Source organism: Anomaloglossus baeobatrachus, chromosome 3, assembly GCF_048569485.1.
Source record: "Anomaloglossus baeobatrachus isolate aAnoBae1 chromosome 3, aAnoBae1.hap1, whole genome shotgun sequence".
Lineage (NCBI taxonomy): Eukaryota > Metazoa > Chordata > Amphibia > Anura > Aromobatidae > Anomaloglossus > Anomaloglossus baeobatrachus.
Genome location: NC_134355.1, coordinates 29,488,924 through 29,777,281, shown reverse-complemented (window position 1 = coordinate 29,777,281; position 288,358 = coordinate 29,488,924). Strand labels below are relative to the sequence as shown.

Here is a 288,358-nt window from a genome sequence, read left to right as displayed (position 1 = left end):
CTTAAATTAGATACATGAAGAAAATACTAACAAAAATATAGTATTTTATGATTAAAAAGTATCTAATCCTTAATCATAAAATAAAATGTACCATGTCCTAGGACATTACTAGATTTGGAAAAATTGCTATTAAAATAAAAGAAAACCATTGAATAGTTGCAAAAAATGTATTATTGCCTATTGCACCTTTTCATTTATTTATTTTACTTTATCTTCCCAATTTCCCTTCCCAAAATCTCAAGTTATTTACTATTAAGGGCTGCCCTATTTACTCTTCATATCTATGGGATTTTTTTCTTTTTTTTAAGTAAAAAAAAAAAGTTTACATGTATTCATATATTCATGGGGTGGTGTACAGAAGAGTAGGGCTCCTCGTCAGATGAGTCAAATGGATAGAAACATGTAGATATTCCCAAAAATACTGATTTTCAAAATGCATTAATTTTATATTTAGTCTTTAGTGTAGAACATCCAAACCCTGTTTTTTATTTTTGTTTAGTTCTCAGGCCAGTACATAACATTTTTCTTCAGATATTACTTTCTCGCCATGTACAGGCTCAGTACACGGCTGCACGATTGTCCCCAGATATTAATTTCCTTCCATGTACAGGCTCAGTACACGGCTGCACAATTGTCCCCAGATATTTTCCCTCCATGTACAGGCTCAGTACACGGCTGCACATTTGTCCCTAGATATTAATTTCCCTCCATGTACAGGCTCAGTACACGGCTGCACAATTGTCCCCAGATATTTTCCCTCCATGTACAGGCTCAGTACACAGCTGCACATTTCTCCCCAGATATTTTCCCTCCATGTACATGCTCAGTACACGGCTGCACATTTGTCCCCAGATATTAATTTTCCTCCATGTACAGGCTCAGTACACGGCTGCACATTAGTCCCCAGATATTAACTTCCCTCCATGTACAGGCTCAGTACATGGCTGCACATTAGTCCCCAGATATTAATTTTCCTCCATGTACAGGCTCAGTACACGGCTGCACATTTGTCCCCAGATATTAATTTCCCTCCATGTACAGGCTCAGTACACGGCTGCACATTTGTCCCCAGATATTAATTTTCCTCCATGTACAGGCTCAGTACACGGCTGCACATTAGTCCCCAGATATTAATTTCCCTCCATGTACAGGCTCAGTACACGGCTGCACATTAGTCCCCAGATATTAACTTCCCTCCATGTACAGGCTCAGTACATGGCTGCACATTAGTCCCCAGATATTAATTTTCCTCCATGTACAGGCTCAGTACACGGCTGCACTTTAGTCCCCAGATATTAACTTCCCTCCATGTACAGGCTCAGTACACGGCTCCACATTAGTCCACAGATATTAATTTTCCTCCATGTACAGGCTCAGTACACGGCTGCACATTAGTCCCCAGATATTAACTTCCCTCCATGTACAGGCTCAGTACACGGCTGCACATTTCTCCCCAGATATTTTCCCTCCATGTACAGGCTCAGTACACGGCTGCACATTTGTCCCCAGATATTAATTTCCCTCCATGTACAGGCTCAGTACATGGCTGCACATTTCTCCCCAGATATTTTCCCTCCATGTACAGGCTCAGTACACGGCTGCACATTAGTCCCCAGATATTAATTTTCCTCCATGTACAGGCTCAGTACATGGCTGCACATTTCTCCCCAGATATTTTCCTCCATGTACAGGCTCAGTACACGGCTGCACATTAGTCCCCAGATATTAATTTCCCTCCATGTACAGGCTCAGTACATGGCTGCACATTTCTCCCCAGATATTTTCCTCCATGTACAGGCTCAGTACACGGCTGCACATTCCTCCCCAGATATTTTCCCTCCATGTACAGGCTCAGTACACGGCTGCACATTAGTCCCCAGATATTAATTTTCCTCCATGTACAGGCTCAGTACATGGCTGCACATTAGTCCCCAGATATTAATTTTCCCTCCATGTACAGGCTCAATACACGGCTGCACATTAGTCCCCAGATATTAGTTTTCCTCCATGTACAGGCTCAGTTCACAGCTGCACATTTATTCATAGATATACTATCCCCCTTTACTTTCCCTCCATGTACAGGCTCAGAGCATAAAATGTCCGCACATTTCTGCTCAGATATACTATTGCCTTCCTGCCATGTACAGGCTTGGTCTATAAAATGACTCCATACTTCTCAGTTATTACTTTCCCTCTATGTACAGGCATAGTACATAACATGGCCGCCCATTTTTACTCAGATATACCATCGTCCTTTACTTTCCCTCCATGTATAAGTTCAGTATATAAAATGAGCGGCAATTTTCCTCAGATATTACTTTCCCTCTATGTACAGGCGAAGTACAAAAAAAAAAAGCCGCACATTTCTCGTCAGATACACTGTCCCTCTTTACTTTCCCTCCATGTACAGGCCAAATACATAAAATGGCTACACACTTCTCCTCAGACATACTATCCCCTTTACTTTCCCTCCATGTATAGGCTTAGTACATAAAATGAGCCGTACATTTCTCCTCTGATATTACTTCCCCTCCATGTACAGGCTAAATATATAAAATGGCAGCACAGTGCTACCTCATATATTACTTTACGGCAATGTACAAGCTTAGTACATTACATAGCATTTTTCTCCTGAGACATACTATCCCCGATTGCTTTCCTGCCATGTACAGACTCCGTGCATAACATCACTGCACATATCTCCTGAGAAATACTGTCTCCCATTGCTTTCCCGCCATGTACAGGCTTTGTACATAAAATGGCGCCAATTTTTCCTCCGTTATTTCTTTCGTGCCATGTAATTAATATGACTGCACCTTTCTCCTCAAATATTCTATCCCTAATTGTTTTCCCGCCATGTAGAGGCTTTGTACATACTGTAAAATGGTGGCACATTTCTCCTCAGAAATTACTTTCCCTCAATGTACAAGCTCAGTACATAACATGGCAGCACATTACTTATCAGATATTCTATCCCCCATTGCTTTCCCGCCATGTACAGGCTTTGTACATAAACTGGCTCTATATTTCTCCTCAGAAATTACTTTACTGCAATGCACAGTACATAACAGCACATTTCTCCTCAGAAATTTTATCCCCCATTGCTTTACTGCCATATACAGGTGTTGTACATAAAATGGCGCTATATTTCTCCAGAGCTATTCCTTTCCTGCCATGTAATTAATATGACTGCACATTTCTCTTCAGATATTCTATCCCCCTCATTGCTTCCCCACCATGTAGAGGCTTTGTACATAAAATGGTGGCACGTTTCTCCTCAGAAATTACTTTCCCTCAATGTACAAGCTCAGTACATAACATGGCAGCACATTACTCCTTAGATATTCTATCCTCCATTGCTTTTCCCGCCATGTACAGGCTTTGTACATTAAATTGCGCTAATTTCTCCTGATATTCCTTTCCTGCCATGTAATTTATATGACTGCACATTTCTCCTCAGATAGTTTACTGCAATGTACAAGCTTAGTACATTACATAGCAGCACATTTCTCCTCAGATTACTTTCCCTCCATGTACAGGCTCAGTGCAAATCTTGGTAGAACAGATAACCTATTCTCCATTGCTTTCCCATGTGCAGGCTTTGTACATAAAATGGTGGCACATTTCTCCTCAGATATTACTGTGCCTCCATGTACAGGCTCAGCACAGAACATGGCAGCACGTTTCTCCTCAGATTTTCTATCCCTCATTGTTTACCCAACAGGCTTTGTACATAAAATGGTGGCACGTCTCCACAGATAGTCTATCCCTCATTGCTTTCCTGCCATGTACAGGCTTTGTACATAAATGGCGCTATATTTCTCCTCAGATATTACTTTCCTGCCATATAATTAATATGACTGCACTTTCTCCTCACAGTCTCCCGCCATTTACAGGCTCAGTGCATAGGCCGGCGGCACCTTCCTCTGATATCACTCTCCCTGCACTACAGTCTCCTCACATCTACTGCCCTGCATTTCTCTCCCTCCATGAATGGACTTCTCTTGCACACACTGCCCTGGCCTCCATTGCCCTCCCGCCCTGCCAGGCTGATTATATCTGCAGGTTAATCAGCCCAGCTCCCAGCATCCTCCCGCTCCCTTCTCACTCCCTTCCCCTAATGTTCTGTCAGCGTCACAAACAAGGAGCAGAGCATGATGGGGGAAGGTCACGTGATCGGACGAGAGGGGCGGGACCTAAGCTCACTGTTATCATATGGAGCTTACTGGCTGGTAGAGACCTTGTAGCGGCCACTAGGGGGAGCGCCATACACACAGCTTGCATTGATATCAATGACAACAGTGTAAAGTGTAATGTAATGGCTCCCTCTAGTGGCCGCAGTAGTTTACAGCACTTTGGACTCGGCAAACATGGCGGCATGTACCTGCCTCACACCACAATACACAGCACAGTGGCACCAAACCTCCCACAAGACCCAGAATGTTACTTTTACCACAGTCACTGCAGTTTCCTATTCACAATAGAGTCCTCTATATTGTGGATTCCTCCATTTTGGATCATTGAGGTCAAAGAAAACAATTGCTGAATGTCACTACAGTTCACTTTCCCCTAATATTTATTTTATCTCAATATATAAAGGGGTTTTCTGATTACAAACAGCTTCCCCAGATCCCTTCACTCCAAGACACGGGCTCATGAGTCCTCTGTTCATTTATTTTATCTCCCGTCCACAGATGGGAGCTCTTTATGGTTGTCCATCATTGAGGACATTTTTTTTCTACTTATATACATGTATTTGAGGCTAAAAATCATTTCTTACAATTGGGTTTAATCAAACGTTTTGCTCCGTTTACCTTCTAAAACTGCTGTGTTACACTTATGTATTTCTGGCTACAAAATGAGGTAACTGAGAATCCATCAGTAAGCTCATTCTAAGGCTATGTGCCCACGGGACAATGTACCCGCTGATTTTGCTGCGGATTTATCTAGATTTTCTAGATAAATCCGCAGGTTTTAGCAAGTACAAATACTCCCCTTGTTATCCTATGGGACATGGGAAGTGCCTGTGTCCATGCTGCGGTATGTGCGGCTGCGGAATATGCTGCGGATGTCCCGCAGCCGCACATAACTGCATGTCAATTATTCCTGTGGAAATACCTGCGGATGTCCCACTTCTCCACTATGGAGATAGAGGCCGGGACTTCCGCAGTAAGGCTAGTTTCACACTTGCGTTGGACGGGATCCGTAGCATTGTGTTGTGTGACGCATGCGCAACGGATGCGTTGCATATAGTGGCACAATGCAATGCTACGGATCGTACAAAATAACGGAAAGCTTTTTTTTTTTTTTCATTTCTTCTTACAGTTTACCGGCAGCCGACTATTGTGAACGATCAGCTGATCGCTCTCAATAGCCGGCGGCCGAGCGCTCAGCTGAGTGCCCTGACATGCCGGCGGCCGAGCGCTCAGCTGAGTGCCTTGACATGCCGGCGGCCGAGCGCTCAGCTGGGCGCCCTGACATGCCGGCGGCCGAGCACTCAGCTGGGCGCCCTGACATGCCGGCGGCCGAGCGCTCATCTGGGCGCCCTGACATGCCGGCGGCCGAGCGCTCAGCTGGGCGCACAGACATGCCGGCGGCCGAGCGCTCAGCTGGGCGCACAGACATGCCGGCGGCTGAGCGCTCAGCTGGGCGCACAGACATGCCGGCGGCCGAGCGCTCAGCTGGGCGCCCTGACATGCCGGCGGCTGAGCGCTCAGCTGAACGTTCGGCCACTGAAATATAAAATAAAGTTTGTGATAAAAAAAAAAAAAAAAAAAGAGCATGCGCAGTGAAAAATAAAGGTTTCCGCTGCTCAAAAAAACGTTACATGCAGCATTCCATCCGCCCGACGCTCACTGACGGTCAGCGTCAAAACAACTGATGCACTGCGGGGCGGATGCAATGCAAGACCATCCGTTGCTATCCGTAGCTAATAGAAGTCTATGAGGAATATAACGGTTTCCTGTAACGGTTACCGTAATTCCTCAAGGCTGCGGATAGCAACGGGTCCCGTCCAACGCAAGTGTGAAACTAGCCTAAGTCGCATGAATGTCCGCAGGTTTACCGCAGCTATTTCGCTGGAATCCCGCAGCTATAGAGAGCTCCGGAATCCGGGGAGCAGCTGCGGGAAACCTACGGACGTACCTGCGGATATATCCGCGGGTACACAATCCCGTGGGCCTATAGCCTAACAATCTGACAGGAAAGTTTGTAACTGTCATCTGTCTTTTTCTGAACTCTCAGCTGACGAACAAGCACAGACCACGTGAAAGTAAAATGTGTCAGGGGAAAAAAAAGGCTGTAAAAGAAAAACAGGGCAACACTTTTACTGAGACCAAATTGCAAAACGTATTTCCAACTTCAAATAAATTCATTAAAATAAAAAGAAAAAAACGTCTCCAAAAGTGAACGAGAAGTCGTACCACATTGTTTTCTCTATTAACAGAAAGTCTTTAAGGCTATGTGCCCACGGTACACCGTACCTGCGGACATTTATACAGGTATTTCCGCAGGTTCACGCAGCAACTCCCCGGAATCCGCAGCTATCCATTGCTGCGGTATATCTGCGGAGTTGTTGCGGTAAACCTGCGGAAACAGTGTGGATTTCGTGTGGAATTCCTGCGGAATTCCCGCCCTGTATCTCCATAGTGGAAAGGCAGGAATTCCGCAGATAATTTCGCATCAATAATTGACATGCAGTTACGTGCAGCTGCGGGAAATCCGCAGCATTTTCCGCAGCCGCAAATACCGCAGCATAGATACAGCACTCCCCAAATACCATAGGGTGACATGGGGAGTGTCTGTACATTATTATTATTATTATTATTATTTATTTATATGTACATGCGTAAACCTGCGCATTTATCTGGAAAATCTAGAAAATCTGCGGGTTTTCTGCAGCAAAATCCGCAGTTGCTTTCTCCCGTGGGCACATGGTCTAAAATAGTCTGCTGGGCATTGCTGCAATTTGGAAGCTGATGGGTCTCCATGGTGGCTGTGGAGCTGACAGCTAGATTACCAGTTTCACGTTTTGGGCTGCTTCTCACTTGCGAGTTTCTCGCAGTAGAGCAATGCAAGAAAAACTTGCATTGGAATCGGACACATGTTAGTCAATGATTCAGCTCTCATCTGCGATTTTTTTTCTCAGTCCAAATCGGACTGAGAAAAAAATCGCAGCATGCTGCTTTTTTGCGAGTTTCTACTGCGAGTCTCTCCAATGCAAGTCTATGGGAGCGTGTAAAAAATCGGATGTCACGGGACGGCACTCACACCATCCTAGTGACATGCGATTTTCTAAATACATTTCTCGCATGTTTCCTAAAACACTGGAAACGAGCGATGTGTCACAATGTCTGTCAATCACTATTCTCTGTCAGTCGGTCTCTCCCTCTCGGTCTCTATTCTCTCTCTGTCGGTCCGTCACTATCTCTGTCCCTCTCTCACAGTCTGTCGGTTATTTTCCCCTCCTCTGTCATACTCACCGATCCCCGGCGCAGCGCTGCACGGCATTCACACTGCTCCGGCAGCTTTTACTATTTTGAAAAAGCCGGCCGCTCATTAAACAATCTCGTATTCCCTGCTTTCCCCGCCCACAGGTGCCTATGATTGGTTGCAGTGAGACACGTCCCCACGCTGAGTGACAGGTGTCTCACTGCACCCAATCACAGCAGCCGGTGGGCGGGTCTATACTGTGCAGTGAAATAAATGATTAAATAATTTAAAAAAAACGGTGTGCGGTCCCCCCAGTTTTAATACCAGCCAGATAAAGCCATACGGCTGAAGGCTGGTATTCTCAGGATGGGGAGCTCCATGTTATGGGGAGCCCCCTAGCCTAACAATTTCAGTCAGCAGCCGCCCAGAATTGCCGCATACATTAGATGCGACAGTTCTGGGACTGTACCCGACTCTTCCCGATTTGCCCTGGTGCGTTGGCAAACCGCTAATCAGGACGCGGCACAGACAGAGCCGCAGCATGACAATGAAGTCGGGTGAAGTTCACCCGAGTTCATTCTGATCGTGCGGCTCTGTCTGTGTCTGCTGTCATCTGCCATTCAGCTCTGCTACATGGCTGTTTGTGTCTGCTGTCAGCGGCCATGTAGCAGAGCTGAATGGCAGATGACATAGTAAAAAATACGCATTACACACGCATTACACACGCATTACACACGCTAGTAAAATCATTAATATATTCAGAAAAAGCATCGCACTTGCATTGCACTCGGACCTAACGTGAACTAAAATCAGCCGAGTTTTTTTCAGCCCAGTCGGACCGATTTTACTCTCATAGATGTGTTTCCAGCCTTACAGACTATAATGCACTGGAACGTGCCAGAAAATGGTGTAATCTGTACCCAAAAAAAAACCATACAGCTAAGAAGTATGCTGAAAAATTATTTTATGTACCCCAACATGGTACCGATAAAAAACTACCAAACCCCCACCAATTTTTTTTCTATTATCGTAACCCTCTTTAGGCCACGTGCAGACATTGAGGATTTGGTGAGTTTTTTACCTCAGTATTTGGTGAGTTTTTACTTCAGTATTTGGTGAGTTTTTACCTCCAAATTTTACCTCAATATTTGATTACTTTTTTTACTTCAGTATTTGGGAAGTTTTTACCTCAGTATTTTACCTCAATATTTGGGGAGTTTTTCTACCTCAGTTTTTTTCATCAATATTTGGTGAATTTTTACATCAGTACTCAGGAGTTTTTTACCTCTGTATTTGGTGAGGTTTTTTTACCTGTGTTTGGTGAGTTTTTACCTCAGTATTTTAGCTTAATATTTGGTCAGTTTTTACCTCAGTATTTGGTAAGGGGTTTTTTTACCTCAGTATTTGGTGAGATTTTTATCTCAGTATTTTACATCAATATTTAGTGAATTTTTACCTTAATATTTGGTGAGTTTTTACCTCAGTATATTACCTCAGTATTTGGTGAGTTTTTACCTCAGTATTTGGTGAGTTTTTTATCTCAGTATTTGGTGAAATTTTACGTCAGTATTTTGTGAGGGGTTTTTTACCTCCGAATTTTATCTCAGTATTTGGTGAGTTTTTTACCTCAGTATCTGTAAGGCAAAACCAGGAGAAGAAAAATCGGAGGGAGGGGGCGTAGCCCTCGCATCCTAGCTAGTGGTGGGTAGTGGGACTGGAAGGTACAGAGTGTGCACTGGCAGTCAGAGGAGAAGGAGGTGAGCAGCCACGTCTGAAGTGTAGAACAGAGGAGCAGGACACCGTCAGACCCTGAACCTGTAGTGGCTGCTGACGGGGGAGAGCGGCTACCCAGTGGTGCTGCCTGAAAACCATCTAGTGAAGAGGTGGCTGAGTAAGGAGACTCCGGTAGACCAGGCCCGCACGGGGAAACAGGTCACTAGAGCAGGAACCCATTTACTCAGCCTGCTAAACCTGTTGGTGAGGGCGCTGGATGTACCTCACCGAACCACACAGAGTCCATAGCATCAACAGCAACGAGGGGGCCCATAAGTAAAAGAAGGCAAGCAGCTAGCATTACTTGGTCCAGCTGTCAGCAAACGGGACAGAAAGGGGAGAATGGCAGTTGCAACTTCCCTGGGTGATTCCCACAGTACTACAAGTAAGGAGTCACCCCAAACAAGAAGGGCTAGGAAGGCGAGTCAGCAGTCACCCCTAGATCAGCCTGAAGGATACCTGGTTCCACCTGGTTCATCATAGCATCGCCAGGGTTGTCTCACGTTACCATAAGAAAAGTGAGTAAAAACCCTGAAAGACATGGCTGCCTGTGTGTGAGTTCTTCTGCGACCTGTGGTACTACACACTTACACCGAGCCCCTGGGGCCAGCCTCACTCTCGGGAGGCCATACCACCAGACTGCATTTACCATCAGCCCCAGACGTTCTCTAAATTGCAGTGGCAGTCACACCCTGACCGCAATTACCGAGAGTGGCGTCACGATTCCCATTGAAGTTAACCTGACCTGCCTGTGGCCAGAAGATACACAGCACGTGAAGACCCTGAGCCGACCTGCAGGTGAGTGCGGGGCTTCACAAAGACACCTAGGGGGACTAGTAAAATCATTAAAAAAATGTATAAAAAAAAAAACCTATAACGTTCAAAACAGCCCCCTCTTGCCTTATTGAAAAGAAAACAATAAAAAAAATACACAAATTTGATATCGCCACATTCAAAAATGGCCTATCAAAATATAAAATCAATTAATCTAATCAGTACATGGTGTGGCAAGAAAAAAAATCAAAAACCCCAGATAACAAAAAATGAGAACGCTACAGGTCTTTGAAAATAGCGACCAAAGTGCAATTCTTTTTTACTAATTTCGGGGGGGTTTTACCACTTAGATAAAAGTAAAACTATACATGTTTGGTATCTATGAACTCGTACTGACGTGAGGCATCATAATGCCAGGTTAGTTTCACCAAATAGTGAACATGGTAAATAAAAAAAAACAAAAAAACAATCATGGAAATGCACTCTTTATTGCAATTTGATCACACTTGGAATTTTATTTCGCGTTTTTCCAGTACAATATGTGGCAGAATGAATGGTGTTGTTCAAAAGTACAACTCGTATGGTAAAAATAATAAACTCTCATATGGCTATTTTGACAGAAAAATAAAAGAAGTTATGGCTCTTGGAAGAAGGGGAGGAAGAAACGGAAAATCGCCCAGGGGTGAAGGGTTTAATAAAGGATCACTTTCCATTGCGACCAATTCTGGAGAAAATCTGAGTCAAAAGCAACAAAAATAAAAGTACAGGCAAGATCTGCAAAGTATTGCGTTCACTCAGCCGTAAAGCATCTGTGCTCTATTGTTGACTTTTTGCTTTCACATGCCGGCACCTAGCACCCTGGTAAGATTTGGCAAGGCCTGACTTACCATACCTGTACTGCAGGTCCTTCCAAAAATAAAAAAAGAGCCAATTACTGTATGAATTAACATATAATTACCATGCTTAGGTTATGTGCTCATTTTGATGCCCATAATTGTATATCCATAACTTTTTGCACTTGTAGCTCTTACAATAATTTCATGCCTGTGCTGCAATTGTAAAAATGAGAAAAAGAAAATCGCCATATAATATAAAAACTGACTCATGTAGCTTTCTCCTAAAGTTATACTCTCACGAGTCAAATGACAGCAGTATTGTGGCCCATCCACATCAATATACCCTGCATGCGATATCTGGCTGAAATTGCCTACGCACATGCCATCATTACCTACATCAATCCTACCTCTTAGAAATAAACAGCTATAGGAACACTTTCAATAAATGGTGTAACTGTGTGATTAATTTAAACTTCTATAGCTTGGAATAAACACAGGGAATGTTCACACAGTTTTGTGACTTGGGTTTTCTTAATTGTAAAATTGACGCGTTTTTCGTATGTGTGTTTTGCATGGGTTTTTTGTTCACTTAATTGAAGATAAAGAAAGAAAGAGATGTCCAGCTCTTCAGGCAGAGAAACCAAGGTCTTTAATTCATCATGCAGATACAACGAATGACATGACCAGCACTGCGCGTTTCAGGTGAAACACTCACCCTTAATCATGATTAAGGGTGAGTGTTGCACCTGAAACGCGCAGTGCTGGTCATGTCATTCATTGTATCTGCATGATGAATTAAAGACCTTGGTTTCTCTGCCTGAAGAGCTGGATATCTCTTTCTTTCTTTATCTGCAATACCAGGTTGTGGCAGTGCCTGTCCGTGCTCCAGGGAGCAACCAGGAGTGAGCCTATACACGGTGAGCTGATATATACTATCACTTAATTGAAGCCTTTTTTTTTTTGCAGAAAGCAGCACCTAAAGGGCGCTTTATACGCTACAATATATCTTACGATGTGTCGGCGGGGTCACGTCGTAAGTAACGCACATCCGGCATCGTAAGTTACATTGTAGCATGTAACAGATACGTGCGATTGCGATTGAACGGTAAAACGTTCATCGCATGCACGTCGTTCAATTCCTAAAAATTGGACGTCAGGTTGTTCATCGTACCTGGGGCAGCACGCATCGCAGTATGTGACACCCCGGGAACGATGAACAGCAGCTTACCTGCGTCCCACGGCTCCCGCCGGCTATGCGGAAGGAAGGAGGTGGGCTGGATGTTTATGTCCGGCTCATCGCCGCCCATCTGCTTCTATTGGCCGGCTGCTGTGTGACGTCGATATGACGCCGAACGTCCCTCCCACTCCAGGAAGTGGATGTTCGCCGCCCACATCGAGGTCGTATGGACGCGTAAGTACGTGTGACGGGGGTTACTCGTTTGTGCGACATGTTCAACAAATTGAACGTGCCGCACATACGATGGGGCGGGTACGATCACATACGATATCGTATGCTGGATCGTATGGTGTACAGCAGGCTTTAGGAGTGTACATTTTGCTTTTTTTCCAGTCTGAAAATATAAAATACAAGGAAAAGAACTGCACCATGGACACTATAGGCATGTGCTCCCTTTAAAATCAGTAATAGTTTAAAGTGTTCTTGTTATGGGGACTTTAAAGCAAAATCCATATGAAAATCCTTTTTTTTTTTAGCTAACCTTACTTATTTTCATATAGTCTTTTGACTATCCGCTCCAAAATCTAAATTAAAAAGTGCTTCAAATACTCTTTGAATAATTATCCTATTGATTTTAATGGGAAAACAAGAGTAGTGCAGCCTGTGGGCACATCCAGCCCTCTGGCTGTTCCAGTCCAGCCCACGGACCGTGACGACCGAAGAACTGAAAACAGTGGACCATGGGCAGCACCATGTCCTCTGCCATCCAGCTACCCGATGTCACTAGTATCCACATCCTGAGGGTGCAGATATCAGTGAATACATTAGTGGAAGAAGGATCGCCGACTCTTTCTTCCACCAACCAGCATGTGAGAAAGCAGACGTGATGACACCAACATCATTGCATACGCAGTGCACTGGGTCAGTGTAGCAGAGCGCAAGGGAAACGGAAGCAAAGTGAGTATGTGGGGGGGGTTTTGTGGGTTTTTTTAAATCTGTATGGGCTCATGCTGCATTTAAGAGCATATGGGAGAGCTCATACATACAGTTAGGTCCAGAAATATTTGGACAGTGACACAAGTTTTGTTATTTTAGCTGTTTACAAAAACATGTTCAGAAATACAATTATATATATAATATGGGCTGAAAGTGCACACTCCCAGCGTCAATATGAGAGTTTTCACATCCAAATCGGAGAAAGGGTTTAGGAATCATAGCTCTGTAATGCATAGCCTCCTCTTTTTCAAGGGACCAAAAGTAATTGGTCAAGGGACTCTAAGGGCTGCAATTAACTCTGAAGGCGTCTCCCTCGTTAACCTGTAATCAATGAAGTAGTTAAAAGGTCTGGGGTTGATTACAGGTGTGTGGTTTTGCATTTGGAAGCTGTTGCTGTGACCAGACAACATGCGGTCTAAGGAACTCTCAATTGAGGTGAAGCAGAACATCCAGAGGCTGAAAAAAAAGAAAAAATCCATCAGAGAGATAGCAGACATGCTTGGAGTAGCAAAATCAACAGTCGGGTACATTCTGAGAAAAAAGGAATTGACTGGTGAGCTTGGGAACTCAAAAAGGCCTGGGCGTCCACGGATGACAACAGTGGTGGATGATCGCCGCATACTTTCTTTGGTGAAGAAGAACCCGTTCACAACATCAACTGAAGTCCAGAACACTCTCAGTGAAGTAGGTGTATCTGTCTCTAAGTCAACAGTAAAGAGAAGACTCCATGAAAGTAAATACAAAGGGTTCACATCTAGATGCAAACCATTCATCAATTCCAAAAATAGACAGGCCAGAGTTAAATTTGCTGAAAAAGACCTCATGAAGCCAGCTCAGTTCTGGAAAAGTATTCTATGGACAGATGAGACAAAGATCAACCTGTACCAGAATGATGGTAAGAAAAAAGTTTGGAGAAAAAAAGGAACGGCACATGACCCAAGGCACACCACATCCTCTGTAAAACATGGTGGAGGCAACGTGATGGCATGGGCATGCATGGCTTTCAATGGCACTGGGTCACTTGTGTTTATTGATGACATAACAGCAGACAAGAGTAGCCGGATGAATTCTGAAGTGTACCGGGATATACTTTCAGCCCAGATTCAGCCAAATGCCGCAAAGTTGATCGGACGGCGCTTCATAGTACAGATGGACAATGACCCCAAGCATACAGCCAAAGCTACCCAGGAGTTCATGAGTGCAAAAAAGTGGAACATTCTGCAATGGCCAAGTCAATCACCAGATCTTAACCCAATTGAGCATGCATTTCACTTGCTCAAATCCAGACTTAAGACGGAAAGACCCACAAACAAGCAAGACCTGAAGGCTGCGGCTGTAAAGGCCTGGCAAAGCATTAAGAAGGAGGAAACCCAGCGTTTGGTGATGTCCATGGGTTCCAGACTTAAGGCAGTGATTGCCTCCAAAGGATTCGCAACAAAATATTGAAAATAAAAATATTTTGTTTGGGTTTGGTTTATTTGTCCAATTACTTTTGACCTCCTAAAATGTGGAGTGTTTGTAAAGAAATGTGTACAATTCCTACAATTTCTATCAGATATTTTTGTTCAAACCTTCAAATTAAACGTTACAATCTGCACTTGAATTCTGTTGTAGAGGTTTCATTTCAAATCCAATGTGGTGGCATGCAGAGCCCAACTCGCGAAAATTGTGTCACTGTCCAAATATTTCTGGACCTAACTGTATATATACAGTACAGACCAAAAGTTTGGACACACCCCCTCATTCAAAGAGTTTTCTTTATTTTCATGACTCTGAAAATTGTATATTCACATTGAAGGCATCAAAACTATGAATTAACACATGTGGAATAAAATACTTCACAAATAAAGTGTGAAACAACTGAAAATATGTCTTATATTCTAGGTTCTTCAAAGTAGCCACCTTTTGCTTTGATTACTGCTTTGCACACTCTTGGCATTCTCTTGATGAGCTTCAAGAGGTAGTCAACTGAAATGGTCTTCCAACAGTCTTGAAGGAGTTCCCAAAGATGCTTAGCACTTGTTGGCACTTTTGCCTTCACTCTGCGGTCCAGCTCACCCCAAACCATCTCCATTTGGTTCAGGTCTCTTGACTGTGGAGGCCAGGTCATCTGGCGTAGCACCCTATCACTCTCCTTCTTAGTCAAATAGCCCTTACACAGCCTGGAGCTATGTTTGGTGTCATTGTCCTGTTGAAAAATAAATGATGGTCCAACTAAACGCAAACCGGATGGAATAGAATGCCGCTGTAAGATCCTGTGGTAGTCATGCTGGTTCAGTATGCCTTCAATTTTGGATAAATCCCCAACAGTGTCACCAGCAAAGCACCACCACACCATCACACCTCTTCCTCCATGCTTCACGGTAGGAACCAGGCATGTAGAGTCCATCCGTTCACCTTTTCTGCATCGCTCAAAGACACTGTGGTTGGATCCAAAGATGTCAAATTTGGACTCATCAGACCAAAGCACAGATTTCCACTGGTCTAATGTCCATTCCTTGTGTTATTTAGCCCAAACAAGTCCTACTTTAGGAGGTAGAAATGGGCCCCCGGTACCTCTTGGGTCCTTGTGCGACTGCACAGATTGCACCAATGATTTGTCCGCCCCTGCACCCTGCTGCTCCAGTACATTTAATGGGGGTGCCCAACATCAGCGGTCCCCTTAAGAGTGAATGGGGTGGCGGTGCTCATGTTCGATCTCCGATCCATTCAGCCAGGGCTTGTTTCGGGATCCATGGGGGTCTCAGCTGTCAGACCACCAGCAATCTGGAAATAATCTCCTATCCTATGGATAGAGTATAACTTGTAAATTTGAGAATATCCCTTTAACGGATTTTTTAATATGTGATAAGTGCTGAATCATTCTTTTAATAAATTGACTAGCTGTCCCTATCTAGCTATAGTAATACAATACGTACAGTAACATATTTACCTCCCAAACTTTGTGACTCAAATACTTGGCATGAGATGAATCATAACATATGAATAGCAAGAGGAAGTTTATACTGTGTTATTTTATTGTTACACAACCTGTAAAGATCAATTCATTTTTGGCTGTATTGTCATTTTAACTCCATACTACCCACCCAGTTCAGAGAACCAGAAACTTTACCAGCATTTTCCACTTCTTAATAAGGAATTGCGCAGTAATGCACAAACTCTTTAATAAAATCGAATTAAATAAAAAAAGTTTCTTCCCATAAAATTATTTATTAAATAAAAAAATTAAAGTAAACCTACTCCAAGCCACCAAGACTATAATTCCTCGTAACTTGAAGTCGAGCAACCCACCCTCCTTGGAAGAATAGTTTGCTGAAGTTTCCATCTCCCACTTCACTGAATCTCTAATAGCTAAGACCCAACAGGAAAACATTTCTGTAGCTAATAACTGCTTCCATTGGGAGTCTCTCATCTCCTTTCTACAGGAATGTTGTCAGGCATAGAAAAAAGTACAAATGTAAAGGCAAAATTGACATTTTTCTAGTTCTCAAATATAAAGTTGTCAATCCGTAAAATATCTTAATTTAAAACCTACAACTAGTCCCATTGACCCCCCCCCCAACAAAAAAAAAAACAAAACAAAAAAAACAACTAAATAAATAGGTAGATCAACCCAAAAATAAGGTTGTGGTATGTTCCCTCTAGCTCTGATGACAGCAGAGCGAGGGAATGCCCGGCGTGCAGTGTAAGGTGTGGGGCAAACCAGGAAAGTTTAAAAGACCAGACAAAAGGGAGAGAGGAGAGGGGTCACCACCTAACTCACCTGTGGCTGATCCCTGAGCTCTCTAATGTCCCTAGACAGGTCCTTCCCCCCATGTACAATCAAGTGCTTCGGCCCTAGCTGACCCTGGACTAGCCCTGACTAGTGAACAGGCCAGCAAGTCATTAGTCTTACTACTAATATAAAGACAACACAAGGAAGGCGAGACAAGCAAGGAAGACAGAAACAAAAGAAAGTCCAAATCTTCTCCTGAGATGGACTCCACTGAATATACTGAAAGAGAACAACAGCTTTCTCCAGAGACAACTTTCACAGATCAGCATAGAATGAACTATAGCCGACATAGGAGAGAGTAAGGATTTGGTTTATATAGCAGAAGTACATGAGATTTTCAGCTACAAGTCAGTCTTAATATATAACCAATCACAGAAAAGCGGGAATTAGATCGATGTAACCTCGTATAACCATGTATCAACATTCGTTATAATTCCATTATATCGGACCACCCCCGTCTGAATAAACTCCAACCAATACATTTTCAAACGATGTATAAAACACACAAAAAATAGTATATTCATGAAATGTAACCTTTATTGATAGAGAAAATAACAATTATATCCTTGAAAAAGTTTTTTTGATGATGAAATACTGTATATAAATAGGTATATACAGAGGACATCCAAAAAAAACGGTTCCAGAGAGGTTGTAGTAATCGTGACATCAAAAAGGCTATCTCAGGGCCAGGCACACCCCGAGGGTGCTTCTAGAAATCAGTACAAAGAAATTAGATTTCTCTCTACATTAAATTGTCAGTGGAATGTAATGAGAAATTCCCTGAGAAAACACTGGGCTATTTTGAAAACTGACAATATTTTGGGTAAAAATGTCTTAGATTTTCCCTTGATGACATCTCGTAAAGGGAAAAATCTGAAAGACATTTTAGTTGACAGCCACTATGTGGCCTAAACAAAGAATCCATTCATGATTTAGAATTCTAAAAAGAGGACTTGATGTTTCCCTTGTGGAGATTGCCTGGCCTGTAAAGAGCCCAATATAGTGAGGGCCAGTGACTTTGACTCTATAGATGGTAAACAGCACTTTAAAATCGTGTTGTTGTGTCTACCTGGGACGACCTGGATAGTCCAGGGCGTCACATATATCTTGTAGCAGCACATATGTTGTGTATCATGCTACATGCCCTTGCCCAAAAGTGTACATTTGGTTAACATCAAGGCAACTCCATATTAGAACTAGCACGTTCGAGATACTATGAATGCCAAGCAAGTGATAGATATTTCAACCCTCAGAATGCTTCCGAGACATTTTAGGTCCTTTCATGGTTGTGATCCATCTGGATTAAAACTCAAGGGCATAGATGCGTTGCATTGTGGCATCAAAGGGGGCGATTTAAAACGGCAATTGGCACAATTAGAATGCCAATGGATTACTACTTTGTGAACCATGACACCAGATAGGCTAAATGAGAAATTGAGTTTTACCCCCTTTTTATAGTCTAGATGTGATTATTTTTTAATGAGAATTTTGATGTTGTATTTGTTACGGGGGGACTGTTGACTGCACAGGAGACCTAGGAGCCGGTCACGTGTGTAGGGACACGTCAGACCGGACGACAACCCAGCTAGCGTTTCGGTGTACCTCTGGTGCTACACCGACCACGTGTGCAGGGAACATGTCAGGTCAGGTGGTGACCAGGTAGCGTTGACTGAAAGACCGCCGCGAAAGCGTCCTGTCGGCCACCTGTGTAGGACACATCAGGCCGAGCGGTCCCCCAATTAGCGTTTCAGGCCAGGTGGTGACATTGGTAGCGTTGACTGGGAAGCTGATTCGAAGAGGACAGGTGGCGCAGCAGCCGCAGCCCAGTTAACTCCACTGGTCTGCACTAACAGGACTGGACAGTAGGAGGGAAGCACAACACCTGACCCTATGGTGCCCAGCCACGGGTGTCTTGATGTGGCTGGCACCGGACGCTTATCCCTACCTACTGCTTCCAATCTCATATACTGAGACCACAATGGGCTCTAACATGGAGTTGTGCTCTGTCTAAGCAAATGTGTGAAGACTGCGCACCTCCATGTTGTCTCCAGCCCCTTTTATAACCTGGGTCCGCCTCAAACCCAAGGTGGACCACAATGGCACCTCCAGGGTCCAATAGCGGAGTGGCACGTCATCAGTGACATCACCAGCGGCCTATCAGGAACTGCCACATCACTGATGACCTCATGGCAGCCACGCCCCAAACATCTCACCAGTCATCGTCTGATGACCAATGATGAGATGCCAAGTCATAGAGGCGGGCCTCTGCGAGCCAGTCCGGAGTGGCAACATCATCAGGACACCTGATGCGTGCGGGCCTATCAGGGCCTGCCACCTCACGGACATGCCCAGTTAGGTCCTTACCGGACCTAGCCTCTGATGCACTAAGTGCCTGAGCATGCTCAGTATCCTGAACAACAGTCTCAGAAATCAGACTATCTGCCTGAGCATGCTCAGTAGACACAGCACAGGACTTCGACACGGCACAATATCCAAGTACCTGCACAAAGAGGCTTTTCGCGCTAAGTGTAGGAGCATGCTCAGTAGCCTGAACCGAAGTCTTAGCCTCAGAAATGGCACTATCTGGCTGAGTATGCTCACTAGGCGAAACACTGGACTTAGGCTCTGGCTGGGGTAAATCGGCACACGCATGCGCACTAGCCGCCTCTCCACACTTAGACGGGGAGGAGGAAGCAGCCAGATGGACGACCCGAGGCACGGCCAAAAACGGCAGCCAGCGACTGGGCGCAACAAGAACCACAGCAGGCTGTTTGCGGCTATGGCGGCGCCGATTCGTAACAGTATTGTGATTGATTTTAAATTTTTGTTTGTTGTATCTGTTGTTTTTAGTGATGAACCATCATAATCTTTGTGTCCCCTTTTTCACAAGAACCCATCATCAGAGGGATATTGTCAATTCGAAATGATTTGCGTAAACATTTTGGAGAACATATAACACCATACTCCTCAAGCATACTTTCTCTCCATTAGCATGTATCACATGTATTAATGCACTGGGATTTCCTATTTGATATGTGATCTAACTTATCATTGAATATATGTTATGGACATAAGAAGTCAGTATGTTTATTTGCATGGGTCAATATTAATATAGGTGGACTTCTTATTAACTACCCCTAGTAAATGTAATACAAGAGTGGGGTTTTAATATATGGGAAATATTCCCTTTATAGCATGATGCTGGAAATCCCTTATTGGCAATATCTGTCATTTATTATTTTTTCATACTATCTTCTACTATGTTAAAGATTATGAGGGGCAGATAATATGTAATATTGTTAGGGCCAGGTGGACGGGCAGACCCAGGAGGTGATTCCACTGGGCTGAACACCTCACCGAGGGCAAGGTGCCCGGTAGCCGGGGCACTAGCAGGACAGTCCGTTTAGAGGAGTGGAGTAAAGAAGTCCCTGGGACCACGGGGTCTCTGATGGTAGTCCGGGTGACGGAGCTCAGGTTCGGAGGCCGAGATGTCGTCAGGCAGAGTCCGGAACCAATGGAGCGAGAAGACGGGTCACCACAGGGATCGGAGATGGCAGGAGCTGACGGGATGGCAGGCTGTCACCGTTCGGGGTTCGGGTATCGTCAGGACCGGTTGGCGAGGCAGGATCGGCTCTACGAGAGAGATAGGTGAGTATATCACAGACACAAGGAGACCTGACTCCTAGCTCAGAAAACACGAAGAACAGGCCCCGCCCACTTGGACATTAAACCCCTTTATACCCTGTACCTGTGTGTTCAATATCCTGTCAGTGGACGCTGGCCCTTTAAGAGAGGGTCAATGACCGCGCGCGCGCCCTAATGCGCATGCGCGAGGCCGGGGTGCCAGAAGCCAGAGCAGGGAGCGGTGAACAGGAGGCAGAAGAGCCGGGCTGGAGCAGGGATGCCGACGGGCGCCGGGAGCAGGGACCGGGCTGCCTGGGGACCGCAGGTGCTGGAGCATGGAGGCTGTGGAGCGGGGGACGCCTGGCAGAGGAGCCGGGGAGCGAGGCAGGTGAGCCGGGGAGCGTGGCAGGGGAGCCGGGGAGCGTGGCAGGGGAGCCGGGGAGCGTGACAAATATTTACTTGATGTATGTAAGGCCATGTGCCCACGGGTGCTCGTACCTGCGGATATATTCGCAGGTACGGCCGCATGTTTCCCGCAGCTGCCCGCCGGCATCCGCAGCTATTTTTAGCTGCGAGTTTCCAGCAGAATAGCTGTGGGAAACATGCGGACTGTCACGCGATTTACCTGCGGACGTCCCGGCCTCTATCTCCATAGCGGAGGGCCAGGATCTCCGCAAGTAAATCCGCATGAATAATTGACATGCAGTTAGGTGCGGCTGAGGGATCTCCGCAGGAGATTCCGCAGCCGCACTTTCCGCAGCGTGGACACAGACACTCCCCATGTCCCATAGGGTAACATGGGGAGTGCCTGTACATGCTAGAACCTGCGGATTTATCTGGAAAATCCAGAAAAATCCGCAGGTTTTCCGCGGCAAACTCCGCAGCAAAAAGCTCCCGTGGGCACATGGCCTTAGGCTGACTGTACTCCATAATTTACTAATTTGGCATGTAATTGGCCTTTTGCAATTGACTTACCCTGCTGATACGACAGTTGTTGGCTCTTTGTATTGCAGCTCACACACCTATGTGATGTTCGTGCGCTGTGCGCACGCATTGTGATCGGCACTTGTGGGTGTATACACCCGGCGGCTTCCCAAGGTTTGGTGCGCATGTTCTGTGATATCGTTGGGAGAATTCTTCCTTGAATATGTGACACGCCCGTGCTGGGGCCTGGGATGACTTGTTACCGGACCGCGGTTCTGCTCCTGGGACTCCGCGGTGGCGAGGCCCGACTCCGTGACCCCGGCGGTGTCGTTTAGTAAATAGGAAGAAGATGATGACAGTTTATTTGTGACGCCACCTGTGGTATGTGGCAAGTTAGGTGCCGCCGCTGCGGGATGGGTCCTCTGGGGCAGATGGTGACACAGCTGAGATGGTGCAGCTCTCCATAGGCAGAGCTGGGCCCCAGGGCGGATGGGGGTAGTAGTAGGAGATGGCGGTGGTGCTCGGCCGGAGGCGCAGACAAATAATGGAGCGACACGGGGATGCAGTCTCGAGATGTTTACTCACTGTAGCAGGTTCCAAGATAACACAACGTCAGTGATCGCTTTTGGAGTACTGGGTTCCACTGTGATGGGCTCCAGCCGATCCCGGGTAGTTCGGAGGTCAAGTCCGGTGCACCTTTCTTATGTCTACCTTCCCTGGCCGTCTTCCTGCGCTTGCTTCTTCCTCCTGCTTTGCGCCCTCACACACAGAACACTGGGCCGGTGCCCACTGACCCTTTTGTGTGGCGTGAAGCTCTATCCCTTGGTCCTTTGGGGTCAACTTCCAGCGAATTTGTGTGCGAATATGGCTTCAGTGCTTGCATTCACCTCAGCCTCTTGTTTTACTAGCGGAGTACGTAGGTTCTTCTCCTCTAGCCTAGGGACCAGTCCCCGATTTGCGGCCAAGTCCTTCCACCCAAAGATTGTATGTGGAACAAGTCCACGGGAGGATGTTGCACTTCCCGTGGTCTTTAGGACCCCTTCTGTCTTGCACCTTGGTCAAGCCGTGCCAGCTCCAGACCAAAGGTCTTTCCTCCTCCACTGCTCCTCTCCAACTCTCTGACTTTCTCCACACTCCTAAAAATTCCACCCCCTGGCCTGGCTTCGAGTTTATCATGCCCTTGCCATATCTGATGAGGTGTTGCTGAGTAAGAGTGTTGTGTTTTGTGTGAACCGGTGGATGACCTCCTCCATACCCAGGATGGAATACCAGAGGTGCAGTACCTCTGTGGCGACTGAAGCCTCAGGGGTGCCACACATGCGCAGCATGGCTAGAATGCTGCCTCGTAGTGTACACAGTTCCGGGTGTCTTCTATGGTGCGTGCGCCGCCATTGCGGCGTCCATCACCTGGGGGCAATTATCTTTATCAGGATTTGTTTCCCGCTGCGCAGCATGTATCGGTGTGTTTGACACCGTTACAACGACATCGTTAGCAACCCAGCCCATAGGTGTGCTAGCATTCCCTTTCCAGCGAGGTTGTTCTGCAGGTCCATATCGCTACTGCGTCGATCTGCGTCTAACAGGCCAGATCTGCCTGTTAGACAGCTCACCAGCGACTGTTAGAGACTTTCCAGCGATCCCGGCCAGATCGCTGGTGGGATCGCTAGAAAGTCTCAGTGTGTAAAGGGGCCTCAACAGACGATTGTACCTTTTGATAATTAGATTTAGCTACCTTGTCTATTTCACCCTTTTAACTATTCATGTGGATAAGCTCATCATTGGAGTGTTGTATTGTTTACAAATCAAATTTGATTGCATTACATTGTGAACGGGCATGGTTGTTACAATGCAACAAATAAATAACATAACTCCCATTTGTTCTTCATTAGTCTAGGGATACACCATTTTTTTGGAAGTCCTCTGTATATACCTATTTATATATTTGATGACCAAAAAAACTTTTTTAAGCATATAATTGTTTGTTATTTTTTCTATCAATAAAGGTTACATATTATGAATATGCTACTCTATGTGTGTTTTATACACAGTTTGGAAATACAAGTCACTCTCAGCAGGATAGAAAGGAAACCTTAACCCTGTCAGCATCCAATAGTGTTAGGACCAGGTAGACGGGTAGGCCCAGGAGGTGGATCCACTGGGCTGAACACCTCACCGAGGGCAAGGTGCCCGGTAGCCGGAGCACTACGGGTAGCGAGACAGTCCATTCAGAGGAGTGGAGTGAAGAAGTCCCTGGGACCACGGAGTCTCTGAAGGTAGTCCGGGTGACGGAGCTCAGGTTCGGAGGCCGAGATGACGTCAGGCAGAATCCGGAACCAACGGAGCGAGAAGGTGGGTCACCACACGGATCCAGGGACCGGAGATGGTAGGGACTGACGAGATGGCAGACAGTCACCGTTCAGGGTTCGGGAATCGTCAGGACCGGTTGGCGAGACAGGAGCGACTCTACAAGAGAGATAGGTAAGTATGGCACAAGACACAAGGAGACCTGACTCCTAGCTTAGCAAACACGAAGAACAGGCCCCGCCCACTTGGAAAGGATCCCCCTATATACCCTGTACCTGATTCCTCAATATCCTGTTGGAGGACACTGGCCCTTTAAGAGAGGGTCAATGACCGCGCGCGCGCCCTAATGCGCATGCGCGAGGCCCGGGTGCCAGAAGCCAGAGCAGGGAGCGGTGCACAGGAGGCAGGAGTGCCGGGCTGGCTCAGCGTTGCCGATGGGCGCCGGGAACGGGGACCGGGCTGCCTGGAGACCGCAGGTGATGGGGCATGGAGGCTGTGGAGCGGGGGACCGGGAAACATGGCACGGGAGTGACGGAGCGTGACCTGACAGCGGGGAAGCGTGGCAGGGGAGCCGGTGAGCATGGCAGGGGGGCCGGGAAGCATGGCAGGGGAGCCGGGGAGCGTGACAAATAGAAATAAATACGCTCCTACTCAGGATAAACGATGAGCGGGTTTTAAAAAGATCTGCAATCAACTAAACGCGTGACCTTCTGATCCCAGATTCCCCCGAGGTCTCAGCAGGGCGCGACACTCGTGACACTCTTCCATTCAGTTGGGTTTATAATATCACTTTTCAGAGAAATTTCTATGTACACATCAGTGAGGAAGCGTTGGTTTCCTCTACTTTACACAGGAAGTCTTGTTATGTAATATATTATTTCCTAAAGCTTTACAAGGATTCTTCCCCTTTCGCTCCCCACTGATGCTGTCACTTGGAGGGTTTGTGCCATTCCTGTAGTAAATCTATAGAAGAGAACAGCTTAAAATACATGTTCCACTTTATACCAGGGAATCTAACATCAGCAAATTATCTGTTTGTTTTTTTTATATCAAAATTAGCATTTTTATATTTGTTATAATATAATTTATAGTTAAAATTAACACCAAAAAATGACCAGATAAAAAACAAAACACAAATAACAGGAATTTTTTCAGTTCAACACAATCAATTATTTAGCCACTGTGTTCATAGCCATTATCACACCTCCTGTATCTCCCATCACCCTTTCTTCCCATTCACATTTTGTTGGAAATTTATCAAGTGAGTTTTTCCAATATTTTTCCAATATTTTCATCACAGTTGTCAAACTTTTATAAATCTTGTAAATATGCCAAGAATTCTTTGTTTCATTTTATACGCCACTTACCTATAAAAATGAGATTCTGCAAAAAAGGTGCAACGTATAAAAAAAAGTTTCTTGTGCAGTGGATCTAAAAATGTCTACCCACCCCTGTTAAAAGTGCCAGTACCAAGAAGAATCATTTCAGAAGTATTTACACCTTTAATGTCGCAAATAATTTGTACAATTCAATTGAAAAATAACTGAAAGCTTTTGATGTGGAAAAAAAAAATGTCTGTGTAAGGCCTCTTTCACATGTACGTGCCTCCGGTACGTGTTTGGCAGTTTTCTCACGTACCGGAGACATGTACACACGTACACCAATGTTACCCTATGGTAATAGGCACATTAACGTAAATCCACACGGAACGTGTGTCCGTGTGGATTGTACGTTTGTGCGTGTTCAAAAGCGGCCGACATGTCCATGTTTCCTCTGGCATGACGGGTGTCACACGGCCCGCACCCGTACCACACGGATGTAGTATGGATGTGGTCCCGTGTGACACGCGCCGGAGAAACACGTGTCATTATTTTAAAATTAAAAAAACACATACTCACCTCTACCAGCCCTGCAGAATCTTCTGCTGCAAACAGTTGCTGCCGACCGCCGCACATTATGAGCGTGTTAAGGAGGTGGGCATGATATCATGGCCGCTGATCGCCGCCCCTCCGCTCAGCCGGAAGCAGCATCAGCGGGGAGTGGGCGCGGCTGGAGCTGAAGATCAGTACCCTGCACAGCAGCAAGGACCACGTGAGTATTCAAATTACCGGTTCTCCGTGTGTTATCGCGGATAGCACACGTAGAACACACGTGGCCTGCATGTACCAGAGACATGTACTTACCAAACGCAACATGCAAGGAAAATACGTGTCTCGCGGCACGTGCGTGATTTTCACATAAGTGTGAGAGAGGCCTAAGGAGGCGGACTTATGCTGTTGCGTTCCTGTCCCTGAAGACACCAATTGAATTATTGTATTGTCATGTGAATTGGTTCCTGCGTTTTTGTAAATATTGCGATATGTGAATTGTGATGGTTATGTGATGTATTGTAGTGTGTTTCTGTATATTGTATAGCACCTTTAGGCTATGTGCGCACTCTGCGTTTTTTTGACGCTGCGTTTTTCTGCGTTTTTGGCCGCTAAAAACGCACCTGCGTCAAAAAAACACATCAAAAAACACATGCGTTTTTACCGCGATTTGGTGCGTTTTTGGCTGCGGTTTTGATCTCTGCGTTTTGCTGCGTTTTTCCAATGCATTGCATGGGGGGAAAACGCAGAAAAACGCAGGAAAGAATTGACATGTCCATTTTTTTTTTTAAGCTCAAAAACGCAGCTTAAAAAACAGTTGTGTGCGGACAGCAAAAATGAAAACGCATAGACTTTGCTGGGGAAGCAAAGTCATGCAGTTTTGAGGCCAAAAAACGCACCCGAAAAACGCGCAAAAACGCACTGTGCGCACATAGCCTTATACTGTATGTAGTTAGCAGACTGCAGGGCAAGAAGTAGTTAAGTGTTGGGACTAGCCCACAACGGGAGGGTTTAAATTATAGGGAAAAAGACAGGTCCTTCTAGAAAGTCAGTGAAGACCCAGTGTGTGTGTGAAAGGACGTATAGTCTGTAGGTCGTCAAGGCCGCATGCAGTGGGTGACCTGTGACTGTAAAAAGAGAAAGGAGACCATATTGGTGATATTGTGATCCTGAAGTGTTGACTGAGACATAGAACACAAGAAAGCATTGAGGTTAGAGACTGACCTCCTAGAGAAGTGGACCTTGCAGAAGGGTCCGGAGGATGGAACTTTAGCAACAAGTCCACAAGCCTAAAAGGTAATGGGTTAGGATGGACTGGTTTTCTTGGGAGTTTTCCCAAGAGTGCAAGTCTCTTCTCTGGCACTATGAGCTACACCCTTACCCCTTCCTCTATGAGGAGAAGAGAAGTGGACTGTGAATCACCTGGGAGCACAAGGCTCTACTCTGGCCAGAGTGACACAACCCCCTATCAGTTCCTCTAGAAGAGATTGGATGTGAAGCCACAGAAAGGGAAAGTGACTGTCACGAATTGAACTGTAGCATGAGGCTATGTTGCGTTGGGACTCACAGGACCAGCAAGATCGGAAACAAACCAGCAGGTACAGAGGATGTGTCTTAATATGCTCTGTAGAACTGAATTGTGCTGGAAGAAATTGCCTGTTATATGGTGTATAAGGTTGTTGATGAAAATTAGCCATTAAGTAAATTACTCTTGTTAAAATTGAACTGGTGGTGGTCTTGTGGAAAAAAGTTGTCATCCGGTCTTGGCCAGCCGACATCAATGGCAACATGCAGTCTGCACAGGCGTTGTGCCCATACCTTACAAGTCCACACACCCAGCTAGGACCATGTCATTCATATAGCATGCCAGTGCATCTGCAGTCAATCCCTCTCCCTTAACTACCGCTCCATGACAGTCTACATCTGCATAAATCTGAACACTGTTAAACAAATTTGTTGAAGTAGCATTTTGAATTTATGGCAGCATTCAGTCTTTTTGGGTAGTAGTCAATCCCATGACACATCTAGAATTGGGCATCTTCACCCTCTCTTCCTTACAATAGTTCCACATCTGTCAGATTGCAGGGGCATCTGCTGTGTACAGCACCCTCTTCAGGTCACCCACAGATTTTCAATTGTATTCAGGTCTGGGCTTTAGCTAAGCTATTCCAAAACTATGATCCTCTTCTGGAAAAAACATTCTTTTGTTGATTCAGAGGTTGCTTAGGGTCAGTGTTGTACTAAAAGGGAAAAGTCCCCTTCATTTTTAGCAGGGGCGTCAAGGTTATGACTTAAAATTGACTAATATTTGGAACTGTTCATAATTCCCCCTTCCTTGACTAAAGCCCCCCCAAAAAACAGCCCCAAAACCTAATGCTGTCTCCACCATACTTCACTGTGGGTATGGTGATCTTTTGGTGATGTGCAGTGTTGGCTTTGCGCCAAGCATACCTTTTGGAATTATGACTGTACCACGTTTTCCCACAAGCTCTTGGCAAACTTTATGTATGTTGGGGCAAAACATAACTGGGCTTGTGTGGTTTTTTTTTGTAAGAATAGGCTTTCATCTTGCTGCCTGACCCAACAGTCCAGATATATGAAAAATATGGGAGATTGTTGTCACATGCAGTACACAACCAGTACTTGTCAGAAATCCCTGCAGCTCATTTAATGTTGCTGTAGGCCTCTTTGCAGAGTTCTTGACCAATTTTCTTTTTGACTTTTCATCAATTTTTGAGGAATGTCAAGTTCTAGGTAATTTCACTGTTGTGTCAAATGTTTGTGCCAAATGTAAGCCATTTCTTGTTGAAGTCTTCACAGTGTCCATGGTATATCTAATGCCTTAGAAAAACAAAATTGTCCCCTTTCCTGACTAATAACTTTTAACAATGAGATCCCTTTGCTGTGTTGTCAGCTCTTTATGGACCATGGCTTTTGCTGTAAAAATGTAAGGCGGGCTTTGCACACTACGACATCGCAGGTGCGATGTCGGTGGGGTCAAATTGAAAGTGACGCACATCCGGCATCGCATGCGACATCGTAGTGTGTAAAGCCTAGATGATACGATTAACGAGCGCAAAATCGTCGTAATCGTATCATCGGTGCAGCGTCGGCGTAATCCATAATTACGCTGACGCGACGGTCCGATGTTGTTCCTCGCTCCTGCGGCAGCACACATCGCTGTGTGTGAAGTCGCAGGAGCGAGGAACATCTCCTACCAGCGTCACCATGGCTTCCGTAGGATATGCGGAAGGAAGGAGGTGGGCGGGATGTTTACATCCTGCTCATCTCCGCCCCTCCGCCGCTATTGGCCACCTGCCGTGTGACGTCGCTATGACGCCGCACGACCCGCCCCCTTAGGAAGGAGGCGGGTCGCCGGCCAGAGCGATGGTCACAGGGCAGGTGAGTGCATGTGAAGCTGGCGTAGCGATAATTTTCGCTATGCCAGCTATCACACGATATAGTACCTGCGACGGGGGCGGGGACTATCGCGTGCGACATTGCAGCATCGGCTTGCGATGTCGCAACGTGCAAAGCCGCCCTAAGTAAGAAAATGTCAAACAAGTCCTAATAGAAAAGCAAAACTTTATATGGGGGTTAATCAGAATTCCTGTAAATGATATATAATACGCATAACATGGGTGTAATGTGATTCCCTAATTCTGAACACAACACCCGCAATTTTAAGAGGGTGTTCACACTAATGCAACCACATTATTTTAGATTTATTATGTTAGATTAGATATTTATTCCCCCGTCAAAATGATTTAATTTTGTTTTTTCAATGATATGTGCAGATTATGGGCTACAATAAGGCTATGTGCGCACGTAAGTGCGTTCTGCACCGCAGCGTAAAGTCACTGCTTGTGTGATTCAAATAAAGAGAGAAAAAGAAGGCGCTCCTGTGTGGAACCTTACGTTCACAGTGGATAGGGGTGTATATTATACACTCACCTGATATTGTTTTATGACAGGTACAACGCTGTTAAAGGTGCTGAAGGGGAGTTAAAAGGTTCACCGTTCCTCACCAGCGGGGATCCCGTCCTGTTATACCCGAGGGCTTTGCGATGGGGACGAGATTTGCGCCAAGTTACGCCAATTTATACATGGGGTGCTTTGAGTCCCGCCACATCGCGCAGTCCCCTCTAGCCTTGGAAAATATGGTCTTTTACCGCAGGTTCATAGACGACCTGTTTTTTATCTGGTCAGGGTCTGAGGAGAGTGCGGAAACCTTCATAAGTTCATTAAATCAAAACAGTTGGGGGCTTAATTTCATGGCAACCATATCCAGAGAATCTAGTCAGTTCTTGGATCTCAATATAAAGTTCAATGACACAGCCATTATTGAAACATCCACCTTTTTTAAAAAGGTGGATGTGAACAGTTACCTAGAATTTTCCAGTAGCCACCTTCCTAACTGGATTAGGAACGTCCCCTATGGCCAATATTGGTGTATTAAAAAAAACTGTACCAAGATAGAATCATTTAGAGCTAAAGCAAAAACACTACGGAATAGATTTGCGAGTAAAGGTTACCCCAAAAAAATACTAGTTGATGCTTTTCAAAAAAGTCTAAAACTGGATCAGGAGAAATGTTTGGCTAAGATTGAAGAAAAAAATGGTCTCTGAGGAGGAAAAAACTAATACTGGTTATGAAAGTTACTTAGTGACCACCTATAGTGACTCTTAAGGGGGCTTTACACGCTACGATATCGTTAATGTTTTATTGTCGGGGTCACGTTGTTAGTGACGCACATCCGGCGTCATTAACGATATCGCAGCGTGTGATACTTACCAGCGACCTTAAGCGACTTCAAAAATGGTGAAAATCGTTCACCATGGAGAGGTTGTCCCAAAACCAAAAATCAGTAATGGTTGATTATCGATGTAGTTCGTTGTTCCTGCGGCAGCACACATCGCTATGTGTGACACCGCAGGAGCAAGGAACGTCTCCTTACCTGCCGCCGGCCGCAATGCGGAAGGAAGGAGGTGGGCGGGATGTTATGTCCCGCTCATCTCCGCCCCTCCGCTTTGATAGGCCGGCCGCTTAGTGATGTCGCGGTGACGTCGCTGTGATGCCGAACGTCCCTCCCCCTTGAGGGAGGGATTGTTCGGCAGCTACAGCGCCGCTGACGATCAGGTAAGTGCGTGTGACGCTACCGTAATGATGATGTTCGCTACGGCAGCGAACACACGATATCACACACACAACGGGAGCGGGTGCTTACACGCTTGATATCGCTAGCAATTGCTAGCGATATCGTAGTGTGTAAAGCCCGCTTTACAAACAGGTAAAGGAATTGCCCTCATCATCTCCCGCCTTGACTACTGCAACCTCCTGCTCTGTGGTCTCCCTTCCAACACTCTTGCACCCCTCCAATCTATCCTAAACTCTGCGGCCCGCCTAATCCACCTCTCCCCTCGCTATTCCCCAGCCTCGCCACTCTGCCAGTCCCTTCACTGGCTTCCCATCACCCAACGACTCCAGTTCAAAACATTAATCATGACATACAAAGCCATGCACAACCTGTCTCCTCCCTACATCTGTGACCTAGTCTCCCAGTACCTACCTGCACGCAACCCCAGATCCTCACAAGATCTCCTTCTCTGCTCCTCTCTTATCTCCTTTTCCCACAATCGCATACAAGATTTCTCCCGTGCATCCCCCATACTCTGGAATGCTCTACCTCAGCACATCAGACTCTCACTTACCGTGGAAAGCTTCAAGAGGAACCTCAAGACTCACCTCTTCCAACAAGCCTACAACCTACAATAGCCCTCAGTCAAGTAGACAACTGCGCAACCAGCTCTGTCCTCACCTATTGCACCACCACCCATTCCCTGTAGACTGTGAGCCCTCGCGGGCAGGGTCCTCTCTCCTCCTATACCAGTCTGTCTTGTACTGTTAATGATTGTTGTACGTATACCCTCTCTCACTTGTAAAGCGCCATGGAATAAATGGCGCTATAATAATAAATAATAATAATTATTAGTGGGAAGACACTGGCATATCCTGAGAAGTGATAGAACTCTTTCAGGAAACTTACCCACTAAATCCCAGGTTATATTTAGAAGGAGCAGGAACTTAAACAATATGATTGCTCCCAGTAAAATACCAAATGACAGATCTTTTATGTCTGAAAATGGGTCAGGCACCATGAAACCCACAGGCAACTACTGTTGTGACCAATCCAGGTGTTTGTGCTGTAAATCACTAAGTCAGAGCACACATTCATTTAAATCTAATATTACGGGTGAGGAATTCCCAATAAAACAATATCTCACTTGTAACACCTCCTATGTAATTTATCTACTGCAATGCCCCTGCGGCCTATAGTATGTAGCTCGCAGAACGAAAATGCTACACAATAGACTAAATAGTCATCGATACAATATCCGCCATGGTACAGTCACCCATAGTCTATTAAAGCATTTTTTATGTGAACACAACAAAGATAGAGATACTTTTAATTAAAACAGTAATTGTTGAACAAAGCATGGCGGATGAAAATGATAGATATTGGAAGCTGGTTGAACGGGAATCCTTCTGGATTTTTAAATTAGCCACATTACATCCAGAAGGCTTAAATATCATGACAGAGCGAATTAAATGGAACAAGAACAAAAAATAGAATAAATAACTAATATAACCATACTTGCCTTTTAAAAAGAAAAAAGAAGAAAATATTCCTCATGCTTTTTTAATGATATTTTAGCTAACGAGTAACGGATAGGGGGGATATAACAGCTCAGTTACAATTTCTGTACCTGTCTTACAAATTGTTTGGTTTGTCACAGCCAATCATATAATTATAGTCCAATGAAAAATTTATTTTTATTATTATTTATTATTTTTTTTTATATTTTTTTTCTCTCTCTCTTTTATATATATATAAATATATATATATATATATATATATATATATATATATATAAAACCTTGATATATTCTTATTAATAATTTCCTAAATGTGTCACTGTTAATCATATCAGTATAGTCCTATGAACAATTTTTATATATAAAGAATCCCCATATAAAAAATCCCCTTATATATAAAAGAACCTTGTTATATTAACATATTTTTAATCAATTCCTGTTGGATTACAGAAGTTCTAAAGGGAATAAAGCAGGACTTTGACAATTTTAATCCTTAGTGATCATCTAGTTTATCAGCTATTTTATACGATGATAACATTCAATTCCTTTTACAGCTATATTATAGACATGTTATCATACCAGTACCATTTGTGTATTTTATTATTTATTATTATCTTTTATCATGAATTTATTTATGTAGTCGTTCCCTATACTCTATGGGCCAGTATTAACCCTGCATTGGGTGGGTCGTTTTAATTAATTGATTGATTATTCTAATGATTCCACCTTGATGGGGAATCTAATTTGATGAAAAACATTTTTTTTATGTATATAAGGTTGATTATCCTGCATCTTCACTGCTACCCGAGGAAGGGGGAAGATGTGTCCCCGAAATGCGTTGTGGCATATTAATCTTATTCAATAAATCCTTCACTATAACCCACTATCTCCATCCTTAGCAGCGCAGCCGTTACCGTGACTTTTCCTTTAATCTCAATGTTCGTGAGATTCAGAACGCAGCTGAAAAGCTGCGTTCTGAAAGTTTGGTGTCTGCAGAATTCATGTGTTCTGGATGATGTCTCTGCCATAGACAGAGTAGAGAAAGCATCCAGAACGCACAAAACAATTGACATGTTACTTTTTAGAATGCAGCGTTTTGGCAGCATGCAAAACGTTGCGTTCTAAAAAGCAACGTGCGGATGGAATTTGCACAATCTATATAGATTGTGCTGGGGACGCAGGATGCATGCTTTTACACTGCGGTGCAGAACGCAGCGTAAAAGCATGTAATTACGCAACGTGCGCACATGGCCTAAAGGTGGAAAGAGTTCTGAAATTATTCCTGCTAGGATTTTTTTTACATGATAAAAACTTGGTATTTTAACAGGTGTCTGTAGACTTTTTAGACCCACTATATATATCTACTGTATATTTGGTATAAGTTTAAACCTTGGAAATAGATCAAGCCATGCCAGAACACAACACAAGGGTGAAAATGGCCTAAAGGTGGCTTTACACGCTGCGACATCGCTAATGCGGAGTCGTTTGGGTCACGGAATTTGTGACGCACATCCGGCCGCATTAGCGATGTTGCTGCGTGTGACACCGATGAGCGATTTTGCATCGTTGCAAAAACGGGCAAAATCGCTCATCGGTGACATGGGGGTCCATTCTCGATTATCGTTACTGCAGCAGTAATGATGTAGTTCGTCGCTCCTGCGGCAGTGCACATCGCTATGTGTGACGCCGCAGGAACGAGGAAGCTCTTCTTACCTGCCTCCCGGGCGCTATGAGGAAGGAAGGAGGTGGGCGGGATGTTACGTCCCGCTCATCTCCGCCCCTCCGCTGCTATTGGGCAGCCGCTCAGTGACGTTGCTGTGACGCCGCACGGACCGCCCCCTTAGAAAGGAGGCGGTTCGCCGGTCACAGCGACGTCGCCGGGCAGGTAAGTATGTGTGACGGATCTGGGCGATGTTGTGCGGCACGGGCAGCGATTTGCCCGTGTCGCGCAACAGATGGGGGCGGGTACCCACACTAGCGATATCGGGACCGATATTGCAGTGTGTAAAGTAGCCTTTAGTCTGTGACTCTAGCTTTTGTGTGTGTGTGTGTGTGTCTTCTGCATTAATAAAAACATGAACAGTGTACAATCCCGTAAGGTGTTGCTGTCGCGGGCGGGGAGGAGGGTGTCAGCACACCGCGCTCACCCCTTCTGCTCGGGTCCGGCAGCTGCTCAGTGGTGGCTCAAGCCGTAGGCCGGATCCCGGGGGTTTTTCTCGAGCGGCACTCCTCGCCCGTGAGTGAAAGGGGGGTTTGGGATGTTGGGATAATGTCCGTGACGCCACCTACGGTTGTGGTGATGTGTAGCACCACCGCTGCTTAATGCGGGGATCCAGGGGATGGTGATGGGGAGCAGCCAGGTGTTGTGTTGCCCCTCCGTGGGTAGGGGTTGGTGATCCCGGGGCCCGGTGACGGCTTGGGAGGTGCAGGGCTTGGTGGGCGCAGGGACGCGGGGACAGCGCTGTGCCTTGCGGCATTGTGGTACTCACTCAGCCTGAGACGTAGACACAGTTTGTACGGTAAACCAAACGGCTGGTAGGACGGTCCCACAGACGGCTGCTTTGCTTTCCCGGTAGGTGACGATGATGTCCCTCTTCCTTGCACCTGTATGTACGGTTGGTTGCGATGGGTCCCCACCGGTAACCCGCTCCCCGGCTTCAAGCTGGGCCGGAGGAGCACTACACTTTGCCCGCAGGCGCTGGCCCTCAGAGACTGGTGCCCTGGCGGTGGCGGTGCCTCTCTTGTACGGGTTGGACTGTTGCCTTCAATCGGGACTTGGTTGTTGGGGGAATCTACGTCCCCTTCACTGACGGATTCGGCAAATTTGGTGACTCCTAGCCTTGCCGGGGTCCGAGAGGCCCTTGCCCTGGTGCTGACTGTCCTTCGGAACACTGCTCCAGACCACCGGGCACACAGCCAACGGGGTCCTTCCAGGAACTTCCAAACGGTCCCCCTCTGGACAGTCACCGCCGTCGCTGACCTTGCTGTTCTGGCCCTACACAAAGCTGGGCTCTCAGGCTTGGCACACTCTCTGCTCTGTCACTACTTCTTGCTCTCCTCCTTTTCCACTTTTCTTTCCTTCACTTTCACTTGCTGTTTACTTAAGCTCGTCCCTCCTGGACTCCTCACTCCTGCTCCTCCCTGAGCTTTCTGCTCTTCACTCTTGCCCTCCCCGGGCTACTCTGCCTGGTACTTCCTGCCTCCAGAACTGTGATCTCCTTGGTGGGCGGAGCCAACCGCCTGGCCCACCCCCTGGTGTGAATCATCAGCCTCTGGAGGAAGGCAACAAGGATTTCTGGTTAGCTGTGATGTGCCTACCTGGAGTGTGGGATGTGGTGGTGTTGTGACCTGTGACCCCTGGCTTGCCCAGGGCGACACATTCCCCCTTAGCAAAATGCAGACCGTCCGCGGGCTGCCGTCCTACACCGGTTTTATTTTTCTGTAAAAAGGGGATAACAGGGTTAAACAAACATGAATGACATTTTTAATAAATTCTTCCCAAGACGGGAGGCACATTTACTTTTAACGTTGCAACCGTTTACGGTTACGGTTTCCTCTCTCTCCCACCCAAGTAACCTGGCCCTGATGCTGCCCCTAAAACCCAGGCAGCACCCCTTGACCCACAGTCCAGCACACGGTACCCGAGCGGGATCTGTCCTTCCCTCCAGAGGGTAGCCACCGGTTCCTTTGGCGGCTGGGCCCTGGCCTGCTCTGCTCAGGGCCCTCCCTCCAACCTGCCTCTCCGGAGGCGGCATTGCGGAAAACGGTAACCGTAACCAACATATTTACAAGCCACTAATGTCTGTGGTTGCCCTGCAAGTTCACGGGCTTGTCCATGGATAGTTCCCATGTATTTTTAAACGGTCCCCACGGGGACAACGGTGCCGGCTCCGGCCGGTTCAATCACTACAGACAATCAGATAAACTTCGGTTAATTTTCTTTTTCCTTATCATTCTTTCAAAACTTTTAAACAACAAACAACAAACAGGTGGTCCCCACGGGGACGGTGCTACGGGCACCCGCTGCCCGACTTCCAGGCTCCAGTGCTCCTTCCAAGGGAGGGGGCGCGGCGCTTGCTGGGGCCTCTGGGCTGCCCCTCAATCTAGCGTCCAGCGCAAACCACCCTCGCTCCCCAAAGAACCGAGTGTACTGGACGATATCACCCGGCATCAGATTACGGCCAGGATGCTCCTCGGGCAGGTGGGCATTCACATCCCGCCGGGCTACAAAAACTTCGGCCTCCAGGCCCGGTTCGTATATGAATCCGTAGCCCCGGCGGACATCAAACCGCCTCACCTGCCCCACGTACAACGGTCCTCGGGCACGGGAGGTTGCCTGCCGGAGGTGCTCCTTCTCCCGGATCGCTCTGGCCACCAGTTCGGCCTTCTTCCGCTCCCTCTCGGCGATCTCCAGGCCCAGCGGTACCGGCTCTCTATTCCAGTACGGCGCTGCTGCCAGCGCCGGCGCACGGGTCGGGCCCCGCGGGACATCCTGGACGTTACCCACTGTCAGGACTACGGGTGGCATGTCCCGCGGTGTCTTGGCCTTGGGCGCTGCCTTGCAGCAACAACCCGGCGCTACCTCAGCCGAGGTGTGGGGGATGGGCATAGGGGCTTTCCGCTGCCGGGCCTTCGGCTCGGAACGGGTCATCGGCTCCGGCTCGTGGAGTTTTTCAAGGGATGCCTCCGGTTCTACTTTCGGCGTCTTCCACGGTAACACCTCCGGTGTGCCGCGGGCTCCGGTTACAGGTCGGCCCGCTTGGGCGGGGACGCTGGGTACTGCTACCGGTTGCGGCGGTAGCAGGCCTAGTGGCGGGGTCACGGCCTCCGGGACGGGTGGCGAGGGAGGCAACGGGGGGAGAGGGCTTGGACCGGGCCCCACAGCCGCGATGACCGGCCCTTCAAGGGCATCGGGACGTGGGTCACTCACCCTCCCTTTCTCCGCCTCCTCCTCGCGTCTCCGCACGGTGGCTACAACGTCCGCCATGTCGGCCTCCCACTCCTCCATGAGGAGCTGCATCCTGACCTGCAGCCTCTGGTAGAGCTGCGCGGTTCGGATTTCCACCCACGCCGCGGTTCCAGGCGCGGGGGCCTCGGTGTCACGGGACGGCATTCACATGATGGCTGGTTCGTTTGCTTCCAGGAACGGTATGTTTGCAGAGTCCTGGCGTCCCTGCTTTTATAGCCGCAGCTACATGCGGCCGGCCGCCATCGCGTCCCCCTTAGCTCTTTCCGGCCCCTCCTCTCTCGGGGCGGGGTCTTGGCCTTCGCGCCTCTACTGCTCGAGAAGACGCTCGAGCGGGAACTTTTCACGCCAAAGATGGTGGCTTCTGCAATTTTTCTGCCGGATACCTCCGGCGGTAACAAGGCGCACCTCTACCAGACGGCAGAGAGGTAAGATCCTGTTCGTGACGCCAAGTTGTCGCGGGCGGGAAGGAGGGTGTCAGCACACCGCGCTCACCCCTTCTGCTCGGGTCCGGCAGCTGCTCAGTGGTGGCTCGAGCTGTGGGCCGGATCCCAGGGTTTCTCGAGCGACACCCCTCGCCCGTGAGTGAAAGGGGATTTGTGGTTGTTGGGATAATGTCCGTGACGCCACCCACGGTTGTGGTGATGTGTAGCACCACCGCTGCTTAATGCGGGGATCCCGGGGATGGTGATGGGGAGCAGCCAAGTGTTGTGTTGCCCCTCCGTGGGTAGGGGTTGGTGATTCCGGGGCCCGGTGACGGCTTGGGAGGTGCAGGGCTTGGTGGGCGCAGGGACGCGGGGACAGCGCTGTGCCTTGCGGCACTGTGGTACTCACTCAGCCTGAGACATAGACACAGTTTGTACGGTAAACCAAACGGCTGGTAGGACGGTCCCACAGACGGCTGCTTTGCTTTCCCGGTAGGTGACGGTGATGTCCCTCTTCCTTGCACCTGTATGTACGGTTGGTTGCGATGGGTCCCCACCGGTAACCCGCTCCCCGGCTTCAAGCTGGGCCGGAGGAGCACTACACTTTGCCTGCAGGCGCTGGCCCTCAGAGACTGGTGCCCTGGCGGTGGCGGTGCCTCTGTTGTACGGGTTGGGCTGTTGCCTTCAATCGGGACTTGGTTGTTGGGGGAATCTACGTCCCCTTCACTGACGGATTCGGCAAATTTGGTGACTCCTAGCCTTGCCGGGGTCCGAGAGGCCCCTGCCCTGGTGCTGACTGTCCTTCGGAACACTGCTCCAGACTACCGGGCACACAGCCAACGGGGTCCTTCCAGGAACTTCCAAACGGTCCCCCTCCGGACAGTCACCGCCGTCGCTGACCTTGCTGTTCTGGCCCTACACAAAGCTGGGCTCTCATGCTTGGCACACTCTCTGCTCTGTCACTACTTCTTGCTCTCCTCCTTTTCCACTTTTCTTTCCTTCACTTTCACTTGCTGTTTACTTAAGCTCGTCCCTCCTGGACTCCTCACTCCTGCTCCTCCCTGAGCTTTCTGCTCTTCACTCTTGCCCTCCCCGGGCTACTCTGCCTGGTACTTCCTGCCTCCAGAACTGTGATCTCCTTGGTAGGCGGAGCCAACCGCCTGGCCCACCCCCTGGTGTGAATCATCAGCCTCTGGAGGAAGGCAACAAGGATTTCTGGTTAGCTGTGATGTGCCTACCTGGAGTGTGGGGTGTGGTGGTGTTGTGACCTGTGACCCCTGGCTTGCCCAGGGCGACACATTGCAATATGTAGAACAAACAGTTTCAAGTGCCTAAGGTGTCTAAAAAAATAAAGTAAAAAAATAAAAATGAATTTTAAAAATGTAAAAAAAAATGTGAAAAAAATAAATAAGTAAATCAAAACCTGTTCTTTCATTAAAAATATTGGAAAAAAAATTAAGCATATTTGGAATTGATGCATCTGTAAAACCCAGATCTATGAAAATCACAACATCAAGTGACATGTACATTAACTGCCTTTAAAGAGAATAAAAAATTGAAACGGCTAAATTGTAGTGTTTCAGTTGTCACCTTGAAAACAAAATGCAATAAAAAGTGATCAAATTTTAGTATTGTTTCACAAATTCATATTAGTAAAAACATAAGATTGTCAATGCAAAAAGCAAGCCATCACCCAGCAAGAAAGTAAAAACATTACTGGTCTCCGAAAATACTGAAAGCAGCCATTATTTTTTTTTTTTTAAACAAATTTTAGAATTTCTTTTTTTTCTGGCACTAGTACATTAAAAAAACCACACAACTATGGTTGGGAAGGGGTTAACTAATAGTAAATAGCTGTAGGCAGGACAGAGGTAGTCTATTGGGCCCCTCGTGAGCACGATTGTAATGGAATGTGATGATCGGGGGCCCTGAAGGTTATAGTTACAGACTAGTAATGTATACAGATATATTTTATTTTTTTTTTGCAAAAATGTATGTGCAGATCTTAACTTCCTGTACTCCCAGATGTAATCTTATGTGCATGAAATCTTAAAGGGAACCTGTTACCAGATTTAGACCTTCTAAACTAAGACTAGCACCTTAAGCAGCTCCTGTGCTGCAGTCTATAAAAGGTGCACTTTACCCTCTGACCCACCCTGTAGACCCTACAAATACATTCAAAACATCTCCCGCTCTATATGTAAATTGTCCGGTCCGGTGAGCATCATAATCTTCGCCTCCTGTCTCTTCCTTCGTTGTCCTCCTGTGTTGATTGACGTAGATGATGCCTTGGATGCCATCCACGTAGGTGGGAAAAATCTCACACCTGCGCAGACATATTCCTGGCTCACGCAGGCACACTTTGCTCTGTGCTATTGCGGGCAGAGCGGAAAACATAGGTGCGCCTGCGCGAACTGGCAAGTTCTCTGTCCAGCTGCGAGATTTTGCCCGTGGACGACGATGTGGATGACTTCACCCGCTTCAGGCACACCTATGTTTTCGGTTCTGCCGGCAACAGGGCAGAGAGAAGTGCATCTGCATGAGCCGGGAATATGGAGATTTTGCCCACTTACATGAATGGTGTCCAAGGCGTTACCCATGTCAATCGGCCCAGGAGGAGGGCGAAAGGAGGGACATGAGGTGCAGATTAGCACACCCATCGGACCGGACTGGAAAATTTACATACAGGGCAGGGGATTTTATAAAGGTATTTTTGGGGTCTACAGGGGGGGGGGCAGGGGGTAACGTGCACCTTCATGGAATGCAGCACAGGTGCTGCTTAAGGTGCTAATTTTAGTTTACAAGGCCAAAATCTGGTGATAGGTTCCCTTTACAATGATTAGTATCTGTGATAGACTTTTCTCAAAAGTCAGTCCTTGGCACAAGGGCATTTATTAGAGCCACATCTTGTCATTTTAGGTTCTGGAATCTTTTACTCTGGTAACAGTGCAGCTTGCATTACTACTCTTGCTGTCCAAGCTAAACAGTTATTGAACCCTGACATGAAACTCAGATTTTCTATTACTAGATGCAATATAACAACACTCAGATCTTATGTTGTGGGATCACACGTAACCACATGGACAAGCTCAATATGTCGTGGAGGTACTGTACCGCCCCCGTGGAAGCAGCCGAGCTGCTCGGATCCGGTTCGCTGTGGCTCAAGGGTCTCCGGACCCGGGGGTCGTGCGGCCACTCGAATGAAAAAGAGGGGGTATTTACAGGGGATTTATAGAACGTGATGCCACCCATGGTGTGTGGTAATTAGGATTATCACCGCTGCTGTTGGGAGTACCCGGGGATGATGGAAAGGGGCGAAAAGGTGTTGGAACCCTCCATGGGTAAGGGATGCCCCGGGACTCAGTGAGGGGTGCCGTGGGGATGAAGGGGCCACTCTTGTTCTCACTCAGTTCATAAGCAGACACCGACAACTGGGTAAACCAAGTCTCTGGGTACCGCTGCCGCTGAGGGGAGCTCGTCCAGATCCCGTCCCCAAGTGGTGCTGCCTGGTGGTCCGTGACCTGCCTCCTGGAACTTAGTTTAGACTTCAACTTGGTGGCCTGGTAGCTTGGAACTAGCCGGACCCCGCTCCCTACTATGGCTAAGTAAGGGAGCTTGCTCTCAGGGCTCACGCTTGGGATTTTCTTGACCGTTTTGGTTGGAAAGTCCTATCCCCCTCGTTGCGCTAATGCCCCGATTCTGGAGTGGGTGGGAACGGATCGTTAAGGCTCCGTTCTCCTCAGGTGAATTGTCGGGTTGCCTGAAGCTACTCCCCGACCTAGGGTCCGTGTACCCCGTCGTGCCTCGGTCCCGGACCGGTGACAGGGCCAGGCTGCTAGCCATCCTCCTCGACAAATCCGAGCACCTCGCCACAATCGCCAGCGACCGGGCGTCCGACTCCTCTAGGCCCAGACCAAGGTCTGCAACCTAGGCAGTTACTTCGGGAGTCGCCACTCCCGACTTCCCCTGAGCTCCTCTCAGCTCGAGGGCTACTGTCCACCTCCTTCTCCACTCACTGACTCTACTCAACTCTCTACACACCTGACCTCCCCTCCCTGACCCCCCAGGTGGGCGACTTTATTCCTCTCAAGCTGTCCACTGGTGTGTCTGGTGGGTGTGGCGCAGGGTGTCTCTAAGATTTTGATTTGCTTATGGAGGCAACACCACTTAAGTAGGGACCCTGGAACCAAGAGGGAGGTGGAATACTGCACGGAAGGGCAGCTTGTGCAGTACCCTGTAACGACCTAATAGTCCAGGGGCGTCACAGTACTATTCACACATTCACCTTTATATTGCACATTCACGATAAGGGGTACCATAAACATTGTAAAAAATACCTAATATATGGGCTGAATTGCTTTTCCTGCTCCTCAAGGTCACCAACAATTTTTTTATTCTTTTCTGAATGGCTTATCAAATACAATAGACAGACAATATTTTGTATGGACACATAAGAATATTGTAATAAATCAGTATGATTTTACTGATACATGTCTTAAGCTCATAACTAATATGAAGAGACGTCAGCTGCATCCACTGTAAACTGTAAAATGATGATAATTGTAGTCAAAATATTCTGTATAAGTTTCTTTAGCCTCAAAAAAATCACAGACACCTTAAATTTTTTTTTTTTTTTTACAAACATTTAACACTTATTATTCTATAGGTAGAGCTAGAATAAAACAAACAAGCGGCACTTTCTGGGTGTAATATTTTGTAATAAACATGGAGTGCTCTCTTAATATTGCAATCACCTTGTGAAGAGTTAATCAAGTCTGTAACAGTGACAGTAGCGGAGATCAAACCCTCCGACGGCAGCTGAACCGGCCCGCTGAATAGGAATCCTCCCGTGGGCTCCAAACAGAAGACAAGTCCAAAGAAATGGTCGATGCGCACCCAATCAGGAATGAAATGGACCAGATCCAATTCTGCTAGAATCTAATTCTTTTTATTAAATTATTTTTAAAATAGCTGACTGTACTACGCGTTTCGGCAATTTATTGCCTTCGTCAGGTAAATACTGATGCTCGTAATTATAATATTCGCAGGCCTCCTCTATTATGTGCAGTCATCTTTCCCTGTTCCATGTGGATGATGTATCCTAAGTTAACCACACTGTGTCCTCCATTGTGCTCCTGCGCAATGTGCAATTCTTTCTGCCCTGCTCCTGCGCATTACAGTACTTTGCTCAGCAGGGCAGTGAAAAGTGCGTGTGCGAGTACTATGCATGAATGACGTAGGACGTGTCATCCACATAGAGCTGGAAAGGAGGACGGCAATGGAAGGAAGAGAGGACGTGTTGGACTGCCCATCGGACCCGACAGCCCACCAGGTGAGTATAATACAGGTGCTTTTTACGTTCTACAGGGCAGCCTGCGCTCTTATATACAGTATTTTAGAATGCTGTATATAAGGGCCCACTGGTGGTGGTCACAGCTCATAACAAGCAGGTTCCTTTTAAGACTGTAAAGCTGCGACCGATCCTGTCATCGCAGTCTGTACTCAAACTATGAAAGTTGGATGTGTGATACCAGTCGAAGGCCCCCTTCACACGTCTATCAAAAATGTTTTTGTTTTGCATGGCCATGCTGAAGATGTGTATGGCCCATCCGTGTATCTTGATTTTGACACACATGTGCTATCCTTGTGTTATCCATGTGACATCCAGATAGTACACGGACAGCATGAACTTCTATACTTACCTGGCCCTGGTGCTGCTGCCTCCAGCAGTGCTGCTGCTTCCGGGTCCACGTTGCAGTAAATATGCAATGAGCATAATGAGCGGGACTCAGAAGCAAGTGACAGCAGCGCTGAAGACAGCAGCGCTGGAGACAGGTGAGTATAGAAAATAATTTTATTTCAAAGACACGTGTTTTCTCACATCACTGTGTGGTCCATGTGACGCCCGTGCTGCCAGAGAAAAATGGACATGTCTCCGTGCGGAACACACAGACACACGTGTGCTCCATACGAACACATGGTCCTTGTGAAAACACTGATGTGTGTGCAGACCCAATGATTTTAATACGTATGCGTATGAAAATGGACGTCATACGTATCAGAATCACTGACATGTGAATGGGTCCTTAGAGATAGCAGCAGAAAAGTGAAGAGGGTTGTAGAAAGTTGTACATAGGGAATAACGCACTGGTGGGCCAAGGAAACAAGGTATAGGTAGAGAGGAAAAGAGATGGAGAAGAAAATAGAGATTTAACACTAGAGCTGTTTTGATACATGAATGTTAGGCTGGTTTCACACTACGTCTTTTTAACATCCGTTGAAAACGTTTTTTTAACGGAAGTACGGATCCTGCTTTTACAGCAAATAACGTATGCAAACGCATATGTTATTTTGCAGGATCCTGCAGTGGATGTTTAGGGGCGGGCATTGTAGTCATGTGATCGGGAGTGAGGGTAACTAGACTGGGAGGAGGCTTCTGACAGCTGCAGACGCTGGTAACCAAGGTAAACATCGTCCTTGGATACCCGATATTTATCTTGGTTACGAGTCAGCTGCTCGGAGCCGGGGAGAGAGAGAGAGAGAGAGAGAGAGAGAGAGAGAGAGAGAGACTGACTCTGGTTCTGGGCATGCTCAGTCCAAAAGCAGGATCCTGTCTATCAGCATGCAGCGTTCACCTGCGTTTCCGTGCGTTATAGTCAGGATCCAGCAATTTGCAGTATTTGGACGTAGCTCAAAAACGCTACATGTTGCGTTTTTGAAACATGTTAAAATAACGCAAAAGGACGGATCCTGCGTCTAACGGACGCAAACGCACGCAAACGCAGGTGGACGCGAGTCCATTGAAAATGCATTGACATGAAAACGGATTTGCACAGGATCCGTACTTCCGTTAAAAAAACGTTTTCAACGGATGTTAAAAAGACGTAGTGTGAAACCAGCCTTATTGAGGACAGCTGCACCCTGGATAAACACAGACCTCAGATCCAGCCTGTATTGCAGGGAACGACACTCCTACAAGAGAAACATGTGAAGCTTGGATCAGGCTGCAAACTGGAAATGAATGAAGAACTGACGATTGCAGAATGAAACTTAGTGCAATTTTATTAACTAAAGCCAACCACTAACATATGTGAAAATCATTGGTTGCATGTCAAATACGTTCACAACTTTTAAAATAGGCCAGTCAATAATATGTTAAAACTTTATACTCTTCACGTCTTCTAGACCGCTTCCAGCCCTCCTTTGTTTCTTGTTGTTTTTCCTTTTTCCTGCAGAAGAGTTAATGTATGCAGTTTCAGGCTTAGCCCTTGTACAGCACGTAACTTCATCTAACCCCTGGGAGATCGCGCCGTACTACGCCATTGCTTCCCAGCCTACGTCCGGCAGAGCTCAATTCAGACTCGAAATGACAAACGAGTCCGAAAACGTAGCAATCTCACGTGTGTCATAAGTGTAAAGTTTACTAACATGCTGCAGGTCACCCTGAGAGGGAGGAGGAAGGAGGTGGGCCAAGGAAGAGACTGAAACTCTGCTCATTCCTTAACTTCACACAAGAAGAAGCACGATGTGAGCCGGTATGTGGAGCTCCGAGTGCTGATATGTCCACCGCTGGGGTCGTGCTACTAGATCGGAGTCAGATCTGGGCCCTCGGTTCTTGGCACTAGGTGAGTAGAGCGTGGACTCGGTCCAAACATTGCTGGGGAAAGGTGGTGGGGGGCAAACTGCTGGATACTTTATGGATTTATGTGCATGTTATGCAATTACACTGTGTAAGTAAAGGCGTGACTAATCTGGCGTCACATACGACCAGCCACAAAAAAAAAAAGACTAATATTCATTCCATAATCACTGAAATACATTTCCAAAAAATGCAACTTTTTGAAAGTATTGTTACTAATGAAATTTCTAATATATTGATAAACCATCTTAACCTCTTCACCCCCTGGTGATTTTCCGTCTCCATTTTTTCCTCCCCTTCTTCCAAGAACCATAACGTATAATAATAATATTTTTTTCTTATTTTTTCCGTCACAGAGCCGTATAAAGGCTAGTTGTTTTCCGAGACGAGATTAATTCTTCAAAGAACCCATTAATTTTACCATATAGTGTGTTGCAAAAACGGGAAAAAAAATTCCAAGGGTGGGGAAATTGCAAAAAAAATGCAATTTTACAAAAAAATATATATATTTTCCATGTTAACTTTATGGTAAAACTGACCTGGCATTATGATTCCCCAGGTCCATACGAGTTTGTAGATACCAAACATGAATAGGTCTTTTTTTTATTTAATTGGTGAAAACAAAATTCTGAAATTTGTAAAAAAAAGAAAAAATAATAATATAATATTCTAATTTTTTACCATTTTTGATAGATGTGATGATTTGATCACCTCTTATTGCATTTTATTGCATTGTTGCAGTGGCCAAACAAATGTTATTCAGCTGACCCCTGCCTGTCATGACAACCCATCGTTGCCTCATAAAAGTATTTAACTCCCTTCCCCCCGTTTTTGTTACAAACACATTACAAAATGTGTTTAAATATTTTTGCAATGCAATCCAATTTCTTTGTGATGCATCAGCACTAAATAGTAAAAGTTGGGGAAGTGAAAGTGAGAAAAAAGTAGCCACAAGTAAAACTTATGGGATAAAATAAATAAAAATTGCCATGTGCATATGTATTCACCCCTCTTGCTATGAAGTCCCTAAAAATTTCTGGTGCAAGAAAATTAACTTCATAAGTCACATGTTTAGTGAGAAGAAGTCCATCTGTGTACAGTCTAAGTGTCCCGGGGTGGGGGGGGTGAGGGTCTGTCAGTAAATACACACCTTTTCTGAAAAGCCACAGAGGCTGCAACACCATTAACAAGAGGCCCCACTAACCAAGCAATACCATGAAGACCCAGGAGATCTCCAAACAACACCAAGGAGATCTCCAAACAACACCATGAAGACCAAGGAGCTCTCTAAACAGCACCATGAAGACCAAGGTGATCTCCAAGCAACACCATGAAGACCATGGACATCTCTAAACAACAGCATGAAGACTAAGGATATCTCCAAGCAACACCATGAAGACCAAGGCGATATCCAAACAAGTCAGAGAAAGTGATGAGAGGCACAAGTCAGGGTTGGGTTCTAAAAAAAAAAAAAAACAATAGCGGCACCATCAAATCCATTATCATCAAATGAAAAAAACATGGCACCACAACAAACCTGCCAAGGGAGGGCTGCCCAGCAAAACTCCCAGCTTGGGCAAGGAGGGCAATAATTAGAGAGGCAGCACAGAGACCAAAAGGTAACCCTGAAGAAGCTGCAGAGTTCCCAAGCAGAGACTGGAATATCTGTCCATTCGACCACAATAAGCCATACACTCCATAGAGCTGGCCTTTATGGAAGAATAGCCAAAAAAAGCCTTACTTACAGCAAAAAATTGGAAAGTTTGTTTTGACTTTGCCAAAAGACATTTGGGAGACACCCAAAAGGAAGGGCGGAAGATGTTGTAATCAGATGAGACCAAAATTGAACCTTTTAGTCACCAATGTAGACGCTATGTCTGGTGCCAATCCAAAGAGCGAAAAAACTGTGGGAAGAAAAGGCGCAAATAGGGTCTTACCCGGTATAGCAATGGGAGGTGAATGTATAACAAGAACACTCACCTGTAAATCTCTTAAATCTCTTTTCTTTATTTTCACAGGTCTACGCGTTTCAAGGACATATCCATCCTCTTCCTCAGGACAAAATGCAGAGAATACTACCGATAGTATTCTCTGCATTTTGTCCTGAGGAAGAGGACGGATGTGTCCTTGAAACGCGTAGACCTGTGAAAATAAAGAAAAGAGATTTACTAACTTCATCTGGACTCCTGTGGTTTGGCGCGGTATTTAAACCTGCTATTCTCCTGCTATCTAAAATCAATGGTGCCAATCCAACACAGCTCATCACCCCAAGAACATCATCCCCACAGTGAAACATGGTGGCGGCAGCATCATGCTGGGGGAAGGTTCATTTGGATGGTGCAAAATACAAGGATATTCTTGAGCAGTCTCTCAGTGATTTGAGACTGGGACAAACTGTCATCTTCCAACAAGACAATGATCCAAAGGTACTGCTAAAGCAACACTCGAGTGGTTTAAGAGGAAATGTGTAAATGTATTAGAGCGACCGAGTCACAGCCGAGACCTTAATCCAATGGACAATCTGTAGTCAGACTTGAAGATTGCTGTTCACCAGAGAAAATCATCTAACTTGAAGGAGCTGGAGTCGTTTTTCTTTGAGGAATGGGCAAAAATCCCAGTGGCCAGATATGGAAAGCTCATAGAGACTAATCCAAAGTGATTTGCAGCTGTAATTGCTACAAAAGGAGGCTCTAGAAAGCACTAATGTTAGAGGGTGAATAGTTAGGCACACTGAAGTTTTCAGGAATTTTACCCGATTTTTTTTTTTTTTTTTTTTTTTTGCTTCACACTAAAACGAAAACCACATGATCACAGTTGTAGCCATGTTGTTCACATGAGCTGAAGCAAACCCTAAAAAAAAAAACAGTGAAATTCCAGATTGTGAGATAGCAAAACACGAAAAATGCCAAGGAGTGGGTGAATACTTCGCAAGGCACTGTATCTGTAAACTGATACAATACAAATCATCCATATGGGATCTGGGTTTTTTGGGCACACTCGAAGACTTGAATGGGCAAGTCTCATCCAAAAATTATAAGAAACTCGTGTATACTGCAATATTATGAGCTGTTAGTGCTCCTGAATTTCCTCCCAACAAGTCCAGTATTGAGTCCTTAATCCCTATCCTAATCCTAGACCTAACCCTAATCCTAACACCAGCCCTAACCATAACCCAAATCCTAAGCCTAAACTTAACACATAGTCTGACCATAAATTTCAATCTTAACCAACCCTATGGGGCTAACCAACTGATTTAGTTAAATGGGTTTAATAGAGATACAACTTGATGGACACTCTTGACCCCTGGCTTATTTATTCTGCGGATCATCATGTTGATGGCCTATTCTATAAAAAAATATAAAGCATCAATGTTTATACCCCCCAAAAAACTAAGCAAGCCATACTCCTGTCCTTGTGCTGTTTTTGGATACATAGGCTTAATACATGTGGTCCTCATTCTATGAACTCTGCAAGTGTGGCTCCTGCTCCGGCAGACTCAAAACATCAATGGACCGCTATTCAAGTGAATGGCCACAATGTCTATTTTCGGAACTCCTTACTTGCCGAGTGGGGGTCCTGGTCAGGTCTCTGTAAGAAATCCCAACATATCTGCTATTACATTGGCATTATCATTGTTTTGTCATAGTGCCAGGCTTGATTGTTGGGGGTGTTGGGTTTCTCCACCAGTGACGAAAACGAAGAGGCAAAAGCCGTAAGCTGCGCACTGTGCACACCCAAATTTTATCGGTTTAAGTCTCTTTAGAAACCAATATCAGGACAGCATAAATGACTAAAGAAATCTAAAAGTTAACTTTTATTAATCTTAGTTAGAAGACAAACCCAAATAAAGTGCTCAGTGTCAAAAAAGGTGCAAATTAGTGCAAACTAGAACACGATGTCATTCTCTACAGCAGGGGTCTCAAACACGCGGCCCGCGGGCCGCATGCGGCCCTTCAGGTGGCTTCTTGCGGCCCGCAGGCCCGTGGACCTGGTAAAGATGGTGACCGGTGCAGGGGCCGCAGCTGCCAGTTATTTATTTCAGCCTACAGTTTTGTCTTTGCCGCGCACAGTGAAGTTCTCGCTGCAGAACGCAATAACAGCCGCCTGCCAATCAGAGGCAAGCACCTGCTGCATATGACCTCAGATGCTTGCCTGTGATTGGCCAGTGGCTGTTGTGCAGTGAGAACTGCTCTGCACGCGCCGGCCGAAAGTTCAGCGATGACAGCAGCTGTGATCATTACCGGGTCCACGTGCCTGCATGCCGCTGACAGCAGGTGAGAAGAATGTTTTCGTGTGTGTGGGGTTCTGTGTTGCTGGCTGAGGCTGCACTGTGTGTGTGTGTGTGTGTGTGTGTGTGTGTGTGGCATGCCGTGTGTGTGTGTGTGTGTGTGTGAGCTGAGGCTGCACAGGGTGGGGGTGGTGTGTGTGAGCTGAGGCTGCACAGGGTGGGGGGGTGTGTGTGAGCTGAGGCTGCACAGGGTGGGGGTGTGTGTGTGTGTGTGAGCTGAGGCTGCACAGGGTGGGGGTGTGTGTGTGTGTGTGTGAGCTGAGGCTGCACAGGGTGGGGGTGTGTGTGTGTGTGAGCTGAGGCTGCACAGGGTGGGGGGGGGGTGTGTGTGTGTGAGCTGAGGCTGCACAGGGTGGGGGTGTGTGTGTGTGTGTGAGCTGAGGCTGCACAGGGTGGGTGTGTGTGTGTGTGTGTGTGTGTGTGTGTGTGTGTGTGTGTGTGTGTGTGTGTTAGCTGAGGCTGGGGCACATTGCTACAAGGGGACAAGGATGCACACATTTTTACAGAATGGGAAACAAGATGGGGCACATTACTACAAGATGTTGGCCAAAATTACTATGCGGTGGTTATTGTAAACCTGTATTACTTACAAAAAGGGGGAAAAATGTTAAAAAAAAAGTGTGTATGTATATATGTGTGTGTGTGTGTGTGTGTGTGTGTGTGTGTGTGTGTGTGTGTGTGTGTGTGTGTGTGTGTATATATATATATATATATATATATATATATATATATATATATATATATATATATATATATATATATATATATATATATATATATATATATATATATATATATATATATATATATATATATATATATATATATATATATACACACACACTACACATTTGTTATAATGGACAAATGAAAAATGTTCAAAAACAGTGATTCAAGGGTGTATAGAAAGAAAAAATGGTACCACTACCAATGTCACTTTGTCCTGAAAGGAATGCGGCCCCTCAAATTTTTTTTTTCCTATGTGCGGCCCATACACCCAGCCGAGTTTGAGATCCCTGCTCTACAGCATCATAATTTAGAATATCCAACAGGAAATCAGTCTCAATACCATAGAATGTGACCATAACGGTCATACATAGATATCAACCAGGAAAAACATGGGATAGAGTCAGAATATGTTCGACAGTAAACCCCTAGCAATGTAGTTGTCTCTTTATGGTCAACAGCAAATAACCAAATTAATGAGGGGTTCTCCACCAGATGTAGAATGTGACGAATGGACACAGGGGGACATTATGCCCTCGTATCTTGTCCATTAGTCACACTGGCCATATATGAAACACTCTCAATGAGCCACAGTAGTGGTTATTGATACAAGCTATTAATTCACAATGGTGAGCAATTGTAAAAAGTAAAGATCAAACAATCCGTAAGAGTCAGGTGCTCAGAAGAGTCCCGATTGGCTATTTGGATGGAGTCTCAATTCACAGTGGTGACTCAGATAGCCTATCTGCAATATATCGTGCACAGTGATAGCATAAAAACATATATAATGGAGCAGTCTCACACATCCAGTCGGATCAACAATGGAGGAGTCATCAATGACGGGTAATGGGATCAATGTCATATGTTGAGTTGACAGGGTCCCTATGTAGAACCCCCACTGGCCCTATGGTTATCCCAGACTCCCACCCTAACAAGGCCAGTACATAGCTGACCCTACTGCCTAGATGTCCCTTTCATTTTTCATCCTCTCAACGCGTTTCCTCCTTCTGGATTCATCAGGGGAGCAATCAGGTAGAGGGAAGGTGTTTATCAGGCTAAACAATTAGGTCGTGACTCTAAGTTATGGGAATGATCTAATTGTTTAGCCTGATAAACACCCTCTCTCTACCTGATTGCTCCCCTGATGAATCCAGAAGGAGAAAACCAAGGGCCCGATTCATCCAAACCATCATTGTTCTACATGTGCTGGAGTCAGAAGCTCCTGATTCACGAACAGGCGTATGCATTCAAGTGGCATGCACCTCTGGGTGCGCCTTCACAGAAACCCTACTGCGGTGCCTGTTGGAGTAAAAATTGTGGCTTACCGGCGGCCACCACATCCTTGCTCCGCCCCAGGTCCACAATCTTTGTCAGAGCAGGGCATAAAATGGCTTGAGTATGTAAAAAGCTTTCAGTTGCACCATTACACGACTTTTCAAAGCTACTAAAGTAGAAGTCGTGATAAATCGAGCCCCAAGACCTGGTTACAACTCCTTTAGCCAGAGTGTCCTATGGGCCCCCTAGGGCACCAGGACACAGTGTGACTGCAGCCGTTATAGCTAATCCCCTATAGCTTGCACAATTTTAAGGACAAACTCATTTCTCAATAATTGCATTCCAAGCCTATTAATAATATGAACTGCTCAAGTCACCACCATTCACTATGAGAAAGGCTATAAAAGCAATGTGCAATAGTAGAAACTCTTCAATTGAACACTGAAAGGACTGGTATGACAAATTTGCATCCTGGGGGACAGGATTTGTGATGGGCGAATAGTGACTATTTGTGTTCGGATTACGCTTACCCAATACCGAGAACTATTCCAGTATTCGTCACGACAAGAAAAATGCCCGTGCTCCCCATTGACTTTCATTAGGTGCGTTATTTGTGACGGATACCAGAATAGTACTTTGGGGATTCGTTACACAAATAGTTACTATTCTCTCATCACTGAAATCACTGGATACGAAATTGTTTTATATTCAGACCTTTGGCAATCCTATCTCTAAAATGATTCCCACATACAAATGTGAAAAAAAATAAAAAATGTAATGTTAGCAAAGACAATAGTGCCCACAGTTTGCAGTTTATAAAGCTGGAAGGGATACAGGAGGGGGAGGAGGTGAGTTGTGACATCATATATTTTGTATAGTAGATCCTGTTATCTACTGTATATACAGGTGTTATCAGTCATTGTACAGGAGGGGGAAAAGGTGAGCTGTGCTATTGCCTATTGTGAATGGCAGATGCTGTGTTATCTACTGTTTATAAAGGTTATCAGTCATTGTACAGGAGGAGGAGGTGAGATGTGATATCACCTATTGTGAATAGTTGATCCTGTGTTATCTACTGTATATTGAGGTGTTACCAGTCATTGTACAGAAGGGAGAGGAGGTGAGCTGTGACATCTCCTACTGTGAATAGTTGATCCTGTGTTATCTACTGTATATAGAGGTGTTACCAGTCATTGTACAGGAGGGGGAGTGTTGCGAATGTCAGTTATGCTTCTGCTGCTGTGAGGCTCCCTCTGGTGGCTAGGAATGGTTTGGACAGAGACCAGGTGTGCTGGAGCAATGGGCGTTTCCATTGCTAACTCTCTGCCTAGTTTAGCTTTTGCTTTATGGCGGTCTGGGCCGGTTATCATTTGTTCTGTAGCTCTCCAGCCTTTTCATCTTGCTCCAGACCACATCTACCCCAGATAAGTGCTTGGTTCTTTCTTAAGTTGTTTTGTTCTTTTTGTTCTTATCTGGGTTGCCAATTATTGTGGTTGTTTTCAGTTTATTTGCATGCAGGAATCTTCCTTCTCTGTTGCTTAGCTGGGAAGCTCCCTGCAGCTATGTTTGGAGTTTTGCTCCTATAAGTCCATGTGTTTGTTGCTTCTTGAATTTGTAATTGTTCCTGTTTTCTGTTCATTGGTTTGACAAGAGCGCCTGATATAGGACGGAGTGCAGATCGTGCGATCTGAGGACCTTTTTGTACTATCAAGTATTTGGGTTTTTGTAGGGTTTTTCTCTGGCCACCATCAGCCTCTTTCCTATCCTTTCCTATTTAGTTAGTGGGTCCTCACCTTTGCTAATCCTATCATCCATCTGTGTATTGTATTTTCCTATATCACCGTAGTCTTTGAATGTGGGGGGCTTGCTATACCTTTTGCGGTCTATTTCTGAGGCAGAGAGTTATTCATTCTTTCTTCCTTTAGGATATCTCCAGCCGGAGATAGTTCTCCGGCTGGGTTCGCGGTGCCTAGGATGTTAGTTCACCCCTCAGCTACTTATAGTGTTGATGGTTAGTAAGGGGATGGCGGCCAGATTAGTTGCCAATGCTCTTGTCACCTTTTTGCCAATGATCTATTGTGATCTTCCATGGTTCCGGATCATAACAGGGGAGGAGGTGAGCTGTGACATCACCTATTGTGAATGGTGGATTCTGTGTTATCAGCTGTGTATAGAGGTGTTATCTGCTATCTTGATAATGTTAAGATGACTGCTAAAAAGAAAGTATGAATCTAATATTAGGCCTAGTGGCCATAGTAATAAAATTACAACTTCTTTAAGTGCCAAGGTTTGGGACATCGTGTCCTTATTTGAGTATTCTCACGTTTTGCATGGCATATAGAAATTGTGGATCTCTTTTTGCCTTATAAATACGCACTGATACAACATAGAACTTTAGTCCACCTCCTGGTATATTAATTTTTCATTTCACAACATTAAAATGCAAACAGCATTTGTCCAATCGACCAAATGAATGTAAGGACCCTTGTTCCTGATTACTGACCTGTGAAATCCAATTTAAATTTGCAATGTCAGCATTTTGTGGTTTCCTATTTTATCACGTCTTGATTCCTGAACTGAAGAAAATGATTGTTCCTGTTTCTTTTCAGTACCAAAAACAAAACATAAAATGTGGAATCTGTAACAGATTTCAGTTAATCGTGTGCCATGTTTTATTCTGCTGTCATCACAAGGTGTTTTGCACAAATTTTGACAACTGTCATGGTGGCATTGGGCTATGTTCAGATTGTAGATTCTGACTTTCTGGCCAATGGTTTCTCTAGTGTCTGGGATGAACACAGGCACACTCAGGCATCGACCAGCTGTGTGCTGATTCATAGGCAGGCTAGCAAGAGTTAATCTGCTTATGCCTCTAATCACATGTTGTGAGGAGACCTATCACATCACTCTTCTCCTATTTATGCTGCTTAAATTCTTCTACCCATGCCAGCTACAGTTTATTCTATATTGGACTGTGAGGTGTCCCAGACTCTCTGATGAAAGTTGTGTTAAATTTGTGCTTTTTGCTTGGTGTGGATGTGACGTTTACCCCTGTTGTTTTGTATTTCCTTCCTGCTCTTTTTTTTTCTCCTGAATATATTGTCTTTACCTTTGTGTGTGCGTGTGCATGCTGTTTTGCTTTCTCCTTGTCTGTCTTTATCTGTGGTTTTCAACACATTCCTGTCCCGTCACTCACTGGGCAGAGAGGGAGGGGGAATCAGATCAGTACTGGTCAGGAGCAGGGCCAGGAAGGAGACTCAGGCTTCTCCACCATCAGGAGTGAATCCGATCAGGACTGGTCAGGAGCAGGGCCAGGAAGAAGACTCAGTCATCTCCACCATCAGGAGTGAATCCGATCAGGACTGGTCAGCAGCAGGGCCAGGAAGGAGACTCAGGCATCTCCACCATCAGGAGTGAATCAGATCAGGAGTGGTCAGGAGCAGGACCAGGAAGGAGACTCAGGCATCTCCACCATCAGGAGTGAATCAGATCAGACTGGTCAGAAGCAGGGCCAGGAAGGAGACTCAGGCATCTCTACCATCAGGAATGAATCAGATCAGGAGTGGTCAAGAGCAGGGCCAGGAAGGAGACTCAGGCATCTCCACCATCAAGAGTGAATCAGATCAGAACTGGTCAGGAGCAGGGCCAGGAAGGAAACTCAGGCATATCCGCCATCAGGAGTGAATCAGATCAGGACTGGTCAGGAGCAGGGCCAGGAAGGAGACTCGGGCCTCTCCACCACCAGCAGTATCACTGAGCTTAGGGATAGCATAGGGCCCCCTAGATTCAGGATCAACTTAAGAGCCCCTGTTCCTCGTTATCCTGTAGTCATTGTGACAGCTCTTCTCCTTTAGCAGGGGAGGCTTTATGCCACCTTTTACACCAGGACCTAGGCAGGGCTGCTGGCACCCTTATAGTCATACACTAGTTTACAGCTTCCACATGGGCTATTATCAAAGTTTTTTAGGATCCTAAATTGGAGCAATAAGAAGTAATTAGAGAAGGGAAAAATATTTTAAAATTTGATTTTTCTAGCTTCACTAAATATTGCTTGGAATTCGATTTAAAGTAAATCAATTTATGAATCAAAACTAATCAAAAGCTGCCAATCACACTGGAAATATGTGAATATCTGGTTGAATTACAGAAGTACTATAAGCAGAATGATAAAGTGAGCAGCAAATGGCAGATAAATGTCCCTCCCTGGCCCTGCCTATCAGACACGCCATCTTTTTCTCCCTATCATTTCAATTTGTTTTTCTCTTTTCCTCATGCACTAGTCTTCGTCATTGCTGTGCTGTCACACGCTATCTGTACAATGGGTTCAGTGTTTTCTATCTCTATCACTGTTACTGAACTGTGACGCCCTCTCACTATCCAGATTCACCATAAAAAGGCAGCTGTATTCCCTGCCTTTGCTTTTATACAGGCTAGTATAGTTTTTCTTGGCTACCTGTGCTACGTCATGTGTTTCAGCTGCGAGGCATTATAGGGAGAGTCCTGCCCAGCCGCACCCAAGGGTTATGATTCTATTGTGGAACCTTCTGTGACGCAGGTTATTTTGGGCAAATCGTGTATTTTTAGAAATGGGTGTGTTCAGCAAATTCATAAACTCGAGATTTTTATTTACATTGAATAGATTTAAGCATATCTAGAAGTAAGGCATTAATGTTTAACCAAACAGATTCAGATTTGCTGGGGTTTTTTTTTTTGTTTTTTTTTGTTTTTAGAAAGCTGGGTGTTAACCCCTATATATCCTGTAATGGAAAGATAAAATATTATTTACAATCACTTTTAAATACGGTAAAAAGTATTATACTTCTCCTCAGCCTGTGCCAACCATGAGGACATGATAATCGATCAGCAGTGACATGTGACACGTGGCAGACGACATAGGAAACACCGCAATTGCCAAACATTCCATTAGGCATTTGCAATATTTTGCATGATGCAACAAATTGGTGCTCAATTGTCCTGGTGCCAAGGTCAGCACAGGCTTCATCCATCCCTGTAGTTATACGTCTGAGTCACTGGCAGACACAGACAGAAAAAGGCCCATGTGCAAGAACAATATATGGGCCCTTTGCAGTTCATCAATTCCTCCTGCTTTGGAAGTAGAAATGGACCCCCCTACTTCTTGGGACCCTGTGCAGTTGCTCAGGATGTACCAATTATATGTCTGCCCTACTCTGAGTTATGGTTATGGTCTCTGCTGTAGATGCATCTGTAGCGCCCCTGAACCACGCAGGGCACTACAAGGAACTGCATCCTCTCGGGGATGCAGGAATTACCTCCTTGGACCTGGAGTAACAGTGTCGATACCACCAAAGCACAACCAAAATCATAGTTCTCCAATCCACACCGGGCATAGAGGGTTAACAAAATGAGGGATTAACCAGCCTGGTGGGAGGGGTCAGGAGTCAGTGAGAAGACGTGTGGCATACAGACAGGTGTGCGGACATGCCTGAGCTGGGTCTGTGAAACGGTGACCCCGGGGGCACGGGAGAGAGGTCGCCAGGTCGGGTACGGAGAGATACCGCTGGGACCGGAGCACGAACGGGGCACGGGGCCCTAGATCAGGTGCCAGTTTTATACGGTTTGATAAATACCTGCACGGTGAGGACATCTTCATGGACTTCACCGAACCAAATTATCCAGGGGCATCAGCAGTAAACTAGGATCGGGGTTCGGACACTTACCTCCCCACAGGGTCCGCACTGCCCGCCGTACAGAGGAGACTGTACCCCAAAGGGACAGTCAGGCCCCCAAACGCTCCACGCTACGGGGACCCAACCAACAGAGAGTGCCAGGGACAGAGCAACCTGGGTCACTACATTGGAACTGATACTCCATGAGACCTGAACCAACAACCCCTGGGTCCAAGTGAGTAGAGACTGTTAAGACAACCTGGTATGGTCTCCGTTATTACTCCGTTACAACTCCTCTACCTTTGACCGCAACCCGTAGGTGGCGTCACATGAACATTAACTCTTATCTCCCCCTTTAAATACCCCTTTTTTACAAAAGAAGCCCCAGGGCACGTGACCGGGCAATGGCCACCAGAGTGACATTCCCATTCGCGACCGCCCGAGACCGAGTATCCCCCTTCCTGGGCGTGACACCTCCTACTCAGATTACAATCAGTTTTGACTAAACTTATTAAGAGGGATATAAAGAAATATAACATGACATTCCAGAATAAAAACATCGATAAACCGTTTGATTATTGTAGAGGCTTAAAGGGATTTTACGTTCCTTCCTTGATGTGCTTACACATACACTACCCTTTGTTTGCTTTCTTTCTTTTCTCAAAAGGCATCATCGGAGGTTAGTAATTAGTTTTTGGTGCTTCAATTTTTTTTGGGTAATTATTAAGGCATTACCTAATAAATAACCTAAGAAATATAAGAGACACTCATCACCAGATGCATATAAAAAAATGTGTTTATTGCAGATTTCCATATTGCCAGGAAATAAAGAAGTTGTTTTAATGCTTCTGGTGGTCAGTGTTCCTTTTATTTCTTGGATTGTGCACTTGTACTTCTCTTTGAGGAAGCACTCACATCAAAATTTTTATCCTCTAAACATATTAAAATGACCATATTATATGGCACGGTGTACATTTGCTCATTTTACCTTTCTACCCAGTAAATTCTTCTCTTTTCCCTGCTCTATGTAGAAACAGGAAGTCTCTTGTCCCTGCATAATCTTGTCCCTGGATAGTCATCCCCCTCTTTACTACTGACTCAACTGCTCCTCTTGTCCCCCTACAATTAACTTTTGTAGTGATGGCTCATGCACTCAAAATAAACTTCTATTTCCAACATAGAACTGCCTTTCTCTTTCTTTTTCTTTTTTTCCTTTCTTTCTTTTCTCTCTTTCTTTCTTTCTTTCTTTCTTCCTGCTGTAGTTCGAGAAATTTAACCCCTTAATGACAAGCTCTATAAAGAAAAGGCATCATCAGGAGTTAGTAATTAGTAATTCATTTTTGGTGACTTACTTTTGTTAGGTAATTATTCAGGCATTAAAAATCATCTAAGATATATAACAGACACTCATCACCAGATGCATTTTAAAAAATGTGTTTATCGTGGAATTCCGTATTGCCATGTAATATGTGAATTGGCAATAAAGAAGTTTTTTTTTTTTTAATGCTTCTGATGGTCAGTGTTCCTTATATTTCTTGGATTGTGGACTTGTACTTATCTTTAAGGAAACACTCCTATCAATATTTTTATCCTCTTATATTGCAATCATCCTATTACATGGCACTGCGTACTTATAATTGCTCATTTTGCCTTTCTACCCAGTAAATTCCTCTCTTTCCTCTGCTCTATGTAGAAACAGGAAGTCTCTTGTCTCTGCCTGAATTATCCCTCTCTTCAACTCCTGACCCCGCTGCTCCCTCTTCCCCCTGCCATTAATTTTTTTAGTGATGACTCATGCAGGGGAAAGACTTAGAAGGATTCATCTAGTCAGTTTTTAATCACATATAGACGTAATGGAAAAGAGAAGAATTAACTGGGTGGAAGGGCAAAATGAGTATTAGTAAGTATACAGGGCTATATAATATGATTGCAATATATTAATAGGATAAAACCTTTGATAGGAGTGCTTCTTTAATAAGATTGAACACCACAGAACATGTTGCCTCCTGTATGAACCACCCAGTTTATTGCTCACATAGGACGTTTATGCGACTTTCAGCAATGCCAGTGTGGTTTTCTACTTGCTGGTGTTAAAAAAAAACATTATGATCGGCAGCACACATTGCCCTGTGTAAATTGATGATGTTCTGCCGAGAACATAATGCTTATGGAGACAAAATGCTCATATTAATGATTATTTTTACCCATAAAGTTTTGTTGGCCCACAGATGAGGATTGACCATTTTGAATATAATTGATAAGTGCTCAGAAATGGGCCAAAAGCAGCCTGATGGTTCTTACAAATGGTGCATCGGACTGTCCAATATTAATCCCCGTTATCCTACAGATGACACACCACAATAGATGTTGTCAGCAGGATATCAAGTGGGGGTTACCAGCTGTGTTCCTGCAAAATAACCATTCATCTGGTGGCTAACTAGCACAATGAGGCTTAGTTGGCATAGTGGTGGCTATCCCTACAGTACAAGCCTCTCTTGCATGGTAAGATTACTGTAATACTGCCCTTGCTCCAGAGGGAAACTATGCATTCGATACTCACCACTACTAGTTTTGCACAGCCCTTCTATCCTTGTGGCCTGTAACGCATTCTTTTTTACTCATTGTGGTCTTACAAACAAATCACAACCTGGGACCTGAGACTAAGGCTATGTGCGCACGTTGCGTTTTTTCATGCATTTCCGCAACGTTTTGAACTGCGGCGTTTCAATGCCAAAAAGCTTGCGTTTTGTTTTCTAAGCAAAGTCTATGGGATTTTAGCAAAATTCGTCCTCATGATGCTTTTTTAAATGCAGCGTTTTGAGTGACAAAAGTTTGTCAAAATCTCTGCATTTATAAAAGCAGCATGTCACTTCTTTTTTACGTTTTGGCAGCGTTTAGCTAATATTGAAGTCAATGACAGTTTTAAAAAAGCGTCCAAAATCAAAATCCTAGCGTTTTACATGCTTTTTTGATGCTAAACGCATGCTTTTTTGTCAAAATTAAAGAGGTCAAGAGGTTTCCTTTTGCCCTCACATCAAGCCCGACTTAAAATAAAGAGTCAAACAATCAGTTAATTATATTTTTAACATAAATATTGAATCTCAATAATTATTTTAGGAAAATTATCATTATAGTGTATAATTTAAAGCATTAATTTTTTTTTTTCAATTTTCCTAGTGTTTGAATGATCAAACTTTATTTAGTAGTGTCTTTGTATTGAAAACGTATCCCATTTTAAGCACTGAAAATGCATGTTAAAAGCGGTCAAAACGCGGCAAAAACGTAAGAAAAATGCATGCGTATTTCCTGCATTTATGTGGTCAAAAGCAAATTTGACGTTGACAAATTCTGCCAGAGGATACGTTCATTTCTGCAAGTTACTGAACGCAACATGCGCACATAGCCTAACATGGTGATTGGAGCTCAGACACAGGTACGAGATCTGGTGCCAGCTCGCTCCTATACATGGGTCCTTTATTTTTCACCCATTGGGATGCCAGGTTCATGGACCCTCTGCATTCCCAGCAGTAAACAACCCCCTCTCTGGATCATGTCCAGGATTACTGTTCCTATGTGACGCCGATCATCTGGACCAGACCAAATGACCCAAGTTCTGACCCATTACAAGACCCAATCTTTCATAAGAGCAACCACCAAACCACAAAATGACAGTGCAGTTAACACTAAAGGGGGCTTTACACGCTCGTGAAAGCACCCGCCCCCGTCGTTTGTGCGTCACGGGGAAATCGCTGCCCGTGGCGCACAATATCGCTAGTACCCGTCACACGGACTTACCTTCCTAGCGACGTCGCTGTGGCCGGCGAATTGCCTCCTTTCTAGGGGGAGGTTCGTGCAGCGTCACAGCGACGTCACACAGCAGGCGTCCAATAGAAGCGGAGGGGCGGAGAGCAGACGAAAAAAAAGTGACGCCCAACTCGTTGCCGGTGGACGCAGATACGGTGTTGTTCGTCGTTCCCAGGGTGTCACACGTAGCAATGTGTGCTGCCTCAGGAATGACAAACAACCTGCATCCAGAAGCAGCAACGATACTTGGCATTTGAACGATGTGTCAACGATCAACAATTAGGTGAGTAATTTTGTTCGTTAGTGGTCCCTCGTACGTGTCACACGCAACGACGTTGCTAATGAGGCCGGATGTGCGTCACGAATTCCGTGACCCCAACGACATCTCGTTAGCGATGTCGTTGTGTGTAAAGCCCCCTTAAGACTATGCTTACACAGTGTGATTTTGCTGGTTTTTTTCTACAGCAAAACCTGATCTATTGGCAGTAAAAAAACTACATTTTTTGATGAGTTTTTGATGCGCTTTTTTTTTTTTGCAGCATTTTTTCCTGTTTTTTTTTTTTTGCTGTTATTTTTGTGTGGCATTTGTCTAAAGTATATGTTTAAATAAAGTTAGTTTCATTCACCAAAAAAGCAGCAAAAACGCAGCAAAAAAAAAAAATGTACCTGCGTTTCTTCACTCTCATTGCTTTCAAGGGTGAAAAATGCAATGCAGCAAAAAAGCTGCAAGAACTGACATGCCGCCTCTTTAAAAAAATGCGGCAAAAATGCAGCAGTTTTCCATTTCAGTCAGGAATAAAAAGCAAATTTGTGTGTGTTTTTGCTGCATTTTTTTCTGCAGGAAAACCTGATCGCTTGACCGTAAAAAAAAGTTGTGTTTTTTTGCTGCTTTTTTGGTATGTCATTTGTCTACAGTACATGTTTAAATAACGTTAGTTTCATTGACAAAAAAAGAAGCAAAAAAATGTGTTTTTTCACTCTCATTGCTTTAAAAAAAAAAGAAAAAACAGCAAAAACACTGGAAGAATTGACACGCTGCTTCCTTCAAAAACGCAGCAATTTTCCATTATATATATACGGTATATATTATTACATTTTATGGTTTGAAATATTTTAAAAAAGAAAAAAAAAAGCGTGCTGCATCCTTAAGGGTAATGTCACGTGTAATAATTGTCAGAGAAAATGTGCAGCGCACTGACAATACCGCAGCTGTTGGTTCACAGGGTCCTTACCATCGCTGGCGGCTCTTTGCTTCCTACAAGAGGAGACATCACTGGAGCCAGGGAAGGTGAATTATCTACTAAACACCAGGTATTATTAACCCCACCATTGTCTGAGACCACCAAGGATAATTACATTAAACCCTTACATCCCCTAGACCACCAGGAATGCAGACATTATCATATACAGCCCTAAACCTCTTCTCTCTCATTGTCCACCATTGATGTTAACATTAAGCCCTTACCCCACCAGGGCTGCAGATATTACCACTTACAGCCCTACACCTCTTCTTTACCATTATCCATCATGGATGTTACCATTAAACCCTTACCCCCGTAGACCACCAGGAATGCAGACATTATCACTTACAGCCCTACACCTGTTCTTTCCCATTGTCCATCATGGATGTTACCATTAAACCCTTACCCCCCTAGACCACCAGGAATGCAGCCTTATCATATACAGTCCTAAACCTCTTCTCTCCCATTGATATTAACATTAAAACCTTACCCCACCAGGGTTGTAGATGTTACCACTTACAACCCTACACCTCTTCATTCCCATTGTCCATCTTGGATGTTGCCATTACACCCATACCCCCCTAGACCACCAGGAATGCAGACATTACCACTTACATCTCTACACCTATTCTTTCCCATTGTCCATCATGGATGTTACCATTAAACCCTTATCCCCCTAGACCACCAGGAATGCAGACATTACCATATACAGTACTAAACCTCTTCTTTCTCACTGTCTACCTTGGATTTTGCCATTAAACCCTTGCACTCCTTAGACCACCAGGAATGCAGATATTACCATATACAGTGCAGCACAGCACTTAACATCTTGTCTCCCATTGTTCACCATGATTGTTGCTATTAAACCCTTACCCCCCTATATCACCAGGAATGCAGACATTACCATATACAGCACTAAACCTTTTTCCCACTGTTCACCATGGATGTTGCTATTAAACCCTTACCCCCTAGACCACCAGGACTGCAGACATTAGCACTTACAGCCCTATACCCCCAATTATTGTTACAATAGTCCCCTCTTGCCCTAGACCAGCAGGACTGGCTACATTACTCCTTGTTTTCGCTAGAACACCAATGATACATTTATTAACCACTGAGGCTATGGGAGGAGGGTTGTTTTTTAGCACGATTCCACTCTGAAAACCCCATGAAAAAAGTAATCAACAAAATATTGAAAGTCTCTTCCTATTCATTTCTATGGTAAATCCACTTTTTTATTCATATGTTCATTTTTTTTTGTTTTGTTTTTTTTCCTTCAGATCTTGATTATGGCTCAGTGTTAGAAAAGAAAGTGCATGTCAGTTCTCTGAAGCATCTCCTGATTGAAAGCACTGTAAACTGTCCAACTAAAAGGCTGACAAAAATACTTACCAAAAAGAAAAAACTCTTCAAAAGAGAGTATACAGACTTTACAGCACAGGATCACAGCTGATTCTTTTTGTGAGGTAAAACATTCACTTGCCTGTTTTTAAAAAATGTTTTACCTCAAAGAAAGAATTATTTGCAATTCCCATGCTGTGCTATCTGTATGCTGTCTTTTGCTTCCTCCCGTGCCCAGTAGATGTGGTATGATCAGACCATGTCCCTGTACGGTCAGACACGGCCATTACATAGTACATAGCACAGACACATATACAGTATAAGATTATCTCAGCACAGGAACATTTCTTTTAAACACATCCAATTATGGAAATAATTACTATTCCAAGATCTATTGGTTTAAAATGAACTTTGCTCATGGGAAAACCCCTTTAGGCTATGTGCGCACTTACCGGATTTTGCGCGGTTTTGCTGCATGTTTCGCTGCAGAAAATGTTCATAACATCTCTGCAGTGAATCACCAGCAAATCCTATGGAGAAAAAAAATCCTGTGCGCACTGGGCGGAATTTGACAGCTGCATGTTTTGCTGCGGAAATCCCGCAGCAAAAACAAGTGCATGTCACTTCTTTTCCGCAGGTAGCTGCGGGTTTTCCCTAATCTAATGTAAAAATCACGCAGGGAACAGCTTGCGGAAAAACCGCACCAATTCCACACCAAATCCGCAACAATACGCGACAATCCGCATGCGGATTTGGGTGCGGATTTGATGCGGATTTTTTCCGCAGGTGATAAGATCTTTGAGAGCCTGCGGAATTTACGCAAGGAAATTTCATTTCCCAGTGCGCACATAGCCTTAAATGCTCACTAAATTGTTTTTGTGTATGCGCGTGTGTGTGTCCGTAATATATATATATATATATATATGTGTATATATATATATATATATATATATATATATATATATATATATATATATATATATATATATATATATATATAATATAGGTAGAGCGGTTTCTTTGTGCATATAAACAGAGAAGGTCCCATATTAGAGATTACCCAGATTTATGTTAACTATTCCTCTAATCACAAATTTCTTAGGGTTACAATTATGGAATTTTAAAAATTGACCTGGAATGGGATGACGTTTGGAATATTGTATTGGGATGCTGCTCTAATATTTTTTATGTGCTCCTTTGCCCAAACCTTAAGTTGTTGGGTAGTCATACCAATATAGCAACGTTGGCAGGGACAAGTAGCCAGACTGAGTTAGTATGACAAGTAGGGTTATGAATGATCTTGTATGATTTTTTTCCCTGGAGACTTAAGCCTGCTTTACACATTGCAATTTGTCGTGCGATTGCATTTGCGATCACACCCTCCCCCATCGTTTGTGCGGCACGGGCAATGCTGTAACCCACCCCCCGTCTTGCGTACTTACCTTCTAAACGACCTCGCTGTGGGCGGCGATCATCCACTTCCTGAAGGGGGAGGGATGTTCGGCGTCACAGCGACGTTACACAGCGGCCGCCCAATAGAAGCGGAGGGGCGGAGATGAGCGGGACATAAACATCCCGCCCACCTCCTTCCTTCCGCATTGCCGGCGGCCGCAGGAAAGCTGTGTTCATCGTTACCGGGGTGTCACACGGAGCGACGTGTGCTGCCTTGGGAACATTGAACAACCGGACGGTCAATTTTTAGAAATAGAACGACGAGAAGTTGAGTATTTCTGCTCATTCATAGCTGTCACACGCTACGATATCACTAACGATGCCGGATGTGCGTCACTTACGACGTGACCCCGCTGACATCTTGTTAGATATATCGGAGCGTGTAAAGCCCGCTTTAGTAAATGTGGAAGTTGTTAACATTTACTTCCAGATAGAGCAGCTCCAATATGAAAAAGATCCTCATGGGGGGGTCTCTAGAAGAAAATGGATTCTGGGGGGATGGAGCTACATAATGGCTTTTTGTTAGTAAGTCTCCAATACTATGGGACTGCTGCCATGTGATAAAGGGAGATTCCAGTAAGGTCTTTATCTGTAAGACTGGGCCAATGAGTACACAGTTTTGTATGGTTGACTTACCAATGTGTATTGAATGTTGTTAACATTCTAGAAGGATCTCGTATTTTTGGGGGAATTTTTGGTTTAAATTTACTCACCACCAAAAGAGAATCTCTAGATGTTTTTTTTGTGCTCTAGTATAGCCACATTTAATAAGTCTTTGGCTATAGCCACATTCTTGGAATCCAGCTATTAAGTCAGTGGCTTGTTGTTCAAAAGAGTGGTCGTTTGCGCTTATCCTGTGAGTATGCATGCAGAAATTGTCCTATAGGGATAGGCTTTGTAACCTGTGAGTAATGAAAAGATAAAATAAAGAGTTTGTGGAGATAGGCATATGAAAGATATTTGCAGATAGATAACCATCCTGATTTTTGTAAAAGAAGGTTATCTAGAAATTCCATCTGAGTGGTACTGTATTTCTACATTAGCTTATTATTACATTCGTTCTCATTCAGTGAGCCGAGAAATTCTAAAAGCTGTGATGTGGAACTGTGCCAGACAAAGAATATATCGTCAATATATTGCAACCAATGAATTACGGCTTCATAGTGCGTAGTATTTTGTAGAAATTCCCTCTCCCACAGCCCCAGAAAGAGATTTTCATTAGAGGGTGCATTAAACACCCCCATTGCGGTCCCCTGGAGCTGTAGGAAAAAAACAATCTTTAAATGTGAAATAGTTATGTATGAGGCATACATGATACATGAGCCAGACATGTAAAAATAAATTTAGTCAGCTTTTGGATCTAAGTTGGAAACTTCCAGTGTTTTGATGTTCGCAGTCCATGGCTGTGTCCTATCGACGTATACAGAGATTCCTACATCGCAACTTACCAACAGCATACCAGCTTTAAGATAAATCCCGACCAGATATTTCAGATATTTTTTACACATCTTGACAAATAATGATCACTGAATCTACCGACAATTATTGTAGTGTCCGCCAATCCCCGAGACAAAAGGGACATCGGGGGGGTTGGGTTGGGTTTGTGCTTGTGAATTTTAGGTAAAAGGTAAAACATGTGCGTAATTGGAAAATCTGTAGAAAGGAGAGCTTTCATTTTAGGTGTTTTTTTTTTAATTCTTTATTTTAAAGATAAACCCAGAACTGATAAGACGACAACAAGCTCACAAGGGAGCTACATAATATATATCTAAATCATGGCACTAGTGTGCACACGGGCAATCAATAAACCTTTACAAATCCCAACTTCTCAACAGTTCGGGTCCGGACCAATTTTAGAAATTATAAGTAGGACCCTCAATAGAGGAGAAAATAGACAAAGAAGCCAAGAGTAGGGAGCAAAGAGGAAATGAAGGACAAAAGAAGAGAGGGGCCGGGGAGGGGGGAGAGAAAGCTGGGGGAGTTCCTTCAAGACCATCATACCCCCAAGCTGTCGGGCAGTGCTTGTGGGTCAGAGAGCAGTCTAGTGTAATCAGCCGTATTTGAACTCCAACCATGGAAACTATGTCCTATAGAAAGCCTCGAACCTGTCAGTAAGAGATTACATCAAATCCTCCATAAGCAAGAGGTCATTGACCATTGAGACCCACAGTGCCAGTGTGGGGGGGGTGGTAGACTTCCATCCAAGTGGAATGCATGACCTAGCGGCCATGACCAAGAATCTCAGCAATGAGTGCTTATACAAAGGAGCAGAGGACTCCGAAGACTGTAAAAGAACATTTTAGGTGTTTTAATCTTATGCTCGACTGCCTCTGTAAGGATCGTGCCAAGTCCCATTTTAAAACTAGTAGTGGGATTCTGGAAAAGTTTAGTTAGCACTGAGTGTTATTTTGGTGCCTAAAAGTCCCAAGAGGGACAGGAGGTTTGCCAAGGCCAGTTTTTGTAAAATGATATTTGCTTTTCAATTAGGAGCAGTTACTCCCATAATTTTTATTACAATATTTAGTCTCGGGGAGGTGTCTTGTTTTCTCAGCGTTGTCAGGTCTGGTGGTTACTGGCCGAGGTCGCACCTTCTTGTCAATAAATTAGTACAATTTTCAGATCATAATGATAAGCACAATCATGATAAATACAGATTACATACAAAGGAGAAAGAAAAAATAAAGTCCATGCATAAGAAAAAAGGTCAGTAAAATGCTTACGGCAGCAGGGGAAGCCATTCTATTATATCCACTGTAAAGCTCATGCCAATAAAATATAGAAAGGTCTCCAATCTCTACCTTAGGCCCGTTTCACACGTCAGTGAAAACCACTGACGTTTTTCACTGGCGTGTAAAACACGCACATGTCCCTCCGTGTGCCGTGAATCACGGCACACATGGGTTGTCTAAGTGCAATCCGGGCTCCGTTCTCCGTGGCTCGTGATTGCACTTAGAGATTAACTCATCTGTGCGCGCTCCCGCTGTCCATGGTGCTGATCGCTCCCGCGGTGCAGCATCCGGCCAGCGCTGACCCCCGCAGCAGCTGCTTCCGGGTCGGCTGTGTCGTGCATCATTAATATGCGCGACAGTAACGAGCCGGCTCAGAAGTAGCAAGCTGCATGGGCTGCAGAGAGCGTCGCTGGACGCCGGGTGAGTAAAAATGATTTTTATTTTAAAAGCACGTTTTTTTTCTGGCATGTTTTCACGGACAACACCACTGCGTGGTCCGTGGGACATCAGTGATGCCAGAAAAAAATGGACATGTCTCCGTGCGGCAATCACGGACACGTGTGAACGCTGCACGGAGACATGGTCAGTGAAAAATCACTGATGTGTGAGCAGACCCATTCATTATAATGGGTCTGCGTATGTCAGTGATTCTGGTACGTTTAAAAAAAAGCACAAACGTCCCAGAATCACTGACGTGTGAAAGGGGCCTTATAGGTAGGAAATATAAGTCCATTTAGACGGATTTTCAATGACACTGACATGTACAGTAGGATAGGTCGTCAATATTGTATCAGTGGGGAACCTATGTAAGGGGAAGCAGAAGTCAATGCAATAAACATTTCGCCATCTGTTGGTTCAAGGGAAAAATAGCAAACAAGAACTAAAGAGTCAAGTGTTTCCTTGAGAAAGAGTTTGGAAGAGATGCCGGGTCAGGTGACAGTTGTGGTGCAGTTGTTTAATATAAAATGCCAGGGCAGCCAGGGAAGGGAAGAATTGGAGCTAGAGCCTGTACCAGTAAGGTTGTCTGGTTGCATAGTGGGCTTATCCAAGAGTGGTGAGATCCAGTAGAAGACTATGACCAGTGCTAGTAGAAGATCGTGACCAGTGCCAGCAGAAGACCGTGACTAGTGCCAGCAGAAGACCGTGACTAGTGCCAGTAGAAGATCATGACCAGTGCCAGTAGAAGATCATGACCAGTGCCAGTAGAAGATCATGACGAGTGCCAGTAGAAGATTGTGACCAGTGCCAGTAGAAGATTGTGACCAGTGCCAGTAGAAGATTGTGACCAGTGCCAGTAGAAGATTGTGACCAGTGCCAGTAGAAGATTGTGACCAGTGCCAGTAGAAGATTGTGACCAGTGCCAGTAGAAGATTGTGACCAGTGCCAGGAGAAGATTGTGACCAGTGCCAGGAGAAGATTGTGACCAGTGCCAGGAGAAGATTGTGACCAGTGCCAGGAGAAGATTGTGACCAGTGCCAGGAGAAGATTGTGACCAGTGCCAGGAGAAGATTGTGTCCAGTGCCAGGAGAAGATAGTGTCCAGTGCCAGGAGAAGATCGTGTCCAGTGCCAGGAGAAGATCGTGTCCAGTGCCAGGAGAAGATCGTGTCCAGTGCCAGGAGAAGATCGTGACCAGTGCCATGAGAAGGCCATGACCAGCTCCAGTAGAAGACTGTGACCAGCGCCAGTAGAAGACCGTGACCAGTGCCAGGAGAAGACCATGACCAATGCTACTTTTTAGAGTATACCAAGATTAATCTGTTAGGCTTACCTGGGAGGTGGATCCAACAACCCCAAGGTCTGCAAAGGCATATGCAGCAAGTAGGTGAGGCATGCGGGAAACAGGTAGCACAGGTACTGGAAGCTTCAGGCAAATAAGAGACTGGTAGCAGAGGTAGTAGAAGCCACAGGCAGACAGGAGGCTGAAAGCAGAGGTACTAGAAGCCGCAAGTAGACAGGAGATGTTCTGGAGATCACAGACATGTAGCAGAGATACCGAAAGCCGCAGGCAGGCATGAGACCTCCTGGAGAACTGCAGTGAGGTAGCAGAGGTACTAGACGCTGGAGGCAGAAAGGAGACATCCCATACTGGAGAACTGCAGTAAGATAGCAGAGGTACGGGAAGCCACAGGCAGACAGGAGGTGTCCTGTAGAGCTCAGACAGGTAGCAGAAGCTCCGGAAGCTGCAGGCAGACAGGAGACATTCTGGAGATCACAGACAGCAGAGATACTGAAAGCTACAGGCAGACAGGAGATATCCTGGAGAACCACAGTGAGGTAGCAGAGGTACTGCAAGTCGAAGGCAGACATGAGACATCCTGGAGACTGCAGACAGGTTGCAGAGGTACCGGATGCTGCAGACAGACAGAAGAGGTCCTGGAGGCTGCAGACAAGGAGCAGAGATACTGGAAGCTACAGGCAAACAGGAGACATCCTGGAGAGTGCAGACAAGTAGCAGAGGTACTGAAAGCCTTAGGCGGATATGAGACAAGGAGCAGGTGAACTGGAAGCCACAGACAGACATGTCTTGGTATTTAGACTTCAATGTTTCTGAGACCTAAGTGTGTGCCTTGGTGAGCCTTACATAGGCCGAGTCAGATAATCACATGGTAAGCTTGATGTGGAGGCAACCAAATTTAGAGGACTGGGGTGAGGAAAGCAAAGCCCAAATCTAGGACAGGTGCATAACAGTATCCTTACAAGTGTATCAGGATAATATACTTCTAAAGTAAGAGAGTATCATTTAGATCTTTAACAATGTCGCCTGTTGCTCCTTGGTACTGTTTCTGTGTTCTCTATCCATACGAAAAGTTCTGAGTTTAAGCTACAAGAAAAGCAAATCATTAATGAAATATAAAACAGCATCTCTAAATGCCAAAGGACCTCCCTCTACCCAACGTCCTATATCACTACAGGAGAACGTACAGAACACACACAGCATCGTACAGAGTTAGGAAACAACTGGTGCAAATACATGACTTAGGGTATGTGCGCACGTTGCTTTTTACCTGCTTTTTACCTGCTTTTTTGCTGCTTTTTCTTCTGCGCTGTTTAATGCCAAAATGGATGTGTTCTTCTATTCAAGCAAAGTCTATGGGAATTTGGGTTTCTTGTTCACACTATGTTGTTCAAAATGCTGCCTTTTTGTGGCAGAACTTTGGTCAAAAACTCAGCTTTGCAGTGCAAAAACCCAAATGGCAAAAACAATTGACATGTTGCTTCTTTGAAAAGCTGAGTTTTTGACCAAAGTTCTGCCACAAAAAGGCAGCATTTTGAACAACATAGTGTGAACAAGAAACCCAAATTCCCATAGACTTTGCTTGAATAGAAGAACACATCCATTTTGGCATTAAACAGCGCAGAAGAAAAAGCAGCAAAAAAGCAGGTAAAAAGCAGGTAAAAAGCAACGTGCGCACATACCCTTACACTTCATTCACTTCTAGATATAAATATATAAGAATGAATGAAGGCACTCACCGGGTCTTGCTGTGCAGGATTTCTTTATTAACACATGGAGGTTACATACTTGGGCTAGCGGGGAAGGGAAGAACCACCCGACACGTCAGACGACGGCTCTGAGACCAGCTGAAGCACTGAGAGAAAGTGCGAAACGGCCGTTGTCTGACGTGTTGGGTGGTTCTTCCCCTCCCCGGCACAGCAAGAACCGGTGAGTGCCTTCATTCATTCTTATATATTTTTATCTGGATATGTCTCTTTTTTGAATGGGCACCCCGGAGCAGCATGGAAGTTTGCCCGGTTTCTGAAGTTAAATAGACACCGATTGTATGGTATCAGTGCAATAGCATTCGGAGCAGTGCCCCAGATTCTTCCTTGCTATATATAGGGGTAATGCACATACCCTACATCGCCATTATAATAGAGGACAAGGATCTTCCATCCTGGGGATAAGTCTGGGTCCCATCAGTTGGACCACAACAATCATACCTTTCACAGACAGAAGGAAGGAGCTGCCACTACATCCTCATGTCCCAAGTAACACATGACCATGCTTCACGATCTTACTAGGCTCAGCCCTGAGCTGTTTTACCATGTAACTAGGAAAACTATAGAAACTCCAAATATAGACCAAATAAGCAATAGAAAAAATATTTCTAAAAAAATAAGTGTCATGTAATGCCCAAATAATACTATCAAACACTGCAGAATTAATACTGCCATACAATGCCTAAATAATACTACCATACACTACATATATAATACTGCCACACAATGTCTAAATAATAGTACCATACACTGCATACATAATGCTGCCATGCAAAGCCCAACTAATACTATATACTACATAATTATTACTGCCATACAATGCCTAAATAATATTACCATACACTGAATAAATAATACTGCTATGCAATGCCTAAATAATACTACTATACACTATATAAATAATACTGCCACGCAATGCCCAAATACTATCATACACTGTATAAATATTGCCATGCAATGCCTAAATAATGTTATCATACACTGTATAAATAATACTACCATTCAATGCCTATATAATACTACCATACACTGCATAAATAATACTGCCATGCAATGCCTAAAATATTACCATACTGTTATGTCCTGGATTGTGGATACACTGGACCGTGCACCGGACTACCCTGGAGGAGCAACCAAGAGCTAACCCCTGTACAGGGAATGTCTGGTCACCCCACCAGAGGGCCTAAATGCACGGTAGCCAGAACACAGGAGGTCCAAAGTCCAAGTCCACTTAAGGCTAGGTTCACACTTCCGTTGTTTTGCTTCAGTCACAATCCGTAGCCTTGAGGAATTACGGTATCCTGCAAAATATTTTGCAGGAATCCAGTTTTTCCCCATAGACTTGTATTAGCGACGGATTGTGACTGATGATGCTGCGTCGCATCCGCTGCGTCGCGGTCAGTCGTTTTCTGACTGACTGCCGGGCGGGAGAAACGCAGCATGTAACGTTTTTTAAGCAGCGCGGTCCATAGGATTTCGCTGCACATGCGCTCTGGCTCCCTGCACCCGTAACCAGGATAAACATCGGGTTGCCAAGCAATGCGCTTTGGTTAGTTACCCGATATTTACACTGGTTACGTGTGCAGGGAGCCCGCACTGAGCGGTGTATGCTGGTAACCAAGATAAATATCGGGTAACCAAGCAAAAAGTGCTTTGCTTTTACCCGATATTTACCCTGGCTGTGCACGGAGCCCGACACTTCACTGCTCGGCCACACACACACCACACACACCACACACACCACACACACCACACACACCACACACACCACACACACCACACACACCACACACATACACACACACCACACACATACACACTCACCTGTCCTGCAGTCCCCGCGGCACTGACGTTCTCAGTGACACGGCCCCACTCCACCCACCCCGAACTCCGCCCCCTCTCGCTCCGCCCCCCGCAGACAACGGAGTCCGACAAAGAATTCTGTTTTGTCATCCGTTGTACAGCGCATCAGTCACATGCGTCAAGTGATGCATGTGACTGATACAAAACAACGGAAATGTGAACTTAGCCTAAGGAGTGCAAGAGTCCAAAAAGATCCGTAAGGCAGAGGGACAACTGGGACCAGGTTCAGGTCCAGTGAGACTTGCAGGCTGAAGCACCAGGTATGGTCAGGAATCAGTGACGGGTGCAGGCAGACGAGAGATGGCAGTATCCTCAGTACACAGTCACCGGACACTTCCTGGAAGAACCAAGTCAGGACCAGTGGACGGACTCTGCAGACAAGACAGTGTTAGTAACAAGACCGCGCACAAGGGGACCTGAGAACCTACCTAGCTTAGAGAACACATTGATCAGGCGCCACCCACATGGCAAGGGAAGTCTTATATACCCTGTCCCTGTAACATGTCATATCCTGCTTCAGGTGTGCTGGGCCTATAAGACTAGGTGAGTGGACGCGGCCCCGCCCTATACACATGCATGTGCCTAAGAATCAGAGTCAGACACAAGAGACCAGGGACAGGATGCCGGACAGCGGGAGCGGCAGCCGTGACCCGTGGGCACGTGGACTGGATCAGTGGGTAAGGAGTGGTGCCATGACACCGGGAGCGTGACACATACACTGTATACTGTAAATAATACTGCCATGCAATGCCTAAATAATACTACCATACACTGTATAAATACTGTCATGTAATGTCTAAATAATATTACCATACACTTTATAAATAATACTGCCATGCAATGCTTAAGTAATACTACCATACACTGTATAAATAATACTGCCATGCAATGCTTAAATAATACTACCATACACTGCATAAATACTGTCATGTAATGCCTAATTAATATTACCATACACTGTATAATACTGCCATGCAATGCCTAAACAATACCATTTGATTAAATAATATTTGATTAAAAATGGGCGAATAAGGCTGCTTTCACACATCCGGTAGGGGCAGTCCGACTCTAAAACCTATGCAACGGATGCGGCGAAAACACCGCATCCTTTGCATAAGTTTTTACATGCGGCCCGTCCGGGTTTTGCCGCTTGCGGCAGACTACTGAGCATGCGCAGTGGCAAAAACCGCATGCGGCGGCCGGATGCGTTTTTTGCCGCATCGCGTCGCATCTGGCTTCCATAGGAATGCATTGGAAAATGCGCCGCATCGGCCGGATGCGGCGCGATGCAGTTTTTTTTGCCGCACAAAAAAACGTGCCAGGCAACGTTCCATCCGGCCGCCGTATCGGCTAAATATGCCGCATGCGGCAAAAACCGGACGGAACGCAAGCCCATGCGGCACAATCCGGCACTAATGAAAGTCTATGCAAAAAAAACCCGCAACCGGCAGCAAATAAAAACGGTTTCGTTTTTTCAGCAAAGTGCCGGATTGTCCCGTACAGCAAAAACCGGAGGTGTGAAAAGCAGCTTAATACTGCTATATCTACAGGAGAAAAAAAATAATTGCAGAACTGTAAAAACTGTAATGGACATTAAGATTTCAAATGCCTCCAAGGGTGGATGGGATATAGCGGTTGTAGTTTAGGTAGATATTTTATTCTTAAAATATGTGACACAAGAATGTGGGGCTGGGGCTGGAGAGTAAGTGTTTAATAACTGATAAGTGAAGATTGGGGCGGAGAGCAGGAGTACTACACAGAGAACGGGGCAGCGAGTACTGAGCAAGTTTATTGTCTTACATTCTATCAACTGTTTACAAAGTAGATCACTGTATATATAACGGCACTGTGCCAGAGATTGTGACATCAGTGCCTGCTGTGGCGGTATTAGAGTCTCTCACTAATTTATACCACCATACTAAAGGTCCAAAGATGAATTCGAACTATGTGCATGTATATCAGTATAATTTATGTGCTGTTTGGCAGCATTATTTATGCAATATATGGTAGTATTATTTAGACATTGCATGATAGTATTATTTATGCAGTATATAGTAGTATTAGTTCGGCTTTGCATGGCAGCATTATTTATGCAATGTATAGTAGTATTATTTAAGCATTGTATGGCAGTATTAATTATGCAGTGTATGGTAGTATTATATAGGCATTGCATTATAGTATTATTTATATAGTGTATGTTAGTATTACTTAGGCATTGTAGGGCAGTATTATTTTATGCAGTCTATGGTAGTATTATATAGGCATTGCATGGTAGTATTATTTATATAGTGTATGTTAGCATTACTTAGGCATTGTATGGCAGTATTATTTTATGCAGTGTATAGTAGTATATAGGCATTGCAAGTTAGTATTATTTATTTAGTGTATTGTAGTATTATTTAGGCATTGTATGACAGTATTAATTATGCAGTGTATGGTAGTATTAGTTAGCTTTGCATGGCAGCATTATTTATGTAGTGTATCGTAGTATTATTTAGGCATTGTATGGCAGTATAATTTATGCAGTGTATAGTAGTATTAGTTAAGCATTGTATGGCAGTAGTATTTATGCAGTATATGGTAGTATTTAGGCATTGTATGGCAGTATTATTTATGCAGTGTATGGTAGTATTAGTTAGCTTTGCATGGCAGCATTATTTATGTAGTGTATCGTAGTATTATTTAGGCATTGTATGGCAGTATAATTTATGCAGTGTATAGTAGTATTAGTTAAGCATTGTATGGCAGTAGTATTTATGCAGTATATGGTAGTATTTAGGCATTGTATGGCAGTATTATTTATGCAGTGTTTGATAGTATTATTTAGGCATTGTATGGCAGTATTATTTTCTGCAGTCTATGGTAGTATTATATAGGCATTGCATGGTAGTATTATTTATATAGTGTATGTTAGTATTACTTAGGCATTGTATGGCAGTATTATTTTATGCAGTCTATGGTAGTATTATATAAGCATTGCATGGTAGTATTAATTATATAGTGTATGGTAGTATTTAGGCATTGTATGGCAGTATTAATTTTGCTGTGTTTGGCAGTATTACTTAGGCATTGCACGGCAGTATTATTGGTACTATTATTGAGGTATTAAATTGCGTACTTCTATGCTGTGTAAATCAGAAAGTAATCATTCAGCTACTGGCTCTCTTTACATCACTAGGTAAAGCTAGAAATCTCAGGAATTTGCTTATCTTTAGGAATCGTGAAAAACAGAAAACAGATGGTAATGAGAATGTGACCGGTGGATTACATTCTGTTTCTGTAGCTCACACATTTTGTTCTTTTCATTGCAGCAACTCGTGACTAGCGACAATGACTGCAGCGATCGCCGCCATTGCTGAGACCAAGTGCATCAAGTATGTTCTAAATACTTTTATATATAAATGTGTTGCAAAATTATAAAAATCTATTAATATGTCACTTATTTTTTTTTTTTTTTACCCTTCTTGTAACCATTATTATAGCAATTGGGCGCACTACTATGGAAGGGCACGGTCTATGGTTTTACATGACAGTCTTGCTTTGGACATTCCCCATCATTAAATTGATCACAAGTAGGCCTGGTGCACGTTCTTCTAACAATTTGTTATAATCTGCAGTACTTAAAGCTATATTTAAAGGGGTTGTCCAGGTTTCTGATGAAAATCTGCAGCCACTCTAGGCGACACAGTGTGCACACCGCACATTTTCAGGATTCTCCCATGCTCATGGCAGGAGTGGACTATCATGAGTGCAAGAATGTGATTTGCATACTGCCACATTCCAACTAGACATGTCCGACTTAGCTCAATTCACTTGTATTGAGTGACACATTGCATGTCTAGTTGGAACATGACCAGATGTTTGAAAATCAGATTCTTGCAGTTTCATGACTTCCCGCTCTTACAGCCGCACCAGAGAATCCTGACAGCGTGCAGGACGCTCACTGTGAGCGTTCAGAAGTCTGCAGTCACAAAGAATGACTGCAAATTTTCAGCACAAACTTGGACAACCCCTTTAATGAGCCTACCATAAATAAAAATGTAGCAACCCTTAACTTGTCAAACGGTACAACACTTTATTACCGCAACCATGTATCACGTAATCTTAGAAGAAATTATGGATTGTTACATGTGTACAGGATAATAACCAAATAACAGCACAGGTCTACATCACCAGAACCACCATCAGTACAGAAATACATAACCAGAGTCACCATTAGTAGAAGAATAATTCACCAATACCACTATCACTGCAGCAATACATACCCAGAATCACAATCAGTACATGATTAATTCACTAGAACCACCATCACTACAGAAATACATCACCAGAACCACCATCAGTACATGAGTACATCAACTGTAATGTCAGGTCAGGTCTATATACATTTGTATCACATGACCCTCCATTCCCAGTATGTCTGTAGTAATAGTAAGGAGATCCTGGGAGTTGTTCTTATCAGTCATCATCAGACTACGGACCTTTCAGGAACCACAGTATTGATGAGACACAGGCAGGATCATACATAAATATTTACATCCAGGTACTTTATAGATGATGTTGTCTCTGATCGGAGCCGTTCCATTTATTTTCTTCTTAATCTTGGCCATATGACATGATGACTTTCACATCATAGCTCATCTCTGAAGACTTTCCTTTCTTCTGCAGCACATCCCGAAATATAATTCTCCTGAATAAACATATCTGCCCTATGCTGTGCTCCTGAATAATTAATTGTCAAACTGTCCCTCTTATGATACATGACCTCCACAATGCCCTCTCCTTTCCAGTTTGGGCCCGCTCTTCACACTGTCCTCTCACGCTGTGCCCCTCCATACTGCCCAGTCGCTATACTATGACCCCTGATATTACTCCCCTCCTCGGCACACAGTCCCTCTTTTCTGCCCCCTCTCTATACTGCTTACCTAAATTACCCAGTCTCTGTGTCTACTCACACTTTTCTCCCCCCTACTATCTTCTCGCACTATTCCACTCAACAGTCTCTCACACAGTTCCCTTCTCCATGATACTGTCTCCTCACACATTCACCCCCATCCATCATACTATCTCCTCACATATTTACCCCCTCACTTTCCATACTGTCCCTTCACACATCCCCCCCGATTCCCAATGTTGGTTCTGCACCCATTCCCCACTCCCTCTCCATACTATCTCCTTTCACATTTACCAATCTCTATTCACCATACTGTCTCCTTACATATTCCCCCCTTTCCATACTGTCTCCTCATACATCCCTTTCATCATACTGTTTCTGCACCCATTCCCCACTACCCATACTGTTTCTTCACACATTCTACACCCCTATTCTATCTCCTTACAGATCCATGTGGCTCCCAATACTGTCTCCTCACACATTCCTTTCCCCACTCTCTCCACTGTCTACTTACACATTTCTTTCCCGACTCCCCATACTATCTCCTCACACATTTAATCCCGCACACAATGCTATCTCCTCATACTTTTCTCTCTACGCTCAACATACTGTCTGCAAATATATTCCCCCCTCCACTCATGGTACTATCTCCTCCGATCACTCTCCATATTGTTTCCTCATAGATGCCCCCTCCCCATACTGTGCTTCTATACCGCCCCGCGCTCGGCTGCAGCCGAGCGGCTCGGATCCGGGCTCATTTGGTGGGTGGCTCGAGCGCCTCCGGACCTAGGGGTCACGTCGCTCTGCAAGGGGTTGCTGGCGATCTCGATGGGGGTGGTTAGGTAGGTGTGTACGGCCAGGGCCTTATTTGAGTTTGTGATGCCAACCACAGGACGTGGTGAAAGTGTAGACACCACCGCTGCAGTTACGGGGCACTCGGGGAAGATGGTGGTGCAGCAAGATGTTAACCCCTCCGTGGGCAGGGATGGTGGCCCCGGGACTCGCTAGGGGAGTGTAGTGGTTGGGCGGTGCAAGGCGGTGCGCGGCCGGATGGCACTGTTGTACTCACGATTACTGACACACTCAAGTCTCTGATGAACAAAGTTGATGGTGGTCGGTGCCCGCAGCCGGCTGCGTCTTATCCCCCACCCGGGTTGGTGGTCCTGGGCTTTCTCCTGCACCTCTTTATGTTGTGTTGCCTATGCCTCAGCAACGGGAGTCCACTCCCCGACTATATATGTGCCGGAGGAGTCCGTTTGCCCGCAGGCGCTAGCCCGGGGGATCTCTCTGCATGTGCGGTGGCTTTCTATCCCCCTCGGTGGGCTGTTGCCTTCTTTCGGGTCTTGGGATGGGAAAGGACCTAAGGTCCAGACCTCAATCAGTGAATTCAACATGGTCCAGTGGCTTCTGGACCTCGTTCTGGGTCTGAGTACCCCTCTTTGTGATCCGGTTTCCAGTCGGTTCTCCAGTTCGGTACCGGCGGGCCACTACCCTGTCCTGGTCCCTTATGGTTCCACCTGGCCGTCTTCCCAGCTCCTGCGGGCCAGGCCACCGCCTGCCTCCTAGTCTAGGCACCAGGGCTACGTCCCCGGCACCTGTCAGTTTCCGCTGCAGACCTGGGCACAGGTCTGTCGCACTCTACTCCTCTCACTACTCCACTCCACTTGAACTTGAACTGACTGCACTGACTGCAGTTTCCTGCCTCAGGCCCTCTGGCTCCTCGGTGGGCGTGGCCAACCGCCTGGCTCCGACCCCCTGGTGTGACCATCAAGTTCTGAGGGAGGTGACTAGGTTTTGTGTGGTTGGCTGCTGTTACCTTATTAGGGGGACGGGTGTTATGCAAGGGCCTACCTGTGACTACCTGGCTAGTCCAGGGCGTCACACTTCCACCCATACTCCCCTTGCTCCTCATACAGTTTCCTCACACTTTACTCCATTGCTTTCCATATGGTCTCCTCGTACATCCCCCTTCCACTCCCCAAACTGTTTCCACAGCCACTCCTGCCTTCCCATATTGTTTCCACAGCCATCCCTCTGTTCTCTATATTGCTTTCACAGACATTATTCCCCCCTGCTCGCTCAGTATTGTTTCCACAGCCATTATATCACCCCCTTGCTCCCCATATTGTTTCCATAGCCATCAGGCAGCTTGATGGCGCCACTTTGCTGGCTGTGCCACTCTCCTTGCCTCCAGATAACCCACTGCAACAGACACAGCACTGCAACAACAATGGCCGCCATACAGCACCAAGAAGAGGTTTACAAAACTCAACTTCTATATCGTCTCAAACAGAAATCGGAGAACAAAATAGGTGGTATTTTTGATGGCTTTGCTTGGCAGCCTGGCTGCTGTGGAGCATGTGGTCACCATAAAGCGCTGTCAGCAGGAATTTAATGCCCCACCTAAGAGCAGTATGATGTAGGGGCAGAGATCCTAATTTTAGTGTCACTGATCAAATTACTCTTTTATCTGCAGCAGATTTACCAATTCTTTAAATGCTGTAAAACCCCACTCACACCACTGATTAGCAGCTTTCTGTGTACAGTACTTTGCATAGGAACATAGGCAATAAACAGCCAATAAGTGGTGGGGTCGGGTTACACAAAGTATATAGTACAAGTGATCAAACAATCACAAGATTACAAAACAGAAAAATATTTAAAAATAAAAAAAAATTAAAAAATGTAAAAAAAAATTAAAAATTTAATATTGACGGGTCTGTAAAAGTCAAATTTTTCAAAATATAAAACTATATTTATTGTTAATGGGAATGTCTTAAGAAAAAGAAACAAAATACCCAAATTCGTCATTTTTGGGTCACCACATCTCTTCCAGAAAAAAGTGCAATAAATAGCGATCAAAACTTTGTGTATACCTCAAAATGGTATCAATAAAAACTATTATTAGTAACAAAAAAACTGTAACAGCTAGGAAAAATAAACTACATTTTTTTAACAGAGTTTGGAGACATTTTTAAGCCACAAAAGTAATGAAAAAAAAAAAACAATAGGTTTGGGATCACAGAACAATAAATGGAAAAATAAAAAAAATATGGCTATTGGAAAAGTGGAGAAAAACATAAATATGCCAAAAAAAAAAGGTTCCATTGGGAAGGGGTTAAAGGGAAAACTATAAACAGTAAATGTCCAACAATTCATTCATAGACCTTCCATGTAGTGAAAAATATAAATTAAGCAGTCTACACGTTCCGGCCATTTATTAAGGCTCCGGACGTGCATTGTAAGCAGCTGGAAAGGCCGCGGTGCCATCACCGGATGGGTTACCGGCTCGCTGCCTCTGCAGACAATGATCTGATTGTGTCTGAGCACGAGGTCTGTTGTGTCATAAGCAGGAGAAGCACAATTGTGCAATCCAGAAATGTCACTTACTTGACAAATCGCAGACGTCACAGTGACCCCAGGACCATGGAGCTTCCACAACATTCCGTTTCGAGATGATATTCTACAGCACCACTGCCTCCAATCGTCAGGCAATTGACTGACGATTGATGGAAGAGGGGACAGCGGCTTTTGCTACTATGACAATTGGATGGTTTCACCGTGACCTTATGCGGGTTTTACACGAGACGACTGATCGTGCGATGCATCATCGGGGTCACGGTTTTCATGACGCACATCCGGCATTATACACGACGTCGTCTCGTGTAACACCTCCTAGCGACGCAGTATCGCTCACAAATCGTGAGTCGTGTACTCGTCACTAGGTTTCATAAAATTGTTTAATTAAAATGGCAGCGGTTGATCATCGTTTCCGTGGCATCACACGTTGCTCCGTGTGACACCACGGGAACGATGAACAGAAGCTTTACCTGCCTCCCGCGGTACCCGCCGGCTTAATGGAAGGAAGGAGGTGGGCGGGATGTTTACATCCCGCTCATCTCCGCCCCTCCGCTTCTATTGGCCGGGTGCCGTGTGACGTCGCTGTGACGCCGAACGTCCCTCCCATTCCAGGAAGTGGACGTTCGTCGCCCACAGCGAGGTCATCCGGAAGGTAAGTACGTGTGACAGGGGTTAAATGAGTTTGTGCACCACGGGCAACTAATTGCCCGTGACGCAAAAACGACGGGGGCGGGTACGATCGATCGTGCAATCGCACAATCGGTCGTCCCATGTAAAGCAGGCTTTAGAGTATATACACACCTGATTCGAACGCATGAATGATATACTTTGGTCACTGTAAAGACCTGCAATAACCTAATAAAAACTATCTGCCATCACCAATCATTTATACAGACCGATTGGACACCCATTACTGGTAATCTTTGCCTCATGAGGCGTCAGTGATGTGGATTATAGAGCAAGAGGAACAAAGCTATTACATTTTATACATATAATCCATAAAGGATGTAGTGTTTATAAAAATATACAAAGGACACAAAACAATACAGTATATACAGTTACATACAATATAAAAGATAAACAAAAGGAACGTACTTGACCTGTGGTCGCAGGGATGGCACACTTCTCTTTTTGGAGGGAAGTGCTCCTGTAGAAATATGGAACAATCCTACACAGAAGTGCATCTTCCAGATTGAACAAAGGTGTCAACCCAAAATCTGTATTTATGAAAGGACATTCTCTCCCACAAAGCGCCCCTTGGTGATCTCAGATGGGGCTGGTTATGGGATGTTGGTCAGGTCTCTAGAAAATTATGCGATCACCAACTTTTAGGATATCTGCGCTCCTGGAGGTCCCAGGTGTAAGATTTTAATGCCATATTTCCTATCACGAGTTTACCTTTCCATGACTAGGAAATATGATTTCATATATATATATATATATATATATATATATATATATATATATATCTCTTCCTGCCTTCAAAAGACTTACAGTAGATGGACAGACACCGCTTTTTCAGCTATGAATATTTGGGATTTTGTGGAAAGCGTAGATCATACAGTAATTGAAGACATTCTCGGCATCATGATCTCAAGTGGAATAACATGCATGGACTTCTATAACTGTTTGGCCTGCGCATCAGCCCTAAATTAAAAATCAGGCAGATGAATGATGTTATTTTTATATATATATATATATATACACACACACAGTATTTTTATATATATATATACACACATTATGCTTTTGTTTTTTTTTTAGCTATATGAGGGCTTGTTATTTGCAGGAGAAGTTGTAGTTTTGAATTACACTGTTTAACGTACAATAGAATGTATCCGTCACAATGGCTTTGGGATAGCAGGAGACTGGGGCTCCTAGGCTGTCCCTCAAGCTAGGGGGCCCTATGCTATCCCTAACCTCAGGGATACTTCTGATGGTGGAGAGGCCTGAGTCTCCTTCCTGGCCCTGCTCCTGACCAGCCCTGATCTAATTCCCCCTTCCCCCAGGGAAGGGCATGATGACAGGAGTGTGATGAAACCCACAGATAAAAACAGACAGGGGAAAACCAAATTACTGTCACATAGCACGAACACACAAAGACAATAAGAGGTTTAGGAGCAAAAACAAGAGCAGGAAAAAAGCTACAAAACAATAGGGGTAAACACCAAAACCGTACCAAGCAATGATCACAACTTTCACCAGTAAGTCTGGGACACCACACCTCACAGACCAACATAGAATAAACTATAGCTGGCCTGGGTGGAAAGTTTCAACCAGCATAAAAAGGAGGGGAGCAGATGTGATAGGCCTCCTCACAACATGTGATCAAAGGAGCAAGCAGACCAGCAGAAATTAACTTTTGATAGCCTGCCTATAAATCAGCAGACAGCAGGTTGGTGCCCAATACACCTGACAAATCATCGGGTGGAGTGTCAGAATCTGCAATCTGAACAGCACTCCATCCCGCCATGACAGTCAATGAAGTACAGGGAAACGGTAATAAAAAATGTAGTTCTGGCATTCTTTTTTTTTTCTTGTTTTGTTGTTGCATTGTTTATTGTGCGGTAAAAATGACTTGGAAACCTGAGCGATTACGGTGATACAAAACATGTAATGTTTCTCTTATATTTTTAAGGTAAATAGGTCAATACAGGATCAGTAATGTAATGTATGTACACAGTGACTGCACCAGCAGAATAGTGAGTGCAGCTCTGGAGTATAATACAACAGGTAACTCAGGATCATGTAATGTTATGTGTTCAAAATATACCAGTGTATATAAAGATTTTTTGTAGATCATATCCAGAGGTGAACATGTGTTTCTTTCCTCTCTAAGAATATTCCTGTGTTTAGATGACTCCTTTATTGTCATACTTCTGGTAATCTCTGTAAGAGGCCGCAGACAATAAGAACAGTGATTGTTCCCCGCTCTGGATGTTTGACAAAGTGAATTGGCAGGATTTGTAGGTAACCAGAAAATGATACTGAGAACCTAACACAAAGCAGGTGGTGACATGTTACCGACTTGTGATAAAAGGCAGGGCACATCTATGGCATCATCGAGAAGACGGACAATGCTGGGAGCCATGCAAACGTCCCAGAGCAACCAGATGACTGATTCTTGGCTGCACATTGTCTTATTTCAGTGTCTTCTAGTACGGGGGTGAGGGAACCTTTTATTCTGCCAAGATATTTAGAACCTCATTTGCGGTTGTACAAAATAATCAACTTGAAATTGATCCTGCTATATGTGGTAAAACATTTCACTAAAGCGGGCTTTACACGCTACGAGATCGCTACAGCGATGGGGTCACGGATTTTGTGACGCACATCCGGCCGCTGTAGCGATGCCGTTGCGTGTGACACCTATGAGCGATTTTGCATTGTCGCAAAAACGTGCAAAATCGCTCATCGGTGTCATGGGGGTCTTTTCTCGAATATCGTTACTGCAGCAGCGCACATCGCTCCGTGTGACACCGCAGGAGCGAGGAACCTCTCCTTACATGCCTCCCGTCCACAATGCGGAAGGAAGGAGGTGGGCGGGATGTTCATCCCGCTCATCTCTGCCCCTCCACTTCTATTGGACGGCGGTTCAGTGACGCAGCTGTGACGCTGAACGAACTGCCCCCTTAGAAAGGAGGCAGTTCGCCGGTCACAGGGACGTCGCAGGGAAGGTAAGTAGTGTGACGGGTCCGGGCGATGTTGTGCGACACGGGCAGAGATTTGCCCATGTCGCACAACCGATGGGGGCGGGTACGCACGCTGGTGATATCGGTACCGATATCACAGCGTGTAAAGCGGCCTTAACTCACACCTAGTATGACGGCTGGAGCTGCTTTCCTTTTTTGTGAGGCGTGTGACATTACCTGCTATTGAAGATGTTGGTACTCACAGCTGCTTTTCCAGGTTTGCTTTAGTTTGGAGCAGTCGACTCTTTGCAACGTTTGTAAAGAACTGATCACAGCAGTAAGTTGTGCCGAACAGTGTTAGACTCCTCAACATTCATTTATAATAGTCAAGAAGTGGGAGGTCTGCAGTATACATCATATTTATAGACACCATTGAGACTGATGTATATTCATCATATAGGAGACACTGAGACCACTGTGTACATCACATAGGAGACACAAAGACTGCTGTGTATATATCTCATTGTATTCAGGGAGACTGCTATATACACAACCCATAGCATTCACTGAATCTGCTGTACATACAACACATAGGATACACTGATACTGCTTTATATACTTCACATAGGAGACACCGAGACTGATGTATATACATGGATGGATTATCTCGGCAAAGGAGACGAACTGTTCACTAACCCAGATTTAGACAAATTTGTGAACAATAATGTGAGAGAAAAAGGTATACTTCAGCCCACAAAAATAGGAGCAAAAAACAAAAATGTTTTATATTTTTGGCCAGTATACATCAGGAGCCCCGCTAGACTTAAGAAAATGGTTACCCCCCCCCCCCCCTGTGTTATTTTTTTGTAGACTGCAATATGTTATCTCTATTTTTGAAGTCTAACTTTTGGAGAACTCAATTAAAGAGGTTGTCCACAACTTTGACATTCATGGTCTTTCCTTAGGGTCATCTATGTCTGATCAGCCGGGGTCCGACACTCTGCACCCCCACCGATCAGCTGATCTCGGTCCCGGCGGCGGCAGCAGGTGGCTGGAAATGCTCAGTTCATTCTAATGAATAGGAGGCGAATGTGCAGTACCCAGCCGCGGCCACTATCAGAAGACGGAGCAGCGCTGGAGCTGAGCATTTCTGGCCGCCTGCTGCCACTGCCGGGACCGAAATCAGTTGATCCGAGGGGGTGCCTCTCCTAAGGATAGGCCATCAATGTCAAAGTACTGGACAACCCCTTTAACTTAATATTTTAGTGTAATAATTGGTACATGATGCTAATCTTTTTTTTTTCTATATATTTAGGAAAACAATCGTCCTTCTCCTGTGGCTTCTGTTTTTCGATGAATATTTAATCCTGAAAAGTAACGGATTTCGCTGTGAGATTATTGGATATGAGGCATTTTTTAGTTTTTGCAACTTGACTCAAATTCCTTGGGTACCAATGAATACTAAAAGTCTGATCTTAAGTGATAACTACATCTCAGAAGTGAACTCTTCATCATTTTCACTACTGCTGGACTTACTTGAGTTAAAACTGGATGGTCAGAAGACAGGAAAGTTAATCGTACGTAAGGATAGTTTCAAAAATTTGGCAAAGCTGATTGAACTTGATCTGTCCTACAATCAAATCCTGCTACTCGATCAAGACGCCTTCACTGGCTTATCATCCCTTGAAAATCTTGTGTTATATTTCAATCAGTTGAATGGATCTTTTTTGGAAAACAATTACTTTAAGGATTTGACCAATTTGGTCTTAATAGACCTTTCATATAACAAACTCACGTATCTTAAGCCCCATCCTAAATTTTATAATTTATACAGATTTGAACTATTAAATTTAAAGGGAAATCGAATCTCGAGAATTTGTGAAGGAGACTTGCACAGTTTCCAGCAGAAAAAAATTACAGTTATAGATCTGTCAAGCAATTTGCTTTATTACTTGAATGCCACTGATTGGGAACATTGTGGAAATCCGTTCCGAAATATTGAGTTTGACACTTTAAACCTGGGTGACAATGGATTCAATGAAAGAACCACAAAAGCGCTGTGCAACGTCTTGAACGGAACAAAAATCTTACACCTAAACCTACGTTCTCACTTGATGGGACCAGATTTTGGCTTCAACAACTTTCAGAATCCAGATAATACAACCTTTGCTGGCCTGGAGAACAGTGACCTTGTAATCCTTGACATCTCAAAAGGACTAATTTTTTCTCTGCAGCCTTACTTATTTGGAAAACTTTCTAAACTTTTACATCTTAATATTGCCGAAAACAAAATAAACCGCATTGAGAACAATGCCTTCCATGGCCTTCAAAACTTACAATGGCTCAACATGTCCTTTAACCTGATGGGTGAATTATATGATGTTGCTTTTGATGGCTTGACCAGTTTAGTAGAGCTTTACCTCAATGACAATCATATTGGACCAATACAGAATAATGCCTTAACCAACCTTCCAAAATTAATGGTTTTGGACCTAACTAACAATGCCATTGTGAAACTCCAATTTTGTGACAATCTGCCATTTTTATATTACTTTGGTTTGAAGGAAAATAAACTAAGTTCTATCCAGACTGCCAAAGTGAAGACCTCAATTGTTAATTTTTCCAAGAACCAACTGACAAATCTTGCCGATTTTTTTTACTTCCTCAAGAACAATATGATTCAGTATGTCGGCATGCAAAAGAATCAATTGTCCATTTGTAACTACCATGTTAGTATTCCAGAAAACCATTCACTCCTTTACTTAGATCTATCAGACAATATGATCCAGCTGATTTGGGAAAATGGTCAATGTTTTGAGATGTTTAGGAATTTTAGTGCTCTTCAAAGCCTAAATATATCTACAAACCATATTCGGTTCCTTCCCAACGGAGTTTTTAGTGGCCTTACGTCTTTACAAGAGCTTAACTTATCATCCAACTTTCTCACCCATGTCATGTCGGATGTTCTACCGGTCAGTCTTCACACTTTGGATGTTTCTAAGAATCAACTCTTGTCACCCAACCCTGATGTGTTTCTTGGGTTAGGAACCATTGACCTGAGATATAACCAGTTCATATGTGAATGTCCCATAGTTGACTTTTTGATATGGTTTAATAAAACTAATGCAACTTTAATTGGTGACCGACAGGACATATACTGTGGATATCCCGACAGGCTAAGGTTTGTCCCACTTGATCGTATTGAATTTTCTGACTGTAATGAGCTAACAGTATTAGAGCCAGTCATGTTTGCTTTATTTGTGTTTACGTCAGTGGTCATCGCAACTTTTATGACAACGGTGATTGTGTATAACCATTTTCGGGGATTTTTCTTTGGACTCTACAAAAGGTCGACACAATATGTAATCGGTGAAAAGGCTCAAGATGAAAAAACGTTAAAATTTGATGCCTATTTTTGTTACGCCAGAAAGGATTTCCCATGGGTTGAAAATGTCTTTATCAAAAACTTAGATTCCGATTACGGTGAGCGGAATCGTTTCGATCTGTGTTTTGAAGAAAGAAATTTCATTCCGGGGGAAGATCATATTGTCAATATTCGAGATGCCATTTGGAATAGTAAGAAAACCATTTGTGTCGTGACCAAGCATTTTCTACAGGACGGATGGTGTGTCGAAGCCTTTAATTATGCTCAAAGTCGATACTTTACAGAACTCAAAAATGTCCTAATAATGGTCGTGGTAGGGTCTCTATCTCAGTACCAACTGAAAAAATATAAGCCCATCCGGGCATATATACAAAGGTGTGAGTACTTGACATGGCCTGAAGATGACCAGGATGTTGAGTGGTTTCTAAGTAGACTTTCTTATAAGATTCTTCGAGAGGAAAAAGTCAAAAACAAAGACTTAAAAGTCCGAACAGTAAGTTCCACTTTAGAATTACAACAAATAGGTATTTCTTGAGTGGTCCGGACAGATTTCATATACACCCAGCGTTGTACATATGTGGTCATGTTAAAACTTAAAAACAAAGACTTTCCAGTCATCGAGTGTCATGTTCGTTGATACAACCTCCTGTACCGTGCTCCACCATACTTCTCAAAAGTATGGCCAGTGACCAGTAGCAGAAGGTTTCCATGAGTTGAGTTTCTATGAGAAAAGCACTTTGTCAAATGTGAATTTGTATATAAACTATATCTGAATTATGTTCCTCTTATGAAAGAAGTTATTAAAGTCTTAAAGTGTTTTATATTGTGAAATATGTATGATAAAAGCAATTTCAGTCATTCTAAAAAAAAAAGCACTATATGTTCACATCCATAGAGGGCAGTGTACTACGTTATCCCTAGTGTAGGTTTTCTTTTAAACTAAGCCTTCCTATACACACCCATCGTATTGGGAAACTATGATTGTGCATGTTGATTTCAATATGCCCGACCCTTTTGAAGAAAACTGTGGGTGTGTTTCTTTCCCCTTATCAATAAAATGGTAATCAAAATTCGTTTTTTTGCAGGCATTGAGGGATTTTTTTTTACAGTAATTGCTTCTATTCTTGGCAGCTAATGCAATTACTCCATCAATTATAAAGAAAATATGAAGTCTGTGCACTAACCCCGAAGACTTCATTAAAAAAGTAAAAAATACAGTATATTACAAAAGTGAGTATACCCCTCATATTTTATAAATATTTTATTATATCTTTTCATGGGACAACAGTGTGCAGCTTGTATAACAGTGTAAATTTGGTGTCCTCTAAATAACTCTACACACAGCTATTAATGTCTAAACTGCTGGCAACAAAAGTGAGTACATCCCTAAGTGAAGATGACCAAATTGTGCCCACTTAGCTATTTTCCCTCCCCGGTGTCATGTGATACAAAATACAAAGTCTCGCACACTCTCTCACACTGATCACCAGAAGGTCAACATGGCTCCTCATGGCAAAGAAATCTCTGAGGATCTGAAAAAAAGAGTTTTTGATCTACAAAAAGTTGGCTGAAGCTATAAAAAGACAATCAGACTAATGACAGGGATTACTGGAACCGTCGTGTGGTCTGATGAGAAAAAGATAAACTTATTTGGTTCAGATGGTGTTAAACGTGTGTGGTGGCAAACAGGTGAGGAGGACAAACACAAGTGTGCCCTGCCTACAGTCAGGCATGGTGGTGGGAGTGTCATGGTTTGGGGCTGCATGAGTGCTGCCGGCTGTGGGGAGCTACAGATCATAGAGGGAGCCATGAATGCCAACATATCCTGTGACATACTGAAGCAGAGCATGATCCTCTCCCTTCATTTTCCAACATGATAATGACCCCAAATACCTCTAAGACCACCATTGCCTCTCTAAAAAAACTGAGGGTAAAGGTGCTGGACTGGCCAAGCGTCTCCAGACCTAAACCCTATGGAGCATCTGTGGAGCCTCTTCAAAGGTGGAGGAGCGCAAGGTCTCTAACATCCACCAGCTCCATGATGTCGTCATGGAGGATGGAAGAGGATCCAGCGGCTCCTGTGAAGATCTAGTGACCTCCAGGCCCAAGAAAAATAAGGCAGTGCTAGAAAATAATGGTAGCCACACAAAATATTAACACTTTGGGCACAGTTTAACCATTTTCACTTAGGTGTACTCACTTTTGTTGCCAGCGGTTTAGACATTAATGGCTGTGTTCTGAGTTATTTAGAGGACACCAAATTTACACTGTTATACAAGCTGCACACTGACACTGTACATTGTATCACAGGGTCATATCTTCAGTGCTGTCCCATGAAAAGAGACAATAAAATATGTACAAAAATGCGAGGGGTGTACTCACTTTAGTGATATACTGTATATAAAAATCAACAGCCAGTGACTTGAGTTGCTTTATTATGATATCATACTATTCTACATGTAACATGTAAATGTATTTATATGGAGATTATTGAAATGAAGAATGTTATAGAAAATGTATCACCCTAATACCCGGAAGAAAGTGGTCACCATACCACAGACCAGCACGCAGGTATCAGCGCATAGGGTCAAAAATGAAGTAGAATTCGGTTTATTTATCAAAAAGGCGTTAATGGTAATAATATGTCACATATAGCCATTTTAAAGGGATTGTCTGGGGCTGAGATATTGATGACTTGCAGCTCAGTTCCATTTTAAGTGAATGGGAGGTTAGCTGTAGTACACAAACAGCCATAACACAATATACAAGGTGTTTTAGCCCTGTATACTGTACACAGGCCACAGCACTAGCTATGAGATGATTGGTGTGATCATGCCAGGTGTCAGATCCCTATCTATCTTACATCGAAAAAATATCCTAAGGATAAGTCATCAATAACTCAGTCTCAGACAACCCTTTTTAAGGCTTTGGACAACCTTAGATACTTTTTATTGCATTGTATTTACTTTTACAAATAATACTGATAGGTTACAAAGTTTTGTATTATTATTATTGGTTAGTAAATAAGTTCTCCCGTTTGGCTCTTTCAGCTGGCATGAAATACAATACAATGCAAGCTGCTTAATGCTTAGCTATATTAAATCCATCAGACAGTTTAGGCTGCAGGCTCTCTTTCTGATCCTCTAATTAAGCTTTCACCTTACAAGACCAAAGAAAATAAACTGAAATCTACTAAGATTGGAGGTTAGATTAGCATTACGGAAAGGAGAGTAAGGGAATAACTGAGCAAATGGAGTTAGAACAGTAAAGAAGAGAAGCTTGCACTGTTTTTCAGTGCATGCAAGCTGCAGTAGGCAAATGAGAATATTTTTAATAAAAAACAATACTACATTTTTTCAGCTACATGCAATGTAAAAAAAAGTTTTGAATGGTATAAAAGCCTTTAAAGAAGCAATAAAAACGTAAACTACAATTGGCCTAAACCATGGCTTGAGAAGACAGAGCGTGACACAGACAGTCAGTGTTTAGTGCCCCTCTGGCCCATGTTTCCTGGAGCATTTTTTATGATTAGAGCAATACCTTGGTGTGCAATCAGATATTTTTTGCAGTCTGACCTCTTTCACACTGCGTTCCTCTCCCAGTTCAATGGTCCCATTGAGGCTTTTGCCCAAACCCCCCAAAATGGGTTTCGGATGTATGTGCCGACTGGGCCACTGACTATAATGGTGCTGACGGAGTCACCGTTTGCTGTTTCGAGCACCACTTTTGGGAGTATACTGCAGGTTGACACCCAGACATAGTCTACTACGTCTTGGTGTTGGCCTCCAGTCTTGGCCTCTTACTGTTAGGTCTTCTTGCTAGTTCTTGGTCTTACTCCTCTGGACCACCAAGATTGCCATGTAACCTTATTAGTGGCCCTTAGTCTTGGCCTCCTACTATTAGGTCTTCTTGCCAGTTCTTGGGTCTTTCCAAGATTGCCATGTAACTTCCTTAATGGCCCTTAGTCTTGGCCTCCTACTGTTAGGGCGGCGTCACACGCTACGATATATCGTGCGATATGTCGTCGGGGTCACGGATTCCGTGACACACATCCTGCATCGTTAGAGATATCGTAGCGTGTGACAGCTTCGAACGACTGTGAACGAGCAAAAATACTCACCTTATCGTTGCTCGTTGACACGTCGTTCATTTTCATAAAGTTTTTCCTCCTTCTGCGCGCCGGTTGTTCGTCGTTCCCGAGGCAGCACACATCGCTCCGTGTGACACCCCGGGAACGACGAACACAGCTTACCTGCATCCCACCGGCAATGCGAAAGGAAGGAGGTGGGCGGGATGTTACGTCCCGCTCATCTCCGCCCCTCCGCTTCTATTGGGCGGTTGCTGTGTGACGTCGCTGTGACGCCGAACGTCCCTCCCCCTTCAGGAAGAGGATGTTTGCCGCCCACAGCGAGGTTGTTCGGGAGGTAAGTACGTGTGACGGGGGTAAACGACTTTGTGCGCCACGGGCAACAAATTGCCCGTAACGCACAAACGACGGGGGCGAGTGCGATCGCTCATGCGATCGCACGATAAATCGTATCGTGTAACGCTGCCCTTAGGTCTTCTTGCCAGTTCTTGGTCTTTCCAAGATTGCCATGTAACTTCCTTAGGGTGATGTTACAAATATCCGTCAGATCTTTGGTGGCCATAGTTGTTCCCATTAGTTAAATTTTTACCGGAAATCTGGAAGATGCTGCAGTTTAGTAGGCTTTTTCTTGTCCTCTAATGACCAAGCACTACCTAGGTCTAAACGGCATTTAATTTGATTGTTTTCATTGCCTTATTCAATACCTCATTTTTTTGTATCTGCCTTTGTATTTCTTTGTATTTCTTGTATGTGTTAATCAAGTATTTGTCACAGAAGAGGCAGCCATATTTACTGGACTGCAGAAGAGCAGATTGAATCATTAAAATTAAAGGGTTCGTTTAGTTTAGAAAACTCTGAAAATTCCGAGTTAATAGAGGGTTCTCAACTTTTGGCCTAAGTGGAGAGAGTTGTTACAAAGAGCATATCTTGCTCTGGAGGACCTGCCTTGTCCTGCGTTTTATGGACAGCCCTTTCATGCGAATGAGCACTGTGCAATTCCTCATGTCACCACTGGTGGAGCTGCATGGAAATTGAAGACTTATTACCAAGATTCATCGCAAATCAAAACCAATCACTGAAAGATACAAAAGTAGAAGATCCTGTACTTAGGTTATTTTTTTTTATTGGACGTGTCAAAAAACAGAGGTTGTCCAAAGTGGACAACCCCGTCAACGTTTACTTCAAAGATAAAAAAAAAGTTGTCAACTTTATAGGCATTCTTCTAAACTAATTACAGGTGAAACTTGCACAGTATTTAGCTTTAATCAGCATGGGGAACCCAAGAACAAATGTTTAATTCCCATGCAGCGCCACCACTGTTGAGTTAATTTCCCTGCAGCTCCACCACAGGGGAGGTGACGCATTACATTGGGCACATTGCAATTCTTCACAGGCCTTTGTGTTATTGATAAAGGTCCGGAATGAGAGACTCTAAACCTGAAAATTCCTTAAAGTCTTGCTTAGCTTCAGTAAAAACATTGGCTGCTTCCTCTATGTGTGGATTGTAGGGATAATGTAGGAATATTTAGGAAATTGCAATATTTTGTTAAAGGTGTTAATATTTTGTAGCCTAGACCAAAGAAGCCCAACTTTTTATTTTTTTTTCAGCTGCGTATTGGCAAATAAAGGCGATTTGTAAAAAAAAAATCAAAATAAAAAATCATCATTTTCATTTTATTTGTCACTATCTGTATACTTGGAAATTATAGTGAGAGTCAGATGATATCATCCACCATACAGTCCCCTACTGGTATCATGATGTGACTGCAGGATGGCGATAGGACAGGGGGCTTATATATTGTCCCTCACACTAGGGGACCGTAGGCTGTCTCTGACCTCCGGATTACTACTGATGGTGGAGATGTTGGCATTCCGTGCCTTACTATTCTCCTGACCAGATCTAATCTGTTAGCCCCCCCCACAGGGAAGGAAAGGGCAGGAGTGTGATGGAAACACAGATTAAGAGAGACAGGGGCAATCAAAACTCAGACACACTACAAACTTACAGTTTATAACTAAGGAGAAAAGCAAGAGCAGGAAGGCAGGAACAAAAAGACAATGAGGGTTAACAACACAACCAATCTCAGGAATAATGAACAACAACCACCAGTGGGAGTGCATCACGTCACCAGACCAGTAAAGGTAAGCTATAGCTGGCATTAATGGAATAGTCCAGCCAGCATATATAGGAGGGGCGTGAACGTGATGGGCTGACCTACAGCATGTGATCAAAGAGGCTAACAAGCGATGCAGCTAAGATTAACGCTTGCTAGCTTGTCTAAGTCTGTGGGTCGACACCTGTGTCTCAATGCGCTGATCACAGACATTAGAGAAGTTAACTGGCAGAGTGAAGAAACTGTATTTTTCACAGATCCTGATTCCTCCATGACAGTTGGCAATGCCTGCAAAAATCTCCTTGTGACAAGTGGCTAATGAATAAGGAAAAATTATATGTATAGGGTACATTTTCTTCCTATTTCCTTGATAGCATTGTTAGTATTGACCGGTCATGGCAGTTAATGCCTAATTATGAAGCTCTGTCCTCATTGGCTGCATGCTAGTTAAAAATTGGAGCAACTGGGGAAAAATGCTCACCAGTGGACGATTTGTTATAAATTTCAGGGGAATGAAGAAACTACTCTAGACTAAAAAAATAATGTGATTAGAGGTGTAAATGGGGCTTATAGGTCCTAATGCAAAAAATGTAGCAGATTTTATACACACCATGCACCATATATAATACTGATATCTTCTTATATATGACAAATGGTCCACTGTGCCCACCTTGGGTGCTAGGGGCCAGGTACATATGAACCTGCATCTGCAGTGAAATGTTAATTTATAGGGCAAATAAACTTGCCAAAAACATCCATCAATCATGCTAACAAAGAAAAAAAGGGAACCAGCACGATCTGAAATTGGCATGCATCATATAAAAAGTGAAAATTCACAAATTTATTCCAACTGTACTATAATAAAAAAAATGAGATTTTTAGCAAATAATTGATCAATTTTTTGAGCCACCCCTGCCAACGTCACGGCAAATCTCAATAGGGGGGTCCTACTCTATATTCTGTATTTCATGTGCCATGCGGCCTCCTAGATAAAGTTAAAAGCAGAACCATAATGGAGCACACATACCTGCAACCTGTATATAGCCGCTTCCATGTTGCAAAAATGGCACTTGTGGATAGAGACCAGCCCAGGTCCCAGCATGTGGAGCAAGCCCTACACATACCAGGACTATATCAGAACTGATCCTCCCAGTGTCAAACAGCAACCATTGATAAAGGCGGACCAGATCCAAGAATGGTGCTTAATTAGCATTGCCTGTGGAAAGGGGTGAGGTAACTGAGTCTGAACAGCTACCAACAGGAGGAATATATTGCAAGCCAAAATCAGGCGTGCATGGTATGGTGTTGGTCAGACACCAGATTTGTAGCATAACTACGGTCAAAACAGAGAAAAAAAGGGAACCAGCACGATCTGAAATTGGCATGCATCATATAAAAAGTGAAAATTCACAAATTTATTCCAACTGTACTATAATAAAAAAAATGAGATTTTTAGCAAATAATTGATCAATTTTTTGAGCCACCCCTGCCAACGTCACGGCAAATCTCAATAGGGGGGTCCTACTCTACATTCTGTATTTCATGTGCCATGCGGCCTCCTAGATAAAGTTAAAAGCAGAACCATAATGGAGCACACATACCTGCAACCTGTATATAGCCGCTTCCATGTTGCAAAAATGGCACTTGTGGATAGAGACCAGCCCAGGTCCCAGCATGTGGAGCAAGCCCTACACATACCAGGACTATATCAGAACTGATCCTCCCAGTGTCAAACAGCAACCATTGATAAAGGCGGACCAGATCCAAGAATGGTGCTTAATTAGCATTGCCTGTGGAAAGGGGTGAGGTAACTGAGTCTGAACAGCTACCAACAGGAGGAATATATTGCAAGCCAAAATCAGGCGTGCATGGTATGGTGTTGGTCAGACACCAGATTTGTAGCATAACTACGGTCAAAACAGAGAAAAAAAGGGAACCAGCACGATCTGAAATTGGCATGCATCATATAAAAAGTGAAAATTCACAAATTTATTCCAACTGTACTATAATAAAAAAAATGAGATTTTTAGCAAATAATTGATCAATTTTTTGAGCCACCCCTGCCAACGTCACGGCAAATCTCAATAGGGGGGTCCTACTCTACATTCTGTATTTCATGTGCCATGCGGCCTCCTAGATAAAGTTAAAAGCAGAACCATAATGGAGCACACATACCTGCAACCTGTATATAGCCGCTTCCATGTTGCAAAAATGGCACTTGTGGATAGAGACCAGCCCAGGTCCCAGCATGTGGAGCAAGCCCTACACATACCAGGACTATATCAGAACTGATCCTCCCAGTGTCAAACAGCAACCATTGATAAAGGCGGACCAGATCCAAGAATGGTGCTTAATTAGCATTGCCTGTGGAAAGGGGTGAGGTAACTGAGTCTGAACAGCCACCAACAGGAGGAATATATTGCAAGCCAAAATCAGGCGTGCATGGTATGGTGTTGGTCAGACACCAGATTTGTAGCATAACTACGGTCAAAACAGAGAAAAAAAGGGAACCAGCACGATCTGAAATTGGCATGCATCATATAAAAAGTGAAAATTCACAAATTTATTCCAACTGTACTATAATAAAAAAAAATGAGATTTTTAGCAAATAATTGATCAATTTTTTGAGCCACCCCTGCCAACGTCACGGCAAATCTCAATAGGGGGGTCCTACTCTACATTCTGTATTTCATGTGCCATGCGGCCTCCTAGATAAAGTTAAAAGCAGAACCATAATGGAGCACACATACCTGCAACCTGTATATAGCCGCTTCCATGTTGCAAAAATGGCACTTGTGGATAGAGACCAGCCCAGGTCCCAGCATGTGGAGCAAGCCCTACACATACCAGGACTATATCAGAACTGATCCTCCCAGTGTCAAACAGCAACCATTGATAAAGGCGGACCAGATCCAAGAATGGTGCTTAATTAGCATTGCCTGTGGAAAGGGGTGAGGTAACTGAGTCTGAACAGCTACCAACAGGAGGAATATATTGCAAGCCAAAATCAGGCGTGCATGGTATGGTGTTGGTCAGACACCAGATTTGTAGCATAACTACGGTCAAAACAGAGAAAAAAAGGGAACCAGCACGATCTGAAATTGGCATGCATCATATAAAAAGTGAAAATTCACAAATTTATTCCAACTGTACTATAATAAAAAAAATGAGATTTTTAGCAAATAATTGATCAATTTTTTGAGCCACCCCTGCCAACGTCACGGCAAATCTCAATAGGGGGGTCCTACTCTACATTCTGTATTTCATGTGCCATGCGGCCTCCTAGATAAAGTTAAAAGCAGAACCATAATGGAGCACACATACCTGCAACCTGTATATAGCCGCTTCCATGTTGCAAAAATGGCACTTGTGGATAGAGACCAGCCCAGGTCCCAGCATGTGGAGCAAGCCCTACACATACCAGGACTATATCAGAACTGATCCTCCCAGTGTCAAACAGCAACCATTGATAAAGGCGGACCAGATCCAAGAATGGTGCTTAATTAGCATTGCCTGTGGAAAGGGGTGAGGTAACTGAGTCTGAACAGCTACCAACAGGAGGAATATATTGCAAGCCAAAATCAGGCGTGCATGGTATGGTGTTGGTCAGACACCAGATTTGTAGCATAACTACGGTCAAAACAGAGAAAAAAAGGGAACCAGCACGATCTGAAATTGGCATGCATCATATAAAAAGTGAAAATTCACAAATTTATTCCAACTGTACTATAATAAAAAAAATGAGATTTTTAGCAAATAATTGATCAATTTTTTGAGCCACCCCTGCCAACGTCACGGCAAATCTCAATAGGGGGGTCCTACTCTACATTCTGTATTTCATGTGCCATGCGGCCTCCTAGATAAAGTTAAAAGCAGAACCATAATGGAGCACACATACCTGCAACCTGTATATAGCCGCTTCCATGTTGCAAAAATGGCACTTGTGGATAGAGACCAGCCCAGGTCCCAGCATGTGGAGCAAGCCCGACACATACCAGGACTATATCAGAACTGATCCTCCCAGTGTCAAACAGCAACCATTGATAAAGGCGGACCAGATCCAAGAATGGTGCTTAATTAGCATTGCCTGTGGAAAGGGGTGAGGTAACTGAGTCTGAACAGCTACCAACAGGAGGAATATATTGCAAGCCAAAATCAGGCGTGCATGGTATGGTGTTGGTCAGACACCAGATTTGTAGCATAACTACGGTCAAAACAGAGAAAAAAAGGGAACCAGCACGATCTGAAATTGGCATGCATCATATAAAAAGTGAAAATTCACAAATTTATTCCAACTGTACTATAATAAAAAAAATGAGATTTTTAGCAAATAATTGATCAATTTTTTGAGCCACCCCTGCCAACGTCAATTATTTGCTAAAAATCTCATTTTTTTATTGTAGTACAGTTGGAATAAATCTGTGAATTTTCACTTTTTATATGATGCATGCCAATTTCAGATCGTGCTGGCTCCCCTCTCTCTCTGTTTGGTCGTAGTTATGCTACAAATTCTGGTGGCCGGTCACCACCATGCCATGCACGCCTGATTTTGGTTTGCTTTGTATTCCTCCTGTTGGTAGCTGTTCAGATTCAGTTACCTCACCCCTTTCCACAGGCAATGCTAATTAAGCACCATCTTGGATCTGGTCCGCCTTTATCAATGGTTGCTGTTTGGCACTGGGAGGATCAGTTCTGATATAGTCCTGGTATGGTGCAGAGCTTGCTCCACATGCTGGGACCTGGGCTGGTCTCTATCCACAAGTGCCTTTTTTGCAACATAGAAGCGGTTATATACAGGTTACAGGTATGTGTGCTCTATTATGGTTCTGCTTTTAACTTTATCTAGGAGGCCGCATGGCACATGAAATACAGAATGTAGAGTAGGACCCCCCTATTGAGATTTGCCGTGACGTTGGCAGGGGTGGCTCAAAAAATTGATCAATTATTTGCTAAAAATCTCATTTTTTTATTGTAGTACAGTTGGAATAAATCTGTGAATTTTCACTTTTTATATGATGCATGCCAATTTCAGATCGTGCTGGCTCCCCTCTCTCTCTGTTTGGTCGTAGTTATGCTACAAATTCTGGTGGCCGGTCACCACCATGCCATGCACGCCTGATTTTGGTTTGCTTTGTATTCCTCCTGTTGGTAGCTGTTCAGATTCAGTTACCTCACCCCTTTCCACAGGCAATGCTAATTAAGCACCATCTTGGATCTGGCCCGCCTTTATCAATGGTTGCTGTTTGGCACTGGGAGGATCAGTTCTGATTTAGTCCTGGTATGGTGCAGAGCTTGCTCCACATGCTGGGACCTGGGCTGGTCTCTATCCACAAGTGCCTTTTTTGCAACATAGAAGCGGTTATATACAGGTTACAGGTATGTGTGCTCTATTATGGTTCTGCTTTTAACTTTATCTAGGAGGCCGCATGGCACATGAAATACAGAATGTAGAGTAGGACCCCCCTATTGAGATTTGCCGTGACGTTGGCAGGGGTGGCTCAAAAAATTGATCAATTATTTGCTAAAAATCTCATTTTTTTATTGTAGTACAGTTGGAATAAATCTGTGAATTTTCACTTTTTATATGATGCATGCCAATTTCAGATCGTGCTGGCTCCCCTCTCTCTCTGTTTGGTCGTAGTTATGCTACAAATTCTGGTGGCCGGTCACCACCATGCCATGCACGCCTGATTTTGGTTTGCTTTGTATTCCTCCTGTTGGTAGCTGTTCAGATTCAGTTACCTCACCCCTTTCCACAGGCAATGCTAATTAAGCACCATCTTGGATCTGGTCCGCCTTTATCAATGGTTGCTGTTTGGCACTGGGAGGATCAGTTCTGATATAGTCCTGGTATGGTGCAGAGCTTGCTCCACATGCTGGGACCTGGGCTGGTCTCTATCCACAAGTGCCTTTTTTGCAACATAGAAGCGGTTATATACAGGTTACAGGTATGTGTGCTCTATTATGGTTCTGCTTTTAACTTTATCTAGGAGGCCGCATGGCACATGAAATACAGAATGTAGAGTAGGACCCCCCTATTGAGATTTGCCGTGACGTTGGCAGGGGTGGCTCAAAAAATTGATCAATTATTTGCTAAAAATCTCATTTTTTTATTGTAGTACAGTTGGAATAAATCTGTGAATTTTCACTTTTTATATGATGCATGCCAATTTCAGATCGTGCTGGCTCCCCTCTCTCTCTGTTTGGTCGTAGTTATGCTACAAATTCTGGTGGCCGGTCACCACCATGCCATGCACGCCTGATTTTGGTTTGCTTTGTATTCCTCCTGTTGGTAGCTGTTCAGATTCAGTTACCTCACCCCTTTCCACAGGCAATGCTAATTAAGCACCATCTTGGATCTGGTCCGCCTTTATCAATGGTTGCTGTTTGGCACTGGGAGGATCAGTTCTGATATAGTCCTGGTATGGTGCAGAGCTTGCTCCACATGCTGGGACCTGGGCTGGTCTCTATCCACAAGTGCCTTTTTTGCAACATAGAAGCGGTTATATACAGGTTACAGGTATGTGTGCTCTATTATGGTTCTGCTTTTAACTTTATCTAGGAGGCCGCATGGCACATGAAATACAGAATGTAGAGTAGGACCCCCCTATTGAGATTTGCCGTGACGTTGGCAGGGGTGGCTCAAAAAATTGATCAATTATTTGCTAAAAATCTCATTTTTTTATTGTAGTACAGTTGGAATAAATCTGTGAATTTTCACTTTTTATATGATGCATGCCAATTTCAGATCGTGCTGGCTCCCCTCTCTCTCTGTTTGGTCGTAGTTATGCTACAAATTCTGGTGGCCGGTCACCACCATGCCATGCACGCCTGATTTTGGTTTGCTTTGTATTCCTCCTGTTGGTAGCTGTTCAGATTCAGTTACCTCACCCCTTTCCACAGGCAATGCTAATTAAGCACCATCTTGGATCTGGTCCGCCTTTATCAATGGTTGCTGTTTGGCACTGGGAGGATCAGTTCTGATATAGTCCTGGTATGGTGCAGAGCTTGCTCCACATGCTGGGACCTGGGCTGGTCTCTATCCACAAGTGCCTTTTTTGCAACATAGAAGCGGTTATATACAGGTTACAGGTATGTGTGCTCTATTATGGTTCTGCTTTTAACTTTATCTAGGAGGCCGCATGGCACATGAAATACAGAATGTAGAGTAGGACCCCCCTATTGAGATTTGCCGTGACGTTGGCAGGGGTGGCTCAAAAAATTGATCAATTATTTGCTAAAAATCTCATTTTTTTATTGTAGTACAGTTGGAATAAATCTGTGAATTTTCACTTTTTATATGATGCATGCCAATTTCAGATCGTGCTGGCTCCCCTCTCTCTCTGTTTGGTCGTAGTTATGCTACAAATTCTGGTGGCCGGTCACCACCATGCCATGCACGCCTGATTTTGGTTTGCTTTGTATTCCTCCTGTTGGTAGCTGTTCAGATTCAGTTACCTCACCCCTTTCCACAGGCAATGCTAATTAAGCACCATCTTGGATCTGGTCCGCCTTTATCAATGGTTGCTGTTTGGCACTGGGAGGATCAGTTCTGATATAGTCCTGGTATGGTGCAGAGCTTGCTCCACATGCTGGGACCTGGGCTGGTCTCTATCCACAAGTGCCTTTTTTGCAACATAGAAGCGGTTATATACAGGTTACAGGTATGTGTGCTCTATTATGGTTCTGCTTTTAACTTTATCTAGGAGGCCGCATGGCACATGAAATACAGAATGTAGAGTAGGACCCCCCTATTGAGATTTGCCGTGACGTTGGCAGGGGTGGCTCAAAAAATTGATCAATTATTTGCTAAAAATCTCATTTTTTTATTGTAGTACAGTTGGAATAAATCTGTGAATTTTCACTTTTTATATGATGCATGCCAATTTCAGATCGTGCTGGCTCCCCTCTCAATCATGCTAACAAGTAGTTGTAACCTCAGTTGCAGCCACTCCCTTCTGCTATAAATATTTGCTCCTCATTCCTTCAATCCTCCCTATGTCGGCTATAGCTCATACCTGTGCTGTCCATGATGAAGGAGCTTGTTGCTAAATAGCTGTGGTGTTGTTTCTGTTGCAGCTGCAAAGTTCCTGCTGAAGAAATCTTGGAGGGCTTTTTGTTGTGTCTTTCCCCACCCGTTTCTTTTATTTTCCTTATGCTGTTTTACTGCAGTGGCCAGATTAGCATCGCACTGGCCTTCACTGCTGAGGGTGAGTTCAGGGCTAGCAAGGGCCTAGGCAAGTAGGAAAGGACCCGTCTAGGGACATTAGGGAGTGTAGGGTTCAGTCTCAGGTGAGTGCTAGGAGATGACCCCACTCCCCTCTCTCTAGTACCAGGTCCTTCCATGGTGTTGCTACCCTGGTGTTCCCTCTGTGTTGCACCAGGAGTCTTGTCCTACCTGGCATGACACACGTAGTCACATCGTGACACATACAAAGTCTATATGCACTCTGAGTCTCTTGTGCTGAGCTTTTAGAGCAGAAACTGAGTGGAAAGTCTAAGCTTTTGAGTAGTTTTGAGATTTGGAGGATTTTAAAATTTCCATCAGTTATTGTTTAGTTTCTGCTCTCAAAACTCCACGGAAAACTCTGTGTGCACATAGCCTTACTTCACAGGATTTAATCCAAAGGGAGGAGCATAGCATCCTACTGCAGGCAGGGCAGAGGGGAGAGGCTCCTGCTGCATCCAGTTGTCTTACAGCCATTGAATACTGCTTTCTGCACTGTTGAATGGCATGACATCACTGCAGAATTCCCCTCCTTGGCTGTCAGCACAGGGATATTCTAGCTTTGATTGAGACAGCTCATGTCTGACAGTCTAGTTGCTAGCGACAAACTCGCCAAAGTTACTATAGTTTGCAGCAAAGAATAAAGTGCACAAGGGAGAAACAATTCAATCAAAATATACCTATATAGAGCAAAAATTCACTCATTAAATATGAAAATAATAATTTTATTCATTTATATAGCGCTATTGATTTCACAGCGCTTTACATACATTGGCAACACTGTCCCCATTGGGGCTCATAATCTAGTCTCTTATTGTCCTGAGTATATTCCCCTTTGGGGAGACCTCTGGCGAGTCTGGGATCAGAAGCTCACAACGCCTTATTGTTCGCAGATCCACTACTTGTATTTGAGTGAAATCTACTTGCTACTTAGTGCTGTGGCAGTTAAGGACTCTTTCCTATCTGGCTGTCTTTTGTAGCCTTAATCCCAGGTGCAGCTCTTTTGTGACAACTCCCCGTCATCATGTGTCTTACCATCTGATACCGGTTATAGAATCTTCATTCTTATGCTGGTGACCTTAGAAGGGGCTAGTCTATGGAAGGAGCTGAGGACTTGTGACAGTTGCAGCTGAGGTGTATAGCTGCATAGGAGGAGCTTGGTATGTTTTCCTTTTGTGTCTATTTTCCCCCTGTCTCTCTTCCTTCCCTTGTGTTGTATTATTGCAGTGGTGAGACTAGTGCTCTCACCAGCCTTCTCACTAGCCAGGGTGAGTTCAGGGAAAGCGAGGGCATAGGCACATGATTGGTGACTTGGGAAAGGACCCGTATAGGGGCCCTAGGGAGTGCATGGAACAGCCTCTGGTGAGTGGCAGAAGGTCACCTTTCTCTCCCCTCTCTGTAATGCCAGGGCTCACCGTTGTATCATATTCCCTGCGTGTTGCAGTAGTCACCGTGTTCCCATATACTTGGAACCTTGTTAGTAACTGCGTGACACTTATGGAGCAGGTACTTAACAATGAGGCAGAAAACTTTAAAAGTCCTTGAAGAATAATAAAAATGTCCTATAGTATTGATTTAACCTGATTCCCACAATGTCTTGTTAAAAGTTTGACCTAGTTTTCATGGTCACATACCAAGGAATACGTTCATGAATGAACCTATTCATTATTGGCGCACAATCCTATATATGTCAATGAGATTATCGCACAGATATACTGTATATATAATAAAGATAAATGTTCATTTCATCATTGCCTAACACCTCCTTGCTTGTGACTTCTTCTTTGCACAGTGAGATTGGATGGAGGCGCCTGTGATCAGCAATTTTCAAGTCTTGTCACAGATTCTCAGTGGGATTTTGGTCTAGACTGTGACTGGGCCGTTCACGCATGAATATGCTTTGATCTAAACCGTTCATTGTCGCTCTGGCAGGATGTTAGGGTTGTTGTTCTGCTGGAAGGTGAACCTACGCCCCAGTCTCAAGTCTTTTGCAGCCTCCAACAGGTTTTCCTCCAATTTTGCCTGTTATTTAGGTCCATTCAGCTTCCCATCAGCTTAAACCAGCTTCCCTGTCAATGCTGAAGAGAAGGCTCCCCACAGCAGGATGCCGACTCCACCATGTGTTACGGTGGGGATGGTGTTTTCTGAGTGATGTGTAGTGTTAGGCGGGCTTTGCACGTTGCGACATCGCAAGCCGATGCTGCGATGTCGCACGCGATAGTCCCACCCCCGTCGCAGGTACGATATCTTGTGATAGCTGGCGTAGCAAAAATTATCGCTACGCCAGCTTCACATGCACTCACCTGCCCTGCGACCGTCGCTCTGGCCGGCGACCCGCCTCCTTCCTAAGGGGGCGGGTCGTGCGGCGTCATAGCGACGTCACACGGCAGGCGGCCAATAGCAGCGGAGGGGCGGAGATGAGCGGGACGTAAACATCCCGCCCACCTCCTTCCTTCCGTATAGCCGCCGGCGGCAGGTAAGCTGATGTTCCTCGCTCCTGCGGCTTTATACACAGCGATGTGTGCTGCCGCAGGAGCGAGGAACTACATCGTACCTGTCGCTGCAGCATAATTATGAAAAAGTCGGAGCCTGCAACGATGACACGATAACGACGCTTTTGCGCTCGTTAATCGTATCATCTAGCATTTACACACTACGATCTCGAAAGTGACGCCGGATGTGCGTCACTTTCGATTTGACCCCACCGACATCGCATGTGCGATGTTGCAACGTGCAAAGCCGCCCTTAGTTTTCAGCCACATAATGTTGTGCATTTAGCCGAAAAGGTCTAGTTTGGTCTCACCTGACGAGAGCACCTTCTTTCACATGCTCACTGTGTCCCCTACATGGCTTTTTGGAATCGGAAATCTTTATGCTTTCAAAAATATTTTCTACTCTTCAGTCTTCTATAAAGGGCAGATTTGTGGAGTATGCGACTAATAGTCATACTGTGGACAGATTCTCCCCCCCTGATCTGTGGATCTCTGCAACTTCTCCTGAGTGACCATGGGCTTCTTGGCTGCTTCTTTATTTTTTTTATATATAGCGCTAACATATTCTGCAACGCCTTACATACATCAGGTACACTTTCCCCATTGGGGCTCACAATCTAGAGTCCCTATCTGTATGTCTTTGGAGTGTGGGAGGAAACCGGAGAACCTGGAGGAAACCCACGCAGACACGGGGAGAACATACAAATTCCTTGCAGATGGTGTCCTTGGTAGGATTTGAACCCAGGACCCCAGCGCTGCAAGACTGCAGTGCTAACCACTGAGCCACCACAAGACTGCAGTGCTAACCACTGAGCCACCGTGCCTTTAATTAGTGCTCTCCTTCTTGGGATGTCAGTTTAGGAGGACGGACATGTCTTGGTAGGTTTGCAGTTGTGCCATACTCCTTCCATTTTGGATGATATTGGATTGAACAATTCTCCGTAAGATGTTCACAGCTTGGGCTATTTTTTTTAAAACCTAAGGCTGCTTTCACACTTGCGTTGTGCAGTATCCATTATAGTGCGTTGTGTGACGCATATGACGGATGCGTTGTAAATAGTGTGATAATAAAGGCAACGGATTCCTGTGAAATAACGTGTTGCGTTCTTTTAGTTTTCTAGCCGAGAGAGAGAGCCCCCATCATCCCTGCACACCCCGGCACTACAGCACCCATCATCCCTGCACACCCCGGCACTACCACCCCCATCATCCCTGCACACCCCGGCACTACCGCCCCCATCATCCCTGCACACCCCGGCACTACCGCCCCCATCATGCCTGCACACCCCCCGACAGTACCGCCCCCATCATCCCTGCACACCCCGGCACTACCGCCCCCATCATGCCTGCACACCCCCCGACAGTACCGCCCCCATCATCCCTGCACACCCCGGCACTACTGCACCCATCATCCCTGCACACCCCGGCACTACAGCACCTATCATCCCTGCACACCCCGGCACTACCACCCCCATCATCCCTACCCACTCTGGCACTACCGCCCCATCATCTCTACCCACTCTGGCACTACCACCCCCATCATCCCTGCACACCCCGGCACTACAGCACCCATCATCCCTGCACACCCCGGCACTACCACTCCCATCATCCCTGCACACCCCGGCACTACCACCCCCATCATCCCTACCCACTCTGGCACTACCGCCCCATCATCCCTACCCACTCTGACACTACCACCCCCATCATTCCTGCACACCCCGGCACTACCACCCCCAACATCCCTGCACACCCCGGCACTACCGCCCCCATCATCCCTGCACACCCCGGCACTACTGCCCCCATCATCCCTGCACACCCCGACACTACCGCCCCCATCATCCCTGCACACCCCGGCACTACCGCCCCCATCATGCCTGCACACCCCCCGGCAGTACCGCCCCCATCATCACCGCACACACCGGCACTACCTCAGTGACGTCCCCGCTGACAGCGCGATTCTCTTCAGTTGCTGCGTGGAGCTGGCAGAGAACGGCGGTGTTCTACTGCCACTCCTGTCAACTTCATGTATCAGAGCTGAAAGCGTTGCGGAACCTCGTGTGGATTACGCCGGACCTGGAGGGGTATTTAGGAATTAATAAAGTGGTGAAAGAGGGTGGTTTTTTTTGTCTTTCATTCCAAATAAAGTATTTTTTCGGTTGTATCTGTTTATTTACTTTCACTTTATTTAATCATTTGGGGTGTCTCAGATGCCTGCCATGATTAACCTAGGACTAAAGGCCCCGTCACACTAAGCAACATCGCTAGCAACATCGCTGGTAACGAACAACTTTTGTGACGTTGCTAGCGATGTTGCTGTGTGTGACATCCAGCAACAACCTGGCCCCTGCTGTGAGGTCGTTGGTTGTTGCTGAATGTCCTGGGCCATTTTTTAGTTGTTGCTGTCCTGCTGTGAAGCACAGATCGCTGTGTGTGACAGCGAGACAGCAACAACTAATGTGCAGTGAGCAGGAGCCGGCTTCTGCTGAGGCTGGTAACTAATGTAAACATCGGGTAACCAAGAAGCCCTGTCCTTGGTTACCCGATATTTACCTTTGATACCAGACTCCTCCGCTCTCACTGCCTGTGCTGCCGGCTCCTGCTCTGTGCACAGATAGCTGCAGCACACATCAGGCAATTAACCCCATGTGTGCTGTAACTAGGAGAGCAAGGAGCCAGCACTAAGCAGTGTGCGCTGCTCCCTGCTCTGTGCACATTTAGCTGCAGCACACATCGGGTTAATTAACCTGATGTGTGCTGTAACTAGGAGACTGGGGGCTGGTCACTGGTTGCTGGTGAGCTCACCAGCAACTCGTGTAGCCACGCTCCAGCGATCCCTGCCAGGTCAGGTTGCTGGTGGGATCGCTGGAGCGTCGCAGTGTGACATCTCACCAGCAACCTCCTAGCAACTTACCAGCGATCCCTATCGTTGTTGGGATCGCTGGTAAGTTGCTTAGTGTGACTGGACCTTTAGTGGCAGCTATGGGTTGCCATTAACTCCTTATTACCCCGATTGCCACAGCACCAGGGCAATTCGGGATGAGCCAGGTACAGTCCTGGGACTGTCGCATCTAATGGATGCGGCAATTCCAGGTGGCTGCTGGCTGATATTTTTAGGCTGGAGGGCTCCCCATAACGTAGGGCTCCCCATCCTGAGAATACCAGCCTTCAGCCGTGTGGCTTTATCTTGGCTGGTATCAAAATTGGGGGGGAACTGCATGCCGTTTTTTTTAAATTATTTATTTATTGTACTGCACGATATAGACCCGCCCACCGGTGGCTGTGATTGGTTGCAGTGAGACAGCTGTCACTCAGCGTGGGGGCGTGTCTGACTGCAACCAATCATGGGCGCCGGAGGGCGGGGGAAGCAGGGAATACGAGATGGAAAGAGAGAAAGAGATCGACCAACAGATCGACCGACAGAGAGAGAGACCGACCGACAGAGAGAGAGTCCAGGAGTGATTTTAAACGATTTAGAACGTTCTGCTGGACATGCTGAGCATGCTCAGTAGAACGTGACGGAATCCTGCACCGGAATCCGTCGCCAAACGCATGGCGACAGAATCCAGCACCATAGACATTCATTATGCCTCTTAATGGATTCCAACGGAGCAACAAAAATCGCTACATTCAGCATTCCTTCCACCCGATGATCACTGACGGTCACCGACAAAACAACTGATGCACCGCGGGGCGGATGCAACGCAAGACCATCCGTTGCAATCCGCCCTTAATAGAAGCCTATGAGGAATAAACGGATTCCTGCAACGGTTACCATGATTACTCAAGGCGGCGGATTGCAACAGATGCCGCACAATGCAAGTGTGAAAGCAACCTTTCCCTGCTTTACTTTTTTCATAACATTATCCCTGACCTGTCTTGTGTGTTCCTTGGTATTCATGATGGTGCTTGATTCCTAATTGTCACGTTAGGTACAGGGAAAATACTGATGAACAGCAGCTGACAGGCTGAGGAAATCTACAGGGTCCTAAGGTAAAAGGGATGAAAACCAAGTAGAAATCAGAAGCAGAAGGTCTGAAAGCAGCTTGCGCAGCCAAATGCTGTGACCATCTATAGCCGGACACCACAGGACTGTCTATCACCCGGGACACTAATGTTCTCAAACAAACCTCTGAGGCCGTCACAGAACAGCTGTAGTTGTACTGAGAAGAAATTACACACAGGTGAACTCAATTTACTAATCAGAAGACTTCTATTGGCGATTGGTCCTTCGGGATTTTATTTAGAGGGTATCAGACTACTGGGGGCTGAATACAAATGCATGTCACAATTTTCAGATTTTTATTTTTGAAATATTTATAAAATCATGTGTCATTCACAAATACTTGCTACTTAGTGTTATATCACATACAATCCCAATAATATACATTCGAGGTGGTGGGTGTAACGTTTACAGCGTATGAATACTTTTTCCAGACACTGTATGTGGCAAAAAGGAATTTGGATTGACTTAAAATAAAAGTCAAGTGTGCCGCCCCCGTGCCAGCAGCCGAGCTGCTCGGATCCGGATGCGCGGTGGTTCGAGGGGTGTCCGGACCCGCGGGTCGTGCGGCCACTCAAATGAAGGGGGGGTATTTACAGGGGATTGTGTTTAGAGTTCGTGACGCCCCCAGTGGTATGTGGTAATGTGGAGTGCCACCGCTGCAGTTGGGAGTACCCGGGGTTGATGGAGTGGGGCAGCCAGGTGTTAGAACCCTCCACAGGTAGGGGGGGATGCCCCGGGACTTGGTGGTGGTGTTCGGGGAGTGCCGTGGGGAGTGGAGAGGGTCACTTGCGTACTCACTCAGTTTATAAAGCTGACACCGACAACTGCATAAACCAAAGTTCTGGATACCGCTGCCGCTGAGCGGAGCTAGTTTTGGTCCCGTCCCCGATGGTGTTGCCTGGTGATCTGTGACCTGCCTCCTGGCACTAAGTTCTCTTCTCTATTGGTCCCAGTAGTATGAAACTTGTCGGGTCCCACTCTCCAGTATGGCTAACTGTGGGAGATTGCTATCAGGGTTCACGCTTGGGATTTCCTGGACCGTTTTAGTGGAAAGTCCTATCCCCTTCGTTGCGCTAGTACCACGATTTTGGAGCAGGTGGAGAGCGCATCTTGAAGGCTCCGTTCTCGTCGGGTAAATTGTCATGTTGTCTGAAGCTACTCCCTGACCTAGGGTTCACGTACCCAGTCGTGCTCTTTTCCCAGCCCGGTGATGGTACAAGGCCGCCAACTGTCCTCCTCGACAGTTCCATGCCCCTTGTCACGATGCTCTGCCACCGGGGGTCCAGCTCCTCTAGGCCCAGACCACCGTCTGCTACCTACATGGCTTCCAAGGAGCCCAGCTCCTGACCTCCCCTCTCCTTAACTTCCAACACTTCACTCTCCCCTGACACTCCTGACCTCCCCTTAACCAACCCCCCAAGTGGGCGACCCTATTCCACTCAGGCCATAAACTGGTGTGTCTGGTAGGTGTGGTGCAGAGTGTACCCAGGATTTTATTAGCTGATGTAGGCAACACTATGTAGTTGGGGACCCAAAACCAAGAAGGAGGCGGATATTGCACGAAGGGCAGATTGCACAATACCCTGTGATGACCTGATAGTCCAGGGGCGTCACACAAGTGTCTCCAAATTGCGGTTCTGTGACAGTTGCAAAACTACAACTCCCAGCATGCCCTGAAAGTTGCCTGCTACAGTAAAGGAGTCACATGTTGGGCATGGAAGGCTTCCCAATACATGAGACGTGCATTGTAAGCAGCTGGAAAGGCCGCGGTGCCATCACCGGATGGGTTACCAGCTCGCTGCCTCTGCAGACAATGATCTGATTGTGTCTGAGCACGAGGTCTGTTGTGTCATAAGCAGAAGAAACACAATTGTGCAATCCAGAAATGTCACTTACTGTATAAGTCACAGTGACCCGGGACCCTGGAGTTTCCACATCTTCCACATCTTCAAGGGGCCCCATAGTAATAGTGATAAAGATCAGTCCTGTACTGGAGGCACCACCAATTCCGGGAATAAAACACTACAAATACAAGAATCACCTGTGTCCGTGTCACCTATATCTCATCTCTTTAGTATCTACAGTATATCACAAAAGTGTGTACACCCCTCACATTTCTGTAAATATTTTATTATTTCTTTTCATGGGACAACACTGAGGATCTGACCTAGTGATACAAAGTACAGTGTCAGTGTGCAGCTTGTATAATAGTGTAAATCTAGTGTCCTCTAAATAACTCAATACACAGCCATTAATGTCTAAACCGCTGGCAACAAAAGTGAATACATACCTCAGTGAAAATGGCCAAATTGTGCCCAATTAGCCATTTTCCCTCCCCGGTGTCATGTGACTCATCAGTGTTACAAGGTGTCCGGTGTGAATGGGGGGCAGGGGTGTTACATTTGGTGTTATCTCTCACACACTCTCTCATACTGGTCACTGGAAGATCAACATGGCTCCTCATGGCAAAGAATCCTCTGAGGATCTGATAAAAATAAATCTTTCTCTACATAAAGATGGCCGAGGCTATAAGAATATCGTGAACACCCTTAACCTGAGCTGCAGCACAGTGGTCAAGACCTTACAGCGGTTTAACAAGACAGGATCCACTCAGAACACGCCTCGCCATGGCTGAACACAAAAGTTGAATGCACATGCTCAGTTTCATGTCGTCTCTTCAGAATAAACGTGTGAGTGCTGCCAGCATTCCTGCAGAGTATACAGGGGTGGGGGGGTCCGCCTGTCAGTGCTCAGACCATACACCGCACACTGCAGAGGTTACAGGGGTAGGGGGGTCCGCCTGTCAGTGCTCAGACCATACACCGCACACTGCAGAGGTTACAGGGGTGGGGGGTCCGCCTGTCAGTGCTCAGACCATACACTGCACACTGCAGAGTATACAGGGGTGGGGGGGTCCGCCTGTCAGTGCTCAGACCATACACCGCACACTGCAGAGTATACAGGGGTGGGGGAATCCGCCTGTCAGTGCTCAGACCATACACTGCACACTGCAGAGTATACAGGGGTGGGGGGGTCCGCCTGTCAGTGCTCAGACCATACACTGCACACTGCAGAGTATACAGGGGTGGGGGGGTCCGCCTGTCAGTGCTCAGACCATACACTGCACACTGAAGAGTATACAGGGGTGGGGGGGTCCGCCTGTCAGTGCTCAGACCATACACTGCACACTGCAGAGTATACAGGGGTGGGGGGGTCCGCCTGTCAGTGCTCAGACCATTGTTACGAGGGGGACCCGGGGAAGCGTGCCAAGATGGGAAATGGACAGCTTCCGCCGGTCAAGGTCCACTGTGCGGTGTAAGGGACCGCCGCTATGGTGGGTGAAGAGTGAGCGGGTTGCTGCTAGCGATCGTCTGGAATGTCACAGACGATCTATGTACACCGATCTGCCCTAACCCGTAAGGGTTGTATGGCACGGATCTCACGGCTCGGTGTACCTGTTGCACGGGGAAGCACAGAGGTGCCCACGCACGTGTGCCAGTGGAAGTCACGAGAATATGGCACGAGGGTAGCACAGAGGTGCCCACGCACGTGTGCTTTCAATAACCAGGTGAGTCCGGTGGAGACTTGAGGAGCTCACCTGGGACAGGAACACGGCCTGTTGAAGGGGATACTGCCGGAGCAGCAAGGCAGGAACACGGCCTGCAAACCAGGTGCTGCCTAAGCAGCAAGGGCCAAGCCCACAAAAGACAGTAATGCCTGAGCAGTGGCGTGGCAGCACGCTGCCAGACATACAAACATAGAAGGACAGTTGCGCGCCACCATGATGGCAGGAGGAGCTTTTAAGGAGGTGTCGTTCCACCCAAGGGCGGGCGCGAGGCGGAGATAACGGACTTGACCCAATCAGGGTCCACGACGTCCCAGCCTGGCCAGTCAGGATTCACCACGTCACCAGCCTTGTCATCAAGCCGTGTGACGTCAGTGGGCGAATCAGAACCCACCACGCATTGCACATGCTCACCCTCCTGCCTCTGGGAAATAGAGGCGGGATCCTCGGTCTCACAATGTGCAGAGATAATGGGAGTCTCACTGCTTCCCTGAGCAGTAAACCTCTGCACATTGCGCAGCCTCGCAGACCTTCAGGGCCGCTGAGCAGGAGGGTCTGCGGCAGGCCAGGAATGGGAGACCGCTTCACTCCTTTTAACAGGAGAACCACTAGGTGTCACCCTTCTGCTGCCTCTCTGAGGAGGTATCTCCTGCACACTGCGCAGTCTGGCAGACCTTCGGCGCTGCTGAGCAGGAGCGCTCGTGGCAGGCAAGGAATGGGAGACTGCCTCAGGAGAGCCACGAGATGTAACAGACCATACACCGCACACTGCAGAGGTTACAGGGGTGGGGGGGTCCTCCTGTCAGTGCTCAGACCATACACTGCAGAGGTGTTATGGGTGGAGGGGGTACGCCTGTCAGTGCTCAGACCATACACTGCACATTTCAGAGGTTTTATGGGTGGGGGGGTCCGCCTGTTAGTGCTCGACCATACACCGCACACTCCAGAGGGTACAGGGTTGGGGGGTCCGCCTGTCAGTGCTCAGACCATGCGCTGCACACTGCATCACATTAGCCTGCATGGCTGTTGTCCGTCCCAGTAGGAAGCCTCTTCTAAAGATAATGCACAAGAAAGCCACAAACAGTTTGCTGTAGACAAGCAGACTAAGGACATGGATTACTGGAACCGTCCTGTGCTCTAATGAAGCCAAGATAAACTTATTTGGTTCAGATGGTGTCAAGCGTGTGTGGCGGCAACCAGGTGAGTAGTACAAAGACAGGTGTGTTCTACCTAAAGTCAGGCATGGTGGTGGAAGGTCATGGTTAGGGGCTGCATGAGTGCTGCCGACTGTGGGGAGCTACAGGTCATTGAGGGAACCATGAATGCCAACATGCCATGTGACATAGTGAAGCAGAGCATGATCCCCTCCCTTCATATTCCAACATGAGATTGACACGCCCACTCCAGGGCCGGGGGTACTCAGAACCGGGCCGGACTAGTCCGGGGATGTCAGCGGTGGCGGTGCTCGGCTCCGTGACCATGGCGGTGTGTTTTCAAAAATGAAGGGGAGATGATGATGGGAGTTATAGTCAATATTAAATAAAGTATGTGACGCTACTTGCGGTTTGTGGCTATGAGAGGGAGCCACCGCTGCATACTCCAAAGTCGGTGAGGAACCTTGATGATCACCTCACCTGGCAGATTTAACAGGTGAGCCTAAAGCATCCGCCTGAACTAGGGCTCTGCAACCTGCTTGTGCTCGGACCCCGCAACTGTACTCCTTTAGCCCATCGATGTCACTCCTCGTGTTTCTCACTGGACCTGAGTCTCCTCACACCTTCCCTGACTCAACGTCAACTCCTGACTGACTTTCAAATGTCCCTGTCAATTGTCAACTGTCCAAACTAGCCCCTCCCGGGTTTCTGACAAGTGGGATTGGATAAGTCCCGACCAATAGGTGACCATCCATCAGATCCGTCTCTAGCCTGTTACCCAGTCTGGAAAAAGGGCAAAGAAATGTGTGTTTTAAATGGTGTTGTTTGGTGTTTACCGCCACTGGTCTCCCAGGAACCCCAGATAAGTACTACACCTGTTACTGGATACAGTACCCTGTGGCACCTGACGCCTCAGAGGCGCCACAATATCGACTCCAAACACCTCCAAGACCACCACTGCCTTGCTAAAGAAATTGATGGCAAAGATGCTGGACTGGCCAAGTGTCTCCGGACCAAAAGCCTACGGAGCATCTGTGGGGCCTCCTCAAACTGAAGATGGAGGAGCGCAAGGTCTGTAACATCCACCAACACCGGGATGTCATCATGGAGGATGTGTAACGCCTGCCTGGATCCACAGACTCAGACGGGCTGTAATGTGCAGGCTAGAGGGAAGCCACTCACCAAGCAGGACCCCCAGAATCCTGAAACCCTTTAACCCCTATACAGGGATTTGGAATTACACAGGGCCCTGGAGATCACTACCTGTGGAAGGCTGCAGTCCGAGAGAGTAGTCGTAAGGCAGTGTCAAACCAGGAATTGCAGAACAGGGACAGAATCGGCAGGCAAGGACGTAAACAGAACACAAAGCAGAGGTCAAATACGGATCGGGCAGCGAGGTACATAAACAGCAGGCATGAGGGTAGTCAGGAAACAAGCAGAGGTCAGCACACAGGAATCACTGCAAATAACACAGGAACCAGGAATAGAACTATCTCTGGCAGTGGTCAGATGACAGGAGGGGGAATAAGAAGGGTGTGGTGTCTTTCCATTGGCTGCAGGTGAATGATGGTAACTTCAGCTGGAAGACACATGCCACCTACAGTCAGCCAGTGGTACTGCAGCTTCCAGGGAAACCCAGCCTAGTGTATGAGTGGAGCCTGCGCTCAGCAGAGCCACGGGCACCGACTCCTCTCCCATCACCAGCACTATCCATGGCGGGAACACGGCGTCGCCTGGTGATCAGAGCGGAAGTCGCAGAAGCGGACTCCGGTGGGGACATGACAGGATGGAAGAGGATCCAGTGGCTCCTGTGAAGCTCTAGTACCAAACTCCACAGTCAGGCAGGGACAGAACAGGGTCAGGGTTAGGGTACTCCTCTGGGTTGCCAAACGTCTAGAAAGTCCAGGACAGTCTGTAAAGCCACCAGTAGTGCAGAGTTTTAAGCAATGACCGGATCTGTATAATTCCAATGATTATGTTGTAGATTACATGGCCGTTTCATGATGCGATGAGGGGAATGGAGGCAGGGGACTAGTGTTCGTAGACTTAAAAGGTTTGTTCCAAGTTTGTAAGTTATCCCCTATCTGTAGGAAACTTCCTAATCGCTGGGTTCTGACCCCTGAGACCAGCACAATCCTGAGATGGGACGAAGAGTAAGTCAGAAAGAGAGGATGACCCCAAAACTGGGCACAAACCCTTTACCGTGCAAGAAGCAGTGTACCCCCCAAATCTGAGTACGGTAAGTGATCTGAGGCCGGTGTGAGGAGACCACGTCATGTCATTTTTCCTGAGACGTAGTACTTCACTGGGACACTATACCTAGATGTGACGCCCTGGGCAAGCCAGGGGTCACAGGTCACAACACCACACGCACCCCACATTCCCTGCAGGTACACCAAGCTAACCCAAAATCCTTGTTGCCTTCCTCCAGGGGCTGATGTCCACACCAGGGGGTGGGCCAGGCGGTTGGCTCCGCCCACCGAGGAGTACACAGCCCTGGAGGCGGGAGGAACCAGGCAGATAGAGTTTGGACAGGAAGAAGAACGGAGTCAAGCTAGGGAAGTGAAGTGGTAGAGGAGCTTGAGAGATGAGTTTAGGAGGAGGAAGTAGAAGGAGTAAACAGTGAGAGTAGAGACAGTGGAAAGTGACAGTTGTAAAGCCTGAAGTTGGTCCGGGTGTGTGCCCCGGACAGTGACAGCAAGGTCAGCAGACGGCGGTGATAGTCTGCAGGGGGACTGCTCGGAGGTTGCTGGAAGGACCGGGGACGGGTGGTGACCCGGCGGTACCGGAGCAGTATATGAAGAACAGTCAGCACCAGGGCAGGGGCCTTTCGGATCCCGGCAAGGCTAGGAGTCGCCATAATCTGCCAAATCCGTCAGTGAAGGGGACGTCTGTCTCCTAACAACCAAGTCCTGATTGAAGGCAACAGTCCGACCGATGAGGGGAGACACCGCCACCGCCAAGGCACCAGTTTCCCAGGGCCAGCGCCTGCGGGCAAGAGTAGAGCTCCTTCGGCCCAGCTTGAAGCCGAGGAGTGGGTAACCGGTGGGAACCCATCGCTACCAAAGAGACTTTCATAGGTGCAGGGAAGAGACCGTCACCGCTAACTGCAGGGAACATCAGCACCGTGAACAGTCCGAGGGACCCGTCCAACCAGCCGTTTGTTTACCGAGAACTGTGTCGTGCTTACTGGCTGAGTGAGTACCTCCGTGCCGTGCGGCACAGCGCTGCCCCTGCGCCCCTGCACCTCCACAGGCCCCATCCCCACCTGTCCACCATTCCAATCCCATCACCGGGCCCCGGGAGCACCAAGACCCCTACCCACGGAGGGGCAAATCAACAACTGGCTGCTCTGTACCATCACTCCCGGGCTCCCCAAACAGAGCAGCGGTGGTGTCCACATAATCACCACAGCCGTGGGTGGCATCACGGACAATAAACTATCCCAAAACCCAATCCCCTTTCACTCACGGGCGAGGAGCGCCGCTCGAGTCCCCGGGATCCGGCCCATCGCTCGAGCCACCGAGCAGCGGCAGCCGGACCCGAGCAGTGGGAGAGCGCGGCGTCCCCTCCTCCGCCCGCGACATATATATGTAACGTCTTGCAGAATATTTCGGTAGCCGTCCTTTGTGTGATGTTGAAGACACGTCTGATCTCGGGGTAATAGATACCGTTACGCCTCTATTCAGCACGGTGTCCACCATTGTTTCCAGTGATAGTATCTCATCCCTATTCACCAAGATCAGGACGTTCTTCTTCATTCATCACCAGGACAATGTCTTCACAGCCAAATATCTGTTCTCGGGAGTAAAAAGTGCTCCGCACGGAGCCCCCGATAACGACCGGCTTTGTATGAAGCTTTATTTCTCCCACACACTGCCGGGACTGAGCGACTTCTGTTTTATAATGTCACTGGATTGACGTCCCAAATCCTGGGAGCTCTTCTATGAGATCTTCAGTGAGAGAAATGTCTTCATGATATCTCTACAGTGTGTGAAGGTAGCGTTTTCAGTTTTTCTGCACGGGTTCAATCAATTGGGGCAAAAACTATGGTGATAGCAAATGAATAATGGAAGAGAAAAGTATAAACCAAACCACAAACAAATATCACTTGGGGGTCATATAAAGTTGTACAGTTTTGCTCCCTTATCCTTTTAAGGGATGTATGGACACCGTTGAGGTCATTATTTTTTACTTAAATGCATATATTTTTAGCTAAACACCATTTTTGGTATTGGGTTACCTTGAAAATTTTGCACCATTTGCCTTCTACAACCTCGATGTATTACTCACTGCAGAATAAGGTATCTGAGACTGCGTCATTGAGCTTGTGACAATTACAATAGGTGATGTCACAGCTCACATCCTGCTCCTCCTGTACAATAACTGATAGATAACACCTCTATATACAGCAGATAACACAGGATCCACCATTCACAATAGGTGATATTACAGCTCACCTCCTCCTCCTGTATAATGACTGATAACACCTCTATATACAGCAGATAACACGTCATCCACCATTCAAAAATAGGTGATGTCACAGCTCACCTCCTCCTCCTGTACAATAACTGATAGATAACACCTCTATATACAGTAGATAACACAGGATCCACCATAGGTGATGTCATAGCTTACCTCCTCCTCCTCCTGTACAATGACTGATAACATCTCTATATACAGCAGATAACACATCATCCACCATTCACAATAGGTGATATCACAGCTCACCTCCTCCTCCTGTACAATGACTGATAACACCTCTATATACCGCCGATAACAGTATCCACCATTCACAATAGGTGATGTCACAGCTCACCTCCTCCTCCTGTACAATGACTGATAACACTTCTATATACCGCCGATAACACAGTATCCACCATTCACAATAGGTGATGTCACAGATCACCTCCTCCTCCTGTATAATGACTGATAACACCTCTATATACAGCAGATAACACAGGATCCACCATTCACAATAGGTGATATCACAGCTCACCTCCTCCTCCTGTACAATGACTGATACCACCTCTATATACAGCAGATAACACGTCATCCACCATTCAAAAATAGGTGATGTCACAGCTCACCTCCTCCTCCTGTACAATAACTGATAGATAACACCTCTACTGTATATACAGCAGATAACACATCATTCACCATTCACAATAGGTGATATCACAGCTCACCTCCTCCTCCTGTATAATGAGTGATAACACCTCTACATGCAGCAGATAACACAGGATCTACCATTCACAATAGGTGATATCACAGCTCACCTCCTCCCCCCGTATAATCACTGATGACACCTCTATATACAGCAGATAACACAGGATCCACCATTCACAATAGGTGTGTCATGGGGAAGGGATGACTGGGTAGGGACGCCTAGGCTGGCCCTCAGACTAGGTATACTGCACTGTCAAGGTAGGCTTGATGGTAAAGAGGTCTGAGCCGCCAACGTGACCCTGACTCCTGCCCAGCCCTGGTGTAACTCCTCTCCACCAGGGGTAGGCTGGGACTATAGTCACAAACCCCACAACTAAACACAGATAGAGAAAAAAACAGTACTCATACACACAGCAAACAAACACAAAAAAGGGACAATACTTATAAAGGGGAAAATAATGTAAGAGTGAGGAAGTAAACAGACTCCGGGAAACTTCCACTCCACACAATAAGCACAGCACAGATCACCGAGGATTGAATCATAGCTATAAGACTGGAATCGCTGCAAAAGCAGGATCGAGTTTTATATAGGAAGGAGATGGCTGTGATTGGTAATTAGCAACCTGAGGTCCTCGCAGAGTTCCCCAGGTCAGCAGCAATTAACTCCTGCATGACAACAGTGCACATGAAACAGCCGACGTCCAGCTCTGGCTGTACAACTAGAAGACACCAGGTTGCCTGTCAGGCTCTGCAGTGTGAACAGAGCCCGCGCCACCGTGGTACCTAATGAGTTTGGAACCGAATATTGCATAAGAAGGTGATGTCACAGCTCACTTCTTTGTCCTGTACAATGACTTAATAACACAGGATCCAACATTCACAATATGTAATGTTATAGTTCACCTCCTTCCCCTCCTGTACAATCACTGATAACACCTCTATATACAGTAAATAACATAGGATCCACCATTCACAATAGGTGATGTCACAGCTCACCTACTCCTCCTGTTCGACTGTTAACATCTTTCTATACAGTAAATAACACAGGATCCACCTTTCACAGTAGGTGATGTCACAGCTCACCTCCTCCTCTGTACAATCACTGATAACACCTCTATATACAGTAAATAGCAAAGGATCCACCATTCACAATAAGTGATGTCACAGCTCACCTACTCCTCCCCCTGTACAATAACGGATTACACCTTTATATACAGTAGATAACAGGATCCATTACTTACAATAGGTGATGTCACAGCTCACTTCCTCCTGTACAATGTCTGAAAACACCTCTATATACAGTAAATAACAAAGGATCCACCATTCAAAAATAGGTGATGTCACAGCTCACTTCCTCCTGTACAATGTCTGATAACCTCTACATACAGTAAAAAACAAAGGATCCACCATTCACAATAGGTGATGTCACAGCTCACTTCCTCCTGTACAATGTCTGATAACACCTCTACATACAGTAAATAACAAAGGATCCACCATTCACAATAGGTGATATCACAGCTCACTTTTTCCTACTCCTGTGCAATGATTGATAACACCTCTATATACAGTAGATAGCACAGGATCCTCCATTCACAATAGGTGAAATCACAGCTCACCTCCTCCTCCTGTACAATGACTAATAACATTCCTTCTTGTGTAACAACTACTGATTTCATCATTATTCATACCTCAGCTGCTGCAGAACATCTTAGTACACCTCAACTATTGTAGAGCCCTATTTAGAACAAAAAATTTCCCCTTACTCTTCATTTAAGCCTTTTGCAGCAGCTGAGGTTTATCATAAGGACTTTCCTTCTCCCTGTAGCCCATCCATCCATCTATCCATCCATCTATCTATCTATCTATCTATCCCTCTATCTATCTATCTATCCCTCTATCCATCTATCTATCTATCTATCTATCTATCTATCTATCTATCTATCCCTCTATCCATCTATCTATCTATCTATCTATCTATCTATCTATCCCTCTATCTATCCCTCTATCTATCCATCTATCTATCTATCTATCCTGGATGAGATCCACCTGGAAAAGAAGAGGTGACAGTTCCCAGCCAGTGTTTTGTCCCTGGACCCCCACCAGCCGCACAGCCCCATATATGGGCATCTTTGTGCCCCCTGATTGGAGATGACTGTAATTCCTATTTTCCACCACTAGATGTCACTGTCGTCCAGCCGCCGGCAGCACGGCGCTTATTTCTCACATAATGCTAATAATCACTAGTGTTTACTGCTCTCCGTGTCCCCAGATACATTGTGCACGGATTGTCCGTGGACTGTGACAGTCTGCGCCCTTATATAACCCCCCATTTGATTACAAGCCCCCAGTGCCTTGCACAGCAGAGCCCCAGGGGTTAATGTGCATTCCCCCCATGTGGTGGGCTTGCAGGGAGCCCCAGTGTCAGTGGTGGGGGCAGCAGGGGCCCTAGTGCATGTCCTCAGGCTGCAGGATAATGCAGGGATTATGGCAGTGACACAGGAAGCACTCTCTCCTCTCTCCACAGCTTCCTGTGCTGGGATCAGAGGAGGAGCTGCACACTCTGCTGCAATGTGTCCACAGCACAGCTGCCTGGGGACTGGATGTGGGGGATAAGATGTGAGCAGCCAGCAGCATGGACTCAGGACACAGCAGGTAGGGATTGCTGGGAGAAGCTGGGCAGGTGCTGGGGAACTACAAGTGCCAGCAGTGGGGGCTGCACAGCACCTGCCCCAGCTGCAGAGGACACTAGAAACCAGGAAAACTTTTCCTTTTGTCCCAGAGAAGGAAAACAAGCAATTGTATCCAGCGAGGAAGCGAGGCAGGGGACAGTGTTGCAATGTGGACATTATTCTGGCTGTGTGGGGGGATCTGCTGCTTGTGTAGCACAGGGGGGTTCACAACTGCTGGAACTTCTAGGAGAGACGGTGACTGCACTGAGATTTGGGCTGTACAGACTCCATCATGAGAAGTGAGAGTGTAAAGCGGGCTTTACACGCTACGATATATCTTACGAGATGTCGGCGGGGTCACGTCGTAAGTGACGCACATCCGGCATTGTTAGTGACGTCGTGTGTGACACCTACGTGCGACCCAGATTGTGCGCAAAAACGTTGATCGCATACACGTCGTTCATTTTCTAAATATTGTTCGTCTTGTTGAATGAAACCGGTATATTGATACGTGTGACACCCTACCAACGACGAGCCTCATCCTTCTTATGTACGTCATATGTGACGCGGGCGTGTCTCTACACGCCATGCCTCACAGCCACCGCTATGATTGGTGGTACCAACTTTTCACGCCTCTTTAATTCCCGGAAAAGGTGAGTAATATGCTGGTGTCATCCTTAACACGATCTCCAAGATCTAACGAGATCGATGTGGCTTCGTTTAGAATATGCACGTGTGACAGCTCAGAGACGACCTATGTACAATCTCTGCAGATCGTATATACGACCTGGGCGTGTCGCATCGCATGCAAAATCGTAGCGTGTAAAGCAGCCTTTAGGAGACTCAGCGACGAGATCCGTCCTCGCGACGAGATCCGTCCTCGCGATGACACCCGTCCTCGCTCTGACGTGTCGCCTCCACTATGAGGACCGCAGAAAGTCCATGTGTGGTGCTTGCATTTCGCTCCTGCCGAGTTCCTACTTCATTTGTTAATGTACAGATACAGTTTGGAGCAGCGTGGGTTCATGGTGAAAACGTATTGAAAAGCAGAGTCCTTAAAGCGGTGCCAAAGTGAGTTTCTAAAGAAGTTTGGAGGTCAAAATCTGCTGTCCAAAAGGTGAGTCCAGTCATCTGTGAACAAGCTGGAAGGTACGGAAACATTACTGATAGGCGAGATGGTGGAGGATGTCCGAAAATGTAAGGTGGAAGGTACAGGAACATTACTGATAGGCGAGATGGAGGACGTCCAAAAATGTAAGGTGGAAGGTACAGGAACATTATTGATAGGCGAGATGGAGGACGTCCGAAAATGTAAGGTGGAAGGTACAGGAACATTACTGATAGGCGAGATGGTGGAGGATGTCCGAAAATGTAAGGTGGAAGGTACAGGAACATTACTGATAGGCGAGATGGAGGACGTCCAAAAATGTAAGGTGGAAGGTACAGGAACATTATTGATAGGCGAGATGGAGGACGTCCGAAAATGTAAGGTGGAAGGTACAGGAACATTATTGATAGGCGAGATGGAGGACGTCCGAAAATGTAAGGTGGAAGGTACAGGAACATTACTGATAGGCGAGATGGTGGAGGATGTCCGAAAATGTAAGGTGGAAGGTACAGGAACATTACTGATAGGCGAGATGGAGGACGTCCGAAAATGTAAGGTGGAAGGTACAGGAACATTACTGATAGGCGAGATGGAGGACGTCCAAAAATGTAAGGTGGGTTGTACAGGAACATTATTGATAGGCGAGATGGAGGACGTCCGAAAATGTAACCTGAAATATTATTGATAGATGAGATGGCGGAAGATGTCCGAAAATATAACCAGGAACATTACTAATAGGCAAGATGGAGGACGTCCGAAAATGTAACCTGGAATATTACTGGGTGAGCAAGCTGGAGGATGTCCGAAAATGTAAGGTGGAACGTTGCTGGATAAGCAAAATGAAGGACATCTGATAATATCAGCTGGAACATACAGGAGCATTACTCGGTGGGCAAGATGGATGTTGTCTGAAAATGTAAGGTGGAAGGTACAGGAACACTACTGGATGGGCAAGATGTGGACATCTGCAAATGTAAGATTGAACATACAGGAATATTACTGGATAGATAAAACGGAGGACCTGCGAAAATATAAGGTGGAAGGTACAGGAACATTACTGGATGGGTAAGATGGAAGACGTCTGAAAATGTAAGGTGGAACTTTACTCGATATGAAAGATGGGGTATGTCTGAGGGAACTATTCAAGATGAGAAATGGTGACTTCTGCCATCGTAAAGGCTCGAACATTACAGGCTCTCCGAGAACAACAGGTTGTGACCCCAGACGTCCTGCGGATACATTCAGCAATACGGAAGGGCGCGTGCAGCCGTGCTCGGGGGGACGCTGGACATTTTCAGCACCTGCTGTAAAACATCAGTTTGTCATGAACCAATTTCTGTACAATCCAAATTTCAGTGCCATATATTGTCTCTCTTTAAAGTTACAGCATTTTATTTTCCTCGTAAAGTAGCTAATCCCCCTGTATAACCCATAGCCGAAGATGAACGCTGCTGGGACTTGTAGTTTTACATCATCCACAGGCAGAGGATATCTGCACCGCATGATGTATCTGATCCCGGAAATGCCCCAGCTCTCCCAGACCTGCCATCATGGACTCTAGGAAAGCTGGAGGACGACAATTTGGCAGTAGAATTGGTTGTCAGCCCATAGCTTTCATTCAGAGCTTGGGAAAGCTGGGTGGCCGAGGCTTCAGTGGGTAACTTGATTATCCCCCAGCTGTCCTCTGCTATCCCCTGATCTGTGGCACAGAAAAGCTGGAGGGCAGAATGGTTGCCAGTTGATTTGTTTGTCACCCAGCTTTCCGTTGCTCTTACAGATCTGCCGTTATGTGCGATGGGAAAGCTGGGTAGCTTTTTCCAGTTAATTAGCTAAACATTTCTCACCTTGCATTCCCAAACACATATACTAACGCTGCAGGGGTTTGTTCACATATTAAAATGCAGTGTTTTACAGTAATGGCAAAATTAATAGGATTTCTAACATATCTGTCATATTGTGTGCTTTGTTTTTTTAGATGTGAGCAATGAGCGTCCCCCAGCTGCCGCAGTGATTCCCCCCCCTCCCCAGCTGCCGCAGTGATTCCCCCCCCTCCCCAGCTGCCGCAGTGATTCCCCCCCCTCCCCAGCTGCCGCAGTGATTCCCCCCCCAGCTGCCGCAGTGAGCGCCCCCTCCCCCAGCTGCCGCAGTGAGCGCCCCCTCCCCCAGCTGCCGCAGTGAGCGCCCCTCCCCCAGCTGCCGCAGTGAGCGCCCCCTCCCCCAGCTGCCGCAGTGAGCGCCCCCTCCCCCAGCTGCCGCAGTGAGCGCCCCCTCCCCCCAGCTGCCGCAGTGAGCGCGTCCCCCCCCCCCCAGCTCCCGCAGTGAGCGCCCCCCCCAGCTGCCGCAGTGAGCGCCCCCTCCCCCAGCTGCCGCAGTGAGCGCCCCCTCCCCCAGCTGCCGCAGTGAGCGCCCCCTCCCCCAGCTGCCGCAGTGAGCGCCCCCTCCCCCAGCTGCCGCAGTGAGCGCCCCCTCCCCCAGCTGCCGCAGTGAGCGCCCCCTCCCCCAGCTGCCGCAGTGAGCGCCCCCTCCCCCAGCTGCCGCAGTGGGCGCCCCCTCCCCCAGCTGCCGCAGTGGGCGCCCCCTCCCCCAGCTGCCGCAGTGAGCGCGTCCCCCCCCCCAGCTGCCGCAGTGTGCGCGTCCCCCCCCCCCAGCTGCCGCAGTGTGGGCGTCCCCCCCCCCCCCCAGCTGCCGCATTGAGCGCCCCCCCAGCTGCCGCAATGAGCAATCCTCCCCAGCTGCCGCAATGTTTTAGTTTTTATAGATTACACCTTTGTGATTTTATATAGATAGCTAGACCTGCTGGCTCACATATTCTCTTCTTGTTGCACCTGTCAATTAACCCTTTAGTGACGGGGCTAATTTTCACCTTAAAGACCAGACCAAATTTTGCAATTCTGACCAGTGTCACTTCATGAGGTTATAACTCTAGAACGCTTCAACGGATCCCGGTGATTCTGAGATTGTTTTTTCGTCACATATTGGACTTCATGTTAGTACCAAATTTAGGACAAAATTTTTTGATTTTATTTGTGAAAAAATATGAATTTTGGCAAAATTTTTGAAAATTTTGAAATTTTCAACTTTTGAATTTTTTTTCCGTTAAATCAGAGAGTTCTGTGACACAAAATAGTTAATAAATAACATTTCCCACTTGTCTACTTTACATCAGCACAAGTTTGGAAAAAAAAAAATTTTTTGTTAGGAAGTTAGAAGGGTTCAAAGTTTATGAGCAATTTCTCATTTTTACATCAAAATTTACAAAACCATTTTTTTAGGGACCACATCACATTTGAAGTGATTTTGAGAGGCCTAGATGACAGAAAATACCCAAAAGTGACACCATTCTAAAAACTGCACCCCTCAAAGTACTCAAAACCACATTCAAGAAGTTTATTAACCCTTTAGGTGCTTCACAGGAACTAAAGCAATGTGGAATGAAAAAAGCAAAAAATAAAATTTTACCTAAAAATGTTGCTTTACCCCAAATGTAATCAATTTTAGAAGAAATAACACAACAAAATGGACCCCAAAACTTGTTACCCACTTTCTTATGAGCGCGGTGATACCCCACATGTGGTCAGAAACCTCTGTTTGGACAAATGGGAGGGCTCGGAACACAAGGAGCAATATTTGAAGTTTGGAAAGCAAATTTGGCTGAAATAGATTGTGGGCACCATGTTGCATTTACATGTCCGCTAAGGTACCTAAACAGCAGAAACCCCTCACAAGTGACGCCATTCTGGAAACTAGACCCCTCAAGGCTTCTATCTAGGGGTATAGTGAGCATTTTGGACCCACAGGTACTTCACAGATTTTGATAACGTCACGTTGTCATATTGAAAATTTTCATTTTTTTCTCAAAAATGTTGCTTTAGCATTAATTTTCTTACTTTTTCAAGAGGTAATTCCAAAAATTGGACCCCAACGTTTATTACCCACTTTCTTATGAGCGCGGTGATACCCCATATGTGGTCAGAAACCTCTGTTTGGGCAAATGGGAGGGCTGGGAACACAAGGAGCAATATTTGAAGTTTGGAAAGCAAATTTGGCTGAAATAGATTGTGGGCACCATGTTGCATTTACATGTCCGCTAAGGTACCTAAACAGCAGAAACCCCTCACAAGTGATGCCATTCTGGAAACTAGACCCCTCAAGGCTTCTATCTAGGGGTATAGTGAGCATTTTGGACCCACAGGTACTTCACAGATTTTGATAACGTCACGTTGTCATATTGAAAAATTTCATTTTTTTCTCAAAAATGTTGCTTTAGCATTAATTTTCTTACTTTTTCAAGAGGTAATTCCAAAAATTGGACCCCAGCGTTTATTACCCACTTTCTTATGAGCGCGGTGATACCCCATATGTGGACAGAAACCTCTGTTTGGGCAAATGGGAGGGCTTGGAACACAAGGAGCAATATTTGAAGTTTGGAAAGCAAATTTGGCTGAAATAGATTGTGGGCACCATGTTGCATTTGTAGGGCCCCTAAGGTACCTAAACAGCAGAAACCCCCCACAACTGACCCCATTTTGGAAACTAGACCCCTCAAGGAATTTATTTAGATGTTTGGTGAGTACCCTGAACCCCCAGGTGCTTCACAGAATTTTATAGCGTTGAGCCATGAAAATAAAAAAATTAAATTTTAACACAAAATTGTTACTTCAACCATGTAGCTTTTTTTTTCACAAGGGTAAAAGGAAAAAAAACACCATAAAATGTATTGTGCAATTTCTCCTGAGTTCGCCGATACATCATATGTGGCGGAAATCAACTGTCTGGGTACACGGCAGGGTGCGGAATGAAAGGAGCGCCATTTGACTGCAAAATTGGCAGGAATCATTAGCGCACGCCATGTTGTGTTTGGAGACCCCCTAAAGTGGCTAAACAGTAGAGCTCCCCCACAACTGACCCCATTCTGGAATCTATACCCCTCAAGGATGTTATCTAGGGGTATAGTGTGCATTTTGAACCCACAGGTACTTCACAGAATTTTATAACAATAGGTTGTCATATTGAAAATGTTCTTCTTTTTCACAAAAGTGATGCTTTAGCACCAAATTTTCCACTTTTACAAGATGTAACACCAAAACGTGGACCCCTCATTTTGTTACCCACTTTCTTACGAGTCCAGCGATACCCAACATGTAGTCAAAAACGTCTGTTTGGGCAAACGGCAGGACTTGGAAGGGAAGGTGCACTTTTCAAATTTTGGATTATTTGATTTGCAGAGCCTATGTGTTATCAGAACAACTGAAAACCCACATAAATGGATTTTTTGTACATTTTATCTTGGAGTGAAGGGCAAAATGTGGAGGAAAATACCGCCAATTATATGGCAGACTTGTGCTTGTTCCAGAGATGAAGGAACACCAGGAGGGCTAGAAGGACACGTTAATTTTTCAGAGACTGGTCGTACAACGTCTGTTTAGCACCATCAATCCCTATATGAGGGACAATTGTGCCAGCCGACGTGGTACACCATAACAGGCTCCTACCTGCCAAGGTCGGAACCGCTATATGCACAAAACAACCAGTCCCCCACAGGGTTATAAACGTATTGTCCAGTGCAGGAGGTTCGGCAAGAACCATGCAGTAAAGCCCAAGGTGTAAAATTACAGAACAGCTTCAGATCCTCCAATAAAATTATCATGCCCGTATCACCAAGACATAGTTGTAATAGCAGTCAGACTAAGATGACTGGTGCTAACACTTTGTGAGTGATCAAATCTTGGAATTATTTGTCAGATGATCAGATGTTTCAAGAACATTTGCGGGGTCCACATTCTGGAGTACGCAGACGTGGGCATATGACGAGAATTTGTCTGCATAACACTTCGGTATGTGAGTGATCAAGTCCTGGAATTATTTGTGAAATGGGGTAAAATGTGTTTTACTGATGAAAATAGTAAATTTTATTTGACAAGTAACACAGGGGCTCACTACACAGAAAATATAAACGTGAAAGAAAAACCCTACCACACAATTTGGGAATAGTGTATGACGTCTAATAATTGTGGGATGTGTGGTAGATCTCGAAGCAGGGGGTAACACAAAGTCCTGGCTGGGAAGGGCACATGGGACAATAATATCTTGAGTCGCTTCTCCTACCCTGCTTGCGACATACCCGGCACCTTTTTTTAGGACGGTTTTGGGTGGGAGTAGGAGGCACGAGATGCATAAAATGCCGTTCCGTTAGTCTCCGGGCATTCTCTGACTCGAAGGCTGCCTCTGGTGCCGCTGAGTCAAACATGAGGGACTCAATAATTTTTTCCTGGTACTGCAGAAATGTGAGGGCCCCTTGTGATTTTTTAAACAGTACAAAACTGTTGTAGGTAGCAATCTGTATCAGGTAGATTGCTACCTTTTTGTACCAGGCCCTCGTTTTCCGCTTTACCAGGTATGGTTGGAGCACCTGGTCAGACAGGTCCACGCCACCCATAAACCTGTTGTATTGGGTCACACAGAAGGGTTTCTGTTTGTCCCTGGTGGCTCCCCTCTCTCTGACCGACACAGTGGTGTCCTCATGCAGGGTGGTGAGCATGTAGACGTCCTTGCGGTCATTCCACTTTACGGCAAGCAATTTGTCACTTGCCAGTGCGAATGACGCCCCCTTCTCTACACGTCTGGACACTAACTGTGCCGGCAAACCAACACGGTTTTTCCTTATTGTCCCACAGGCCCCTGTATTTGCAGCATGGAGGGATTGGTATAGGGGGATACTAGTGTAGTAGTTGTCGGTGTACACATGGTAACCTTTACCAAGAAATGGGGACATTAGCTCCCAGACAATTTTTCCTGGGACGCCAATTGTCTGGGGACAGTTGGGTGGGCTTATTTGGCGGTCCCTACCCTCATAAATGATAAAGTTACATGTGTACCCGCTGGTGCTTTCGCACACTTTATATAATTTTATGCCATACTTGGCTCTTTTGGAGGGAATAAACTGACGGAATGAGAGACGGCCCTTATAGCTCATTAGGGACTCGTCAACCGAAACATTCTCCTCTGGGCTGTAGGAAGTTAGGAAGGACTCTTTCAGGAGGGATATTAGGGGTTTCAATTTATTAAGGCGGTCATAATTGGGGTCAGTTCTTGGGGGGACTTGGGAATTATCACTAAAATGGAGGAATCGCAATAGGGTCTCATATCGGGTTCTGGGCATTATGGCTGCAAATACAGGGGTGGCGTGGACAGATTTGGTTGCCCAGTAGGAGCGGATACTGGGTTTTTTCACTATACCCATGTTGAGGGTAATGCCTAAAAATTTTTTGATTTCCGGGACACTTGTGGGGATCCAGGAACGGGAATGGACAGATGTTGGCTTTTGGGCAATATATTGGCGGGCGTACAAGTTGGTGTGGTGGGTGATAAGCTCAAGTACTTGTTGGTTAACAAAAATTTGGAAAAAATCCAGTGGGGCAAAATTGGTGACAATTATTTTTATGCCAGGGTCTCCTATGAAAGGGGGAATTTGTGGGGTAAAGGACGGGTTGGGGTACCAGAGAGCATGGGGGACTGCAGAACTAGGTCCTGCCCCTGACTCTTCAGCAGTGGCGACTGGCGGGGTGTGGGACCCCGTGGAGGAAGCCGAATCGTCACCGCTATCCGAAAAATCTCTTTCTGAGGCCGATTCGGTCTCTGACCCAGAACTGCCGGAGGCAAGCAGCGAGTACGCTTGCTCTGCCGTAAACATCCTGCGGGCCATGGTTTTTGTTTTTATCCCTGGCTAACAAAAAATAAACCTAAACCTAACACTAGTATTTTTTTTTTTTTTTTTTTTTATATAAACCCTAAATTTTTTTATAAAGATTATAAAAAAAAATATTTAGGGGAATGACGCAGCGAGGGATGACGGAATGATGGAGGGGGGATGATCACAGGGGGGTGATCAGAAAAATTGGGAATAGATTTATGATGATCTTTGTGAATTGATAACTTTTTCTCTCTATATGGCAGCACGTAGTCTCTCTCTCTTCTCTCCCAGATAAACTACAAGGGAGAGAGGAGAAAGGCAGACCTAAATGCTGCCATATTTATCAAATATTGGCATTTTGACTACTGTGATAGGATCTATCACAGTATTCAAATCTAAACAGCCAATCAGAATTTTTTTTTTTGTTGCCGGGTGCAGGAGGCAGATTATGGCAAGCACACTGCGCATGCGCCCGCCATTTTCCCGGAGAAGAGAAGAAGGGGGGCCGCGGGGGACCGGGGGACCGGTGATTTTTTTTATTGAGGTACAGGGGAGGGGATTGGGGGAACGGGGGATCCCAGATCGGGTGGGAGAGAGACTGGGAACGGTGGTGAGAACTCCGGTTCTCCAGATCCCTCTCTCTGGTCCCCCGGAGGGGGCTCCGGGGGACCAGAGAGCTCCGGTGTACCGGAGGAGAGGTCAGGGGGGGGGGCATTTCCCTCCGATCTGAAATGTTTGATCATTTCAGATCGGAGGGAAATGAATGCAGAGCGCCGGCGGCAGCACAGCAGTTTTCAGCGCGCGCCGGCGCCATCTTGCACGCTCCGGAGGGGGGCTCTGAAGAACCGGAGGGGGCTCCAGGGTCCAAAGAGCTCCGGTGTACCGGAGGAGAGGTCAGGGGGAGGACATTTCCCTCCGATCTGAAATGTTTGATCATTTCAGATCGGAGGGAAATGAATGCACCGGCGGCGGCAGTTTTCAGCGCGCGTCGGCGCCATCTTGCAAGGTCTGGAGAACCGGAGGGGGCTCCGGTGACCAGACAGCTCCGGTGGACCGGAGGAGGGATCAGGGGGAGGACATTTCCCTCCGATCTGAAATGTTTGATCATTTCAGATCGGAGGGAAATGACTGCAGAGCCGGCGCCGGCGGGAGTTTTCAGCGCGCGTCGGCGCCATCTTGGATCTTCCGGGGGGGGGGGGGGGGTTGGATGGCTTTCTCCGGTACCGGGGGCCTTGGGGGCACTAAGGGCTAACATTTATTTCTCATCTGACATGTTTGATCACGTCAGATGAGAAATAAATAAATTTTACCAGCCATTATTTTTTTTTCATGTTGTCGCCGGTATACGGTGTATACCGGCGATCGCATTAACGGGGTGCATAAAAAACACCCCGATTCATAATCTGGGGGGTCTCAGCTACCCCCGGTAGCTGAAACCCCCGAGATTTTCGGTCGCTGGGGGGCGCTAGAGGGTTTTTTCGGGCCGCCGCTTTAAAGCGGCGGAACAGAATAAGTACCCTGTTTTGCCGCCGCTTTAAGTCGTACGGCCGTCGTTATGAGGTTAAATAGCAGTGCATTGCTGGAACTTTACTTGCACATATTTCTGAAATAAAACTTCCAATCTCAGAACAATGGTATGGTTACATTCAGCCTCCTAGAGCCAGTATAGCGCCGGCTTTACTTTATATATGGAAATCCTGCTGGTTGGTTCCCTTTAATGGCCACCAGGAACGGTGCCAAACACCAGACTAGTCAGATGGGGGAGTCCACAGCGCATTCTCCCCGTCCGCTGCCCTGGAATGACAGGTCTATTGTCTTCATGCTTGTATAGGAAGGGACCTGTCGTGAGGCCTTGGCTGTCAAATTGTTGCTAACCAAAAGCCTGGCCTTGCCCATAGCAACCGACCATATCTCTGTTTTTGTTTTTGAAATTGCTGTGGAAAAACGAAAGCTGTGCTGTGATTGGTCATATGTATTTGTTGTTAGAGCATCCATTTTTTTGACTTTACGTTTATATATATATATATATATATATATATATATATATATATATATGTATATATATATTATATGTATGTCTATAACCCTTTCACGGTCCATGACGTATGTCATAACTTTTGTGTGCCCCTTTAATGTGGACACTTGTTGCTCCATAAATGTCTGCTGATCTGATCAGCCACCATGTGCAGCTAACAGACAGAGCGGAAATTCATCCGCTCCTCTTACTGGTTAAATCTTTAACAGCGGGATTTAACACTTGCCGGTGTGGAGCTCGCTGTCCCTTGACGTAATCACAGGGTACCAATGGTTTGTCATGACAGCCGGGGGTCAGCTGATGACCACTGTCATGATGCAGCCCCAGATCACAAAAATAGAGAATGCCGCAGATCTCAGAAAATGGCGACAAAAGCGCAATTCTTTTCTTTTTTTTTTTACAAATTTTAGAATTTTTTTTTAGCATTTAAAGGGGTATTCCTATCTGCAAGATCCTATCCTAATATGTAGTAGGTGTAGTAGTAAAAATATTAGCAAATACCTCCAATTAGAGATGTTCCTGATTCACTATGTTGTTACCTCATGTTCAGGGCATTGCAGGACCTTGGGTATCCACAGTTACGACCACTAACACCTAACTAAGGCCTCTTTCAGACGTCCGTACAAAACACACACGTGTTTCAGAGTCTGTGGTATGGGTGCGTGTGTCCATGTGTGTTCAGTGTGTGCTATCCTTGTGACATCCGGATAGCGCACTGACAACATGAACTTCTATACTTACCTGTCCCTGGTGCTGCTTTCTCCGGCGCTGCTGCTGCTTCCGGTCCTCCGTGCAGTGCATATGCAATGAGCATAATGAGCGGGGGTCAGAAGCAAGTGACAGCAGCGCCGGAGACAGGTGAGCATAGAAAATAACTTTATTTCAAAGACATGTGTTTTCTCCAGTACGTGTCACACGGATCACATCAGTGTGCGGTCTGTGTGACACCCCTGCTGCCGGAGAAATACGGACATGTCACCGTGTGGAGCACACGGACACAGAATCAATGTCAAAACATTGCCACCCATTGATTTTAATGGGTCAGCGTGTGTCCATGTCTTCAGTACCTGGGAAAATGAACGTCACGCTTCCTAGAAACACGGACATGTGAAAGAGGCCTAAAGGTGACTATTTGCGTGGTCGTAACCATGGATACCTAAGGTCCTGCAATGCCCTGCACATGAGGTAACGACATAGTGAATCAGGAGAACTATACTACATCTCTAATATTGTTATGATTACACCTATTACATATTAGGATAGGATCTTGGAGATGGGAATCTACGAACTCGTACTGACCTGGGGAATCCTAATTGTATATAGCAGAATCCCACATTCAGCCATACTGTCATTGAGAAGACATAGTGACTAGAGTTGAGCGGATTGGGTATAATCCGGGTCCGGCGGATCCGGATCAGGTTGCTGCAGAAGTCCGGATCCGATCCGGAATCCGCATCCATGTAAATCAATGGGGAGCCGGATCCGGGAAGAGAGTGAGAGAGAGAGAGAAGAAAAAAAAAAAAAGGATCCAGATCGTGCACCCCGAATCCCGGGTACTGGTCGGACTCGGATCGGGCTCTCAAACCGTGCGGATCCGGATTTTGCGGATCCGAGTCCGCTCAACACTAATAGTGACATTTCGGATAATAACATTTAAGTTCCCACAATCCGTTTTTTGGTGACTTTTTTTTTTCATCCTGCGTATTGGCATTTTCCAATTGGATGAAATTTATAGCCCTAGAAATGCGTGTAAGCCGTACATTTACTGTATCAATAAAGTTTTATCAAAGTCATTACCAGGAAGTGTAAAAAAACCACAAACAATAAAACGTGACATAACAAAAAGAGACAATAAACCAAAGCAACAAAAATGGGATAAAACATGGAGAGAAAAAAAGAAAAAACGTAAGGATCATAATATACTGATTAAAGCACCTTTTTAAAGGGTCTGTGTGAGGTAAATCCGGAGATATGACGATAAATCATGATATTCAAGTATGTCAGGAAGCCCTCTCGTGGTGTCACCCCCCCTTTCCTTCACACAACTGGTTTAGCAACAAATTCCATGGCCATGTCCTGTGATATGGAAATTAGGTGGCTTTAGGACAATGGACACAGGATGACTCCCTGCCGTGACCCTGTAGTGGGGGCTGCTAGCTAGTTAGCAAGGCTATGGAACTAGCAGACAGAACGACTCCAGTAAAAAATGGTTCATATCTCGCAAGCCATATTTCCGATAAATATGGCAACCATAAAAATGGTGTCTCCGCATGTGGACGATGCCGGCACACCCTTTTTATGGGAGCAGGACATTGGGAAATGCCCCAGGCGTGATATCAGCCAATGGGGAACTGGCAGACAGGTCATGAGTCCCCTCGTTCTGTAGCTAAATTCATAACTGTCACAATGAGAGCATTGGCGTCCGCCTACGACGCTCCCAGGCAAAGTTATGGCCAATATCCCCTTTGCTGGATAATTCTGATCCATGCAGGGGGAGTGGCAGTGCTTCCCTGTGAGGTCACTAAGGTAGGAGGGGACCTGGATCTGCCCAGGTTGATAACCCTACTTCGGCCATTTTCCAGCGTTCTTTCGCTGGGGGCACGTGTAGGAAACATCTGTGGGAGTTCCTGGAAACCTGGTCTACAGCGCCCCCCTGTGGCCAGACGCACAAGGTAACTGATTGAATTGCATACCTGTTTGAAAACCATGCTTTATCTGTAACTGTACTCTGACATATGTATATTCTGTAGATTCCCTATTGTATATATTGTAGTTTCTAGTGTGCTTTAGGCTGATTAAATTATATAATTAATCTTGGGCTGTTCTGTTATCTCGATCTTGAATCCCACGTCTGTGTGTTCGGCTAATAGTTACCGTAAATCGGTTGGTGGCAGCGAATTGTGCCAAGGATTATTGTGGGGAGGCCAGTGAGATTCGGGGAGATTTTATATATGCCGCCCGCGGAGGTCGGGGGAATATATACCTTACTCTCACCGGGGACCCTTCAATAATCGGCATAAGTAGTATAGCGGCCTCCTTGCTTATGGTCGGGCAATTCCATAATTGGCCTGACTATAAGAGGGGCGCTAGAGAGCGCGTCACGTGCTCTGTCTGTCGGTCGGGAGGTATAAAGGAGGGGTGACCCCCACTTGTTACCCCCCGATTGTGACGTACTGGTAGCCAGCGCGGGGGATTTCTGAGTGACCCCCCCGGTGGTTTGTGACATATTGGTGGCAAGCGGTGGGATCGAGATAATAGTGTGTGTGAGTGTGAGACCCATACTCCCAGACACTAAAGACTGCCTGCAGCAGCTGTGGCTGCTGGGGTCTTCAGACTAGCTCAACACTAGAGTGTCAGAGTGCAGATACTGTAAGGTGTGTGGAGGCATCAGGTGTCAGTTCTGTGTCAGTGACCAAAGTCTGCAACAATGGCTGATAGCACCAGGAGCAAAGCCAAAGGAATGGCCGATGCTCAGGCCAGAGACGATGAGGAGGTTGTCCACGAGCCCTCCAGGAGCTCGACGCCAGAAAACAGCTCTGCAGAGGACATTGCACAACCGGGCACTGCTGGACAAGATGAGGAGCAGCTCGCCCAAGGGTCCTCAACGAGCCAGATGCCAGCCCTCCGCTCTGCAAGGGACAGTGAATCACCAGGCTCCGCAGCGGGCCGCAGATCACCACGTGCCATCCCACCGAGCCTGGGAGGCTCGGATAGCCTTCTTCAAATGGCTATGGCCCTACGCCAGGCTGGAGACCGGGAGGGCTACAAGGAACTCATGGCCGAGCGTGAGCGGCAAGCAGCGCGTGAAGAGCGCCAGGCAGAGCGTAACTACCAGCTGCAGCTAGCTCAGCTCCGGCCCTCATCAGCCACCCGTGACCTTCCAGACACCAAACTTCCAAAGGTCCGTGTTGAGGACTTCCCAGTGCTGGAGAAGGATGGAGACTTGGACTCTTTCTTGACTGCTTTTGAACGGACTTGCTTGCAGCATCATCTGAACAAGGACCAGTGGGCCAAATACCTGACCCCCCGTTTAAGGGGTAAGGCCCTGGATATCCTTGGGGACTTGCCTGCTGAGGCGGATCAGGGCTACGACACCATCAAGCGGGCCCTGATCCAACAGTACAACCTCACCCCGGAGTCCTACCGCAAGAAGTTCCGGACGCTGCAGAAGGGACCAAAGGACTCCTGGGCTGACCACCGGCGGGCACTTGCCCGAGCTGCCGACCACTGGACCCAAGGCCTGCAGCTTTCCACCGGACCGGAGATCCTGGACTTGTTCATCACGGAGCAACTCTTGTGGAACTGCCCTGAGGATCTCCGCCAGTTCATCCGAGACCAGAAGCCAAAGGGATCCACGGCTACAGCTGCCCTGGCAGATGACTACACCAACAATCGGGCTCCTGAAGCCAGGAGAGCAGCCACCAGCAGCACCTGGAGAGGGGGTAAGATGAACTCTGCGACTGCCCCACCTGCCCCTAGACTGCAGGGGGTGTCCCCCTCAACTCCCCTCTCCAGGCCCGTGGCAGAACCAAGACGGTGCCACCAGTGCAACCTACCTGGACACTTCAAGGCCATGTGCCCTCAGCGTCCCAAGGCCCCGGCTCCGTCCCCGTCCCAAGGGCCGCCCAAGGTGTATTGTGTGGGTGGGGGTGGTGGTAGGTCCCTGGACAGCTTCCAACCTGTCACCGTCGGCCAGTCTGTGACCATAGGACTGCGAGACAGCGCCTCGGAGGTGACTCTGGTGCGGCCTGAGATGGTGTCCCCCCAAGACTTGATCCCTGGAAAAACCCTCGCTGTCTCCGGGATTGGAGGCATTGACCCGGCGCTGCCTGTTGCTGACATTTATGTGGACTGGGGCGCAGGGCGAGGGGTGAGGGAGGTGGGGGTAACTGATCGGATCCCTGCAAACGTGCTACTTGGGACAGATTTGGGGCAAATAACCTCCCAGTTTGGCCCCGCCCCAAAGGCTGAACCTTCAGCCAGTGCTGACGTGCCTCCGGACAATGTTAATGTGTTATCTATGAATGATGTAAGGGAGGAGGGAGTGAACTCTGATATTTCTGCTTGCACAGACACCATAGACACACACGCAGCTGCAGCTGTGACAGGGGAGGGGGTCAGAGAAAGGTGTGACAATGCCTCTACAAGTAACCAGCCTGTGAGCTGGGATCTGCTGCCCTCTGCAGGGATAAGCAGAGAGCAGGGTGCTGCAGGGGGAGGACCAGTGTGTGGGGTGGGGGCTACCACAGCAAATGTGGGGTCCCCAGAGATTTCACAGCGGGGTTCTGTTGCTGCAGGAGGGGAACAGGCAGGTGAGATTGGGGCCGGTCCAGGAGCGGAAGTGCTCCCAGGTAAGATCTCGGTGCATGGTTCCCCCACAACCGGGGTGTCAGGAAGCCAGGTAGGTCTGCCTGAACCGGCGACTTGGTCAGGAACGGAGGAGGAGCAGGCACGACCCACGGTCGCAGCGGCTGTGGCCGCTGTCACCCGCAGTGGGAGTGCTGGAAGCCAAGGGGCCTCCCGGAGGTCCGATAGCTCTTCCCCTTCTGACCAAGTGGCAGCCGAGTCAGGTGGAGGCCAGGACACAGGTCCCGGGGTACTGACTGAAGATGTGACAGTCTCGTCGATTCTGGCCACATCTAGTCAGGGGTTTCAGGCAGCGTTAGAAGCTGACGACAGCCTGAAAGCTCTTAAGGAGCAGGCGGCACAGCCTCCCTCGGACTCGGACCCGGAGCGAGTGGTCTGGGACCAAGGACGGCTGTACCGGGCCACGGTCCAGCAGGGTTCACCGGAGGCGTGGCCCAGGGACCGACAGTTGGTGGTACCCTATCCGTTCCGGACAGAGTTGTTGCGGATCGCACATGAGATTCCGATGGCCGGACACCTAGGGATCGCTAAGACCAAGGCCAGGTTAAACCAGCATTTCTACTGGCCAAAAATGGGGGCCGATGTGGCTGCCTACTGCCGTTCGTGTGAAACCTGTCAGAGAGTGGGGAAGGCGGGGCCACGCCCCAAAGCCCCACTGGTATCTCTGCCAATCATCGATGAGCCTTTCAGGAGGGTGGCTGTGGATCTGGTCGGCCCGCTGGCCATCCCCAGCAGCTCCGGGAAACGCTTCATACTGACGGTAGTGGACTATGCCACCCGGTACCCAGAAGCAGTGGCCTTGTCGTCCATTCGGGCTGACAAGGTGGCCACCGCATTGCTGGAGATTTTCTCCCGAGTGGGTTTTCCCCAGGAAATGCTCACTGACCGGGGGACCCAATTCATGTCCCAGCTGATGGAGGCCCTCTGTAAGCAAGTCCAGGTGCGACATCTGGTGGCCAGCCCGTACCATCCACAGACTAATGGCCTGTGCGAGCGGTTCAATGGCACCTTAAAGCAGATGCTTAAGATGTTGGTCGACTCCCATGGGCGTGACTGGGAGCGGTATCTCCCACACCTGTTATTTGCTTACCGGGAGGTTCCACAGGCCTCAACAGGATTCTCACCGTTTGAGCTCCTGTACGGGCGACGTGTGCGGGGCCCCCTGGCTCTGGTGAAAGAGGCTTGGGAAGGGGATTTGGCCACCCCTGGAGTGTCGGTTATCGAGTATGTCATGCGCTTCCGGGACAAAATGCAGGCCTTGACGCAACTGGTACACGACAATATGGCTCAAGCCCAGGCCGATCAGAAGCGTTGGTACGACCAGAACGCTTGTGAGAGGACCTACCAAGTGGGTCAAAAGGTGTGGGTACTGGTCCCCGTACCACAGGACAAGCTTCAGGCAGCCTGGGAAGGCCCATACCTCGTGTACCAGCAGCTCAACCCTGTAACGTACCTGGTCACCCTGGACCCTGCCCGTGGAAGGCGGAAGCCCTTCCATGTGAACATGATGAAGGCACATCATGAGCGGGAGGCATGTGCGCTCCCCGTGTGCAACCTGCCCGAGGAGGGAGAAGCGGAAACCCTCTTGGATATGCTAGCCCAGGTTAGGGCAGGCGGATCCATTGAGGATGTGGAGGTTGGCCACCAGCTCTTGGAGGACCAACGGTCCCAGCTGTGGGCCACCCTACACCCCTTCCGGGGGTTGTTTACCAACCAGCCCGGAAGGACTGACTTGGCTGTCCATCACGTGGACACTGGGGATCATCCCCCGATCCGGCGTTCAGCATATCGGGTCTCCCTGGAGGTGCAGCAACACATGCGCCAGGAGATTGACGAGATGCTGAAGCTGGGGGTGATCCAGGCATCCAACAGCGCTTGGGCCTCGCCTGTAGTCCTCGTCCCTAAGAAGGACCGAACCACTCGGTTCTGCGTGGACTACAGGGGGCTCAATGCGGTCACGGTCGCCGATGCGTACCCAATGCCACGCATCGATGACCTGCTCGATCAGTTGGCCGGGGCTCAGTACCTGACCATCATGGATCTGAGCCGGGGATATTGGCAGATCCCCCTGACTCGCAAGGCCAGGGAGCGCTCTGCCTTTATTACCCCATTTGGACTGTACGAGTCCACGGTGATGCCATTCGGGATGAGGAATGCCCCTGCCACTTTCCAGCGGATGGTCAACACCCTGCTCAAGGGACTTGAAGGGTACGCGGCCGCGTACCTGGATGACATTGCCGTCTTCAGTCCCACCTGGGAGGACCACCTAGAGCATCTAGCACAGGTGCTCAGGCGGATCCACCGGGCAGGTTTGACCATCAAGCCGGGAAAGTGTCAGCTGGCCATGAGCGAGGTCCAGTACCTCGGTCACCGGGTAGGTGGGAGAACACTGAAGCCCGAGCCTGAGAAAGTGGAAGCCATCGCATCCTGGCCCACCCCCAGGACCAAGAAGCAGGTGATGTCCTTCTTGGGGACCGCTGGGTACTATAGGAGGTTTGTTCCATGCTATAGTAGCCTGGCAAAGCCCTTGACGGACCTCACCAAGAAGAAGCTGCCCTCCGCAGTCGATTGGACAATGGACTGCGAGACAGCCTTCCGGGCCCTAAAGGACGCCCTGTCCAGCCCGCCCGTGCTACAGGCAGCCGACTTCACGCGGCCGTTTGTAGTACAGACCGACGCCAGTGACTTCGGCCTCGGTGCGGTGCTCAGCCAGGTGGACTCTGCGAGCCAAGAGCACCCAGTCTTGTACCTGAGCAGGAAGCTGTTACCAAGGGAAGTTGCCTATTCCACGATGGAGAAGGAGTGCCTGGCCATAGTGTGGGCCCTGCAGCGTCTGCAACCCTATCTATACGGGCGCCACTTCATCGTGGAGACGGACCACAATCCCCTCAGCTGGTTGCACACCGTCTCTGGGACGAATGGGCGATTGTTGCGATGGAGCCTTGCGCTCCAGCAATACAACTTCACCATTCGCCACAAAAGGGGCCGTGACCACGGTAACGCAGACGGGCTGTCCCGACAAGGAGAGGTTGCGGACGGGCGCACGGGGGAACACCGGAGTGTGCTGCCCCCTAGCGCCCTCAAAAGGGGGGAGGTGTGAGGTAAATCCGGAGATATGACGATAAATCATGATATTCAAGTATGTCAGGAAGCCCTCTCGTGGTGTCACCCCCCCTTTCCTTCACACAACTGGTTTAGCAACAAATTCCATGGCCATGTCCTGTGATATGGAAATTAGGTGGCTTTAGGACAATGGACACAGGATGACTCCCTGCCGTGACCCTGTAGTGGGGGCTGCTAGCTAGTTAGCAAGGCTATGGAACTAGCAGACAGAACGACTCCAGTAAAAAATGGTTCATATCTCGCAAGCCATATTTCCGATAAATATGGCAACCATAAAAATGGTGTCTCCGCATGTGGACGATGCCGGCACACCCTTTTTATGGGAGCAGGACATTGGGAAATGCCCCAGGCGTGATATCAGCCAATGGGGAACTGGCAGACAGGTCATGAGTCCCCTCGTTCTGTAGCTAAATTCATAACTGTCACAATGAGAGCATTGGCGTCCGCCTACGACGCTCCCAGGCAAAGTTATGGCCAATATCCCCTTTGCTGGATAATTCTGATCCATGCAGGGGGAGTGGCAGTGCTTCCCTGTGAGGTCACTAAGGTAGGAGGGGACCTGGATCTGCCCAGGTTGATAACCCTACTTCGGCCATTTTCCAGCGTTCTTTCGCTGGGGGCACGTGTAGGAAACATCTGTGGGAGTTCCTGGAAACCTGGTCTACAGCGCCCCCCTGTGGCCAGACGCACAAGGTAACTGATTGAATTGCATACCTGTTTGAAAACCATGCTTTATCTGTAACTGTACTCTGACATATGTATATTCTGTAGATTCCCTATTGTATATATTGTAGTTTCTAGTGTGCTTTAGGCTGATTAAATTATATAATTAATCTTGGGCTGTTCTGTTATCTCGATCTTGAATCCCACGTCTGTGTGTTCGGCTAATAGTTACCGTAAATCGGTTGGTGGCAGCGAATTGTGCCAAGGATTATTGTGGGGAGGCCAGTGAGATTCGGGGAGATTTTATATATGCCGCCCGCGGAGGTCGGGGGAATATATACCTTACTCTCACCGGGGACCCTTCAATAATCGGCATAAGTAGTATAGCGGCCTCCTTGCTTATGGTCGGGCAATTCCATAATTGGCCTGACTATAAGAGGGGCGCTAGAGAGCGCGTCACGTGCTCTGTCTGTCGGTCGGGAGGTATAAAGGAGGGGTGACCCCCACTTGTTACCCCCCGATTGTGACGTACTGGTAGCCAGCGCGGGGGATTTCTGAGTGACCCCCCCGGTGGTTTGTGACAGTCTGAAGTGTTGCGGACGTCCGCGCTGGCGCTCATCGATCTCCCTTTTTCGCTGCGCACCCACAGAGGGCAGATCGGCTGCCATGGCCGCTGGAGGCACTGACGGTCGCAGTGGCTCAGTGGTTAGTAATGTAGGGTGGCTCAGTGGTTAGCACTGCAGTCTTGCAGGACTGGGGTCCTGGATTCAAATCCCACCCAGGACATCTGCAAGGAGTTTGTATGTTCTCCCCGTGTTTGTGTGGCTTTCCTCCGGGTTCTCCGGTTTCCTCCCACACTCCAAAAACATACTGATATTGAATTTAGATTGTGAGCCCCAATGGGGACGGTATTGCCAATGTATGTAAAGCGCTGTGGAATTAATAGTGCTGTATAAGTGAATAAATATTATTATATTATTTTTTATTATTATTATTATTATTATTATCTTCGTGCCTTGTGGCTAAATCTTTTCAAAATATAGTAAAAGTGGTCTAATCGAATTCCATTGTGGAGGAAAAAATAGAAAATACTGTATGTTAAAAAAACCAAAACATTTTTTTTATTTTATTTTTTTAATATTTGGAAAAAATAATTAAATTACCCAACTTTGCTCAATCTGAAAGGAAAATTATTTTTTTTAAAGTGTGTTTTACATTACAAGAAGCTTTCAAATATAAAGTAACCAATACAGTGTAAGCAAAATATAGAAAAATCCAGTTTTTTTTAATTTTTTTAAAGTCTCTGTCCTCGACCCTGCTCCAAAAAAGACCCCAATAAAAGTGAAAAATAAAACTACAGCTCACCACAGCACTATCAGCAGATAAATAAATTATGATGGGTCTAAAAAAAAAAAGGCAATGCAAACAAAGGAATTTTTATTTTTTTTTGCAAAATAAGAGTTCTGAATTTTTTTTAAGACCATTACTAAAAATATACAGTGTATATAATCCTGGTATTGCCATAACTATGTTGACTTTTTACCAAGCACTGAACTTTGTAACAAAATAAAAAAAAAAATTATTTTTGGGTTTTTTCTTATTTTTTTTACTTTTTCACTGTATTAAAAATTTTCTCTCCTGTTTTTGAATTTTATGTAATTTTAAATCTAAAAATCGTACCACAAAAAAAAATCATTCCCTCATCAATGGAAAAATAATAAAAATAAAAGTTTTGACTCTAGTAAGAAAGCAAAGAAAAAAATCAAAAGCAAAGAAGAAAAACAAAAAGATGTAAAAACCAGTAGGAATAAATTGTCAATTTCAGCCTTGGATCTTTGATGTGTATGAAAATGCCCTAAAAGGACAGTATACATATTGGATAAAGCTCAGCCAAACCCTGCCAGTTTTGGGGGGGTCATGGAGACAATCTGAAGTGTTTGGGGGGCCTTTATCTAATTTATCTTTTGGGAGATTAAATAGTAACTTTTTTTTTTAAAAGACTATTGTTTACTATTCACATTTTTTACTTTGTCTTCATTCCTGTAAAAAAAAAACTACCTACTGAATATTGTTAAAGCGCCATGCCGGCATTATTTTAAAATTTCACCACCGGATCGGTATCCAAAGCATGTTTCCTGCCTGTATCTTCTACTCTTTTTGGCGTCACTCTGGCCCTGCTCTGCCATCTTGTGATCGCAGCTTTTGAGCACTACAGGTCAAAAGCTCTCAATGTAAGTCTATGAGGGCCTCGTTCTCCTCCCATAGACTTACACTGGAGCAATCTGGCAGAAAACGACAGCAGCAGCACCGAAAACAGAACAAGATGGTGGCTGATAAGTGTACTACTGGGGGGAGGGACCTTACATTAGTGATGCCATTCTGGCGTAAAAAAAAATAACAACGGCAGAGTGGTATCACTAATACATGTTCCCTGGCTATAGTATTATACTTAACAGCCGCCGTCTTCTACTCTTCTTGGTGTCACTCAGGCCCTGCTCCGCTATCTTGTGACCACAGTATTTGACTGATTGGAAGTCACCAATCACAAGTTCTCAATGTAGGTCTATGAGGGCCTTGTTCTGGCTCTCATAGACTTACACTTCTAGTCCCCCCAGCAAACAGTAGAGCAATCCGGCAGGTCACAACCAGCACCAAATAACAGGAGCGGCAATAAAAACAGATCAAGATGGTGGCTGGTAAGTGTACTACTGGGGGCAGGGAACTTACATTAGTGATGCCAAAAATAAAAAGCACAAAATCGTAGTGGTGATTTGAACATTGATGTCTACGCTGTTTTTGGACAACTTTGCAAACCACTAACCAACCAGTTAGGTTCCCATTGAGGCCAATACTGTGGTGTCCACCATGACGTCCCTTAACCGGTACTACTCTGAATTTGCCGGTAGATGTTATTCTGCCCCCCGCCAAGGTGCTAAATCTTCGCCCTTGTTTCTTGCAGGAGCCCCGTCTACGTGCTGTCGGCTGACTGATCTGCCCTGAGCGGACTCTCGCATGTGTGAATACGCCAGCGACATTCCTCGCAGGTACGTCTTGCTTTCTGTGATGTGACTTCCAGACGTCGTGCCCGCGCCGACTGCTCCCATTGTTGCACTGCTGATCCCTGTTCTGCCTTCCTCCATGCTTTTAGTACCTAACCTTCTGCGGAGGTCGGTCCCCGCCTCACCAGCCTTATCTGCTCAATCTTCGCCTATGTTGCTCATTAATCGGTCAGTAATAAAATATTGGGATCATGGGAAAATCACACAAGGGGATTTTTCTGGCTAAAGACCCTTATCGTTGCGGCTCTATTGATATGAATAGAGCTGCAATGTTCACTGATTGGCTGCAGCGTTGGTGATGTGATGTCACCGCTGCAGCCAATATCAAATGCCTCAGACTCGGTGCTCGACCTTGGGATGGTGAGCAAAGTGTGGGTTAATTTCTTGTTTTTGTTTTTGTGACGCCCTGGTCGGACCATGTAGTCACAGATAGCACCCCACATTACACCTGTCCCTCATAGGTAACATACAGCCAAACATTAAAACCTTAGTCCCCCCCCCCAGGGCTTGATGGACAAACCAGGGGGCGTAACCAGGCGGTTGGAAGACGCCCACTGAGGAGTCTCAGACAGCCTGGCGCGGGAAAGTTCAGTGCAGTTTGAGTGTTGAGTAGAAATGGAGGTCAGGCCTGTGTGTCAGGCCTGAAGCAAACTGAACCGGTGCCAGGGTAGGAGCCCTGGTACTGCTGGCTAAGAGGCAGATGGCAGTCTCCGTCCGAAGGAGCTGGGAAGACGGCTCGGTGGAACCGAGGTAGACCGGGACAGGGTACTGGCCCGCCGGTACCGACCCGGGGAACCGACTCAGAAACCGGAGCACAAAGGGGGGTATTCAGACCCTGAAGCTAGGTCCAGAAGCTACTGGAGGCTAGCTAATTCACTGATTGCGGCCAGGACTAGAGGTCCTGTCCCACCAAAAGTCAGGACTGAAGACAACAGTGCAACGAGGGGGATAGAAGCCACCGCTCAGAGATCCCATGGGCCAGCGTCTGCGGGCAAAGGGCTCCTCAGGCAATCACAAGCCGGGAGCGGACTCCTAACGTTGCAAGCGCAGGTAGTCCACAGGTGCGGGAGAAAGACGGAGACCACCAACCAGGTGGGGGACCAGACTACAACCGGCTGCAGGCACCGACCACCATCACCTTAGTTTACTAGAGACTCGTGTGTTTACTAATAGTGAGTACATCAGTGCCCTCCGGCCGCCCATCTCCCTGCACCGCCAAACACCCCCAACGGGTCCCGAGGACACCATCCCTACCCACGGAGGGGTTAAAAACTTGCTGCGCAACATCTCCCCCGGGTGCCCCGTAACTGCAGCGGTGGTGTCCACCTTCACCACATCCTGTGGGTGGCGTCACGAACTTAACACGGCTCCGGCCGTAAATCTACGTCCCCAAACCACAAACCCCCTTTTGATCGAAGTGACCGCAGGATCCCCGGGTCCGGAGACCCTCGAGCCACCCACTGAAGGTCCGGATCCGAGCGGCTCGGCTGCCGAGCACGGGGCGGTACATTTTTCTTTTACAATCGACTGCTCCAGGGGTCTGAGATTTTCTTAGAGGAGACAACCCCTTTAAAAGTTTTAGAATAAAAAAAAAAGTTGCATCTTATTTAGGGTTGTAGTTGTGAGTACTGAATAAAAAGCAAAGTTTTATCATCCTATATTTTTTGGACTTGCCCTTTTTAGGGTAAATTCCTATTGATGCCTGGGTTGGTAAAAATTCTATGTGGCACCGTAATGGGGGTGACGTTACCCCCTTACCTCTATTTCCTATGGGACTGATTCTTTACATCACATTTGTGCGCGCTCTTTTGTCAGTGGCCCCGTAGACTGTATGCGATCGTCTGGTTTGTGTCTTTCCTGCCTCTTGTACAGGATGGGTTGTGATTTCCTGATCTCTTGGGAAGTAATCTATGACTCCGGGATGAGGGGAGGCCTGAGTTATGTATATTGGATGAGGCGATAACGGGAGGAGATGAAGTGACTTGAAGAATGTGGAGGATTTGTCTGTTCTTGGGAAGAAATATACCATAAATTCTGGATTTCTTTTGTAAATGTTCACTAATACCTCGTACGCTTAGATGCACTCGTTTCCTATCTATGGCCTTAGATGATGCATTGCATTTGATGACCACTTGTGGCTTTCCAGCTGTTGCAAAACTACAACTCCCAGCATGCCCTGACAACCTGCGTTTCCACTTATCTGTGTGGCTGTATTAGTCATCGGACTCATTTTAGTGAATTAGGTTGAGCTGCAGTACCACAAACAGCCACATGAACAAGAGTGGCGCTGTTCTGGGTTCTGTAGTACAGTATTCTTTGCCTTCTTTCTACTGATTGATGGATGGCATTAGGGGTCAGGCTAACAATGTGATATTCCAGATAACCTTTTTGGAGATAACCTGTTTGGTATCTGAGTACCCCACTGATTGGCAAAGCATAGCTCAGCATCCCTTTTAAAGCAGAAACTGGCATAGCATCTTACCCTCCATTTACCTCTACCTAATACTGCTACTCTGCCCTATTCAAGTAAATGGGCTGAGGTGTAGTACCAGAGTCCACCACAAGGACAAGAGTGGCACTGTGGCAGGTAATGGTACAATACAGGGGACATATTAGATGCAACTTTAGCAAGGAAGCAAATTACTGAGTTGACCTGCAGTACCAGACTCCGCCACATAGCCAAGTGGTGCTGCTGTGAGAAATACAGTAAATGGGACCTATTGGACGCAACGTTTGAGTGCCATGGTTGTCTCTGTGTTGTAGAGACTAGTGACAGGTTTTGGGCCAGAGTTTCTTTGCCTTGAGACTCTGCAGTTTAAATGTATTCACTTTCCTTTGAGGAGGGGAGGGTTAATGTCAGTATTCCTCTGCTCCCAGTAGAGGGTGCCGGTTATTCTCTGATCCCATTTGGATGCTTGGCCTGGAGGTGGAAGGAGCTGGTGGAGCCCTCTCTGCACGTTACTGTGTAGGCTGCAGTCTTGGTGCTGACTGCAGCAGTCTGTTGTTGTGTTTCTCCCTCTCTCTCTTTCCTTCCCTTTGTGTGTTAGGCTATGTGCGCACGTTGCGTATTTGCATGCAGTTATGCTGCGATCTGCACCGCAGCGTAACTGCAGGCGTCCTGCGTCCCCAGCATAATCTATGAAGATTATGCAGGAGACGTGCGCACGTGGCGTATTAGAGCGCAGCGCGGCTGCTGCCCGAAGTGCACGTTCTAAGAAGTGACATGTCACTTCTTTCCTGCGCTCTGCATGCAGCGCCCGCTCTGTCTATGGGAGGGGCTGCATCCAGAGCGCATGAAATCGGCTTTTTTTTTTCATTACGGACTCTTTCTGCAGCGATTTGAAGCGCACGTGTGCTGTTCACATCACTGCAGAAATTTCTGCAGGGCAGAACGCTACGTGCGCGCATAGCCTTATTAGTGCAGGGGTGGGGCTAGTGCCCCTCACCTGCCAGCTCACTAGCCAGGGCTATTACAGCGTCTGCCAGGGAATTGGGTATCTTGTTCGGCGACCGGAGCGGAATCTATAGGGACTGGCTAGGAGTGTAGGATCCAGCTGCAGGTGTCCCATCTATCCCCTCACTAGCACTGGGGCCCACCGTTGTTAAAGTGTCCCCGCTGTACCCCTTTGTGTTGTACGGTATCGCATCATGCTCCATACCTTCCGTTGTCTCACCCATGACATTGACTTTGCCTAATACAGAAGTCACTTTTTATCATTTCGGCTATGTTCACATGATGGTATTATAACAAACCGAGAAGCCTGGAATGACCGGGGGTCTCCTAACAGCCTCCTAAGCATATTAGAAGCTGTTAGTTCAGAGGGTAGGAAACTGGCAGCTGATTTAATATGCTTGTGTGTACGTTGCCCACGTGAGCGGACTGAGTTGCAGTACCAGATCCCACCACATAGACAAGTGGCGCTGTGCTGTGCATAACATTAAAGAGAATATATTGAAGCTTTTGACTATTTCCCCCCCCTCCACCAAACGAATGTGTGCAAATGTTTTCCATCCCTTCCACTTACGGCACCGTGACTGGATGCTTGGAGGTGGAGTGTTTAATGTGCACTCACGGTTATGTTTTGTTTTTTACCCAGTTTGCTGTAAGGCAAAAGGATTAAGTTACAAAAGTGAAAACTTTTTTTTTTTCTTTGCCTCCTTTTTTTTGTTATGAATTCCTTTTACTTGAATGGTTGTCATAATACAAATGAAAAACAAAAAAAATAAAAAGTCTCTTCAATTAGAACCGGTAGATTGTGCGGTGCTGGGACATGTTACTATTGTGCCGTCCGCTGGAACGCGTCTGTCATGTCATTGTTCTTTTGTGTGTCTGATAAGTGTAATAAATACGCCCGCGTGGGTATTTTCCAGGGTAGGGAATGGCTCCGAGGATTTGGCAGGCTCTCGGTCTTACCCGGCTAACACCACTCAATTCCTTCTCTGGCGGAGAAAACTCTTGGAACCGTTATAGTTTTGCTTGTCGAGCACTAATGCTCTGCAAATGTTACAATTTGTTCTGGCAAAATAATATTCTTAACTAATTAAAAATTATCTTTAAGTATTGGAAGAAAACCTATTTTCTTTTCCAAAAAAAGTTGATGGTTGGATGATTTTTGTGGCTAATGCCAACAAGGTGTCTCCTCTAGATACCTACCTTGTATATGATTAAGTGGCTTGGACTGAAAATCATGTAATCTACTTGGGTAAAATATGATGTTGCAGTCTCTAAAAACGTATTTGTGATGAATAAATTACAGTGGTTCCTCAGGGGCGTGAACTTCCTCATAAATTGGTCACATGACAGAACTTGAAGTTGTTGGCTAGTACTGAAAATCGTAATCTGCTTGGGTAGAAGATGATGTTTCAGTCTCAAAAAACATCTATGATGAATAAATTCCAGATTTTCCTCAGGGGCGTGAACGTCATCTGCATAAACTGGTTACATGACACTACTTGGTGAAGTTAGCTAGGCCTGAAAATGATGTAATCTACTTGGGTAAAAGATGATGTTCCTAAAAATGTTGGTATCGTTGGCTAGTACTGAAAGTGATGTAATCTACTTGGGTAAAAGATGATGTTGTAGTCCTTAAAAACTTACCTGTGAAGAATTAATCACAGTGGTTCCTCAGGGGTGTGAACTTCATCTGCATAAACTGGTGACATGACACAATTTGGTGAAGTTGTTGGCTAGGACTGAAAATGATATAATATACTTGGGTAAAAGATGATGTTGCAGTCTCAAAAAACTTACCTGTGATGAATAAATAACAGTGGTTCCTCGGGGGCGTGAACATCTATAGAAACTGGTCACATGACACAACTTGGTGAAGTTGTTGGCTAGGATTGAAAATAATGAATCTACTGAGAGAAAATATGATATTGCAGTCTCAAAAAACTTACCTGTGATGAATAAATAACAGTGGTTCCTCGGGGGCGTGAACATCTATAGAAACTGGTCACATGACACAACTTGGTGAAGTTGTTGGCTAGGATTGAAAATAATGAATCTACTGAGAGAAAATATGATATTGCAGTCTTGAAAAACTTACCTGTGATGAATAAATCACAGTGGTTCCTCGGGGGCGTGAACGTCAGCTGCATAAACTGGCTACATGACACTACTTGGTGAAGTTAGCTAGGACTGAAAATGATGTAATCTACTTGGGTAAAAGATGATGTTGCAGTTCCTAAAAATGTTGGTGTTGTTGGCTAGGACTGAAAGTGATGTAATCTACCGGGTAAAAGATTATGTTGCAGTCCCTAAAAACTTTTATGTGATGACTACAAAACAGTGGTTCCTCAGGGGCGTGAACTTCATCTCTATAAACTGGTCACAACACAACTTGGTATTGTTGTCTAGGACTGAAAATTATGTAATCTACTTGGGTAAAAGAGGATGCTGCAGTCCCTAATAACATCTGTGATGAATAAATCACAATGGTTCCTCGGGGGCGTGCACTTTCAGCTGCATATTGTGGTCACATGCCACAACTTTGTATTGTTGGCTAGAACTGAAAATGATGTAATATACTTGGGTAAAAGATGAGGTTGCAGTCTTGAAAAACCTGTGATGAATAAATCACAGTGGTTCCTCGGGGGCGTGAACTTCAGCTGCATATATATACTGGTCACATGACACAACTTGTGGTGTTGGCTAGGACTGAAAATTATGTAATCTACTTGGGTAAAAGATGTTTCCGTCCCTAAAATGTATTTGTGATTAAATTATAGTGGTTCCTCGGGGGTGTGAACTTCATCTGCATAAACTGGTCACATGACGTCATTTTGTTTCTAACCGTTTATCTTGCTTCACACTATTGTTGCGGATGTCACTTTCCAAATGAGAACAGTCATGAGAACGTCTAAGGCATATACATGTATGGTGAAATTATACTTTAACCTCTAATTCATGCGTTTGGATAAAAATGACCTAAACAAATCACATCACTTTATGTTTGTGGGCTGTGTGTGATGTATATGTATGAGACTGAACTGTTATGTCAGACACACCCCATGGATAGGAATGAAAAAAAATAAAAAAAAAGCAGGCATATTTTTCTGCTCTCATAAAATCCATTTAAGGGGCCAAGCGACTTTATAAAAGCATAGCTTTTCTATAGGTTGTCCCAAGTATTGTAGCCGAGGGTTTCTTGAAACAAAACTCAACTGTTTTATTAGTTGTCATTGAAGTGAGTAGTCGTGAATATGTCTTATTTTTTCTATCACACCAGTGAAGAGTTGTCGTGCTGTTTTTGGAATAAAACTGTATACCTCCTTTACCAAGAGTGAATCTAATCCCATATGGGACGTCACACTTCGATTTAATATCTATAATTCTCTTGACTGGCTCCTCAGGGGCGTGTCTCTCACATGCATAAACTGGTCACATGTCATGGTTCTGCCTATAAAACATTCATCTGCTTCACACTATTGTAGATGATGTCATGACCCGCATGATAACAGCCTGGAGAACTGAGGTCTATTCATATCTCCGTATTAAAGGGGTCATATGAGTTTACATAAAAATGCCCCCCAAAAAATAGCATCACCTACTCCACCTGGAGAAAGAGGCCAAGCAGCACAGGCCACAGCCTCTTTGAAAGTCCATACAAAAGTATCAGATATTAGAGAAAACTGGCCCATTTTCATTCTATCACACACAATTGGTGAACATTCATTGTGCTGTTTTTGGAATAAGCCTATATAATCCCTTTAACAAGAGTGGATCTAATCAATTTCCCCTATGGGATGTCACACTATGATTTAATATCTGTAATTCTCTTGACTGGCTCCTCAGGGGCGTGTACCATGAAAGCATAAACTGGTCACATGACTTGGTTCTACCTATAAACTGTTCATCTGCTTCAAACTATGGTTGATGATGTTATGACCCACATGAGAACAGGTCTATTCACATCTCCGTATTAAAGGGATCATATGAGTTTACATAAGTGACCACAAAAGTAGCATCACTTTGTCCAATGGCTTTCTGTGGGACACATTTTTTCTCTCTTTCGTCCTTTCCTCTTCCAGTCTTGATGCAGTTTTTAAAAATGGATCAGACTCCACCTGGAGAAAAAGGCCAAGCAAGACACACCACGCCCCTTTAATTAAACCACACCCTCTTTTAAAGGTTCTGTACAAAAATTGTCACGCTATGTATGGGGGAAGTACCAAGTGAAAAGGAAGGGAAACCCTGTGTCTAGGGAAGGGGAAGATGGTGACCCCTGACCAAACCTACTGCTGGTCCCTCACCACCCTAGATAGGATCCGCACCTATGTGACGAGCCGGATACCTGACTCTAGGTATCCCTATGGCTGGACCCTAAATAGGGAATGGATGGGATGAGCTCTTTGTGAACCCCATTAAATACTATAGAAGAAACAAGGTGGAACACTCATGAACTACTTATCTACAGATGACACCCGTAGAAGTTCAGCAAAGCATCAGCAACGATACCACAGAGGAGTACAAGCCACCTGCTTGCAACCTAGGCTTGAAGGAACTGAAAAATATCATCAGCACCAGTCCAAGGAAGGGATATATAAGCACCAAGAGAATACTGATGATCAGCAGCTGGGTGGAAGTTGAGCGCCTACTGGGTCCGACATTAATTCAGGGCTATAATTAAAATGTAGTTGGAAATGTCAGCAATCACAGCACAGAATCGCTCAAATCTGTGAGAAGCGTCTGCATTGGGGGCGACTGTACCAACCAAACGGCAAAAGGGAAGGGAAACCCTGTGTCTAGGGAAGGGGAGATGGTGACCCCTGACCAAACCTACTGCTGGTCCCTGGGGTCCTTCATCACCCTGGATACCTATGCACTGAGCCGGATACCTGACCCTAGGTATCTCTAGTGCTGAGCCCTAAATAGGGAACAGATGGGATGAGCTCTTCATCAACCCCACCAAACAGCTATAAAAGACACAAGGAGGACACACAGGGGAAAATGCATGAACTAGTTATCATTAGGTGACTCAAGTAGAAGCTCAGCAAAGTTTTCAGGAACAAATACCACAAAGGAGTACAAGCCACCTGCTTGCAACCTAGGCTTGAAAAAAATTGAATAACATCACCAGCACCAGTCCAAGGAAGGAAGAGGTATTTAAGCACCAAGAGAATGCTGATGATCAGCTGCTGGTTGGAAGGTGAGCGCCTACCGGGTCCAGAAAGGGGAGAGATGAATCCAGCAGGAAAGCTACCTATACCAATGAATACTAACAGCAGGAACAATGGAAAGTCAGGGAGCATTATGCGCAGCCAAACACTGTGACCTTCTATGGCCAGAAACCAGATGACCATCTTTCACCCATGATAGGAGTTTAGAAGGAAACGGGTCCAGTTTTCTTTACCCAACTTCTCGATTCCCTAAAAATGGGTGAATATTTTTTTTTTTCACTTTTAGGTTGTGCTTTCCTTTAAACAAGGAAAATCGCAAAACACAAAGCATCAGGGAGCCGGAGACAACAAGCAGATGGATGCTGTCTTGGGTTGGTGAACATACTTAACCTATTACGTTGGGCTTATACTTCTTGCGAGTGGGGTCAATGCGGCATTGAAGCGAACGCTAATGAAATACATGGGACAGAACCTTGCCTTTCGCTCACCGCCCCCCCCCCCCCCCAACGCCTCCACTCGCCCATCGGGATGGTTTCCGAAAATCGCAAGCTGTAAATAATTGAGAATAAAGTAAAAATTCACAATAAGACATTTCTTGGCTCGCAGCTGTGTATAATTTCATGGTATTCGCTTTTATGCACACGGGTTACCAGCAATTGAAGCCAGCTTTTTGGCTGGAGGAAATGGGGGCAAAGTGGCTGCCCTCACAATCCCACTAAATAAATATGTGGTTCATTATGTCCGTCCATAAACAATTACCATCATGTCACCAGTCACCCTTTTTACTTTTTTTTTTTTTCATATAAATGTTTTTGTGTGTACATGTATTGCGCATGTATATAATACATATTTATACTTATAAAAAGATGAGAACAGTCATAGCAGTTGATTAACACGAAATAAAAACATTACAGGCGACCACAATGCATTTACAAGAGCTGCTTTATTCCAAAGTTACTGAATTAGTATTCGGATCTACAGCAAAATGTAAGTGGGGGGGCGCTATTTCATTGAAGTCTATGGAGAGTCTTTCACTCTGGAAATGGTGAAAAGCGGTACTACAAGTTACAAATTTTTTTAAATATTTTATTTTTTGTTAAAGTGTCAACCTGTCATGGTAGAGTTGGGTATTGTAACGCCTGCCTGGATCCACAGACTCAGATGGGCTGTAATGGGGAGGCTAGAGGGAAGCCACTCACCAAGCAGGACACCCAGAACCCTGAAACCCTTTAACCCCTATACAGGGATTTGGAATTACACAGGGCCCTGGTGATCACTATCCGTGGAAGGCTGCAGTCCGATGAGAGTAGTCATCAGGCAGGGTCAAACCAGAAATAGCAGAAGAGGGACAGAATCGGCAGGCAATGACGTAGTCAGCAAACGTAGCAGAGGTCAAATCCGGATCAGGCAGCGAGGTACAAAAACAGCAGGCAGAAGGGTAGTCAGAAAACACGCAGAAGTCAGCACACAGGAATCACAAAACAGAATAGGGCAGACCAGGAGCCAGGAAATCAGAACTATCTCTGGCAGAGGTCAGCAGACAGGAGGGGGAATAAGAAGGGTGTGGTGTCTTCCCATTGGCTGTAGCTGAACGCTGGCAACTTCAGCTGGAAGACACATGCCACCCACAGTCAGCCAGCGGTCCAGCAGAACCTAAGATAACCCAGCCCAGTGGATGATCGGAGCCTGCGCCCACCGGTGCCGCTGGCATCGACTCCTCTCCCATCACCAGCACCATCCACGGCAGGAACATGGCGTCACCTGGCGATCGGAGCAGAAGTCGCTGGAGCAGACTCTGGCGGTGACGTAACAGGTATATCCAGCAGAGTGTGGTAATTGCTTTCTGGGAGCCATAAAAATGCAGTTTAGCTCCTGTTTTCATGGAAAGATTGAAACCTAGTAACCTAATGATATTTAGGGCAGTACCCTCATTCCTTAAAGGGGTTGTCTCCACTCTTTGGACATTTTATTTTTATGTGTTCCTATCCTCAGTAATGCACCACTACTCTGCCTCCTGGCTTCCTGCTTTCCAGGGTAATCTGTGCATTCCTGATGCTTTACAGTTCAGGACATCGCCTTGGAGGAACCATTGGCCTGAACCGTACGATCTCCTGTATTGCTATCTGGTACAGGTTGATCTTAGTTTGATCTGTCCTCTGCTGCTTTTCCAGAACTGAGTTTCGTTTGATGTTTTTTGGCAAAGTCTTATCAGGCCTTTCTATTTTTAAGGCTAATGAATAGTTTGCACCTTGTGGTGACCCTTCTGTATTTGCACCTTGCGGTGACCCCTCTGTATTTGCACCTTGCGGTGACCCCTCTGTATTTGCTCCTTGTGGTGACCCCTCTGTATTTGTCCCTTGTGGTGACCCCTCTGTATTTGCCCCTTGTGGTGACCCCTCTGTATTTGTCCCTTGTGGTGACCCCTCTGTATTTGTCCCTTGTGGTGACCCCTCTGTATTTGCTCCTTGTGGTGACCCCTCTGTATTTGTCCCTTGTGGTGACCCCTCTGTATTTGCCCCTTGTGGTGACTCCTCTGTATTTGCTCCTTGTGGTGACTCCTCTGTATTTGCTCCTTGTGGTGACCCCTCTGTATTTGCCCCTTGTGGTGACCCCTCTGTATTTGCCCCTTGTGGTGACCCCTCTGTATTTGCACCTTGTGGTGACTCCTCTGTATTTGCTCCTTGTGGTGACCCCTCTGTATTTGCCCCTTGTGGTGACCCCTCTGTATTTGCCCCTTGTGGTGACCCCTCTGTATTTGCCCCTTGTGGTGACCCCTCTGTATTTGTCCCTTGTGGTGACCCCTCTGTATTTGCTCCTTGTGGTGACTCCTCTGTATTTGCTCCTTGTGGTGACTCCTCTGTATTTGCTCCTTGTGGTGATCCCTCTGTATTTGCTCCTTGTGGTGACCCCTCTGTATTTGCCCCTTGTGGTGACCCCTCTGTATTTGCACCTTGTGGTGACCCCTCTGTATTTGCACCTTGTGGTGACTCCTCTGTATTTGCCCCTTGTGGTGACTCCTCTGTATTTGCTCCTTGCGGTGACCCCTCTGTATTTGCCCCTTGTGGTGACCCCTCTGTATTTGCCCCTTGTGGTGACCCCTCTGTATTTGCACCTTGTGGTGACCCCTCTGTATTTGCACCTTGTGGTGACCCCTCTGTATTTGTCCCTTGTGGTGACCCCTCTGTATTTGCCCCTTTTGGTGACCCCTCTGTATTTGCTCCTTGTGGTGACCCCTCTGTAGTTGCTCCTTGTGGTGACCCCTCTGTAGTTGCACCTTGTGGTGACCCCTCTGTATTTGCTCCTTGTGGTGAATCCTCTGTATTTGCCCCTTGTGGTGAATCCTCTGTATCTGCACCTTATGGTGACTCCTCTGTATTTGCCCCTTGTGGTGATCCCTCTGTATTTGCTCCTTGTGGTGACCCCTCTGTATTTGCTCCTTGTGGTGACCCCTCTGTATTTGCTCCTTGTGGTGACCCCTCTGTATTTGCTCCTTGTGGTGAATCCTCTGTATCTGCACCTTATGGTGATCCCTCCGTATTTGCTCCTTGTGGTGACCCCTCTGTATTTGCTCCTTGTGGTGACCCCTCTGTATTTGCTCCTTGTGGTGAATCCTCTGTATTTGCCCCTTGTGGTGAATCCTCTGTATCTGCACCTTGTGGTGATCCCTCTGTATTTGCCCCTTGTGGTGACTCCTCTGTATTTGCCCCTTGTGGTGATCCCTCTGTATTTGCCCCTTGTGGTGATCCCTCTGTATTTGCTCCTTGTGGTGACCCCTCTGTATTTGCCCCTTGTGGTGATCCCTCTGTATTTGCTCCTTGTGGTGACTCCTCTGTATTTGCTCCTTGTGGTGACCCCTCTGTATTTGCACCTTGTGGTGATCCCTCTGTATTTGCTCCTTGTGGTGACTCCTCTGTATTTGCCCCTTGTGGTGACTCCTCTGTATTTGCCCCTTGTGGTGACTCCTCTGTATTTGCTCCTTGTGGTGACCCCTCTGTATTTGCACCTTGTGGTGACCCCTCTGTATTTGCTCCTTGTGGTCACTCCTCTGTATTTGCCCCTTGTGGTGACTCCTCTGTATTTGCCCCTTGTGGTGACTCCTCTGTATTTGCCCCTTGTGGTGACCCCTCTGTATTTGCTCCTTGTGGTGACCCCTCTGTATTTGCACCTTGTGGTGACCCCTCTGTATTTGCTCCTTGTGGTGACTCCTCTGTATTTGCCCCTTGTGGTGACTCCTCTGTATTTGCTCCTTGTGGTGACCCCTCTGTATTTGCCCCTTGTGGTGATCCCTCTGTATTTGCTCCTTGTGGTGACCCCTCTGTATTTGCTCCTTGTGGTGATCCCTCTGTATTTGCTCCTTGTGGTGACTCCTCTGTATTTGCCCCTTGTGGTGACTCCTCTGTATTTGCCCCTTGTGGTCACTCCTCTGTATTTGCTCCTTGTGGTGACCCCTCTGTATTTGCACCTTATGGTGACTCCTCCGTATTTGCTCTCATGACGTCTTCTCTTTATGGTGGACTTAGATACTGAAACCCCAGCTCCATGGAACCTGTTCATCATTTGACTGAAGGTTGTGATGAAAGGATTTTTTTTCACCATGGAAATATTCTGCGATCACCCACCACCATTGTCTTCCCTGGACATCCAGACCTTTTTGAGTTCCCAGCTCATCAGTGCACTCATTTATTTGTAGAATGTCCCAAACTGTTGTTTTGGTCACTCCTAACATTTCTGCTATCTCTCCAATGGATTTCTTCTTTTTTTTTTTTTTTCAGCCCAATGATGTTCTGTTTCTCTTCCATTGACATTCACAGCAACAACTCCAAAACGCAAATGCCGCATCCGGAATCAGCTCCAGACCTTTTACATAATTGATGAACGATTAACCATTCCATAAAGGAGCGTTTGAGATATTTGTCCAATTACTTTTGGTCCCTTCTAAAAGAGGCAGCTACATATTAAAGAGCTGTAATTCCTAAACCACAAATTCACATCCAATTAGGAAGTGAACACCCTCAAATTAAAGCTGAGAGCCGGCACTTATATTCCAGATCCAATCTGAGCTCAAGTTTTGGTAAACTGCTAGAATGCCAAAACTTGTGCCACTGTCCAAATATTTGTGGCCTTAACTGTACATGCGTGTGTGTGTGTGTGTGTGTGTGTGTGTGTGTGTGTGTGTGTGTGTGTGTATAATATATATATATATATATATATATATATATATATATACACACACACTATCTAATAACTGATGGACTGAGTAATATTTCTGGATTGAAATGAGGTTTATTGTACTAACAGAAAATGTGCAATCCGCATTTAAACAAAATTTGACCGGTGCAAAAGTATAGGCACCTCAACATAAAAGTGACATTAATATTTTGTAGATCCTCCTTTTGCAAAAATCACAGCCTCTATTCGCTTCCTGTAGCTTTTAATGAGTTCCTGGATCCTGGATGAAGGTAGATTTGACCATTTCTGTTTACAAAACAATTCCAGTTCAGTTAAGTTTGATGGTCGCAGAGCATGGACCGCACGCTTCAAATCATCCCACAGATTTTCAATGATATTCAGGTCTGGGGACTGGGATGGCCATTCCAGAACATTGTAATTGTTCATCTGCATGAATGCCTGAGTAGATTTGGAGCGGTGTTTTGGATCATTGTCTTGCTGAAATATCCATCCCCTCCGTAACTTAAACTTCGTCACTGATTCATGCACATTATTGTCAAGAATCTGCTGATACTGAGTTAAATCCATGCGACCCTCAACTTTAACAAGATTCCTGGTGCCGACATTGGCCACACAGCCCCAAAGCATGATGGAACCTCCACCAAATTTTTACTGTGGGTAGCAAGTGCTTTTCTTGGAAATGCCGTGTTTTTTTGCCTCCATGCATAACGCCTTTTTGTATGACCAAACAACTCAATTTTTTTTTCATCAGTCCACATGACCTTCTTCCAAAATGTAACTGGCTTGTCCAAATGTGCTTTTGCATACCTCAGGCGACTCTGTTTGTGGCGTGCTTGCACAAACGGCTTCTTTCGCATCACTCTCCGATACAGCTTCTCCTTGTGCAAAGTGCGCTGTATTGTTGACCGATGCACATTGACACCATCTGCAGCAAGATGATGCTGCAGGTCTTTGGAGGTGGTCTGTGGATTGTCCTTGACTGTTCTCACCATTCTTCTTCTCTGCCTTTCTGATATTTTTCTTGGCCTGCCACTTCTGGGCTTAACAAGAACTGTACCTGTGTTCTTCCATTTCCTTACTATGTTCCTCACAGTGGAAACTGACAGTTTAAATCTCTGAGACAACTTTTTGTACCTTCCCCTGAACAACTATGTTGAATAATCTTTGATTTCAGATCATTTGAGAGTTTTGAGGAGCCCATGATGCCACCCTTCATAGGAGATTCAAAAAGGAGAACAACTTGCAAGTGGCCACCTTAAATACCTTTTCTCATGATTGGATACACCTGCCTATGAAGATCAAAGCTCAATGAGGTTACAAAACCAATTTAGTGCTTTAGTAAGTCAGTAAAAAGTAGTTAGGAGGGTTCAAATCAAGAAATTGATACGGGTGCCCATACTTTTGCATCGGTCAAATTTTGTTTAAATGCGGATTGCACATTTTCTGTTAGTACAATAAACCTCATTTCAATCCAGAAATATTACTCAGTCCATCAGTTATTAGATATATGAAACTGAAATAGCAAAAACCCAAATTGTTAGAAAGAAAAAAAAGGTTAACATTAATAGGGGTGCCCAAACTTTTTCATGTGACTGTATGTGTATGTGTGTGTGTGTGTGTATGTATGTATATATATATATATATGTATGTGTGCATATATATATATATATATATATATATATAATATATATATACACACGCACACACACACACGGTGGTCCAAAAGTAGGTGGACAGTATGTGTAATAGGGTTATCAAACATGATGTAAAGTGAAACTGACTCAGATGCCCTTAGCAACCAATCAAATTCCACCTTTCATTTTCCAAAGAGTCTGTGAAGAATGAAAAGTGGAATCTGATTGGTTGCTAAGGGCATCTGAGTCAGTTTCACTTTACATCATGTTTGATAACCCTATTACACATACTGTCCACCTACTTTTAGACCACACTGTAATATATATATATATATATATATATATATATATATATATATATATATATATATATATATAATATATTAGTCCCCCAAAGGTCAACTACCCCTTTTAATGGTCTCTCTGAATTTTGGATGCCTGCAATTGATTGCTATGTACTGTCATTTTTCATCAACGTATACCATGCGAGATGATAGTCCCCTTTAAGAAGAGTCCCCTCTAGGCACATTTGTCTTAGTTATATACTTGGTCTGATCCTATAATGAAGTCTTGTTATTTTAGAACTTACACCCACCCCCCCCCCCCCCCTTCCCCGATCCGGCTGGATATTATTGCGGGGAGATCATTTTATTTTGGTTTTTGGTGGAATTTAGAAAATATGGTGGTGAAGTTTGGTAGAGTTTTTCCATACTTTGCTCTGCTTTGTCTTTTATTACATTATACCTTCTACTTTGTGCACATCCAGAGCCTTCAGAAACCTTAAAGGGGTTTCCACCATGAACAAAGTTGATTTTAATCAATAGATCTTGGAATAATAATAATTTCCACAATTGGATGTGTTTAAAAAAAATGTTCCTGTGCTGAGATAATCTTATATATGTGTCCCTGCTGTGTACTGTGTAATGGCCGTGTCTGACTGTACAGGGATATGGTATGGTCATATCACATCTCCCAGGCTGGAGAGGACGCAAAAGAGTATGCAGATATTACAGCACGGGATTGCATATATTTCTTTCTCTGAGGTAAAACATTTTTTTAAAAACAGGCAGGGAAATGTTTTACCTCACCGAAAGAAGTCAGACACAGCCATTACACAGTACACAGCAGGGACACATATATAAGATTATCTCAGCACAGGAACATTTTTTTTAATCACATCCAATTGTGGAAATTATTATTATTCTAAGATCTATTGATCTATTGAACCTTCAATGACCTCACTGCTTCACCCCCGTGCGGAGCTGCGGCCCCACCACCGTGCGGAGCTGCCGCCCCACCCCCGTGCGGAGCTGCCGCCCCACCACCGTGCGGAGCTGCCGCCCCACCACCGTGCGGAGCTGCCGCCCCACCACCGTGCGGAACTGCCGCCCCACCACCGTGCGGAGCTGCCGCCCCACCACCGTGCGGAGCTGCCGCCCCACCACCGTGCGGAGCTGCCGCCCCACCACCGTGCGGAGCTGCCGCCCCACCACCGTGCGGAGCTGCCGCCCCACCTACACCCCACCTACTGTCTCCTCCCCAAAATCCTTTAGGATGTAAGCCCGCAAGGGCAGGGCCCTCTTCCCCCTGTGCTAGTCTGTCTATTGTAACGTGTACATGTATTCTGTATGTAACCCCCTCATGTACAGCACCATGGAATCAATGGTGCTCTATAAATAAACAATAATAATAATAATAATAATAATAATTAAAGTCAACTTTAAAATTAACTTTGTTCATGGAAAACTCCTTTTAAGGCTGCGTTCACAAGTTGCTGTAAGACAGTATTATGGTTTGGATTTTTGGATAGATCACATCAAATCTGTGCTTGGGGCATAAAAACGCTACTTGACGCAAAGTTTGAATACAGACAAAAGGTTTCTACGTGATTTTCAGCGTAAATAGATCATTCCTTAAGGAATAATGTTTCTTCTTGGGGGGAGTGACTTGCTTGTGTAAGGAGGCTTATAAGCCACACAATGCTCCTCTGGGGTATTAAATTTGCAATAAACCTCTTCAGAGAGGAAGAAGACTTGAACTCTAGCACTACCTATTGGAAGTAGCAATCCTGAAAGTCAATATCGACCCATTACTATAGGACTTAGACTGACATGTCACTCTCCACAAGAAAATTGTCTCTTAAGGGAGGAAGGGGACGAACTCTAGCGCCACCTATTGGAGGTAGCAATGCTAAAACTCAAAAGTGACCCTTTAACAAGCCTTGTCATATGGCGAAGGATTTATGCCAGATCAGAACCTCATTTTGCAGGCAGTGTTTTGCCCCTCGTCAGTGCAAAGTATGAGATCTGATCTGGCTGTATGAGGCGCTATAATGGGGTCTAAAGTGAAAGATATTTGCTTCTCCAGAAGAAGAAATGTTACCCTTTAGAGCTCAGTCCTAGCTTCTCACCTAGCCAAATCAGACCTCTTGCTTTGCACTGATGAGGGACAAACACCCCGAAACACGTGTTTGCAAATTGAGATTCTGGTTTGGCTTTTACCCCAAATCTAAAGGGTCGACATTGACTTTTAGGATTGCCGCTTCCAATAGGTGGCGCTAGAGTTCATAGTTTTCCTCTCTGAAGAGGCAATTTGCATAGATAATTCCCGAAATGCACCAAAGCGCAGCACAAGCCACAGGGGGCAGCGGGGAGCTTCTGTGGCCGCCGAATGTAGGCTCTTTAAGTGAATGGAGTTTCACAGAATTGTCGGGAAGAATCGAGAACCTGGCTGCCCAATGGCACTGCTGTAATTTTTGTACCAGTCTTGGAGGTGTAAGGGGTCTGCGCAGTGCGCGTCCAAAATCCAACAACATCTGGGAAAAAAAATTAAAAAATGAAAAAAAAAAATCTTAAAAAAGAGGGGAAAAAAAGCTCAAATTCTGTTATGATTTATTGGAGAGAAGCGGCGCCTCCTAATGAGCAGCTGGGTAATAGGTGCTAAGTATCATAGAGCAATATCTGATCTGCGGGGTCACAGGTCAGCGTTTGATCTCACAGCCCGAGGATTCAGGTGTCTGGCGGCACCTCGTTATATCCGGGGGGGGGGGGGGGGGCGGGTTCTTTTCCTTTCTGAGCCACTAGTCTCGATTTCTGCTTTAAAGACCCCCTCACATAGAGAGCTATTTAAATTAAAGAGCTCCCCCCGAAAAAGGTAAATTACAAGAAGATCGTCACCTCTCCTGACGTGGCTGGTTTCATAAATTTCATTCCTTAAAAAATATATCCTCTGTTCTTCCTCCTGGAAATGTATTGCCAACTCTGTGTTCCCATCACCCCACGTCGCTGACACTTGCTACATTTTGAATAAGTTTGATACAAGCTCCGTTAAATGGTAAAACCAGGTGCCAATTTGTTTGTTTCCAAGAGGTGTAACAGAGGAACGGCACAATGCAGAGTTCTAAGAGAAGATGCTGCAGAATTGGAGAAATTCTCGTATACCCATTAAGCCATGAAAGGATCATTTTTTGCATCTTTGCAGCAATAAAAAACTGTTTTCTGAGAACACGGGTTCACACCTTTCCACTTTAGGGTTATATCTCCTGTTACTTGTTTGTTGGTTTCTCTGTTGTTCCTCCTGGAAATGTACAAATAAAGTGACAGCTCGGTGTTCCCATCCTTCGTGTCACTGTTGCTACTGGTTATGTAGCATTGGCACAAGCTCCATTGACTGGTAATGCCAGTCATTAATTTATTTCCTTTTCCAGGAGGAATAACAGAGGGATAGCAGAATAAGGGTAAATCCATCAAGCCATGAATGGCTCAGTTTTTGCATCTTTGCAGCAGAAAACTGTTTTCTGGGGAATGCTGGTTCACACCTTTCCACTTTAGGGTTGTAGCTACTGTTACTTGTTTGTTGGTTTCTCTGTTGCTCCTCCTGGAAATGTATAAATAAAGTGACAGCTCAGTGTTGGCCTCCTATGTGTCATTGTTGCTACTGGTTAGGTAACATTGGTACAAGCTCCACTGACAACCCCAGTCATTAATTTATTTCCTTTTCCAGGAGGAATAACAGAGGGACGGCAAAATTACGGTAAACTTAACAAACTATGAACGGCTCAGTTTTTGCATCTTTGCAGCAGAAAACTGTTTTCTGAGAATGTTTGTTCACACCTCTCCACTTTTGTGTTGTAGCTCCTGCTCCTTGTTTGTTGGTATCTCTGTTGTTCCTCCTGGAAATGTAGAAATAAAGTGACAGCTCAGTGTTACCATCTTCCGTGTCACTGTTTCTGCTGGTTGGGTAACATTGGTCCACGTTCCACTGACTGGTAAGGCCAGTTGTTAATTTATTTCTTTTTCCAGGAGGAATAACAGAGGAACAATTATGGTAAATCCATCAAGCCATGAAAGACTCACTTTTTGTGTCTTTGTAGCAGTAGAAATTGTTTTCTGGGAAAGTTCATAACTTTGCTCTTTAGGGTTGTAGCTCATGTTACTTGTTTGCACTTTGATGGGTTCTCTGTTGTTCCTCCTGGAAATGTATAAAGTGACAACTCGCTGTAACCATCCTCCTTGTCACTGTTGCTCCTGGTTGGGTAACCTTTGGCATAAGCTCCGTTGACAGGAAACGCCAGTCATTAATTTATTTCTTTTTCCAGGAGGAATAACAGAGGGATGGCAGAATTACGGTAAACCCATTAAGCCATGAACGGCTCAGTTTTTGCGTCTTTGCAGCAGAAAACCATTTTCTGGGAACGCTGGTTTACACCTTTGTACTTTAGTTTTTTAGCTCCTGTTACTTGTTTGCACTTTGATGGACTCTCTGTTGTTCCTCCTGGAAATGAATAAATAAAGTGACATCTCGGTGTTAACATTATCTGTGCCACTGTTGCTACTGGATAGGTAGCAGTAGCACAAGCTCTACTGACTGGTAACGCCACTCAGTGACGTATTTTATTTTCCAGGAGGAATAACAGAGGGACGGCACTATTACAGTAAATCCATTAATCTACGAATGGCTCAATATTTGCCACTTTATGGCCCCAGAAAAAAACTTTTCTGAGAAAGCCTTTCCCCCTTTAGTGTTGCAGGTCATGGTACTCGTTCTTTGCTCTTATGGTCTTGACTCTGTACTGTGCCGTTCCTCTGTTGTTCTTACTGGAAATGTTTTAAATAATATAATTATTTGACAAATAAGTGTTAACTTAATCCCAATCACAAGGGTGTATTTCTGACGCTGGTGGGACAAGCTCCAGCAAATGGTCTTCAAATTCTATATTTCCAGGAGGAGGGACAGAGGGACGGCACAAGGCAGAGTTGTAAGAAAAGATGTTCAGGAATCATTATTTTATTTTAGCTCAAGAAAGCGACTTTTCTGGGAAAGCTGGGTGACATCTTTTGTGTTCTTGTTTCGCCAGAGAGGGGTATAGCAGGGATCCCCTGTGATCCCCGCATACCCCTGTCGCAGAGTGACACTTATCAAGTCCGTGTTGTCACTTTGTGATCACGTAGATCAATATTTACCAAGGACACCACAATGGAGGGGAGCCCAGGAATGTGATGTTTCCTCCTCGCCTCCTCCTGTCACATGCCGCTAATGGTAAAAGATGGAGGTGTGGGTGTCTGCCCCTCCCCCGCTGCTGTCATGTTTTATGTCTTTGTATTTTTATTTTTTTTTTTACAAAATCTCTGCTTGCTGACAGTGACTGGATACTTTCTTTGTTAAATCCTGAGTTCTTGGGTTTTTCTTGACTTTTCTTGATTTATGTCCTTTTCAGCAAATACTTGTGTTTTCCATATACTGGCACTCCTTGACTTTAAAAAATAAATAAAAAAAAAATAAATAAATATATATATAATCTTTGTTGTGCTGTTCCTCTGTTATTCCTCCTGGAAATGTATGAATAAATTGTCCGGGTGTTTTACCAGTTCTCTCATAGTGATGTGTCAGACTCCGCAAGGGGTTATGTTTCCCCACCCTGAGACCCCCAGTCAGAGGCTTCTCATCCAGCCAAATCGGATCTCCTGCTTTGCACTGAGGAGGGGTAAACAGCACAATACATGTCTGCAAATGGAATTCTTAGTGGGTTGTTTTTTTTTTACATATCCTTTTTGGCAAATACTTGAATTCTCCATACATTTGCCTTTTTTTTTTTAAATCTTTGTTGTACTGTTCCTCTATTAATTCCTCCTGGAAATGTATGAATAAAATGTTCGTGTTTTACCACTCATCTCATAGTCCTCTGTCAGACTCCACAAGGACATACGTTTTACCCCCCCGAGACCTTCAGTCAGAGGCTGCTCATCCAGCCAAATCGGATCTTTCTTTGTATTGAGGAGGAGCAGACAGCATGAAACACTTGTCTGCAAATAAAGTTCTTAGTGGTTCTTTGACATATTTTAACTTTTAAGCAAAAACCTGTCTTCTTCATACATTGACAATTCTTGACCTTTTTTTTAATCTTTGTTGGACCATTCCTCTGTTATTCCTCCTGGAAATATATGAATAAATTGTCCAGGTGTTTTACCACTCCTCTCATAGTTGTGTCAGACTCCAAAAATGAGATACATTTCCCCCCTGAGACCTCTAGCTAGAGGCTCCTTATCCAGCCAAATTGGAACTCCTGCTTTGAACTGAGGAGGGTCAAACACCACAAAACACGTGTTTACAAATGGAGTTCTTGGTGGTTTTATTGACATATCCTTTTACCTTTTAAACAAAAACTTGTGTTCTTCACATATTGACAATTCTTGACCCTTTTTTTATTTTTTTTTTTTAATTTAAATCTTTGTTTGACCGTTCCTCTGTTATTCCTCCTGGAAATGTATGAACAAATTGTCCAGTTGTTTTACCACTTTTAGTCATGTGCTAGAAAGTGTAGACATGTGTCCCTCTCCTCAAGGAGATCCATTTCCTCCCCTCAGACCCCCAGTAACAGGCTTCTTATTCAGCCCAATTTGATCTGCTTTGCACTGAGGAGGGGCAAACGCCACGAAACACGTGTTTGCAAAAGGAGGTTCTCATTTGGCTTTTTATCGTAAATGTCAAGGCTCATTAAAGAGTTGTCATTGATTTTTAGGATTGCTACCTCCTGAAGAGGCAATTTGGACTATTAACTGGAGGAACAATACCGCGCTTTTTAGGAATACCTGATCCAGTTACACACACCGCTTGGTAGAGGTAACGGCCTGGTACTTCTCGCTGCTGAGGGTTTGGTACATTTGTGTCCCTTCTTGACAATATCCTGAGACAAGAGAAACTTGAAATAATGTCTCCGGGCCATGGGGGGCCACCGTCCTCTGTGCGGCTTGTTCTGGCCCTGATGTCCCCGGGTGATCTCCGCTGGTTTCATGTTTTGCTGGTTTCCCTGTGGATTATACATCACCTCCCAAGTCGAGTGTCGGGTAAAGTAACGTCTTGAGCTCTTTCCAGCTTAATTGCTACTAATTGGAAACTGACACTCCCGGCCAGGTGGAGCGTTTCCCTGCGGAGTCCCCCATCAGTCTGTACCCTGCCAGGAGGAGCACCCTGGGATTAACACCTAAGATGACCATCATTCCACAAGTGGCTGCATCTTATGCATCATACGTGTCCTACCAGCGGCCGTAGATGGCAGGAATAACAACAGAGGGCCGCTGTGCAGTGACCAGATCGATGGATCACTTACACTAATGGAGGATGGAATTTTACATGGTGATACTTCCGCAATTTAATTTATCACTTCTCATCTCCCCATCCTCGGGGCCACATCTCCCCATCCATGCTGCCTTGTTATTCCCTGGTTCACACTGCCTCTATTCCCTTGTTCACACTGCCTCTTTTCCCTGGGTTCACACTGCCGCCTCTTTTCCCCCGCTTCACACTGCCTCTTTTCCCTCGCTTCACACTGCCTCTTTTCCCCCAATTTACACTGGCCGTTTTCCCTCGGTTTGCGCCGTTTCTTTGCCCTCCAGCTCGTGTCATCTTTTTTTCCCCCCGGTTCACGTTCCCTTTTTCCCCCCGGTTCCCGTTGTCTCTTTCCCCCCAGTTCACGTTGTCTCTTTTCCCCCAGTTCACGTAGCCTTTTTTCCTGGTTCACGTCACCTCTTTTCCCCCGGTTCTCTTTGCCTCTTTTCCCCCCGGTTCTCTTTGCCTCTTTTCCCCCCGGTTCTCTTTGCCTCTTTTCCCCCCGGTTCACGTCGCCTCTTTTCCCCCCGGTTCACGTCGCCTCTTTTCCCCCCGGTTCACGTTGCCTCTTTTCCCCCCGGTTCGCGTCGCCTCTTGTCCCCCCGGTTCACGTCGCCTCTTTTCCCCCGGTTCACGTCGCCTCTTTTCCCCCCGGTTCACGTCGCCTCTTTTCCCCCCGGTTCACGTCGCCTCTTTTCTCACTGTTCACGTTGCCTCTTTTCCCCCGGTTCACGTTGCCTCTTTTCCCCCGGTTCACGTTGCCTCTTTTCCCCCGGTTCACGTTGCCTCTTTTCCCCCGGTTCACGTTGCCTCTTTCCCCCCCCCGGTTCACGTCGCCTCTTTTCCCCCCCCGGTTCACGTCGCCTCTTTCCCCCCCCCGGTTCACGTCGCCTCTTTTTCCCCCCGGTTCACGTCGCCTCTTTTCTCACTGTTCACGTTGCCTCTTTTCCCCCCGGTTCACGTCGCCTCTTTTCCCCCCCGGTTCACGTCGCCTCTTTTCCCCCCGGTTCACGTCGCCTCTTTTCCCCCCGGTTCACGTCGCCTCTTTTCCCCCCGGTTCACGTCGCCTCTTTTCCCCCCCGGTTCACGTCGCCTCTTTTCCCCCCGGTTCACGCTGCCTCTTTTCCCCCCGGTTCACGCTGCCTCTTTTCCCCCCGGTTCACGCTGCCTCTTTTCCCCCCGGTTCACGCTGCCTCTTTTTCCCCCCGGTTCACGCTGCCTCTTTTTCCCCCCGGTTCACGTCGCCTCTTTTCCCCCCGGTTCACGTTGACACATCTCGTTTCATCATGCCCAACACCATTTCTCCATCCCACTCGCTCACAGAGATACCGTATATATATATTCTTAGGTATATATAGACAAGAATATTGGGAATAGAATAATTTTAACCATTTCCAGAACTTTATTCTTTACATTCAAGGAAACCACTGAAATGAAATGTTTTAAAGAAACAGATCAAAGGCGGAAAGTAACACAAACCAGCTCCATGGATCCCCCTATGGAAGCAGGAAGAGACTAGAAATTACATGTCACCTTCATATCCTGACTTGGTGACCCTGTGTTCTCGGGAGGCTCTTCCCATCCCAGCTGTTACCACTAAACACATAGCCCCCGGGGTTACACTAGAAAGGAGGCTGGCCTCCGCTATCCCATTGGCTGCCTCCGCCTGGAATTCTCCATCCCTTCATGTCCAGCCTGTGGAGTCAACATGTGCTTGTCAGTCAGCTCCAGGCTGTGGCGGTGGAAGGACCTCATCTATGTGCCATAGAGACAAGACTATGGGCCACCTCTGGAGGATGGACCCCTGACTGCCCGCTGCGGGCTCTGAAGGTACGACCACCATACAGCTGCCTGGTTGTAGCCCTGGATTGTCCGGGAGCAGATCCCAGATTCCTACAGACAAGGGGGGAAATGTCAGGAATGTACGGAGCTGTATACAGCTGGGGAGGAGGGGGATCCGGAGAAAGCTGCGGACATGCTGCAATATACTTAGAGGGATAGATAGTAGACAGCTCTATCTATCTATCTATCTATCTATCTATCTATCCCTCTATCTATCTATCCCTCTATCTATCTATCTATCCCTCTATCTATCTATCCCTCTATCTATCCCTCTATCTATCTATCTATCTATCTATCTATCCCTCTATCTATCTATCCATCCCTCTATCTATCTATCTATCTATCCCTCTATCTATCTATCTATCCCTCTATCTATCCCTCTATCTATCTATCCCTCTATCTATCCCTCTATCTATCTATCCCTCTATCTATCTATCCCTCTATCTATCTATCTATCTATCCCTCTATCTATCTATCTATCCCTCTATCTATCCCTCTATCTATCTATCCCTCTATCTATCCCTCTATCTATCTATCCCTCTATCTATCTATCCCTCTATCTATCTATCTATCTATCCCTCTATCTATCTATCCCTCTATCTATCTATCTATCTATCCCTCTATCTATCCCTCTATCTATCCCTCTATCTATCTATCTATCTATCTATCCCTCTATCTATCTATCTATCTATCTATCTATCTATCCCTCTATCTATCTATCTATCTCTCTATCCCTCTATCTATCCCTCTATCTCTCTATCCTTTCTCTCGGTGCTGGCAGACTTCTGTGTAGTGGCTGCAGGTCATTAATACTTGATGAGCTGTAAATAATTGATGCATTTGTTATTCCTGTATTGTTACTATATTAATACCCTGATGATGCCCCGGTGCGGTCGCTGTGTGGATGTGTCTCCTCAGTCGCTGGCAGTCAGTGATCCGTCTCCTGTGTTTGTGCAGCAGGTCACAGACTCTCCTCTCTCCTGTCTCCGCTCATCTCCTTCTCACTGGAGAGTTTAGGGGCAGATACATGTGTATGGTGAAAACAGCCGCTGCCGGATTATCAATTGTTTGGGTTTATCTGAAGCTCATAGTAAAATCACATTGTAGAGAAATGAAGCGGAATATGTCACCAGAACTTAGTCAGCAAAAATATTTTAAGTTGATTTGTTAAATCACGTCAAATTACAGTTCTTATAACAAGTGCTGGATTATCTATCCTCTATCTATATCTATTCATCTATCCCTCTGTCATCTACTGTATCTATCTATCTATTCCTCTATCTATTCTATATCTATCCATCCAACCATCTATGTATCTATCATCTATCTATCCTCTATCTGTCCTTTATCCATCTATCCTATCTATTTTCCTATATATTCTCTATCCCACTATCTATCATTCATTCTATCTATCTAAATATTTATCTAACTATCTATCCCTCTATCTATCTGTTCCCTCTATCTATCTGTTCCCTCTATCTATCTGTTCCCTCTATCTATCCATCTATCTATCTATCCCTCTATCTATCTATCTATCTATCCCTCTATCTATCTATCTATCTATCTATCCCTATATCTATCTATCTATCCCTCTATCTATCCCTCTATCTATCTATCCCTCTATCTATCCCTCTATCTATCTATCTATCTATCCCTCTATCTATCTATCTATCTATCTATCTATCTATCTATCTATCTATCTATCTATCTATCTATCCCTCTATCTATCTATCTATCCCTCTATCTATCTATCTATCTATCTATCTATCTATCTATCTATCCCTCTATCTATCCATCTATCTATCTATCCCTCTATCTGTCTATCTATCTATCTATCTATCTATCTATCCCTCTATCTATCTATCCCTCCTATCTATCTATCTATCTATCCCTCTATCTATCTATCTATCTATCTATCTATCCCTCTATCTATCTATCCCTCTATCTATCTATCTATCCCTCTATCTATCTATCTATCCCTCTATCTATCTATCTATCCCTCTATCTATCCCTCTATCTATCTATCCCTCTATCTATCTATCTATCTATCCCTCTATCTATCTATCTATCTATCCCTCTATCTATCTATCCCTCTATCTATCTATCCCTCTATCTATCTATCTATCTATCTATTCCTCTATCTATCCCTCTATCTATCCCTCTATCCTTCTATCTATCGTATCTATCTATCTATCTATCTATCCCTCTATCTATCCCTCTATCTATCTATCCCTCTATCTATCTATCTATCCCTCTATCTATCTATCTATCTATCTATCTATCCCTCTATCTATCCCTCTATCTATCTATCCCTCTATCTATCTATCTATCTATCCCTCTATCTATCCCTCTATCTATCTATCCCTCTATCTATCTATCTATCTATCTATCCCTCTATCTATCTATCCCTCTATCTATCTATCTATCTATCTATCCCTCTATCTATCTATCCCTCTATCTATCTATCTATCCCTCTATCTATCCCTCTATCTATCTATCCCTCTATCTATCTATCCCTCTATCTATCTATCCCTCTATCTATCTATCCCTCTATCTATCTATCTATCTATCTATCTATCCCTCTATCTATCTATCCATTTATCTATCTATCTATCTATCTATCCCTCTATCTATCTATCTATCTATCCCTCTATCTATCCCTCTATCTATCCCTCTATCTATCCCTCTATCCCTCTATCTATCTATCCATTTATCTATCTATCTATCTATCCCTCTATCTATCTATCTATCTATCTATCTATCTATCTATCCCTCTATCTATCCCTCTATCTATCTATCTATCTATCTATCCCTCTATCCCTCTATCTATCTATCCCTCTATCTATCTATCCCTCTATCCCTCTATCTATCTATCTATCTATCTATCCCTCTATCTATCTATCCCTCTATCTATCCCTCTATCTATCTATCTGTCTATCTATCTATCTATCTATCTATCTATCTATCTATCTATCTATCTATCTATCTATCTATCTATCTATCCCTCTATCTATCTATCCCTCTATCTATCTACAGTATCTATCTATCTATCTATCTATCTATCTATCCCTCTATCTATCTATCTATCTATCTATCCCTCTATCTATCTATCTATCTATCTATCTATCTATCTATCTATCTATCCCTCTATCTATCCCTCTATCTATCCCTCTATCTATCTATCTATCTATCTATCTATCTATCTATCCCTCTATCTATCCCTCTATCTATCTATCCCTCTATCTATCTATCTATCTATCTATCTATCTATCTATCTATCTATCTATCGATCTATCCCTCTATCTATCTATCTATCTATCTATCTATCTATCCCTCTATCTATCTATCTATCTATCTATCTATCTATCTATCTATCTATCTATCCCTCTATCTATCTATCTATCTATCTATCTATCTATCTATCTATCTATCTATCTATCTATCTATCTATCCCTCTATCTCTCCATCCATCCATGATATTTAAGGTGTTTTTCTCCAGTGAGTTGGGGCCAGATCTTTCTTTTCTGCGGAAAACTCCCCGTCATAGGTTTTGGCTTTTTCTTCTGGCTGCCAGTGAAGGAAATTAAATCATTGTAAAGTGCTAGACGCTGGCGCGGTGCCAGGCGGAGATGTAAGGTTTAAGGTGACTTTTATATAAGTCTGCTCCGGCCTATGGCTGCGAGGAGATTTTCCGACTTGAAAGAGGCCAGACGTGCGCCCAGAGATGCCGCGTCCATTTCCTCACAGAAAGCCCATTCATTTGTGAGGCAGGAATGTGTCCAGGACTTGTGCGCAGAACAAACACGCATCGTCCGCGGGAGCGGCGCACACGTCCCCGCATTCATTATCACCGCGTTACAGTCATGCCTCACCCTCCGCGTCACAATCTGCAGGTTTCCTCGTCTTCTCCCGGGTCCGCGCTGCTCCCTTGTCTCTGCACATTCGGCTGGATCCCGCCATTAGACCCAGACTATCACTATGTGGTGATCCCAAGTCTGCTCATATTTTTAAGTTTAGCTAAAATATAATTTTTTTTCAGCCAAAAAGAAACTTTAGTGGAGGTTTCCTGCCCTCCATACACACTATATAGGGATTGGAGGTCTTTTTTTTTTCCCCCCACCAAAACAGCGCCACTTTTGTCTTCAGGCCGTGTCTGGTATAGCAGCTCTGTTTCAATAAAGTTAGTCAGAATTTGTTTTCCTGACCAAACATGAATATTTCTATAGCTGAGGAGCTAAATGTCTCCTGTTGCATTTTTTTCTCAGGAATTGGTGAGAATTGGACAAAAATATTGGCTGAAAACAAAAAAAACAAAAAGGTTGTTGCGTAAAAATTTGATTGGTGGGGTCAGGTCATAGTCACAGATAGGTGATAGCTTTTTTTTCCCCTTTTGGACAACCCCTTTAAGAAATGATGGCATGTCTACAGCTTTTAAGACGTGACCTGTTGAGCAGTTCATAATGGCTGAATCGTGGCCACCTCTCCTTTGTTGAACGATGGGGATCTAGCACCTGTCACACGGTTTAGCCCTGTCCTGAGGATATGCTATAGATGATTTAAATAATACTATCCCTTTAAGAGAACTTTCCATCCCGGTGCACAAATCCCAAAAGCAACATAACTAATGTGTCCACAATTTTTTTCAACTTTTTGGTTCATTCCTGACTGCTGAAAAGCCCAACTGGCTCTTGGTGTCCATCTAAGTGACCCCTTAAAGGAAACCTGTATGCACATTTTACATATGGAAGCAGTGGCGTGGCTGTGTACGCGCTTATCCCCCCATTAAAATGATACCTTTTTTATTGTAATCCGGAGTGCCAGTCATGAGATATCTAGGGTAGAAGCCACATGCAAATCAAGCTGCAAGTGCCCAGGGGGCGTGTCAGAAAAGCCAACCAGGTACACGGACACGCCCCCAGTGCACTTGCATTTGACTTCTATGCTGGATTTCTCATGACTGGAACATCGTATTACCACACAAAAGGTGTCATTTTAATGGGGAGAAAAGCGCCTACACAGCCATACCACTACTTTAATATATAAAAAGCTGTGCTTTTGTGTAGTACCACTCCAGTAAGCTGAATCCCTAACATTTTGTTACTGTAAACTTCTGGAAGTTGTCAGTTTACATGATTCTGTGAATAATCCGATCTGGAAACCATATAGAAGTCAATTTAGATCTTCTCTGGCTTAAGAATTCCCCCTGGCTCTAGGATTTGTCCGCCTGGCTTCTGAATTATGGCAGATTACACAGATTTGACGGAAACCCTCTCGCCCACACACGTCTGTGAGACTTGTCATGTCTGAATCCTTACGCCTGCAGGGGCCATTATATAAACTCGGGGTGGTGTCCACTTTAGAATTTCCCGTCCTAAAATGACTGGAAAATGATCTAAATGACTGTTCAATATGCGTAAGCCGGCCATACACATTACATGGCTGCCGGCCATACACATTACATGGCTGCCGGCCATACAGTCAGTCGGCTGGCCGCTGTGTCTCCTGACTCTCCTGGTGAATAGGATGAGCGTGCCTGGGTATATCAGTGGCTAAAAAAAAAGGATAAGAAGCCATCAGACACTTCTGACACCACTTATCTCAACGACAAAAGATTGGACATATTGAAAGCCAACATGACCAATCTTTCTCTATCTTCACATAATGACTTTCATCCCCATCAGATCTTTGGGCCAAATTTTAATCTTTTGTGTGTCCATCTTGAGAAATCATAGTGACCACGGGTAGCATACATTTTATTGTTCGACGACCACTACACCAACAGATTTGCCTACAATATTAGGCATAGATTTCTTCAGTCGTTCTTCTTCTTTGAAATACATCAATGATGATTGGTGGAAGGAAACTGACAACTTCGTTGAACATGTTTCTCATTTAGGGAATCTGTTGTCAGTTTTTGAGTTTATTCATTGTCCAAATGGAGCAGAAAACATTTTACACTAGTGCCTAATAATATCTTATAGTTACTAAAGTACTAAATAGTTCCTTATGGGGTTTGAGTAGAAAGTTGTGACTTTTTTAATGGGCGCTTCATTGGGGGGCACAGAAATCATGGGTAATGTGCTGCCAATAAGAACACCTCTTAGAAAAAAAGCTTCTCACCAAAAGGCTACACCTGGCCCGCCGACACCTAGGCATTCAGTTAGTGCAAAAGCAGTATAAAAAGCAAAAGAGACCACCCAAAGAAGGGAATGTGAAGTCTACGAGCAAGGGATATTTACGGGGAGTACCAAAAATCCTATTTTTTTTTTTTTTTGGGGGGGGGTCCTAGTATTCATTGGAGACATAGAAAGAAACCATTGGATATACTTAAATAGTCCCTGGGGTAAGAAAGCTATTCACAGTACAGCGAGTACCAAAAATCCTCTTTTTTATTTATTTTGTCCTAGTATTTATTGGTGGCTTAAAAAAAGACCTTGGGATATCCTTAAACAGTCCTTGGAGTAAAGGTACCGTCACACTAAGCAACATCTCTAGCAACATCGCTGCTGATGCAGAACTTGCTAGCGATGTTGCTTAGTGTGACATCCAGCAACAACCTGGCCCCTGCTGTGAGGGCGTTGGTTGTTGCTGAATGTCCTGGCCCATTTTTTAGTTGTTGCTCTCCTGCTGTGAAGCGCACATCGCTGTGTGTGACAGCGACAGAGCAACAACTAAATGTGCAGGCAGCAGGAGCCGGCTTCTGCAGACGCTGGTAACCAATGTAAACATCGGGTAACCAAGAAGCCCTTACCTTGGTTACCCGATATTTACCTTCGTTACCAGCCTCCGCCGCTCTCAGCTGTCAGTGCCGGCTCCTGCTCTGTGCACATGTGGCTGCAGTACACATCGGATAATTAACCCCATGTGTACTCTAGCCAGGAGAGCAGGGAGCCAGCGCTAAGCAGTGTGCACGACTCCCTGCTCTCTGCACATGTAGCTGCAGTACACATCGGGTAATTAACCCTATGTGTACTGTGGCTAGGTGTGCGCTGGTAACCAAGGTAAATATCGGGTTGGTTACCCGATATTTACCTTAGTTACCAAGCGCAGCATGCTTCCACGTGTAGCGACGCTCCAGCGATCCCTGCCAGGTCAGGTTGCTGGTGGGATCGCTGGAGCGTCGCTTAGTGTGACATCTCACCAGCGACCTCCTAGCAACTTACCAGCGATCCCTATCAGGTTGTATCGTTGTTGGGATCGCTGGTAAGTTGTTTAGTGTGACTTGGCCTTAAGAGAGTTATTCACAGTATGGTGAGTTCCAAAAATCATCTTTTTTTGGTCCTAGTATTCATTGGTGATTTAGAAAAAGGCCAAGGGATACCCTTACACAGTTCCTGGTGTAAGAAAGCTATTAACAGTACAGCAAGTTCCAAAAATCCCCCTTTTTTCGTACTAGTATTCATTGGCGACATAGAAAGAAACTATGGGATGTCCTTAACACTAGAAGTCCCAGAGAGGGGTCATTTAACATTTCTACCATTGAAACCCTATGGAGCTCGAAATTCCTGGGACTTCTAGTGTTAAACAGTCACTGGGGTAAGAGAGCTATTCACAGTGAGTTCCAAAAATCCTCTTTTTTTTTTTTCGTTGGTCCTAGTATTTATTGGGGACTTAGAAAAAGACCTTGGGATAAGAAAGCTATTCACAGTACAGCTAATACAAAAAATCCCTCCCCCCTTTTTTTTCTCCTAATATTCATTGGGGACATAGAAAAAGACAATGGGATTTTCTTAAGCAGTCCCTGGGGTAGAAAGCTATTACCAGTGCACGGAGTACAAAAAAAATGCTCTTTTTTTGGTCCTAGTATGCATTAGGGACATAGAAAGAAACCGTGGGATATCCTTAAATAGTCCCTGGGCAAGAAAACTATTAGCAATACAGCGAGTACCAAAAATCCTTTTTTTTTTCTAGTATTCATTGGCGACTTAGAAAAAGACCATGGGATATCCTGAAACAGTCCCTGGGGTGAGACAGCTATTCACAATACAGCAAGTACCAAAAATCCTCTTTTTTTGGTCCTTTTTATTGGTGACTTAGAAAAAGACCATGGGATGTCATTAAACAATTTTTGGGGGTAAGAAAGGTATTACCAGTACAGCAAGTTCCAAAAATCCCCTTTTTTGTACTAGTATTCATCAGGGACATGGAAAGATACCATGGGATGTCCTTTAACAGTCACTGGGGTAAAAAAAGCTATTCACAGTACAGTGAGTTCCAAAAATCCTCTTTTGTTTGTTCTTCTATTTTCCATGTATAGGATATTGCAGTCGTATTACTGGAGAACCATGGGAAAGTAACATTTTGCTATTTTCTATTGGCGCATTCAGACATTTGTGCACATTGGTCGGATCTCGAACCACAATTCACAGACTGGTCTGGTCATGGTCCGGTCAAGAAACCAGCAACCAGTCCGTGCATTGCAGTCCGGACGTCTGAATAAGCCCGACGTTCCCAAGTTTGCAAATGGGCGCTAGTACAAGAAAATTTCTCTCTAGAGTCAAAGGGCTCCGTTCGTTCTTGCACTTGCGCCTTTCTTTTGTCCAGGTTTTGATGTTTTTCTCTTGTTTTTGACTTGTGTCTTATTATTCTTCTAATTTGCACTCGTTTTTGGTCATTATTGTGAGCGGAATTTGGAGTTTTCTGGTATTTTTTCGTAATTCGTCAATTGCGATATTTTAAGAAGTTGTAAATTTTTTTGCACAAATGTAATCCGCTCCCCCTCCTGGAGTCATTTGTCTTACGTCTTAAAGTTTTGCACAAATTTTGTGACACTTTTGCGGAAATTAGGACTTTTTGCTCTAAAAAAGGTGCAAAAAAAAAGGCTAAAGGTAAAAAGCAGTTTTGCTTTTGTGCAAAATACCCGAACCCCTGTGTGCCACTTGGAAAAACATGGAGCAAAAAAAGTCAACGAATAACACACACACAAGTAAAAAAAAAAAAAAATGAACTTAAAAAAACCCTTAAATGATGAAAGTAGCTACTTTATTATTTTATGCCCATTTATTCCATAGATTATCTTCCAAACCGTAAACGAGCCTGTTACGTCAATGTTGAACTGTTTAAATGCTTTGTCGGCAAACCAGATTCTCCCCCTAAAAGAAAAGGCTGACCATCTGTAGACGGCTGTTTCTGGATTCTTGCCCCTCATCAGTACACAGCAGGATGCAGGTCAGCTGATGAGAGTCTTATGGGGCGTTGTCTATTCTTGTGGTGACTACCAGCTGGCATAGGAAGTGTTCTAGGTCAGGTGAAGGAAAAGGTCGGCCCTCTGTAAACGGCTGTTTCGGGATTCTTGCCCCTCATCAGTACAGAGCAAGGTAATATGGGACGCTGTCTCTTCTTGTGGTGACCACCAGCTGGCATAGGAAGTGTTCTAGGTCAGGTCAAGGAAAACGTCGACCATCTGTAAACGGCTGTTTCGGGATTCTTGCCCCTCATCAGTACACAGCAGGGTCTTATGGGGTGCTGTCTCTTCTTGTGGTGACCGCCAGCTGGCATAGAAAGTGTTCTAGGTCAGGTCAAGGAAAAAGTCGGCCAACTGTAGACGGCTGTTTCGGGATTCTTGCCCCTCATCAGTACACAGCAGGGTCTTATGGGTGCTGTCTCTTCTTGTGGTGACCACTAGCTGGCATAGGATGTGTTTTAGGTCAGGTCAAGGAAAACTTCGACCATCTGTGGACGGCTATTTCGGGATTCTCGCCCCTCATTAGTACACATCAGGGTCTTATGGGGTGCTGTCTCTTCTTGTGGTGACCGCCAGCTGGCATAGGAAGTGTTTTAGGTCAGGTCAAGGACAACGTCGACCATCTGTAAACGGCTGTTTCGGGATTCTTTCCCCTCATCAGTACACAGCAGGGTATTATGGGGTGCTGTCTCTTCTTTTGGTGACCACTAGCTGGCATAGGAAGTGTTCTAGGTCAGGTCAAGGAAAAGGCACAACCATCTGTAGACGTCTGTTTCGGGATTCTTGCCCCTCATCAGTACAGAGCAAGGTATTATGGGGCACTGTCTCCTTGTGGTGACCGCCAGCTGGCCTAGGAAATGTTCTAGGTCAGGTCAAGGAAAAGGTCGGCCAACTGTAGGCGGCTGTTTCGGGATTCTTGCCCCTCATCTGTACACAGCAGGGTCTTATGGGGTGCTGTCTCTTCTTGTGGTGACCGCCAGCTGGCATAGGAAGTGTTCTAGGTCAGGTCAAGGAAAAAGTCGGCCAACTGTAGGCGGCTGTTTCGGGATTCTTGCCCCTCATCAGTACACATCACAGTCTTATGGGCGCTGTCTCTTCTTTTGGTGACCGCCAGCTGGCATAGGAAGTGTTCTAGGTCACGTCAAGAAAAAGGCACAACCATCTGTAGACGGCTGTTTCGGGATTCTTGCCCCTCATCAGTACACAGCAGGGTCTTATGGGGTGCTGTCTCTTCTTGTGGTGACCGCCAGCTGGCATAGGAAGTGTTCTAGGTCAAGTCAAGGAAAAGGTCGACCATGTAGACTGCTGTTTCGGAATTCTTGCCCCTCATTAGTACACAGCAGGGTCATATGGCCGCTGTCTCTTCTTGTGGTGACCACCAGCTGCCATAGGAAGTGTTCTAGGTGAGGTCAAGCTCCTTGGGAAAAATATATGCAAATCCAGAGGGTTATACCGGCCCCGTGAGTTTGGTGCGGGTTTAGTGGGAGGCGATGCCGTGCCCTATGAGCTGGCATTTTTCAGGAATGTGGTCTACGTCCTGGTGCTCTGTTTCTCTGTTTGCTCTTGATGTCTACATACTTGGCATTCTCCGAAACCCACTCTGTGCTGTTACATCGGGGTGTGTCTTCTGTTTAGTTAAAGTAGTTTATTGTTAGGATGGTTTTAGCTTTTTGCTTTGTTTTTCTCTTTTTTTTATTTGTTCTGATGTTTTGGGTTTTTTTGATTCACTGAGTGGGTGAGGGGCGCTTAGGCTACTTTCACACATCAGGTTTTTTCCATCAGGCACAATCCGGAAAAAAACGAGTATAACGGATCCGGTACCGCATCCGTTTTATCCCCATAGATTTGCATTGTTACCGGATTGTGCCTGATGGCTTTGCGTTGCATCCGTTTTTTCCCGGATGCGGCAAAATTAATTAAAGCTGCAACGTATCTTGTAACGTTTTTTTGTCCGGCAAAAAAAACCGCATCGCGCCTGATCCGGCGTGTTTTACCTTGGAAGCCTATGGACACTGGATCCGGCAGAATGCGGCAAAAAATGGATGCGGCTGCCGGATCCGTTTTTGTAAACTGAGCATGCTCCAATGTTTTGAAAAACGGATCCAGCAAAAAAAAAAACGGACAAAATGGATGCAAAAACTGATGCAAAACGGATCCGGCATAACGGATCCGTTAGAAAATGGATCCGGTAGATACGGTTTTTACATTTTTTTTTGCCGGTCCGTTGGATCAGGAAAAAAAAGGCTTGTGCCTGAATGCAGAAAACTGATGTGTGAAAGTAGCCTAAAAGGGGTTCTTTTCCAGTCTTCCTAGATGGATATTGTTGGATATTTTTTGTAAAAAGAAACAATTTTGTAATTTATTGCTTCTTAAAATTTTTTAGCCATTGTTGAGATATTAACACTTGTTTTTGTTTACATCTCGTCGCCTCGGAGACCGACCACCGCTGCTATCTAGCTCAGAAGCACTGCACTGCAGCTAGCCTGGATTAGCGGTTAACCACGCGCTCCAGCTTTAAAACAGCTCTTACAAGCTCAATAGAAAACAGCTTGTAAACACTGCATCTGTTTTGCTGTCTCGCAGTGGTGGTCGGTCTTCTAGACAATGAGCTGTAACGAAAAGAAAAGAGTTAATATCTCAAGAACGGCTGAAAATGTTTACAAGCAGTAAATTGCAAAAATGCTTGTATTTACAAGAACTATCTGATAATACTCATTTCAAGCGTGCATTTATAGCAGTGGTTGTGCATGGTACTGCTGTACCACCCCTTTCAAGTGTGCATATATAGCTGTGCATGGTACTGCTGTGCCACCCCTTCAGGTGAGTATTTATAGCTGTGCCTGGTACTGCTGTGCCGCTCCTTCAGGTGAGTATTTATAGCTGTGCCTGGTACTGCTGTGCCGCCCCTTCAGGTGTGCATGGTACTGCTGTGCCGCCCCTTCAGGTGAGTATTTATAGCTGTGCCTGGTACTGCTGTGCCGCCCCTTCAGGTGTGCATGGTACTTCTGTGCCGCCCCTTCAGGTGTGCATTTTTAACTATGCCTGGTACTGCTGTGCCGCCCCTTCAGGTGTGCATGGTATTGCTGTGCCGCCCCCTTCAGGTGTGCATTTATAGCTGTGCCTGGTACTACTGTGCAGCCCCTTCAGGTGAGTATTTATAGCTGTGCCTGGTACTGCTGTGCCGCCCCTTCAGGTGAGTATTTATAGCTGTGCATGGTACTGCTGTGCCGCCCCTTCAGGTGAGTATTTATAGCTGTGCATGGTACTGCTGTGCCGCCCCTTCAGGTGTGCATTTATAGCTGTGCCTGGTACTGTGCAGCCCCTTCAGGTGTGCATGGTACTGCTGTGCCGCCCCTTCAGGTGTGCATTTATAGCTGTGCCTGGTACTACTGTGCAGCCCCTTCAGGTGTGCATTTTTAGCTGTGCCTGGTACTGCTGTGCCGCCCCCTTCAGGTGTGCATGGTACTGCTGTGCCGCCCCTTCAGGTGTGCATGGTACTGCTGTGCCGCCCCCTTCAGGTGTGCATGGTACTGCTGTGCCGCCCCCTTCAGGTGTGCATGGTACTGCTGTGCCGCCCCCTTCAGGTGTGCCTGGTACTGCTGTGCCGCCCCCTTCAGGTGTGCCTGGTACTGCTGTGCCGCCCCTTCAGGTGTGCATGGTACTGCTGTGCCGCCCCCTTCAGGTGTGCATGGTACTGCTGTGCCACCCCCTTCAGGTGTGCATGGTACTGCTGTGCCGCCCCCTTCAGGTGTGCATGGTACTGCAGTGCCGCCCCCTTCAGGTGTGCATGGTATTGCTGTGCCGCCCCTTCAGGGGTGCATGGTACTGCTGTGCCGCCCCCTTCAGGTGTGCCTGGTACTGCTGTGCCGCCCCCTTCAGGTGTGCATGGTACTGCTGTGCCGCCCCCTTCAGGTGTGCATGGTACTGCTGTGCCGCCCCTTCAGGTGTGCATGGTACTGCTGTGCCGCCCCCTTCAGGTGTGCCTGGTACTGCTGTGCCGCCCCCTTCAGGTGTGCATGGTACTGCTGTGCCGCCCCCTTCAGGTGTGCATGGTACTGCTGTGCCGCCCCTTCAGGTGTGCATGGTACTGCTGTGCCGCCCCCTTCAGGTGTGCATGGTACTGCTGTGCCGCCCCCTTCAGGTGTGCATGGTACTGCTGTGCCGCCCCCTTCAGGTGTGCATGGTACTGCTGTGCCGCCCCCTTCAGGTGTGCATGGTACTGCTGTGCCGCCCCCTTCAGGTGTGCATGGTACTGCTGTGCCGCCCCCTTCAGGTGTGCATGGTACTGCTGTGCCGCCCCCTTCAGGTGTGCCTGGTACTGCTGTGCCGCCCCCTTCAGGTGTGCCTGGTACTGCTGTGCCGCCCCCTTCAGGTGTGCCTGGTACTGCTGTGCCGCCCCCTTCAGGTGTGCATGGTACTGCTGTGCCGCCCCCTTCAGGTGTGCCTGGTACTGCTGTGCCGCCCCTTCAGGTGTGCATGGTACTGCTGTGCCGCCCCTTCAGGTGTGCATGGTACTGCTGTGCCGCCCCTTCAGGTGTGCATGGTACTGCTGTGCCGCCCCCTTCAGGTGTGCATGGTACTGCTGTGCCGCCCCCTTCAGGTGTGCATGGTACTGCTGTGCCGCCCCCTTCAGGTGTGCATGGTACTGCTGTGCCGCCCCCTTCAGGTGTGCATGGTACTGCTGTGCCGCCCCCTTCAGGTGTGCATGGTACTGCTGTGCCGCCCCTTCAGGTGTGCCTGGTACTGCTGTGCCGCCCCTTCAGGTGTGCATGGTACTGCTGTGCCGCCCCCTTCAGGTGTGCCTGGTACTGCTGTGCCGCCCCCTTCAGGTGTGCATGGTACTGCTGTGCCGCCCCCTTCAGGTGTGCCTGGTACTGCTGTGCCGCCCCTTCAGGTGTGCATGGTACTGCTGTGCCGCCCCTTCAGGTGTGCATTTATAGCTGTGCCTGGTACTACTGTGCAGCCCCTTCAGGTGTGCATTTTTAGCTATGCCTGGTACTGCTGTGCCGCCCCCTTCAGGTGTGCATGGTACTGCTGTGCCGCCCCCTTCAGGTGTGCATGGTACTGCTGTGCCGCCCCCTTCAGGTGTGCATGGTACTGCTGTGCCGCCCCCTACAGGTGTGCCTGGTACTGCTGTGCCGCCCCTTCAGGTGTGCCTGGTACTGCTGTGCCGCCCCTTCAGGTGTGCATGGTACTGCTGTGCCGCCCCCTTCAGGTGTGCCTGGTACTGCTGTGCCGCCCCTTCAGGTGTGCCTGGTACTGCTGTGCCGCCCCCTTCAGGTGTGCCTGGTACTGCTGTGCCGCCCCTTCAGGTGTGCATGGTACTGCTGTGCCGCCCCCTTCAGGTGTGCCTGGTACTGCTGTGCCGCCCCTTCAGGTGTGCATTTATAGCTATGTTCTCAGCTCTTTATCTAGTTTACATTGCAGAAGTCATTGCTCTAGTGCTGCAGTTTGTCTTTTTACGCGCTGGTGCTGAATTCTGAATACAGCTCTGGTTGTGACTTGTGTATACCTTTCGCTATCGGAATATCCTCGGTACTTATTGCCATTGTCGTCTTTCTCTCCCCAGACTCTTCCATGATTGTAAGGCGTTGACAAGATGGCGGTGAACAGCAGGAACAGCGACTGTGTGACTCTCGGGAACGGTAGCCTCCCATCCAAAACGCATTGTTCAGGTCAAACCACCCCCAGCGATGGAGACCAAACCCCTCCGACCACAGAGGAACCGAAACTGAAAGCGAGCCCCAATGGATGCATCTCCCACAATGGTGCGGCCAAACCTTGCCCGATGTTTCGAGAGCACCAGAGACCAACGATTGTGCCCCAGTGCTGCCACCACTGCTCCTATCATCCTCCTGTGACCAGTCGTCAAGACTGCGCCCCCCGTAATGGAGGGACTACGCCGTGCGCCCTGAATCCTGGCTGTTCTCAGCAGCACGCGGAATTCTCTCCAAACTCCGTGTGTCCGAACCATCCGCCTGTATATCACCCCGTCTGCTGCGTGCAGCCGCCCACGGCCTTCAGCCTCCACCAATGGCGCGACCATTTCCAACACCAGCAAGTGCCGCCTCATTTAGTGAACCTCAGGTGAGTGCTCAGTTAGTTGTCTATCAGGCCTCCCATTAGAAATAAGGATTTAAAGGGCAGCTCCATTTTCTGTTGATATTCACGCTATACCATGCTCGGGTGCTCGGTACTTGTAACTAGTGATGAGCGGGCACTACCATGCTCGGGTGCTCGGTACTAGTAACTAGTGATGAGCGAGCACTACCATGCTCGGGTGCTCGGTACTTGTAACTAGTGATGAGCGGGCACTACCATGCTCGGGTGCTCGGTACTTGTAACTAGTGATGAGCGGGCACTACCATGCTCGGGTGCTCAGTACTGGTAACTAGTGATGAGCGGGCACTACCATGCTCGGGTGCTCAGTACTGGTAACTAGTGATGAGTGAGCACTACCATGCTCGGGTGCTCGGTACTTGTAACTAGTGATGAGCGGGCACTACCATGCTCGGGTGCTCAGTACTCGTAACTAGTGATGAGCGGGCACTACCATGCTCAGGTGCTCAGTACTCGGAACTAGTGATGAGCGAGCACTACCATGCTCAGGTGCTCGGTACTCGTAACTAGTGATGAGCGGGCACTACCATGCTCGGGTGCTCAGTACTAGTAACTAGTGATGAGCGGGCACTACCATGCTCGGGTGCTCAGTACTAGTAACTAGTGATGAGCGGGCACTACCATGCTCGGGTGCTCAGTACTAGTAACTAGTGATGAGCGGGCACTACCATGCTCGGGTGCTCTGTACTCGTAACTAGTGATGAGCGGGCACTACCATGCTCAGGTGCTCTGTACTCGTAACTAGTGATGACCGGGCACTACCATGCTCGGGTGCTCAGTACTCGTAACTAGTGATGAGCGGGCACTACCATGCTCAGGTGCTCAGTACTGGTAACTAGTGATGAGCGGGCACTACCATGCTCGGGTGCTCTGTACTCGTAACTAGTGATGAGCGGGCACTACCATGCTCAGGTGCTCTGTACTCGTAACTAGTGATGACCGGGCACTACCATGCTCAGGAGCTCAGTACTGGTAACTAGTGATGAGCGGGCACTACCATGCTCAGGTGCTCTGTACTCGTAACTAGTGGTGAGTGGGCACTACCATGCTCGGGTGCTCAGTACTGGTAACTAGTGGTGAGTGGGCACTACCATGCTCGGGTGCTCAGTACTCATAACTAGTGATGAGCGGGCACTACCATGCTCGGGTGCTCAGTACTCGTAACTAGTGATGAGCGGGCACTACCATGCTCGGGTGCTCAGTACTGGTAACTAGTGATGAGCGGGCACTACCATGCTCAGGTGCTCAGTACTGGTAACTAGTGATGAGCGGGCACTACCATGCTCAGGTGCTCAGTACTGGTAACTAGTGATGAGCGGGTACTACCATGCTCAGGTGCTCAGTACTGGTAACTAGTGATGAGTGGGCACTACCATGCTCAGGTGCTCGGTACTCGTAACTAGTGATGAGCGGGCACTACCATGCTCAGGTGCTCGGTACTCGTAACTAGTGATGAGCGGGCACTACCATGCTCGGGTGCTCAGTACTGCTAACTAGTGATGAGCGGGCACTACCATGCTCAGGTACTCGGTACTCGTAACTAGTGATGAGCGGGCACTACCATGCTCGGGTGCTCAGTACTCGTAACTAGTGATGAGCGGGCACTACCATGCTCAGGTGCTCAGTACTGGTAACTAGTGATGAGCAGGCACTACCATGCTCGGGTGTTCAGCACTGGTAACTAGTGATGAGCGGGCACTACCATGCTCGGGTGCTCAGTACTGGTAACTAGTGATGAGCGGGCACTACCATGCTCGGGTGCTCAGTACTGGTAACTAGTGATGAGCGGGCACTACCATGCTCGGGTGCTCAGTACTGGTAACTAGTGATGAGCGGGCACTACCATGCTCGGGTGCTCAGTACTGGTAACTAGTGATGAGTGGGCACTACCATGCTCAGGTGCTCAGTACTGGTAACTAGTGATGAGCGGGCACTACCATGCTCAGGTGCTCAGTACTGGTAACTAGTGATGAGCGGGCACTACCATGCTCGGGTGCTCAGTACTGGTAACTAGTGATGAGTGGGCACTACCATGCTCGGGTGCTGAGTACTGGTAACTAGTGATGAGCGGGCACTACCATGCTCAGGTGCTCAGTACTGGTAACTAGTGATGAGCGGGCACTACCATGCTCAGGTGCTCAGTACTGGTAACTAGTGATGAGCGGGCACTACCATGCTCAGGTGCTCAGTACTGGTAACTAGTGATGAGCGGGCACTACCATGCTCGGGTGCTCAGTACTCGTAACTAGTGATGAGCGGGCACTACCATGCTCGGGTGCTCAGTACTGGTAACTAGTGATGAGCGGGCACTACCATGCTCAGGTGCTCAGTACTGGTAACTAGTGATGAGCGGGCACTACCATGCTCAGGTGCTCAGTACTGGTAACTAGTGATGAGCGGGCACTACCATGCTCGGGTGCTCAGTACTGGTAACTAGTGATGAGCGGGCACTACCATGCTCGGGTGCTCAGTACTGGTAACTAGTGATGAGCGGGCACTACCATGCTCGGGTGCTCAGTACTGGTAACTAGTGATGAGCGGGCACTACCATGCTCGGGTGCTCAGTACTGGTAACTAGTGATGAGCGGGCACTACCATGCTCGGGTGCTCTGTACTTGTAACTAGTGATGAGCGGGCACTACCATGCTCGGGTGTTCAGCACTCGTAACTAGTGATCAGGCTTATATGACACCACTGGAGGGGGGGAGGGGGGGGGTGCAGGACATTTGTTAAAAAATGGGACTCAATTGATGAATCAGTTGGAAATCCCAAACCTCATTTACCGTGAATAATATAAAAAGGAAGCATCAGGCAAACACATATGAAACAGACTATAAAAAAGGCGGAAATTAAAAGAAGAATGAGGCACAAATGAGAAACAGGCGAAATATAGCAAAAAGTAGACCAAAAAAAGGCAAAAGCGCAATAATGACTCGGGCTCCGTGTCTTCAGCGAGGACTCGCTCTGTCCTGATGCTTTTAATAGGTGCAGGACGTGGATGATGACGGCTGCGGGGCTCGTTGACTTAATTTGGAAATTTGGAGAAACTTTGCTCTAGGCCACAGCTTGTCAAAGTTTTAAAGCCGAGGACCCCCTACTGAAAAAGTGAGAAAGTTTCATCAAAGTACCCCCCCGCCCGGCTACAATCACATGCAGAGAGCTGAGCAAAATGACTTGTAGGACTCTCATAGAGACCCCCAGAGACATGACATGAACCTTGGAGACCTTACCAAGAAGTGTCACAGTAGGTACAGGTTAGTACCAAGCGATTGACGAAAGGGAAGGGAAACCCTGTGTCTAGGGAAAGGGAAGCTGGTGACCGCTGACCAAACCTACTGCTGGTCCCTGGGGTCCCTCACCACCTTACATAGGTTCTGCACCTATGCGCCGAGCTGGACACTGACCCTAGGTATCCCTATCGCTGGTCCCTCACCACCCTAGATTGGTTCCACACCTATGCGCCGAGTTGGATACCTGGCCCTAGGTATCCCTACTGCTGGGCCCTAAATAGGGAACGGGTGGGATGAGCTCTTCGTCAACATCACTAAACACTATAGAAGACACAAGAGGGACACACAGGGGGGGGGAAATGAACTACTTATCTACAGATGACACAGGTAGAAGGTCAGCAAGGTTTTCAGCAATGACACCCCAGAGGAGTACAAGCCACCTGCTTGCAACCAAAGCTTAAAGGAGCTGAAAATATCACCAGCACTAGTCCAAGGAAGGAAGGGGTATTGAAGCACCAAGATAATGCTGATGATCAGCAGCTGGATGGAAGGTGAGCTCCTGCTGGGTCCAAAAGGGGGAGAGATGAAACCCATACCAATGAATACTGACAGCAGGAACAATGGAATGTTGGGGATTATTCTGCACAGCCAAACGCTGTGACCTTCTATGGCCAGAAACCACATGACTGTCACCCATGACACACTCATGACAACCTAGACTACCAAACAAGAGCCACTCCTGCCTAAAGGGTGGTTCCACCGAGACTCCCTATCTCTTTGAAGTCATTGCATTTTGCATTCAAGGTCTTTAAAGGGATTGTCCACCTTTTAGGGAACTGTCTGTTTTTCTTGCTTACATGTCTATATTTTTGGCTAAAAGTCGAATTGTAATTGGGTTTTATATATAATTTTGCACCGTTTGCCTTCTATACGCTGTCTATTGCCGGCTGCAGAGTGAGTCAACTGAAGATCGGTTAGTAAGCTCATTCTGGCCATCTAAAGTGAGAGTCTAAATCTTTTATTTGAAAAACTGACCCCAGAGATGGACAACCCCTTTAAGTCAAACGTAAATCCTTCTAGAAACCTCTGCCGTCAAGTCTATGCCTTCACCAGAAGGTAACATCAGCGCTTCATTCTCCGGTCTCCTGCGACTCTCCCTCCCGTCATGGGAGAACCTCGGGCCAAGACTTTCTGTTGGATAATTACATGTTAAAATCAGATTTCACTTCATTCTCTCCGAACAAAACATCAGATAACTCGATCCGGCTGAGCTCGTCCCGTGTCTTTGAGGTGACTTCTTTCCGCCCTGTTTGGGTGAGGCCTCCTCCTCCTCTCTTGACTTTTGTTGGGGGTTTGTGTCCTCCGTCTGCTCTGGGAATTCTCAGGACCATTTGTGAGAAGTAAGAGGAGGACAATCCCGTTTGTCTCCGGTTACAGTCAACAAAATATGTTGACAGATTCTTTGTGCTGTAAATATCTCCTGAATGGAAAGGCCCCGGTGAACCTGCTGCCGAATAGTCTTCCCAGGAGAACATGATCATCCCTCGGTATCCTTCGCGAAATAGGTCCCTACATTCATGGTGGTGGACAAAACGGCAAAGTGTTCCGAAAACATATTCTCCAGAAGTCTCAGTAAAACAGAGGCGATATTTATCTTCTCCGAAGCTGGAACGGATGACCCGACTCCTAGGATAATGTTGTCCCTCGTTATTACCAGGAACCGAATATGGTAGAAGATCTCAGATTCTCCTTCGACTACGACGGAGACATTTTTCTGGTTGTCGTCCAGGTCTTGCAGTACAATTTTACTGGCAGACGGCTAACAGACGGCACACCGGTAATTAGGGGAGAGCCGGCTACAACATCCATTGCTTATAATCCCAGAGATGTTGTAGACTCGTTATTGGAACGTACAAGCCAGTAGTCCAGAACTTCTGCTAATCCAGAAACCAACAGAAAATAAGTCTTAGGGGGGAAACATTATACAAATGCTTAAAGGAACTCGCAACTATCATCACAAGATAAAAATCTAATATTGACTCGATCCGAAAGAGAAATATATAAAGTAATCCTCTCTTAATCTCCCAGGAGGACCTTACTCCTCTTACCTGTTCTGGCTATAAGGCTAGTCTCACACTTGCGTTGAACGGCATCCGTTGCATTGGGTTGTGTGACGGACGCAACGGATCGTACAAAACAATGGAAAGCTTTTTTTTTTCTTTACAGTTTTACCGGCAGCTGACCATTGTGAAAAATCAGCTGATCGCCCGGCTGCCAGGCGCTGATCGCTCTCACATGCCGGCTGCCGGGCGATCAGCTGAGAGTTCTCACATGCCGGCGGCCGGGCGATCAGCTGAGAGCTCTCACATGCCGGCGACCGAGCACTCAGCTGAGAACTCTCACATGCCGGCGGCCGGGCGCTCAGCTGATAGCTCTCACATGCCGGCTGCCGGGCGCTCAGCTGATCGCTCTCACATGCCGGCGGCCGGGCACTCAGCTGAGAGCTCTCACATGCCGGCGGCCGGGCGATCAGCTGAGAGCTCTCACATGCCGGCAGGCGGGCGCTCAGCTGATCGCTCTCACATGCCGGCGGCCGGGCACTCAGCTGAGAGCTCTCACATGCCGGCGGCCGGGCGATCAGCTGAGAGCTCTCACATGCCGGCAGGCGGGCGATCAGCTGAGTGCTCTCACATGCCGGCGGCCGGGCGATCAGCTGAGCGCTCTCACATGCCGGCGGCCGGGCGATCAGCTGAGAGTTCTCACATGCCGGCGGCCGGGCGATCAGCTGAGAGCTCTCACATGCCGGCGGCCGGGCGCTCAGCTGATAGCTCTCACATGCCGGCTGCCGGGCGCTCAGCTGATCGCTCTCACATGCCGGCGGCCGAGCACTCAGCTGAGAGCTCTCACGTGCAGGCTGCCGGGCGCTCAGCTGAGAGCTCTCACATGCCGGCTGCCGGGCGCTCAGCTGAGAGCTCTCACATGCCGGCGGCCGGGCGATCAGCTGAGTGCTCTCACATGCCGGCGGCCGGGCGATCAGCTGAGAGCTCTCACATACCGGCGGTCGAGCGATCAGCTGAGAGCTCTCACATACCGGCGACCGAGCACTCAGCTGAGAGCTCTCACATGCCGGCGGCCGGGCGCTCAGCTGATCGCTCTCACATGCCGGCTGCCGGGCGCTCAGCTGAGCGCTCTCACATGCCAGCGGCCGGGCACTCAGCTGAGAGCTCTCACATGCCGGCGGCCGGGCGATCAGCTGAGAGCTCTCACATGCCGGCGGCCGGGCGATCAGCTGAGAGCTCTCACATGCTGGCTGCCAGGCGCTCAGCTGATCGCTCTCACATGCCGGCTGCCGGGCGCTCAGCTGAGAGCTCTCACATGCCGGCTGCTCAGCTGAGAGCTCTCACATGCAGGCTGCCGGGCGCTCAGCTGATCGCTCTCACATGCCGGCTGCCGGGCGCTCAGCTGAGAGCTCTCACATGCAGGCGGCCGGGCGCTCAGCTGAGAGCTCTCACATGCCGGCGGCCGGGCGATCAGCTGAGAGCTCTCACATGCCGGCGGCCGGGCGATCAGCTGAGAGCTCTCACATGCCGGCGGCCGGGCGATCAGCTGAGAGCTCTCACATGCCGGCGGCCGGGCGATCAGCTGAGAGCTCTCACATGCCGGCGGCTGGGCGATCAGCTGAGAGCTCTCACATGCCGGCGATCAGCTGAGCGCTCTCGCATGCCGGCGGCCGGGCGCTCAGCTGAGAGCTCTCGCATGCCGGCGGCCGGGCGCTCAGCTGAGAGCTCTCGCATGCCGGCGGCCGGGCGCTCAGCTGAGAGCTCTCACATGCCGGCTGCCGGGCGCTCAGCTGAGAGCTCTCACATGCCGGCGGCCGGGCGATCAGCTGAGAGCTCTCACATGCCGGCGGTCAGGCGATCAGCTGAGAGCTCTCACATGCCGGCGGTCAGGCGATCAGCTGAACATTCGGCCACCGAGAGACAAAATAAAGTTTCTGTGATTTAAAAAAAAAAAAAAAAAATGAGCATGCGCAGAGAAAAATAGAGGATTCCGCCGCTCAAAAAACGTTACATGCTGCGTTCCTTCGGCCCGGCGGACGCAACACAGCGTCGGCCAGCGGAAGCAACGTAGGTACTTTTGGCACAATACATCATCCATACAAGTCTATGGGAAGCAGCGGAATCTGTAAACGGATTCTGCTGTTTTCCAAAAGGGCGGATTGTGACGGAAGGAAAAAAACGCAAGTGTGAAAGTACCCTAAGACAACTGGCTGCAGCAGGAGCCTCTCCCCACTTCCCATCCCCAATGCAGTAGGACAAAAATATAAGGCCACACCCCCTTGACTTTGCCTCTGCTTAGTCATTTCCTAGCTGAAAATAGAACGGATCAGCAAGAGATTGACCTCTGTGTTCTCTGCAGAATTCTGGATTGTTTTGGTCTGTTTTCACCAGTTTTGGTATCTTGTGGCTATTTATTTACTTATTTGTTTATTTTAGTTTGTTATGAACTGTTTTGGCCTAGTTTGATTTGTTTTTGGCTAGTGTTTGATTGTTTTTTGGTTATTTTGGTTTTGTTTTGGCTAGTTTTGGTGGTGTTACATTTTGTTTTGGACACTTTTGGTCTGTTTTGATTACGTTTTTTTGCTAGTTTATTTTTTGTTTTTGTACTGTCTTGGTCTGTTTCGAATTTTTTGAGCTGTGTTTGATTTTTTTTTTGTTAATTCGGTTTTGTTTTGATCTGTGTTTGGTTTTTATTGGCTAGTTTTGCTTGTGTTGAGTTTATTTTGAACTCTTTTAGCCTGTTTTGATTTGTTTTGGCTAGTTTCTGTTTTATTTGTTTTTGTACCGTTTGGTCTGTTTTGAATTTTTTGAGCTCTGTTTGATTATTTTTGTTGTTTTGGTTTTGTTTTCTTTTTGTTTTTTATTGGCTAGTTTTGGTTGTGCTGAGTTTATTTTGGTTTGTTTTCAACTCTTGGCTAGTTTCTGGGGGGAGGTGTTAGTTTTGGCTTGTTTTGAAGTGTTCTGGTCTGCTTTGATTTGTGTTTGACCTTTTTTTTATGTTATTTTAGTTTTGTTTTGATCTGTGTTTGGTTTTTATTGGCTAGTTTTGGTTGTGTTGAGTTTATTTTGGTTTGTTTTGAACTCTTTTAGCCTGTTTTGATTTGTTTTGGCTAGTTTCTGAGTTTTATTTGTTCTTTTTGGCTTGTTTTGAAGTGTTCTGGTCTGCCTTGATTTGTGTTTGATTTTTTTTTTTTGTTTTGGGTTTGTTTTGGCTAGTTTTAGTTGTGTTGAGTTTATTTTGGTTTGTTTTGAACTCTTGGCTAGTTTCTGGGGTTTTGTTAGTTTTGGTTTTGTTTTGTACCGTATTGGTCTGTTTCTTTTGTTAGCTTTTCGGTCTGTTTTGGTTTCTTTTTGGTCTGTTTTGCCTAGTTTCTGGGTTTTGTTTTTTTTTTTGTTAGTTTTGTGTTTGTTTTGTACCGTATTGGTCTGGTTTTTTTCTGTTAGCTTTGGGTCTGTTTGGTCTGTTTTTGGTCTGTTTTGCCTAGTTTCTGGGGGGGGGAGGTGTTAGTTTTGGCTTGTTTTGAAGTGTTCTGGTCTGCTTTGATTTGTGTTTGACCTTTTTTTTATGTTATTTTAGTTTTGTTTTGATCTGTGTTTGGTTTTTATTGGCTAGTTTTGGTTGTGTTGAGTTTATTTTGGTTTGTTTTGAACTCTTTTAGCCTGTTTTGATTTGTTTTGGCTAGTTTCTGAGTTTTATTTGTTCTTTTTGGCTTGTTTTGAAGTGTTCTGGTCTGCCTTGATTTGTGTTTGATTTTTTTTTTTTTTTTGGGTTTGTTTTGGCTAGTTTTAGTTGTGTTGAGTTTATTTTGGTTTGTTTTGAACTCTTGGCTAGTTTCTGGGGTTTTGTTAGTTTTGGTTTTGTTTTGTACCGTATTGGTCTGTTTCTTTTGTTAGCTTTTCGGTCTGTTTTGGTTTCTTTTTGGTCTGTTTTGCCTAGTTTCTGGGTTTTGTTTTTTTTTTTGTTAGTTTTGTGTTTGTTTTGTACCGTATTGGTCTGGTTTTTTTCTGTTAGCTTTGGGTCTGTTTGGTCTGTTTTTGGTCTGTTTTGCCTAGTTTCTGGGGGGGGGGGTTGTTAGCTTTGGGGTTTTTTTGGTCTGTTTAGTTTTGGGGGTTTTTTTTGCTAGTTTTGGTTTGTTTTAGTTTGTATTAGCTTTTCTTTTTTATTTTTCTTCCCCCCGACTTTCCTATAGACAACCAAAGGTAGTTTTCTTCTAACATGCGGTGGAGATAAGCGGTGCCAAACACCGGACAATGTTTATCTTCCTGGGAAGTTTTCCTGTAAATCTAACATGACTGTGGGCAACACGATGTTGTACGCCCTGTAGACACTGAATCTGTGGTTGACATTCGTATTATGTGTATTAATAGCTAATATTTATACCTCATAAATTCAGATTGTTGTGATTTTGATCTGTTCTCGGGATGTCGTGTCTGTAGGACATGAGGAATCGGGTCTCATGAAATCAGATTGTCCTGGTTAATCCTTGTTCTTCTCTTCTGATGCCCTAGAGATGATTTTATCAGTTGATTATCACGATTACTACTTTTATTGATAATCTCCATGATCAGCTGACCCAAAATTGCAAATTAAACCGTACCTGTTGTACTTATCAGAATAAGCGGTCGTGTGGGTGAACGTGAGGAATAACACTATTAATGGCCGTTATGTGCATTTTTCACCAGTTTTCTCCTCTGCAGACTCTTCCTCTTATTCACAGTTGTCTCTGAGCTGGTGGGTGCAGACTAGCAAGAATGATGTCTCCCAAACACAGCACACACAGACAAAGGGATTCCTGCTCTTCTGTCTCTATGTAGCTCATGTTTAGAGATGAGCAAACTCAAACGTTTAAGTTCAGTGGTGGTACCGACACAGCTTTACGTATGCAAACCACTCGAGTGAGCAGTGCTGTGCTCGGGTACACTCAGTGCTCAGCCCAGTGCGAGCCACTTGAAGTGTGTGAATGGTTTGCACTGGGGTAAAATCAGCGATATTGGGTGTAGTGTACACAAAAAAAAACAAAGCTCCCCCTCTCTCCCCCCGGAAGTGATCTGTTTATAGCTGACTGCATGTGGGCTGAGACCGAAAACTGCCCAATCAGTGACTTCAAATGAACTTTGGGTCAAATTTGGGTCCCAAACCAAACCGGCTGAACCCGCTGAACTGAACGTCCACATGTCCACTCATTTCTACTCATGTTGAGAAGCAGCAGTTGCATGGAGGACATTATACAGCAGTACTGAGCACTGTAGAATCCAGCTCGCAAGTATTCTATACAATCTGCCCATGTCCGCCTAGTCTCTCGCTGTGCTCTCCTCCTAGTTTCTGCTCTCTATAGACCCCAACAAGACTGTTTTTCAGAATGAATGACTCAGAAGGGCGGCACGGTGGCTCAGTGGTTAGCACTGCAGTCTTGCAGCGCTGGGGTCGTGGGTTCGAATCCCAGTAAGGACAACATCTGCAAGCTTTGTATGTTCTCCCCGTGTTTGCGTAGGTTTCCTCCGGGTACTCTGGTTTCCTCCCACACTCCAAAGACCTACAGATAGGGAACTTAGATTGTGAGTCCCAATGGGGACAGTATTCCTGATGTATGTAAAGCGCTGTGGAATGTTAGCGCTATATAAAAGTCGAGAAAGAAGCAGATTTCTCTGATAGGTTACAAAATTTATAGTTGCATATTTATGTCCAGATACAATCTTGCTATAAACTGATCAAATTTGTCGAAACAGCCATGATCAGTGGTCTTATCGCTTCCCCTTTATAGGGAATTTCCATCAAAAAGACCATCGCTAGAGTACCAGTGGCATCATTGTTCATGGCTATTGAAAGCCTTTCTCAATAGCTCTGTGGTCTTCTTAGTAACATGTGACCTTCAAGATGGACAAGGGTGGTAGACCTAAGGCCCTAATGAGCTGACCGTTTTACTATTTCTGGGGGTCTCCTGACTCTACTGTAGATTCCCAACCGCCGATCCTTATCTTCTCCAAGAGATAAGCAGCTGCCAGAGTTGTTTGAGGGTGTTTTTTTCCATGAAGAACGTAGGAGCACTTGGCCAAGCTGAGCGTTCCTGGAGGACACTGAAGACATGGCTACTAAATGGTCATTTGGCCAACAGCTATCTATTGAGTATGGGGGCTAGAAAAGCCAAACGGTATGATTCTTCACTATTTTTTACATTGAGCCATCCTGCTACCCATCACATCTCACCCTCCCACCATCCCTGGCATCCTTCAGCAGGACGTGCGCCGGACTTTATCTTCTCCAAGAGATAGGCAGCTGCCAGAGGAGTTTGAGGGCGTCTTTTTCCATGAAGAACGTAGGAGCACTTGGCCAAGCTGAGCGTTCATGGACGACTATGAAGACATGGCTTTCGAATGGTCATTTGGCCAACATCTATCCATTGAGTATGGCGGCTATAGAAGCCAAATGGTATGATTCGCCACCAGTTTTTACATTGAGCTATCCTGCTACCCATCACGTCGCCCCCCTCCCCCCCCATCCCTGGCATCCTTCAGCAGGACGTGCGCTGGACTTTATCTTCTCCAAGAGATAGGCAGCTGCCAGAGGAGTTTGAGGTCGTCATGAAGAATGTAGAAACATTTGGACAAGTTGAGTGTTCATGGACGGCTCTGAAGACATGGTTGTCGAATGGTCATTTGGCCAACAGCTATCTATTGAGTATTGGGGCTAGAGAAGCCAAACGGTATGAATCTCCAACATTTTTTACATTGAGCCATTCCGCTACCCATCACGTCTCCCCCCTCCCCCATCCCTGGCATCCTTCAGCAGGACGTGCGCCGGACTTTATCTTCTCCGAGAGATAGGCAGCTGCCAGAGGAGTTTGAGGGCATCTTTTTCCGTAAAGAACGTAGGAGCACTTGGCCAAGTTGAGCGTTCATGGAGGGCACTGAAGACATGGATGTCGAATGGTCATTTGGCCAACAGATATCCATTGAGTATGGGGGCTATAGAAGCCAAACGGTATGATTCTCCACCATTTTTTACATTGAGCCATCCCGCTACCAATCACATCTCACCACCCATCACATCTCACCCTCCCCCCATCCCTGGCATCCTTCAGCAGGACGTGTGCTGGACTTTATCTTCTCCGAGAAATAGGCAGCTACCAGAGGAGTTTGCGGTCGTCTTTTCCATGAAGAACGTAGGAGCACTTAGTCAAGATGAGCGTTCTTTGACAGCTCTGAAGACATGATTGTCGAATGGTCATTTGGCCAACAGATATCCATCGAGTATGGGGGCTAGAGAAGCCAAAAGGTATGATTCGCCACCATTTTTTACATTTAGCCATCCCGCTACCCATCACATCTCACCCTCCCCCCATCCCTGGCATCCTTCAGCAGGACGTGCACCAGAATTTATCTTCTCCGAGAGATAGGCAGCTGCCAGAGGAGTTTGATGGCGTCTTTCCCATGAAGAACGTAGTAGCACTTGGCCAAAGTGAGCGTTCATGGATGGCTCTGAAGACATGGCTGTCAAATGGTCATTTGGCCAACAGATATCCATTGAGTATGGGGGCAATAGAAGCCAAATGGTATGATTCTCCACCATTTTTTACATTGAGCCATCCTGCTACCCATCACGTCTCCCCCCTCCCCTCCATCCCTGGCATCCTTCATCAGGACGTGCGCCGGACTTTATCTTCTCCGAGAGATAGGCAGCTGCCAGAGAAGTTTGAGGTCGTCATGAAGAATGTAGAAGCATTTGGACAATTGAGTGTTCATGGACGGCTCTGAAGACATAGTTGTCGATTGGTCATTTGGCCAATAGCTATCTTTTGAGTATCGGGGCTAGAGAAGCCAAACGGTATGATTCTCCACCATTTTTTACATTGAGCCATCCCGCTACCCATCACATCTCACCACCCATCACATCTCACCCTCCCCCCATCCCTGGCATCCTTCAGCAGGATGTGCGCTGGACTTTATCTTCAGAATATCTCAGTACAATTCGCAGCTGTTCTTAAACGAGCATATTGCGTAGACCGAGCACCTTGTAATGAAGGATTTCTGCCGGATAAGTCCGATAAAGAGTAAGGCTTTTTTGATGGTCGATGACGAGCGATTCCTCCGGTGCTGCGGTGCCCTCTGTTCCCATTTTTTGGCTTCTTTTCAGAAAGTGACTCATGGAGACGTTTTAAAAAGCCTTTTTTATTGTTCCTTCAAAAGCTTTTATTTGACTCCCAGAGCGGTCGGCAGCTTTCCCGACAAAATCAAAGTGTTTTAGAAGAGCCACATTCCTGCGCCGACTTATGGCCGATGACGTCTGTTTCTGAAAAGTGACAAGAAGCAAATGTCAGTTTCCTTAATCTTTGCACTTTATTTTATCAGTTTCTTCAAAAGCCACTTGTCATTTCTTATGGAAACAATGAGGGAATTGTAACATTATTTTTTCTTTATATAGTTTATTACACTGAGAATTCTCATTTACTCTCATTGAATTTTTCCAGACAAATCATTTCTTACCTATTAATACTGCTCTCGTTACATAACAAATTAATGTACAAAAAGGAGTTTTTGTACATTAATTTGTTATGTAATGAGAGCAGTATTATAGTAGTTATATTCTTGTACATAGGAGCAGTATTATAGTAGTTATATTCTTGTACATAGGGGCAGTATTATAGTAGTTATATTCTTGTACATAGGGGCAGTATTATAGTAGTTATATTCTTGTACATAGGGGCAGTATTATAGTAGTTATATTCTTGTACATAGGGGGCAGTATTATAGTAGTTATATTCTTGTACATAGGAGCAGTATTATAGTAGTTATATTCTTGTACATAGGGGCAGTATTATAGTAGTTATATTCTTGTACATAGGGGCAGTATTATAGTAGTTATATTCTTGTACATAGGGGCAGTATTATAGTAGTTATATTCTTGTACATAGGGGCAGTATTATAGTAGTTATATTCTTGTACATAGGAGCAGTATTATCTTAGTTATATTCTTGTACATAGGGGGCAGTATTATAGTAGTTATATTCTTGTACATAGGAGCAGTATTATAGTAGTTATATTCTTGTACATAGGGGCAGTATTATAGTAGTTATATTCTTGTACATAGGGGGCAGTATTATAGTAGTTATATTCTTGTACATAGGAGCAGTATTATAGTAGTTATATTCTTGTACATAGGGGCAGTATTATAGTAGTTATATTCTTGTACATAGGGGCAGTATTATAGTAGTTATATTCTTGTACATAGGGGCAGTATTATAGTAGTTATATTCTTGTACATAGGGGCAGTATTATAGTAGTTATATTCTTGTACATAGGAGCAGTATTATCTTAGTTATATTCTTGTACATAGGGGGCAGTATTATAGTAGTTATATTCTTGTACATAGGAGCAGTATTATAGTAGTTATATTCTTGTACATAGGGGGCAGTATTATAGTAGATATATTCTTGTACATAGGAGCAGTATTATACTAGTTATATTCTTGTACATAGGGGCAGTATTATAGTAGTTATATTCTTGTACATAGGGGGCAGTATTATAGTAGATATATTCTTGTACATAGGAGCAGTATTATAGTAGTTATATTCTTGTACATAGGGGGCAGTATTATAGTAGATATATTCTTGTACATAGGAGCAGTATTATAGTAGTTATATTCTTGTACATAGGGGGCAGCATTATAGTAGTTATATTCTTGTACATAGGAGCAGTATTATAGTTGTTATACATAGTTATAAAGACCAGAATGATGAAGAAATCTGGTTGACTTTGCATTATAATCTTCTCTCCTGCACGGATACTTTGAATATCTCTTTAATGAGAACCATCCCTACTTGTGGCAGCTCCTGTAGACCGTTCTATAACATTAATCCTGCGTCTCCGTTGGCTCAGTCTTTCCCGGTGTGTTGTCATCCTGTCCTTGTGTGAACGCTCGCTTGCTGCATTGCGGGGGATTTTGGCACATAACACTCGCTCATTGTGCACTTACTTAAATTGGACAATTTTAGACAAAGCCAAAAAAAAAAAGAAAAGTTGCCTCCTGTGTCTCCTGTCAGTTCTGCTCGCTGTAACGTTTCCATAACGTGCGGTATCGGCTTTCAGCGGATTTGGAGACCAGAACACTTATGGCTATGTGAAACTTTCAGAAACCCTCAGTTCAGATTAAAATCTCCTCCTGCCGTTTTGTGTACTCAGGACCTCGGCAGACCAATGTCGCCCATCCTTGATGACCGTAATGTCTACACTTCACCTTCTTCTTGAGAAATGTCCATACGTTGTAAGTACACCGGCACCGATAATCCCACACATCAGCACTCGGGACCCCGTCCGTGACAATCTCGGGATCTTTTTGGCTCTACGATCTTCACATCCCACCCACATCTCCGCCGCTTTGGTGTTTTTTGTGCTTCACGGACTCTAAAACAACCCAGATGAGGAGATTGCGTCCTGATATTTCTCATACTGTGGGCAAACCCAAAACATAACCGGATGAACACCAAGGAGAGGCGCGTAATCCCCGGAATGATCCCGCATTGTGTAATCTCATCCCTCGTTGCTGTTTTCACTGTGACCACTCAACCTGGAAACAATAGTTGATGGCGGCCTCGGCCCCGCTGCTCGCCAGGAATTTAATTTAGAAAGTCAAACTTCTGTTCCTCTAATTTGGCTTCAGCTCTTTGATGCCGAAGGGCAGGAGAAGAAGAAGGTTTTGGGATGGGGGCGAGGAATGTGCCATGTCTTCCTGTCACACACTCAGGAAAAAGAACTCCAAGAGTTTGTTTTTTTATTTTTCGCAATTTTCCTAATAGAGGAGACACAGACACAGGGTTTTGCGGGGGGGGGGGGGGGGGGGGTCGGGTGTGTTTGTATGTCCCGAGTTACCAAGAACCATCAGGTAGCTCTAGAGAAGCCCAAAAACGTCCTACACGAAAGCCTTGCAAATGGTCAAAGCATGTATGGCACTGCACTATTTGCCTACTCTGATCGGGAGAAGACAATTGATCTTATTATTGATTTTTCACAGTAAAATATGACATCGTTGTTACATACAACCCTAATGACAAGTGTATAGGATCATAGAATGGTAAAGTTGGAAGGGACCTCAAGGGCCAACGGGTCCAACTCAACGGGCATTGCAGTTACAAATGGACAGGTCACTTCATCCCACAAGATCAACCTAGTCATCTCCCGCTGCTGTCATCATGATCTGGTCCGTTATAACATACAATGATTATTGCAGTCATAAATTGACAGGTCACTATCTCTCACAAGATCAACCTCGTCATCTCCCGCTGCTGTCATCATGATCTGGTCCATTATAAGATGTTTTATTGGAAATTATTCCACAGTCACAATGATTATTGCAGTCATAAATGGACAGGTCACTATCTCCTTGAAGATCAACCTAGTCATCTCCTGCTGCTGTCATCATGACCTGATGTGTTATTGGAATTTATTCTACAGTCACAAGCATTGCAATCACAAATGGATGGGTCTCTTCCTCCCACAAGATCAACCTAGTCATCTCCCGCTGCTGTCATCATGATCTAATCAGTTATAAGAGGTTTTGCTGGCAGTGTTTACACAGTCACAATGATTATTGCAGTCACAAATGGACAGGTCACTATCTCCCACAAGATCAACCTAGTCCTCTCCTGCTGCTGTCCTCGAGATCTAATCATTTCTAAGAGGTTTTGCTGGGAATGATTACACAGTCACAATGAGTATTGTAGTCACAAATGGACAAGTCACTTCCTCCCACAAGATCAACCTAGTCCTCTCCCGCTGCTGTCATCATGATCTGGTCCGTTATAAGGTGTGTTATTGGAATTTATTCTACAGTCACAAGCATTGCAATCACAAATGGACAGGTCGCTTCCTCCCACAAGATCAACCTAGTCCTCTCCTGCTGCTGTCGTCGAGATCTAATGGGTTATAAGAGGTTTTGCTGACAATGATTACACAGTCACAATGAGCATTGTAGTTACAAATGGACAGGTCACTTCCTCCCACAAGATCAACCTAGTCCTCTCCTGCTGCTGTCATCATGATCTGAATGGTTACAAAATGTTTTATCACCTGAAATACTCTGTTATGCTGTGAACAGCTCTGTCAATATGATTAGCTAGAGGGTGTTTTCTCCACTTTAGGCATATCGTAAGCAAAAATGAGAAACTATTGTCTGAGCTCAGCAGCTTTAGTAGCAATCTGAAGAGGAAATGTTTTACTGTATTACAGGGCTGTGGAGTCGGAGCTCATTTTGGTGGAGTCGGTATAAAATGCTCCGACTCCTAAAATCTATAATACATTGGGTCCAGCGTGCAATGCAGAATGTGCTGAATATTTTTTCATAGGAATTTGGGAAAGTTATGAAATGTCCTATAAATGTTTGTCCTATTCCTGATCTAAGGCTACATTCACACACGGCGGTTTTGCCGCGTTTTTTGAGGATACGTTTTTCAGCTGCAAAAGCAGATCGGCTTTTTAAAAAACCGCATCATCTGAAAGGTTTCTGAGCTCATAGATATTGCTTTCAATAGCAAATGCAGATTAGAAAAATTCCACAAACTGACTGCTCATTCTGTGTGAGGATCCTCACAAAACGCTGTGTCTGAATGTCCTATCTGGAAACCCATTGCCTTTGCTGGATGCCCGGAGTCACTGAATTATTTTGCCATCAATGTTTGATATGTTTGTGACAAGAAAGAAATTGTTAGCAAGACGCTGGCAGTAAAAGATAGTAAAGCTCATCACAGCAGCCAGTTTCTCCAGGCCTTAGTGGAAAAAGTTCTGCAAGATTACCAACTCAAAAAAGAACAGGTTCTTGCCATTGTAAAGGACAATGCTTCAAACTTGATAAGTACAATTACACTGATGAATGAGAGGAATGAACAACAGCTAGAAGAGAATTTAGGATTTAGTATGTGTGAGATGGAACCACAGCGCTGTTTATGTAACTGAGGAACAAACAAATATTGCCACAGAAGAACAGCAAAATGATACTTTAGGATTAGATCTTGTTGAAGCTGCTTCAAAACCAGGGCTGTGGAGTCGGAGTCGGAGTCGTGGAGTCGGAGTCGGAGTCGGAGCTCATTTTGGTGGAGTCGGAGTCGGAGTCGGAGCTCATTTTGGTGGAGTCGGAGTCGGAGTCGGAGCTCATTTTGGTGGAGTCGGAGTCGGAGTTGGAGTCGGTATAAAATGAACCGACTCCGACTCCTAAAATATATAATAAATTGGGGACAGGAGTGCAATGCAGAATGTGCTGAATATTTTACTAAATAATAACATTTAGTATAATGCTTATATTTAAGTGAAAAATTTATTGTAGTATAATGTGAACATCAGACATTTAATTGTTTTTATGATACAATAATCAAGATATTTGGATAGAACATAAAATATTTATTGGATACAACTTTAGAACACAAAAAACTAATAAATTGTAAATATGTAATATTATATATATATACACAGTCACAGTGTATATACACACACAAGATATATATGTAATCTACTGTATATTACATAGTGTATTACATATTTACAATTTATTACAGTTTTTTGTGTTCTAAAGTTGTATCCAATAAATATATTTTATGTTCTATCCAAATATCTTGATTATTGTATCATAAAAATTATTAAATGTCTAATGTTCACATACACATATTCATGTACTACAATAAATTTTTCACCTAACTATAAGCAATATATGTAGGAGTCGGAGTCGGAGTCGGAGTCGGTGCAAGAGAATTTGAGGAGTCGGAGTCGGAGTCGGAGTCGAAGGTTTGGCTTACCGACTCCACAGCCCTGTTCAAAACACTTTCATATTCATCACATGCGCTGTGTTGTGCACATGCTGCAGCTGGCAATAAGAGGTAGTCTGCAAGAGGGACCGCGGTTTCACACATCCGGCTTTTCGCCGATTTGGCAGATGCGGCGCACTCCAGTACAGTGTACACAGTAGATTGGCAGCGCGACAAACGCCGGTCACATGCTGTCATGTGACCGGAGCATGTGACCCGGAAGTTGCGGCGCTGCCACTGTACTGTATCGTACTGTACTGGCGTGCGCCACATCCGCCAAACCGGCGAAAAGCCGGATGTGTGAAACTGCGCTTTTCGCCGGTTTGGCAGATGCGGCGCACTCCAGTACGGTGTATACAGTACAGTGGCAGTGCGACAAACGCCGGTCACATGCTGTCATGTGACGGAAGCATGTGACCCGGAGGTTGTGGCGCTGCCACTGTACTGTATCATACTGTACTGGCGTGCACCACATCCGCCAAACTGGCGAGAAGCTGGATGTGTGAAACTGGGCGGACATGCTGGAAATCTGATTGGAAAAGTGAGGAAGTTGGTTATTGCCGCCAGAACCCCTAAAATTGATTTAATCTTGAAGAGATGTGCTGGGAAAGGGGCAATTGTTGATCAAGCCACTCGGTGAGGCAGCACTTATTTAATAACTGAGCTACTGCTTGAACTAAAATCGTTTCTTTATAGATATGGTGAAGCCTCAAGTAACATTAAATGAAGGTCAATGGACACAGGTGGCTGAATTGAAGGAATTGGTTTATCACCCATTTACCGTGACTAAAAAATTACAAGCTGAGGATTTAACTCCTGGCATTTTCATAAGGGAGTGGAAGAACTTGCTATTTTGCCTGTCCCAAAGAGGAGGTTTAATTGCAGATGGCATTTCTGCTTCAATGAAACGGAGAGAGACACAGCTATTGGAAAATAAAATTCTTATGGCAGCTGTTTATGTGGACCCAAGTCATCATATACTGCTTGATGATTAACAGCTTACTAAAGGAAAAGAAGCTCTGACTGAGGTAGCAGTTAGGATGAGCGGCTACAGGACTGCCAGGCGCAAGAGGACTTGGGGCCTGACAGTGCTACTGCTGCCATATCTTCATCCTCATCAGATGAGGAGTTTAACTTTGACAAGTATTTGGATGACATGGAGCAAGCAAAGCGTTGCCGCAAGGAAAAAGATTTCACTCCGTCTCCTATAGCAGCAGATTGACCAGATTTCAGTCTTCAAAATTTTTCACTTGCTCTCAAAGAAATAGAAAAATTCAACGATTCATCAAAACTGACTGTGCATGAGGCAATTTCTTCATACCCGGGAATTGTTAGAGATGTTGCCCATGTGGTTACAGCTTTGCCTCCAACCCAAGGTACTGTAGAGAGGTTGTTCTCTAGCCTTAAAATTATTAGGTCAGATTTGAGGTCATCTGCGAAGGAGGATCTGATGGAAGCAATTCTATTTCTTACAACAAATTCATAGACTGCACAAATGTTATTTACTATGTTTTTGTTGAAAACTGTTTTTTGCCACTTACATAGTGTGTGTGTATATATATATAACACTATGTAATCTAATATATATAAAGCTGAATGTGTGTGTGTGTCTGTGTGTGTGTGTGTCTGTGTGCGTACGTGTGTGTATGTCCGGGATTGGCATCTGCACCGTTGCAGCTACAGCCACAAAATTTTGCACACTCACATGTCTGGACCCTGAGAGCGTCATAGGCTATGTTGTGAGGCGAAATTTTAACCCCGCGCGTTCCAATTTACCAATCCATTTTGCCCCGATCTACATAATGGGGAAAAAGTGAAACGAAAAGTGTATCTGCACCGTCGCATTTACAATCACGAAATTTTTCGCGCACACACACCCAGGGAGCGTCGTAGACTATGTTTTGACAGGAAAATGTAACCCCGCGTGTGAGGCAAATCCCGGGATATGAAGATGAATTATGACTCCAGTCATAATCGCTCATCACTCCCTGGCAGTGCCCCCCCCCCTTCTTGTCCTCAGATGTCCAGCATCTGTGAAGCACACACCTCCATGGCCATGTCCTGTGATATGGAAATGAGATGATGTGGGGACAATGGACACAGGATGACTCCCTGCCGTGACCCTGTAGTGGGGGCTGCTAGCTAGTTAGCAAGGCTATGGAAATAGCCAGACAGAACGACTCCAGTAAAAAATGGTTCATATCTCGCAAGCCATATTTCCGATAAATATGGCAACCATAAAAATGGTGTCTCCGCATGCGGACGATGCCGGCACACCCTTTTTATGGGAGCAGGACATTGGGAAATGCCCCAGGCGTGATATCAGCCAATGGGGAACTGGCAGACAGGTCATGAGTCCCCTCGTTCTGTAGCTAAATTCATAACTGTCACAATGAGAGCATTGGCGTCCGCCTACGACGCTCCCAGGCAAAGTTATGGCCATATTCCATGTTGTGGATTTTGTCCATAACTCCAGCCAGGTGGGGAGCAGTGCTCCCTCTGAGGTCACGAAGGTAGGAGGGGACCTGGATTTGTCCAGGTTGATAACCCTACTTCGGCCATTTTCCAGTGTTCTTTCGCTGGGGGTCACGTGCAGGAAACATCTGTGGGAGTTCCTGGAAACCTGGTCTACAGCGCCCCCCTGTGGCCAGACGCACAAGGTAACTGATTGACTTGCATACCTGTTTGTAAACCATGCTTTATCTGTAACTGTACTCTGACATATGTATATTCTGTAGATTCCCTATTGTATATATTGTAGTTTCTAGTGTGCTTTAGGCTGATTAAATTATATAATTAATCTTGGGCTGTTCTGTTATCTCGATCTTGAATCCCACGTCTGTGTGTTCGGCTAATAGTTACCGTAAATCGGTTGGTGGCAGCGAATTGTGCCAAGGATTATTGTGGGGAGGCCAGTGAGATTCGGGGAGATTTTATATATTCCGCCCGCGGAGGTCGGGGGAATATATACCTTACTCTCACCGGGGACCCTTCAATAATCGGCATAAGTAGTATAGCGGCCTCCTTGCTTATGGTCGGGCAATTCCATAATTGGCCTGACTATAAGAGGGGCGCTAGAGAGCGCGTCACGTGCTCTGTCTGTCGGTCGGGAGGTATAAAGGAGGGGTGACCCCCACTTGTTACCCCCCGATTGTGACGTACTGGTAGCCAGCGCGGGGGATTTCTGAGTGACTCCCCGGTGGTTTGTGACATATTGGTGGCATAGCGGTGGGATCGAGATAATAGTGTGTGTGAGTGTGAGACCCATACTCCCAGACACTAAAGACTGCCTGCAGCAGCTGTGGCTGCTGGGGTCTTCAGACTAGCTCAACACTAGAGTGTCAGAGTGCAGATACTGTAAGGTGTGTGGAGGCATCAGGTGTCAGTTCTGTGTCAGTGACCAAAAGTCTGCAAGAATGGCTGATGGCACCAGGAGCAGAGCTATGCAACTGGCCAATGCTAAGGCAGGAGCCGAAGAGAGGGAGGACGGTGCTGTGGACAGCAATGAGGAGGTTGCCCACGAGTCCTCCAGGAGCTCGACGCCAGAAAACCGTTCTGCCGAGGACATTGCGCAACCTGGCACTGCTGGACAAGATGAGGAGGAGCTCACCCAAGGTTCCTCAACGAGCCAGATGCCAGCCCTCCGCTCTGAAAGGGACAGTGAATCGCCTAGCTCTGCAGCGTGCCGCAGATCACCACGTGCCATTCCACCGAGCCTGGGAGGCTCGGATAGCCTTCTTCAAATGGCTATGGCCCTTCTCCAGGCTGGAGACCAGAAGGGCTACAAGGAACTCCTGGCAGAGCGCAGGGCAGAGCGGCAGGCAGCGCGTGACGCTGAGGCTGCGGAGCGGCACGCAGAGCGTGAGGCTGCGGAGCGAGAGCGGCAGGCAGCGCGTGAAGAGCGAGAGCGACAGGCAGACCGTGACTACCAGCTGCAGCTAGCTCAGCTCCGGCCCTCATCAGCCACATGTGACCTTCGAGACACCAAACTTCCAAAGGTCCGTGTTGAGGACTTCCCAGTGCTGGAGAAGGATGGAGACTTGGACTCTTTCTTGACTGCTTTTGAACGGACTTGCTTGCAGCACCATCTGGACAAGGACCAGTGGGCCAAATACCTGACCCCCCGTTTAAGGGGTAAGGCCCTGGATATCCTTGGGGACGTGCCTGCTGAGGCAGATCAGGGCTACGACACCATCAAGCGGGCCCTGATCCAACAGTACAACCTCACTCCAGAGTCCTACCGCAAGAAGTTCCGGAGCCTACAGAAGGGACCAAAGGACTCCTGGGCTGACCACCGGCGGGCACTTGCCCGAGCTGCCGACCACTGGACCCAAGGCCTGCAGCTTTCCACCGGACCGGAGATCCTGGACTTGTTCATCACGGAGCAACTCTTGTGGAACTGCCCTGAGGATCTCCGCCAGTTCATCCGAGACCAGAAGCCAAAGGGGTCCACGGCTACAGCTGCCCTGGCCGATGACTACACCAACAATCGGGCTCCTGAAGCCAGGAGAGCAGCCACCAGCAGCACCTGGAGAGGGGGTAAGATGAATTCTGCGACTGCCCCACCTGCCCCTAGACTGCAGGGGGTGTCCCCCTCAACTCCCCTCTCCAGGCCCGTGGCAGAACCAAGACGGTGCCACCAGTGCAACCTACCTGGACACTTCAAGGCCATGTGCCCTCAGCGTCCCAAGGCCCCGGCTCCGTCCCCGTCCCAAGGGCCGCCCAAGGTGTATTGTGTGGGTGGGGGTGGTGGTAGGTCCCTGGACAGCTTCCAACCTGTCACCGTCGGCCGGTCTGTGACCATAGGACTGCGAGACAGCGCCTCGGAGGTGACTCTGGTGCGGCCTGAGATGGTGTCCCCCCAAGACTTGATCCCTGGAAAAACCCTCGCTGTCTCCGGGATTGGAGGCACTGACCCGGCGCTGCCTGTTGCTGACATTTATGTGGACTGGGGCGCAGGGCGGGGGGTGAGGGAGGTGGGGGTAACTGATCGGATCCCTGCAAACGTGCTACTTGGGACAGATTTGGGGCAGATAACCTCCCAGTTTGGGCCCCCCCCAAGGGCTGAACCTTCAGCCCGTACTGACATGACTCCTAACAATGTTAATGTGTTATCTATGAATGATGTAAGGGAGGAGGGAGTGAACTCTGATATTTCTGCTTGCATAGACACCATAGACACACACTCAGCTGCAGCTGTGACAGGGGAGGGGGTCAGAGAAAGGTGTGACAATGCCTCTACAAGTAACCAGCCTGTGAGCTGGGATCTGTTGCCCTCTGCAGGGATAAGCAGAGAGCAGGGTGCTGCAGGGGGAGGACCAGTGTGTGGGGTGGGGGCTACCACAGCAAATGTGGGGTCCCCAGAGATTTCACAGCGGGGTTCTGTTGCTGCAGGAGGGGAACAGGCAGGTGAGATTGGGGCCGGTCCAGGAGCGGAAGTGCTCCCAGGTAAGATCTCGGTGCATGGTTCCCCCACAACCGGGGTGTCAGGAAGCCAGGTAGGTCTGCCTGAACCGGCGACTTGGTCAGGAACGGAGGAGGAGCAGGCACGACCCACGGTCGCAGCGGCTGTGGCCGCTGTCACCCGCAGTGGGAGTGCTGGAAGCCAAGGGGCCTCCCGGAGGTCCGATAGCTCTTCCCCTTCTGACCAAGTGGCAGCCGAGTCAGGTGGAGGCCAGGACACAGGTCCCGGGGTACTGACTGAAGATGTGACAGTCTCGTCGATTCTGGCCACATCTAGTCAGGGGTTTCAGGCAGCGTTAGAAGCTGACGACAGCCTGAAAGCTCTTAAGGAGCAGGCGGCACAGCCTCCCTCGGACTCGGACCCGGAGCGAGTGGTCTGGGACCAAGGACGGCTGTACCGGGCCACGGTCCAGCAGGGTTCACCGGAGGCGTGGCCCAGGGACCGACAGTTGGTGGTACCCTATCCGTTCCGGACGGAGTTGTTGCAGATCGCACATGAGATTCCGATGGCCGGACACCTAGGGATCGCTAAGACCAAGGCCAGGTTAAACCAGCATTTCTACTGGCCAAAAATGGGGGCCGATGTGGCTGCCTACTGCCGTTCGTGTGAAACCTGTCAGAGAGTGGGGAAGGCGGGGCCACGCCCCAAAGCCCCACTGGTATCTCTGCCAATCATCGATGAGCCTTTCAGGAGGGTGGCTGTGGATCTGGTCGGCCCGCTGGCCATCCCCAGCAGCTCCGGGAAACGCTTCATACTGACGGTAGTGGACTATGCCACCCGGTACCCAGAAGCAGTGGCCTTGTCGTCCATTCGGGCTGACAAGGTGGCCACCGCATTGCTGGAGATTTTCTCCCGAGTGGGTTTTCCCCAGGAAATGCTCACTGACCGGGGGACCCAATTCATGTCCCAGCTGATGGAGGCCCTCTGTAAGCAAGTCCAGGTGCGACATCTGGTGGCCAGCCCGTACCATCCACAGACTAATGGCCTGTGCGAGCGGTTCAATGGCACCATAAAGCAGATGCTTAAGATGTTGGTCGACTCCCATGGGCGTGACTGGGAGCGGTATCTCCCACACCTGTTATTTGCTTACCGGGAGGTTCCACAGGCCTCAACAGGATTCTCACCGTTTGAGCTCCTGTACGGGCGACGTGTGCGGGGCCCCCTGGCTCTGGTGAAAGAGGCTTGGGAAGGGGATTTGGCCACCCCTGGAGTGTCGGTTATCGAGTATGTCATGCGCTTCCGGGACAAAATGCAGGCCTTGACGCAACTGGTACACGACAATATGGCTCAAGCCCAGGCCGATCAGAAGCGTTGGTACGACCAGAACGCTTGTGAGAGGACCTACCAAGTGGGTCAAAAGGTGTGGGTACTGGTCCCCGTACCACAGGACAAGCTTCAGGCAGCCTGGGAAGGCCCATACCTCGTGTACCAGCAGCTCAACCCTGTGACGTACCTGGTCACCCTGGACCCTGCCCGTGGAAGGCGGAAGCCCTTCCATGTGAACATGATGAAGGCACATCATGAGCGGGAGGCATGTGCGCTCCCCGTGTGCAACCTGCCCGAGGAGGGAGAAGCGGAAACCCTCTTGGATATGCTAGCCCAGGTTAGGGCAGGCGGATCCATTGAGGATGTGGAGGTTGGCCACCAGCTCTTGGAAGACCAACGGTCCCAGCTGTGGGCCACCCTCCTCCCCTTCCGGGGGTTGTTTACCAACCAGCCCGGAAGGACTGACTTGGCTGTCCATCACGTGGACACTGGGGATCATCCCCCGATCCGGCGTTCAGCATATCGGGTCTCCCTGGAGGTGCAGCAACACATGCACCAGGAGATTGACGAGATGCTGAAGCTGGGGGTGATCCAGGCATCCAACAGCGCTTGGGCCTCGCCTGTAGTCCTCGTCCCTAAGAAGGACCGAACCACTCGGTTCTGCGTGGACTACAGGGGGCTCAATGCGGTCACGGTCGCCGATGCGTACCCAATGCCACGCATCGATGACCTGCTCGATCAGTTGGCCGGGGCTCAGTACCTGACCATCATGGATCTGAGCCGGGGATATTGGCAGATCCCCCTGACTCGCAAGGCCAGGGAACGCTCTGCCTTTATTACCCCATTTGGACTGTACGAGTCCACGGTGATGCCATTCGGGATGAGGAATGCCCCTGCCACTTTCCAGCGGATGGTCAACACCCTGCTCAAGGGACTTGAAGGGTACGCGGCCGCGTACCTGGATGACATTGCCGTCTTCAGTCCCACCTGGGAGGACCACCTAGAGCATCTAGCACAGGTGCTCAGGCGGATCCACCGGGCAGGTTTGACCATCAAGCCGGGAAAGTGTCAGCTGGCCATGAGCGAGGTCCAGTACCTCGGTCACCGGGTAGGTGGGAGAACACTGAAGCCCGAGCCTGAGAAAGTGGAAGCCATCGCATCCTGGCCCACCCCCAGGACCAAGAAGCAGGTGATGTCCTTCTTGGGGACCGCTGGGTACTATAGGAGGTTTGTTCCATGCTATAGTAGCCTGGCAAAGCCCTTGACGGACCTCACCAAGAAGAAGCTGCCCTCTGCAGTCGATTGGACAATGGACTGCGAGACAGCCTTCCGGGCCCTAAAGGACGCCCTGTCCAGCCCGCCCGTGCTACAGGCAGCCGACTTCACGCGGCCGTTTGTAGTACAGACCGACGCCAGTGACTTCGGCCTCGGTGCGGTGCTCAGCCAGGTGGACTCTGCGAGCCAAGAGCACCCAGTCTTGTACCTGAGCAGGAAGCTGTTACCAAGGGAAGTTGCCTATTCCACGATGGAGAAGGAGTGCCTGGCCATAGTGTGGGCCCTGCAGCGTCTGCAACCCTATCTATACGGGCGCCACTTCATCGTGGAGACGGACCACAATCCCCTCAGCTGGTTGCACACCGTCTCTGGGACGAATGGGCGATTGTTGCGATGGAGCCTTGCGCTCCAGCAATACAACTTCACCATTCGCCACAAAAGGGGCCGTGACCACGGTAACGCAGACGGGCTGTCCCGACAAGGAGAGGTCGCGGACGGGCGCACGGGGGAACACCGGAGTGTGCTGCCCCCTAGCGCCCTCAAAAGGGGGGAGGTGTGAGGCAAATCCCGGGATATGAAGATGAATTATGACTCCAGTCATAATCGCTCATCACTCCCTGGCAGTGCCCCCCCCCCTTCTTGTCCTCAGATGTCCAGCATCTGTGAAGCACACACCTCCATGGCCATGTCCTGTGATATGGAAATGAGATGATGTGGGGACAATGGACACAGGATGACTCCCTGCCGTGACCCTGTAGTGGGGGCTGCTAGCTAGTTAGCAAGGCTATGGAAATAGCCAGACAGAACGACTCCAGTAAAAAATGGTTCATATCTCGCAAGCCATATTTCCGATAAATATGGCAACCATAAAAATGGTGTCTCCGCATGCGGACGATGCCGGCACACCCTTTTTATGGGAGCAGGACATTGGGAAATGCCCCAGGCGTGATATCAGCCAATGGGGAACTGGCAGACAGGTCATGAGTCCCCTCGTTCTGTAGCTAAATTCATAACTGTCACAATGAGAGCATTGGCGTCCGCCTACGACGCTCCCAGGCAAAGTTATGGCCATATTCCATGTTGTGGATTTTGTCCATAACTCCAGCCAGGGGTGGAGCAGTGCTCCCTCTGAGGTCACGAAGGTAGGAGGGGACCTGGATTTGTCCAGGTTGATAACCCTACTTCGGCCATTTTCCAGTGTTCTTTCGCTGGGGGTCACGTGCAGGAAACATCTGTGGGAGTTCCTGGAAACCTGGTCTACAGCGCCCCCCTGTGGCCAGACGCACAAGGTAACTGATTGACTTGCATACCTGTTTGTAAACCATGCTTTATCTGTAACTGTACTCTGACATATGTATATTCTGTAGATTCCCTATTGTATATATTGTAGTTCTAGTGTGCTTTAGGCTGATTAAATTATATAATTAATCTTGGGCTGTTCTGTTATCTCGATCTTGAATCCCACGTCTGTGTGTTCGGCTAATAGTTACCGTAAATCGGTTGGTGGCAGCGAATTGTGCCAAGGATTATTGTGGGGAGGCCAGTGAGATTCGGGGAGATTTTATATATTCCGCCCGCGGAGGTCGGGGGAATATATACCTTACTCTCACCGGGGACCCTTCAATAATCGGCATAAGTAGTATAGCGGCCTCCTTGCTTATGGTCGGGCAATTCCATAATTGGCCTGACTATAAGAGGGGCGCTAGAGAGCGCGTCACGTGCTCTGTCTGTCGGTCGGGAGGTATAAAGGAGGGGTGACCCCCACTTGTTACCCCCCGATTGTGACGTACTGGTAGCCAGCGCGGGGGATTTCTGAGTGACCCCCCCGGTGGTTTGTGACACCGCGCTTTACAGTTACTCTCAAAAAAACATGCCTCCATTAAAGTAAATGGAGCCTGGAACTACAGGTTATTAGTAGGAGCTGTGATTGGTTGCTATAGGAACAAAAGACATTCATGGTATAAGAAGCTTATATGTGAGGTAATAAGATGTCGGTGGGGAGACGGATAGAGCGAGACAGAGAGAGAGAGACAGACAGGAAAAGACACAGACAAAGATGGGGAGACAGACTGGGAAAGAGACAGAGATAGAGACAGACAGGGAAATAGAAAGGCAGAGACAAACGGTGAAAGAGACAGACTTAGACAAACGGTGAAAGAGGCAGACCGAGACAGCCCTGGAAAGAGACAGCCCTGGAAAGAGACAGCCCTGGAAAGAGACAGCCCTGGAAAGAGACAGCCCTGGAGACAGATGGGGAAAGAGACAGATGGGGAAAGAGATAGACAGACATGCAGACAGGGACAGACACAGGCACACAGGGAAGCAGGAGACAGCCAAAGAGACAGACAAAGATAGATGGGGAAAGACACAGACCTTGATAGCGACAGACGGGGAAAGAGACAAAGAAATAGAGACAGACAAGGAAAGAGACAGAGACAGACAAGGAAAGAGACAGACAAGGAAAGAGACAGACAAGGAAAGAGACAGACAAGGAAAGAGACAGACAAGGAAAGAGACAGACAAGGAAAGAGACAGACAAGGAAAGAGACAGACAAGGAAAGAGACAGACAAGGAAAGAGACAGACAAGGAAAGAGACAGACAAGGAAAGAGACAGACCTGTAAAGAGACTGACCTGTAAAGAGACTGACCTGGAAAGAGACTGACCTGGAAAGAGACTGACCTGGAAAGAGACTGACTTGGAAAGAGACTGACTTGGAAAGAGACTGACTTGGAAAGAGACTGACCTGGAAAGAGACTGACCTGGAAAGAGACTGACCTGGAAAGAGACTGACTTGGAAAGAGACTGACTTGGAAAGAGACTGACTTGGAAAGAGACTGACTTGGAAAGAGACTGACTTGGAAAGAGACTGACCTGGAAAGAGACAGACAGACATGCAGACAGGGACAGAGACAGGCGGACAGGGAAGGAGAAGACAGACAGAGAGACAGACAAAGATAGATGGGGAAAGACACAGAGAGATACACAGACAAAAAAGAGACGGAAAGAGACAGACGGAGCACTTTACTTGGCCAATTTAGTTAAATCTGTGTGGAATATTTTGTGGTGTTGAAATATATGTTGTGAAATGCTTCTATTAGCTTAATTTTTGCCTTTTAATAATTACATTTCTTTTTGTTTTGTGGTCTTTGTGTGCAGAATACATTTTTGTGAATTCATTCTATTTTGTTAACAGTTATTAACCCGGGCGAAGCCGGGTAGTACAGCTAGTGTACATACATATATGTATGTATATATGTATGTATGTATGTATGTATGTATGTATGTATGTATATGTATGTGTGTGTGTGTAGAACAAGATGAAGAAGGATCCAGCAAGGCAGAATGACTCCAAGGGCAACAAAAGTTTTTTGGTTTTTTTTCTCTGACTTTATTATCCAAGAATAAAAAATTCCAGAGCTCTTGACAAGTTAAGTGCAAGGTATATGCAGTATGGACTACGCGTTTCAGCGGATGCAGCCGCCTTCTTCACGGTCCCAAGACAAAACTGATGTACTAGTATGAAGAGGGCTTCTATATAGTTAGTTAGCCCAGCCCACGCAACCACTATTGAGCTGACACATATGAGTTTGATTAGAAGAGCCAGAGTTAAACTAGCAACAGTTTTGCACATCTGACATATAAAAATGTAGCCTGAACAACACAGTATACATATGTCACTCAGGGCCGGCTCCAGGTTTTTGTGGGCCCTGGGCGGAAGAGTCCCGGTGGGCCCCATCCACACGCAGACACACACATACGTACACATACATATACATATTTAAAGACAAACTCACAAAAATACGTATAGAACTGACATATCTATACAGTCATATACACTGACATACATAGATACACATCATACATGCATACAGACAAACACACACAGCTCTGCTGGATACATACATACAGACACACACAGCTCTGCTGGATACATACACACATAGCTCTGCTACATACATACACACATAGCTCTGCTACATACATACACACATAGCTCTGCTACATACATACACACATAGCTCTGCTACATACACACACAGCTCTGCTGGATACATACACACATAGCTCTGCTGGATACATACACACATAGCTCTGCTACATACATACACACATAGCTCTGCTACATACACACAGCTCTGCTGGATACATACACACATAGCTCTGCTACATACATACACAGCTCTGCTGGATACATACACACATAGCTCTGCTACATACATACACACATAGCTCTGCTACATACATACACACATAGCTCTGCTACATACATACACACATAGCTCTGCTACATACATACACACATAGCTCTGCTACATACATACACACATAGCTCTGCTACATACATACATGAATCTGCTACATACATACACACATAGCTCTGCTACATACATACACACATAGCTCTGCTGCATACATACACACATAGCTCTGCTACACACATACATACACATAGCTCTGCTACATACATACATGAATCTGCTACATACATACACACATAGCTCTGCTACATACAAAGCTCTGCTACATACATAGCTCTGCTACACACATACATACACATAGCTCTGCTACATACATACATGAATCTGCTACATACATACACACATAGCTCTGCTACATACATACACACATAGCTCTGCTACATACATACACATAGCTCTGCTACATACATACACACATAGCTCTGCTACATACATACATGAATCTGCTACATACATACACACCTACATACATACATGAATCTGCTACATACATACACACATAGCTCTGCTACATACATACACACATAGCTCTGCTGCATACATACACACATAGCTCTGCTACACACATACATACACATAGCTCTGCTACATACATACATGAATCTGCTACATACATACACACATAGCTCTGCTACATACATACACACATATCTCTGCTACATACATACACAGCTCTGCTGGATACATACACACATAGCTCTGCTACATACATACACACATAGCTCTGCTACATACATACACACATAGCTCTGCTACATACATACACACATAGCTCTGCTACATACATACACACATAGCTCTGCTACATACATAGCTCTGCTACATACATAGCTCTGCTACATACATAGCTCTGCTACATACATACATGAATCTGCTACATACATACACACATAGCTCTGCTACATACATACACACATAGCTCTGCTACATACATACACACATAGCTCTGCTACATACATAGCTCTGCTACATACATAGCTCTGCTACATACATAGCTCTGCTACATACATAGCTCTGCTACATACATACATGAATCTGCTACATACATACACACATAGCTCTGCTACATACATATACACACATAGCTCTGCTACATACATACACACATAGCTCTGCTACATACATACATGAATCTGCTACATACATACACACCTACATACATACATGAATCTGCTACATACATACACACATAGCTCTGCTACATACATACACACATAGCTCTGCTGCATACATACACACATAGCTCTGCTACACACATACATACACATAGCTCTGCTACATACATACATGAATCTGCTACATACATACACACATAGCTCTGCTACATACATACACACATAGCTCTGATACATACATACACAGCTCTGCTGGATACATACACACATAGCTCTGCTACATACATACACACATAGCTCTGCTACATACATACACACATAGCTCTGCTACATACATACACACATAGCTCTGCTACATACATACACACATAGCTCTGCTACATACATAGCTCTGCTACATACATAGCTCTGCTACATACATAGCTCTGCTACATACATACATGAATCTGCTACATACATACACACATAGCTCTGCTACATACATACACACATAGCTCTGCTACATACATACACACATAGCTCTGCTACATACATACACACATAGCTCTGCTACATACATACACACATAGCTCTGCTACATACATACACACATAGCTCTGCTGCATACATACACACATAGCTCTGCTACACACATACATACTCATAGCTCTGCTACATACATACATGAATCTGCTACATACATACACACATAGCTCTGCTACATACATACACACATAGCTCTGCTACATACATACACAGCTCTGCTGGATACATACACACATAGCTCTGCTACATACATACACACATAGCTCTGCTACATACATACACACATAGCTCTGCTACATACATACACACATAGCTCTGCTACATACATACACACATAGCTCTGCTACATACATAGCTCTGCTACATACATAGCTCTGCTACATACATAGCTCTGCTACATACATAGCTCTGCTACATACATACATGAATCTGCTACATACATACACACATAGCTCTGCTACATACATACACACATAGCTCTGCTACATACATACACACATAGCTCTGCTACATACATACACACATAGCTCTGCTGCATACATACACACATAGCTCTGCTACACACATACATACACATAGCTCTGCTACATACATACATGAATCTGCTACATACATACACACATAGCTCTGCTACATACATACACACATAGCTCTGATACATACATACACAGCTCTGCTGGATACATACACACATAGCTCTGCTACATACATACACACATAGCTCTGCTACATACATACACACATAGCTCTGCTACATACATACACACATAGCTCTGCTACATACATACACACATAGCTCTGCTACATACATAGCTCTGCTACATACATAGCTCTGCTACATACATAGCTCTGCTACATACATACATGAATCTGCTACATACATACACACATAGCTCTGCTACATACATACACACATAGCTCTGCTACATACATACACACATAGCTCTGCTACATACATACACACATAGCTCTGCTACATACATACATAGCTCTGCTACATACATACATGAATCTGCTACATACATACACACATAGCTCTGCTACATACATACACACATAGCTCTGCTGCATACATGCACACATAACTCTGCTACATACATACACATAGCTCTGCTACATACATGAATCTGCTACATACATACACACATAGCTCTGCTACATACATACACACAGCTCTGCTGCATACATACACACATAGCTCTGCTACACACATACACATAGCTCTGCTACATACATACATGAATCTGCTACATACATACACACATAGCTCTGCTACATACATACACACATAGCTCTGCTACATACATACACACACACATAGCTCTGCTACATACATAGCTCTGCTACATACATACATGAATCTGCTACATACATACACACATAGCTCTGCTACATACATACACAGCTCTGCTACATACATACACAGCTCTGCTACATACATACACACATAGCTCTGCTACATACATACACAGCTCTGCTACATACATACACACATAGCTCTGCTACATACATACACACATAGCTCTGCTACATACATACACACCTACATACATACATGAATCTGCTACATACATACACACATAGCTCTGCTACATACATACACACATAGCTCTGCTGCATACATACACACATAGCTCTGCTACACACATACATACACATAGCTCTGCTACATACATACATATATATAGCTCTGCTACATACATAGCTCTGCTACATACATAGCTCTGCTACATACATAGCTCTGCTACATACATACATGAATCTGCTACATACATACACACATAGCTCTGCTACATACATACACACATAGCTCTGCTACATACATACACACATAGCTCTGCTACATACATACATGAATCTGCTACATACATACACACCTACATACATACATGAATCTGCTACATACATACACACATAGCTCTGCTACATACATACACACATAGCTCTGCTGCATACATACACACATAGCTCTGCTACACACATACATACACATAGCTCTGCTACATACATACATGAATCTGCTACATACATACACACATAGCTCTGCTACATACATACACACATAGCTCTGATACATACATACACAGCTCTGCTGGATACATACACACATAGCTCTGCTACATACATACACACATAGCTCTGCTACATACATACACACATAGCTCTGCTACATACATACACACATAGCTCTGCTACATACATAGCTCTGCTACATACATAGCTCTGCTACATACATACATGAATCTGCTACATACATACACACATAGCTCTGCTACATACATACACACATAGCTCTGCTACATACATACACACATAGCTCTGCTACATACATACACACATAGCTCTGCTACATACATGCACACATAGCTCTGCTGCATACATACACACATAGCTCTGCTACACACATACATACACATAGCTCTGCTACATACATACATGAATCTGCTACATACATACACACATAGCTCTGCTACATACATACACACATAGCTCTGCTACATACATACACAGCTCTGCTGGATACATACACACATAGCTCTGCTACATACATACACACATAGCTCTGCTACATACATACATGAATCTGCTACATACATACACACATAGCTCTGCTACATACATACACAGATCTGCTACATACATACACAGCTCTGCTACATACATACACACATAGCTCTGCTACATACATACACAGCTCTGCTACATACATACACACATAGCTCTGCTACATACATACACACATAGCTCTGCTACATACATACACACCTACATACATACATGAATCTGCTACATACATACACACATAGCTCTGCTACATACATACACACATAGCTCTGCTGCATACATACACACATAGCTCTGCTACACACATACATACACATAGCTCTGCTACATACATACATGAATCTGCTACATACATACACACATAGCTCTGCTACATACATACACACATAGCTCTGCTACATACATACACAGCTCTGCTGGATACATACACACATAGCTCTGCTACATACATACATACATGAATCTGCTACATACATACACACATAGCTCTGCTACATACAAAGCTCTGCTACATACATAGCTCTGCTACATACATACATATAGCTCTGCTACATACATACATGAATCTGCTACATACATACACACATAGCTCTGCTACATACATACACACATAGCTCTGCTACATACATACACATAGCTCTGCTACATACATACACACATAGCTCTGCTACATACATACATGAATCTGCTACATACATACACACCTACATACATACATGAATCTGCTACATACATACACACATAGCTCTGCTACATACATACACACATAGCTCTGCTGCATACATACACACACAGCTCTGCTACACACATACATACACATAGCTCTGCTACATACATACATGAATCTGCTACATACATACACACATAGCTCTGCTACATACATACACACATAGCTCTGCTACATACATACACACATAGCTCTGCTACATACATACACACCTACATACATACATGAATCTGCTACATACATACACACATAGCTCTGCTACATACATACACACATAGCTCTGCTGCATACATACACACATAGCTCTGCTACACACATACATACACATAGCTCTGCTACATACATACATATATATATAGCTCTGCTACATACATAGCTCTGCTACATACATAGCTCTGCTACATACATAGCTCTGCTACATACATACATGAATCTGCTACATACATACACACATAGCTCTGCTACATACATACACACATAGCTCTGCTACATACATACACACATAGCTCTGCTACATACATACATGAATCTGCTACATACATACACACCTACATACATACATGAATCTGCTACATACATACACACATAGCTCTGCTACATACATACACACATAGCTCTGCTGCATACATACACACATAGCTCTGCTACACACATACATACACATAGCTCTGCTACATACATACATGAATCTGCTACATACATACACACATAGCTCTGCTACATACATACACACATAGCTCTGATACATACATACACAGCTCTGCTGGATACATACACACATAGCTCTGCTACATACATACACACATAGCTCTGCTACATACATACACACATAGCTCTGCTACATACATACACACATAGCTCTGCTACATACATACACACATAGCTCTGCTACATACATAGCTCTGCTACATACATAGCTCTGCTACATACATACATGAATCTGCTACATACATACACACATAGCTCTGCTACATACATACACACATAGCTCTGCTACATACATACACACATAGCTCTGCTACATACATACACACATAGCTCTGCTACATACATACACACATAGCTCTGCTACATACATACATGAATCTGCTACATACATACACACATAGCTCTGCTACATACATACACACATAGCTCTGCTGCATACATGCACACATAACTCTGCTACATACATACACATAGCTCTGCTACATACATACATGAATCTGCTACATACATACACACATAGCTCTGCTACATACATACACACAGCTCTGCTGCATACATACACACATAGCTCTGCTACACACATACACATAGCTCTGCTACATACATACATGAATCTGCTACATACATACACACATAGCTCTGCTACATACATACACACATAGCTCTGCTACATACATACACACACACATAGCTCTGCTACATACATAGCTCTGCTACATACATACATGAATCTGCTACATACATACACACATAGCTCTGCTACATACATACACAGCTCTGCTACATACATACACAGCTCTGCTACATACATACACACATAGCTCTGCTACATACATACACAGCTCTGCTACATACATACACACATAGCTCTGCTACATACATACACACATAGCTCTGCTACATACATACACACCTACATACATACATGAATCTGCTACATACATACACACATAGCTCTGCTACATACATACACACATAGCTCTGCTGCATACATACACACATAGCTCTGCTACACACATACATACACATAGCTCTGCTACATACATACATATATATAGCTCTGCTACATACATAGCTCTGCTACATACATAGCTCTGCTACATACATAGCTCTGCTACATACATACATGAATCTGCTACATACATACACACATAGCTCTGCTACATACATACACACATAGCTCTGCTACATACATACACACATAGCTCTGCTACATACATACATGAATCTGCTACATACATACACACCTACATACATACATGAATCTGCTACATACATACACACATAGCTCTGCTACATACATACATACACACATAGCTCTGCTGCATACATACACACATAGCTCTGCTACACACATACATACACATAGCTCTGCTACATATGGATCCAAAAGAGCGCAGTCCTGCACCACCCGTAAAAGCCTGCCACACCTGGGATCACTGGAGGATGAGGGATATAGCACTAGGCGTCCTTGTTGGAAACCGGATCAGCGTGCTGGTCCAAACAGCGAAAGTCAATTCCATTAATCCATATAGAAGAAGAAATAGACCGCACCAATGCTGAAATCTTTTTCCGGATCTTTATTCCATAACCAAGGTTAAAAGGTGCAAATCGATCAGCGGGTGGAGGAGACCTGGATGCGGCCCCTCACTATGGACGACGGCCGTTTCGCCTGTAATTAGGCTTCCACGGGTCCACATGTGGGGTAAGATCAGCCCTCCCTAAATAGGATCATGCATCCAGGTGACCTTCCCACACATAAAACAAGTGAATGAAGTGTATGATACAATAAAAGGTACTATGTATACATATTTCACGTACCAAAGAATAAAAACACACATTGTGAGCAATACAAAATCGGACACTATTACAGAGGAATGAATTATTGTCATATTCACAAAAAACAAAAACATTATCATTAATGGTTTTTACATCTGCAATAAAAATTACAACTCATTTTTTCTTTATCAGGGATATTTTGTTAACAATCCCCCCAATTCTCAATTATTTTACCATGCTCAGTTTTTGTGAACAAAAATCCATTACAAAAAGACTGAAAGATCATTGCGGTCATTCATTCCCAAAGCGCCTTGTGCCCCATATTTTATAATTAGTTTTGCCTCCGTTTGTAACAGCAATCTATGGTGATCCCCTCCTTGTGATGGGAGCGACACTCTTTCTAAACCGGCAAAACTCAGGACATCAGGGCAGCTATTATGTGATTCACGTACATGTGCTATTAATCTTGGGGATCCTTTTCCTGTCAGGACTGAATTATAGTGTTCTTTGAAACGGACATATAGGCATCTGATCGTTTTTCCTATATAGAATCTCCCACAGGAACATACTATTGCATAGACAACGAATTTTGTCTTGCATGATATAAATTGATTGACATAATGTGTGTGTGCACCAATTTTTACGGACTTGCCAGTCAAGCGCAGATTGCAATATTTGCATTGGCCACATTTAAAGTTGCCATTTGGAGACTGTTTCTCCAACCACGTATTTTTACTGGTTAATCTATTTTTGACAAGCAAGTCCCTCAAATTGTGACATCTCCTGTAGGAAACCAATGGTTTAGAGACTGTCATGTTTTTTAACTCAGGATCCCTTTCTAGGATGTGCCAGTTCTCATTAAGCGTTTTTCTTATGATGTCAAACATGGGTCCGAATTTGAAACTGAAGGTGAACCTATTGCTGGTGTTCTTTTCTTTCCTCTTTTTTATCTTTTTTACCCCTCCTAAATCGGCTGCTGGACAGATACGGCCCTCATCATATGCAGTATTTTCAGTTTTTTTGATTTTTTTATACGCTGCATCAATGACAGCATCAGGGTAACCCCGTTGTGATAGTCTGTTTTTTAATTCCAAAGCCTGTTCCTCAAAGGTCACGCTGGTACTGTTCGTTCTTTTTACCCTCAAAAACTGTGAGTATGGTAAGGCAGTTTTTGTGTGCTGCGGGTGGGCACTTTCATAGTGTAAAACTGAATTAGAGGCTGTGGGCTTTCTATAAATTTTTGTTACGATTATTCCATCATTAATTCCAACCTCCACATCCAAAAAACTAATAGAGTGGCCTCCAAAAGTAGAGGTAAACGACATGTTCATGGTGTTAATGGTGTTCAGATAAGAGACAAAGTCGGAAAAATCCTTCTCCGTCCCATCCCACACCATGAACATGTCGTCGACATATCTTAAATAATATTTTATGTGTTTCAAGAATGGGTTATTGACTGTATATACATATTTGCCTTCAAATTGCCCTAAAAAAATGTTAGCCATGGCACATGAGACAGGGGTACCCATTGCAGTACCCCCGCATTGTACATACCACCCATCCAGGAACATGAAGGCATTCTTTGATAAAACAAATTCAAGTGCTTCACCCACAAAATCACAAAACACAGATGTAGATGCAGATGTAAAAACCATTAATGATAATGTTTTTGTTTTTTTTGTTTTTTGTGAATATGACAATAATTCATTCCTCTGTAATAGTGTCCGATTTTGTATTGCTCACAATGTGTGTTTTTATTCTTTGGTACGTGAAATATGTATACATAGTACCTTTTATTGTATCATACACTTCATTCACTTGTTTTATGTGTGGGAAGGTCACCTGGATGCATGATCCTATTTAGGGAGGGCTGATCTTACCCCACATGTGGACCCGTGGAAGCCTAATTACAGGCGAAACGGCCGTCGTCCATAGTGAGGGGCCGCATCCAGGTCTCCTCCACCCGCTGATCGATTTGCACCTTTTAACCTTGGTTATGGAATAAAGATCCGGAAAAAGATTTCAGCATTGGTGCGGTCTATTTCTTCTTCTATATGGATTAATGGAATTGACTTTCGCTGTTTGGACCAGCACGCTGATCCGGTTTCCAACAAGGACGCCTAGTGCTATATCCCTCATCCTCCAGTGATCCCAGGTGTGGCAGGCTTTTACGGGTGGTGCAGGACTGCGCTCTTTTGGATCCATATTATTGCATTACTCTTTGGAGTCTATTGCACACTCGGCTACCACCGGGATATACAAGTAAGGAGTTACTGACTTTGGGATATTAAGGACATGACGGACAACACTGTCAGCATGGACAGCACTAATACGTCCTTGACAAACACCACAGGTGTACAGGCGGGTCGCTCGGATGCGGCTTCCTTTTTTGTGGAGTGTAATCAGAAAAAGGACACGGAGGTAATGGGCGTAAAAACCCTGGAACAGAAAATATATTCCCTCTCGGAAAGAGAGGTGCGGTTATTCTGGACGGTACAGTCACTACAATCTTACGTGGACTGCAATAGGGTCCCAAGGGGATTACGTATTATTAAGTCTGTGTCACAATTCCATCAGGATGCGACTTTTGTAAAAGAATGGGAAACCATACAGTTGGATTGTTCTATGAGGCTGTTGCAGTTGGTTTTAAAGAAAAACATAGATGATTATAATGATTTGAGTTTGGAACTAGAAAACTTAAAGCAGGATACCCGCTCTAGAGTGACTGAGGATTATTGGTCCTCATTCACATCTAGGTTGGATAAAAAACTTATGGATGTTCAGACAGAAATTAAAAATAAAAAAAGAGAAAAATTTTTAAGAGACAAGCATGATTATGACACTAACCAGATCTTTTGTTGGACAAAGGATAAAGTAAAGGGATATAAAAAACATCAGTATATGTATAACAAGAAAAAATCGCATGCACAAAATAAAGGTTATTGGACCACCGATTCAGAGTCCAGTGGCTCTGAAGAGGTGGTGCCGGGTCCTTCAAAAGATACCTCTATATCAGTGCCCACTCCTGCCCCTTTAGGAAACGCATCCGACGGGGGGGCAGGAAGGGGCACAAGAGGAAGAGGACGCAAACGAAAGATGGTGTCATGGAGGAATTGAAGGAAAATCAGTTGCTTGTCTCGTCTAACAAAAATATAATAAATCTGTCTGAGCATTCATTAACCAGTGACATGGAGTCCGTTTTGTCTAAGGGATTGAGCTATTGTGTTCCAGAAGAGTTTAATTTTGTGGAATTCAGAGTGGATCTTTATAAAGCAATAAGAAAAATTCATTTGTTCAAATTCTTCAACCAGATGCCTCATAATATGAATATGATTCCTGAGGGTGAACAACCATGTATTGTGAATAACGCGAATTTTGACGTGACAGGGGCATTTGACCCTGACACGTTAAAAGAAGCCGCGTTGTTAATGAGTCTGAATGACCCTACATTGGAGTCCGAAGTGGACATCAATGAAACAATATGTGAACCTATGAATTTTAAAAAAGGAAATAAATCAGACTGGTGTCCACCAACAGTGCATGGGAATTTGATCGATTTGTTCCAGGATACGGTCATAAAAAAAGTAGAGGCATTAAAATATCCACAAGCCATGATGAATTTGAGTATAGGTGAATTAGCTGCGGTAAAAACCATGCGTACGTGGGAAGATACTATCTTCCGCGAAGCGGACAAAGGGGGCAATATTGTCCTCATGTCCCGGAATATGTACTTGCAGGAATGCTTAAAACAACTACAAGATCGCACGACATATAAACCCCTGTTGGCCAATCCTATTAACGAATACAAAAAACAACTTGAACGTCTGTTGGACAGATATGTGATCCTCGGCTTACTTTCTAAAAAGCAGGCAGAAAAATTGGTTCCGCCTTTCCCGACGAGACCACACTGGTACTGTATACCAAAAGTGCACAAAAACGAAAAAAATCCTCCTGGACGTCCTATAGTGGCGGGTATTGGCTCACTCACTGAGCCACTCTCCCACTATTTGGACTGGCTGTTGAGACCACTGCTGGCCCATATCCCGTCTTATGTCAAAGACAGTGGGGATTTTGTGTCACTCCTCAAAGAAATAACTTGGCAGGAGGGATACAATCTAGCCACAATTGATGTGGAGAGTTTATACACACGGATTCCACAGGTTTTGGGAGTGGAGGCAGTTAAGGACATTGTCGCACGCAGTGGCAAAAGTCCTGTGTTTTGTGATTTTGTGGGTGAAGCACTTGAATTTGTTTTATCAAAGAATGCCTTCATGTTCCTGGATGGGTGGTATGTACAATGCGGGGGTACTGCAATGGGTACCCCTGTCTCATGTGCCATGGCTAACATTTTTTTAGGGCAATTTGAAGGCAAATATGTATATACAGTCAATAACCCATTCTTGAAACACATAAAATATTATTTAAGATATGTCGACGACATGTTCATGGTGTGGGATGGGACGGAGAAGGATTTTTCCGACTTTGTCTCTTATCTGAACACCATTAACACCATGAACATGTCGTTTACCTCTACTTTTGGAGGCCACTCTATTAGTTTTTTGGATGTGGAGGTTGGAATTAATGATGGAATAATCGTAACAAAAATTTATAGAAAGCCCACAGCCTCTAATTCAGTTTTACACTATGAAAGTGCCCACCCGCAGCACACAAAAACTGCCTTACCATACTCACAGTTTTTGAGGGTAAAAAGAACGAACAGTACCAGCGTGACCTTTGAGGAACAGGCTTTGGAATTAAAAAACAGACTATCACAACGGGGTTACCCTGATGCTGTCATTGATGCAGCGTATATAAAAAAATCAAAAAAACTGAAAATACTGCATATGATGAGGGCCGTATCTGTCCAGCAGCCGATTTAGGAGGGGTAAAAAAGATAAAAAAGAGGAAAGAAAAGAACACCAGCAATAGGTTCACCTTCAGTTTCAAATTCGGACCCATGTTTGACATCATAAGAAAAACGCTTAATGAGAACTGGCACATCCTAGAAAGGGATCCTGAGTTAAAAAACATGACAGTCTCTAAACCATTGGTTTCCTACAGGAGATGTCACAATTTGAGGGACTTGCTTGTCAAAAATAGATTAACCAGTAAAAATACGTGGTTGGAGAAACAGTCTCCAAATGGCAACTTTAAATGTGGCCAATGCAAATATTGCAATCTGCGCTTGACTGGCAAGTCCGTAAAAATTGGTGCACACACACATTATGTCAATCAATTTATATCATGCAAGACAAAATTCGTTGTCTATGCAATAGTATGTTCCTGTGGGAGATTCTATATAGGAAAAACGATCAGATGCCTATATGTCCGTTTCAAAGAACACTATAATTCAGTCCTGACAGGAAAAGGATCCCCAAGATTAATAGCACATGTACGTGAATCACATAATAGCTGCCCTGATGTCCTGAGTTTTGCCGGTTTAGAAAGAGTGTCGCTCCCATCACAAGGAGGGGATCACCATAGATTGCTGTTACAAACGGAGGCAAAACTAATTATAAAATATGGGGCACAAGGCGCTTTGGGAATGAATGACCGCAATGATCTTTCAGTCTTTTTGTAATGGATTTTTGTTCACAAAAACTGAGCATGGTAAAATAATTGAGAATTGGGGGGATTGTTAACAAAATATCCCTGATAAAGAAAAAATGAGTTGTAATTTTTATTGCAGATGTAAAAACCATTAATGATAATGTTTTTGTTTTTTGTGAATATGACAATAATTCATTCCTCTGTAATAGTGTCCGATTTTGTATTGCTCACAATGTGTGTTTTTATTCTTTGGTACGTGAAATATGTATACATAGTACCTTTTATTGTATCATACACTTCATTCACTTGTTTTATGTGTGGGAAGGTCACCTGGATGCATGATCCTATTTAGGGAGGGCTGATCTTACCCCACATGTGGACCCGTGGAAGCCTAATTACAGGCGAAACGGCCGTCGTCCATAGTGAGGGGCCGCATCCAGGTCTCCTCCACCCGCTGATCGATTTGCACCTTTTAACCTTGGTTATGGAATAAAGATCCGGAAAAAGATTTCAGCATTGGTGCGGTCTATTTCTTCTTCTATATGGATTAATAGCTCTGCTACATACATACATGAATCTGCTACATACATACACACATAGCTCTGCTACATACATACACACATAGCTCTGATACATACATACACAGCTCTGCTGGATACATACACACATAGCTCTGCTACATACATACACACATAGCTCTGCTACATACATACACACATAGCTCTGCTACATACATACACACATAGCTCTGCTACATACATAGCTCTGCTACATACATAGCTCTGCTACATACATACATGAATCTGCTACATACATACACACATAGCTCTGCTACATACATACACACATAGCTCTGCTACATACATACACACATAGCTCTGCTACATACATACACACATAGCTCTGCTACATACATGCACACATAGCTCTGCTGCATACATACACACATAGCTCTGCTACACACATACATACACATAGCTCTGCTACATACATACATGAATCTGCTACATACATACACACATAGCTCTGCTACATACATACACACATAGCTCTGCTACATACATACACAGCTCTGCTGGATACATACACACATAGCTCTGCTACATACATACACACATAGCTCTGCTACATACATACATGAATCTGCTACATACATACACACATAGCTCTGCTACATACATACACAGATCTGCTACATACATACACAGCTCTGCTACATACATACACACATAGCTCTGCTACATACATACACAGCTCTGCTACATACATACACACATAGCTCTGCTACATACATACACACATAGCTCTGCTACATACATACACACCTACATACATACATGAATCTGCTACATACATACACACATAGCTCTGCTACATACATACACACATAGCTCTGCTGCATACATACACACATAGCTCTGCTACACACATACATACACATAGCTCTGCTACATACATACATGAATCTGCTACATACATACACACATAGCTCTGCTACATACATACACACATAGCTCTGCTACATACATACACAGCTCTGCTGGATACATACACACATAGCTCTGCTACATACATACATACATGAATCTGCTACATACATACACACATAGCTCTGCTACATACAAAGCTCTGCTACATACATAGCTCTGCTACATACATACATATAGCTCTGCTACATACATACATGAATCTGCTACATACATACACACATAGCTCTGCTACATACATACACACATAGCTCTGCTACATACATACACATAGCTCTGCTACATACATACACACATAGCTCTGCTACATACATACATGAATCTGCTACATACATACACACCTACATACATACATGAATCTGCTACATACATACACACATAGCTCTGCTACATACATACACACATAGCTCTGCTGCATACATACACACACAGCTCTGCTACACACATACATACACATAGCTCTGCTACATACATACATGAATCTGCTACATACATACACACATAGCTCTGCTACATACATACACACATAGCTCTGCTACATACATACACAGCTCTGCTACATACATACACACATAGCTCTGCTACATACATACACACCTACATACATACATGAATCTGCTACATACATACACACATAGCTCTGCTACATACATACACACATAGCTCTGCTGCATACATACACACATAGCTCTGCTACACACATACATACACATAGCTCTGCTACATACATACATATATATATAGCTCTGCTACATACATAGCTCTGCTACATACATAGCTCTGCTACATACATAGCTCTGCTACATACATACATGAATCTGCTACATACATACACACATAGCTCTGCTACATACATACACACATAGCTCTGCTACATACATACACACATAGCTCTGCTACATACATACATGAATCTGCTACATACATACACACCTACATACATACATGAATCTGCTACATACATACACACATAGCTCTGCTACATACATACACACATAGCTCTGCTGCATACATACACACATAGCTCTGCTACACACATACATACACATAGCTCTGCTACATACATACATGAATCTGCTACATACATACACACATAGCTCTGCTACATACATACACACATAGCTCTGATACATACATACACAGCTCTGCTGGATACATACACACATAGCTCTGCTACATACATACACACATAGCTCTGCTACATACATACACACATAGCTCTGCTACATACATACACACATAGCTCTGCTACATACATACACACATAGCTCTGCTACATACATACACACATAGCTCTGCTACATACATAGCTCTGCTACATACATAGCTCTGCTACATACATAGCTCTGCTACATACATACATGAATCTGCTACATACATTCACACATAGCTCTGCTACATACATACACACATAGCTCTGCTACATACATACACACATAGCTCTGCTACATACATACACACATAGCTCTGCTACATACATACACACATAGCTCTGCTACATACATACATGAATCTGCTACATACATACACACATAGCTCTGCTACATACATACACACATAGCTCTGCTGCATACATGCACACATAACTCTGCTACATACATACACATAGCTCTGCTACATACATACATGAATCTGCTACATACATACACACATAGCTCTGCTACATACATACACACATAGCTCTGCTGCATACATACACACATAGCTCTGCTACACACATACACATAGCTCTGCTACATACATACATGAATCTGCTACATACATACACACATAGCTCTGCTACATACATACACAGCTCTGCTACATACATACACAGCTCTGCTACATACATACACACACAGCTCTGCTACATACATACATAGCTCTGCTACATACATACACACATAGCTCTGCTACATACATACATACATGAATCTGCTACATACATACATAGCTCTGCTACATACATACATAGCTCTGCTACATACATACACATATAGCTCTGCTACATACATACAGACATAGCTCTGCTACATACATACACACATAGCTCTGCTACATACATACAGACACACACGTAGCTCTGTGGGGCCCACACACACAGCTCCAGGGGCCAGCACATACAGCACCGGGGGGCAGGGCATACACCTAAGGGGGGAGAAGCCCATACAGCTCCCCAGGGCCCATAAATCGGGGGCGGGGAGGGCACATACCTCTCAGGTCACGGTGGAGAGGGGGCCCACACAGCGCCGGAGAGGGGGCCCACACAGCGCCGGAGAGGGGGCCCACACAGCGCCGGAGAGGGGGCCCACACAGCGCCGGAGAGGGGGCCCACACAGCGCCGGAGAGGGGGCCCACACAGCGCCGGAGAGAAGAGCTGTGCTGGGGGTCGCTGGCTGGCACTGCAACTCCTTCATCTGTGGGACTGAGCAGGCCGGTCGGTAGCTCCGCCCACAGATGAAGTTCAAACCAGGAAGTCTGCGCGCCTTAAAGGGACGGCGCTGCAGATTCCTGCCGAGGACTGCGGAACTCGGCCCGGGGGCAGCAGAACTAAGGCGAGGGGGCCCCGGCCAAGGGGCACCAGAACTGACGAGGCCGAGTGGGCCCCCCCGGCTCTCCAGGGCTTCGGCATTTGCCCAGGTATGCCGCGTGCTGACGCCGGCCCTGATGTCACTTACTGGAATCAATAAAAACAAGTGAACAGAGTGCACATACATATACTTATAAGTGATAACTAAAAAATATTGCAGCATCAAGAATAATACTTTTTTTTTTTTTTTTATTTATTTTATTGCAACCTGCAGAAAAAAATCCTTGCAAGAGAAAGCAAATGGATGTTTCTCTTGGAAACCAGGATCCCTTTTGGCTTCAATAATAGAATGGATCTTGCCGTCCAATATTAATATCTGGTCAATGTATAGAATGGTAAATAATCAAGATATTATTTGTTAAAAAAAATAAAATAAAAAAGCTCAATAGTGGTTGCGTGGGCTGGGCTAACTAACTATATAGAAGCCCTCTTCATACTAGTACATCAGTTTTGTCTTGGGACCGTGAAGAAGGCGGCTGCGTCCGCCGAAAGGCGTAGTCCATACTGCATATACCTTGCACTTAACAATTTGTCAAGAGCTCTGCAATTTTTTATTCTTAGATAATAAAGTCAGAAAAAAAACAAAAAAAAAACAAACTTTTGTTGCCCTTGGAGTCATTCTGCCTTGCTGGATCCTTCTTCATGTTGTTCTACATATCTTGGAAGTCTCCCACTTCAGGTCCGTGCAATAAGGAGAATAAGGACGCCGGGGCTTGAGCTCTGACAGGTGAGCTGGTCTACAACCTTTATTTCAAAATATATATATATATATATATATATATATATATATATATACTAGAAGGTGGCCCGATTCTACGCATCGGGTATTCTAGAATTTACGTATTGTGTAGTTCATGTATGATTTTTGTTATATATATATATATAGATGTTGTTGTGTGTAGTTACCAAGTGTTTGTGTAGGCGCTGTACATGTTCTGGGTGTTGTCTGGGTGTGGCGGGGGGTGAGAGAGGTGTTGTAAGTGTGTTGCGTGTGTTGCGTTGTTTGTGGAGCGCTGTGTGTCTAGCGTTGTGTGTGTGTGTGTTGCGCGGTTTGTGTGTGTGTGGTGTGTTTTGGGGGGAGGTATGTTTTGTGCAATGTGTGTGTTGTGCGGTATGTGCGTATATTTATGTATGCCGCGGTGTTTATGTGTTGGGTGTTGTGTGTGTGCGGCGTTGTCTGTGTGTGTGTGTGGGTGTCTGTGTATGGCGGTGTTTGTGGTTCCCAGTGTGTGTGTGGTGTGTTGTGTGTGTGTGTTGGGGGGAGGTGTGCACCTCCCATCGTGCTCCATCCCCCATGCTGCGCACTCCCCATTGTGCCCCATCCCCCATGCTGCGCACCCACCATCGTGCTCCATCCCCCATCGTGCTCCATCCCCCATGCTGCGCACCCCCCATCGTGCTCCATCCCCCATGCTGCGCACTCCCTATCGTGCTCCATCCCCCATGCTGCGCACTCCCCATCGTGCTCCATCCCCCATGCTGCGCACCCCCCATCGTGCTCCATCCCCCATGCTGCGCACCCCCCATCGTGCTCCATCCCCCATGCTGCGCACTCCCTATCGTGCTCCATCCCCCATGCTGCGCACTCCCCATCGTGCTCCATCCCCCATGCTGCGCACTCCCCATCGTGCTCCATCCTCCATGCTGCGCACTTCCCATTGTGCTCCATCCCCCATGCTACATCCCCCATGCTGTGCACCCCATCGTGCTCCATCCCCCATGCTATAATAGTTCTCCTATTATACTCAGAGAGGAGTATAATAGGAGGACTGTAATAGGAGGAGTAGTCCTGGGGGAGAGGAGTATAATGTCGGCTCCCTGCACATGTGTACCGGGAGCCGGTGTACGCTGGTAACTATGATACACATCGGGTAACTAAGGGACCTTAGTTACCCGATGTGTATAATGGTTACCAGCGTTCACCGGCTCCGTCACGATCCCAGCAGCGCAAGGTTATGTCTGGCGATGCGTGCGGAGGGCCGGGGCGAGTGGCCAATCCATGCGGAGGGCGGGGCCAGGCCGAGGCGAGCGACCAATCCGTGGGGGGGAGCGGGGCCGAGGCGAGCGGCCAATCCGTGCGGGGGGCGGGGCCATGGCGAGCCCAGCGGCCAATCAGCTTTGTGTCACCGTAAGGACACAATTTTGGAGCAAGACAGACAGACAGACAGAATAAGGCAATTATATATATAGATATTATATATTTATACATATATATATATATATACATACATATGTATATATATAATATATATATATAACACTGTAATACACTGTGTAAGTGGCAAAAAACAGTTTTCAGCAAAAACATACTAAATAATAACATTTAGTATATTGCTTATACTTAAGTGAAAAATGTATTGTAGTACAATGTGAACATCAGACATTTAATCATTTATGATACAATAATCAAGATATTTAGAACATAAAATATATTTATTGGTATACAACTTTAGAACACAAAAAACTGTAATATATATATATATATATATATATATATATATATATTATACATGCACACACAAGATATATATGTAATCTACTGTATATTACATAGTGTATTACATATTTACAATGTATTAGTTTTTTGTGTTCTAAAGTTGTATCCAATAAATATATTTTGTGTTCTAAATATCTTGATTATTGTATTATAAAAATGATTAAGTGTCTGATGTTCACATTGTACTACAATAACTATAAGCAATATATGTGGGAGTCGGAGGTTTGGCTTACTGACTCCACAGCCCTGCTGTAATACCTATGAGATTGTAACAGATTCCCCTTCATTGTCAAAAAGGGGGGAGTTCAAAATGGACATTCCCTTTAAGGATTATTTGACCACTATACTGTGACATCTGCTTGAGCCGTGCAGCCCTGGATGTGGACGACTTCTTAATATCACAGACCCAGAAACACGGAGAGGGGAACGTGTTTCCCACCAGATGCATCGAGGGTCCTGACAGGTGGAGATTTTGAGACGCCTCCAGTTTCAGGGACAATGTCATGTTATGCGAGAGGCTAAAACCTGCTTTATGTGGCCTGTTCACAGCTCATAAAAATGTGTGAGATGTCGCAATGCAATTTTTTTCACATGAGGCAGCGGAGACTTGGCATGGCCGCCGCGTGATGTAATCCTCGCCGAGCAGCTATACATTAAGCTATATTAAATCATTGCTCATTACGTTATTTTTCCCTGCAGTTTGGCTTTTTAGGACAATTTAGTTTAAAAGCTCAGTTTTTTATTTCTTTTTTATTTTACTTTATTTTTTTTAAAATGAAGGTGAAATAGGCTTTTTAAGGATAACCAGACAGCCCCATGATGCAGCAGCTTTTCTAGAAATGGGTACTCAGTACTCGTAACTAGTGATGAGCGGGCACTGCCATGCTCGGGTGCTCAGTACTCGTAACTAGTGATGAGCGAGCACTACCATGCTCAGGTGCTCAGTACTTGTAACTAGTGATGAGCGGGCACTACCATGCTCGGGGGCTCAGTACTGGTAACTAGTGATGAGCGAGCACTACCATGCTCGGGGGCTCAGTACTGGTAACTAGTGATGAGCGGGCACTACCATGCTCGGGGGCTCAGTACTGGTAACTAGTGATGAGCGAGCACTACCATGCTCGGGGGCTCAGTACTGGTAACTAGTGATGAGCGGGCACTACCATGCTCGGGTGCTCTGTACTGGTAACTAGTGATGAGCGGGCACTACCATGCTTGGGGGCTCGGTACTGGTAACTAGTGATGAGCGGGCACTACCATGCTCGGGTGCTCAGTACTAGTAACTAGTGATGAGTGAGCACTACCATGCTCGTGTGCTCAGTACTCGTAACTAGTGATGAGTGGGCACTACCATGCTCAGGTGCTCAGTACTCGTAGCTAGTGATGAGCGGGCACTACCATGCTCGGGTGCTCAGTACTAGTAACTAGTGATGAGTGAGCACTACCATGCTCGAGTGCTCAGTACTCGTAACTAGTGATGAGTGAGCACTACCATGCTCGGGTGCTCAGTACTCGTAGCTAGTGATGAGCGGGCACTACCATGCTCGGGTGCTCAGTACTCGTAGCTAGTGATGAGCGGGCACTACCATGCTCAGGTGCTCAGTACTGGTAACTAGTGATGAGCGGGCACTACCATGCTCGGGTGCTCAGTACTGGTAACTAGTGATGAGCGGGCACTACCATGCTCGGGTGCTCAGTACTCGTAGCTAGTGATGAGCGGGCACTACCATGCTCAGGTGCTCAGTACTGGTAACTAGTGATGAGCGGGCACTACCATGCTCGGGTGCTCAGTACTGGTAACTAGTGATGAGCGGGCACTACCATGCTCGGGTGCTCAGTACTCGTAGCTAGTGATGAGCGGGCACTACCATGCTCGGGTGCTCAGTACTGATAACTAGTGATGAGCGGGCACTACCATGCTCAGGTGCTCAGTACTGGTAACTAGTGATGAGTGAGCACTACCATGCTCGGGTGCTCAGTAGCTATAACTAGTGATGAGTGGGCACTACCATGCTCAGGTGCTCAGTACTCGTAACTAGTGATGAGCGGGCACTACCATGCTCATGTGCTCAGTACTGGAAACGAACAGGTCGGATGCTTCAACGGATTGTACTCGTGCACCTGCATAATGGACGTCAATGGGGAACTCGAGTATTTTTCCGGAAGTTCTTCTCAAGTTCTCCATTGACTTCCATTACACTAGATACACGATTCGAGCCCGGCCGAACTTCCAACTACTCGTTACCAGTACTGAGCACTTGAGCATGGTAGTGCCCGCTCATCACTAGTTACCAGTACTGAGCACCCGAGCATGGTAGTGCCCGCTCATCACTAGTTACGAGTACTGAGCACCCGAGCATGGTAGTGCCCGCTCATCACTAGTTACGAGTACTGAGCACCCGAGCATGGTAGTGCCCGCTCATCACTAGTTACAAGTACTGAGCACCTGAGCATGGTAGTGCCCGCTCATCACTAGTTACCAGTACTGAGCACCTTAGCATGGTAGTGCCCGCTCATCACTAGTTACCAGTACTGAGCACCCGAGCATGGTAGTGCCCGCTCATCACTAGTTACCAGTACTGAGCACCCGAGCATGGTAGTGCCCGCTCATCACTAGTTAGCAGTACTGAGCACCCGAGCATGGTAGTGCCCGCTCATCACTAGTTACCAGTACTGAGCACCCGAGCATGATAGTGCCCGCTCATCACTAGTTACCAGTACAGAGCACCCGAGCATGGTAGTGCCCACTCATCACTAGTTACGAGTACTGAGCACCCGAGCATGGTAGTGCCCGCTCATCACTAGTTACCAGTACTGAGCACCCGAGCATGGTAGTGCCCGCTCATCACTAGTTACCAGTACTGAGCACCCGAGCATGGTAGTGCCCGCTCATCACTACCACTAATTATTCTCCCTGGAATTGTTGACAGGGAAATTTTTTTTTTTTTAAATTCTGGTCAAAAACTTACTCCGGTAGCCCCCTTTTCCCATAACACAGTCATTAGCTGAATAGTATTTATCTCGTATCCCTCCCTTCTGTTTCCAGCCTCTGAAATAGATCTGTAATGACGGAGGACGCACAAAAGCGCTAATTCCAAAATTACAGATCTGAGGTCAAATTGCCGGGTGCCGGTGCTTCGCCTTCACTCAGGAAATTCCTCCATTGTGCGGGAGGAGGGGACGGACGTCGCTTTGCATTTCTCAACTTTAAGAGCATAGCAAAATAATTTCTATGATGGTTTCGGGGGATAATATTCCTTATTGAGCGCCCGGTACAGACCCCGTGATAACAGCTGCAGGGGATTGGTTTCTCGGCTGGAATGCCTTTGGTGCACACATATTGTTAAGCGTCCTCTTAGAAGTAAAAATATTTAATGATAGCAGGTGTGACCTCCGACCCCGCGTCTAGTGTCAGGGCTTGTTTTCCTCGCCGCCATGTACAGGTTACAGTGGTGCGGACCCTGCGCTCCTCACAACATGTCAGTGAGGATCACCAGACCCCACTTTCACAATATACCAGTTGTCTCATGGGTTGCCCAGAGGGCAAAAAAAGTAGTTTTTTGGAGATTATCACAAAATCTGTTGCAGATGATGAGAAGCGTACAATCGTGTTATTTACAGAGTCACTTCCGATAAGCCAAAAATTTTCATTGATGGAGGAAAATAAAATTTCCTAGCGTTTATTTTCCATTTTTGTCTGCGCCCCTTTTAGATTTCACATTTTGAAAAGGAGTAATGAACGTACATTGTTTATTACATCCAGAGCTGCATTCTTAATTCTGCCACTTGGATTGGAATAAATGAGCTGATACAGCTTTACTGGCTAAACTGGAAATAAAGAAGAAATAGAGGGATTTGGTGCGGAAAACATTTATTTTACTTGAATTCACTTGGCTTGGAATCGAATACTGAAATGGGAGGTCAAAATGTGTCCATAGGAGTTCAAAAGGTAGAACTTCAATATCTGCTTAACAGTCAGATTTCCATTGACCCCAGTGCTTGGCCGGCCTGATCTGTAAGATGAGGTCGGCTAGTAGCCATTTGCTTCGTGTTGCCTGGATGGCAGTCGGGCCCATTCGTAAAGTTCTTTTGAAGCTGAACTTACAGGTTACGAGAAGGTTTTTTTGGTGGGAATCCTAGAACTTGGACTCTCACCGATTGTATTAATCAAATGGGTCACAACAATGGAAAAGTGCTAGGGATCAAAAGCCCAAAAAGATACTGTAAATTTAATTGTCAGTTAGACCATTGTAGAAACCAACATATTGCCCAGTAATAAAACTCCGCTAGACATTAAAATTACCCAAAAAGTTAGATTCCGGAATCAACAGACGAGACTCGTTGACTCCTCCATTCCTGAAACTCTTGACGTAGATAGACATTGCCAACTTTTTAAGACTATGACAAATATTTCTGAAAAAGAGTATGGAGCCAATGCTCAAATTCGAGGTTGAGACTTCCCACTGTGGTCACTTGTCATGGAAGGGATCGATCTGCCAAATATCACCAATCAATATTTAGGACCCAATTCGTTGTGGCACTTCCACCTTTTTTTTCTACTCTTTTATGTTTTTCACCTGTTTTTTCTTTTGTGCCTTTCTGGTATATTTTGTCTGTCTGTGTTTTTTCTTTTATGGCTTAAAAAAATTCACCGTACTCAGAAGAACACATGTAGTTGACTCGTCTTGAGCAGACTTTTCGACCTTCCCGGGTCTTTGTCATACGGTCGCTTAGGGTTCAGGACAAAGACCCGGGAAGGTCGAAACGTTGGCTGAAGACACATTGGCTCAAGACGTGTCGTCTAAATGTGTTCTCCTTTTTTGCATCATATTTTTTGTGAGTGCGGTGAATTTTTTTGAGCTATTGTAACTGACGGTAACCCCCCATTTTCACGAGCACCTCTGACCACCATCCACAGAGTACACACCAATTTCTCTACTTATTTTTTATTTTATGTTCGTTATTGTGCGTGACGTTTTCAGCTGAGTCATAAATTGGAACTTTAGAATAAGTCAGTAATTTTTTACTAAAATTTACCCGTGTCCCTTCTTCTTCCTGGAGTGGTTTTATGGGTACCTATGAAAAATTTGGGGGGTAAAAGCTTAGTGGAAAATTCAACTTTTTTAAGCTGAGTTCACATTCCCAGTAGGGATGATCGAATACTTCGATTATTCGGCTTCACGAATATTTCCCGAATACCTCGCCACTATTCGCGAATATTCGATGCGCAATGTAAGTCTATGGGAAACCCGGATACCAACTATTCGGAACTATTCGGGCTTCCCATAGACTTACATTGCACGTCGAATAGTGGCGAGGTATTCGGAAAATATTTGCGAAGCCGAATAATCGAAGTATTCGATCATCCCTAATGTCCAGTAATCATCCATCAGAACAGATCCATTGGCAAAAAACTTGTGCCAATGCAACTTTCTTGTCTGTTTCGGACATATTGATTTTTGCAGGATCTGCTGGGGTTTTTTTAACATTGGAGTCTACGGAAAACGGGATCCGTTAACTGATTGCCATTTAGTCCTTTTTCTTTCATTTGTAAAGGATCCATTTCAGATGGAAGATAAATAGCAATCCATTTTCCATAGACTCCAATGTTAAAAAAACAGATCCTGCAAAAATTAATATTCTCAAAATGGACAAAAAAAAGTTGTGTTTGCGCTACTTTTTTGCCAACGGATCCCATCTAATGGATGACTACTGGACACGTGAACATACGCTAAAAAGTATTAAAAAAAGAGTAAAGATTTTGATCACAATTTATACGCCATTTTGAAGAATTTGGCATAGAATACCACAAGACAAAAAAACAAAAGTGCCCCTCCCCCCAAAAAAAAAATTTGGAAATGATGAATTGGGCCGGACAACTTTTTTTTAGATCAGCTGTCAACAAAAAGTCTTTAACCAAATGTCCATTGGTGATCTCTAGTAGACGGCGGCTACATTTTGGTAAAGACCCATATCCTGAAGACAACAGGTCTGTCACCTTAACTATTGAGACCTTTTTATTTAGGATGTCAGTGGGGTCCTAGTAACTATCCCCATTTGTGAGCTGAGATATGTAAATGGCCTCTAAAAAATAAAACATAAAAACCCATTATACAGGAGTGATGTGTATTGTGGGTAGTACTGAACCCATAATGCCCCTAACCACATTATCTCTGAGGCGTGACCCTACAGTCCATCATTTGGCCATTACTCGCGCTCTCCGCGGGAATCAGTGGGAATATCCGTGTAAGAATTCCAGCCGCTCCACCGCTTGGATCCCGGCCAGCGCTCGGATATTGATGCTCCGAGCTCTCGTTGTTACAGTGCAGGGATTGTGTTCTGGAAATTGTAGATGTCGACAGTCGCTTTGTCTCCTTTCACCCACTTCTGCTTTTCCCAGAAATAAACTACAATAAAAAAATCCCATAATCTAAAGCTCTGATTAAATGTAAAGCAAAACAGTATTTATCTCTGAGGCTTTTTCTGGCCATTTCGCAGGTGGTTTCATAGACTCGTATCTCGGGGAGCCGCTCTGTAATTTGACTTGACTGATTGGTTAAGGGAAATGGTGGCGTCTGTACGATCGGCATTTATGAAGTGTTTTGTGTGATGTTAAATACAGAAATAGGCAATGACCCAGTCTGTAACCTGCGGCTCACCAAGATCTACTGTAACGCCCAACAGGAGAAAAATAAAATCGCCTCTAACTGTAATTGTTCCAAACTCATAAAGAAGAATGGGTCCTGATCCTCGCCCTACCTCTCCTCTCCCTCTCTCCTCTCCCTCTCTCCTCTCCCTCTCTCCTTTCCCTCTCTCCTTTCCCTCTCTCCTTTCCCTCTCTCCTTTCCCTCTCTCCTTTCCCTCTCTCCTTTCCCTCTCCCCTCTCCCTCTCTCCTCTCCCTCTCTCCTTTCCCTCTCTCCTTTCCCTCTCCCCTCTCCCTCTCTCCTCTCTCTCCCCTCTCCCCTCTCCCCTCTCCCCTCTCCCCTCTCCCCTCTCCCTCTCCCCTCTCCCTCTCCCCTCTCCCTCTCTCCTCTCCCTCTCTCCTCTCCCTCTCTCCTCTCCCTCTCTCCTCTCCCTCTCTCCTCTCCCTCTCTCCTCTCCCTCTCTCCTCTCCCTCTCTCCTCTCCCTCTCTCCTCTCTCTCTCCTCCCCCTCTCCCCTCTCTCTCCTCTCCATCTCTCCTCTCCATCTCTCCTCTCCCTCTCTCCTCTCCCTCTCTCCTCTCCCTCTCTCCTCTCCCTCTCTCCTCTCCCTCTCTCCTCTCCCTCTCTCCTCTCCCTCTCTCCTCTCCCTCTCTCCTCTCCCTCTCTCCTCTCCCTCTCTCCTCTCCCTCTCTCCTCTCCCTCTCTCCTCTCCCTCTCCCTCTCTCCTTTCCCTCTCTCCTCTCCCTCTCCCCTCTCCCTCTCTCCTCTCCCCTCTCCCTCTCTCCTCTCCCTCTCTCCTCTCCCTCTCTCCTCTCCCTCTCTCCTCTCCCTCTCTCCTCTCCCTCTCTCCTCTCCCTCTCTCCCATCTCCCCCTACCCCTCTCCCCAACTCTCCCTTCCTCTCCCTTTGCCTCTTTCTCTCTGTCCCTCTCTTGCTATTTCCCTCAGTCTCTCTCCCTCTCTTTCCTTCTCTGTATCTCTTTCCTTCTCTGTCCCTCTCTTTCCTTCTCTGTCCCTCTCTTTCCTTCTCTGTCCCTCTCGTTCCTTCTCTGTCCCTCTCGTTCCTTCTCTGTCCCTCTCGTTCCTTCTCTGTCCCTCTCGTTCCTCCTCTGTCCCTCTCGTTCCTCCTCTGTCCCTCTCGTTCCTTCTCTGTCCCTCTCGTTCCTTCTCTGTCCCTCTCGTTCCTTCTCTGTCCCTCTCGTTCCTTCTCTGTCCCTCTCGTTCCTTCTCTGTCCCAATCCCTCTCTCTCTCTCTCTCTCTCTCTCTCTCTCTCTCTGCCTCAGTCCCTTTCCCCTCTTTCTCTCAGTCCCTCTATCCCTTTCTCCTTCTCTCTCCCTCTCTATCTCCTTCTGTCTCTCTCCCTCTGTCTCTCTCCCTCACTGTCCCTAAGTCCCTCTTCCTCTTTCCTTCTCTACCTCTTTTTCTCAGTCCCTCTGTCCCTTACTCCCTCTCTCGCTCTCCCTCTGTCCCTATTGCTGTTCCTCTCTCTCGCTCTCCCTCTGTCCCTATTGCTGTTCCTCTCTCTCGCTCTCCCTCTGTCCCTATTGCTGTTCCTCTCTCTCGCTCTCCCTCTGTCCCTATTGCTGTTCCTCTCTCTCGCTCTCCCTCTTTCCCTCTCTCTGTGTCTCTCTCTCTCTCATAAATTTCTTTACCTATTGAACCATGAATTAAAGGATTTTGTCAAGTCAAAGATTCTGTCTATTCGTTCTGTTGGCAGCAAGTTCTAGATCAGGAGTAGCTGAGCGGATTGCTATAAAGTATTAAGAAGAAAAATCAATAGAAATTGTAATAATTTACTTAAATCTCTATTTACTCTTGGCTGATTCCAGTGGGCGGTCCTACTCCAGACTCCTCCCACTGGACTCTCATCCAAGGTTAGCAGTCATTTAAATAAACTTATTACAAGTTATCTAAAATCTTTTTCCGCAAACCTATATATCAATCTGCTCGGCTTCTCCAGCTTTATAAAATGCTGCTAAAAAGTATTTTAAAAACTCCTGACTGTCATTTTTTTAATACTTTTTAACCAGATTGATATTGGACTCTGAGAGACAGAAGAGGATAACATTACCTCTGTGTATTTTTGTATGTCTATCATAGATTTTATTCTTCCCTTTTTTTTCTGGTTTTGGTCAAGAAATCCTGAATTTGATACCGTTTGGACATTTTCCATCCGGGAAGAAACGTTTCTCAACGGACGAACGTTTCATTGTTTGGCGAGAGCTTTCTCAAGATTTGACAGATTTGAGTCCCATCATTGGGCCGTTTGCACACCGATTTATATTGATGTTGGCCCTATTAGGAAGAATTAGGACAGGTTTGTTCCTCCTCTTGTTTTGCTCCTTCGTATTCGTCTCTCATTTGGTTTCTGGACTATTGGGTGTCAGATTAAAGGAGTATCCCGGTGTAGGATTTTTTGAGTTTGTTGTGAGATGTGATTTTTCCATAGGTCCGCGGATAAATTTTAATATATATATTAACGCTAGCGTAATTTCCGTGCCTGTAGGCGCTTGCTGCCGATCTGACCTCTCCGACGGGCCGCCCCGCTGAGTTGCAGAACTAATGGCATAATCTGCAGACAAGTAGCCATTTGGACCTTCAACAAAGTGTTTTTAGTTTGGAAACTTAAATGATTAGGAGAAACGAGATCCTCCAGTTCCACCTAAAGCTGTTTCACATCTGTTGGCGCATTCCCCGAAACCTTCAAAGGGATTTGTGCTCTCCGCGGGGTTATTGTGTATGGTTATGATTCTCATATGTGCTGTCTGTTTTATTACCTGTGTAACGAGTGCTCGTCATTGATCCGGTGCCCGTGCAGATTAGTAACATGGCACGTGATGGCACATTTCCAGCTTCTCCCCTTGACTTAGTGGAGTGTTGTTTTGCTTCCATTGAAAAGAATGAAGGAGACGAGGAGGAGGAGGGAAGGGGGGGTCACATAATTATACAAATGTCATTCCCAGGCTGCGACCTTCCATTTGTTGCTGGGAACACAACAGGTTTGTGACATTGGAGGCAGCTGGGATTTATTGGTGACTGGTGCCATGAAACACAAATGGCAAAGACATTTGCAAAAAAATTTCCACGGTATTGGATGACTTTAACACCCCGAGTAATATCTAATACTACAAAGTCAGCGGCAATGCCTAATTAACCGGTTGTGTTCCTAAGATTCTCAAATGCTGAAGGGTTGTAGTCACTTATATTTGGACAGGATTGGAAAAAAAACCCCCTGTGTATATATACTGTACATATAGAAATGGATATATTCGACTTCAATGGAGAGGCCACATGCATGTTATACATAGTTATGAAATTAAAGGGGACCTTTAACTGAATTTTTACATTTAAACTGAATATCTCGTCCAATTGTCGCCGTTCCACTGATTCTGGAACAGTTTTTCTTTTTCTTCTGCGCCCCTGCGTTCTAAAGTTATGCCCCCCTGAAATAATAGTGCACATTTTCTATGTGGTCGTTTGTTTGTTTTTTCCTTTGTTCTTGGCCAATCAAAACATGGCCACGCCCATAGAGAAATTCTGTGGTATACGCCCAGTTGTTTGGAGGGAAAATTTCCACTATTACTAAGAGGTATAACTCTGGAACGGAGGGGCCCAGAAGAAAAAGAATAACTGTTCCAGAATCAGTAGATCACCGGCAATTAGGGGAGGTGTTCTGTTTAAATAAAAGAAAACAGTGAAATGTTCCCTTTAAGTCCAGCTCACATGGCATGGTGGAAAGCCACACACCCTAGGGATTTAAATTATTTGTAAAAGGGGAGAGACTGGTCTAAAAAAATAGTAAAAGAAGTGCTACTTGCCGTCACAATTTTACGCCGTTCCTGTCCCAACAAATACCCGATCCCCACTGGTCTCGACACATCGGAAATAGGTGGGAATGCCTCTCAGAAGACAGCGCTGATTGGCTGAGAGGGAATTTCTGCCTGTATCTGGAATATTGAGACCGAACCAGGAAGGATAATACGTCAGGAACAGGGTAAGCTGTTGATTAGGACCTGCCGACAATCAGTGAGGGAGAGTATTGCGACTTTTATTAATTTTTATACCAGTATGCGTCACGATATTTAACCAATGGAAAACCCCTTCTAATCTAGACCCGAAAACCGGCAATGTAATTGTTCTTCTTTGTGAATAATAATTACGATTCTTTCCATATTTTATGTCTTTTCTTTATATTCATAATATTTTTTGTGTTTTATTGCAGATCTGCAAAACCATTCCAGCTCCCCAAAAGGTAAATGTAATATTTCTTATATATATTTTAGCAGCGTCTATTCAGTTTCTTAATGGTGAATTCCGCTTTCTATAGTCATATGGTTTGGTTGTCCCAGTCCCTGCTTTGCCAGCTGCTGACTGATTCTGAGCTGTAGGACTATAAAATTCTCGCCAGGGCTTCTAATCTAGAAATCGGCCTATCGTGCATTAGAAAAATGGCGCAAGTGAAATGCCGCTATTATAAGCTTGTGTTGCAACCCTTGTATACATCCAAAGGGGCGTGGCTAAATGGCGGTTGCGCTAAATGTCTTATGCGCTATTTTTTACTCCAGAATATTGGTCTAAATATACCCGATGATGTAAGGAAACAAAGAATACATTGGTAAATCTCCTTGAAGATTGAGATCTTGGAGAACTAGTTGTCTAATTATTTTAGTCAAAAGCTCTAGGTGTTAACTAGCACAGATGCTGCAGCGCCTCTTTATATATATATATATATATATATATATATATATATATATATATGTGTGTATACACATACTGTGTGTGTGTGTGTGTATGTATGTGTGTGTGCGTGTATATATATATATATATATATATATATATATATATATATATATATATATATATATTATATATAATATATTATATATATATATATACTGTGTGTGTGTGTATGTATACAGTTAGGTCCAGAAATATTTGGACAGTGACACAAGTTTTGTTATTTTAGCTGTTTACAAAAACATGTTCAGAAATACAATTCTATATATAATATGGGCTGAAAGTGCACACTCCCAGCTGCAATATGAGAGTTTTCACATCCAAATCGGAGAAAGGGTTTAGGAATCATAGCTCTGTAATGCATAGCCTCCTCTTTTTCAAGGGACCAAAAGTAATTGGACAAGGGACTCTAAGGGCTGCAATTAACTCTGAAGGCGTCTCCCTCGTTAACCTGTAATCAATGAAGTAGTTAAAAGGTCTGGGGTTGATTACAGGTGTGTGGTTTTGCATTTGGAAGCTGTTGCTGTGACCAGACAACATGCGGTCTAAGGAACTCTCAATTGAGGTGAAGCAGAACATCCTGAGGCTGAAAAAAAAGAAAAAATCCATCAGAGAGATAGCAGACATGCTTGGAGTAGCAAAATCCACAGTTGGATACATTCTGAGAAAAAAGGAATTAACTGGTGAGCTTGGGAACTCAAAAAGGCCTGGGCGTCCACGGATGACAACAGTGGTGGATGATCGCCGCATACTTTCTTTGGTGAAGAAGAACCCGTTCACAACATCAACTGAAGTCCAGAACACTCTCAGTGAAGTAGGTGTATCTGTCTCTAAGTCAACAGTAAAGAGAAGACTCCATGAAAGTAAATACAAAGGGTTCACATCTAGATGCAAACCATTCATCAATTCCAAAAATAGACAGGCCAGAGTTAAATTTGCTGAAAAACACCTCATGAAGCCAGCTCAGTTCTGGAAAAGTATTCTATGGACAGATGAGACAAAGATCAACCTGTACCAGAATGATGGGAAGAAAAAAGTTTGGAGAAGAAAGGGAACGGCACATGATCCAAGGCACACCACATCCTCTGTAAAACATGGTGGAGGCAACGTGATGGCATGGGCATGCATGGCTTTCAATGGCACTGGGTCACTTGTGTTTATTGATGACATAACAGCAGACAAGAGTAGCCGGATGAATTCTGAAGTGTACCGGGATATACTTTCAGCCCAGATTCAGCCAAATGCCGCAAAGTTGATTGGACGGCGCTTCATAGTACAGATGGACAATGACCCCAAGCATACAGCCAAAGCTACCCAGGAGTTCATGAGTGCAAAAAAGTGGAACATTCTGCAATGGCCAAGTCAATCACCAGATCTTAACCCAATTGAGCATGCATTTCACTTGCTCAAATCCAGACTTCAGACGGAAAGACCCACAAACAAGCAAGACCTGAAGGCTGCGGCTGTAAAGGCCTGGCAAAGCATTAAGAAGGAGGAAACCCAGCGTTTGGTGATGTCCATGGGTTCCAGACTTAAGGCAGTGATTGCCTCCAAAGGATTCGCAACAAAATATTGAAAATAAAAATATTTTGTTGGGTTTAATTTATTTGTCCAATTACTTTTGACCTCTTAAAATGTGGAGTGTTTGTAAAGAAATGTGACAATTCCTACAATTTCTATCAGATATTTTTGTTCAAACCTTCAAATTAAACGTTACAATCTGCACTTGAATTCTGTTGTAGAGGTTTCATTTCAAATCCAATGTGGTGGCATGCAGAGCCCAACTCGCCAAAATTGTGTCACTGTCCAAATATTTCTGGACCTAACTGTATGTGTATATATATATATATATATATATATATATATAAAAACTGATGACAATTTTTTCCACTGCCTGTTACCCCTTGTTTCCCAGCTGCTGTGAAAGCGCTTGCCTTGCAGCTTGTTGCTTGTAGCTTTCAGTGGCTAAGATGCTGCAGCACCTCTTGTTTGCCAGTACTAATACCTATTATTTCCGCTGCCTGTCACTTGTGCTTGTTTGTTTATTCTTTTTCTTAAATATATATTTATAAGTGGTTTTCAATTGATGGCTCTCCAAAATGATGCAAAACCATAACCCCCATCAGTCCCTTACAGCTTGAGGTTCGCAGCCCTACATAGTGCAGATGCTGCAGCGCCTCTTGTCTCTAGTCAGTGATGCCTTTCCTTTAGGTTGCTTGTCAGTTGTCTTGGTATTATATACAGGGTGGTCCAAAAGTAGGTGGATAGTTTGTGTAATAGGGTTATCCAACATGGTGTAAAGTGAAACTGACTCAGTTGCCCTTAGCAACTAATCAAATTCCACCTTTCATTTTCCAAAGCGTCTGTGAAGAATGAAAAGTGGAATCTGATTGGTTGCTAAGGGCGACTGAGTCAGTTTCACTTTACACCATGTTTGATAACCCTATTACACATACTGTCCGCCTACTTTTGGACCACCCTGCATATTGGTGGTCTCTAATCTTTTACTCTCCTGCTATAACAAACTCTTACCACCAGGGCAGCGTGCCCTGCCAACCTGTGCTCATGGCTCTCCCTGACACAGATGCTGCAGCGCTTCTTTTCTGCAGGTGGTGATCCCTACCCTTTCCACTACCTGTCAACCCTGCTATTTTTTTTTTTTTGCATAACTACCGTAAGCAGAACAGCGGTCTCCTACCTCTTGGTTTAGAGCTCTTGCTCCACTATAGTGCAGATGCTGCAGCACCTCTTGTCTCTAACCAGCGATGACTTTACTTTCCACTTGTCATTTGTACATGGCTTTATATAATCATTATGCCAATACTCTACAACATAGACGAAACTGTAACCTCCATCATGCCCTGATAGTGAGCAGCTTTGACCCTTTATATCACAGATGCTTCAGAACCTCTTGTCTGGAAATAGTCATAATTTTCCATTGAATTTCCGGTCACTTCTGCTTGTTTTTTTTTTTTTGTACCTGTGGAATCCAACCTGTGGATTCCAAGATGTTGCTCCTGCAGGTATTGGACCTCCATGGTGCAGATGCTGCAGCACCTCTTGTCTCTAACCAGCAATGACTTGACTTTTCACTTGTTGTCATTTGTATATATTCAACATACTAGTACTCTCCAACTTATATGAAACTATCACCTCCATCATGCCCTGACAGAGAGTGGCTTTTGATCCTCTATATCACAGATGCTTCGGAACCTCTTGTCTGCAAGTAGCCATTATCTGTTCCATTGTCAGTAAGTCGTGCTTGGCTTTTCTGTATAAGTATCTGTGGTCTCCAACCTGCAGATTCCCAGATGTTGCTCCGGTAGATATTGGACCTCATTTGTGCAGATGCTGCAGCGCCTCTTGTCTGCAAGTAGCCATACTTATCGGTTCCTTTGCCCGTCAATCATGCTTGTTTTTTTCTGTATAAGTATCATTGGTATCCCAGATGTTGCTCCTGCTGCTCTTGGACCTCCATGGTGCAGATGCTGCAGCGCCTCTTGTGTCTAGCCAGTGATCCCTATATACAGCTCTGGCAAAAATTAAGAGACCACTGCAAAATTTTCAGTTTTTCTGATTTTTCTCTTTATATTTTTGAGTAAAATGTAAATTATTCTTTTATTTTATAAACTACTGACGTCGTCTCCGAATTTCCAAGCAAAAAAAATTGTATTTATTTTTTGAAAATGAGAAATGGTGAAAATAACAGAACAATGCACAGCGCTTTCACACCTCAAATAATGCAAAGAAAACAAGGTCATCATCATTTAGAAACAATACTAAGAATATTTTACCTCAGGAAGATTCAGAAATCAATATTTTGTGGAATAACTATGATTTTTAATCCCAGCTTTCATGCATCTTGGCTGCTTTCCACCAGTCTTACACTGCTTTTGGGTGACCTTATGCCAATCCTGGTGCAAAAATGTAAGCAGTTATTCTTTATTTGATGGCTTGTGACTATCCATCTTCCTCTTGATTACATTCCAGAGGTTTTCAATGGGGTTCAGGTCTGGAGATTGGGCTGGCCATGACAGGGTTTTGATGTGGTGGTCCTTCATCCACACATTGATTGACCTAGCTGTGTGACATGGTGCATTGTCCTGCTGGAAAAAACAGTCCTCAGAATTGGGGAACATTTCCTGAACAGAAGGAAGCAACTGTTTTTCCAGGATAACCTTGTATGTGGCTTGATTCATACATCTTTTGCAAAGTTTAATCTGCCCAATTCCAGCCTTTCAGAAGCATCCACAGATCATCACAGATCCTCCACCAAATTTCACAGTGGTTGCGAAACACTATGGCTTGTACACCTCTCCAGGTCTCCATCTAACCATTACACGACCAGGTGTTGGGCAAAGCTGAAAATTAGATTTATCAGAGAATATTATCTTACTTCAATCCTTATGGTCTTTGCCAAACTTCAGCCTGGCTCTCCTTTGCTTCTCATTGATGAAAGGCTTTTTTTCTAGCTTTACATGACTTGAGCCCTGCCTCTAGGAGCCGTGCACTTCACCCCAGCTGCCATTTGCCATTCCTCTTGTAGGTCACTTGATGTCATCCTGCGGTTGCTGAGTGACATTCGAATAAAATGAAGATCATCCCGGTCAGTGGAGAGTCACTTTCGCCCTCTGCCGGTCTGTAGCTTTGTTGTCCCCAATGTCTGCTGCTTGACCCTGTTGTAATGGACTGCCATCTTAGAAATTTTAAGGATGGAGGCAACATGATGCTCACATTAACCAGAATTGAGCCCTTCTTTTCCTCCCTCAAGACTTTTCCACTCCTTTGGCATGGTTGAAAGTAACTTTTTCATTCCTATTACTTTTGAGATATTACTAGCACTTGTTTTGCCTCCAGCTTGTCCTATGGCAAGAGGATTGTGAAGACCACGGTAGTGTTTCTTATACTTTCCCTCATTAAATAAGATTTGGTTCAGGTGATCACCTAATCAGAAGCCATTAAGTAGAATGAGGTGTACTCTGGTGGAATCCAACTGACACTGGAATGGAACGGCTGCAGACGCATAGAAAAGATGATTTTTTATAAAACTGTGCAGTGGTCTCTTAATTTCTGCCGGAGCTGTTTATGGAGCTGCACGGGTTGGCTACGTAGCGTCCGTATGTGATGCTTCCCCTCCATCCTGCAGAGATATAACATTTCCTTCCAGCTCTTTGTGGCCATGTTTTTCCTGCCGCTGATCTGTGACTAACGTAACGTGACCGGCGCAGCCTGTAAATGTCAGCTGAGGGGATCCCACATGAGTGGGCGTCACAGCTGAGCGTTTTATGTGGGAACCAGTAATGTCCCTGCGGAGTTCGCACTTGGCCGTGTCATTACACCACTGATTTGTAATGTTATTTCAGCATTTGTCATAGTTTTCCGGGATGGATCTGACTGATCACGTCAAGTGGAGCTTCCATTTATTTTTCTTCGACTTTTACAGACTTGGGCACCGCCTTTAATGATCGTGAAAACATTTTTTGTGGGGCACTGCAATGTTTTATAAAGTTTCTTTACGTTGTGAAGAAAAGGTTTGACAACTTTCTAATGTATTTTGTCCCCGATTCATCAAACTATTAGAAATTATATTTATTTTCCCAACTCAAATTTGGTGTTTTTATGCCCAAAACCCAGAACAGTAGAGCTCCGTGTCCATTCTTGAGACTGCTGTTCATATTCCATTCACTTCAATAGGAGCTGAGCTGCAGTACCGTGAATGGCCACTACGTGGTGTATGGAGCTGTGTGTGTGCAGGTGTGTGTACCCCTGGCTGCCGGACGGATTGCAGCGGTGCCGAATGCTGGACCGCCACCAATCTGATACTGTTGACCCAAGGTCCTGCACAACCCCTAAAAGCAAATTAATGAGGTTCTCAATGTCTCATTGATCTCAATATTGGGTCCCCTGTTATTTATTTATTGCTCCCTTGTATGTTTCTTCTTGGTTTACCTGTGTAGTATTTGCCTTTCTCTATTTCTATATCTCAGGATTATTCGTCGCTGTCATGGGTTTGTCACCGGGGACAGACAGTCATGTAGTTTCTGGCCAGAAGGTCACAGTGTTTTGCTTTGCAGAATGCTCCCTGACTTTCCATTGTTCCTGCTGTCAGTATTCATTGGTATAGGTAGCTTTCCTGCTAGATTCATCTCTACACCTTTCGAACCCGGTAGGAGCTCGCCTTCCACCCAGCTGCTGATCATCAGCATTCTCTTGGTGCTTATATACTCCCTTTCTTCCTTGAACTGGTGCTGGGGATATTATTCAGTTTTTTTTTTCAAGCTCTGGTTGCAAGCAAGTGGCTTGTACTCCTCTTTGGTATTGTTCCTGAAAACTCTGCTGAGCTGCTACTTGAGTCAGCTAATGATAACTAGTTCATGCATTTTCCCCCCTGTGTGTCTTCTCTAGTGGTTAGTGGGGTTGACTAAGAGCTCATTCCATCCATTCCCTATTTAGGACCCAACAGTAGGCCTAGGGTCAGGTATCCGGCACGGCGCATAGGTGTGGAACCTATCTAGGGTGGTGAGGGACCAGCAGTAGGTTTGGTCAGGGGTCACCATCTCCCCCTTTCCTAGACATAGGGTTTCCCCTCCTTTTTCGACGCTTGCTTGGTACAGTCTCCCCCCAGTGCAGACACTTCTGGCAGATTTGAGCGATTCTGTGCTGTGTTTGCTGACGTTTCAAACTACATTTTAATTATAGCCCTGAATTAATGTCGGTTCCTGATATAAATTGTTCCATTTGAAGAGCAGAAAAGAGATTACAAGCCGTGACTGCCGGGTCTGTGCTCGGGGCTCAGTTTGTGGGATTTGATCGGGAAGCTTGTGGCCTACATAAAACAAAGGGCCCTATGTAGAGTAGACTGAGATCGGGTTATGGAGGATGGGAGGATCAAAAAAGTAAAGTGTTACAAACTTTAATGCTTTTTCATTACTGTAAAGGGACTTTGTCAGCACAGAATGAATGTTCACGGCAAGTAGGGGCACTCGGTGCACTCTCGGCATGGCCAAACAGTTGAGTACACCTTTCTACCTGTTTGATTTCATCTATATCCAACCTAGTTTGGCTCTATAAGATGAGAGCTGTGTGTGAAGTAGGTGTGTAGGGGCAATGAACCGCTTGGCTACGCGGATGTTTGGAGAGAGGCCGGCCTACCGGGCTCTGTGCGTCCAGTTATGTTCTTCCCACCAAACTCCTCCTCCATGTCTTTACGGATCTTCTGTATTGGGCACAGTCATGGGGAAGAGAAAAGGGCCTTCCCCAAACTGTCCTCAAAAGCTGGAAGCTACAATTGTCCTTGATGTCTGAAGAATTAAGATTTCCCTTCACTGAAACTAAGGGGCCAAGACCAACCCCTATAACAGCCTAGAGCATTATCCTCCTCCACCAAACTGTACAGTGTCCATCAGATGCAGATAGAGCAGTGTGTTCCATCTCTGTACAGAAGTCCAGTGGTGGCTTTACACCGTTCCAGCCGACGATAGTGCTTGGTGATGTACGACTGCTGCAGCTTCTCAGCCTTTGAACCCCTGGCGGGGGCTTGTACTGAATTCTACAGTTATGGAGTGAGCAGAGCGTTGGTGACTTTTCTGCCCTCTGCTCCTCAGCACTTGGTGTTTCTGCTCTGTAACATTGTAGGTTCTTCACATTGTGACTAAGCTTCTTCAGTTTCTCGCATAGTTTGAGCAGGGGCGTACCGACCGGGGGTGGAGGGGGCCCTCTAGCGCATATTTCAGTTGGATGTGTGTGCTCAGACACCCGAAATGTATTGATGTGCAGAGACCCGCCAGGACATATATCGCAGGATGGGACACATATATCGCAGGATGGGAGACATATATTCCAGGATGGGAGACATATATTCTAGGATGGGAGACATATGTTACAGGATGGGAGACATATGTTACAGGATGGGAGACATATCTCCCAGGATGGGAGACCTATATCCCAGGATGGGAGACCTATATCCCAGGATGGGAGACCTGTATCCCAGGATGGGAGACCTGTATCCCAGGATGGGAGACCTGTATCCCAGGATGGGAGACCTGTATCCCAGGATGGGAGACCTGTATCCCAGGATGGGAGACCTGTATCCCAGGATGGGAGACCTATATCCCAGGATGGGAGACCTATATCCCAGGATGGGAGACCTGTATCCCAGGATGGGAGACCTGTATCCCAGGATGGGAGACCTGTAGCCAAGGATGGGAGACATGTAGCCAAGGATGGGAGACATGTAGCCAAGGATGGGAGACATGTAGCCAAGGATGGGAGACATGTAGCCAAGGATGGGAGACATGTAGCCAAGGATGGGGGACCTATATACCAGGATGGGGCACATATATACCAGGATGGGGCACATATATACCAGGATGGGGGACATATATACCAGGATGGGGAACACATATACCAGGATGGGGAACACATATACCAGGATGGGGAACACATATACCAGGATGGGGAACACATATACCAGGATGGGAGACCTATATCCCAGGATGAGGGACCTACCGTATACTCCCAGGAATGGAGGACATATATACCAGGATGGGGAACACATATACCAGGATGGGGGACATGTATACCAGGATGGGGGATATATGTACAAGGATGGGGAACATTTATACCAGGATGAGGCCAGAATGGGGGACATTAGTATTACTATGGTGAGGGAGGGTTAGCAACTGATATGTCCTTATAGGATTTAGAACGCTACAAGGGCCCATACATGTAACCAGCATGCGGGAGGCAGGTCCAAATTTCGCACCAGGGCCCATCAGACTGTAGTTACACAACTTAGTTTGAGAAAAGATAAAGTTATATCAAGTTGAACCTTCTTTAACAAATTGTACATTATATGTCGGTAGATTATTTATTACCCACAATGCTCTTTATTGTGAGAGACGCATTCACCCTTTTTATAAATGCATTTGTTGGTGCTTATTCATCGTTGCCTTTGCGTTTGCTCTTTGTCCAGTTTTATGTGTGTTGAGATGTTATTATGATTGTACCCAATTCATTCTTCTATTTCTGCCTTTTTTGAAGTCTATTTTCAATGCGCTCGTCTGTTCTTTGTTTTTCACTTCCAGATGTTTCTGCCTGATTCATCAATTGCAACTCTTTACAAAGTTCAAAAATTTGGCCCCAGACCCTCTGGTATATTTTTGAGTATGCCGAAAATTTTTGGCACAATTATTGCAACTTTTGGTGCCAACGCGGAAGCATTTTTGACTTTGTGCCCAATTCATGAATCACCTGCACCATTTTGATTAATCGGCTCCAAGAAACGGCAACTAATACCACAAGAAGGAAAAGTGAAGTGACTTAAAAGAAACGGAAAAGGAAAATCAGGACCATAGTATCTGCCATTACTACCTCTTGTGGTCGGCATTCCACAGTCTGACTGCTCTAACTGTAAAGAACCCTTTCCTATTTAGCTGCCGGAATCGCCTTTCTTCCACTCGCAGTGAGTGCCCCCTGGTCCTCAGTATTGTCTTCGGAAAGAATGTCATGTGTCGTCCTTTGTGTTGGCCACACAAATGAGGTGTCCTCTGAGACGTCTTTTTTCTAAGCTAAACAAGCTCAAGCTTTCCATCCTTCCATTCCTTCTAATAATCTAGTTGCCGCCTTTGAACTGACTACAACTTCCCATTATCCTTTTTAAAATGTGGAGCCCAAAACTGGATCCCATATTCCAGATGTGGCCTTACCAGGGATCTACAGAGGGGTAACAATACGTTGGGATTACAAGATTTTCTCTCTTTTTATAAACCCTAAAATCTTGTTTGCTTTTGCAGCTGCTGCCTGACATTGAGTGCTGCTGCTCAGCTTATTTGTAACCAGAATCCTCCGGTCTTTCTCCTGTTCTGTAGGTTACGTCCATTTAATGTATATGCAGCTGTTGGATTACTCTGTCCTAGGTGCATTAGGGGTACTTCTCACATAGCGAGATCGCTGCTGAGTTACAGGTTTTGTGACGTACCAGTGACCTCATCAGCGATCTCGCCGTGTGTGACACTAAGCAGCGACCTGGCCCCTGCTGTGAAATCGCTGATCGTTACACACTGTTCTGGTTCATTTTTTGCTCGTTGGTCTCCCGCTGTGCAGCACACATCGGCGTGTTTGACGGCGGGAGACCAACGAGCACCGACTCTGTGTAAGCAGCGTACGCTGGTAACCAGGGTAAATATCGGGTAAGTAAGCAAAGCGCTTTGCTTAGTAACCCGATGTGTACCCTGGCTACGTATGCAGGGAGCCAGCGCTAAGCGGTGTACGCTGGTAACCAGGGTAAATATCGGGTAACCAAGCAAAGCGCTTTGCTTAGTTACCCGATATATTATCCTGGTTACCAAGCACAGAGTCGCTGGTGGCGGGTAGCTAGTCGCTGGTCGCTGGTGAGATCTGCCTGATTGACAGCTCAACAGCGACCATGTAGCGATGCACCAGCGATCCTGACCAGGTGGTATCGTGGTCGGAATCGCTGATACGTCGTTTAGTGAGACGGTACCCTTACTCTGCATTTATATACATAAATCTTTATCAGCCACATGATTGCCCATGCAGACATCTTATCTAGATCAGTTTGTAATATTGTACTGACAAGCTCAGTTTTTCATGTCCTACATAGTTTGGTGTCGTCAGCAAAGACTGACACTTTACTCTCAATCCCATCCACCAGGTCATTAATAAAGAGATTTATGTATTAAGGCCGCTTTACATGCTGCGACATCGCTAGCGATAGCACCCGCACCCGTCGTTTGTGCGTCACGGGCAAATCACTGCCATGGCGAACAATATCGCCGGTACGCGTCACACCAACTTGCCTTCCTAACGATGTCGCTGTTGCCGGCAAACAACCTCTTTTTTAAGGGGGGCGGTTCATGCCGCGTCACAGCGACGTCACACAGCAGGCCACCAATAGAAGCGGAGGGGCGGAGAGCCGCCGAGCCGCCGCATGAACGTCAATCCCATCTCGTTGCCGGAGGATGCAGGAACGCTGTTGTTCGTCGTTCCTGGGGTGTCTCACATAGCGATGTGTGCTGCCTCAGGAACGACGAACAACCTGCGTCCCAAACGAGCAACGATATTTGGAAAATGAACGACGTGTCAACAATCAACGATTTGGTGAGTATTTGGGATCGTTAGCGGTTGCTCGTACGTGTCACACGCAATGACGTCGCTAACGAGGTCGGATGTGCGTCACGAATTCCGTGACCCCAGTGACATCTCGTTAGCGATGGCGTTGCGTGTAACGGGGCCTTTAGGCCTAACAAAGGTAATTATGGTTCCCACTGCTCCCAGTACTGATCCTTGTGCTCTCCACTGCTCCTGCAACAGATATTTGTGGGCTCCAATGCTCCAAGTACAGATCCTTGTGTTTCCCATTGCTACCGATAAATATCCTTGTGGTCCTCAGTGCTTCCAGTACAGGTCCTTGTGGTTCCCCTTGCTCCCGACAGACTTTTGTGGTCCCCACTGCTCCCTGTACAGGTTCTTGTGGTAATGACTGCTTTTGGTACAGATCCTTGTGGTCCCAACTGCTCCCGGTACAGGTTCTTGTGGTTGCCACTGTCCTTGGTACAGATCCTTGTGGTCCCCATTGCACAGGTTCTTGTGGCCTCACTGCTCCCTGTACAGGTTTTTGTGGTCCCACTCTTGCTACAGATTCTTGTGGTGCCGACTGCTCTTGGTACAGATTCTTGTGGCCCTCACTTCTCCAGGTACAAGTTCTTGTGGTTACACTGTCCTTAGTACAGATCCGTGTAGTTCCTACTGCTCTCAATACAGGTTCTTGTGGTCCCCATTGCTCCCAATACAGATCCTTGTGGTCCCCACTGCTCCAGATACAGGTTCTCATGGCCCCCACAACTCCCAGTACAGGTTCTTGTTGTCTCCACTGCTCCAAGTACAAAGCTTTTGGTTCATCACTGCAATGGATACAGACCCTTGTGGTCCCCATTGCTCCTAGTGCAGATCCTTGTGGTTCCCACTGCTCCTAGTAGAGTTCCTTGTGGTCCTCACTGCTCCTAGTACAAATTCTTGAAGTCCCCACTCCTCTCTATACAGATCCTTGTGGTCACCACTGCTCCCGGTTCAGATCCTTGCAGTCCCCACTGCTCCCAATACAAATCCTTGTAGTCCCCATTGCTCCCTATAGAGATCCTTGAGGTCCCAACTGCTCCCAATACAATTTCTTGTAATCCCCACTGCTCCCGGTAGTGATCCTTGAGTTAACCACTGCAACCAATACAGATCCTTATGGTCCGCACTGCTCCCGGTTCAGATCCTTGCAGTCCCCACCGCTCCCAATACAAATCCTTGTAGTCCCCACTGCTCCCTATATGGATCCTCGAGGTCCCAACTGCTCCCGATACGAATCCTTGTAGTCCCCACTGCTCCCTATACAGATTCTTGAGGTCCCAACTGCTCCTGATACGAATCCTTGTGGTCCCCACTGCTCCTGGTACGGATCCTTCAGTTAACCGCTGCAAACGATACAGATCCTTGTGGTCCCTACTACTAACTTTAGCCCATTTTTAGAGAATGTACCAATTACAATGACTTTGTGTCCTGCTTTTAAACCAGCTTTTTACTATCACTCTCCGATTTCTCTATCCTCTTTCTATCACTCTCCGATTTCTCTATCCTCTTTCTATCACTCTCCGATTTCTCTATCCTCGTTCCATCTATCACTCTTGTATTTCTACGTTTCTCTACTGCAGAATACGGTGACTCTAAGTTGCTATTTTTTTCCATAGTTTTGAGTCCTTGGTTAGTCTATATTTGGTTCTCGGCCTGTGTACTTTGGCTGCTCCATCCTCACATTTCAATCATCTGGATTTTGTCGCTTTCACCTCTGACTACTTAATAACCGTGTGTATTAGCGCAGCGCTGTGTACAGACAATCCCTGGATGAGATCAGCGGCCACAATCTAATGCCAAGTTATTGCACAGCCGACACAGCTTGTGCTCTGTTTTCTAAAACTGGAGCGAAATAAGACATACTTTACCTGCCTACAGGTCAGCATGTGGAAAACCCATCACTTTCTCCTAAAATGCTTATTTCTCCAATGTCACATTGTGAAGGGTTGGAAATCCCTTTTCATACACTCTACGGCTATGTGCGCACGTTGCGTTTTTTTGACGCTGCGTTTTTGGCCGCTAAAAATGCACAAAAACGCACCTGCGTCGAAAAAACGCATAAAAAAACGCATGCGTTTTTATCGCGATTTGGTGCGTTTTTGGCTGCGTTTTTGATCTCTGCGTTTTGCTGCGTTTTTCCAATGCATTGCATGGGCGGAAAACGCTGAAAAACGCAGGAAAGAATTGACATGTCCATTTTTTTTTTCAAGCTCAAAAACGCAGCTTAAAAAAACAGTTGTGTGCGGACAGCAAAAATGAAAACTCATAGACTTTGCTGGGGAAGCAAAGTCATGCAGTTTTGAGGCCAAAAACGCACCCGAAAAACGCGCAAAAACGCACTGTGCGCACATAGCCTACTACATCCAAATCCCCTATTTGTACCCCTTACCAGCTACAATGGAGAGTGGCTACCAAGAGGACCACGACTGAGACAGCACACTGTTTTCAGTAGCCCGCATGTAATGCCTCACTTCCCCTGTGGTGGCGCTGCAGATTACAGTTAATTTTTTGGAGAGTATGACAGCAGATCAACCCTGTAATCACTCAGCTTATAGTTAATGGACCACCAATTTAGAAACATACACTTCCTTCCTGCATTGGATGCAGGGAGGGTGGGGGGGGGGGGGAATGTATACTTTATTACTGCTAAAAGTGGGATCAAATAACCGAGAATTGTGATAAGAATAAATAGCCTCTCCTCCAGAGATCATAGAACTATTTGGGGACTATGGATAGCACCTTCTATCTGTATATAATGTTACTATCCTACTTTATGCCTGCAGTAAAATATCCAGTCCCAAAATTTTAATTATAAAACTCTGCTTATGATGTTCCAGTCTATACAGCACAGCCAACAAGTGACATTCAGAAAGCCATGTCATAGGAGTGACAAGAGACTGTATGCAGATCTGCTATCTGTTTATTTAGTAATAAAGTTACCACACTGCCTTATCTAGGCCTCTGGCAGTACAATATCCACTCACCTTTTTAATGATAAGATTCTGCTCTGCTTATCATGCCCCAGTTTATACCGAAAAGCTAATGTCATCTACAAAGAATAAAGAAATTATGTCAGAGAAGCTGTATGCAGAACCTTATCTATCAAGTATGTTACTACACTGCCTTATCTAGACATCCAGCAGTACAGTACCCACTCTCATCCCTCCAATGATAAAACTCTGCTTATCATGTTCCAGTCTATGCAGAAAAGCTAACACGTGATGTACTGAAAGCCAAGTAAGAGTGATAGAAGAGCTGCATAGAGCACCTTAACTATTTATATAGTACATAAAGTTACTTCACTGCCGTATCTAGGCCTCTGGCAGTACAATATCCAATCACCTTTTTAATTATAAGATTCTGCTTGTCTATGTCCCAGTCTATACAGGAAAGCTAATGTAATCTATAAAAAACTATGTCAGAGAAGCTGTATACAGAACCTCATCTATCTAGTATGTTACTACACTGCCTTATCTAGACATCTATCAGTACAGTATCCACTCCCATCCCTCCAGTGATAAAACTCTGCATATTGTGTTCCAGTCTATACAGCAAAGCTAACAAGTGATGTATAAAAAACAAGTAAGAGTGATAGAAGAGCTGCTTACAGCACCTTAACTATTTATATAGTACATAAAGTTACTTTACTGCCTTATCTAGGCCTCTGGCAGTACAGTATCCACTCACCTTTTTAATTATAACATTCTGCTTATCGTGTCCCAGTCTATACAGGAAAGCTAATTTAATCTTCAGAAAACTGTTAGAGAACCTGTCTACTATTATTTTTATTAGTATTATTTATTATTATGGCACCATTTATTCCAGCACCTTATCTATTTAGTATGTTACTACACTGCCTTATCTAGACATCTAGCAGTACAGTATCCACTCCCACCCCTCCAATGATAAAACTCTGCTTATTGTGTTCCAGTCTATACAGCAAAGCTAACAGGTGATGTACAAAAAGCCAAGTAAGAGTGATAGAAGAGCTGCATACAATACCTTAACTATATAGTACATAAAGTTACCACTCTGCCTTATCTAGGCCTCTAGTAGTATAATACCCACTTCCAATCCTCGAATGATAAAATTCTGCTTATTGTGTTCCAGTCCATACAGCAAAGCTAACGTGATCTACAGAAACCTGTCAAAGGAGTGACAGATAAGGTGCTGTATGTAGCTGCTCTGTGTAGTATATTGTTACTTCACTGCCTTTTCTGTCTCCAGCAAACCAATAAAGCTATTCACTCATTCCCTCTCTAATTACAACCATGAGATGACTCTGCATAAAGTGTTCCAATGTATTCTGCAAAGCCAACAGGTTAGCTACAGAAAGCTATGTCATCATATTGTCCCGGCTTTTTGTGGCCAGTGTAATATTTCAAGGTGGTCACATATCCTAAAAATGCTAATGAAAATAGTTAAGATAATGAGATTCATAGAATCCGGACTTGTATAATGTCTGAGATCTGTACACAATCTTGATCAAGGGGTCAGAAGATCACCCAGGATGGCCGGGCTTGATCATAACAAAGGCGGAGTCTCTCTGATGTTCTTTTTGTTCTTATTGTTCGCATTTTCTTCTAAAATAAGGGAAATGTTAAAAGTTTTCCTTGAACATTTTTAAGACTTTCCAATAGTTGGAGAGGTTGATTTTTTTTTTTTTCTTTCCTACTTGGCTCAATATTCATTTTGTCAGGTTGTAAAGCCTGGATACAACCGACAATCTGAAAGCGGGAGTTCACATAAGTGTCATGAAAAATGTTGATAAAGGAAAAATATATCTTTGTACTGCGTTAGCGATAGAAAAATAATAAAACGTGAGAGTGTTCAGGGGTTGAAAGATCACCGACGACTCTCAAATGTTATTTATTTTCTTATTTTTATTAAAAATTGTAAAAGGTTTCACATGTAGTGTCTTTAAAATTGATCTTCCACTAATTTGCAATTTTTGTAGACCTCAAGGGTTGATCCTTTTTTATGGCTCATTGAAAAGATGGTTAATACATTTCCAGTTAGACATTTAAAGGGATCAACCCCCGAGGACTCTCAAATTTGAATATTTTTCTATCTACTGGCTAACACGATACAAAGATATAAATTTCCTGTACTAATTTCCAAAAACTCAAGGACACCAAGCTGCATTTTGTACTTTTTCAAAGATTTTAATTAGACGTTTCACTTTTCTATTTGACCACGTGCATGGTCTTAATTACATGATGGTTACGATGTTAGATGCCATCATGGAACTGAATTCTGATCCATGAAATTGGACTTAGTGGAAGTTATAAGTGATAGTGTAGTTTTGTCAGATTTTGTAAGAAAATTAAGATACCTATACCTGCACCGCAACTGACAAACAATGGAAAGTGGTTATAGAATCTAGTAGTGTCTCACTTGTCCAACCCTAAAGGCCCCGTCACACGCAACGACGTATCTAACGATATATCGCCGGGGTCAGGGATTCCGTGACGCACATCCGGCATCGTTAGCGACGTCTTTGTGTGTGACACCAACGAGCGACCGTTAACGATGGAGAATACTCACCAAATCGTCCATCGTTGACACGTCGTTCATTTTCAAAAAAATCGTTTATTTTTGAGGACGCAGGTTGTTCCTCGTTCCCGAGGCAGCACACATCGCTGTGTGTGACACCCCGGGAATGACAAACAACAGCTTACCTGCGGCCACCGGCAATGAGGAAGGAAGGAGGTGGGCGGGATGTTACGGCCGCTCATCTCCGCCCTTCCACTTCTATTGGGCGGCCGCTGAGTGACGCCGCTGTGACACCACACGAACCGTCCCCTTAGAAAGGAGGCGGTTCGCTGGCCACAGTGACGTTGCTAGGCAGGTAAGTCCGTGTGATGGCTCCAAACGATATTGTGCGCCACAGGCAGCGATTTGCCCGTGAAGCACAAACGACAAGGGTGGGTACGCTCGCTAGTGATTTCGCTGCGTGTGACGGGGCCTTAAGAATGAAATCATCTTCCAATTGTCATAGGCTTTGCTTCTCCTCAATGATCATTAGCGGCCACTTATTGTCAAAGTCATAGGATGACCATGTAATATATGGTTCCAACAAAGTGGGAGCTGCTTTCTGTCTCATAGAGTGGAGAACCCCCTCTATTATCTATATATTGTAAAGCAGGGGTCCCCAACTCCAGTACTTAAGGGCCACCAACACTGCATGTTTTCTGGGTCTCCTTAGTATTGCACAGGTGATCATTCCAACACCCATGCAATGCTAAGGAAAACCTGAGAACATGCACTGTTGGTTGCCCTCGAGGACTGGAGTTGGGGACCCCTGCAGTAAAGGGCATGGTGGTGGATGGGAGATATATTCCACCTAGCAAATGCCGTTTGCACTAGTGAGCAGCATGGAAGGAGGTCAAACATGGCCTGGACCTTCTCTGCTATTCCTGGTTTTTGGGACAACGCCCAAGGTACACAGCTGCAGTATTAGCATATCATAAATAGACAGCCAGAATGTCTCAATATGGTGGGTGGTTGGGCTGGAACACTGAAGCAGTGGGAATGATATAACTGAATGGACTGGCCCCTCCAGGACCTTTGCTATGCTGTTTGACAACCTGGACTTTTGCTTTGCATTCCTGTCTGAAGTAAGACGGTTCATTTATGTTTGTAGTCAGGGTGAATAAAACCTTGACGTTTTGGAGTGAAAACCTCTGTATGCCTCTTTCCTGCATCCCTGCCATCGCCTACCAGAGCTGAATCCCTACAATATATATAATTCTTGTCTGGACCACTGCAGCTCTACTGATTAGGCTCCTTCCCACTAAACTCTCCCTTCTGCAGTCTTTCATGAATGCAGCAGCCAGGATCATATTTCTGTCCAACCCCTACACTAATGCTTCCACGCTGTGCCAGTCTTTGCACTTGTTACCCATCCACTACAGAATCCAATATAAACTTATCTCTCTTGCGCACAATTCTCTCCACAGTTCAGAAGCGCTCTACTTCTCCCTCATCTCTATCACCCTACCCATTGTCTCTGTCCTGCCAATGACCATCTTTGCGCTACACCAGACAATCCAGCTAATTACTAGTATCCATAATTTCAAGCATGCCCTAAAAATGGATTTCTTTACACTGGCCTAATTATCTCCTGTTCTCTTTTCCACGCACTCCTTAGCTTTTTGTACCTCTACTTGTATAGATACTGGCTGGTGTCTGCTTCATGCAGCATTATTTGATTATACTGATGCATGGACCTTACATGAGAAGGACTTTATTTTTGCCTTTTGGGTCAGCCATATTTCCTAAATGATTGTAAGTTTGCGACCAGGGCCATTACTTCTCTTGGTGTGCGTTGAACTGTTTGTTACTTTATAAAGTCTTCTCTTGTTTGTAGACGTTCCATCTGAATAGTAAAGTGCTGCGGAATATGTTGGAGCTATAAAAATAAAAAATAGTATTATTATTATTATAAAAGATCAAATGAACAATGATGGTTCTGATGGGACATTTTGAAGTTGGCCAACGTTGACTCTCATGTTGATAACCTCATCTTTTTTTCTTCTAGTTATGCAGCTTTAATAGCGGATTGGCCCGTGGTGGTTCTCGGGATGTGCACCGTACTGATTGTCGTCTGTGCCCTGATTGGCATTTTGGTGCCTGATCTCCCAGACTTTTCTGATCCGCTCCTGGTATGTACAATATGTTGAACTTTAAGGGGTACTTTGCACGTTGCGACATCGCTACTGCTATCTCGGGGTCAAATCGAAAGTGACGCACATCCGGCGCCGGTAACGATGTCGCAAGGTGTAAAGCCTAGAAGCACCGATAAACGATCGCAAAAGCGTCGAAAATCGGTGATCTGTGTAGTGCCGGGGAATTTCCATAATTTCGCTGTAGCGACAGGTACGATGTTGTTCCTCGTTCCTGCGGCAGCACACATCGTAGTGTATGAAGCCGCAGGAGCGAGGAACATCTCCTTACCTGCGTCCCGCCTGCAATGAGGAAGGAAGGAGGTGGGTGAGATGTTTACGTCCCGCTCATCTCCGCCCCTCCGCTTCTATTGGCCGCCTGCCGTGTGACGCCGCACGACCCGCCCCCTTAGGAAGGAGGCGGGTCGCCGGCAGAGCGATGTCGCAGGGCAGGTAAGTGCGTGTGAAGCTGCCGTAGCGATAATGTTCGCTACAGCAGCTATCACAAGATATCGCATCTGCGACGGGGGGGGACTATCGCGCTCGGCATCGCTAGCATTGTCTAGCGATGTCGCAGCTTGCAAAGTACCCCTAAGTTCTAGGGCCCTAAACCAAAATCAATTCCATGTCCCCACTGGTATCCTTTTGTGACCAAATGGCCATCATAATGTAGCCTCTTGCCCCAAATCATGGGAAAAATTTGTTTGTTTTGACTGTGGTGATGTGAAATAAAAAAAATATTCTAGAAAATGAATTAAAGAAAAAAAAACTGACATTAAAGAACGTAAAATAATAATAAAAAAAAATGTTTTACTCGGCCAAATCTTGGATTTAATTCATCTGTGTTTTTGCTATCACAGATCTGAAACATGCAATCAGTCTTTGAAAATAAAATATGTGAAGCAAAAAGGTTATTTTGGGAATTTTATTATTTTTCAGAATTTCGTAACAGGAGATGGTTTTTCTCAGATGTCTGAGGGTGCTTAGCTTGATTTATAAGTTGTAGAATTCAGTTCTTTAGATGATTTAATGGAGATTCTAACAGTGAAAAACAAGTACTGTGTGTGTTAATGGTGCGAAGATGATGCAAAAATGACAGTCAATTTTTCTCGATTTATATTTGACCAGTTTAAAAGGTTTTTATGAATTTAGAAAAAGTTGGCTGTTTTCTACCTAAAATTGTGCCACATCTGTATATGGGTTTTGTCTGATATTTTAACTTAGCTGAACTGTAATAGTCAACAGTCAAGTTGTGTGACCAGTAAAGATTAGCCAATATGTCTGTACTGAATTAAATTTGTTAGGCATTTCCTGAAAAACTCAGGTTTGACACAATCCAATTATATATATATATATATATATATATATATGATTTATACTTGCATATCCTAAGGGTGGCTTTACATGCTGCGATATCCGGCCCGATATCGCTAGCATGAGACCCGCCCCCATCGTTTGTGCGCGACGGGTATACTGCTGCCCGTCGCGCACAAAAACGCGCACCCGCGTCACACGTACTTACCTGCCCTTTGACATCGCTGTGACCGGCGAACCGCCTCCTTTCTAAGGGGGCGGTCCGTTCGGCGTCACAGCGACGTCACTGAGCGGCCGCCCAATGAAAGCGGAGGGGCGGAGATGAGTGGGACGAACATCCCGCCCACCTCCTTCCTTCCGCATTATGGCCGGCGGCAGGTAGGAGATGTTCCTCGTTCCTACGGGGGTCACACACAGCGATGTGCACTGCCGCAGGAACGAGGAACAACAACGGGAAAGCGATAGTATCGATAATTGGGAGCGGACCCCCATGTCAACGAGGAGCGATTTGGGACGATTTTGCAATGATCCAAAATCGCTCCTTGGAGTCACACACTATGAGATCGCTACAGCGACCGGATGTGCGTCACAAATTCCGTGACCCCAACGAGATCGCTGTAGCGAAATCGTAGCGTGTAAAGCCCGCTTTAGGCTGCCCTTCACGTGACTTGCAACAGCAGTTCTCTGTCCCCTTTCCTCCGCCTTCTTTGGGGTTGGCCTTTGGGGTTGGCCTTTTGGGGTTGGCCTTTTGGGGTTGGCCTTTTGGGGTTGGCCTTTGGGGTTGGTCTTTGGGGTTGGTCTTTGGGGTTGGTCTTTGGGGTTGGTCTTTGGGGTTGGTCTTTGGGGTTGGGCTTTGGGGTTGGGCTTTGGGGTTGGGCTTTGGGGTTGGCCTTTGGGGTTGGCCTTTGGGGTTGGCCTTTGGGGTTGGCCTTTGGGGTTGGCCTTTGGGGTTGGCCTTTGGGGTTGGCCTTTGGGGTTGGCCTTTGGGGTTGGCCTTTGGGGTTGGCCTTTGGGGTTGGCCTTTGGGGTTGGCCTTTGGGGTTGGCCTTTGGGGTTGGCCTTTGGGGTTGGCCTTTGGGGTTGGCCTTCGGGGTTGGCCTTCGGGGTTGGCCTGCGGGACGGGTCTTTGGGACGGGTCTTTTAAATGGGTCTCCTAGTTTGGTCTTTGAGATCAGTTTTCAGGATTAGTCTTTGGGATCAGTCTTCAGTCCAGATCTACCATTTCTGATTAGGCTTTACATGGTTTTGTGGGATGTGACTCATTTGTCAGAAGACCCAGACAAATCCCAAGCGAGGCGAGTGGAGGAGTTTCAGCTGAGGAGTGGGCATAGTACAGATGAGTATTAACTTGCATTATTTTTTAAAACCCTTTCTGTTTCTTTTTATTTATTATGCTTTGGGCTGTGGAGAGACCTCAGAGCATAATAAATATCATTTTAGAACAGGCTCCACAAAATATGCCCGGAAACAAATTTTGGGAGATTCATATCTATTAACAATTTTTAATCTAGAGTTACAAATGTTTGTCCCAGTCGCATCAACTGTTCAAGCTGCTATTGAAGCGGGTTGACTCACAAGTGACTTTTGTTCCTATTCACAAGCTATATGAAATTCTAGAGAAGGCATATCACAGCAGAAGCATGTAGAAAGTGGATACAGTCACTTCGACACTCCTAACCTATAGTTGTCAAAGACTTGCCTTCAACCTGTTGTAGACACTTGATGAAAGTGTCCAATTATCGGAAAATATTTTTTGGAAGAATCCTCATTTCAGAGGTTGAGCCTCACTAGATATCAGATTCTTGGGCTGTTCTTGTTCTTTGGTGATGAGTGGATGGATCTTCTTGAGCTTGTGGGTTGTTGATGAATGAACAGGCTTTACAATGGGAGTTATTTTTTAATAGGTTGACTTACGATGTCCTTGGGGAGTGTTGACTGAATGAATACATGTCTATGAGGAGACATAATAAGCATGTTAGATGATCAGCAGTTGTAGCCCCAGGCATTTAATATACAGAACGCGTCATCTCCAGCCTAGCGTTATCAGTTGTCGTCCACCTGTTGGAGGCAGTAACCTCTGACCTGTCTGATCTGACCTCTTTCTGCACATCGACTTGTTAGTACTTCTTTTGTTGTCATTGATGACATTCCTTTTATCTCATCTTACAGGGGTTCGAGCCCAGGGGGACTGCCATCGGCCAAAGACTGGTGACGTGGAATAACATGGTGGAGAACACAGGATACAAGGCAACTCTAGCCAATTATCCATTCAAATATGCAGATGAACAAGCAAAAAAATAGTTAAGTCGTTTGTATTAATGATTTCAGATTTGGGAATGGCTAATTTTAAAAATTGAAATTAGATTTTTCTGGCTAGCACAATACTACAGTATATATGATGTTGTACATAAATATATTTACGGTAACAATAGCTTGGTACCATAAAGGGCAGTTGTTGTGCTTCTTGCAAAAAATGTTGCCAAATATTGCCGATCATCCCAAGTCTTGTGGGATGATCGGCATTGGGCGTCATACAGTGCCCTTGTCAAATAGGGTACAATCCGAGCCTCCAACCATAAAGTATAAGGTTCTGGTGGGAGATAGTAATATTGGAAATATTAGGGGTTCCTCTTGGCCATCTCGTCTGGATCTTAACACCCAAAAGCCAACGGTAGACATTGATAATACCAAACACAGACATTGTGTTTGGAAAAAAAACGTTGAAAAGCAATCATACGGTGCCCAAAATGACTATTTAGCTTACAATCTTTGGGATTAGCCTCTATCGGTATCATACAGTGGCGTTGGCAACTTACATTACTATCTTTTTACTGGGTGAGCTGCGGCCATACGGTTTAGACTTCTGGTGGGAGACGTGAACATTAGTATCGCCATGCAGAAATCTTGGGGTTTCAACTGGATTACTTTGGGCCACAATGAAAAATGTTATTAGAGCCCCCACCTATAATATACCATTTGGTGTCTACTTGTGTCACAGAGGAGCTTTTAGTCTTAAGGCCACCCAATATACGATAGAGTAATGTTGGCAGAACCCACCAATATTGGTGAGCTCGGACGACAGTCTTGTGTATGGTGACCTCCCAACTCTCCACGGCAGGTGATGTTGTGGGAGAAAATTATAGGGCACATCTTATTTCGGCCTTCCAATCCTTCTCGTTGAGATAAGCCACCACTGGAGGATTCTGGCAGTAATCCACTCATAGAGAACAAGAGAGCAAGTCGGGAGAGGTAGCTGTTGGTTAAATCATCATGTGGCCCAGCGATATCTATTGTGTATGAGGGGCTTTACTGAGGCACCAGGTTCTGAGTGAAACTGCTACCCCCTGATTATAACAGGCTTATTCCAATATGCATGGGTAGCTATGGACTGACATTTACAGCTTTGGCTACTTGACTCCCGGGATTTGTCTGTCTTGGGATACAAAGTAAATTCATAATGATAAGCTTCCCTTTTGTAGTCCACACTTGGCCATATCAATGATTTTCCAGTGTCTTTAGATTCACGCTGAGTCTTGCAATAAGAGACTCTTGTAAGTATCAGTGGGGGGGCAGCTTCTCTACACAAGGCGGACATGGCCGAAGAACAAACAAAAGCTTCTACCCAAAACAAAGAACAAAGAAGTCAACAGCTCCCATCTCTAGAGTATAAGACAGTTTACAAGACCCTTTCCAAATAGACCCCCAAAATCCAAAAATATCCTGGGTATAGAAGAATAAATGACGTATTAGTATCTGCATCTGATTAAACGTAGGGTAGCTTTTTAGGTTGATGTTTTCCTGAAATATAACTATATTAATCCTATTGTCTTCTGTTACAGTCATCAGCCTGAACGATGGTCGGAAGATCATTATGAAAGGGAGAAAAGACAGGTAGACTGGGACTTCCATAAGGACAGCTTTTTCTGTGCGGTGCCAAGTAAGTCTGTCTTCTACGTAAGGGTGTGCTAACTGTCTAATAAAAAAGGTTTTGTGTCGTGAAGGATTTGAGATGAAATACGCCCCCCAAATTATGTAACCCTAAATGCAAATGTAGTTCTAAACCCAACTGATCTCTTCCACAGGCTTTATCCCTATGCTGTAGGAGAAGCTTTGTCTATCTTGTTTTATACAATTAGTTACACTTGAGATTCATGTAAGGAATGTAGGTTGATATCCAAGTCATTCATAGATGATTGGCATGGGTTGCACATGCTGATAGCTCTAAATGCCCCCATGACCCCGTGGTTAGAGAAAGGCTCACCAATTTTGGTGAGATTGGCCTCCTACCTGAAGTGTAAGGGGCAACTTGACTCTTCCCTGATAGATGATGTTGGAGGAAAGATGGATAGAACTTGTCGAATCTCCTCATCCGTTCCTTTTGTTCTCTCGGGACATAAGTTATATTCATAAGTCTTGCGGGAGCTTACTTCAATCATCTCATTGAAAACACATCCATAGGCTTGGCCTAACCAAGTGCACATGTGTATGGGGTAATTGGGATGAATAGCTGTTGGCCTTACACCGTAGATATTGGTCAGCTAAATGCTCGTATGTAGAGATGAGCGGATCCGTGGAAGTTCAGGTTCTGCAAGTCCCACCAAACGTTTTTAAAGTTCTATTCTGAACCCGGACTTGACCTGAACCCCAATGAAAGTCACTAATTGGGCAGTTCAGATCTCTGCCCATATACAGCCAGCCATAAACAGATTACTTCCGGGGGCGGGTGGGCGGGGTTTTTGCATTTTTTGCGGGATACACACTACATCTGATCACGCTGTTGTTACCACCAGTGCAAGCCATTCAAACACTGGAAGCGGCTGGCACTTGGCTGAGCACCAAACATATCGGAGTATAGTGCTTTGTGGTTGCATACGTAAAGCACCCAAACTCCAAATCCAAACTCTTTCTTTTGAAAAACGCTGTGTTCGTACTGAACACGAACACCAAACTTTAGGTTCGTTTATCTCCACTCGTATACTATATGTCCAATGCATTTTGGACCAATATTATACATTTAGGTCATTGTCATTTGCTACAAATGGATCAGTGGCACACACATTTTAAGGTCTTTCCTATATATCTGTTAGTTGTGCTCCTCGGAGGTGTGAAAATATTTTTAAAAGGGGTTTCCTCAAGGTATAAAGGGAGCAAATCACTAGTCTATGTTAAAGGGAATCTTTGTCAAAGACTGGTCACTCAAGAATGGTGGCCAAGCACTAGCCCACGTGAAGTCGGATAGTGGCTAGAACCAAGATTCGCATGTACATCCGGTAAAAAATTATCGCAATTTTTTTCTCATCTTAACCCAAAATTACATGTAGAATATTCCGTTAACTTGTGGTGCTGCGTTATATTGAAGACGCACCATCTTGTTGTCAGAAGACTGTTACGGCTGTATTATAATGAAAGATTCAATTACTATGAAATTTGATATCTTGATTTTTTAAAAAATGTAATTTGTCTTTTTATAAAAATAAATCATTTTTTTTTTAAATTTCAGATGACCACTATTCTCGAATTGTATTTACCTCAGTGAATGGACAGAGTCTATGGAATTTGCAAGCCATCAAGTCCATGTGCAATATAGACAATACAAGGGTAAGTACAAAAAATGTCAAATATTTGACGCATTCCTCAAATTCTTTAAAGTGTTTCAGAATCTCAAAAAGAAACCACCCAGGTCTTTCTCTACATCCTAGGGTTGGGATATTTGGATAGTCTCTGCCATTTGTATGGGGTCCCATGGATAATTATATTTGAGAGTAAATATGGGGGATGGTTGGTGGCAGTTTCCTTTACAAATCCTCCTCTATGTCTCTGGGGTAAGAACGGAGCTGAGTGACAAAAGTGTCGTTCCCACTGTGAATTGGGGAATTCCATTAAATTGTTTCATTGCTGGAAATTCACACTGGCATACCGGCATTCCTCAATGTGTCCCAAGGGCAAAGTCATTGCATAGGTGCTGGAAAAAACATTTACACAGAGAAAATTACAGTTAACCCACTGGGAAAAACTTACAATCATCTGTAATGGGCAATAATCCAGCACCCATCGGCTTCTATGTAGTCTAAATGATAGAAGAATATATCGGGTCTAATTTTCAACTCGCACGTTATTACATTCTGATTTTTTTTTGTGTGTGTGATTTTCATGTTTTTTTATTTTTTAATTTAATGGGCCAATGAGCCTAACATCAACAAATTACAAATGTTCTTTATGTAAAACTATTTGTTGTACACGGCGTTGCCCAAGATAGTAACTAAGTGTCTCTCTCCCACTCTCTCATTTTCTCTGTCTGGCTCCCTCCTTGTCTGTCTGGCTCCCTCCTTGTCTGTCTGGCTCCCTCCTTGTCTGTCTGGCTCCCTCCTTGTCTGTCTGGCTCCCTCCTTGTCTGTCTGGCTCCCTCCTTGTCTGTCTGGCTCCCTCTTTGTCTGTCTGGCTCCCTCTTTGTCTGTCTGGCTCCCTCCTTGTCTGTCTGGCTCCCTCCTTGTCTGTCTGGCTCCCTCCTTGTCTGTCTGTCTGGCTCCCTCCTTGTCTGTCTGGCTCCCTCTTTGTCTGTCTGGCTCCCTCCTTGTCTGTCTGGCTCCCTCCTTGTCTGTCTGGCTCCCTCCTTGTCTGTCTGGCTCCCTCCTTGTCTGTCTGGCTCCCTCCTTGTCTGTCTGGCTCCCTCCTTGTCTGTCTGGCTCCCTCCTTGTCTGTCTGGCTCCCTCCTTGTCTGTCTGGCTCCCTCCTTGTCTGTCTGGCTCCCTCCTTGTCTGTCTGGCTCCCTCCTTGTCTGTCTGGCTCCCTCCTTGTCTGTCTGTCTGGCTCCCTCCTTGTCTGTCTGTCTGGCTCCCTCCTTGTCTGTCTGTCTGGCTCCCTCCTTGTCTGTCTGTCTGGCTCCCTCCTTGTCTGTCTGTCTGGCTCCCTCCTTGTCTGTCTGTCTGGCTCCCTCCTCGTCTGTCTGTCTGGCTCCCTCCTTGTCTGTCTGTCTGGCTCCCTCCTTGTCTGTCTGTCTGGCTCCCTCCTTGTCTGTCTGTCTCCCTCCCTCCTTGTCTGTCTGTCTCCCTCCCTCCTTGTCTGTCTGTCTCCCTCCCTCCTTGTCTGTCTGTCTCCCTCCCTCCTTGTCTGTCTGTCTCCCTCCCTCCTTGTCTGTCTGTCTCCCTCCCTCCTTGTCTGTCTGTCTCCCTCCCTCCTTGTCTGTCTGTCTCCCTCCCTCCTTGTCTGTCTGTCTCCCTCCCTCCTTGTCTGTCTGTCTCCCTCCCTCCTTGTCTGTCTGTCTCCCTCCCTCCTTGTCTGTCTGTCTCCCTCCCTCCTTGTCTGTCTGTCTCCCTCCCTCCTTGTCTGTCTGTCTCCCTCCCTCCTTGTCTGTCTGTCTCCCTCCCTCCTTGTCTGTCTGTCTCCCTCCCTCCTTGTCTGTCTGTCTCCCTCCCTCCTTGTCTGTCTGTCTCCCTCCCTCCTTGTCTGTCTGTCTCCCTCCCTCCTTGTCTGTCTGTCTCCCTCCCTCCTTGTCTGTCTGTCTCCCTCCCTCCTTGTCTGTCTGTCTCCCTCCCTCCTTGTCTGTCTGTCTCCCTCCCTCCTTGTCTGTCTGTCTCCCTCCCTCCTTGTCTGTCTGTCTCCCTCCCTCCTTGTCTGTCTGTCTCCCTCCCTCCTTGTCTGTCTGTCTCCCTCCCTCCTTGTCTGTCTGTCTACCTCCCTCCTTGTCTGTCTGTCTCCCTCCCTCCTTGTCTGTCTGTCTCCCTCCCTCCTTGTCTGTCTGTCTCCCTCCCTCCTTGTCTGTCTGTCTCCCTCCCTCCTTGTCTGTCTGTCTCCCTCCCTCCTTGTCTGTCTGTCTCCCTCCCTCCTTGTCTGTCTGTCTCCCTCCCTCCTTGTCTGTCTGTCTGTCTCCCTCCCTCCTTGTCTGTCTGTCTCCCTCCTTGTCTGTCTCCCTCCCTCCTTGTCTGTCTCCCTCCCTCCTTGTCTGTCTCCCTCCCTCCTTGTCTGTCTCCCTCCCTCCTTGTCTGTCTGGCTCCCTCCTTGTCTGTCTGGCTCCCTCCTTGTCTGTCTGGCTCCCTCCTTGTCTGTCTGGCTCCCTCCTTGTCTGTCTGGCTCCCTCCTTGTCTGTCTGGCTCCCTCCTTGTCTGTCTGGCTCCCTCCTTGTCTGTCTGGCTCCCTCCTTGTCTGTCTGGCTCCCTCCTTGTCTGTCTGGCTCCCTCCTTGTCTGTCTGGCTCCCTCCTTGTCTGTCTGGCTCCCTCCTTGTCTGTCTGGCTCCCTCCTTGTCTGTCTGGCTCCCTCCTTGTCTGTCTGGCTCCCTCCTTGTCTGTCTGTCTCCCTCCTTGTCTGTCTGTCTCCCTCCTTGTCTGTCTGGCTCCCTCCTTGTCTGTCTGTCTGTCTCTCTCCCTCTTTGTCTGTCTGTCTCCCTCCCACTCTCTCTCTCTCTCTTTCTCGGTCTCTCTTTCTGTCTCTCTCTTTCTCGGTTTCTCTTTCTGTCTCTCTCTTTCTCTCTTTCTGTCTCTCTCTTTCTCGGTCTCTCTTTCTGTCTCTCTCTTTCTCGGTCTCTCTTTCTGTCTTTCTCTTTCTCGGTCTCTCTTTCTGTCTTTCTCTTTCTCTGTCTCTTTTTGTCTTTCTCTTTCTCGGTCTCTCTTTTTGTCTTTCTCTTTCTCGGTCTCTCTTTTTGTCTTTCTCTTTCTCGGTCTCTCTTTTTGTCTTTCTCTTTCTCAGTCTCTCTTTCTGTATTTCTCTTTCTTGGTCTCTCTTTCTGTCTTTCTCGGTCTCTCTCTGCCTTTCTGTTTCTCTCTTTGTCTCTGTGTATCTGTCTCTCTCTGTCTGTCTCTCTGTCTGTCTCTGTCTCTCCACAGATATATTAACTCACATATAAGTTTCTTATATTAACAATGTCCTTCGTTGCCTATAGCAACCAATCACAGAACCTATTAATGACCTGTAGCTCCCAGCTCCATTGACTTTAATGTAAGCAGGTTTTTGTGGCGAATAACTGTAAAGCGCGGGGTTAAATTTTCCCCAAAAAACATAGTCTATGATGTTCCCGGAGTTACATGAGGCAGCTGTGCACAATTTCATGATTGTAAATGTGACGGTGCGGACATACACATACTCAGCTTTATATATTCGATACAGTACTGTGGCGATTATGAGGACAGGAATTTATTTTAGTCCTTACAATTGGCTTTTTCCCCAGGCGGAAATGATGGTATACTAGTAGACCCTGGACTTAAAGAGATTGGCCATTTTTAGGCCTAATATTAAAAGTTGCCTAATATAGGAAATGTACGTCCGTGCTGACGTCCTCCATTCATAACTCATGCCCCCTTGCTCTGGAACCCTTAGGCCGTCTTCACACGTCAGGTTTTTTTTCCTCTTTGCTGGACCCATTCTTTTTGTTTCCGTATCCGTTTTTACAACGCTCATTGCATTACTGAAGAAAAAATATTATCTTTTCCCACTCATTAAACTGTTTTTCCCACGGTGGCTTTGACTTACGAGTTTGATCCACAAAGCAGATCCAATTAGGACATTTTCAATTTTATTTTTCCGCGGACAGTAGGCCTGCAGAAAAGGACATGTGAAACGACACATAGATTGTAATGGTTCGTGATCTATTCAGAAAAACAACTGATAGAACACATACCAAAACAATTGGGCAGAAGATTTTGGGGAGTTGTCTCCAAATACAGTATTCATCCTTCATTGAAACACAAGACGTCTTACCACTGAGCTTGCGCCGTCAGGAATCTAGCGCAGGTGCAGTTTAGAATTTTCATCCAATTGTTACAAGGAAGTTTTTAGAAACATTGCCGACTGTCATGGCAGCGTCAGGATCTGGGGAGATTCTGGTTCTCTGCCTGCTAACTTCTCTGATGTCTGTGATCAGCGCAGGGAGACTCGGGCGTTGACCCAAAGACTTGTAGTTCATAGGCAGGCTAGCAAGAGTTAATCTCTGCTAGACTGCTTGGTAGTCTCCTTTGATCACATGCTGTGAAGGAGAAAGTCACATTTGCTCCCCTGTTATATATGCTGGCTGGTCAATTCCATTAATGCCAGCTATAGCTTCTCTATACTGGTCTGGTGAGGGTTGTGATCCAGACTTACTGGTGTTTGTAGTACTTTGTTACTGTGAGCGGTTGTGGTGTTAACCCTTGCCTTCCTTTTCTTGATTTTCTCCTTAGTCTCTTACTGTTTGTTCGTGTAATTTTGCAGTGTGTTTGAGTTTTGATTTTTCCCTGTCTATCTTTATCTGTGTTACCATCACACTCCTGCCCCTTCCTTCCCTGGGGGTAAGGAACAGATTAGCTCTGATCAGGAGTAAAGCCAGACACGGGACTTCGGTATCTCTACCATCAGGGTTAATCTGGAGGATAGGGATAGCCTAGGGTCCCCTAGCGTGAGGGACAGTATAGGAGCCCCCTGTCCCTCGCTATCCTACAGTCACATCGTGAAACCAATAGGTGCTAGTTCATGAGCAATCGTTTTATGACCAAAAATGACTGGATACCCCTTCACTCAATGACATGTTTGGCCAGTTGTTACTAAATGGTCTGAAATATGTACACCGCGTGCAGACTTATTAGGCAAGTCGTATTTTAGCGGATTTTTTTTATTATTGATCAACAACTATGTTCTCAATTAACCCAAAAGACTCATAAATATCAAAGCTTAATATTTTTGGCAGTTGGAGTGGGGTTTTTTAGATTTGGCTATCTTAGGAGGATTCTGTTTGTGCAGGTTAGGCTACTTTCACACATCCGGTTGTAGCAGTGCGGCACAATCCGGCGCTCTGCTGAAAAAACAAAACCCTTTTTTTTTGCCGCCGGTTTCGTTTTTTCCAGCATTGACTTGCATTGGTGCTGAATGGGCTTGCGTTCTGTCCGGTTTTTGCCGCATGCGGCAGATTTAGCTGATGCGGCGGCCAAATGGAACGTTCCCTGGCACGTTTTTTGCTCCGGCAAAAAAACCGTATTGCGCCGCATCCGGCCGCTGCGGCGCATTTTTCAATGCATGCCTATGGACGCCGGATGCGGTTTCTTCCACTGCGCATGCTCAGTAGTGTGCTGCAATCGGAAAAAAACGGACGGGCCGCATGTGAAAACTTATGCAAAGGATGCGGTGTTTTCGCCGCATCCGTTGCATAGGTTTCACAGCCGGATTGAGCTGCAGTGCTCAAACCGGATGTGTGAAAGTAGCCTAACTATTAATGTGCAGAATTATTAGGCAACTTAATAAAAAACAAATCTATTCCCATCTCACTTGTTTATTTTCACCAGGTAAACCAATATAACTGCACAAAATTTAGAAATAAACATTTCTGACATGCAAAAACAAAACCCAAAAAAATTTGTGACTAATATAGCCCCCTTTCTTTCTGATGACACTCAACATCCAACCATCCATAGATTCTGTCATTGCTTGATCGGTTTACTATCAACATTGCGTGCAGCAGCCACCACAGCCTCCAGACACTGTTCTGAGAGGTGTACTGTTTTCCCTCCCTGTAGATCTTACATTTTATGAGGCACTACAGGTTCTCTATGGGGTTCAGATCAGGTGAACAAGGGGGCCATGTAATTTATTTTTTCATCTTTTACAGCTTTACTGGCCAGCCACGCTGTGGAGTAGTTGGATGCATGTGATGGAGCATTGTCCTGTATGAAAATCATGGGGTTTTTTTAACGATAGCGACTTCTTCCTCTACCACTGCTTGAAGACGTTGTCTTTCAGAAACTGGCAGTAGGTCTGGGAGTTGAGCTTCACTCCATACTCAACCTGAAAAGGTCCCACAAGTTGATTTTTGATTATCCCAGCCCATACCAGTACCCCACCTCCACCTTGCTGGCATCTGAGTCGGAGTGGAGCTCTCTGCCCTTTACTGATCCAGCCTCTGGCCCATCCATCTGCCCATCAGGAGTCACTCTCATTTCATCAGTCCATAAAACCTTTGAAAAATCAGTCTTAATATATTTCTTGGCCCAGTCTTGATGTTTTATCTTATGTTTCTTGGTCAGAGGTGGTGGTTTTCAGCCTTCCTTACCTTGGCCATGTCCCTGAGTATGGCACACCTTGTGCTTTTTGATACTCCAGTAACGTTGCAGCTCTGAAATATGGCCAAACTGGTGGCAAATGGCATCTTGGCAGCTTTACGCTTGTTTTTTTCCTCAATTCATGGGCAGTTATTTTGCGCCTTTTTTGCCCAACACGCTTCTTGCGACCCTGTTGTTTATTTGCCATGAAACTCTTGATTGTTCGGTGATCACGCTTCAAAAGTTTGGCAATTTCAAGACTTCTGCATCCCTCTGCAAGACATCTCACAATATGGACTTTTCAGAGCCCGTCAAATCTCTCTTCTGACCCATTTTGCCAAAGGAAAGGAAGTTGCCTAATAATTAAGCACCCCTTATATAGGGTGTTGATGTCATTACACCGCACCCCTCCTCATTACAGAGATGCACATCACCTGATTTACTTTATTGGTAGTTGGCGCTCAGCCTATACAGCTTGGAGTAGTACAACATGTATAACAAGTATCATGTGATCAAAATACTCAATTGCCTAATAAGTCTGCACGCAGTGTATAGCTGCCTCAACATAACGATTGTCTATGAACCGAATATTGTTTTAATTGCTTTTTTACCCATCTTCCTGCTCGAATCTACTTTCTGTGGCCACCTTTAGGAACGATCTAGTTTTGCTAGTAGATTATTTAAAGTGGCGGGGGTTCTATTTAGCTTGAAGAAACGGCTCAATTCCCAGGCTCGGGTAATTATGGGCAAGTCACTAATGGAATTCAGATGCCGAACATTCCTAATTTAACTTTTCTTAATCACTGTAGGACACACAGGCAATTAAACATGAAATACAAACTGTTCTTGCCCTTTAGTTATGGTTCACCCCAAGCAATAAAAACGGCCTCATTACAGAGGGCGCTGGAGCTGTAATCTAATTATGGAAGACATGACATTTAACCCCTGTACAGATACTCCGCATCCTGGGCTACAGAGCATGTAGATTGTGAAATTTTTTTATAGCTCACCAATTAAGATTTGTAAATGGTAATTTACCAGCCACGTCAAAGATTTGTCTGTAAGAGTTTGGTAATTTTTGCGAGAATTTGGTGGAGATGGCCATTTACCCAAATGTTGACCAGTTTTATTCAACTGTAGACCCTAGTTTGAGTTTTGGAATTCTCTTCTCATTTTTCTTTTCTTCCATCCTACAGATCAGATCCCACCCGCAGTTCTCAGACCTGTGCCAGAGGACCACCGCAGACTCGTGTTGCCCCAGCTGGACCTTAGGAAACTACATTGCCATCCTTAACAACAGATCATCATGCCATAAGATTGTAGAGCGGGACGTGTCTCACACGCTAAAATTAATTCGTACCTGTGCCAAATATTACCATAACGGAACGTTGGGACCAGACTGCTGGGATATGGCGGCCAAAAGGAAGGACCAGCTGAAGTGTACCAACGTGCCTCGAAGATGTACCAAGTATAATGCTGTGTACCAGATTCTTCATTATCTGGTGGACAAAGACTTTTTTAATCCAAAGAATGTGGATTTCTCCAGTCCAGTTTTACGGCACAGTATGCTCTTCTCCCCGACCGAAAAAGGGGAGTCAATGATGAACATTTACTTAGATCGTTTTGAAAACTGGAATTGTTCTGATGGTGTAACGACCGTCACGGGAATAGAGTTTGGAATCAAACATAGCTTATTTCAAGACTATCTCTTAATGGATACTGTGTATCCGGCAATCGCCATTTTAATTGTCCTCTTGGTCATGTGTATATACACAAGATCAATGTTTATCACGCTGATGACCATGTTCGCCATAATTAGTTCACTGATTGTATCTTATTTCCTCTATCGTGTCGTATTTAACTTCGAGTTTTTCCCATTCATGAATCTCACTGCACTGATCATCCTCGTCGGAATTGGGGCGGACGATGCTTTCGTCTTGTGTGACGTCTGGAATTACACAAAATTTGACAAACCTCACGCGGAAACCTCAGAGACGGTTAGCATCACCCTGCAACATGCTGCTCTTTCTATGTTTGTCACCAGCTTTACCACCGCAGCGGCCTTCTACGCCAACTACGTCAGCAACATCACCGCGATCAGGTGTTTTGGAGTTTATGCCGGCACCGCCATATTGGTTAATTATCTTCTTATGGTCACTTGGCTACCTGCCGTAGTTGTCCTACACGAACGTTATCTCCTGAACATATTTACCTGTTTTAAGGGTCCTCAACAACGACCTTATAATAAGAAAAGCTGTTGGAATATAATGTGCCAGAAGGTGCAGGAGTTTCTCTTCGCAGTTTCGGAAGCATCAAGGATTTTCTTTGAGAAGGTATTGCCATGTATTGTCATCAAATTCAGATACGTATGGGTGTTTGGTTTCCTGGCCATAACCATCGGTGGAGCGTATATCGTATGTGTCAATCCAAAGATGAAACTCCCTTCTTTAGAACTGTCAGAATTTCAGGTGTTTCGTTCTTCCCATCCATTTGAACGATACGATGCGGAGTACAAAAAGCTGTTTATTTTTGAGCGGGTCCACCACGGAGAAGAGCTCCATATGCCTATTACTATCATCTGGGGAATCTCTCCAGAAGACAATGGAGATCCCTTGAATCCAAAAAGCAAGGGCAAGCTCAAACTGGACAGTAGCTTTAATATTGCCAGCCCTGCCTCTCAACAGTGGATTTTGAATTTTTGCCAAAAGTTGAAAAACCAAACTTTCTACTATCAAACAGATGAACAGGACTTCACCAGTTGTTTCATCGAGACCTTTAAACAATGGATGGAAAATCAGGACTGTGACGAACCTTCACTTTACCCATGTTGCAGCCAGTCGGGTTTTCCTTATAAGCAAGAAGTGTTTGAGCTCTGTATCAAAAGGGCTATCATGGAGCTGGAAAGGAGCACCGGTTACCATTTAGACAGCAAGACCCCCGGCCCGAGGTTTGACATCAATGACACCATCCGAGCTGTGGTGTTGGAGTTTAAAAGTTCTTACCTTTTCACCTTTGCCTATGAAAAGATGCACCACTTCTACAAGGAGGTTGACGCTTGGATCTCAAAGGAACTTCAGTCGGCTCCAGTTGGTCTCAGCAATGGATGGTTTGTCAGCAACCTTGAATTTTACGATCTTCAAGACAGCCTTTCCGATGGAACCTTGATTGCCATGGGATTATCTGTTGCCGTAGCTTTTAGCGTCATGCTCCTAACTACGTGGAACATAATCATAAGTCTGTATGCCATAGTTTCCATAGCAGGCACTATATTTGTTACTGTTGGCTCCTTGGTGCTTCTTGGGTGGGAACTCAACGTTCTAGAATCTGTCACTATATCCGTTGCCGTGGGTCTATCGGTTGATTTTGCCGTACATTATGGCGTCGCCTATCGTCTTGCTCCAGATCCAGATCGAGAAGGGAAAGTAGTCTTTTCTCTAAGTCGCATGGGTTCCGCCATAGCCATGGCTGCACTGACGACCTTCGTGGCTGGAGCAATGATGATGCCTTCAACTGTTCTAGCCTACACCCAGTTGGGAACTTTTATGATGTTGATTATGTGCATTAGCTGGGCATTTGCTACTTTCTTTTTTCAATGTATGTGTCGTTGTTTGGGGCCACAGGGAAGTTGTGGACAGATTCCATTGCCAAAAAAGTTACAGTTCAAAGCCTTCTCACAAGCGTTGTCATCGACCACAACCGAAAGGGGACAAAACAAGGCGAATCACAGTACTAAGTATCAGTTAGACACACGAAGTACAAAGACCGAAGTGGAACATGAACACTACGAGCTGGAACCTCTAGCATCACATAACAGTAGCACATCTTGAGGGACAAGTTGCAGAAATAAACTTGTTGAGATGTTCTTTGCGCTCACAATTTTGCGTCAACTTTTACAAATTGCAAACAGCATTGTAACCTTCTTGGCAAGACCATATGTACCGGGCACAGCCAAGCCTTGCATATGCCCCTATGGTCCATTGCTTGGCTTACTCATCCATGCCTAATGAGAAATATCCAGTCCTGTATACATTAATTGTCTCACACTATGGAATTGTCTGATCAAACCCATTGCCTATTAATGTGACGCCCTCCTTGAGCAGAGTGAGGGTACTATAAGGTTTTCCTATGAGCTGCTTTAATTTGAGGTCAACAGGTAGAGCGTGGGATTGCACCTCACTTCTACTCATTATAATGGAGCGGAGCTTCACTACCAGATGTAACGCATGGACAGGCGTGGCAGCCATGTTTTTACCTAATTCTGAACAAACCCTATTCTTGAAAATCACCCATTCATTCCATAGAGGGCCAGTAAACCGCTATGTATGGCCAAGGGTGGGTAGTGTTTTTTTTTTTCAACATTCTGCCCATGATAGGAGTGTGGTAGACTTTCATGTTTTTGTAAAGTATCTTTAAAAAAACAAAGCTCCTCCTACTACATAATTTTTGAAGGCTTCATACAGAAGAGGGTTGTTTATCTTTTTTTTTGTTTTTTACTTTTATTGGGTCTTTTTTGCTTCCTGAGCCCCTACATTAGGTGTAAAGAGTACAGATGAGCGGACCTATGAATATTCGGTTTCGCTGGGTTCAGCTGGACTTTTTTTTTTTTTTTTTTATTTAAAAATTTGGTTCAGGAACCGGACTTGACACAGACTTCAAACCTCAAAAAAGTCAACTGGGACCCGAAATTCTGTTCTGTAAAATGGTCTTAGTAATTCTCTCTTGCGCTCTCATGCTCTCTTGCTCTCTCTCTATTCTTGCTTGCTCTCTCTCCCTCTTACTCTCTCCCGTTCGCGCTGTCTCTCCCGCTCGCGCTGTCTCTCCCGCTCGCGCTGTCTCTCCCGCTCGCGCTGTCTCTCCCGCTCGCGCTGTCTCTCCCGCTCGCGCTGTCTCTCCCGCTCGCGCTGTCTCTCCCGCTCGCGCTGTCTCTCCCGCTCGCGCGCTCTTTTGCCCTCATGCTCGCTTGCTTTCTCTCCCACTCTTCCCCCCGCTCTCTCCCCCCCGCTCTCTCTTCCCTCCGCTCTCTCTCCCCCCCCCTGCGCTCTCTTCCCCCGCGCCCTCTCTCTCTTGCCCTCGTGCTTGCTTGCTCTCTCTCGCTCCGCAGCCTTTCAACAAACTTTGTTAGCATACAAACAGCACCCAAACTCTGACATTGACTTTTTTTAAAAGCCCATGTTCGGTTTCGAGTCCCGGACACCCAGTGTCCAGTACGAACCACAAATTTTACAGTCTACTGAAGAGTGGATCAGTGTTTTTTTTTTATTGCCAGCTGTTTTAATATTAAGGCGCCAGGTAACATTAGGGAACATTTTATATTTATTTTTCCCCCAAGAATTATAAATCCATAATTTTTATTTTTTTAAATATTTGCCCGTTGAGCGCACTAAAGCAATGGTTCCAAATCTAGAAGGATGTGACTAAAGGGAGAGGCGCAAGTGTGCGACAATGAAATAGCACTTCAGAGCAACAGTCGTGTATATCGTCCCTCGCATTTCAATTTATGAATGTCAGTTTTAGACCAAAATGTCGGGAATCTGACACTAAATCTGTCCACAAAGTGATGTAACTATGTCATGGTCAAGTGCAATTCTTTTGATTGTCTTATGCCAAACATTGATGCCAACGTGCCTGCTGTATTAAGAGAGATATCAAAGTTTATGTCAATAAAACCATATAGAGTATTGTGTCCTTCTTCTATTGTTTTTTTATCTTTTTTTTTTCTTCTATCAAGGGAATTTGTCAGCAGGTTTTTGCTTTGTAATCTGAAGTAGGGACAGAGACCCTGATTCCAGTCATGTCACTTAATTTACTAAATAGTACAGTTGTGATAAAATCACAGTTTTCTCTGCTGTAGATCGATCAGCGCTCGGAATGTTGAGCCCCGTATAACCCCGCCCACTCCACTGATTGGCTGCTTGTATATATTGTATATTGACAGCTGCCAAACGTGCTGGGGGCGTGGTTGGACTAGGAGGCACAAGACTCCTAGTCCTGTAGTGATAATGTTCAGGTGATAAAACAATGATTTTATTGAAACAGCAAAACAGTCTAAAGCGGGCTTCACATCAGCATTTTTCTGCCACACTGCCGGATCCGGCAGAAATGCAGTACAGTTCAATACAGTTTACAGGCATCGCAGCAAACTCCGGTCACATGCTGTCACATGCTCCGGTCACATGCTGTCACATGCTCCGGTCACATGCTGTCACATGCTCCGGTCACATGCTGTCACATGCTCCGGTCACATGCTGTCACATGCTCCGGTCACATGCTGTCACACGCTCGGGTCACATGCTGTCACACGCTCGGGTCACATGCTGTCACATGCTCCGGTCACATGCTGTCACACGCACGGGTGACATGCTGTCACATGCTCCGGTCCCATGCTGTCACATGCTCCGGTTACATGACCGCATGTGACCAGAGCTTGCCAGTGAACTGTATTGAACTGTACCGCATTTGTGCTGGGTGCGGCAGAAAAACGCTGATGTGAAACCAGCGTAATAAGTGACACATCACTGGAATCAGGGTCTCTGCCCCTAAATCATGCTGCTCTCAGATTACATTAAAAATAATGAGCCTGAACGTGCTTCCCTCTCCATTTATTTCAACGGGCTCTTCTGAGAATTGCTGAAAGTGGATACCTCCCCCAACAACACAGCCGTGACCAAAAGAACCATCGTACAGAAGAATTTGTCAAGGGGCAAAATCTGTGGGGGGGTTCAGAGCTCAGACCCTCAATGATCAAAATGGCACGGCATACACTAGCCACATGCCATCACATTTTATGAAGGGACTGACAAAGCTACATAAGTCTGCTGAAATCGTGGGACCATAAAGATGAAACAAATATCATGTGTAATCAAAAACACACAAGTTCACCAATAATATAAACTACATCACTGCCGCACAGACTACACTTGTAAAATCATAGTACATCGCTCGCAAATTGGCCGATTTGTGCGTTCCCACCAACCACGACAAGGTCGCCTTGTCGTGGCGGGTGGGCACACACAAATGGTCCGATTCAGTAACTTCATGTTATGTTCAGTCTAAACAGCAGCAATGCAGATTTCATGTGATATATTTAATGTCGGGCATATTTTGGTATCTTGATGGGTAGAAAAGCAGAAATCTGGGGAAGACTTTGCAGAATCTGGTCCTATTTTCCTGCACTGTCCTCCCCCCTTACCCTTGTGCCAATGTCACCGTTATTTAAAAAACTTATTTCTTGTGACTGTCGCAGGAAACTTCCTTATCGCGTGTTTGGTTTCTATTTATGCCAAACGTCCCTGTTTCCTGCTGAATGCAAATATTCCAGATACTATCGGCATCCATGTGACAATGCTTTTCCTCGCAGACTCATTTAGCTTCATGCTGGATTCTTCCTTCCGATGTCATTGTCTGATTACCGGCTCCAGGAGACGAGACGTGTCCAAACAACAGGAAGCAATATTTCTTTATGACATTATTTTGTCAGTCGACTTCCATTGTCACCAGAATAGGGAGGAAAACTGGTGAGGGCTAAGAACTGATACATGAGGGCTATGACAATGCTATAGTCACAGACGATAAAATTCAAAGGTATACTCATCTTTTACAATAATCTATTTACTATAGAACTGCTCGTATGTACAAGAATATAACTACTATAATACTGCCCCTATGTACAAGAATATAACTACTATAATACTGCCCCTATGTACAAGAATATGACTACTATAATACTGCCCCTATGTACAAGAATATAACTACTATAATACTGCTGCCTATGTACAAGAATATAACTACTATAATACTGCCCCTATGTACAAGAATATAACTACTATAATACTGCCCCTATGTACAAGAATATAACTACTATAATACTGCCCCTATGTACAAGAATATAACTACTATAATACTGCTATGTACAAGAATATAACTACTATAATACTGCTCCTATGTACAAGAATATAACTACTATAATACTGCTCCTATGTACAAGAATATAACTACTATAATACTGCTCCTATGTACAAGAATATAACTACTATAATACTGCTCCTATGTACAAGAATATAACTACTATAATACTGCCCCTATGTACAAGAATATAACTACTATAATACTGCTCCTATGTACAAGAATATAACTACTATAATACTGCCCCTATGTACAAGAATATAACTACTATAATACTGCCTCTATGTACAAGAATATAACTACTATAATACTGCCCCTATGTACAAGAATATAACTACTATAATACTGCCCCTATATACAAGAATATAACTACTATAATACTGCTCCTATGTACAAGAATATAACTACTATAATACTGCCCCTATGTACAAGAATATAACTACTATAATACTGCCTCTATGTACAAGAATATAACTACTATAATACTGCCCCTATGTACAAGAATATAACTACTATAATACTGCTCCTATGTACAAGAATATAACTACTATAATACTGCTCCTATGTACAAGAATATAACTACTATAATACTGCTCCTATGTACAAGAATATAACTACTATAATACTGCTCCTATGTACAAGAATATAACTACTATAATACTGCTCCTATGTACAAGAATATAACTACTATAATACTGCCCCTATGTACAAGAATATAACTACTATAATACTGCCCCTATGTACAAGAATATAACTACTATAATACTGCTCCTATGTACAAGAATATAACTACTATAATACTGCTCCTATGTACAAGAATATAACTACTATAATACTGCTCCTATGTACAAGAATATAACTACTATAATACTGCTCCTATGTACAAGAATATAACTACTATAATACTGCTCCTATGTACAAGAATATAACTACTATAATACTGCCCCTATGTACAAGAATATAACTACTATAATACTGCCCCTATGTACAAGAATATAACTACTATAATACTGCTCCTATGTACAAGAATATAACTACTATAATACTGCCTCTATGTACAAGAATATA

At 45.5% G+C, this 288,358-nt stretch overlaps 2 protein-coding genes across 3 annotated transcripts; both read left to right on the top strand.

Moving 5' to 3' along the window:
- The first annotated feature begins 44,883 nt into the window (after window positions 1-44,883).
- TLR5 (toll like receptor 5) lies at window positions 44,884-89,601 on the top strand. The gene is made up of 3 exons (XM_075337970.1): window positions 44,884-45,155; window positions 76,350-76,412; window positions 86,240-89,601. The coding sequence occupies exons 2-3, from the start codon at window positions 76,369-76,371 to the stop codon at window positions 88,842-88,844; spliced, it is 2,649 nt and encodes an 882-aa protein (XP_075194085.1). The 5' UTR covers window positions 44,884-45,155; window positions 76,350-76,368; the 3' UTR covers window positions 88,845-89,601.
- Window positions 89,602-121,666: 32,065 nt separating this feature from the next.
- Window positions 121,667-285,059, top strand: DISP1 (dispatched RND transporter family member 1). Of its 2 annotated transcripts, XM_075339099.1 has the most exons (9): window positions 121,667-121,772; window positions 144,735-144,819; window positions 184,481-184,998; window positions 246,760-246,789; window positions 265,957-266,080; window positions 269,564-269,694; window positions 271,234-271,331; window positions 272,895-272,992; window positions 280,585-285,059. In XM_075339099.1, the coding sequence occupies exons 3-9, from the start codon at window positions 184,511-184,513 to the stop codon at window positions 283,213-283,215; spliced, it is 3,600 nt and encodes a 1,199-aa protein (XP_075195214.1). In that variant the 5' UTR covers window positions 121,667-121,772; window positions 144,735-144,819; window positions 184,481-184,510; the 3' UTR covers window positions 283,216-285,059. The 2 variants fall into 2 exon arrangements, with proteins under 2 accessions (XP_075195214.1, XP_075195215.1); XM_075339100.1 differs by lacking the exons at window positions 121,667-121,772; window positions 144,735-144,819 and adding an exon at window positions 169,599-169,715.
- The last annotated feature ends 3,299 nt before the right edge of the window (window positions 285,060-288,358 follow it).

What these genes read in the sequence shown, in the direction of transcription:
- TLR5 (XM_075337970.1), top strand. Translation starts at nt 76,369, where the DNA reads ATGACTGCAGCGATCGCCGCCATTGCTGAGACCAAGTGCATCAA. An exon ending in GCTGAGACCAAGTGCATCAA is followed by an intron (nt 76,413 to 86,239) that starts GTATGTTCTAAA and finishes CTATATATTTAG; the next exon opens with GAAAACAATCGTCCTTCTCC.
- DISP1 (XM_075339099.1), top strand. Translation starts at nt 184,511, where the DNA reads ATGGCGGTGAACAGCAGGAACAGCGACTGTGTGACTCTCGGGAACGGT. An exon ending in GATGAACAAGCAAAAAAATA is followed by an intron (nt 269,695 to 271,233) that starts GTTAAGTCGTTT and finishes CTTCTGTTACAG; the next exon opens with TCATCAGCCTGAACGATGGT. An exon ending in CTTTTTCTGTGCGGTGCCAA is followed by an intron (nt 271,332 to 272,894) that starts GTAAGTCTGTCT and finishes TTTAAATTTCAG; the next exon opens with ATGACCACTATTCTCGAATT.